General features: G+C 40.6%; 6 protein-coding genes, 2 long non-coding RNA genes and 1 other non-coding gene across 20 annotated transcripts; 5 read left to right on the forward strand and 4 right to left on the reverse strand.

Annotated features, from left to right (window-relative positions):
• Nucleotides 1-1,690: 1,690 nt before the first annotated feature.
• On the reverse strand, nt 1,691-8,402 carry DONSON (DNA replication fork stabilization factor DONSON). Its single transcript, XM_038166114.2, has 10 exons — nt 6,605-8,402; nt 6,268-6,348; nt 4,933-5,136; nt 4,522-4,700; nt 4,063-4,241; nt 3,853-3,976; nt 3,643-3,741; nt 2,895-3,093; nt 2,369-2,584; nt 1,691-2,084 (listed from the first exon to the last, which is right to left on the reverse strand). The coding sequence occupies exons 1-10, from the start codon at nt 6,863-6,865 to the stop codon at nt 1,947-1,949; spliced, it is 1,680 nt and encodes a 559-aa protein (XP_038022042.2). The 5' UTR covers nt 6,866-8,402; the 3' UTR covers nt 1,691-1,946.
• A 147-nt stretch (nt 8,403-8,549) lies between these two features.
• On the reverse strand, nt 8,550-29,174 carry CRYZL1 (crystallin zeta like 1). Its single transcript, XM_027449164.3, has 13 exons — nt 29,045-29,174; nt 28,806-28,919; nt 25,238-25,315; nt 24,659-24,731; nt 23,980-24,024; nt 20,047-20,115; nt 17,948-18,081; nt 17,030-17,141; nt 12,616-12,714; nt 11,821-11,942; nt 11,242-11,347; nt 9,616-9,661; nt 8,550-8,972 (listed from the first exon to the last, which is right to left on the reverse strand). The coding sequence occupies exons 2-13, from the start codon at nt 28,869-28,871 to the stop codon at nt 8,873-8,875; spliced, it is 1,050 nt and encodes a 349-aa protein (XP_027304965.1). The 5' UTR covers nt 28,872-28,919; nt 29,045-29,174; the 3' UTR covers nt 8,550-8,872.
• Nucleotides 26,122-26,192, reverse strand: TRNAG-GCC (transfer RNA glycine (anticodon GCC)). Its single transcript has one exon. It is a non-coding gene; the product is annotated as a tRNA-Gly (tRNA).
• Nucleotides 29,175-29,427: 253 nt separating the features above from the next.
• Nucleotides 29,428-152,951, forward strand: ITSN1 (intersectin 1). 8 transcript variants are annotated; one of them, XM_038166076.2, is made up of 40 exons: nt 29,428-29,613; nt 56,498-56,557; nt 61,266-61,358; nt 63,419-63,482; nt 71,085-71,245; nt 72,956-73,135; nt 73,602-73,695; nt 74,658-74,758; nt 75,366-75,429; nt 77,637-77,774; nt 78,697-78,812; nt 82,202-82,464; nt 83,031-83,180; nt 83,355-83,495; nt 87,192-87,279; nt 87,458-87,597; nt 97,440-97,561; nt 100,636-100,865; nt 102,178-102,299; nt 108,781-109,025; nt 110,392-110,551; nt 111,362-111,567; nt 112,251-112,333; nt 114,574-114,740; nt 120,194-120,239; nt 123,616-123,737; nt 126,407-126,524; nt 130,245-130,436; nt 140,617-140,738; nt 141,680-141,786; nt 143,071-143,254; nt 143,701-143,799; nt 144,650-144,817; nt 145,915-146,127; nt 146,660-146,781; nt 148,492-148,554; nt 148,959-149,041; nt 149,142-149,225; nt 149,654-149,827; nt 150,702-152,951. In XM_038166076.2, the coding sequence occupies exons 2-40, from the start codon at nt 56,530-56,532 to the stop codon at nt 150,848-150,850; spliced, it is 5,202 nt and encodes a 1,733-aa protein (XP_038022004.1). In that variant the 5' UTR covers nt 29,428-29,613; nt 56,498-56,529; the 3' UTR covers nt 150,851-152,951. The 8 variants fall into 8 exon arrangements, with proteins under 8 accessions (XP_038022004.1, XP_038022011.1, XP_038022010.1 ...); XM_038166083.2 differs by having other exon boundaries at nt 100,636-100,799; XM_072026545.1 differs by lacking the exon at nt 29,428-29,613 and adding an exon at nt 29,882-30,080.
• Nucleotides 152,952-159,650: 6,699 nt separating this feature from the next.
• Nucleotides 159,651-162,776, reverse strand: ATP5PO (ATP synthase peripheral stalk subunit OSCP). The gene is made up of 7 exons (XM_027449157.2): nt 162,668-162,776; nt 162,530-162,580; nt 162,343-162,453; nt 161,916-162,045; nt 161,683-161,795; nt 160,122-160,208; nt 159,651-159,830 (listed from the first exon to the last, which is right to left on the reverse strand). The coding sequence occupies exons 1-7, from the start codon at nt 162,692-162,694 to the stop codon at nt 159,717-159,719; spliced, it is 633 nt and encodes a 210-aa protein (XP_027304958.1). The 5' UTR covers nt 162,695-162,776; the 3' UTR covers nt 159,651-159,716.
• A 5,521-nt stretch (nt 162,777-168,297) lies between these two features.
• LOC119715641 (uncharacterized) lies at nt 168,298-173,916 on the forward strand. The gene is made up of 3 exons (XR_011804576.1): nt 168,298-169,155; nt 169,258-169,689; nt 173,181-173,916. It is a non-coding gene; the product is annotated as an uncharacterized lncRNA (long non-coding RNA).
• Nucleotides 173,917-176,680: 2,764 nt separating this feature from the next.
• On the forward strand, nt 176,681-190,682 carry LOC110351691 (uncharacterized). The gene is made up of 2 exons (XR_002399436.4): nt 176,681-176,866; nt 189,924-190,682. It is a non-coding gene; the product is annotated as an uncharacterized lncRNA (long non-coding RNA).
• A 31,623-nt stretch (nt 190,683-222,305) lies between these two features.
• Nucleotides 222,306-243,915, forward strand: SLC5A3 (solute carrier family 5 member 3). 4 transcript variants are annotated; one of them, XM_072026650.1, is made up of 3 exons: nt 222,306-222,452; nt 231,717-231,850; nt 235,668-243,915. In XM_072026650.1, exon 3 carries the CDS (start codon nt 235,970-235,972, stop codon nt 238,109-238,111), a length of 2,142 nt encoding a protein of 713 aa, XP_071882751.1. In that variant the 5' UTR covers nt 222,306-222,452; nt 231,717-231,850; nt 235,668-235,969; the 3' UTR covers nt 238,112-243,915. The 4 variants fall into 4 exon arrangements, with proteins under 4 accessions (XP_071882751.1, XP_038022068.1, XP_071882758.1 ...); XM_072026657.1 differs by having other exon boundaries at nt 222,314-222,452; nt 231,720-231,850; XM_038166140.2 differs by lacking the exon at nt 231,717-231,850 and having other exon boundaries at nt 222,309-222,452.
• Nucleotides 222,313-268,545, forward strand: MRPS6 (mitochondrial ribosomal protein S6). Of its 2 annotated transcripts, XM_072026663.1 has the most exons (5): nt 245,346-245,442; nt 252,524-252,624; nt 252,875-253,001; nt 256,252-256,391; nt 257,723-265,428. In XM_072026663.1, the coding sequence occupies exons 2-5, from the start codon at nt 252,599-252,601 to the stop codon at nt 257,952-257,954; spliced, it is 525 nt and encodes a 174-aa protein (XP_071882764.1). In that variant the 5' UTR covers nt 245,346-245,442; nt 252,524-252,598; the 3' UTR covers nt 257,955-265,428. The 2 variants fall into 2 exon arrangements, with proteins under 2 accessions (XP_071882774.1, XP_071882764.1); XM_072026673.1 differs by lacking the exons at nt 245,346-245,442; nt 252,524-252,624; nt 252,875-253,001; nt 257,723-265,428 and adding exons at nt 222,313-222,452; nt 267,916-268,545.
• Nucleotides 268,546-287,743: the final 19,198 nt, after the last annotated feature.

Consider the following 287,743-nt stretch of genomic DNA (forward strand, 5'->3'; position numbering starts at 1 on the left):
AAATTAGAGGGAGCCAAGCACACTTCAAGGGCAGCACACTTAACCACAGAGTTACAAGCAACAGCACCATGCTTCTGAAATTAGAGGCAAAGCTGACTTAGAACCAATGGAGTTTGTATTACAAGGAGGAGCCACAGCTTCAGGTAATGGTGCACAGCAAGTGGTAAAAGAGTCCACTAGCAAATGTTTTGACGTTTATCTCTCTGAGAGCCTAGAATGTAATTGTTATTTAACAAACCCAAATTCATACTGGAATGAGTATAATTTAATAACTGCCAGCTATTAATTGCTGTTAGTTTATCTCTGGAAGTCTAACATGTTGGATGTGAAAATACCAACTGTAATTACCAGTAACTGTAGTGTTTCCTAGAAGCAGATAATCTCAAGTCTGCAATACTGAAATCGTTACCAGCTTGAGTAATTACAAGTGTTTTCCCATAAAGGCAGCTACAGCAGGGTTTTACTGTATTATGTTCACCAACTTTACACACAAGCTGCTGTAGATGACTGGAGTTGGACGAAAAAAGTTGGTTTACAGCAAACTGCAAAACCCTACAGCAGAGCTAGTGCTGATGGGGGCAGAGGAAGAAGATTAAAAAAGCGTTGGAGTAACTGTTTTCTTAACGTGACTGCAGGGGACAGCGCTAACACAGCAGCAACTGCAGAAACGAGGTCTTCTGGTATTCCCTGTGATGCCACCAACACTCGATTTTTCACTACTGGTGTTTGATATGAAGCAGTAATGTACTTTGTCTGGTCTTTATGTTTCTCCTTGAGTCAGATTGTGCTACATGAACACCACCAAAACTGTATTTTTTGGAGAGTTATTGTTTAATATTCTAAGCTGCATTTTTTCCATCATAATATAGAGACCTTTATCCAGCTTTATCTAGCTTTCCAGATGTCCTGGCCATTAGACTATCAGCATCACGGTAGTTACTGTAAAGCAACAACGTAAACATAAACTATTCAAGTATAACTGTATACATGCTGTACTCAAGTGGTGTAGCTACAAAATAACTTGGGGGAGGGCAAGGTTTCATCACACCTCAGTCTGCAGCCATTTGCTGACAGACTCCAGTTTCCCCAAGTCTGACGTCACCGCTCCGGAAATGTGGCATTGAGGTGAACAGGACGCCACTGGGGTAAAGATGAGAGTAGCATGAACGCAAGCATTGCTTTTTCTGTGCAAAATAGCGATAGAATTAGAAATTTTGCTTTGAGTGCACAAGCAGGACAGCGTTCTGCAGTCACAGCAGCATCCTGCTGCCTCTTGTTTTCTCTGCTTCGATCAGGTGGCGTAACTGCATTGTGTTTCTCCAACTCAATCTGATTCATGTTACATTATACAAACTGCCTGTTAAAAGGGTCTTATTTCAAGATAAGTAGATTTGGGAATACCGGACAATTTTGCCAGCAGTCCTAGCCTTTTAATCAGACTCAGCTGGAACTGTGTCCATTTGACTTCAGTTTTCCGGAGTTCAGAGGTTACTTTTAAACCAAGAGGTGCAACATTACTGAGGTTTAGCTATCCTGCTCTTGGCAGTCTCAGAAGGAAGGCATATGCTGAGAATTCCACCCTTCAGGAGTGGGTTATGGGTTACTGCACAGAGCAGCAGCTCCCTCTTTTATAAGGGAATGCACATGAAAAGAAGCGGCCTTCCAGCCTCAATTCATACCACACGAGAACTGGTTTTATAAAATTTTATTTTAAAAAAGCTTTCTAAAATACAAAAGGAGATGTCCAAAGCCTTTTCCTTAATTTCCTCTGAAAGCCCTTCCAAGCATTTTGTGGTGGGTGATGTGCAACATTGGCTGTGACGTTCGCCTAGGTTACGTCCCTCCTAGTACCACGTAGGTGCTGCGTGTGTGGACCTGAACGCAATACAGCAACTGCACCCCAGAGAGATTCCTGATATTGATCCCGAACCTGAAGTGATGTGCACCTAGGACTTCCAGGTATATACGTAGTCCTTCATTTCCAGAAATCGGATGGAAGATTTTCCCAGCGTTGGCAGCTGGCTCAGCTGATCCAAAGTTTTAGAATGCAGTCCACACTTAGGAAGGTCTTTGCATACGGTTTCCTGAAGAAGTTCACAAGAAGAGAAATGTGTAAACATAGCTGTTTGAAATGCCTGTAGGTTGAAGTGCTTATTTATGTACCTCTGGGGAACTCGCCCTAAAAGCTAGTTTTCTGACGATGCCATTTCTGAGGGAAGAACAAGCCGCAGGGACTGCCTGGGGTGATCACAAGCGGTGGGGCATAGCCCCATGTATTTAGGAAGAGTCTTGTGTCACTCAGCACCCTTTGGTTTGTAATATGGATACTATTCCTGACAGGAAAGATGGCCTCTTCTAGTTTGCTTACCTTATTCGGGGCAGTGCTTGCGTTATCAAGGCTAGTGTTAAACACAGCTGTTGGCTCATGGGTGTAGAGCACTGCAGAGAATGCTCCCCTCTGCGCGGCCTTCAGCAGCATGGTCAGCGAATGGAGGGAGTGCGGCATGACGGGGCCGATGACCTCCAAGCTGAAGACATCTTCATATGCCAGGCGAACCCTGGCTTTCGCATTTATGCTTCGAGCCTGAAGACAAAAGCACAGAGGATTAGTTTTTGACACACCAAATCAAGTCCGAATTTTCATTTACCTTAATACTGCAGTGCCACAGCCCTGTTACAAGCTCAGAATGTTTTTAATTGTTGTCAACTTAGAGCTCAATACCTACATACAAGTATCACGGCAGTCAAAATGCTGACTCAGGCTACAGCAACAAAATTTACTCTGTTGTACCTGAAGGAAATACAGTGACTATACAAAAACAGTGATCTACTTCTGAGTGAAGTACTTCTCTTCTACTTCATTACTGGGACATAGGGGCTGCGGTATTACTTACTTTGAGCGTTTGCATTGTTCCGCCTCGGAAAGCAACGGGGGACAACAAAGTTGGTGGAAGCCCTGCCTGCGGGCCTGCCACAGCCACGAGGCTCTTGCAGTTTATCAGGAAGTTCAGTAAAGTGAAGGTGTTTGTGCCTTTCACCAATGCGAGGGATTCGGGCTTGTGATCCACCTGCACTTCATGCTTCTCCTTCTGACTGAATTGATTGGAGTCCAAGGAAAAACATCAGCAGGTGAAAAGCATCAACGGACCCGGGAATCAGAGCAGGGCAGGTCAAGAAATGCTTCTGCTCTCCCTACTCCTTCAACCAATCAAATCATTAAAAGAAACAAAATAAAGACAACAAAAGCCAACCCTTACACTTAGATTTCTTATTGAAATATTAAGCAGGATCTCAAATCTGACTTCTGATTTCATTATTAAAGCTGTGAGATAAGAAGTATTTTCAGGTCTGATGTCTTAACAGCTGACCAAACATATTTAGTAAATATCTCTGAAGTTAGCAACTCCCTAGTTTTACTATGAATTTCTCCTCAAAGCAAACAAAAAAATAAGCATTTTACTTTAAATCAGGATTCTGCTTTTGAAGGGAGTCCCCTGATTGTCCCCACTTACGGTGCATTGCTGTGGGGCAGCCTCAGGAAGTTGAGACAAGATTTCTCTTTTATAAAACTCAAATCTATACCACAAGAATTCCTGCTGGGTTTTCCTGAGCAATACACTGCGATATGCAAAGAAAGGATACAGTTTAATAGAGATAGCATCTTGTTTTTTAACCTTATCTCGGACTCCCATCTCCTCAAGCCAAGAGAAACTTTCATCATCATCACTTGTAGCAGGTTCCCTGAGAAACACAGAATCAGTTTTAGGAGCAATACTTTCTGTGAACCTTTTCCAAACGGAATGTGCAGGAGTCTAGAAGCGCCTTTGAATTCTAGCATTTGATAAGACTTACTCTCCGTCCTCAGGGCTTTTGCTCACTTCAGGGCTTTTATCAGCTTCTGCTTCCAAATTCACTTCAGAGTTTTTCTGTTTTCTGGTTCTACTTTCTTCTACCAAAGGTAAGGAAAACTCTATGCCTTGAACAGAGGAGGAAAGGGAGCAATGACTGGTTTTCTAACGCACAACCACTGCGATTTATCGGTAAGGAGTGGTTTCACCTTACCTTCATTTCTCATGGCCTCCCTTAAGCCTCTGGTTGTGGGAGAAATCACGGCTGTGATAACATCACTCCCTGCAAGACCAGCTGCACGGAACAGGACGGTGAACTGGTAGGTGCATACATAGAAGTAGGGACACAGCTTGGCTTTGAGCAGGTTGTACAGAGAGGTAAAGCTGACAGACCTGCAAATTAGAACCAAACAACAAATGAAGCATTGAAAACAACCTGCTAACAGGATTTAGAGAATTCTATCCAAATCAGCAACTGTGGGGGGAGAGGGGCATTTAACACCAGAAGGTCGCTTTGGTCTTAAATGTATTTCCTTAACCTGGTCCTCAAAATAATGAGCATTTTAGCTGAAGCAAAAACAAAAAAACAAACCACCAAACAAAAGCATGAAGAGAACTTCAAATCTCAATGTCTTAATCTTACTAAACACAGGAATTCTGTGGTTCCACGTACCATTCGCTCATTAGCGCTTGCTGCAAGGCTTCGTCCTGTGACCACGGGCAGGCCTTTCCAGCTATTTTCCTGTCTGCTCCAATACGAGGAAACAGCTGCAGCCAGGGCAGCGATGGGTGAAGCCAGTACACGAGACTTTGCTGAAAGGCACAACGCAGTTCTGTTGACAGTTTTGGTTCCTAGATTACAAAAAGAAGTTCATGAGGACAGCAGAACTTTACTTAAGACAACAGTTATATTTTGGGGTACAAACAGAATTAGATGAATAGTCTAAATGAACCTTACTCTTAATGCAAATAAGATAAATACAAAACGCAACCAACCTTCGCTGCCAGCACATGAATGAAACATGCAAAGGTACGTTCTCCTTTATAAAGCTGGAGCTTCAAGCTCCCTCTGAAGTATTATTACCTGTACGCTCTGTGGCAAGTTTGTTTCTGCTGCTCTACAATGCTGAGCAAATCCTTGAGCTTCCTCTTGTGCTTTTAAATGCTCTGCCCAGGTAAAAGGTTGAGAAGACATAAAGAGAAGTCGTGTTTTAATACTCCAGTCTGCAGGAAATTCATGCCTTGGTGAGGTGGGAACATCGGGTGTAAGAGCAGGTAAATGAAGGTCCTTACAAAACAAAAATAGCATCAGTTAACCCAAGGAACATAAAAATAATAATAAAAAAATAAATGTAACTAGCTATTTGTATTTTCATATAGTTAGGTTTCTTCCCATGTTGATTTAATACACCTTTCCTGACAGGCAGACCAGATCATGGACTAGACAAGACTGCAGCTATTACATGTAACATCTGAAGTTCAGTAGCCTTTAAAAACACATGGCAAACCTGTCATTTCCTAAAAGTTTCTGTCCAGTGTAGTGTAACAGCAAAAGGACCTAGCTCATGTTGATCCCAAGGGAGTATTTGCACTAGATTAAGGGCCCATACTTATTAAAAGTAGTTTTTGAGACAGATTTTCTAGATTCCAAGCTACATAGCTTGACTTTTCATAAGGTAACCGAAGTCACAGTTTATATTCAACTGATCATTTTTACGTCAGTAACCAAATTCTAACAGCAATACTGCATTGTATTGTTTACAAAAAAAGATGCTTTTTGTTCACAGCAGTCTTTACAAATGTCATAAAAAAAAAAAAAAGCTTAGTCTAACAACAGCCTTTCATTTAGTCCTCTCTTGGTAATTGTAGTGTCAGTTGCTTCCTAAAGGACAAAGGAAAAAAAAAAAAAAAGTACTGGGGAGTTCCAGGGCAGCTTGTTCTCTTTGAGAGGTCATTTTTCTATCCTGCTATGTTAGCTTGATGGCTAATGATTTTATAGATTCAGAAACTTAAGTTCATCTGCTCGAAACTCTTTCAAGGATTGTTTTTCAGGTATTCTCTTTCCTATGAGCCTGGCGAAGCAGTGCGTGTTCCCCTTCTGCAGCTGCTTTAGAACGTCCTTACCTCAACAAAACTAAAATCTCGGAAAGAGGGGGATTACGGTAACTAGACTAATCAAACTGGAAGAAGAGAGCAACCTCTGTCAGCTACAACAGTGACAGTGTCAGGAAGAAAGCTGGCTTTTAAAACAATGTCACCTTGAGGTAAACTTCAAGGCAATTTAAGGAATCAGCTTGAACACTGACATGTTAGTGCATCTTAGGTGAGGATGAACCAGTTCTAAGTTAAATAGCTTAGGCTTCCCCGTGAATTATGAACAGCTGGAGTTGTTTCAGAGCCATTACGTGAAGCTTCGTACATCGGCTAAGGTGAGGACGTTGGCTCCTTCAGGGCGCTCCGCGCTCCTGCTGGGCTTATCTTCGTAAGCAGACTCCAAGAACTGAAGGAAAGAAGAGCGTAAGACGCATGAACCGAGGTAATATTTTTAAAAAACGAGCCTTGCAGACAAACACCAACAGATGCTAAGCACACACACGCCACAGGGACGTTTATAAAGCAGTTTGAGGGGGACCCATCCCCGAGGCCGCCCCACCCGCAGGTTCTGCCCCCCCCGCGGGGCTCAGCCCCGTCTCCCCTCAAGCTCCGTGAGGGCCGGGTGATGGCGGAGGGGTCGGAGGGACCCCCCCGGTCCCTACCTGCCAGAAAGGCGCCGCCGAGGGGGGCCCCCCCTCCGGCCCTGGCTCCCGCGGCGGCTGCCGGCCCCGCGGCGCGTTGTCGAGGCTGGAGAAGGGGTTGCGGCGGGCGGGCGCCGTGGGGACCCGCGGAGCCTCGGCGCAGGGCTGCGGCTCGGCCTGGGGCTCGCTCCTCCGCGGCCGCTTGCGCTTCAGCCGCAGCGTGGCCGGCGGCTTCTTGAAGCCCGGCGAGTAGCCGGGCACGGCGGGAGCGGGGGCGGCCATGGCCCGGCGGGAGCCGCTGTCGCGGCTTGGCGCGCAGAGGGGCGAGCTCCGCCCCGGGGCGGCGCTGAGGGGGAAAGGCGGCGGCCGCCATTTTGTCCGGCCCCTTGTGGGGGGCGCTGAGGGGTGGGGGACTTGGAGGGTCGCTGACCCACCCGCTGGGAAAAAAAATGGTTTAAAATAAATAAACAAACAAACAAACAAATAAATAAATATTCAAAGAAGCCAAGGAGTTACACATCCTGTAGGGTTGTCTCTTGTCAGGCATCGCGGAAACTGCTACCTGACAGCAGTCAAGAGAGATGTTGCACACCTGGGAAAAACAAACAAGAAACAACAACAAAACACGCAAAAAACCACCTCACCCGTGCAAATATGATCACCATGGGGTAATATGGGAAAGTAGGTGCAGACGCTGTGTCTGTTTGGGGCAGCGAGCTGGGTTTGCCCATCAGCACTAACTAGGGTTCACCCCTGGAGTTTTCTGCTTCAGAGAGGGGCTACAAGGCACCCACCACCACAAAATCTGCCAAAGCACAGAGACATTTACTTCATAACCTGATCTAGCTGAAAGACTAAGATAACCACAGCAAGAGCTAGCCTTGATCTATTGCATACAGAGCCCAAAAAGCATTTTTATTTACAGACAGGAACAACATACCTATTAACAGAAGATCTAGTAAAACAAGAGCTAAGCTATTAAGAAAACAAGCTTTCTTCTGGAGTTTTGTCACTGATTCCTGTTTTATTAAGCCTTATTTCTTTTCTCTTATTTGGTATCCTCTGATTTACTTCATCTTAAAAGCATTTAAGCTAAAAGGAACATTAGGAAAAAATTAGCACTTGGGTAGGAAGCTTCAGAAATTTCAAACTAGCAGAGGACTTGCATACTTAGATGTGTGCACACATGTAAAAGCACTACTTATTTTCAAGGCTGCGTTACATCACATCAGTAGTTAAAATAAGATTTATTCATGCTTTTATAGACTTCCCTTGCATCATTTTATTAATAACCTATGAATCCAGTGACTGACAGAAGATGGTTCTAGAATCATGGTTCTAGACGATCCATTTTCACTCAAATATTCTAACTTCTTACACTGGTTCAAAGTGCTGGTGTCCACTTGAAAAAATTTGCTATCAAATAAGAGCAAGTAGGAAACCACATGCCTTGAAGAAAAACAGCAGTTCCCTCTCTACTACTGATCTGCAGAAAATGCATGGTAATAGAGGATGCTGGATAAACAAATTTGAGCTATGCTATGCATAGGACTGAGGTTAAAAAGGAGAAGTGAAAGTGCACAGAACACAAACATCTTACTGGAAAGATATCAAAGAACATTATAGCAAGACACATAAAGTGCCTCAAACAACTGAATCACACAATCATAGTACCTACAGTCCATAAGCTAATAAGTCAGGTTTACAGTCTCTGGTTGCTAAAATGAAGAGAATCAGCAGGGGGGGAACTCCCACTGTCAGTACCATCTCTCCCCTCTAGGATCTTTGCCAATCCTGATGGCTTGGCCACCCTGTCTTTCAATTATAGAACGATTTTAAATGTGGATTGAAGACTTAAGTGTACTACAGACAGAGCTCAGTCTCAAAGTAGTCAAAAAGAAAATGGAAACATGAAGGGAATTATTGGTAGGGGCTGGAGAAGGGAGAACTAAAACAACCAAACCAGCATTTTTTTCCACTTTAATTTCTTATGGCTGAAAAACAACAAATGAGGTTGCACATAGATGTTACTGACATTTGTAAAGCAAGCAGGGCAGTCAAGATTTGTATGTCAAGACTGTCTCTAGAAGTTGCTGATGGAAATATTTTGCTTAACTGGATCCCAAAAAAACCCTCTGAAGTCTCAGGAACTTCACAGACCATTTGTGCCGAGGTACAAAAGATCTTTAAATTCTGGTTACAGAATTATTTGAAAGTGTACACTCATTTCTTCTTAAATATATCATTTTTCTTTATCTTCCACAGGCTTAGAAATTGGGAAATTACATGTCAGAACTGAATGACTTGTCTTTTTCTTGCTTGATTCTTCTGAACTATTTCCATAGAAACTTTGGCTTCATACAATGGGATCGGTTCATCCAGCTGAGGCCTAAAATGGAACAGTGTGTCAGATATATCTGATGGGCATGCTCAGGTCAACAGAAACATTCTAGGACTACTGCTATAGACTTTACTTTCACTATGCAAACTTTACTCCTTAAACACAATAAAGTTTTATAGCTTTGCTTGAGTTTGCAGAAGAAAGAAAGAGCCTTAGAGCAAACAGGAAAGAGAAGTTTAATTAAAAGATATCCTTCTTACAGGGAAAAGGTGGTGGTGGAGAGGCTTTTGCTCAACAGTAATACTGTTGAGCATTAATAAAAGGATCTTCCATTCCCACCTCATTATGGTTATCTTCCTATCTAGTGAAGCAGTCACTCTTACAAAAGAATATTAGACAAATCTATTGTCTTACACACAGCACCATTTCTCAGACACACTGCTGAGCAGACAGATATATGCTCTTCCTCCACCAAGAAAAGAATGTGCTGCCTCTGTTAAATTGGCATCAGCAGAATCTGGGGTTTTACCCAATTTCCTTATGCTTAGCCTGCTATATTGCAGACAGACCATAAACAGAACCATGTAAGCTATTTGAGACATCTTTTCCTCAGCATCCCAATATACATTTACAGTACAGCACTGGCAAGAGATTACTCCAAAGGCTGAATAAAGAAAAATAATCATCTCACCTGAAAACACTACTTGATAATTTCTCCATTATGTCTTCTAAAATGCGTATCTAAGAGGTCTGTCAAGGTAGCAGCGTATCTACAGATAATTCTTTCAACCATCAGGTTGGTAACAGCTCTGTATTTATATAAAAACCAGCAGGATCAAGACAAAATGAAAATTAACCTTAACTTCAGTCATTATTTCTGATTTATTTACGTATCAGAAATAACCGTTCCTACAACAGCATGTAGAAATTAAATATAGAAAATATAACTTAAAATAAAGCAAAGGGTTAAGACAGACAAATGCAGTCTGCAGTAAGTACAACACTAATTAATCAGAATGGTAACCACACTTTTTGTGCACAATAAAAATGACTGATTTTGGTAACAGCTAAACTATTCCTTCTATTCATAGAGAAATTAAAGGTAAAAATCATAATAAAATGTGGAGTGTGGCAGAGCTTGTAAATTCTCGGAGCAACATTGTGCGCTTTTAAGGATTTCTTAGCTAGTGTCAATGCAACAGATGATCCTCTATTTAGAGTGTATATGAAACTAAAGAAAAAACAACTTCATTTTAAGAGCAATATGGTTAACATTTGAATCTCAAGCTGTTTTAAAAAGTTATCATCTTGTGATTTCTTCAGAAACTATTCATGCCATAGACTCAGGAATTGCACAAGATGTAGATATCTAAAAGCAGATTTTTCCTATCAGCTTTTAATGCCTGTGGTGGTAAAGCATGCTGTTATTACTACAGATACCATGGGAGATGACAAAAAAAATCAACATGGTTTTAGTCAGCTTTTTTTTTTTTTTAAATATGTGGATAACTACTTGGTAAGCATTCAACAGAAATACCAAAAGATTAAACCATTTATGATAACCTATATCCCATAAATAGTTCCTCAGTGTGTCTGACCTTGCCTAATCTACTTTAGAGTTCAGTGGAGGAGGGAAGGGCTTCCCTGCAGTATAGTTAGTCCTTTCTCAAATATAATGACTTAATCCTCACCTGGCCTCTGCAGTTCTGCTAAACTGCAAAAGTGATTCAGCAATCTCATAAGCTGCAGTGCAGAACAGGGAGGGTCCTTAAAGCCATAAAGAAACCTTCTATTACTTGAAGCAATCCACTGAAAACTGTCCTGCTAGCAACAAGCTCAGGGTCCAGCTCCTTTAGACCAAACACAGGTAATGCAAATGAAGGAGTCACTCCTGCCTCCACACCCACACCTTTGCTCAGTGACATGCTACATATATATCATAGCAAGTAAGAGAAAGGTTATGAAGCCAAAATATTTTAACTTTTACAGTTAAACTGACTGTATTCCAAAATCTTTATGTATAATGTAAACACCTGTAGAATTAAAGCTTCAATTAATTGGCTCAGTCTCAAACCAAAACACTACTTTCTCCAGAATATGTTATGTTTCACCGTTACTTTTAATGAAGCGTGTACTTAGGAGGAAATCAGGACTTGCTTAAAACACAAACCTGTTATACTTCAGTTACACTGTAATGCTTAGCTGTGCTGAACTTTAGGTTACAGGTGTGAGTAGAAGAGAACGTGTTAGTTAATTTCCCTGTTACATTTTCAGCCATCCCTTAGCAGTCAGTATTCAGTTACCATCAAAAGGATATAGAGATACTTCCCTTGCTGTATGTTGGACAAATTCCATATCTCATCATTCAGAAAGGAGACGGTGGCTCCTTTAAGAAACAAGGAATGGCTGTCTGGGGGATCCAGCTTAACCAAAATGAAGAGAAATATTTCATTATCTTTCCCTTTTCAAAAATAAAGGTTAAATGGTTATTTTATATTTACAGTTAAAAAACTACAAGCAAACAAAAAAAAACACAATACACCCTTTGACTATTCTTCAAACAAGTAAAACAAACTTGTAATATTTAGTTTTCAGGGATACTTTTCTGCTTGGCCAGTTTAATATTTTGAGCCAAACAAAATAGATCCTTTAATATTTCCTTGGTATAACCAAGCTATTAACTTACTATGTTAGAGCAGACAGCCCCAAAATTGTCACAAAGGAAAATAAAATGAAAAATATGAAAGCTGAATGTTTTCCATTTTCTGGATATGAAAGTTTTCTTAAGTAAAAATTGATGTTATTTAACAGTGGGGAGCCATTCAGCCACGGCAGAAGCTCAGACACATTCATATAGATAATGCAGTACAAACTACTTTGCTGACAGTATCTTTACCTGAAGATTTCTTTCTGTTGTTATCCAGTGTCCCCCAACACCGAGAAGAGTGATGATATCATGCTTATGAGGCAGCAACTGCGATTTTGAAGTCGATTCATCTTCAGCACTATATAATTTTACTGGAAAAATAAGAGAACAAATACATTTGAGTTCCGAAGAAAGCAGTCACTGTTGAAAATGAAGTGCATCTCTTCCTGTACTGAAAACCATCTATCTTGGGATTCTTTTACAGTCTTAGGTCTTAGAAAACAAGTTGGAATCTATGCATATGAATACACACAATCAATGAGGGCTCTCTGGAACAGCACTGTAATTCTGTTATGCTGTTAGCCTCATGAAAATACCTGAGAAAGCAGAAGATTCATGAAATTAAATATGTACTGCTTTTAAGACAGTGGAACTCTAAGAAGCTTTTTAATTATTTCATTTAAAAATAGTACCTTCAGACTTTTCAACTATGATGATTATTTTAGATTATTAAACTAAGGTAGCATAAACAATGATGTCATAGCCCTACTTTTAAAAACGTTTCTTTTCAGCTTTAAATAGAGAAATATTTCAGACAAATTTAGCAGCTGACCAACATTATTAGATACTTCCACTAGAGGGTGATATGAGGAGAGCTTAAGGAGATCTATTGAGTAAAGTTACGTGCATAAAATTATATGGGATCAAGCAGTTAAGTGTATAACTTCTGGGGTGATGCAGCGTCCACCTTAACTACTTGGAAACAATAAACAAAAAAAAAAACTTAATGCTGCTCTGAAGACCAGGTTCTCGTGGGTTACTTACCTCCAGCATCTACTACAATATCCACTCCCAGGCCACCTGTTTCTTCCAAACAACTTTCTGCCACATCTATCTTCCCGTTTGACACATCTATCACTCGGGCTAGACAAAACAACACATTCGGTCAGTTGTAGTAAAAATATAGTTTAGATTTACAGCAGAAGAGTTCCTACTTTCTGTATGTATTATGAGAAAGTTTACAGCTAAGCCAATAAGCTAAGTCAATGTATTGGTTTTCATTTCCCAATACAGTGCAAAATCAACACCAAAAATAAGTATTAGATTAATCCAGAAGTAAAACTCCAGTCTGTTTCTGATTTTTGGCAGGATATAGTATGCGGCTACAAGAATTAGAATCCTACTGTAAGGTCATTCTTTACTATGCTGACTTTTTTCAAAAATAATGAGTTCTGGAGATAAGGAGGTACCTTATTTCATGTCTCCAACTTTCAAATCATCTATCAGACTGATAACTGCAGCAATAATGCGTTGGGAGACTTTTACAAGCACATCTTCCTCTCCTTACTTTACATAAACACCTCTTCTTGCTAATCCCTTATAGAGCCTTAACCCTGCTTCCACATCAGTGGGAAACAAAAACCTCTTCTCCCTGGCATGGAGTCCTGTCTCTCATGTCAGAAGAAAACACATAAAAGCCCCAAAAATTCAGTTGCTAATGAACCACTGACTTGACTGTTCTTATGAAGAAACTGATCATTAAAAGGATATTTACTCATTTATTTTTTTCTCCAATGAAATCTTAAGATGCATTCAAATCTTAGGTCAATCATTTAATATTATTCACCCAAAGCAAATTATTCGGACAAAACCCATACATTGTCATGATTTAGTAGTGATGTGATAGTCATGTTTTCTGTATGCAAATAAAAACCCAGGTGTTTTTGTTATTATTTTCCTCAGTCAGGAGCTTAAAGATATTTTCTCAACAAGGAGATTTGACATGGTGTAAAAAATTATATCAATGTAGTTTTACTTTTTACAATTTTGATTTAATAGACTAAAATCTCACTATTAAAATAAAATAGCTTAATCAGTTTGACTATTTTCTGATTTCTGTTTAGCAAAACTTCATTTCTGTGACTTAAGTCAATCCAGTGGTTCAAACGGAACCCATCAAAACACTGTTCAATTTTCAGCATTCAAACAAAATGCTGCAACAATTTCTCTCCAGTACTTTCTTTCTTCGGTATGGAAAAGGCTGAGCATGAAGTTATATCATTTTCTACAGTCCTTTGTAATTTAGAAGAAATTTCTCACAAAACATTTGTAAATTGGTTCAGTTTCCACTTCAGTGACTTGCGCAACTTCTAAACTAACACTATTCTGACTGGCAAAAAGGCTTTCGTTTCTCTCTTCCTTCACTGCTGATGAGAAGTAGAAACACTAAGATTTCCACTGCTTGCTTCCAGAGTTTACTCTCACCCAGCAACATCTGCTACACCGTTTGAGAACTGCCATACAGAAGATCTGCTACTTGGTTTACTGAGTGCAGTCAAGACAGCCATGAAATCTCAGATGAGTTCTTACCAGAAACATTCACTGGAAGTTCAATATTGGGTTTAAAACAAAAAACAAGACAAGACAAGACAAAACAAAACAAAACAAAACAAAAAAAAGGGGGTAGTCTAGGGAGCAGAATAAATACATGTATATGTGTTTATGCATACAGGTAGGTGTATATGTATATGCCTTCTGTTCTCCACCAGCAACTTATCACATTATTTAATATTTGGACTCTAGTCTGAAACATGGGCATCAGCATTTCAAAATTCATTATACTTCCCTCCTTCTCATGCTACTACTGTATTTACTTCAGAGATTACTGAAGGCATGTGAAGGCCCCCTCCTGTTGGCTTAAATACAAATCCTTACACGTGAACTTGAACTTCTACTTCAGTCACACTCAGATGATTCCTCCTTTTCATGCTGTACTCAGGTTATATCTCTACTTGAAATTGAGTTGCAATTCAGAATTTCTTCCCTTAATGTCTACGTCCCCCAAACACTTGCAAAACTGCTAAACTAAACCCCTATGGTTGTCACACAAGCACACACATGGGCTGTATATGCAACAGCCTTCTTACTACAAGAGGTGGTAGTTTCAAACATTTCACGAGGCAGTTATGACATACTTACAGATAACACCAACTGTGGCTCATTGTCAGCTGATAGACTGGTATTAAAAAACAAAAAGCCAGCAAGCAAACTGAAAAAACTTGCACCCACAGACATTAGAAGCAAGTCTCCTTAGCTATCTCTCGCAAGACTTGGACTACTTATTGCATCTATATTAGCACTCATATAATTTAAAAATGCTAGTAAAATGTATGCCATGCAAACCAAACTCATATTAGCCTACGCTGACAGGGTTAGGATAATAAAATTGCTGAGTCCTTTCTTCCCTATTAAAGTTCTCATCTCAGCAAAATGAATCCCATATTACAAAGTGAAATGTTAGAAGGTCTGTGGTATTTACTCTTTTACCCTGTTGCAGCTGGCATAACAAACCTCTAGATATTGACAGCATTCACAAAATGCTTTACGTTCTGGTGTCTGTAGTGTCTTCTATTACAGTAAAAAAAAAAAAAAAAAAAAAGACTTCTGAAATGAAAGGAAAAATAACTATTTTTGTGAAGGTGAGAAAAAAATTAGATGATATAAAAATCTAGATACAAGTCTGTAGCGTCTTTAAAGAAATGGTTACATTCCCAGCACAAAACTTTGTACTACCCTGTTGAAGATCATTATGTTCAACAGCAAAAAATGTTTTTCTCCCTCTTATTGTGTAATAACCTCTGCACAGCACTCCACTTCCTGCCGCATTATCAGCGCTCCAGAGCTACTACTGGAAGAGAAAACACTCACTTGGTAGGCTGGAAGTGAATCACTCCCCAAGCCCTGCAGATGTGTGTGAATGTGCAGCCCCGGAATGCACATGCACACTGTGTTGTCTCTGTGCTTCCACTGCCAGTTCTGTTCTCAGGAGCCAGAAAGGAATCAAAATTGACAAGAACTCCGTTCTCTCAGTGTCTAAAGAGCAGCTCTCTGGCTTATTCCATCCCTCTGCTAGCTTACAATTCTGGAGCCAGCAGGGAGAACACAAGGACAATAGTATGTGCACCTGCGTATCAGCAGTGCCTGTTTTTAGTCACTCAGACCAAGAGACAGGATTTCAAAACTGCTGGTAATTCTCCATTTGGAAAGCCAACATTGTAAATAATTTTACTGCGCAAAACAACAAAGAGGAAAGGAGTCAGAGTCAGGGACAGTTAACCTTGACATTATCTTTTGAAATCAGATCTCAACTCATACATATTTTGATGCAACTGTAACATACGTAGATGTAACTGCATACACAAAGCTCCCCCTCATACTAGCCATTCTTACAACAACAGCCTCTACTTTTACATGTATTTCTTTAAATGACAAAAAAAACATACACTTAAAAATGTTAATTGTTTATTATACTGCGCAGTCTTTGCATTTTGAGGAGGAAGAAGAATCAGACACTAGTTTAAACCTTTTGATCGCTGTGCAGCAGAGTTTGTGGACTGCAATGAATTTGGATTTGCAATGTCATCTATTGTTTTAGAACAGTCTGGATAAAGAAATATTCTACTTTCCTCAACTCTACAGAATTGGATTAAAAAAAAATTTGGTCAAAAAAAAGATGCCAATATATTTTACAGAGCCTTCTCCCATGTTTTAAATGGCACTGTTATTTATGACAGAGGGGGGACAAGACAAAAATGTAATTAACAGGGTAGAAATAGAAGTCATAGATGAACGTAAGTATTATACTTAGTGCAAAGCTCATTTAGCAAATAGGAAAATCCAACAAAGCCTTTGAGCATCTGACGGCTGTAAAACATGCATCATTTTACAGTTACAACAGTACTTGAAACAGCTGCCACAGCTTGATAAAACACTATTAGAAGGAATTAGAGTCTGATTAATAATTTATCTCAAGTATATGATTGCATCTGAACTCTGACTCAGGTACACAGATTACAAACTGTGAGACTGGTGATTTAGTAATGCTGTCTTCTTGTTCACAGGAAACACTTTCAGAAAGTGAAAACATTTCTGAGTGGCTAGGCCAAAAGTCAGAACTAGAGCCCTAGTATGTGAGATGGAAAGTACTTAGAGACAGACATCACCAGAATAATGAATAACAAAGAATAAAATGTAAACCAAGAAGAAAAATTCCATTAAATACACCCAAAACAGAAGTTAAATAAGTATAAAGTACAAAATACATTTTAAGACTAATTAATTAGACTATTTATAAATTTGTATTTTAGTTTTCAGCTACTGAAATAAGCTTCTAGTTTGAAAATACATTTCAAGAAGTTCTCCATAAGCATAAACTTTAGCACTGAAGAATGCAACCTACCCACAGCAGGTCTAAGCCTCTCCAGGAACTGCTTATCTTCAAGACTGTAGGCAGTAGATATCACTTTAGCTCCTCTGTGTTGTGCTAACTGAATAGTTATTGTACCAAATGGCTGCAGAAGAAAAGAAGGTAGATGGGCTTATTTACAGTGACAATTTGATGCACTCTAAGAAATGTTATATTGCAAAGGCCATTCAGGAGAAGTCTGAAGAGTAACCAGAAGTGAACTTACTCCTTTAATAAAATTTGAACCAAGAATTTGAATATTCACAGATCTGCTTCTGTTTCAAATGAAGCCAAAAAAGTCTTTCCCTGTACTAGAAGCTACGAACAATTTTTTTAGGAGTTAACTAGTTCTCCTCTTCACCAAAATAGCTCAGATCCTATCTTAGAAACATAAGTACTGTAACTGCAATTGTAACTTCTAGCTTTGGGCTTGCTCCATTGTTGAAGGATGAAGTGGTACCAAGAAAACAGCTGCAGCTGCATTTACATTAACAAATCTTGGCTGTGGCAAGCTCCACATCTTCATTAGGAATAAAGACTGCAGCAATGCAAATGAAATTATTTATATCTGAGAGAAGCCGAAAAGCAGTGGTGGGAAAGGAATAAAAAATTAAGGCACTTTCCCCCAGTTACACCTGAAGGCTTAGGGTAAAACCCCTCAAAGTAAAAGAGCAGAAAAGAACTACCTCTTCACGACCCACACAACACATAGAAGATTGTATTCTTGGCTCAGTATCCTATGTGGGAGGGCCCTTCCTACTAATCCATTAAGCTAAGGGTGCTGCCAGGAATAGAATAGAGAGTTCGATAAGTTTAGCACGTTGTAAGAAATCCAGTGTTTCTGGTGATATGACAGTTATTTACAGCAGAGGCAATTTGTATCAAAATTGTTACTGCACAGTTGTTACCTACACTTGCTCCATCCATTACAAGGACACTTTTTCCAGGAGACACTTGGGAAAGGTAATGTAAAGCTGTGTACGCTCGGACGCCATCGCGAACAGTCCCTGCTGCTTCAACCCAGCAAACTTTTTCTGGTTTACGAACTGTTTTTGGGAAAAAAAAAACAAAAACAACACAAAAACAGATGGGAAAAAACAGCCAGTCCCCAACATTTCAATCTGAACGATTTTTAGGCTTCATCAGTTTCTAGAACATGAAAGAAAATTATACAAGTCACATCATCTATAAATGTAATTATAATCTATTGCACAAAGGCAATATTCCAATGTTGTGGCTCATGGCAGAGTTAGAAGGACTGCATGAACTCAAAGTGGAAAAGGTGATTGTTATTCTGAGAATAATCAACTTGCTTCTGCAGTACCCTTGTGAGCACATTCACGTACAAGTCCAGCATTTAAACAGGAAAAAAGAAAAAAGACCCACTCCTACCATAACCACCTGACAGAAAGAATCTGAGGAGGTCTCTTCACAAGGAGGATTCTGATACTGAGAACATACAATGCAAGTTCCACCCCATGAGTTCATAATTCTTTCTCTACAGGTTATAATCTTCTCTCTACTTCATAATCCATGGGTATAAACAGCTTCTGGAGGTTATAGCACATTCTGAGAGAAATGAAGGTCAAGATAACATTATTTGTCATCTATTTTCTGTTGTCTCTATCTACAGGAGAAAGTGTTTTCCCATTCTATCCACATGCTTAAACGGCTGGGGAGGTAAAATTAGCAAACAGCTTTGTCAGCTAGAAATCCTGAGTTCAAGTATCATTTTTAATGTACGCAGTTTACATGATTTAGCAGACAGCTTGATACTAAGCTAAAAAAATAAAAATAGTCTGTCACAGAACTGAATAAGCAAGCACCAGCTTCTTATGGCACTAGAAAGGAATAATGGAAGAGTCTGGTCTGCCTTTAAGCCTAAAAATTGGCAGTTTAGCCTGAATCAGGGGAGCTACATAGGACCATAAGCAATGCAATCACCTAGAATCATTTATCTATGTGCTGGGAAAAAAATTATAGGGATTATCATCAGCATCAATACTTGTACCAGCTAATACTGCTAAGCACAAAGTAAAGTACTGAAGGTTTTAAAAAAGTCAGAAACATTTTCTGCCTATAGTTAATCATAAATATAGTTATAAGCACACATCTTGGGATTCGTACTTTGAAATGTTAGAAAGAACAAATGTTTTTCATCCCCATGAGTCCACAGCTTCCCTTTCAAAATCTGCCAAAGCTAGTCAGGAAGACTTCATTTTCAAACAAGTATTGTTTATGTTGAGTTATGCCTTGAATATATTAAAAACAACAGCATGGAAAGGATCTTTTGACTTATTTTAAACAGCAAAAGAAGGGATTTAGTATTGGCATAAACAAATTTAAAGGAGTCCTCTCTTAACTGTAGAAGTTGAATCCACGGACAGTCGCAGAAACACAAACTAATTTGAGCAAGAGTAGCTTACTCAAAGGAATACAACAAGCAGTCAGGAGAAGCACAGACTCCCAAATTCGGTATTCTATACATTAAGGCACTCTAAGCCCAGGAAAGGGAAACTGGAAAGTTACAATAGCTGAGAAGAAAGTTTCAATATGGGGTTTTCCCTGATCCTCAATCCCTGAAAATTCCTTTCTCCAGCTTCTGATCTGCTGATTTTACCCCATCTGTTAGTTCAGTCATAACTGATGTTCCTGAATTGGGTCAAAGTGAGGAAAATTTCTTATTAAATTTTTTGTCAGAGGAGGTGAGAACAATGGAGAAAAAAAAGCAAAGCAACAAGAAGGGAAGTTAGAAGGAAATAAAAAAAGATGAGTCAGCTTGCATGGTTTAGACAAAACCTTAACCCCTTAAAAGATAACAGCAAATAAAAAGCCTTTGAGGTACATGGCATTCAAAGCTTTTATGAATAGGTGGAGTAGACAGGATGTCTGAACACTGCCACACAAGTTTGCCCCGAAGTCCAAGTGACTCAACTCCCTAGTACTAAAGCGAAACCAAATTCTAAAGGTACAGTAAGTGTAAATATTAGCAAAATACGTGAACTACATACCCAAATAATGCTCATGAACTAGAACAACTTCACAAAGGCCAGACTCTTCAGAATCCAGGGGCAAAATTCCTGAAAAAAATTAACACAGACCTTTAATTTCAAGCAAGCCTACAATATAACCAAAACAAGCTCCTAATGAAATTTTTAGTCCCACTAGGCCCGTGGATCAGTTGCCCTCTTGTCAGGTTTATGACAGCTTAAGAGAACTTGACAAGGTAACTCCTTGTCACAAGATGGTTCCAGAGGTGCTCCAAACAACACTTCGAGGTTGGGTGGATAAAAAATGGGGACGCTACTGAAAGACTTTCACTACTGGCACCCTTGATTTTTGTCAGGTTATGTCTGAACTCATTTCACACTTCTCTCACTGATTAGTGCTCCACTTTCTGCTCTGGACCACGGCTAACAAGAAAGAAAATTGAGCTCTAATGTTGCAAATGGGCACAGACCAAGCTATGTTACAGCTACAGGCACTAGAACAGAAGACTAGAGGTAAGCACGTTGATAATCCTTAGCAAATCTGGCTGCTATTTCCACCGCTCTTTCACAACTCCCATTCAAAACCATGTGCTGCAATATATATCTGCAGCTCTTTCAAGGCTTTTTCTCTGGAACAGCAACAATAAAAAGCTCAAAGTAGCTATCTACAGCTGCTGTTATGCAATTAGGAAATAACGCAAGAAGGGCAAGAATCTCAGAACACACTTTCTTACAACATCACGGACAATTTGATTTTACTTTCACACTTAGTCATCTCTAATTTAACGTACAAAATATTAAGAAATATAAAGAATGCCCCTAAGAAATATCTTCTATCCTAAAGCATCACTGATGATTAATACAGTACCATACTCCAAATGAAGATATTTTTATAGTAAACTGTAATATAGTTTATTATATAGACTATAAACTATAGAAGATATCTTTATAGCAAACTATAATAGCCTTGGCACCTAAAACAGTTTGCATTCTAACATCTTATAATAGGGAAAAAAAAAAAAAGAGAAGAACGAATATTACATGAAGACATTTCTTTTCTAAACAGATGAAAAAAGTGAGGTACAAGCTGCATTATGTTCTAACACTAGAGACTCTAGTATGTTACAGCCTCCGAGGAGTCATTATACATCGCTGTCAGCTTGCATTGATTTCAGGGTCTCTAAAACCACTCAGAAGAATGACCCTTATACTGAGCACAGGAGATACGGCATCTTAAAGAACTGTGCCCTTGACCTTCTGAAGCCGGTATACCTCATAATGCTTCCAGAAGCTCCAACATTAAGCATAGACCTTTATTTTCTATATGCTTTACACATCAAGCGTTTGACACGAGTACAAAATCAGATTTTTCACCTTATTTGTCAGAAATACCCCACGCAGCATAGGGCTTTTATGCATTTATTTATTTAGTAATGAGGCACGGAGAAGAACTGACACTCAAACTGTCTAACCATCATAATTTCTAAGCAGATATATATTATATTTAGGTACGTGTCTCCAAGTATTTACAGCTGATTTAGCTCTCCAGATAATTTCCCCTGCACTCATTTTAATGAGCAACATGGTATAACTGATTGCTGAAAGATGCTGAGAGCAACAAACAAAGCTGACATTTTTGATTCCTTGTCAAGTAGTATCTCAAAATGGCAGGTCTGAGGTTATACTCCTGCATATATCTTAACCAAACAGAAAACTGTATTTAAGAGAATACGCTACATAGACAAAGAAATCTCCTCTGGAAGGTAAAAGAAGGATCAGGGAAAAAACAAACAAACAAAAAAAAACAAGAACACCTTTAATGGGGAGAAACAATTCTTGGTATGATTTTAGCTATAGATTAAAGAATTAACACACCAGCTAGTTCCAGTGAACACAGCATTATTTTCACATGAAAGAGAAGATTTCTCAATGGGAACTGTGTTACCACATTATTACTGTTACACTCAGTAAGATGTATATACCGGGGCCGTATTCTTTGACAGAAGGACAAGCTTCTTGGTAAAATTTAAGTGGACGTGTTTCTGACAATTATTTTGGGACAGTTTGATGTTATTAAGCACACAGGTAACCAAATCAGTTGGCAGTTGCTCATTCTCTTTTAAAAGTGCTCATTCATTAATTACAAAGAAACTCTCACCAGCAATAACTGGGAAGCGTGCCTGTCAGGAAAAATTTACTATAGAAAAGAAACATTTCACTCCTGTGTTTTGTCTTTATAGCAAGAATATTGGATACATAAGAATGAACAGGAGTTTGAAAGGAAATGCAAAGAGATACCAGTATTTCAGAAAAAGAAACGTGGGTTTTCTTTCTTTCAGGGTTAAAGTTTTTAATGCTGTTTTCTTTATCTTTCTCTTTCCACAACTGTAATTCCAATTATTCTGTTCCTGAATTTGCAAACATTCAGTATTCAAGAGTAAAAAAAAAACAACAGAGAACTTGGACAAACCCAAAACCCAGGCAAAATGAATCTCTCCTTTTCTCGCAACCCAAGTATGGATTCCATGACTGATTCCATTCCCTTAATGTCAGACTTACAACTACTCCCACTCAGAATGCTACTTAGCACTCTCAGGTCCACTGACAGGTTTTCAGAGGTGTATTTTTCCACTTAATTACTTACTGAAACTGTATTCCCTCAGCTACAACAGAAGTTGATTGAAACAAGTGTTATTTTAAAATATTCAACAGATGGAGCATGTCAGGTATCCGTCCAAATGAGCAATACTTTTCACAATAACGATACTATTCATAATTTAAACTTATTCATGTGCAAGACTTGAAAATGCTTGGCCATAACTATCCTACTTTATTAAACAAAGTAAAGCCATTTCTGCACCCCATAAAATGGAATAGTAATTCCAACCTGCAAGGATTACACTTTCTGTGGTGAGTAAATAATAATGATTGCTCATCTCATTCTGCTAAATTTGAAGCTAATGATACGAAAGGTCTGCCAAAGTTCCAGCAGGAAAAGCCCCTAACACTTTCCATGTGATTGATCTAGAAGTCTGTTTTCAACAAGAAAACCCAAACAAACAACAGAAGCACAGTGATTACCACTTGCCCATCTGATGGGCTTCTCTGCCAACAATCTTACAGCGGGATCAGAAAACAGAGGCTCCCTACAGTAAAGTTTGTGGGGAAAAAAAATCTACTCTCATAAGCAGAATAAAAAAAGTATTCTCATCTGCAGTACAAATGAAGATTCTAGGAAATAAGCAACTTGAACCAGTGTTGCCTTTTAAATGTGGCCTTGTAGCAAATGTAGCAAGCCACCTGAGCACATTTCATTACTTTAATCAGCTCAGAAAATCCACTAAAACTGGTGGATCTACTTGCATATTCAAGTTACGACCACTCAATTTCTTCACTCAATCAAGAACTGATGTGATTTAGAAGAAACTGAACAGTGTTGTATGCTTGCAGAAGAGATTCATCACTAGCAGTTAAAGGGGTATTTTTAATATCATCCTCCAGAAGGCAGGAAATACAAGCCTAGACTTTGTATCACACAGAAAAATCAAAAGATACGCATTAATTACATCAAGGAGGTGTTACAACTACAGATTGCTGTTGATTTATTCAGATGGTTGCCTCTAGATTACCCGGTTTGCATGGCTAATAGGACAAGTATATTCGTTATACACGAATATACATGCCTAGCGTATATTCTTCTAGATCCGGTGAACGCTGTAGGACTATGATAGATGACATTAACTGGGAACCCAAACTTCTTATAACCAAAAACCTTCCCTAGGAGAACACTTTTAGTGAAGATTTTCATTTATAGGTGCTTATTCATGTGACGCCAGTTAAAAATTTCAAAATACACCTTCAATTGTAGCCTTAGCAATGACTATAAGCTTAGCCATTCATTATAAAAAGATTAATGATTGTGTTAGCTGAGAAAGGAAACAAGAGTTAGCTTACCTACTACTTCATCATCCGGCTGAAAAAAGGACACCTTTCTTCCAACTGGTGAAGAATAGAGGAATATGAGGAAAAAAGGTATGGACATAAATGTTTACAGATGAAATTAAGCACGCATTGAGAGCGCTGTTTATCACTAGCTCATAAAATTAAATAAACCCTACTAGTGAAAAATGTATGTTGCCTGTTAAGCATGCACATACCAAAAGAGAATCTTTTACTCCACTAAACTTTGGCACCCCATCTACAAACAGTTACATGCAAGCACACACACGTACATGCATTTCAAAGATCGAGGCTTTAAACTACGCATCAAAGATGGATAAGCAAATGAAACACTGCAGGAATTTCTGAATGCCTTCACTATTCCAACAAGAACTTTTTACAAATAAATTAAAGGTTATTACAGCATGTGGAGATAAGATCTTAAGATCTTTGTATATTTCATTTAGAAAGCTGCTGTGCATTTTTTTTCAAGCACTCTGAACAGATAAGCAAGCACTACAGCTCAGTTCCTTTACTTTCATTTCAGTATCATTACTAATTTAGGGAAAGCCTCGTTACGAAAACAAATTCTAGTTCCTACTATTAAATGTGTAGCATGCAAACACTATTTGTTCTGGATTACCAGACCTCGATTCTTGCTCCATGCACTCACAAGACAATTGTACTAACTTACCTTCTAATACAATTCCAGAAATTTCTCGACCAACAGGTAAAAGATCCTTCTCCATTTTCATTTCTGACAGTAGCTACATGAAAATAATGGTTATAACTTCCTGCTATCACCAAGGCTCAAACTATACATGTTTATTATGATCTTACAGCATTTGATATTCACAACAGGAAAACTGGGCCACTACCAAATGGGGGGGAGGAGCAGGTACCCATTCCTCATTTGATATTAAAACTTTCTTTATGTATTTAAATTTAGAAGCATATAAAGAAAAATAAAAACAGTCATTAGCTGACAAGCCAAACTAGGACTTAGTGCAGAGGATGATAAAAGGGTTTTGCTTGAAGAGCTCACAAGTGACAACTGATCTTTCTCCATAAATTAGGAACCAAATCACAGGTGCCTTTTATTTAAAGAGATATAAGAATACCACATCAATCCTGTGCCCTGTTTCTCAGTGGTAACGCCATATCCTCAGATGTCATAAATGGATTAGTGCCAGGTACCAGATAAAGCACTGGCTTAGAACTTCAACGGAAACTGTAAACACCCCTGGCTTTCACAAAAAAAATAAGCAAATACCTTTGTATCTATCCAGCTCAGTGCACAGGCTCTAACTTGTACTTTCACATCATTGTCTCTTGTAGGATGAAGGTTTTCCTAGGACAAATTTACAGACGTTATACAAAGTAATATGAATGTGCCAGTAGAATCCTCTCAAGCTCTTGAAAGCACTTTCCCACAGTCTTTTAGATTGTCCTGTAGTCAGAACAAGAATTTGTTTTCGATGAAAAAAGAAACTGATATTGCAGTAGATTTAAAACACCAGTTTGAGCACATAGAATCATGAAGGTTGGAAAAGACCTCCAAGATCATCTGGTCCAACCATTCCCCTACCACCAGTGTCACCCACTAAACCATGTCCCTCAGCACCACGTCCAGCCTCTCCTTAAACATCCCCAAGGACGGTGACTCCACCAGCTCCCTGTGCAACCCCTTCCAATGCCTGACTACTTTTTATGAGAAGAAATGCCCCTTAATTTCTAACCTGAAACTCCCCTGGCACAACTTGAGGCCATTCCCTCTAGTCCTGTCACTAGTTACCTGTGAGAAGAGGCCGACCCCCAGCTCCCCACAGCTTCCTTTCAGGTAGCTGCAGAGAGCAATAAGGCCTCCCCTGAGCCTCCTTTTCTCCAGACTAAACAACCCCGGTTCCCTCAGCCGCTCCTCACAGGACTCATGCTCCAGGCCCCTCACCAGCTTCGTAGCCCTTCTCTGGACATGCTCCAGGGCCTCGATGTCCTCCTTGTAGCGAGGGGCCCAAAACTGAACACAGTACTCGAGGTGCGGCCTCACCAGAGCAGAGTACAGGGATGATCACCTCCCTGCTCCTGCTGGCTATACACACTATTCCTGATGCAAGCCAGATGCTGTTGGCCTTCTTGGCACAAAAATTTGGGCGTTTCTGCATTGGCCGGGAATCGAACCCGGGCCTCCCGCGTGGCAGGCGAGAATTCTACCACTGAACCACCAATGCCAGATACAATATATACGTTGCTGCTACAAACTGACCACCTTGCTGAAACTCAATTAAAGTTACTTGTCTTTTATGCTCCTGCACATTAAATATCACAGCCTTACCTGAAAGAATTTCACTATGTAATTCCAACTATATTTTAATATTAAAATAAGTTAATAAGTTAAAAATATATTATATTTTAAGAGAATTTTGACACGAGTGTCTGAGATACTGCGCTGTCATACTGAGGTAAATATTCAAGTAGTCCCAGTGATGTCAAAGAAACTGCACCACTAAGGACTGCTGTTGAACCCCACAAATGATGGGCATTTCACATACAAGAATATTCTACTAATGAAGCCTTCCCTTACTATCCCAACTTCTGTTTCTGGGATTGATACCTGGAATGATTTGAAGCGGCTGAGTACTGCTACTTTAAAGCATTTCATTAGCCAAATTGAGTTCTGGACTGGTGACTCCCCAGTTTTTGAAGAGATACCTTAGGTACTAGAGGCAAAAACAACTATTTCCAGGTTATACTGTGGCCTGTAATGTCTGTTGGAGTCAAAATGAAACAATTACAAAAAGTCGTGAGAGCTTAGTTTCTACTTCTAAAGTCAAGACATCTTCTCTAAGTGTTTAAGCTTTCCTTCATCTGTTCTTTAAAACTGTTCCCAACAAACTGCTGTTGCTTTTCTCCTAGGCTTAGCAACGTGAAGGGGAACCTCTGTGTGAGGAATGCTGAGATGAACTTTTTCTCACCCCAGCTGAGCTAAACACATGGTGTTCCTTTAAAATTGGAAGGCATTTTGCCAGTCAGACTGAACTCCTGCTCCTCAAACAAACCAAAGTGGATTCTCACTCTTGGTTCCACAAAACAGCCTAGCCTGTAGGCTGTTGAACTACATCAATACTGCATCTCTGGTTAAAATAAACCCCCTACACTTATAATCTAAGGGATTTATGCAAATTCAAGCTTATATATTCTTTAGAATATTCTTTAGAAATATCTTTTTAGTATACATAGCTCAGTGAGCCTAAGTACTGCTACAATGCACATAACAAAACTGCCATTTTTTTTTTTTTTGTAAAAGAATACAAGAACACAAGCCTTAGGAACAAAAAGAGACAACAAAATGTTTGTGCTGTTAACTGGCTCCAGAATTCATAACTTAAAATGTCAATATTATAATTTGACCAATCACCACGTAAGGAAGGTTTGCTATTCTTCATCCAAGCCCCTCATTTTCTATTAACCAACTGCTGTTCTATCTCTTTGGTCAACTGGCTCTCCTTTCCCTCATTTTTTCAATATTTATTTTAATTTCAGATCAGGATCCCGTAGTATTGGGTGTTATACAGACACCTGCAGGATTAGTTCCTATCTGAAGAGCTTTCAATAGGCAAGTGCTCAGACAAAGAATATACCCAGGAGAGCAGTTCAAGATCTAATTTAGCATACCTAAGAGTGTACCAGAGCTGCCTGGCCTGCCTGCTGCCAGCATCTACATATTCCCAGCCCCTCCTCCACGCTGGAGCCAGCAGTTGTGAAGCCATCACACAGATGTGAACTAATCTCTAAAAAATTACTAGCTCTCAGTCGGACACGTGGGCTGATCTACCTCACCTTATTGCTGCATGACTCTTAGAACCATTGAAAGGAAGAGAACAAAGCTGTGCCGCTGAGGGGTGATCAAGCCTTTTCGGCAAAAGCACAATTTCATAATCAGCTTAAGTGGATTTAAGATAGCTCTCTGAATATGCATCTTGGCAGTATCACAATCGGCCATCTTATTGCATCCTTCCCTTCAGGCAGTTCATTAAATGTGCCTCACTTCTGTGACTTTAGAGCGATTCAAGCAAGAGTCACACCAATACTACATCATTTCATTTTGATACATAGCTTATAGGTATACTGAGCTATCTATGTTATACGGGTATACATTAGTTTCTTTTATACATGTAAGAGATTCACTTAAAAACACAGGTTCACATCCTCGGAACCATGTAAGCGTTCTTCAACTGTTCAGACTCCCATACTGCATCAACACACACTTGTTGACATCCTGTTTTAGCCTTACGCCACCAATTCGTGTACGCTTAGCCAATTAATGTTTACATCAAACAGAGAAAGGCTCTTCAGTACAATAGTTTCAACTGCGTTTGATGGAAAACTAGTTGTCTCCTTGTTCCTTCAAGCTGCAGGAAGATGCACTGTGCTTTCAATCAAAGCACAAAGGACAAGAGCAAAGAACTTGCGAGAGGAGAGAAAGTTAATGGTAGAATCTTTTCAAACACAGTAAATTTCTCAAGCTCTATTTCTGCTTTTTCAGTGACCAGAAAATCCAGTCAAGGGACATGCATGAGTATGAAGCCAGCGGTTATTTATTTTATGCTCAAAAAAGCCATTTTTAAAGCACAGTCACCGAAACCGGTCTATAAAACAGTCTACCATTGGTCTGGCCGAGTGCTGCGCCACGACGGTACGATGTTCCTGCCCTACCTTCCCTCACCGGCCTGCCTGTGCGGTGATAACACGAATTCCAGCCCAACGACGCGCTGGGTGATCTTACACCCTGGTGGCACCCAGCCAGGGCCCCCCGCCCGTGCAGGACGCGCCGTGGCACTCACTCTTTCCTGGAAGACAAAGGTCACGTCCTCCCCGGGCGCGTTCTGCTGGCAGTACAAGGCCTTCATCGCGGCCCGGGAGGGGGCACGGCAGCCACACCGTGCCCGGCGCGGCACCTACGAAGGAAACAAGTTAACCGGAGCTTTGTGCTTTTAAGCAGAACGCGAATTTCTTGCAAGCACCGTAAGAGCTGTGAGCTCAGGGCAGGTGTAGGCGGGGGGAGGCCGCCCAGCGCGCCCACCTCAGCCAGCGGCAGCCAAGGGCTCCGGGCGAGGCGGTCCCGGGCGGCGGCAGGCTCCCGGGCGCCGCTAGGCCGCGAGAGGCGGTTGCCATGGCAACGCGAGCACTTCCGCCTCGCTCCCTCCTCGGGCTCCGCCCCGCCGCGCGGCGATTGGTGGAAGCGGCTGCCGCTCGGCGTAAAAGCGGGGCTGCGATTGGCTAAGCGGGCTGTCGCTCAGTGCCGAGGGGGGAGGAGCTGCCAGCGCGGACTACATCACCCAGCAGGCGGGGTAACGGAGAGCGCCGCAAAACAGAAGCCCCGCCCCTTCTTCCCTCCGATTGGCCAGCAGGCGCGGAGCCCCGCCCTCTGATTGGCGCAGCGCGCTGCCCGTCTCCCCGCGCCGTGAGGGCGAGCGGGGGGCGCCGCGCTCCTCCCCTCAGCGGCCGCCAGACGGCGGCGGAGGAGGCGGCGCAGGGGGATGGTGCGGCCGCACCGGCCGCCGCTGCTGCTCCGCACCCGGCCCCGGGCCCCCGGACCCCGCCGCCGCCTCCAGGGCTGTGAGCAGGGCCCGCGGCCCGGGCAGCGATGAGGTAGGGCCCGGGGGGGGTGTGGGGGTGAGGGGGGGGGGGTGTGAGGCGGGGGGGGGGGAGCCGGGAGGGGCGCCCTCCCCCCCCTCCCCTCCTGGCGGGTGTTCCGCGATTAATCGCGATTTTGTGCCCCGCGGGGGGCTTTGTGCTGGTTTGTGCCCCCCGCAGAGGTGCTGGGGCTGCCCCCGCGCCCCCCATCCCGCCCCAGCTCTCGGTTACCGTTTTTTGTTGGGCCACACGTAGCTGTTACCTAACGGTTGTGTTTTAACAGGGGAAAAAAAAATCGATAAAAGCCCCAAGTGCGTGCGTTTCCTCCTAAATAGCGGCCGAAAACCAACCCAGCGCGCTCTGTGTGTAGATGCCAGCGAGTGGGGAGCCTCAGGCTCTGCGGTGCTACAGGGCTCAGCCCTCGCCTCGCTGTCCTCTGCCTTTTCCTTTCTAGCCGCCAGCAACTTCCTCCAAGGAGCAAGGTGACATCCTATATATTTCGGTTTTTTATTTTTTTTTTTGACGTAGTACCCGTCGATAAATTCCCCTTCCCATTATAAAACGCTCGCACCACATCCCCGGAGCTGTGCTGGAGGGGTGAGGTGTGGAAGGAGGAGCCTGGCGGCTCAGCTGCCTCCAGGCTCCCAGCTGCAGGGCCGGGGGTGTCCGTGCTCGGCAGGCGAGGTGGCCTGGAGAGGCACAGGTAAGGAGCACGCTCCCGGCCTCTTCTTTACCTTAACATTTAAGCTAAGCAGTCATCTGCACTTAGGCAAGCACGTAAGTCCAAGCGGCTCGGACCATTTCAGCTCGCGTGATTAGCGCCTGTCCGCTCTCACTGATTTTTGGCAGCTTTACAGGGGTCATGTTTCATACAGATAAACCGTTTCTGAACGGTTTCCCCAGTGTGTGAGGCTCAAACTTCATTTGAGCCGAGCAGGTTGCTCTTTGTGCTTGCTGCTTCTCAAGCCACACTTAATTCTTTCAGTTCTCGTGTTCCATCTGTGATATCTCACTGTCTTTATTCCAGATAAGTTTGTTTTCAGTGTTGCTCTTTTTTTCTTTATAATTTACCTTTATATCCCAGTTGAGTGGAATAACTATGAAGATACTGTGTAAAGTATGAGTTGGTTTCCCAAAACAAACCAGAGACCTGCAGTCAGTGCCTGTGCTGTCTCTTGCTGCTGTTAGTTAGCTGGCAGAAAGTCTGCATGCTTTTTCATTAATACCTCCGATTGTGCAATTAGGTTAGGTTTAGATCCAGCAAAGAATGTGAATCTAGCAAATAGATCACTGAGTGGTGATGCTGAATAGCCTTTTTCTGCTCTATCCTTATGCTGTAGCCACAGGTTGCAATTTTAGTTTTCAGTAGGGTAACACCAGGGAAAACAAGAACTTAGCTCTGTTTGTAGAACAAAGAGAAAACAACAGAAGTTGTTTTCAAAGTGTTGGCAAAGACTTAAGGAAAAGATCATCAAGGAGAGTTATCAACCATGACCCCTTACTTATGCTGTCTTTAGGCATAGGTAGAGTAGGATAAATTATAAGCAGTGTGATTTGTTTGCAGCGTGCATTTCAGGTAGGGGTGTCCCAGTATTTCCCTTCAGGGAACCAAAGAGATAAGATTTTTTTTTTTTTTAAACATTAAAATAAATACTGCTTCTGTGCCTGCTGTCTGCTGGAAACATTGCTTGTTGCCTTTGTGTTTAATACAGTTGCTGAACTCGAAATGGCCCCTCTGCAGTAAATTGGTTTTGTTTTCACTTACATAGCATGAAGCTGGGTAGTATGGTTGACAATTACAAATTTGCTCTAGTCAGAGATCTAATAATGCGTTACTTGTATACATAAAAGTGTATTCTGAGGTGCCAAGGTTTCAGGATGATATTTGCCAAAAGTGGCTACAGTGTTTCAAGAGTACTCTTACTAAAACACAGTGTCACAGATTCTGCTGCTATTTGGGGTGATACTGTTACCCTTAGGTATGTCCTGATACCAGTGCTGCAGTCAGGGATTAAAATAACTGCATTTGCCAAGCCTTTGTACACCAAACCAAAAATGATGTAATTCTGGGGTGTGCATGTGGATGCCTAGCTAATCCACCTGTCTACAGTGAGTCCGTGTAGGTGGCTGCGTGTGTTTGTGCAGGAGGCAGAGGTGGTCAGCTTCTTGACAGAGCGTGCACTGTTTGTGTAGGAGAGCTTAGTTTCTAATTACTGATCTCTTAAGGGCTTTCCTACGATTGAAACTGGAGTTTGTCTGCCTACTTTGGAGTGTCAGAGGATTAACTTCTTGGCCAGCGTGGGAAATAATGGGAAGTAAAACTTGTGTGGGTGGGAGAAGTATCCTATCTCTTCCCCAGAAAGAAAAGTTGTTTTTCCTTTTTATTTCTGGTGGAAAAGATGTGTTGTGATTCAGATCAATCAGAATGCAAACAAATTGAACGAGGTGGTATACGCTCAGTTTGGTTTTCTCTTACAAAATACATTAAGCTCACGTATGTTGGACATTAATTTTTCCTTCTTCGTGTGCTGCTCATAAGATAAATGAATTAATTAGTGCTAGTGTCATTTCAGAGGTCATCTTTCCTTTTCTCTGTCAAGTCGTCCTCTCAGAAGAGTTGGGTGTGTGAAATGTGCTTGGAATCTTAAATAATCGTATTATTAATTGCCTGAAACCCAAATCCCCACTGTAGGTCTCTCTTTTGCAGCATTTCTGAGGCTCTTCACCCATCCCTTGTGGTTGTGTGTGCCCAGAGGATATTCGTGGTGACCGCAGTTCTGGCGGTCGAAATCTAAACACGGTAGATTTGGAGCAGTCAGGTTTTGCCTCATGGCTTGCCTTGAAAATCGTGGGCTTGCTGGTATGTTCCCTTGTGTTTCTCGGTATAATGTGACAGATTAAGCAAGCCCTAGCAATACTTTTAAAATAATTTCAAAGATATTTTGTCTCCAAGAGTCCAGGTTTTGCTTTGTGGGTGTGACTTGTAATGTTTGGGCAAAGAATCCACGTGAAGAGGATCTTGACCTGTGGGTGAAGGACTGGGCAGTAGTTAGTCTGTGTTCTTTTAAGGTACAAGTTTGCTTGCTTCATGTAATTACTTAATCTGTAGGAAAGTTATTAATGTGCTTTAAAAATGCACAGGGCATCTGAGTTTAAATCTATGATTTTTGAAAGCATGCTCACGGAGAGCCACTGGAAATGACTGGGACTTTACCAGAGGGCTAATACCAAAATGCTTTTGGTAGCACATTGCTTTCCTACTTTCATATGTAACTAATATTTACAACAATTAAATATCCCTCTGAAATCTCTCATGAGCTATATGTGAGGACTTTTTTTATACCACTTAGAAAATTTCTAACTTAAACCGCACGTTATCAATCTGAAGTAGTATCTTTGGATCAGTTCACTAGTCAGCTGCTCTGCTTGTGTTTTAGCCACGCTTTTTAAAGATGCCTTCCAAAAGTGATTCCTGGACTCTACAACTAAGAATAACATGATGGAAAGTGAAGTCTCTAACAGATCTTGTGCTTTGTAGGAGAAACTTCCAGCTCACATCATGCATGCTGTGAGCAGGCGGTGTCTGGGTTTCCCAGCATCCTTGACAGTTAACAGCAGCTCTTTTTTGTTGTTCTGGTCCCACACTTTTTAAAGAAAGCAGCAGTCAGTTTCTGTGCCCTGTTTGGTGTTAAAATTTGTGTATGCTTTTACTGAGCAACCACTTATCCTGGAGAGGAAAATAAAGTTACCTATCAACAGGATGTGTTTTCTAAGTAGTGCTCATCATGCAAAATATACGCGTACACTAACTTTCTGTCCATTGCCCTACCAGCTGAACTTAAAGGAAAAATCCAAGATTGACTTCTAGGAAGCTAATTCATGCAGCTGTCTCTGCAGAATGGAGGAGTGTTGCATGCCCATTAGCCCTTGGCTATCCTCTATGTTACATTTTAATAGAATCACAGAATGGTTTGGGTTGGAAGGGGCCTTAAAGACCATCCAACCCCCTACCAAGTGCAGGGATGCCTCCCACCAGACCACGTCGCACAGAGCCCCATCCAGCCTGGCCTTACCTATGCTCGTGTTTTGGATTTATCCTGCTTGTACATTAAGTGTTTATATGAGTGATCTGAAGACTCTGAAGGTACAATCTGGCTAAGTTTGATTTTTGGGTTATCATTTCTTTATTTTTTTTTTTAAAAAGCCTGTTAAGTAACTATAAAAATTATTTTTCATGGACTTCTTTTACATTGCAATTTCAAGTCCAAAAGCACAAGAATGTTGTTGTAAGGAGCAATATTTAATATATTGCAAAATAAATTTTCAAGAGGTCACGGCAGGATCTGCCAAAATTCCAGTGTTAGCTTTTGTGTCAGTCCTGCAGTGTGGGAAGGTAAAAGGCTGAGCAGATCTGCTCAGTTGCCCAGTTCCAGTTATTTTCCGCCGTGTTTAGACCTGAGCTATGCAGTGGTAATCCTGTTCCTGTGAGCTGTTAGGTGTGAACGTGTGCTTGTGCCCATACAGAGCCGTGAGCAAGAAGCAGTCACGCTATGCAGATGATGCACCTGCAAAGAGCTCCCTGGAGCTGCCTCTGGAGGTGCTGTGGACATTCCTGTGCTCGTGGTGAGGAGGTTCAGGCAGAAGCTGAGTTACCTGGCTGTGTTTTGTGGAAGAGGCTCAAATAGGGTCAGGTGGAGCAACTGGCCCCCTCCTTCAGGGTTCTGATGATGGTGATGCTCTTTGCGGGAAAGAGGCTCTTAAAATTGCTTGTACCACAATTTTCTATTTCCCCTAATCTTTGCATCTAGAGAAAAGAGGTGACTGTGTGTTGTAGGACTGTAACGAGTTCCTTGTCAGCTAACGGAGCACAACAGTATCGTTTAGGTGGAAATAGATCACTTGAAATCCAGTGTCGTTTTTGCTAAGGAGTTCCAGTGACTTCCATAAATCTTCAGGGTATTTTGTGGAAACAAAGTTCTTTCCTTGTAGAGAATCGTGAACGAAAACTGACAACTGTGGAGTTCTGCCTGCTTTTATTTTTTTTAAAAATAAAATGCCAGTGATCTGATCACATACCAAGGGCAGTGGTGTAATAGTTTAACTTCTGGAACAAAAATACTGACTTTTTGTTCGAATCACATGTGAATCCCAGCTGGATAAACCTGGCTCTGTTTTTCTGAGGTAGACAGAAAGACTCTTGTGATGTTCAGGTGTTGGGGTGTGTGTTTTTATTGTTTTTGTCATGAACATCCAACATAATTGACTTTTTGGAGATAGACCAGGTCAGGGAACTCTGCATCTGCTGCCTGTGCTCCTGCAGTGCTTGCTTGCCTCGCTCCTTGCCTCTGCCAGCCAGCAGTCCTCTTACCTGTTCTTTTTTTTCCCGTTGTATCTGTATTTTGTTACTTTAATTGCCAAATATATATTTCAGAATCATATAAAGTCTGGCAGGTGTTTTCCTGTTGAAACTTTGTATTTTGGAATATTTCTGTATGCCATGCTATTGAAGTTAAACACAGCTTACGTGGCATACGCTGATGTTTCTCCCAAATTTGCTTATTTTTGTAAGGGCCAAACCCAAGAAGGAGAGGTTGTTGTGAAGTAAACTACTGGGAATAATTCGTAGAGCTACCTGAAATACTTTAAAAGTTTTTCAGAGAGAAGCCTTGCATTGTAATACCTCTGCTCTGCAGCGTGTGCTCATGTTTCAGAACAGGGGGCGTAATGCACAACAGAGAAGGAAAACTCCTTGTAAGCACAAAGCAGTGTGGAATTGAGTTGCTGCAGGTATTCAGGAAATTGCTGCCTTTAGAAAACAGGCATGTAATGAATCTCCTCTCCAAGTCATTCCTTTTGGTTGTCTTTTATTTTAAGTCCTGGCTTGTAAAACTTCAAGTTCAAAGCCTGAAGGTGTGAAAGGATGTCTGAACACTGTGAGATCATCCGTGCTTGAACTCGTGGCCAGAGATCACGGATATTGGGGCTGTTTGATGGCAGTTTGAAATCATCCATTATCTACCTTCGATGTTTCTGCATGTTCTGTTGCTCCTGCCTGGCTGTGCCTAAAAGCACAGCCAGCAACCTGACGTGCTCATAAAAGAACAAATGGCAGCCTGCTATCAAACGCATGCTAATTTTAAGAGAGAGGATGGAAATTAAGCATCTTGTCAATAGCGTCTGCTGCTTCAAGGAGCGCTGGCAGCCTCTTTGATGGCGCAGGGAGGGGGAGACACCAAATTTCTGAGAGGTGCATCCCTTAACTTAGTGCTGGTTGCGAGCCTTTCATGGGGCATTGGCGGTACAAAGAGGGTGGTCTTGGACTTCGAGAGATCTGCAGGCAGTGTGGGACTAAAATATCAAGCTTGCCAGTAAGAAATGGCTGAACCCATTATCCATGCACAGGCAACGTTTCATTAGCACAGCTCTTACCAGAATCATCGGAATGGAGTCGAGGCTTGTGCAGCATTTTATCTTCATCAGTTCCATGGGTTTTTGGTTGATCAGTCATCCTCTTTGCACAATCAGGAGCTATGGATGAACCCTAACCACGTGCTGGAATCCACTCTTGTGAAACAAAGGTCTGCAGTGCCCCAGGCTGAATTTAGTGGATCAGATGGGGAAACTGATTGAATTCTTAAGTGTGTCCCAAAAATATGTTTGGTGATACTATTTAAACTTGACATTTAAACCTGACAGGATTGCGTAAAACCTGTGCTGTCTGATGCAAGCAAAACAGTTTTGCTTTGAGATCTTTGGAGGCAGGAGGGAGAAGGAAATATCCTTTTGAGTCAAGTACTCCTGTTGTTCTGAACTGCAGACAAATGCTGTTGCATGACTTCTTAAAGAAACAAATGATTTGAATTAACTAGTTGGGTGAATTTAACCCAAAGAGTTTTAAATCTGCTTCTATTTTAGAGTTTACAAATAAGAATATGACTAAGTAACAACCCAGCGGAGTCCCTAAGGAAAGCTGTCTTCCAAATTAAAACCCCACCCCCCAAACCAAGCCAAAAGCAACCACCAGCTCTGCCTGAACTTACCTGATGTGCTCTACAAACTTTATGTAAGACCTTGGTGCTTTGGTGCCCCTTCCAATTCTTGCTCTGTCTTAGGAAATCTGGCACTTTCTTGTTCTCTTTGTGCTGTCTAAGAGTTCAGGTGATGCTATCGGGAAGGTCCTGGTGAAGACTGTGGACTAGTTAGTGATTTTTTTTTTTTTTATTAAATGGGATTTTAAAAGCGGAGTTTGCACTGGAAACCTGTAGTCCTGCACCAGGTGGTGGTGGTCGATGTGCTGTGTGAATAAGGAGGAAATAAAGGAATATTGGGTTAATAAAAGCAACATGGTATTTCTGTATGTGAGACTGGCTCTATCAGTACCAGCTCATCTTAATGCCCCCAGAGGAGAGTTAAAGATGGTGTGGGATAGAAAAGGTTGAAAACATTTGAGTTTTCTTTAAAAAAATAAAATAAACCCACACCAAAATCCCCTACAAAAACAGCCAAAGGCAAGGCTTTTTCCATGTGAACACCATCTGATTCTACCCTGAATTTGAATATAGTCTTTGTATGGCAGAGTCTTAATTTGACATGATATTTCTGAGTGTTTCTGTTGTTTAGAAACAAATCTCCAGTTGTTTCTCCTTTGCTCGTTTCCCTGTCAACCTTCAGCAGAAAGCTTTGGTGTCACTAGTAGGTTAACTCTGAATTTTGTGGGCAGGTGCCAGTGGTAGGATCTGGGCCAGTTCCCCTCCGCTGCTACTTGTTGGGTACAAATTCCTAGCGAGGAAGGAGAACCGTAGGGCTAAAAGGAGCAGGAGCAGGCAGAATCGTGCCTCTCTTCTTCTCCCTGGCCTCCTCGCTTGCTAGGAGGCACGGGTAAGAGCACTGGAGCTTTGACCTTTTGGCGGTTTTGGCTCTCACGAGTTGCTGGCTTGAGGAGTTGAACGTGGTCCAGGGATGACATGTTAGCTGGAATTTCAGCAGGCTGAAAGGCTGTGGGCTTTTCAGCTGGTACTTGGTTCTGGGCGCTCGGGAGGCTTCATTGATAGCTGCATAATAAACCTTCTGCCTAGCGTGCCTTACTGATTTGCAGAGAGTTTGAAGTACTTCTGTGGAAGAGGGGGGATTCTTCCCCTTCCCTAATTGGCAGTGCTTCTGATACGTGATAAAATTCCTGAAGTCTTGTGGACCTTCAGAAATCATTTTTCAGTTTTTTCATTTTTTTTCTTGCTTTACGTGCTTTGAGCAGGGAAAAGCTATACTGTAGCACCCAGGAAAATGGGATTCCCTGCTGAAGTTGCTTAATTCCTAGAGCTTCAGGAATTTGCTAAGGCAGTACCAAGTTCCTGCTTTTCCTGGATTACCCTGATCCGATCCTGAATTAAATCACCAGGGGTTAGTGAGGGAAAGCAAAGTACAGGCGAGCTGGGGCTGGGGAGCTCTGGCATTAAAATAGCTTTCCTGACAGTATGTAGGGAATGTCTCCGTGCTGAATCTATCTTCAAAATGCCCATTTTTAAGTTGGCAGTCACAGCAGTTTCTGGTTCAGCAGCAGACCATGTACAAGAGGTGCACTCAACTTTCCTGGAGATCTGCAGGGCTTGCTCTGAAGCAGAGGTACCCACGGTATTTGGGATGAGCTGTGCTCTACAGCTGGGGAAAAGGGATGGAGAAACACTCAGTTAATAAAAATCCACTGGAGGAAACCCAGCTGCAGAGGAAAAACAGGACCCTGCCTTAAAGAAGAAGTTTCAAACATCTGCCTGTTGCGTTCACATCTGCCTGTTGCGTTCAGTTGTTATCCCTCTGCTACCTAATGAGAGAAGATGAACACAGTCCTACCATAAGTCCGTCTTGTCTTAGCTTGCTTTGTCTCTCATTAAAGATTAAGGACTTTATTCTGTGAAGATTTAAATAGAAATAAGCCTTATTGTGACGAAAGAGAGAGAGGTTATGAAGTTAGCTTGGCTCTACTTCTTGATTTGTAGGCTTCTGGAAAGGACTTTTGGAGATGTCTTGGGACAATGTGTATAAACCTAATATTAAGACGAATTTTTCCTCAGTCATTTTTCAAATTAACTAGAGGTTTCCTTTGCACGTGAGCTAAGGGAAACCGCTCTCTTGGATTCCAATGGTCTCTGAATCTCATTTTGCTGTGAAAAATGTTTTAGTTGATGTGTTTGGAGGTTGGACCCCGTTACAGATGCGCGCATGAGGAGACACAGCAGGAGTGGTTGCATCTGGACACAGAGATGACCAAATTGCTGCTTTCTTCAGGGGGCTTACAGAACTTGACTCACATACACGTGCAGCTGCCGCTGGGGACCTGATGTCTTCACGTGGCTGTGTTTATTTTCAGATCTCCTGCAGGGGAGACATGGTAGGTGACGGGAGTAACCAGAGTCAAAAAAAAAAAAAAAAGTCTTGCAGAAGTGCTGCTCCAGAGGAGAGGCCCCACGTGATGTCTGTTCTTCTAGAGTAACGCAGATTTGCATACCTACAGTCTGTATCAGTATATTTACCTGTTCCTGGCCACCTGATTTGTTTTATAGTGCCCCAGTTTCATAATGACCTCGGATTTACACTGCATCTTGACTCAGAGCAGCGAACATACTTTCCTCCTCCCACTAGGAAAGGACTAAATTTGTTGGGAAAGTATTTGGCAGTTGGATTCGCCTCATTCTGCTTGAAAAAAAAAATAAATCTCAGCAGCTGGTTGCTATAGAATCGTTATTTCTCTTCCAGATTTTAATGTTTAGTGGGTTGGATGCAGTGGGGAGGTTATTGGCAAGGTAACTGAAAAAATGTGTTAAGTTCTTTCTCCCTTGGGGTGCTGCTGGCTTGGTGCCTCTTTGTAGGCCGCCTTTATTGCTGGTTTTCAATGGCTTGCATGAGCAGGGCTGGGGGGATGCTGTGACCTTTGGCGGCGTGTATCTGGTTACTCATATTTTTGGCCAAGCTGGAGCATTTTAATGTTATGGCTCACTTTTTTTTCCTTACATCTCTGTGTATCGGTTCAGTTGGTGTGCCAGCCTAGAGATAAGCATCTCAAAAATGAAGCTGAGGTGAGTTTTTATTGCGGGGCTGCAATAAACTTTGCACTAAAAACAGTAATCGAATTCAATCCATCTTGCAACTGTTACGGATCACTTGGAACAACCGCGGTCCCCCCTACGTTGATACTTTTTAATGATTTGGGTTTGTTGCTGGGGCTTCGTAACCTGAAATTGCTGTTTTCCAAAGCAGACCAGCTCTTCTGTCACAGAGAGAATCTCTTCCATGATTCAATTAAATTGCAGTGTGCAGTCTTCTGGAAGATCAAATTTAAAGATTTGTCTGTGTATTCAAAACTTTTCTTATTATTTTGGAGGAAAAAAGTCTGAAGTTGTTAGAATTGTCCATGCATGTTACCTTGTGTCTGGTATAAACTGTGTATCATTATAATGCCTCTCTGTGTGCTCAGGCAGGTATCTTTTGTTTTGTCTTACTATTCTAAATGTTTCAGTTTAGAAGCAGTGTGATAGCTTTCCTAATTGCCAGTAATGAAGTGAGTTCCCTAGAAAGACCCACGAAAACCATGTGAACTTTGAAGTAAGCTAATATAAGGTAATGGGTGAGTAAAACAGAAACGTGCTCATTTCCCTGTGTGGCCTGATGCTGTCCACCAGCTGTTGTTTCTAGCTCTGATGGACCAGTCTACCTTTTGGGAACGTTTGTCTCCTTCCATTGCTACCATTAGATAGTAGCTTTCTTCCTAATATTTTCCAATGAGTAAATAACATGCATTGTCTTGAGGTATTACATTTTCTTGCTAGTACCCAATATTTGTGCTGTTACCCAAGTTCATCGCCTCCATCTCAATGTGATTCTTCCACTTGTATTTTCAGCTCTCTGAGGTTTTTAACTGTGTGCTTTGACAGCGTACTGGCTGCTGGCAATCAGATTTGAGGCCTCCTTTAAGTCCTCACTTTGGGCTGGTAAACCAACAGGAACTTTTCAAAAGGCTAAAGTAATGACTGCAGGATTGGGAGACGCTGATTCTTCTGCAGGGCCTAATTCAAAATTCTTTCTCTTGTCTTAGTATCTCGAAGGTGCCAGGTTTTTTTCCTTTTTCCCTTCTCCTCAAGCATTCCAGCTCTCAGCTGTGCAAGCAATGATTAAATGAGCGACACAGTAATGTACATGCCAGATATTTGTGTTATTCTCTCACTTGTCATTGGGTTTTTAGCATTTAAGAACTGGTAGGCAATAATTAGTGAGATTTTTCAGCAGGTTTTAAAGTAAGAATGTGAACCGTTGCCATATACAGGAACTCCTGCAGCTCAAGACAGTTGTCATGGACGTTGTTCACTGGAGAATTAAAAAGAAAAAGGGGGAAAAAAGTGTAAATGGCCTTTTCAGTTTAGAATGTCAGTGCATCTCTTGGCACTGCTTGCTGAGAGGCTTTGTTGAGAATTACTTGCTGCTGCTTTTTTCTCCCTGGAGTACATGAACTGGCATTTTTTTTCCCTGGAATTTTTTCTTGCATAATTTGGGGTTTCCTGCTTCAAAGTTGCACTAAAACAGCTGTACGTTTCAAGGAGCACTTCGAGTCCTTGGGCTCTGAAACTGTCAGCAGCTGTATGCAAGCAGATGAGAGCTGAGGCATGTTCATCTAATTTTCTCTCTCTGGGTGCTTTACTTCCTCACATAAATGAGCAATAAAGTTGATTTGATAGGAGATTCATGCTAGTGCTGCTCTGGATGGAAACCTGTGTGTGTCAATGCCTTAAAAGTAGAGAAAATAGCACTGGAGCTTTAGGAAAGTTCGTAGTTATCACTAGGTTCTTTGATAAAAACTAATTTAACAATCTTGTTCTTGCTGTGTCCCACACTTCTTACAGCTTACTGCTTGATGGGACTTGTTACATCTGTTCCCAGCTCCGGAACTGAGCATATCTAACAGAAAATGAGGGATATCTGACTTGGCACAGTTAGTGCCTCTGCTGGTTAAATAGCACTCAAGTTCTTGGTTCGACATGTGTTCTTCATTCTGGTGTCAAATGCTTGTGAAGTAGTAGTATCTTCTTCTTTCCCCAAATGGAAGAAAGTTAGTTTTAAGGCAGAAGTTCAGGTTTTGTCCTTGGCAGGTAGCAGATTCTTCTTTCCAAGAAGTTCACGTTGTCTTTTGCCATTCATTTCAAGCCTCAGTAAATGCTGCGTGTATTTTTCAGGTGAGTTGAAAACTAGACCTAGTACTTGAGATCAAAGGCTTTTCGTCTGATGGAGCTTTGATTGCAAGTGCTTCAGTACACGGGGTTTTTGAATAGCTAAGTATTGACAACTTCATTTTTAATGTTAGCTGTCTTTAGCCTATGCTTCTCCAGATAAATGATTACAAGAAAATCTTTCTTGCCATTTTAGAGGGTAATTTATTAGCTGTAATGATCGGGGAAGGCATGGAAGCTTCAATATAAGCTCAGATTTCATTTTGAGGTCTCAGCTCAGAATGTAAATAATCAGAAGTGTATTTTTGGAGTCCAAAGTTTATTTTTAACATCTTGGCAGTTGCCAGCACTTAAAGTATGCTGTGCTGAAGCCAGCCAGCGTGTGTTGAGAAATCACTGTTGAGCGTGCTGCCAGTTATGCCAGTCTCTGCTGTTTCACGCTTCCTTCACAGCTGTCCCCAAGCCTCTTTGTATGATGTCCCTGTTGCAGAGCCTGGCCTTCAAGGTGTCTTCTGTTAGAGTCACAAGACTCAGCTTTCCCCTGTAAGCTTGCCCCTATTTTTGACACACCAAGCTGAGAAATGAAGCAGTCCTGTTCTTGCTTTGCGGGCGAGATCACCTTGAAAGTTGCAGTAGCTCCTGGAGGAAGAGGTTGAATGGAGACAGCGCTCATTTTGGCTGTCTGGTTTTAATCACTGCTCTGAGTGTGAGCTTTAAGTTGTGCAAACTTGGATTCCTCCTGTGCTATACAACTCTAGAAACTTTTCACATCTATCATTCTCACATGAAGATAAGTTCCATTTATTTACCATTACAGGCAAGTAGTTTGCAACGTTAACCCACAGCTTTCTGCTCTATCTCCCCTATAAATGTGATCCTGTTAGACAAGTGAGGTGGGTTCATATTCCAAAAAAATTAGGTTCCCCTTTCTCCAAGCATTTTTGGTGCCCAGGAATATTATTTTATTATATCAGTTATTTAAGCTGGCACTTAGTATTAAAAGTGGAGAATCTTGAAAAGTAATGTTCCTTACTCAATATGTTTTTTGAGGAAATCTTATTAGGGTTTTGCTTCAGTTTATGAGAAGAGATAACTGCCTTAGGTATGACATAGGTCTGCCACAGATACTGTGCTCTCTGGGCTAGGAACAGCATGACTTATATGAACTGCGAATTCAGATTAGATTTATGTATTGCAGTCACCTAAACAGCTAGGAAAAACAGGAGAATTCTCTGGGCAAAGTCCATTTTAAGATGGGACCATGACTGGTCAACTGGATACATTACAAAAAGGCAGAAGAACTTAAATTCACTTTTTTAAATTCAAGGAAGATCAAAACTGCTACAAGTGAGAAATGTCCTTTGCATCAGGATAACTTTATTCATTGAAATCTCTGTTATGGTCCCATACATGCAGCAGTCCTTGTGATACACCTAGTTGGATGTTTTCAGTCCTACTGCATATATGTTGTGTGCTTCAGAAGCTTTCTGTGCTTTGGCTGCATACTTTATCCTGAACTTGAAACAGTCTTTTAATAGCCTTTTCAATGAGTGATAATGATCTAAACACCACAAAATCCTTTTTTTTAGTGTGATTATTGCCCCTTTCCTTAGAGTTGGATTTCTAGACATGGAACTCCCATTTTAGCAAAGGTAATGCAAATACCTGGATTTGGTCCCGGAATTTCACTTCGTAACTGTTTAAAATTGATATTAGAGGTGGCAGTTCTGTTTCATTCACTGTGAGTCTTGGCTTCATCCCAGCCAACATTAACTTTCAGTGAACCAAGGTAAGCTCGTGGCAATGAACGTACCCACAGAAAAGTGACTGGGTGAGGTGCAGCGCTGACAGCTTCTGTAGGGAGTTACAGCTCAGGGTCTAACGAGATGACTGGAGTTGAAGTTAAACAAGGAAACTTGTTATTTTTCACTTCAACATCTCTGTCCTGCAAGAATCTTCTTCAGGGTTTGTATTGTGAGGGAAGGTGAAATAGAGAGGGTCTTACAGTCTGTACTCTAAAAAGAACAGCAAAGCTAACTTTCTCCAGGCAAGCCAGATCCTAAAACCAAGTTCTGTCATTACACTGTCATCACCAGGCAATGGGGATAGCATTGTATTCGGAGGATATCTGAATGATCTCTTCCCAGAAGTGGAAAACTTGGAAAGGTTAATCTTCATAAGGCTGTACAGGAGTGCTGTGAGAGCTGCAGGAGTTTGATGGAGGACTGGCACGAGCTGCATTTGAACTTTGAGGCGGATGAGCCATGAAGTCTGCTGTGAGCATCGTGCCCTTCCTGCTTTGTCAGGCTTGTCTTGCTTCTCTGTTCGTTGGCCCTCCTCTTCATGACCTTTCTCTACTGCTCCCATATAAATGTCTTATCTCTTCACTTACGTTTTTCTGTCCCTGCCTCTGCTGAGGAAACAAGTCTCCCGAGGGCACGGAGTTCAGGCTGTCTCTGCACAGTAAACAACCTGCTGCCACCAGATGACTTCGGTGAATAAGGCTCATGCTATTACATGCCTGCAGATCTGCCCTTACATGTGTAGTTGGTGTGCTGGCTTTACCCTGCTGAGCAGCCAAGCTCCACCACAGCTGCTCTCTACCTCCTCCTCTAAGGAGATGGAGGAGAAAATATGATGAAAAGGAAAAAAAGGGCTCACGGATTGAGATAAGGACAGGGAGATTGTTTTACCCTGACAATAAGTGGTGAGCAGACTCAGCACAGGGAGATTAAAATAATGCTCCTGTGGGGGCTCTCCATGGGCCGCAGCCTCCTCCAGGCCACATCCACCTGCTCCACCAGGGGCTTCTCCACCCGCGGGGGGGCTGCAGCGTGGAGATCTGCTCCATGTGGGACCCATGGGCTGCAGGGGGACAGCCTGCTCCACCAGGGGCCTCTCCACAGGCCGCAGGGGAACTGCTGCTGCCTGCCTGGAGCAGAATCAAATCTGCTGTCACAGAGGTGCACCCAGCATTAGGGAGCTGATGGGCTCAGCTCTGGCCAGCTGCAGGTCCCTTTTGGAGCTGTCTGGAGCTGGCTCTGATCTGACAAGGGGCAGCTGCTGGGCTCTGCTCACAGACACCACCCCTGCAGTCCCCTGCTACCAAAACCTTGCCATGTAAGCCTGATAAGTTGGGCAGTGACGCATAGTTAGCATTCTTAAAACCTGCAAACATGGTGGTTTTCAAGGAGGTCAGCAGGCTTGTTTTCCATGGCTGTCTTCACTTTATGCTTGAATCATACTTGAAAGGTTTTTTTGTAGGTCTATTGTGTTGTGAAATCAGGACATCTTATTATGATTTTTCAACTTAATTTTTTCCTAGTTGAAGACAGCCCTGCAACCATGATGTGACTTGTAATCAGGGAAATTTGTTACTAGGTACTGACAAACAGATGACTTCTGAGGTACCCGCAGGGGAGAAATTTGTAAGCTACAGTAAGTAAGCCTCACCATCCTGCAGATTTATAACCTACAAGAAGTAAGCCATTAGCACTAGCAGTAATGTTAATTTTCTTATCCTCCTTAATGAGAAGAATTTTTATCCTGGAAAGAGGTATTAAAACATTTCAGTGCATGGAAATCTTTTCAGAATTTTTAACCATACAGATTTCCTTGGTCACTTATGGAAGGGCCATAACAAAATAGTTTGCTTTGCAGATCAAGCATGAAAAATGCCTGTGCATATGGTTCCCTCTCCCTCTAACACCTGCGTTCTTAAGAAAAGTAATTAATTTGTTGGCTATAAATATTTATATACTTGAGAATGGGCACCTCTTTTCAAACTGTTTAATACACATGTTTTTTCAAGTGGTCAGTCTTCTTTGTCTGCTGCTTTTCCTGTAGCTAGTTTGTGTGCACGTCCTGGGTCTTTCTTGCATAGACTTGAAGTAATTCCCAGCCCTTGGCAGAAACATGGAGCGCTGATAGCCTGGAACTGTGCAGCACCATGCTGGAGTGATCCCATTGCTCCCTCAGACAGTGCTGCTGTGGAACAGGGATTGCAACATCCAGCTTGTTTTGACTAAAACTGAAATCTCTCATTTCTTGCAGTAAGCTCTTACTTCCTTATGCTTTTGTTTTTTTTAGTGGGAGAAACCTTCACTGCATACATGCTATGCAGGAGTCTGTTGCTGCCCTCCCTTAGTGAAATATATGGGAAGCTTTCATTTTTTCACATGGTTTCTAGAATTTCTTTGCTGCCTTTAAACTCATTATTACCCCTATTACCATTATTATATCCATCAAGACGATTCCTACACTTAGTCTTGAAGAATCTCTTACCCCAACGAGGGTTCAAAACCTCTTCCGTTGTTTTTGAGAGGCAGGAGGCTGCTTCATGCGGAAGTGATGGAATGAATATTTGTCTTCTGGAAATGAAACTTGTCGTGTGCCCTTAAGCAATTTTTGTGCTGTTCAGCTGCACTTACAGTGGTGGTACTTTGATAAGCCAGTTTAATATTGAAATAGGGTTTATAAATTGGAATAAGCTTTTTTGATTATTTATTTAGTATTTCATTTTGCAAATGGCTTTCTTTCCCTTATCCTTTTGCATGTATCAATTGCTTAGTCTTGTGGACACAGCTGAAGTGGTTCTGCTCTCTTATGAAAATCCCTTCTAGGCATTTTAGAGAGGAATAGATATTCCCCAATGGAAAAAGGAAATAGAAAGAACTTACTTTGGGATATACTCTGCCTTGTGTAATTGAATCTTGCTTTCAGCTCATCAGTGAGTTTGTAAACATCTTTTAAATAAGAGACATTACCCCTGGTAACTCAGCTTTAACACATTTGATTCCTTGTTTAAGCTTTAAGCAGATTTTGCATGCTTGGCAGTGTAGGAGAATCCTTTATTCTGCAATATGTATTGTCTGATGAGCAGCCTTTCCAGTACAATGAAATACATTACTTTTACAAATGCCCTAGGGTCTGTCCCGCTTCAAGTACCTGTTTGTGAAAAATAAGAGGAAATTTCAGTATTTGTTCATCCAACACTTGCATTTTTTCACAATGAAGTTGTTATTTAAAGTGCTGATTTGTCGTTTTGTCTGCTGGAAACACAATTAGATGGCGTACTGATATCTGTAGGTAACATCAGATAAGTATTTTGAAGAATATTTTTTCCTCAAAGGTGTCTTTTCCTGTATCAAAGTACATATAACCATTGCTTCAGCTGGCTTAGTTATAAAAGAAGTGTTTCACTTTCTGTACAGCTGAGAACTGATGATCCTACTGCTGGAAAAGGAGTTCCAAATCTTAGCACAAGTAAATCTGTAAATAATAAAGTGGTCTGCTTTTTTTTTTTTAAAAAAAAAAAAAAAACAACTTCCTTGTAATATTTCAGCTGCTTTAGACTCAGGTATGTTTTCTGTACTCGCTTGGGAGCTATTATTTGTATTGTTTTATGGCTACAGATCTCTGAATACTCAGCTAAAGGTGCCTGCCTCTAGGTCTTGTTCAATTTCTGAGAGACCAAGGAGGGTTATTGAATTGTGTCCTGTGTGGCAGGTGCTGCTTATTGTACAGGTTTCTTATTTGAAGTAGAAAAGAGACCATGTCCTCTTCTTTAATCTCTAAACACAAATTGTCACAGTTTCCTTGACTAAAATGTAGCATTATTAACTTTGTCACCTTGCTACTATGTACAGAGCACTTTGGCACAGTCCTCTTGAAGCCTTTTGTGTGCCAAACCTGTAGAAGTCAGTCAACACATACTTCCATTCAATATTTATATATACTTGCATGAAAAATAATTCATAAGCCAAACCAGTTTTCTCTGTTCACGCTGCTTTAAATTGTGTCATTTCCTATACAGCCTTGGATGTTTCCTAAAGAGTCAGGGTCATCTACAGCTGGCATAGGGGTTTCTTTGAACTAAGTTACTGTCCTGTGGTGGGTTGGTGGGTTGCATTTGTTCAGCTGTGCTCTTGCTCCTCTTCCTCACCAAAACAGGGGGGAGAAAATGGGATAGAAAACTTGTGGGTTGAGATAAGGACAGGGAGCTCACTTGTCAGTTTTGCCCATGGCAGTAACTGGTTTGACTTGGGCAAAATTAAATCACCAATTAAAATGCTTATTGGGAAATTAAAACAACACTTTCCCCTTTCTCCTAGGCTTAGCTTCACTCCTCCATTCCTGACCCCTGCTTCCCCTGGAACAGCAGCTGAGGTCAGGCCATTGCAGCTCCTCTCTGCTGCTGCCTCCCTGACTCATTTTCCCTGCTCCAGAGTGGCCTTCCTGTGAGCTGCAGCCCTATGTGGCACAATCACCTGCTCTGGAGCAGGGTCCTACATGGGCTGCAGCGTGGATATCTGCTTCATCGTGGCCTCCATGGGCTGCAGGGGGATCTCTGCTCCAGCACCCAGAGCACCACCCTGTCTGACAGAGGTGCTCACAGGGCAGTTTCTCGTGCTTTTCCCTCTTCAGCTGCATTACTGTGGTGTGGCAAACACTGTTTGCTGTAGTCAGGCAGACTAGTCAAGAACTATTACTTTCAACCTGTGACTGAACAACAGGATCACGTGTGACCAAAAGAAAGGTGAGTAACAGCAATATTTGTCTGAAGGGCATACTACTTGTCCACTCATGGATCTAAAAGTGCTCCTAACATCATGCTGAAGAGTTAGGAAGGCAGAGACAGGAAGACATTTGGAGCAGAAAGCCCATGGGTTGGCTACTTCACTCAGTATTGAACTTCACTCAATATTGATGTCTGAGTTTCTATCATGCCATTATTATGGCATGATAGGTGCTGAATAACTCCTAATAAAACACTCTGAAAATCTGACTATGGCAAATAGCTTTTGCTGTACCACTTTTTAGGATCACCATTCCTCTTAGAGTTCAGAAGAGCGGGTGCTTATGGAAAACAAGTTGACCTCCTCTGGAGTAGTTCAAAGGACAGAGGCATCTGCACCTTCCCATATATCACCAACTTTATCCCGCTTCTGCCCATCTAGAGCTATTATCTTATGTTTTTTTTTTTTTTTTTGGGGGGGGGGGAGGGGAAGGGAATGGGCACACAGCTCCTGCACTCTCTCAACATTTATATGCTGACTCCAGGATTTTTGTTCCTTCTTGCCCTTCTGCTAGCATAAAAGTTAACTTTGGGGCGGAATTGGGAAATATGAAGTGAAAGAACTTGGAACATCTGAATCTTTTTCCCTTCTTTCAATGTCATTGTTGGTTAAACTCAGACAAGAATGGGGATTTGCACAGCCTTGCAGGTTATATGGATTGGAGGGATTAGAAATCTGGTAAGGGAAATCTGCTCAGTGAAATAGAACTGATTCAGTGCTGCTTTGGAAACAACTGTGCTTAACTCCCTGAAAAAGTGGAGCTAAAAAATTAAAGGTGGCTAAGTTGCAAGTATGATTTGGCTGTCAGTGTGTTCTTAGACTGATACACGAATATATGCATAACATGGCACTCACACCTGGCTGTTACCCAGACTTTGTCAGGTGTTGCTTTCCTTTGGCTAAAGCTGGATTCCAGGCTTTGTCCACTTTCCTCTTTTAAGATGTCTTTTTAAGAGGGCATCTTTTAAGACATTGCCATTGCTTTGTGATCCTTGAGCCTTGGAGGCAGCCAGTTTACAAGTTCTGAAATAAAGCATCCTTGTTTCATTTTATGTACTGTAAATAGCAGACCCAATCTCCTTTTTCTGATTCTTTTAGCATTCAGGATAACTATAAACCAGTATTTACTGGCAGTTGAGATCACTGCTCAAGTTCATGTTTGTGAAACAAAACAGACTTTGAGGGTCTAAGTGAGCACAATACTTCCATAGCTAGCAGTGATGTCATGCATTTCCTTGTCCCCTTACTAAATCACTCTTGAAGCAAATGCCAGGCTACTACCGAGGTTATCTTGTGGCTGTGGCATGTATTTCTAACTCCATAATTCTTGCTTTTCAGATCTGTAGTATAAAAACTTCTTTTGAAGAGGGAGGAGTAAGAAATTCTCAACCGCAATTGTGTTAATGAAGCTTTTTAACATAGAAAACAGCTTATTATGCCTCTGTAAGTAAAGACAACAATTAGGGGGAAAAAAAAAAGCTCTAAATGCTCAAATCCCTAGAAGTTCATTTTAATTTGTGTGTGTATATATGTATATATAATAAGAAAAATCACACCTTAAAAGATCTGCTGTTTTGGAATGAAGTCATCAGATATGGAAATGAAAATAAAACAAGATTTTTAATAAAGATTTTTAGAACCAGTCGATGATGCAGTGAATTTTCTATCCCATTGAATTTTCTATCACGTTAAATCTTTTAAAACGAAAGCCTGTCATCTCTTTAAAAAGATACTGCAATTCAGTCACAGTTCACTCATGACTGGAATTAGTGGATGAAGTGCTGTCAAGATTAAAACCAGTGCGTATGTGGGTGAGATTAGCAGCAGCCATTCAAATGGTGCTGGCTAGACTGTACAACGAAATGATCTCATCACGGCAGCTTTTGCTTTCCTCCTGCTGTTAATTGCATTTGATTGAACTGGGAACTGCTTCAGGGAAATACTTTTGCTTGGTTACCTAGTCCTTACTATCCTAGACTATTTTAAATGTGGTGCTTGTGAGCTGTTTCAGTACTGCTGGTAATACGTAGTCACCAGCAACGCTTTTTATGTGGATGGAGTTGCTGGAAGAGGTCTGTTTTCTTTAACTTCACATTTCCAATTTTATCATTTAGTTTATCTGCTGCTTGTACTACCCTTCTGCAAAATATGTTCTTCTAGTTCATGATAAGGCTGAATTAGGTTTCTGTTCCAAGTTAAGCTGTTCGCTTTTATCTTGAATTATTATAGAATAATAGTTGGGTTGGAGGGGACCTACAACAACCACCTACTCCAACTCCCTGCCTGCCTCAGGGCTAACCACAAGATAAATCACATTACTGAGGGCATTGCCCAAATGCCTCTTGAACACTGACAGGCGTGGGAGCATCAGGCACCCCTCTAGGCAGCCTGTTGCAGTGTTTGACCACCCTCACGGTAAATAAATGTTTCCTCATGTCCAGCCTGAGCCTCTCTGGAGCAGCTTTGTGCTGTTCCCGTGTGTCCTGTCATCAGTGAGCAGGGAGCAGAGGCCAGCACCTCCCTCCCCACTTCCCCACCTCAGGGAGGTACAAAGCAATGAGGTCGCCTCTCAGCCTCCTCTCCTCCAGGCTGGACAACCCCAGTGTCCTCAGATTCTCCTTTTCTTTCCTAGAAGGAAGGAAGAACCTTGAATAGATTCTAGAATAGAACCTAGAGCAGATTCTCCACTACCTCCTCCCTCACGGCAAGGGCCTCACAGTTTAATCTCCCCCTCACCTGCCCTGCCCGTCAGCCCAGCACTCCAGGTGGGGGACTTGGCCCACCAAGCCTGACTGATACCATAGCTCTGGGAAAGGACTAAAGCTTCCACTTCATCCCGTGTGTTCCCCGTACTGTACACCTTGGTAGGCAAGCATTTCAAACGTGCTCCTTGGGGCAGCAGAGACACTCCCGCAGGGCCGCACCATCCCTTGGCTGAACCCCAGCATTCATAATGGTGTCCTCCTCCCCCACTGATCCTGGTGCGAAGCCCTCTCAGACTCACCAGGTTATGGGCCCATAAATATCTTCTCTATCAAATGCTTTCATGCATAGTTTCCCCAGGTCTGAAATATTGACTGAAGCGGGGATTGTCATTCCTCTTTGTTTCAAAAGAAGGATGTCAAAGCTAGTAAGCAGTTGCCTCATTGCTTCTCGTCTGTTGGAAGGAAAAAGGACTGCGTTTTCAGGGAGTGAATCTGTGAAGAAATAGTCTTCTGTGTTTCTAAATAAACCCTGAGCACCTGGCTTACTGCTTATGTAAATGTAATATTATTAATATAAATATTTACAGGTTAAAGAAAGGAGAAATACCCAGAAGTACGAACTAATATAGCCTGGAAAACTGGTGTATGCTGGAAGAAACTGGCAGAAAGAGCACGACAGCTGTTAATCTGGGTGGCAAATGAAGCCTTGTCTGGACCTTACACTTGCCTGATCATTGACCAAGTGTGTTCTTCATAGCGTTTCTCTTGAGCTTTGACCCTAAGGCCATGAAGTAATAAAATGGGTTTTGGACAATGTGTCCTTTATGTAGTATTTGAGCAAGGAGAGACAAAAATCTGGTGGTTCCTGGAACCAGTTGTGGAGGGCTTTCTTACAAAACCACTTGAAGCGGGAGTGACAGAACCAGATGAAGTGGCAGTGCCATGGCAAAAGAAAAAATAAACAATGGCCATAATTGCTTGCAGGTTTATTGTCTGCAGAAACATCATTTTTGTTGTCAGTCTGGGGCTTCCACCACAGCTGTCAACAGCCTGTTGATGAATGTCTCAATTTCTCCTGCTTTTTGGAAGTAAGGAGCTTGCCCTTGGACTCTGGAGCTGTTTTCTGACCTAGAGTGGAGGAAAGAGACAAACACTTCGGTACCACACCTGTTGCCTGCCGGGTGGGTTTGTAGTGATTTCTCTTCATTTGTGCCTTTTTCAACACCTTGGGAAAAAAACACAAGGACCAGGGGAACATCCTGGTGTTTGTGAGGGTGTTTACAACCAGAAATGATTCCTGTGAAGAGCTGAAACTCTGAAAAGTTTGGCTCGAGCTGGTAACTGTATTAACCATCTGATCTCCAAAGAGCAGGAGTCAGACTCCCTGTGAACATCTCAAATTATTTTTGTTTTCCAACATCTATCTTAAATAACCAGGCTTTGCTGAAGCTGCCGGAGTCCTTTTATTAATAGTAGTGTCAGGACTTCTCCGTGTAACACGGGAAAGCAACGAAACCTGCTGTTCGTCTGTGATGCTCGGAGATGACGTCCTGCCCGGGGTGTTTTGCCATAACGTGGAATTCGTGAGAAGGACGTGCTTTATCTGGTTTTCTTTCTTTGTTTGTTTTCCTGCAGGAGGAGGAAGGTGACTGATAAGTTGCCTCGAGGATTACTTCATGTAGTGTGTACCCAAGATACATGAAGGCTGTTGAGGAATAGAAATGGTGTGCTGCATTTTAAGGAGAATAAAACTACTTTTTTTTTTTCTTCCCCATGAGACTTGTCTCTGTAAAGACGCCTAGCACAGAAATAGCAAAATTGAGCTTAATTTATACCTCCTATGGGTTTTTTTATGTCTTTCTAAGAACATAGGCAACTTTAAATAGACACGAGCAAAGTTTTGAGACGTGTTGTTAAAGCCTCTATATAATATGTAGTGGAGGGAATTTTCATACACCTGACTTCTACGTCTTGTTAATGTAGTTGTTTTCAACCTGATCACTTTTCAAGGTGAAATTTTAAAGAAGACATCAGTATTTAAATTTACATCACCACCGTGCTCATGTATGCGGAAAGCCTCATTTAGCTCTGAAGCCCGTAGGAAATCATGGAGGGAAGGGCTGCATTTATTTTGGTAGGTTTGTCCCAGAGGAAGAAAACTGGGGCTGAGAGTCCATCTCCAAGCATTGCCCATCTCCTTGGTGCTGAGAAATAGCGCTCAGGTGAGCACTGAAAAGAGGCTGAAAAATGTGTGCCCATCTGGTCTTATTGACCCTGTTATTTCTAAGGAACCATACAACCTTCTGTCCCAGCTTTCCTTGCTGGAAATGGTCACTGCTGGTCTTTGTGAGAACCGGAGAGGTGAGAGGTTTATAGGTGAAATGATGTGTGGTAGAAGAAAGTGCTTGACTATGGGATCCCTCTAATTTCTCAGTGCAGTGATGCACTGAGCCTTTTTGTGGGCACGGGGAGGTGAGCGGCTCAGTGCCCTTTGTTGCTCTTTCTGAAGGCAGCATGAAGGATCTGTTGCATCTTCTGATTATTGAGCAAAGCGAACTGTTGGATGGGCTGGTGTTTAACAATTCATTGCTTGCATAATTTTGCTTACGGTGAGGGGTTTAGGTTGCCTTGTCTAAGGACAATGCTTACAGTTGACTGATGGTGCACTTGTGGTTCCCATTATTGGCTTTCTTCCTCCTGCTTGAGTAACTTCTGAACTCTTGGTCAACTGCAATCACATTTGTTAGAGAATTAAAAAAAAAAAAAAAAAGCCAAAATAACCAAGTTCATACAAATCTGAATGCCAGTAGTTGGTTAGAGGGAAACTACTGCTTTCCCACAGGGACCTGCCAGGGCTGTTCACCCATACTGCTTTGCCGTCAGCTTTCTGCTTGCTTCCTAACTTTTGTTTTGCCACATTACATGTTTTTTCTTATTGGGGATTGCTGGGAGGATCGAAGAAGGCTCAGGGAAGTGTTCGTGCTGTTGTGGAACCAGCAGAGATTAGGGTTTGAAGAATGCAGATCCAAGACAGCTCGTTGCTATTTCAAAATAATGTTGTGAATTGAAATACCAGTGCTTGTATTTCTATTGCAATCCTTACAAATATACGATAAATATATAACATAATGACTAGGCCAGGTGTTTTCCAGATACATAATACCTGCTCTCCATCCCAGAGATCTTCAGCTGCCCAAAAACTCAAAAAACCACCAAGTCACCCAGCATGAGAAGGCTGTGAAGTTCCTGCTCTCCCTTGGTCTTCATTTTCATAGGTAGCAACCCCTGAGCTGCTGAACTCAGCTGTCTGCAGCTGCAAAGTTTAATTCCTGCAGAGGTCGGGCCCCTGGCATTACCTTGTGCATGTGAAATGAAAGCTCTGGTTATGGAAGACTTGAGACTTCCCCCTCTCTTCTGTCTGACGTGTTCGAGGTAGAGGAGCAATAAACGACCAATTCTTTTGGAGTTCTGGTCATCTAGGGAGGAAAGTCCATAAAGTGACCTTAAATCCACTTCCCTTAAGGGGCTAAACACTTTCAGTCCTTTTATGCACTCTTCTGTCCCAGTTCTTAAAATATTTCACTTTTCTTAGCTTGCACAATTGAATAAGTGGCTATCTTTTATTTCTTTTTTTAAATCCTAGTTCGCTTCCTTCTCAAGTTCGAGTTTCCTGTCTTTTATTTTTTATTTTGTTGGCTTTCTGCTCTTGTCCTCCCGTGGCTGCCTTGAATGCTTTTCCTGTCCTTCTGCATCGTGTGGGAAATGGCAGCAGGAAGAGAATCCATGCTCTTCTGGTGTCCCTCCTGTTATCTCTGTGAAACTCGAGCGCCGTAAGATTCAACCGTACATCTATGGAAGCTCTGACAACTTTTTCTTCTAGGGTTTCCTCGTAGCTTTAAAGAATAGAAGCATAATAATAAAGATACTGACTGCACTTTATAGATTAAAGTGGTCATTTTTCAGCCCTTTAGAAATGCTTTTGGAATAGCCGTGCTGCCAAAGTAGCTGGGCTTGCAATATTTTGTGAAAATACTCTATCAGTATGTGTGGGATTCCAAACTTTTGAGTCGATGCCTTCTCTGCATGAAATTGGTATCGGCTGCGTTATCTGGCATTTGGAAGGAGGTTTCTGAGTCATGCACCATGCTTGGTTGCCCTGCCAAATTACGAGGAGAAAAATCAGTATTTTCTTCATAGGGCTTTAAATTGCAATTGATGGGGAGACTGGGTTGCAAAAATGCTGTTTTTTTTTTTTTTTTGGTTTTGCTTTTTTTTTTTTCAGTGACATCTGTGGTGTGTATATATAGGAGGTTCCCAAGTTGGAAGCCAGAAGAGTATGTGGGAAGTGTGAAAGGGGGATGGGGAGGGGAACAAACAAGAAATTCAGACAAAAGGAAATTGGTGGTGCAACTTAATGCCTTCTCTTGGTGATATTGATAAATTTCTGCTGCTGTTCAAGCAGTCTGAATTATTCTCCTTCTGGTTCTGTTTCCTTTTGCTTTTCTTCTGTTGCCTGGAAGACATGAGTGGAATCCAGTAGGGCAAGAGGCTGCTTTTTCATTGTTTTGCTGCTCTCTTGCTAGCTATTGTCCTCTTGGCTCAGGCAATTCATGTCAGTCTTTGTGCGGCGAAAGAAAAATGTTTTTCCTTTTTTTTTTTTCTTTTTTTTTTTTCCTTTAAAGATTAAATTTCTGGACTCTAGATTGCTGTTATTTGAAAAGTAAGCAGTGTTAAATTCAGATTATCTCCCACCAACTAAAGCATTTTTCCTTGCGATGCCAGCTTCAGCACTCTATTCATTTGAACACACTTATTAAATTTGCGGGCCAATTTCAGGGTAAAGGAGCCTTGCAATCCAGTTTCATTTTTTAATGTACTTTGTTTAAACAAAGGAGCTAAGCAAGACAGTGCATTTTATGATTTTTATTTTTTTATTTTTTTTGTCAGGAGCGAAAAACAGATCGCTGACAATGTTGTGTGTTTTCAACAGTTGGAAACAGAGCCAATTTTGCTCTTAAGTAGGAGCAGAGCTGTTACACCCGGGAAAGTAATGCAGCGTTGAGCAGTGTCACTGAGATCTTGTCAGTTCGGGCTGACTTAGTTCTGTTCTTTACTACATCCCTGATTATTTATAAACGAAGATCATTTCTGAGGGCACTCTTGAAACAGCACTGAAACGTAGCTATGTTTGCTAGTTTGAAAAGACACTTACAGATGGACAGAATAGCACAAAAAATGAGACATTTAGATCTCTTGTAAGTAACTATTTTTTCAAGTAGTGTTTGCGTGTTACTCTTTCTTCATTGCCCTGATTTTTCCTGCACTAATCGATGGTGGTACAGAAAATGTATTGAAAGTGGAAGATACCATAACCATTGGTGATTATTGTTGCTTTTATTTTTTTCAGGCATCTATTAACAAGCTAAAAGTGACAGAACCATGGCTCAGTTTCCAACACCTTTTGGGGGTAAGTCATTTGTAGTGTATCCCGAACTGTTCTTATATGCAAAAATTCTGCATAAATGTGTTGTTTTTCAAGTATGTTCTGTATGGAAGTGTTCATGGAAATGCATCTGCCTGAGGTGGTAGTTTATCAGTCTTGTGATGTTTTTGCAGACCCATGAGAGAACACGCATGAAATTTTGTGGAGACATCTCAAAAGAGCCAAGCAGAAAAGCTGCATGTTTCCCTTCTTGTGCATTGATCCATTGCAGTCCTTCTGTTTGTTCGTAACTGTGGGGCAGATCCAGGCCACTCAGTCACTGACAGTAGGGCAAAGCCTCCGTCTGCAGTTACCTAGCTTCATCTGCTTGTTTTAAGTTTCCTGACTCGGTTCTGTCTGCATTTCTCATATTTTATTTCAGAGGAAATTCTAAAGTGCCATTTAAATATTATAAATTCTTGCTGCCTAAGCACTATTTGTGGTTGAGAAGTGGAAGTGCTTTTTCTTTTAGGACTCCTGGACTTTTTCATTGCTGAAAAGTATGGCAGATGCTTTTGTATGCCATCACTTCTAATTTCTTTCCTGTATTGTACCATAATCTGTGTTTAGATAAGAAAAGTGCTGTGATTTTTAGCACTCCATTTATAACAGGGGAAGGTAATACATCTTGAACTTCATTTTTTTGGTGAAAAATCTAGAAAGGGCCCTGTTAGTGCAGTACAGACATTGCTTTTTGCTACCCATATGAGATACATTTTTGAGCAATCCGTGATCCAGTTTTTTTGCAACTTATCTGAAGGAAGATGACGAAGATAGATTTCAGTGCTGAAAACTAGTAAGTAGTGGAACTAGTTTGGTTCCCCTTGAACTGAATGATGCATCCGTGACATGCTTTTCTCTGAAAATATAGATATGATTCTAATTATGTCTATAAGTATTTGTGTATGAATTCGGATGCAAAAAATGCGTGTGTAGGTATACGTGTATACAAATATATGAATATATATGGAAGTCTAGTTTTTGGGATGTGATATAGCTAGGAACTCAATTTCTAACTAGTGTTAGTGTTTCAGTAAGAGACTTTAGCAAAAAAGCATGTTATTCAGAGTGTGTTGTTAGAGAGACACGGTTCTTGTTAAACACGATTGATTGGATGCAATCTCTGCCAGTCTGAAAAAATCCATGAAGTACAACAGAAGGAACACATCTTTGCAAGTGGTAGCTAGAACAAACATATAATTGGAAACTGTCATTCACTGCCTCGGTTATCTTGAAGTCCAGCCCTCTGGAACTGCATCTTGGAGCAAAACTAGCTACCAAAAGTTTTCATCAAATAAACTCACTGAACAGTGTCCCATAAGATACCCTTCTAGGTTGCGTGAAATGTTGGGAATAGCTTCATTTCATCTGATTTTCACAGTCTAAGAAAGTCGTGACGTGAATGGAATCTGCTGGTTTGGACTGGAGTTCAGGCTGCGCTTTGCATGCACTGTATTTAAACACATGCGTGCGTTCTTAAGGGAACTCTCCTCTTCAAAGCATTCTCCTTTGCCATGTTTAGAAAGTTCTTATTGCTTTGCAGATGGATAGCATCTTTCTTTTTTCAACTTTATGTATTGCCATTTGATCTTGCATATGTTGTCCAGGATCCTGTTAGCTGTACGATGTGGCTTTAGGAAGGAATGAATTTACTATTTCTTCTCAAACAGCTTTTCCGATCTGGCTGCTCTACAAAGAGTGGGTTGAAATAAATATGTGGCTAATGTAGTTCCTGGAGTATCTTTAATTTCAAATGTGGTGTGAGGGAAGTCTGTTTTGATATTTGTACTTAAAACAAATCTACCAGGTAGCAGCAAATCTCCTCTTAGATGAAGGACAGCAGAAGTCTGAGATTGTTATGAGAGGAAATAAATGGGGTTTTAAAGAAAATTCCAGTTCTTATGGGGAAACGTATTCCCCTTTCAAGAATGCAACATTTTCTGCAGTCACTGATCAAGATGCAGATGAAATTTATGCAGTCTCCATCTTGGGAGAGCCCTTGCTCCAAATGAGTGATCTCTGGTATTCCTCTCCATGTAAATATAAATAATTTTCATTTTGTTTTTATTTAAATAATTTCTTTTTTAAAAATCTTCCAAAATCATCTTGGGGAATGGGAATGGAAACAGCACAGCACCCACCACGTGAACTGGGCTGACTCACTGATGTTCTAGAACACTGTTCATTTTAAGGATGACATTAACAAAATTGAATGAGCATAATAGGATTTTTTTAATTGTCGGGAAGAATGTGTGGTGTGCTCGACCTTCTGTTGATTTGTCCAGGGAAAAAAAAATGCCCATTTTATGTACGAGAGTGCACTGCTTCACTTTGGCAGATGAGATGATTGCTGAGCCTTCTGTAAGAAAAGATGGTATGGTCTGAATTTCTGGGTTGACGTGTCTGGTGCCAGGAGTTGGACTCGATGACCCTTGTGGGTCCCTTCTGACTCGGGATATTCTATGATTCTATGATTCTATGGTTAGAGGGCTTGCTACTGTGTTCAAGAATAGCTTTCCTATGAGTCAATTTTGTGGTTTGATGACTGCTTCCTTCGCATCCAAATACATCGAAATGCCTCACATCTTCTGTGTTGGCATCCAGGATCTGAAGCCACGAATGATGTCTCGATGCTGGGAAGGATCCTACTTCATGCCCTCCCATAGATCTCATTGTTTCCTCCAATAACAAAAGATGGAAATGAGGCAGTATCAGAGATGCCATTCAGAGCTCTTGTGAAGAGGCTGCTACATTTGCTTGGCTTAACTTCATCTCTTTTGATGTTCATATCCTCCAAAGGAGATCTACTGTTTCAATACCAACCAAGTCTCCATCTGGAAGAGTAAATACTGACCATCATTTGTTCTGGTTTCAGGGAAACCAGAGAAGAAATAAATAAATTTTGTTTTAAAATAGTTAATAGAATACATTTTTGGTTACCTCGCGCCATAGGAGTTTTTAGTTATGAGTTGTATTTCCTTCTTTGGAGAAGGATAGGAAGAGATGTTCTTTGTTGTTTGTGGTGTTTTTTTTTAGGGGGAGTACTGGAGTCATCTATACCTCAAATTGAGAGAGAGAGCGCCAGAGAATCATTACAAAAGTCACAGTATTTTTCTTTCTCCCCACATTGTGTTCAAGAATTTTTCCCTCCAAGTGTAAATTACCACATCCAGCCTTATGATCTCATGCCAGAGTAGTCATGTTTCCTTTACAGGGGGATGGTCATCTGCCATTACTTGGCCTATACTAGTTGGCCTAGCCCGTATATTGGTCAAAAAGTCTTAACACTATCAACTTAATCAACACTCCTGCCAGGAGTTTGCAAGAAGATGGAGGTGATAGTTCCTTATGTAAACTATTGTGTTTTGGCACATTCATATTCAAAGGAGAATCCCATTTCATCCTCACTGGGAGCACAGCTATGAAACCTGTTTACAGTGCCTCTTGTTTCTTTGGACTAATCTTAAAATGTCTTTTGTTTGAGTGAGATATTATCAACCTGCCTTCTAGAAATACACAGATTATCTGAAACAGAGATGATAATTTTTTTTTTACCAAGAATATAGCTTTCCTTTCATTAACAAAACCAAACATTTAAAAGGATGTTTCTCTTCCCCTTGCCCATTTCATTTTCTCTCCAAAGTATGTTTTGCCACATGAAAGTAGTTTTTGAATGGAAGAAATTTAGGAGGCAGGAAATTCTCATGTTCTTCTTAACTGCTGAGTTTGATTCTGACTCAGCCTGCAAGCAGTTTGAAGTACTTGCTGTGGATATTTGTGGTCCCTATTACCTGAAATTGAATCTCTGAGAATTTAGTGCTGAGACAGAGCAAATGCTAGATTTCCTTGTTATTTTCACAGAACACTGATTCCATTAACTTGGATGCCTTCAGATCATGACATGCCTGTACAGTAGGAGTTACAGGAAGTCGCACCAGCACAATGTACTTCTCCAGATGTTGAAATCATGATGTGTTACTGGTCTACAAATTGTTGAGACATGCCTGCAATATAATGTTAGATAGTTCGTTGGAGGTCTCAGGTAGAAGATGAGATGTTGTGTTTGCTCTGAGTACAAATAATCTGAAGGATGAAAGTGAAATGTCTGGAAGAGGAGAGAGAGTGATCTGTTGCAAACATGAAAGTAGAACTAAAGAACACATTGTAGGATCATGGCATTGTAGAAGGGGTAGTAAATCTCAGCGTAAACTAAATATTTACCTCTGGATTAGGAGCGTGGTGTGAAGAATCTGGTCCTTGTAACGTACTCTTACTCAGACTTCTCAATCTTAAAAAGAATGATGAATGTACTTCACTGAACTGTGCTGTTGTTTCCAATGAAAATTGTTAATCATCTGGTTTCATCACACTTTTCATAGACGAGTAAGGGAAGTTCTCCTCTGGTGCTTAGGGACATGGTTTAGTGGGTGATACTGGTGGTGGGGGGATGATTGGACCAGATGATCTTGGAGGGCTTTTCCAACCTTAATGATTCTGTGATAATATTCTATAAGTACTGACTGGCTATTTTGGGATTCATGGAACTTGCAACTACAGACTTTGGAGGAATAGCTTCTATTTTTTTGTATGTTGTTTTCATAGGTCTGGTATGGTGTGATTTAATTATACTCAGAAATAGGGATTTTTTTTTTAGATGTTTCTTAATTTTGTTTTTCTGTCTCTCTTCAACTAGGCAACCTGGATATCTGGGCTATTACTGTGGAGGAGAGAGCTAAACATGATCAGCAGTTCCACAGTCTGAAACCAACATCTGGATTTATCACTGGTAATGAAATAGTTTTCACTTCTAATTTCATTTAAGTAAATCTTAACTAATGAGTCTAAATATGTACAGAGCTGCCTGGGAGACGATAGGGCATAAGAATTTAAAAAACGGAACAAGTCTTACTCACTTCCCATCCTATTTTTCATTTGCCTTACTACATCAACTCCACTTTTTCTGATATTTTACTGTAAACACTATACCTGGTTTATGCCACTTGCTTTTTTAAGTAAAATTAAAACGATTTATAGCTGGCTCTATACAGCAGCTGTATTGTGTAGAGGCAGCTGATAATTATGAACTGCAGAGTTACAATTCAGAATGTAGAATCACCCTGATGCTTAGTAATATTTATAGTGCTTTAATGCCCTCGGTGAATTAACTCCCTGTCCTGAGCCTGGCTGAGATAGCATTAACTTTCTTCGTGGCAGCCTGTGTGCTGCTGTGTTTTGCAGTGTTGATAACACCATTTTGGCTATTGCTGAACAGTGCGTGCACAGCTTCCAGGATTATCTCTTTCTCACACTGCTCCCTGCAGTGAGTAGGCTGGGGATGGTTAACAAGTTGGGAGGGGACACAGCTGACCCAAACTGACCAAAGGGATATTCTGTACAGGCATGCTCAACAGCAACTACAACAACTAGGGGAGGTGGATGCAATTTTTTTCAAGGTAGCCATTGCTCAGAGACTGGCTGGGCATTGGTTGCTTGAAGGAGGTGGTGAGTGATCACCTTTGCATCACTTGGTTGTTTTATTTTTTTTCCCCCTCCCTCTTTCAATTATTAAAACATCTTTATCTCAGTCAACAAGCTTCCTGACTTTTCACACTTCAGCTCTGCTTATTTTCTCCCCCCTCCTGCTGGGGAGAGAGAAATTAGTGAGTAGCTGGTTGGGTCCTGATTTCTGCTGGGATCAACCGGCTACACTAACATACTAATAGACTAAGAAGTCTGTTTAAATAAAGATCTATTAATTTAACTGAAGTCTGTTTCAGAAACTGATTGTTTAAATTAGTGCAATCATTGTGGGTGACCTTTTAAAGAAACTAAATGGCAAAAAATGATGTAATTTGTGGGAAGCAAGGCTGTGAATAAAGGCTGCATTGGTCCTGCTAAGTTTTCATTTAAAACCACCAATTTGCTTCAGTTTTAAAGTCAGTATGGTGTCTACTTTTGTTTTGTTTTGTTGCATTAAATTCCCTTAAGTGCTATCTAAAATCTTTTGCTCAATGGAAATAAATGCAAGGTAAAGCTATGTTCTACTTTCTTTCTGCTATCTGCCCATCAAGAAGATTTCCAGCGTATGAAATCAAAATTGGATTCTTAGCAGAGTCTCATCACACCCATACATAGCTCCAAGTATACAATTTGATTGTTCCTGCTCCTGTTACATGACAGACTTGACACAAAATCTGTTGTAGTTCAGTATGTAAGCTAGTACAGTTTTTATCGACTTTCTGTGATATTTAGTGATATTTCTAGTTTGTTTACAAATTTCCTTTGCAGGCCACATTATTTCCAAGTGCCTAATCCTTTTGTATTGTTTTTCTATCCTTATTTCTAATTGATATTTGGAAAATGATTGAAATGTACCATTATTTTCTTGCTTTATCTTGGGTTACACATCAGGGTAAAGACCACTTTATTTTGTTTGTGGCAGCTGACTGGCCCTGTACTACCAAAAATCTAGGATAGAGTTGGTATTGATATATAATTTCTTTGAAGGGAAAAATCATGTTCTCACCAAGCACATGATTCCTGTAAAGAGAGCCATTGACACAAATTAGGGACTGTAAACTGTTGAGTTTTCTGTTGTACTAAATGTCCAATTGACTTCATGTGGTGCTGACTGTTGCAGACCGAAAAAGTATGTCCTTGTTGGAAATACCTTGTAGGTTCTTGAGTGACAAACCATTAAATATCATGCTCTGTTATATATGTATAGCATGAAGTATTTATGGCTTTGCTGTTGCTTCTGATTTAGATATTTTGACTGATGATTTCCTCTTTACTCTTACGGGTATTGTTAGCATTTTCTGAAATGATGTCCTATTTATTTTACAGGTGATCAAGCTAGAAACTTTTTTTTTCAGTCTGGGTTACCTCAACCGGTGTTAGCACAGATATGGTGAGTATATGGAGGAAGGGGGAGATTGCAGTTATGTTGGAGCATGAAGCTCACTTGTACAGACTTGGGCAGTAATTGTATCTGATATTCTGGGGTTTAAAATCACCCGTTTTGTTCAGTGTGCTTTCAGAAGTCTACAAGGCAAATACGCTTTATAGTATTGTTTAGCTGAGTTTTTAAGTTACTTATCCAGTTACTGGAAGTAGCCATCCTTCTAGAAATGGCATTTGTGAAGTTGGTGATTTGGAACTCTCCTTGCAAACTACCAAATGCTTTCAGTTTTGTTAAAACGATACTAATGCAATCATTAAGCATATTAAGTAGTAGTCAAATTCTTTCTAATTAGACAGCCTGTGCAAGACTTGTAAAACTTATTACCACATTAAGACTGACAATAGACTGTTTTCATTGTAGTTGAAGATACAGTTTGAAAGCTTGAAATTTTTAGTATTTCTTGGTGAGTTTAGACATCTCACGGTCTTCATTGCTGTACATTACACATCACAGATACTTCTGCAGTCTCGCAGTTTTCTTCATGCAGGAGAACTTTTGCTGTAAATTACATGACCCTTCTGGATTTGGAAGTGCTAACTGTAGACTATTTATAATTTGCAGTAGTTATATTACTACTAAAACCTTCTAGAGTGGAAAAAGCAGCAGAGCAGTGCATAACTTTCAACAAATGTGCTAACTTTTTCTCTGATGTTAGCTGTTTGAAAGAGAGGGTCATTTATTGCACTTATAACAACTTTTTGTTGTAGAAAGGGCTTCAAAAGGCAGAGTCTTGCTCTGACTGGAGGAAGAAAGTTATTTCCTTGCAAGAAAAACAATCACTTTGGAAATATGCGTGCTTTAAAGAGGGACTGGATTTACATGGCTTTTAAATAAATAGCTTATTTTCTTTTCAAATGACTTTTGTCTTACAAATGTCCAATCTGGTCTTGTTACCTTATTTGCTAGAAGGCTCGGTGAAAGTTCAAATGTCCCTGTGGAACTTATCTTGCTTCTTAATTAAAGAGTGAAAGACCTTTTGTCTTACACAAGACATCCTTTCTCCAAAAATGTTCCATAGGCATTAGCTTTAAATAGGTGTTAACAAAACTAAACAGTTGTAAATAGTCTGAGTAAAAATCTCTTCCTCTCTGAATTATTCAGTTTTTCAGCCTCTTGAGAGGGAGAGAATCATTCCACTAGTTCTGTAGTTGTCATAGAGACAAGACCTGAACTTGCACATTTTTTTAAATAAAGCTGAACTAAAACTTCTTCGTGCTGCCTTTCTAAATCATACTAAAAATGTAGGTATCGCTCTCATTGTCTGTCTTCTTTTTTCAATCATCTCTGAATTAAGAGAAGTAATTATGTAAGTTAAAGTCTAGATCAGTTTTCTGAATTCTTAGTTGGAACTAGAATAACCAAGTAAGACAATATTTGCATAGTGGTTGTAAAAATAAGAGACCTCTTTAAAAAAAAAAAAAAAAAGAAGAAAAAGGAAAAAAATCAACCCTTTTTCCCACCACTTGAATGATTTAGCTCTTTTGATGAATCAGTGAATGTTTGTTTGTAACCTACCACATATTACTGCTGTCCCACAGAAACAATAGAAGTTAGGCTGTTTAGCAGCAAGAAGTCCTTTGCAGCCTCCAAAGGACGTCACAATATGCTCCAGACTGCAGTGAAAAATGTGAATCATTGTTTGCCTTAGCTCCCAGGGGTAAGATCTGTAAGCAGCACTTGCTTTGTGGATTTAGAAGTTAACAGCAATATTCTGAAAGTTGTCTATCCAAATTTCTATTAACATTGATGTAGGACTGTGAATATTTTAACAGAGGGAGAAAATCTGCCATAAAAAGCCCAGAATCTCTGTAAGAGATAAGACCTACATAAAATACTTTTTATCAGTATTTCTTAAACAGATGGAAATGCTTACTTTATATAGCATGTGATTGAGGAAGATAGATAGAGGAAGAGAAGGGAAGGTAAAACGCTTTCAGAAAGGAAAGTTATTATTCTGAGTTACAGCAACTTGTACAAGTCTTCAGATTAATTTTCTGATCCTAAACATACGGAAGCATGGGCATATTGTATGCTGCAATATCCTCAATGAGCTGACTTGCTTGAATCCAGTTTATTATATGAATGTCTGTAAGGTAAGAACCTAGCATTTGTTTCATAAAAGGCCACCTACAGCTGTGTGTAGACAAACGTACGCTAGTACAAAGTTCCATCTGGTTTGTTGGCCATGGAAGTTCTTGTGTAGAAAAATAACAACTGGGAAAGGAATTGCAGGGGTTTGGCCTAATGAGTGACAGTCCAGCTTTCTGAGCTTTCTGCAGAAAAACCAAGCACTCTTTGACTTTCCAAACATATTATCTCATGACTGAGAGAATTTTGTTTAAGTGAGCTGTATAAGAATTGTAGCTATCTTACATTTTAAGTAAACTTGAGTTGCTTTTTTTTTTTTTTTAATCATGAAAAAGTAGTTTTTACTAGAACTTCAAGAAATACTAGGTAGCTGAGTATCAGTTAAATGTTTTCTGCTTCAAGGGCTGCTTTGATGGTATTCTGCAGTTGGTGTAATTGTTTTCTAAGATGAGACTCTGAAGAGTGTATCTTATTTAAGTTTCTGCTATTAGTCAAAGCTTCCTTAGTACTCATTTTCTTTAATACAGCAGCTCCATGCTTTTTAGCACTGAGAATTCCTGTGTCCCTTCTATGCTGCATTCATGTAAGAAAAAAGAGGTCTCCGTGTCCTCGGTGGAGCAAACTACTGGAATTATTGTGATATGTCATGGATACTACTGATCTACCCTTTTCAGGCTTTGTAGTATCCCAAGCTGTTTTTTTTTTTTTTTCTTTTCTTTTCAAAAGCCTCTAAGTAGACATTGAATTGAGACAGCAATGGCCTGAAAAATAACTGCTTTTAAGTAGGTAACAACCTGGCTGTCTTCTAAAGCTCTCCTGAGTGTTGGCCTCAAAAAGCGTCTTCTGTGTAGCCTCTCTTGAATTAAATGGGAACTAAAATAATCAATGCCAGCTGTTTTTGTGTGTTTAGAGTTATATGGTTTTGATTTTTTAGGACAGATTAAAGCTGTCAGGTGACACTACCTTTTCCTGACATGCACTTCCCTCATAAGCACACAAATTTCTTAAATTTCTATCAAAGTGTGGATCTGAAAGATAAAGGGGTGGCAATTCTGAGTTGTCAATCTTATACATGCATTAAGTGAATGATGGAAAAAAAAAGTAATTTCTCATTTTATGCCTGAATTTTAAGGCACAGTATGGGATTGTATAATCTAATATGGGAATGTAAAGCTAAATAATTCCAGGTTTTTCAACTGCAGGCTGTTTCCTTGCTTTAACACTGTTATTTTCACAGAGATGGGTGTTTCGTAGCCTAATTGTAAGCACATTTAAAGGACAAAAATGCTTGCATGCGTAGCTTCTTTCTTTCATAGCTGCAGAAACAATCAAGTTGTCTGCATTCTGCAGAAAAAAAAAGGAGAAGAAGGAAGCAGGAAAAGATCCGTAGGGGAAGAATTTTGTCACCACCTGTAATCTAGTGTTGTGATGAAGTCTGCTGTAGTTTTTCTCATTAGAAAACCCCTGTTGTAAACACAGGCGTGTTCTATGAAACATAATCAATATTTAGTCAGTGTTTAATTCATTTACTGCTCTCCACTAGTTTCCGGCCAGGCCTTAAATGAAGCAAATTTAAGGACATCACATTTTTCCAAATTTCATTAGAAGCAGAACAGTGTAATTAGTGTTTTCTGTCAGGCGCTCGCTGGATTTAAGGTGATGTTTATTCGAAGTCGCACTGTAATCTAACAGCATGACAACTAGGTTCGATAATTAGAAATGGAAATTTGTCCTATTTATTCACTGAAGGTTTTGTCAGGCCAAAGCTGATACTTGTTAAGAAGCTGTGAAAACATGTATAAATTCTGTAGCATGTATGTAAATTTTTTTTTTACTGAAATTCACGCTATTGAATTAAGTAACAAAGCCATTGGTGTAGAGTAAATGAGTTGAACAGAAGGTCAGACAGTAAATTAAAGCTTACCGATGATTAAGTGAAAAGAGTTCAGTGAAAGCAGTAAGGCTGGTGCATATCAAAGTTTCTTATTACTGGTCAGTTAATATTTTCTTATGGTGAATGCAAAGACTTACTGTGTTCTTGCAGTATGCTGCTAGTGTCTGGAGAATCGAGGCTGCCTACAGAACAACAAGGATTTACTCTTACTGCATTTTCATGGCCATGTATTTGACAGTCTCAGAGATTCTGCCTGTGATGGAAAGCCTTCGGTTTTATAAATCAAAGTAGCTGCATGTGTAGAAGCCACTTATATTGAACAAATGGCTTATAAATACATTTTGTGTGATTACTTTCCTTAAATGAAGAGGTGTAAGGAGCATTGCAGCTATTTATTTGAATTGCTGGTGCCAGTTGGTCACAGCGGAGCTGACTGACTTCCCTGTTGAGGAAGGTGTCTTCTTTGGGAGGACCACTGATGATTGAAGTCAAAAATTTGTTTCTCCAGATTATTTTCTCTGATTTTTTATGCACACCCACAGGTCTACTAGCGGTATAAGCCTGGATTTTACTCTCCTATTTCCACTGGGCATCTGACAGAAGAATGGCTAAGCAAGCATTGAATAAAACTTTCATTAAAAAAAAGAAACAAACAAACAAACAAAAAACACACACATTTTCCCTATTTAATAATTCTGCATTTTCTTTAGTTGCCTTTGGAAAGGTGTAGAGTGTGCTTGTAGCTAATTACCTTCTGGTTTCCATTGTTCTTAGCACTCTTATTTTTCTAGCAAAGCTCTCTTACCCTCAGTATTTGTTCACTGTATGTTGGTTTACTTTCTAATGCAAAACCCACACAGGGGACCACTTCAAAAATAGTTACCCATTTTCTGACATTCTAACACTCCACATAACTTTTGCCTCATCTTACCTAGCATGTTTCAGGTTTGTAAGACTTGCAGCCTTATTTCTCCCAAGTGGGACTTTTAGAAGCCTAACATCACTGTTTATAGGTGGTGACTAATGTGTGTTATATGAACTGTTTTGGTTCTAAAAAGTAAAAGGTGAGTGAAGAACCAAATTAAAATATCCTGAGTAATACCATTCCTTGTAAGCCTGAGAAAATTCTGAACAGCAAAAATTCTGCAACATATTGTGAGACATTTTTTTGCTGGCTGTTGTAAGAATGGCAATTCTGTCTCTTTTTGTGTCATAGTTAAACTATGAATTCCTTCAAAGTGAGTTAGGGCTCATCACAGGAACTTTAAGTTGAAGTAAACATTTCTGATATAGAGAAAATGTCAGAGAGATGCAAATGTCTTTTTTGGGTTAATCCGCTTTTCATTTTATAGGAGGAACTATATACATGCAGTCTGTATAGAAGCTTTTGTATAGTGTCTTGTGACATATATGCTGGAAACCAATAAAGTCATAGTACTTTTATGTTCAGAGAAAGCTGTTGCACTTAAGAATTATCAGAATGTGGATAACCTCAGTAACAAAACGTGAGAAGCCTGCTTTGCATTTTGCCTATTCTCCAGAAGTAACTATACCTTGCATTTCAAAATACACATTTTTTATTAACAATTACTGTCATCTAACCTTACCGCTCAGAGTAGAGAAGCTTCACTAGGGTTCTCCCACTTGTCTCTGCAAGCTGCAGGACAACTAAAATATTACATTTCCATTTTAACTTAGCCTGCCATTGTATCAGGAGGTACCATTATTTTGCTTGCTCTTCATGGCAGAGTGATCAGAGGCTGAGACTCTGGAGGGGCGGTGCTTTGCAAGGAAGAAATACTCATTCCAAAGTTGTACTTCTCTTGGTCCAGGTTTGCTGTGCTGGTCTTCTCTCTTCCTTTTGCTGGTTGGACTACCATAATCGCAGTCTGGCTGCTGCAGTAGGATCTTCTTAACCCATTATTTGTAAAGCGAACAACAGACTAAGTGATACGACTGAAACTTGAATCCAAATCGCATTATGCTGTCTGGGTCCCAGAATCAGTTTTGACTACAAATTCAGGTTTTCAAAGACTAAATGAGATTAAAGCCAAGTCTAAAGTTACTGAAAAACAGACAGCTTTTATGTGTAAATCAAACTTCTCTGTGATACAGAACTTCGGGAAACAGCAGCTACACATTTGCACAGCCAAAACTTGTTCTCCAATGGAATATATGTAGTAATTCAAAATCTTTGAGGGAGTGGTGCAAACTTTTCTTTCTAACTGTAAGCCCCAGAGTCTACAGTTCGCTCATAAGACTTCCTTCTTTAAATACTGCTGCCAGATTCTCAGTTATTTTGTCTTACTCCACCAATGTCACAAGGTTGGCTACACTACTGAAAATGGCTTAAAAGTATTAGGAAGGGTTGGAGTGCCTCCAGTTTTGGGGAAATGCTACTGGCAGCTTAAACCAGGGGAAACTCTTAAGATACATGGTTCATCTGTAGTTAATCTGCTCAACTTCTTTGTTGAGTTTTCCCTTTTTTTTTTTTTTGGGGGGGGGGGGAGCTGGCTAGGCTGGGAGGGTTTTGAGGTTTTGAATGCTTTACCACTGTATTTACCAAACTATCTACTTCTTTAAGTATTAATTATAAGTAACTGTCCATTTATTGTACTACTTTCTTGATAACTTTTGGCATACGTTGATGAAAGCTTTTGTTGATGGACATTTGATCCAGAAATAAAGCTCTTTTTTAAAATTAGACTGCCCAGGTCCTTTGTGTTGTTCTGTCCATGACATGTAATGTATACACGTACTTAAAAATGTATCGTATTAAAATACTGAAATGTGTACTTAATTCTTCAAATAAATGCAAAGAAATAAGCATAATGTGAAAAACTCAAATTATAACTGATTACATTATTAATGTGCATTTACTGTATATTTTGGCTTGCAACTGCAGGAACCAACATTCTTCTTCCTGCTCCTCCCCCTTTCTAGCCCTCCACCCCCAACCCACTCCCATTCCCTGCAGAGCATGGTTTTCTTAACCATCGAATGAAGAAACAAAAAAAAAAAGACAATTTAAGTCAGACTACTTGAAATGAAAGCCTATTCAAGATCTAGGCTCCGTGTTTTATCTTGAGTATTATTGTTTAACTGAAAACCCAATTGCACACTTGCAGATATAATGGTGCTTAGTAAATTGCACAAATTTAAAGAACATTTTGTTTTAAGTGAAGATAAAGTCCTAATTTGCAGACTAAGTCATATGATTCCCCGTGGTGCTATTTGTAGTGCCACATAGATTTATTTGTGTGATTTTTGCAAAGTTTTAGTGCAACTACATTAATCCTTTCTCTCAGGTTGCTTCGCTGTAATTCCTCTAAGAGTTGAAAAGTGACTTTAAAAATATTTATTAGTCACTCCAAGAAAGAAATCGAGAAACTTTTGGTTTAAACGGTGTCTTGTTTAATGACTGCTTTTAGCACGGTATAATTATTTTGGAGTGGAAATTAATTAGTCTTGAATATTACACGCCTGTGTGTGCGTGCACGCTTCTAGGTCAGTTCCTGAAGTTCATAATTAAAGAATCTAACTGTGAAAATTGTGTATTTTTGTAGGGCTCTAGCTGACATGAACAATGATGGGAGGATGGATCAGCTGGAGTTCTCAATAGCTATGAAACTTATCAAATTAAAACTACAAGGTTATCAACTCCCATCTGCACTGCCTCCTGTCATGAAACAGCCACCTATTGCTCTGCCTAGTGCACCAGGGTTTGGTAAGCTCTTCATTGTCCTCCTGGTTAGCTTGTGTTATAGAACCTAAGTGTAATTTGATTTTCATTTTATGGCTTCTGAAACAATGGTACTTGGACCCAAAACCAAATGCTTTCACTTCCATGAATATGCTAAAAGAAAAATGTCAATGAGTTTTGCTTTTAGCACCCAACCATACTCCATAAAGTCACCTGGGGTCGTGTTTGCTTCAAGCCTTATACTGCTCCCCATATGCTCTGAATAGAAGTGTTTGTGAGAAAAAAAAAAAAGATAGACCACCTAGCAGGGCTAGTACATTACAAAGTAATGGAGTTTTTATTTAAACTATTTTTATTAATCTGTATTTTTAATTAAGGGATCTCCAGCTTTGGCAATACGTTTTTCTTGATTTTGTACAAATCAGGGTGGAATGCACCCCTCTGCTTTCAGTTTGATAACTAAAAGCAGAACACCTCACCGAAATGGCCTAGAACAACCGCTGATTCACTTCGTGCGGTTAGTACTGCCGAGTTCACCATCATTTCAAGGAAAGTAAAATAGGATAGAGGGAGAAGCCAACAGGGGTTTATGAAGGGTATTCATAAAGATTGAATACCCTCAGAGAGGGTATTCAAACATTCAGGCTGCCCGGGGAAGTGGTGGAGTCTTCACCCCTGAAGGTTTAAGGGATGTGTGGACGACGTGGCACTAAGGGACATGGTTTAGTGATGGGACTCACTAGCTCAGGTTCATGATTGTACTTGATGATCTTGAAGCTCTTTTCCAACCTAGGTGATTCTATGATTCTATGTTGAAAATATCTAACTGAAGCTGAACCTCATGTTTGACACCTTGATATTCTGCTGTAGTGAGAGGTCCTTTACCTTTCTGGTTTAGTCATTGCTGTAACTGGGGTTGGTTGGTGCCTGAGAATTACTGCCGTCATTATGAAAAGGGAACAATGCACTTGATAAACAGCATACGGTCCTGTTGTTTGATTACTTGTTGCTTACGCAAATTTTACAAATTTTTATTTCTCATTGTAAGAAATCAGTGAAGTTGAACAAAACAAATACTGCTCCAAGTGAGAAAAGGCATTATAAAGTCACTCCCCAAAAAACAGCAATTTTCCATGATTTTCTTTTTTGTTATTCACTGTAAACTTGACCTCAGCTGCTTGCACACAGCCTCATTCTTCCCATTGGCATAACTGGACCTCCTTATGCTCCCTGTTATCCATGCAACTGTGCTTACACCTAAAATACCTCATTACTGTGCTTTATCCTATTAGCTTTGCACTGTTTCATCTTGACAATAGTCTGCAAGCAGTTATCCTGAAGCTCGTTCCTTTCAGCTGTGGCTACATGTAGACTTCGGGTTCATTACTCACTGGAAGTTGACAGTACTGCTCTTCATTTAGTTCAAGGGAAACAATTCTTTTCTTCAGCAAATGCTAATTGACTTTTTTTTTTTTTGTCAGTGTTGCATCCAGTGTGATCTTATATGCATACATTATAAAATGGTATTTTGTTCCCTCGACATTGTTTTATGCTGCCCTGCCATGGTAATGGTGCAGCGGACTGTAAGAGCTCTTTAGAGGGGTGTGTAGAAGTTTCCATTTCGATTTGTTCTTTAATTCTGCATTTACTGCTGGCTTGCGGGCTGCCGGTAAAGCGTTACATCACGTTAGGAGTCTCTAAGTCAGAAAAAATGTCTCCTTTTCTCCCCCGTAGGTATTGGGGGCATTGCCAGCATGCCATCTCTTACAACTGTTGCCCCAGTGCCAATGGCATCAATTCCAGTAGTAGGAATGTCTCCGCCGTTAGTATCTTCTGTTCCCGCAGCAGCAGTGCCTCCCCTGGCTAATGGAGCTCCTGCTGTTATACAGCCTCTGCCTGCTTTTGCTCATCCTGGTATGCTACCTACTGAAACTCTTTACTCTCTTGCTATTAACAAGTTAATTTGCATTTTCTTTGGATCCGGAGAAAAATAGATGTGGAATCAGCTACTCTATCTTATTTTAAAGAATGGTTTTGGATTAGGACTGTACTTTGGTTTAGCCCAATGTAATTGGTTAGCAAACTTGTTAAAAGAATGGACATGCTATGCTGTAACAGTCAGTCATGTTGAGCAACAGTGTGATAAATCAAGCTTGCCTGTAAACTGTAGACTAGAAATTGGTCTGTTGCTACCTATTTATAACTATTGAGTTACTGCTATTTGTTGGTATTACTTTAAAATACTTAATACTTCTTAAAGGGATACTATCAAAAGAACCATAATATATTTTTTTTGACATTAAGAGCTAAATGAATGTAATTGAAATTATACAATTTAAAATTCTAGTACTAAAAAATACATGCATTTTCTTATTTACAGCCACGTTGCCAAAGAGTTCTTCCTTTAGTAGATCTGGTCCTGGATCGCAGCTAAACACAAAACTGCAAAAGGCACAATCATTTGATGTGGCCAGGTAAGTTGCTGTACAATGAATATATGTTTGTATCTGGTTCCTCCTTGTTAGCAAAACAACTTCTCAAACAAAATTATTCTCTGAAATAGTATTTACTTGCAGAAATCAATTCCTGCTGAGATACTACTTCAGGATTTCATAGGATACTGTGGTTTTACAAGGAATGGCGATGAGTAATGAACAATTGAAATGTAATAAGCTCTTACAGTATGTGTTGATATAGTTTGCAGGCTCTTGAAAACTAAATTTTTAGAAAAGCATATGATTCCATAAACATAATTTGCATTGTATACTAATGCACAGGCACTCTCCTGTTAGTGTGGAAACATAAGTAAAATTAGCAACTGTAGGGTTATTTTTAAATTTTTAAAATAAATATATTTAATATATTAAATTTTCCACTGTCTGCTCAGTGGACCAGGGAAAATGGATTTGGTGGGTTCAGTTCAATTTTTTCACTGTTTGTTTGGTATGCTGTCAGAAATGCTTGTATATATTTTTTTTTCCCTGAAAAAAAAAATACAAAGTTTGCGTGTGCCTAAAGACAGAAAAACTACACTTACTGGTTTTCAGTATGAAGACTCGTCAGACTAGCAGTTAAAGACAGGGTAAAATAAGATATTACTTCCACTGACTATGCATTTCCTATCATATGTTTAGGTAAAAGCTTATAGCTCCTCTAAACCATTTAGGTTACTTAATTTCTCTGCTAGTAAAGGAAAAAACAGCAACAATCTTAGGCCCATCATTCATCTTTTCCAAAAAAACAGCTTCTAAGACATAACAAATGTTTTGAAATATGAAGTCAAAATTGTTGTGGTTCCGGGAATAGAAGGGAATATTTGGAAAAGAAACATTTCTGGATAAAACTTAATCTCTGTGCAGCACTTCATCCTGTTGTACATACCACTTCATGCTATTGAATGTAATACCCCTCATCTCTATCCCTTTTTTAATTCTAGTGTGCCTCCTGTGGCAGAGTGGGCTGTACCTCAGTCATCAAGACTGAAATACAGACAGCTGTTCAATAGCCATGATAAAACAATGAGTGGACACTTAACAGGTATTGAAACAGTTATTGTTGTTTCCTTTTTTGACTGCAAAAGGTCAATTACAATAACATTCTAAATGCTGTTTAGATGGTAAGAAACTCTTATCTCTCCAGGTTGTCATTGACAATATTTTTCTGTTCAAATTTCCCAATTCCTTAATGATCTCTGATATTTAGTATCCTTTTCTTACTTTCCCGTCCTGTATTGGGAAATGATTCTTGGAAAGGGTACAATGTCTTTTGTGAAATCTTCTGTAGCCATTTGTTATGTTCGACTCATCCACTGATGGGTATTCCCATCCAGTTTCAGAAGTAGAATAGAACAGTACTCTGGCTTAGTTCTGAGAGCATCTTTGCTTTTCATAGCTTTTTTTTTTTTTTTTTTTTTTTTTTTTTTTTTCTTTTTGAGGGTTGTGGAGGACAAAAGGGTTATCTATTTTTTAGTGTTTTCTTCTTGAGGGGCCTAGGGATAGCAGTGTGTATAGCCCATTCACAATGATAACATCTCTTTGGTGGTACCTGTTTAAAAACAATTTCTGCTTGTGCAATAACTACATGGCAATACAAGGAAAGGAGAAACATGCTTATATGCTTATTAACCCTTGTTTTAATTTGTTAGGTCCACAAGCAAGAACTATTCTTATGCAGTCAAGTTTACCCCAGGCTCAGCTGGCTACAATATGGTAAAGATAAATCTAATGATTTCTACCCAACTGGAAACTATACTTAAACCTCTATAGTGTATCTTGTTTTTTTCTCCTCTTTTCAATCTCTCTCCAGTGATAAATCATTATATTTTGCTCTTTTGAATGTTTAACTTTATAAACCAAAGCCTGCACTCTGCACTGCCATGCCTTTATTAATATTACTCCACAAAACCAAAAAAGAATGTATTTTACGTTATACCCATAGGTGTTTTATATGTTGGGTTTCAATTTTGGGGGTTTCAGGCAGATCAAATGTTCAGCATTCTGCCTTCTACATCCTCAATCATATGTGATACAGCACTAGTGAAAGTTACACATTTGCACAGGTAGTACAAAAGGAAACTTAATCCAGAACCGTACTTTCTTTGGGGCCCGTCTGCCTTTTACATGAATTTCTAAGGCTTATTTTCAAGGATCTGGAGTTATGCACTGCAATTCATGAATTTTAGCAGAATGTGTCTTGGCTTTTCTTTTTCTTTCAAGTTCTTGTTTGCCAACGTTTATTGTGCTCTTATGATCACACGGATTAGTCTCTCTTTTCTCTTATACTTTTGAAGGTCATATATTCCTATGTACTGTGTAATGTTTCTATTTCATTACTTGGTAGTACTTAGTTACCATGATTTATGGTTATCTTTGGTGACTTCTCAATGGCTTTCACACTGCTTCTGTACATTTTTAATTTCCAGTTTCTCTCTGCAAATTATTTCTAATTAACCTCTATAATTTAAAAGTCTTCCCTCAAACACCACTGTCAACAAAATAACCTGTCTGACTTCTGTTGTGTGAGGATGTCAACGATGTTGTCACTGTAGTGTGATGGTTACGTTGCACTTACTCTCTTTGCTAAGCACTGATGGTTTTGTTATATGAGAAAACAAACACTCTCTCCTCTGTTTCCTAACAAAGCTACTATAAGGAATAAATAGCAACCCGATCATCCAGCAGATGATTAGTCAGAAAATTCTCTGCTTGTTGCCAGTGCTTAAGTAGGTTGTGTGGGCAGGGGAATGACGTCAGCGTGCTCCAGGATCTAAACAAAGCTGTTGTAATTTTTGACATTCAGAACTGCCGGGTCTATTGAGATAAGGAATAGACTTTATGCCTTTGTTGGCCTAGGTATTGTTCCCTTTCCTGATTTTTATTCTCTGGCAGTGGTACCACTGGGGCAAGGCTTTTCAGTCTGTATTGGCTGTAGACTCACCTTGTTTTAAAGGTGGATTCACTCATTCATAGGCACACAAGATAAAGTACCGATGTTCAGCATGTCAGCTATTTTGTAACAGCTGTTTCGGGGACAAAGATGCGGACCCATACTGTTAGAGTAGCTGAATTATATCCTTGCATGCTCCATTTTCATTCTACCAGCTTGTTCCTGTGCCTCAGCTTGTTTCTGTGCCCCAGCCTGAGCAGCTCAGTAACACAGGCGTGGACCAAATGGGGCTGTCGTAGTCTTCTAAATTTAAATCCCATAAACAAAGTCCTGTACCTTGAGAAATCAAAAGCATAGATCAATTGCTCACCTTAGATTTTCACAGTATCATGAGACATTTTCCTTTAGGATTAGAGTCAGAAGCATGCTGGAGAAAAAAAGCTGATATTTAGGCTGTTAAATTTTGTACAAAAAGCATCTTAATATGAAGGTGTTTTTGGACATTTCATGAACCTGTTGGAGCACTGGTTTTAGGCCATCCTGAGGCCTGACTGCATCTTTTTTTTTTCCTGTATGCATGCCAATAAAGTGTTTTTGTGCTCGTCTAGGCTAAAACATTAATGATTTTGTTTTTAATGCAAATGTGTGCCCAGGAATGCAAGAAGTAGACCAAATCAAAAACTTCTACACTTTCTTGAACAATATTGTGTAGTGGATGTTCACAAGGTGTTCAAGAAAACTCCATTGATTAACATTATTTACATAGCTTATAGTACAGGCAGCACTCAAAAGCAAGAGAAGTAGAAACCATGGCTGTAACAATAGTTTCAAGGAAGACATGCAAGAGAAATATGGGAAATAGTGATGCATTTGGTTTTTGCCTTTTATTTGTTTTAAAGAAGTAAAGAAGTGTGAAAAACTAATCGAAAAATGAATCAATTTGGAATTGAATATACCAAAATTGTGCTTTTTAATGGTGATTTTTAATCTTTAAGAATGTACTTATTTTTTGTATCTTTCCTTTAAAAAGGAATCTTTCAGATATTGATCAAGATGGAAAACTTACAGCTGAAGAGTTTATTCTGGCTATGCACTTAATTGATGTAGCTATGTCTGGTCAGCCACTGCCACCTGTACTGCCTCCAGAGTATATTCCACCTTCATTTAGGTAACTGGTTATAATTCTGGAATCTCACTCCTAAATTTTTGTTTCATTTGGGAAAGCTGTCCTGTGAGTGTAAAGGGCAAGAGACTGAAAAGTAACCCTCCTTGATTTTGTGCTGCGTAAAGGGCATTTTTTGGTTTTATTAGAAGAGTTGGATGCTGAAAATAGCTCTGTCACAAAAAGTCCTTGTAAGAATACAGTTTTTGTCAATGTTTTATGCTAACAGACCTTCCAAAACTTACTCAGTCTGGCTACTTGAATTTAAAGAGTTGTAGTTCAGGCTTATATTTCTGTACAGCAAATAAGATGTATTAGAATTCAAAACATGCCCTGCATTTACACTGTGGCAAATTCTGATGTTTTTTTAAACAGTTGTATCTGTGAATAGTAGTGCTGAGTCAGTACTTCCATTTCTCTATTTCACTTTTTCATGGAGAAATGGGTAGGAAGACAGTTACAGCGATGAGAAAAATGTTTGCATATAGTCATAGCTTCATGTTCTTTATACTCTTGAAGATTACAATTTTTTGTTTCTTCTGTGTGGTGTCTTGTTTTCAGCTTGACTATAGTGAGCTCTTTCTCTGTCTTTGCAACTTTTGTTGTAGTTTAATTCCCCGTTTCCCCAGCTTCAGACTAGTCACAAGTAAGAGATCTTGGTGATAGAGTTGAACACATCTGTAAGCTGCATGATGCTGTGAACTTTGAACTAGGGTGCTTAGGTCACCAGTGTGTGCTGTTGGGACTCTGGGGGGTGCTGTTATTTTAACGGCAACTGCAGATTAAAATGCTCTGGACAACGCTGAGGGAGCATTAAATATCACTAAACATTACATCATTGCATTTAATTTATGATTTCATCATTAAATCATAAATTTGGCAGGCGTAGGTTCTTTTAAGCAACTTGGAATTGTCCTTTTATTGACAGAAGAGTACGTTCTGGTAGTGGCATATCTGCTGTAAGTTCAGTATCTGTAGACCAAAGGTTACCAGAAGAACCAGCATTAGAAGAAGAACAGCAGCAACTGGAAAAGAAATTACCAGGTGAGCAAGCATAAATAGTGATGTACTGTGTGCTGTTATCGGAGAGATCATCAGGTTATATTCTGGGAAGTTCTAATGACATGTTAAAAAATATTTTCTTTCCAAATCAGGTTTTGACATGACAGAGGTATAACCAAGACAATGCTTGGTCCAGCTAATTCCTGACTGTTGTATGGTCCTTTGTCACTGACAATGGACATATGAACAGCTTTCAGGCTGCTTATGTTATGCACCCTCCATAGAGGCAGCACTTTGCAGCCCTATTACAGGACTACGGTGAAAACTTTTAGTACCTCCATCTTCTGACTTTGGTGTGGTATAGTTTGTCTTACAGAGGCCTGTTTCACTGCAGTCTGCATAGCAATATGCCAGTTTTATACAAGCTTTAGCAGCTCTGTTTAAAAAATTAAAATAAAAGAGAGAAGTATAGTGTCCTGGATGCTAAATGGCAAGAAACTTCTTTACACTTCTGACCACCCCCTCACACTTCTTTCTTTTATTCTGTTCTGTTCTGTTCTATTCTATTCTATATACAGTGGAAGATGTAGCAATATGATAAATGTATACAGTGTGATAATAATGGTTTTCTGTTTTGTTCTAAACTCTTTTTTTTCTGGTTAATTTTATTGATTCCTAACGCTGTTTTGCCTCTTTGATCACAGCTTAGATCTTAGCTGATGTTTTCAGAAGACTGTCCACTGTAATGCCAACATCCTTACACAATATTAACTGCTTTTAGAGTCCATGACCATGTGTGTTTAGTTAGGATTATTTTCATTCCCCAAATGTGCTGCTCTGTATTCATTAATATTTGAATTTCCTCTGCTTCCTCATTGCCAGATCACTCAGTTTTGTGAGATTCTTCTAAAGCTCTTCACAGTCAGGTTTTTATTTTAATACCTTGAATATCTGGCCTCATCTCCAGAAGCTGTCTTGTTACTTTTCAATCTCTTCCAGACCATTGTTGCACACTGAACAGCACAATTGCTAGTAGAGATCTTTGAAGGAGGCTACCAAGAATCTTTCTGTCATTGTGAAAGTTGGTAATTTATTTCACCCCTTAATTCCAATCTTTTAACTGCTTGTTAATTCCCAAGGACCTTCTGTCTCTTTCCAGCCCTTGTCTTTGGTTTGTATTTTATAACTAACTGCTGCTAGCAGTCTGCTGAGTAATTCCTGGCTGTAGAAGCATGAAGTGAGATAGCAGGGACTGCTGAAGCAGACCTTAGTGAGGTCTCACAGTGATGTGTTTGGTCACAGGTGAGATATGACTCTCTTACACATTTTGAGGTGTAAGTCTTGTGCCCTTGGAATTACAGGATTTTGGGGTACAGTTTGTAATGCCAGGAAGGTCAACCACTGCGCTTGGCTTATTTTCTTTATTAGGCTTCAAAAACACACAGGCATCCTTTTATTGACCTCATCTGCTTTTTCTTTCTTATTGATAACTTTCTTATTGATAAAATTGGGTGGGGACAGATCTCAGCCCTCTACTATATTTGAGAGGTAGCTCTTTCCTGCATTGGCTCTTCCACATGGTGTCACATGTAGTCATGCATACTAACTCTGTGTATTGGAGCCTCTGCTACTTTGACCAGCATGGGATTAGACTGACTGGATTATAGCTTTCAAGATCATCACACTGTCTTTTCTTAGTGACTGGTGTTGCATTTGTCCTCTTCTAGATGCACTGAGGCTGATTAAAGGATGGATTGCACAGCCGAGCTAGTATCACAGGATCACAAAATAGTTGAGGTGGGAAGTGACCTCTGTAGGTCATCTGGTCCAACCCCCTGCTCAGATGGGGCCACCTCTTGTAGTTCATGAATTTTGTATATGAACTATGGATTAGTATTGTCTGGGTTTGGCAACCTGTTACTCTTTATTTTCTTGGCTTTATTTTTGTTCTAAAGCTATTTGTTTCCAGTTTCAGAATAACTGGACTGTATAAACCTTTTATTGTATTTGATGTGTAGATTTTTCACTATAAAGACCACTCATATAGTGAATGACTTCTGGATCCTTCATTGGTTTTGCTAAATCTGACTTTTTTTTTTTTTTTTTTTTCTCTTGAGGGAGGCAATTGAAAGAGTTTTTATTGCTGTTTTTTATGAACCTTCAGAAGCTATCCCGTAAACATAGTAACACAAGCCAATAGCTACTCATTTTATTTAATTTGCTAGAAGTTGGTCTCATCTGTTTTCTTACTTTGTTACCTCTAGTAGCTACCTTGATTTTGTTGAATAATCATACTTTCTGTTGAGCTTGGTTTTTCATCTTGGTGGTATATGCTTTCTTTGAGCCTTTAAGACAATGCTTAAGCAATGCTGATGCTGCTGGCAAGCTTTTTGTCCTTTTCTTTTTATCGACTTCCTTGACATAAATATAAATATATGTTTTTTCCTTTTTGCTTGGTGTCCTAAGTTGATGGGGGCTATTCTCTATCTTATCAGTATTTGTTTTAATACTGTTTGAATCTAGTGGCTAATTTTAAACATCGAAGTGATTAAATTTCTTCTTCTGTGAAAATTTGTGATTGGCAGTAAGAAAGACTTACTGACTTAAGAAAAGATAAAAATTCAGCTGTTTGGGCAGATGTCAGCCCAACATGTCAAACACTTGGTGCATGCACACTTTGAAGTGAACATATACTGTCTCTTGATTTGACTTGCATGCCAAAAAGGTCCATGTTGGGCATGATCGAAGAGAAATACAGAATATGAGGTATGGGAATGGGACATAGAGGGTAGGAAAAGAAACTGAAGGTGATTTGGAGGGAATAATTTGGAGGAACTGTGTGAGAGAGGTCTGGAGCGTTGAATAGGGATAATGCCTGATATTGCAGAAGAATGTCAGGGAACCTGTGCTGGAACTGAGGGTGTTGTTTTAGGACAACAAAAGATTAGGGTGTGAATCTGCAGGAATCTAGTCTTTCTGAGTTCTCGTCAAGAACTTAAGTAAGCTGTTTCTTTTCCTGACAGTAATGAGTGATCTTATGAGAATATCAAGTTTAAATAAGTTCTGGTCATTTGCATAATGGCTTTTTGATAATATCTTCAGCTGAACTCTTTTCCTTACTTGCTGTAATCAAAGTGATGGTTCTTGTGCTGTTACTATTATGAAATGTGTGGAGGAACTCCAGCACACTCGGGAATGTGAACTGAAATTCACACCTTAGTTTCCCTAGGATGTGGGCTTAAGGAAAACTACAATATAAATGCTAATGATAAAACCCAAATTACCTGTAGAGCTTTACTATCAGTGTATCAGAGAGCTCTTTCTAGTTCTGTTGGAAGAGTGTATCACTTTGATTCAACATAAATGGAAGGTTTTTTTAAATTACTAGCTAAGTTTAATTCTCCTTTGCCCCATGTTTCTACACACTAAAGTTACGTTTGAAGATAAAAAACGCGAGAACTTTGAACGTGGCAATCTAGAACTTGAAAAACGGAGGCAGGCTCTCCTGGAACAGCAACGCAAAGAACAAGAGCGTCTAGCACAGCTGGAACGGGCAGAGCAGGAAAGGAAAGAACGTGAGCGGCAGGAGCAAGAACGGAAAAGACAACTGGAGCTAGAGAAACAGTTGGAAAAACAGCGGGAATTGGAACGGCAGAGAGAAGAGGAAAGGAGGAAAGAAATAGAAAGAAGAGAGGTAACCAATTGGATAAAAGGAAGGTGGCTAAGTCATTGAAATCTGTGTTTGTTTAGAACAGAATGGAATGTGTATACTAAATATTTTGTCATCTTTATATTTAGTAAGTATATGTTAAAGCAATGCACTTAAGTTTTTGTTTTTTTGAAGGTGAGGAAATAGTTGTCAATCTCTTTCTTAATTTTTCAAGTGAAAAACTGGAGAATGCCAGATGTTGGAGAGAGATTTGATGCTAGTTTGGAGGATTCTTGAAGTCTTAATGTGAAACAACATATTAAATCAGAAAATTGGATCTTGGGAAACTTACTGAAATGGAATGGTATTCTGTTTAGTTGCATATCCACTATACAGTGAAGCAATAGTACTTTCAAGTGAGCATTTAAACAATTGAGCAATTTCTGTGCTTAAATTGAGAGGTGCATACTTATTCCACTGTTTAGCAGCATGTTTATATTAATGTTTTAATTATAACTTAGAATATGACTATCAGTGGTTAGAATAGTTTCTCAGAACAGATCTTTCATATCTTTGTTGTTGTTGTTTTCTTTTTTGGTTAAATGCTAAAGGCTGCAAAACGGGAACTTGAGAGGCAAAGGCAACTTGAGTGGGAACGTAATCGTCGGCAAGAACTACTAAATCAAAGAAACAAAGAACAAGAGGACATAGTTGTTCTAAAAGCAAAGAAGAAGACCTTAGAATTTGAGCTGGAAGCCCTAGTAAGTGATTGTATTGCAGATAAAACACACAAGTATGGTAATGCCTGTGATAAGGTCCTATTTGTTTTCTATAATTTCAACTTTTAATTGTGGAGTAAAAGTACTTTTTAGATCTTGATTTGTGTGACAAACCATTCTGGTAAAACAAAGAAATCTTTGTCTTTTTGTCTAAAGAATGATAAAAAAAATCAGTTGGAGGGAAAGCTTCAGGATATCAGATGTCGGCTGTCTACCCAAAGACAAGAAATTGAGAGTACAAATAAATCTAGAGAACTGAGAATTGCAGAAATTACCCATCTGCAACAGCAGCTACAGGTGAGGAAATGTTCTGTGTTTTTGTTCTTAGCTTTGTGCTCTGACGTCTTTAACTGCATCAATATCCTAAGCAAACTTGACACGAAATACATGTTGTTTCTTGTATGTGAGCAATTGCTGTAGATACTTTGTCCCTTAAAGTTTCTGTTCTTCAGTGATGTAAGAAGTGCTTCCTACACTTGAGGGTATAGCTGTGATTACCACTTCCTCCTCATGGAATCCTCTTGTGCAGAATAGTAAATAAATTGTTTAGCTGAAGATGGTTTTGGGGACAAGGAGAATCAAATTTTGTGACATTTTTATTGCATTAACTTCTGTTTCTGTGCTGAAAGAAATTACCTCTGTAAAGTGACTTGATGATCCTTTTATTTTTTTATTATAAGATAATGAACTTTCAAAACTGAAGTTACCAGTCAAACCAGTTAGTTCTTAGCCTAATCCTAGCATTCTTCTTTCCTGCTTCTCTATCTAAAATTCTCTGCCAAATTGAAGATGGGACTGATTTGATGTCTGCTTTGAGTGAAAAGTGTTCTGTGCACTTTGTAAGGGTTTCTAGATAAGCTGATAAAGGCATCTAGATGGATAAGGGATTTTTCTGTTTATTAGATATTTTATATTGCTTAAAGTTAATTGTTGACCAGTAATAGGGGCTCTCTGTGCTTCTGTACCATTTCAAAGAGGATCTTGCACTTATATTATAAGGTCTTAAAAGTAAAAACTGTCTGAAAACCCAATCCTACTGTTCCATTTCAACTTTCTAAATGTAATCAATAAGGTACATCCATTTGAACAAAAACAGCACTTGAAAAATTCATTTCTGTTTGTTTGTTTTAAGCATGCATATTTTTGGACTATTTTTCTTATTTCATAAAACATCTTTCATTTCTATTGAAGTTTTGTGTGCGCTGTTACAGCCGCCAAGAGAAAGATGTCTTTTTTGGCAGCAGCTTGATATGAAGAGTGGAATTTAGGGGTCATATTCTTGCACAGTGTTTTTGTCCACTTAATACAAACAAGGAATGCTACTACGAGAAGCTTGTGACATTAAGAACCGCAATAGTTAGCTTAAAATCACTCTTCTCTCTTTAATGAAATGCTCCTGATTGGTAAGAGAAAACGAAGTCAAACAGCATTCAATGAAGTGTAGACAGTTAAGTCACATTCACCAGTAGTGGCTCAGAGAGACAAAAAGCTGTCTGTGCTTAGTTAATGCACTTCTGACTATTTGCTTTCAAAATTGCTTCATTCACAATGACTGTGACAGCAGTCCTGTAATGAAAATTACACTTGCTGTTCTTGGTGGTTGTTTTGTTGGATTTTGGGTTTGAGGTGTGTTTTGTTTTGTTTTGTTTTGTTTTTAATGTATTTATTTATTTTAGTTTGACAGCAATAGCTATGTTTTTGTGATACTATCTTCACTCAGTTGATCATTGATCTCTACCCTAATATTTCAGCTAGTTTTGTTTGAGTGGTTTACCAAAATTATGATCCTAGAAAGAAGTACATCTAGTTAGTAGAAAACTAACTAAAAGTAAAGTACAAATTTTTATCTGAGGAGAACCTGAAAGAGGGGATAGCTTTTTCCTGAAACAAAGATGAGTATCTCAAATATCCTCTAAATTTTATTGTCTGATTTGTAGAGGAAAGAGTGAAATGGTATGTGACTTTTTTAAAAGATGATTTTGATCCTTTAAACTCTCCAGTAGATGAAGAGTCAACATCATCAATTCTCTTTGTAAGCTATTATATCTTTACCTGGAAATACTTCAGTTTAATACATCTGACACTTGATGTGGAAAGTGAGTTAATTAAAATAAGTAATTATTCTTTAACCTTTTAATTAGTTTCAAGATGGAGTTTGATTAAAATTTTGGAAGAAATCATATAACAATTTATACTGGGTGATGAAAATTTGTGCTAGTTATGTGAATCTGTGCTGTCTGGTAGAGTGGTGTTTCCAGGTGTGTTTGGAAGGATCCTGCCTTCCAGACACCTTAAGTGTATGTGTCCGAACCACGTTCATACTGTCAGCAGGGCTTCTGCTAGTTACCTGGAGAGTTTATTGCCTCCTTGATGAACAATTTGGCTCCCAAGTAACTTGGCTTTCCTCAGAATCACTGGGAGCAGGGTATGTGGTTGAGACTTACAATGAATTAGTGGTATCTCACTTTCTCATATGACCTTTTGCTCAGAGTTAGAAGAATTTTCCCTCATTGGATGAATGGGAACTTTTTTCTGTTTGTTTGTATTGGTGGTTTGTTGGGAATGAGGCAGGCCTCCTCAGGCCGATAATTTGAAAATTCTACATTATATATTGCTGTTTCTCTTTGGTTTCTACATAGGGAGTAATAGACCCATTACAGGAGTATCTGTCCTTCATGATATCGTTGAGGAGCTGAAAATGATCTACTCATGCTATAGGCAGTACAGCTGAACAGTGTAACCTCTGATAGCAAAATGCATAGCTTATCTTAATTTTTATACTAAATGAATTTATAAAGTCCTTGACCCTGCTATGCTACCTAAGTATGTCTTCAGAAACCTAAAAGATTAGAGTTGTCTGTGGTCATAAGCATATGGTATGAGTCACAAACAGGAGGCTCAGTCAAAGACTGCCATGAGCAAAGTAGGACAACTGTGAAGTCATGTCACTACAGTCTTGTCACTACAGTTCTTGTAAGAAAAATTAAAAACTTTTCACGGGACTCAGTCTGGTATTGAGTGGTTAGTGGTTTGCTTTTAGGATTGTATTATTTCATTTACAGTCCTTTGTGACAAATTGAAATTATCAGAGGTTCCTCAGAAGCCTGCGATTCAGGGTAGCAGCTGAAATAAATTACTTAGTTTGTCTGAAAAATGAGTTGTTGACACTCAGACAGCTTTATAAAATAAGCTGTTTCACATCATGCTTCTAGAATTCGTTTTGACAACTTGGAGTTGGAGGCCAAGGCTTCTGAAAGGTATATGAAGTAGCACTTCATCCTCCAGAAAGAGCAGGGAATATAAATGATCCACCAAAGGAGGAATTTCTCATCTGCAGTGTCTCCTGTAATTTATCAGTGCAAAATTGTATGAATGTTTGTTGAAATTGAGAGAAGACATAATCCTCTTTCAGGAGTACTAAATATAGAGATCTAGGAATCACATGTTCTCATCTATCAGAGTTTGTGTCACGTTGTTTTTGGCCATAATGTATTCCTTTAAAGTGAGAACTTTTTATTTTATTTTCTTTAAATAAACTGAAAATATTTGTGTTTTATTCTTATCAAAGTTGATGTTTATTTATTAAAGTGAGAAATAAACTGTTAATAAGTGCTTGTTTTAACATATCCTGAAATCTATGTTTGTCTTTTTATGTCTTGAATTTCAATTAATTCCAAGCCAATTTGCATATTTAATGGGAATCGGTTCTCAACTATGCAGCTTAAATTTGATACGCCTACTTTTTTGTACTCGGAAAAAAACACAACACAACAAACACAAAACAAGGCAGGACAAACTGGCAGAGAACTGTTTCTGAGTGGTCGTACCACACAGACAGTGCTTCTATAATAGCAATAATAAATGGTTTACTCTGTGGAAAAGTAAAGAGTTATTTCAGAAGAAACGAAAATGAGAGGTCTTACGGCTAAGGTCGTCGCTCACCTTTTCTGTCTTTTTCTTGTCTTGTTTTCTCTCTCCTTGTCCTCTACTCAGGAATCTCAGCAGATGCTTGGAAGATTGATTCCAGAAAAGCAGTTGCTTAATGATCAACTGAAGCAAGTTCAACAGAACAGTTTGCATAGTAGGTGTATTTTTTTGTGTATGTATACATTAGTTAGTAAAAGCCACGATGTTGCAATCCACAGCGTACTTTGTAATATTTTGGTATGTTTCAAGATGTGTTTTGAAAACTGTTGCTTTCTGTGACATAAAATTCTCCTTGTAAGAAAATATTTATTTCACAATATGTTTAAAAACAGGAGATTCTCTTCTTACTATCAAAAGAGCCTTAGAAGCCAAGGAGCTAGCCCGTCAACAGCTTCGAGACCAGCTAGATGAAGTAGAAAAAGAAACCAGATCTAAACTTCAGGAAATTGATATATTCAATAATCAACTCAAGGTAACCCTAGACTTTTTTGATGCTTACTTCTGAATGTTCAATTAATCATTTTCTAACTTGATTATGGAGAAATATATTGAACTGAAATGATTGATTTAGAATGTCAGTGTTGACAACATTCTGAAATCTATCATTTGTATTTCTAAAGAAAATACTACTGAGCATTCAAAGAGTTTGAATCAACTTAATCTTCAGAATTTACTTAAGAATGTATTTGAGGTCTGATTCCAGATCTATTATTACAAGTATTAAATTGCCAGTTTATGCCCTTTTGCATCAAAGAAGTGCAAGACTATATATAGTAGGTCATCAAATCTGCTGGAATCAGTACTTCAAATCTTACAGTGACTTAAGACTTCCTACTGACACACAGAGTTTTTTATCTGCTGTTCATAAGCTCATGGCTGTTCCTGAATGTAGCTGTCTGTTGTTTGTGGTTTCATGCTTTATTGATCAGTCTTTTGTTGAAACTGTGTGCTTTTGTTTATTTCTGCACAAGGAAATTACAGAAATTGCAAAAGTCAGTAGAGGAAGTGTTATTTAGAGAAGTTATAAATCAGTCTGCAGTTACGACCTTTTAATAGTGTTCTTTTTTTTATTTTTTGTAATAAAATATTCTAACGTCTAAGTACTTTATCTGCTAATTTAACTGATGGTTTCTTGTGAAAACTGACTAGTAAAATACTCAATTTCCTGCAAGATATAAAAAGTTGTGCTACAGGTATTTAGAAGGAAAAGCACAATGATCAATACATTAAAGTTTCTGTAGTCCTTTTGAAATTAGATCAGCTATGACTACATCATGTGCTTTAGAAAGGAAGGTGTATTGGAAGTTAAGCAACAAATACCTGCTTTCAATACTAAAATTACTAATAACTATAAGAAAAATAAAAAGCTGTAGACCATACCAATAGCAGGGAAGGAAGCAGAAAGGGGATAATCTCCAGAGAATCATACCAAACATAAACCCAAACTAAATATTCAATTAACTTTAAAAGGAAACAGAACAGTTTACCTTATTTGCATTTCCTCTGTCTCTCTGGGTACATTATAACATGCTGTGCTTTTTGCGTGTGTTTTTCTTTTTAACGGAGTCCTTTTGAACCAATTTGAAGATCAAAGAATATTTGTTCTAAAATTAGTGTCAGTATTTGGTTTGTTCATAGGTGACCCAAACAGTTTATAAATGGGCAGAGAGGGGGGTGAATAAGCTTAGTCCCATGACATTAAAAAAAAACAAAAAAAAGGCTCTTAAATTTATTTTTTAAAATACTGAAGGGCTCAACAAATAACAAGCTAATGATTAAAAACTGAAAATTCACATTAAACAAAGACATTGATTTATCAGAATGTCTGCCATCTGTCTTAGAATACATCATCTAATGGTAAGCTATTTTGCAGCTTAAGGGGAAAATTAATTTCTGTGTTCAAATCTTAGTTACCACTTTATATGCTGAGAATTAGTCACAAGGACAGTTTTTAGGATAACTTCAGCAGCCTTTCTTAAACTGAGGATATCCTGTTCTCGATTTCGTAATATGTAGACACAGTGCTTGACAGAAAGACCATTTTGTGATGCCGAATGTTAGTATTCTTGCCTTGCTGCAGTTTTCTGTGTTTGCTTGAAGAGAAGAGTTTAAGAAGCAAAAATGAGGCAGTGGGGCAGTTGTACTAATGAAACCGGAAGGTGGGAACAGAGAGAGTTGTATCTTCTCCGTTTTGTCATTTCACTAGATGTGCAAGATGCATTTTTGAAGGCCTGGATGTCTTTTTTGCTAGGTTTAAATATCTGCAAAGATATGCCTTTTCCTGGGCTTAGCATAGGGTGATTGTGGCAATCCCATTGGAAGAGAAGCTGCTTGGAAGATCCTGTGTGTACAGCAGTATTTGAAAGGCCATTATCCTTGTGGAGGAAGCTCTCAGAACACCTTGCATGTGAGACTTTGTGCACAAAGTTAGTGAAAGGTTTCCTGAAACTCTTAGTTTTGTTAGGGTTTCTGTGAAGTAGAAGTTCTGTCCTGAAATGAAGCCAGAACACAGCTATGTCTTAGGTAATAATGGTGCTCAACACAAAGGAGTCTAGGAACTGGAATAATTCTTTTAATCTAAACAGTCAAAAACCTGTGACAATTTTAAGAAGCTGCCATTGGAAAGATGGCTTTTTTTTTTTTTTTTTTCTATTTGGTAATAATTTCCCCAACTAACAGAAGAATGTCTTGTTTAGTAGTAACTGAGCACATAACAGGTTGATTTGATGCTAAAATATCTTGCAATTTGTATAGTTATCTGTCAACTGTACAGTGCTAACATTGAAATGTAAATCCTTTTCAAATAATATATCAAAAATTCAACCATATCTGAGGTCTAAATATAATAAGGGCTTCTTTAACTTCAAAACTAAAGGGAAATATGTACAGATGGGACACACTTAAATATTTATCTTAAAAATGTCTTTCTATTAAATGAATAAAATTTAAACTCCATTTTTAATTAAGGCTGTTCCAAAATTATCTGGTAGTTTTTAATTCATAGGCCTTTTCTATGGTGATCTGCTCTTCCATTGTGTTTTAATATATAACTGAGAGGCACACTGGATGGGGTAGCTGTTAGAACAGCAACACCTGAATTGACGCTGCCTTGGGCAGCTGTTGTTCTCCATCGAGTAATAGAGAATCGCTGGTGCTCACCTAGTTTTCTACAATACAGCTGACTTCTGGCCTAGTAGCAGAATGATGTGGTATTTTTTGTGAATTCCCAGAGTTCCTACTGCTCTCTGAGAACATATGCCAAGCTAACTTACTAGTTTTGATGAAATGCTTGAAGAGACAGTAAAATTGACAGCAACATGGAACCATGACCTTTTGTTATCATTACTGAGATCTATTCCTCATGTTTTGGCTATGAATATCTGTTCTATTATCTTCCATGTGAATACACCACTTAAATTTTGCAACACTACGATTAATTCTTTTGAAACAGATAACACTTGATCCACTGGTATCTGACAGAGAATTACGTTGAGATAGTGCAAGTTAAAGTGAACAGTTTAACTAGTGTCTAGCCTGCCTTTTTGCTGATGTGACTGTAAGGCTTACTTGATGTTCTAAGGTATTTTAGGTTACAGCTCAACTTTTTAACATATCAGATACAGTGGGTTGCACTGCATTTGCCTCCATGTTACAATTCTATGTTCTGCAGTAAGCGAATACACAAAACTGATGTTAAATTACCTCCTATTTGCTTCTTGTCTTAATAGCATATACGAGTGACTAGGGAGATAACTGAAAGTTTGTTTTTTTTGCCTTTTTTTTTTTTCTCAGTGAATCTTCTTTCATCCCTCCAAAGCAACTGATTTAAATTTCTTCCCATTAATCCTTTAGAACTCAAGTACTTCAGCTACTTCTTTTTCAAGTTAACATCTCAAGAGTTTGAAATGTTCATAGAATTGCTTACTTTTCAAAAACTTTCTGGAGCTTGAATTATTATTAATGTTTCAAAGGAAGTAGATCCAGGTATCTCTATTGAATATCTGTAGCTAGAGCCACATGGTTTGAGCTAACTGGTAGTCCTTAGAATTACCTGGCTTCTAGGGTGCCACTGTGGCCACAAAGTCTAAAAGTCTAAAGTCTAAAGCCACAAAATTGACCAAGTGTACTTGTTTGGCAAAGAAATAGGTACCTTAGCCTGGAGCTTGTCAGATATCTTTTAAAATCCTATTTGAGGTATTTTATCAAATAATATAATAGTCTTGTGGGTTGCGATGTATTTGACTACAGAATAAGTGACTGAGTTTGTAAGAAGGTTGAAAATCAGGTCCTTAATTAAGTTCAAGGAGTCTAACTTTTAGTACTCTTTAAAATCCTAGCCTAGAAAGCTAATAACTAAAACTGATACAGGTACTAGTAAAATGTAACTAGACACTTGTTTTTTTCTATATAAAATAATTTTGTAGAATAGAAGGCTTTACATTAGGTTTCCTGTTTGTGTATATATAGCTCTCCTATAATTTACCTTTAAAAATTCTACATTCAGTGTGAATTCACATTTAAATTTTGCAATGGTCAGTCATTACACAGTCAAATAAAACTATTAAAATGGTTCTTAATATAGTTTTATGAAATAACCAAGCAGTTATTTCATACAGCATTGAAGAATCATGTATTTGGAGCTTATCTGAGTTACTGCACAGGAGAAAACAACTAAATGAATGTCTCTGAAATATGTTAACCTTGCTGAGAAGCTGTTCTCAGTGCCTGGAAAAAGTGGTGAACGGCTAGAATCAAGGTCTTAAAAATGTCTTACATTTTGTGTCATGTTCCAGTTGTTGTCAGTCCCTGTCTAGTCAGTGTGCACTGGACAAGTCTTGCATATGAATGCCTGTTTACATTTGAGCATTTCTTTCTTCCAGTCAGTGGCAATGGAAGATGCAATGCTGCAGTGCCTGGCAGTTCTCCTGGGCTGCGTCAACTACTTAGACTCCTTTCTAAAGGTCTCCATGCCATACTCAGGCAGTACACAACTATCTCAATCTGAGTGATGAACCTCCTCCAGTTATGTGCTTCACTTTACCAGATTTGTTTACAGATGAGTGTGCAGTGTTTAACTAAGTTAGTATTTAATAAAAGGTGCTAGCACTAAAGCATAACCAAAGAGAAGAGTTTTTGTAATCTTATTTATCTAATCCTTGGTGTTTAAATGAGGAGTGTGCCTTGATTTAGAACCTGGGCAAGGTACTAGTTAGTTATTTTTGTCTTTTGCATATCTTGACACTTCAAGATTTTAAATTAATTGCCTATTTTGGTCATCATCAGAATTTTAAAATGTAAATGACAAAAACATTAATCTTAAGCATTCCTACACAACGCTGTAATTTGTGATTCCAGGTACGAGGGAGATGGCAATACATTCCCTTTATGAAATCCCCCATAACTATGATATGGGGCTAAAGGAAGAACTCTCTCTGTCCAGGACAGAAGAGGTGCTTTGGGGTCTGGGGAATTGGGTAGAAAAGTATTGCTGTGGGAAAGCCTCAGTGAGCACAGAACTGTAGGGTTCTTTCCTCTGGGATCAAATGCTCTGGTTTGTCTCAAGAGAAGATTTGATGGAAACCTTGTGCTGTAATCCTTGAAGAGTGTTCTAAGCTGTCCTGTCTTTCTGTCAGAGGGCAAAATTTGGGCTTAAACTATTAAATTTTTGAAGTTAAGGTTTTCATATCAATATGACTTGTCTGTATATAGTGAATATTACTCTGCTGTATGAAATTCATATTTTAACTCGTATTCAATATTATGTGGGTACCTAAATGTGGTTATTGTAACATCTCAAAATTATTTTTATACTTGTTAGTCTGTTTGTGAATTAAGAGGAAAGGTAACAATTTCTCCCTGTTTTTAGGCTAAGACATTCTTTGTCCTGCACACCAGAAACAAGCAAAGCGTTCTTATGTCTTCAGAGTTACGATACACGATTTGTACAACTTCTAAGTTGCTTGTGTGTGTAAAGGATGAGCGTAGGACTGTGCTGAATATTCAGCTGGCAAATGTTTTGTTCTGTTGACTGTTGAAGTGTTACTATAATTCTGTTCAGTTGGTGTCCTGCAGCACGGTGGGAGATAGTGATTCTTTCTTCCCCCATCCTCCCACTGGTACTTGGCAAAGCAACAGAGCATCTATCTGCTGCATGAGATACCAATCAAATCTGTTTTTCTTCCTACTTGATGCAAAGAGGGATAATTTTTGCATTTTTACCTCCAAAATACTCCATCTAGTGCTAGGTGTGTAAGCTAGGTTGGATTTTCTTAACTGTTACTGGTATGTCATGCAGAAAATCTCTGCACAAAATACTGAACTAGCATACTGGCTTAACTGGGAAGGAATAATGTGTAAAAAAGTCTGTGGAAAACTGTATAAAATACTGAACTAATATATTGGCTGAGCTGAAAGGGAATAATGTGTTAAAAAGTCTACAGGAAACTTTATAAAACTGTCACCTGAGATCCTAACTTAGCTGAGCATACATATAAAATGACAAAAAAAGGAAAAATAAAATTAATTATTTGGACTGAAGTTAATGATCTTGCTGTATGTACTCAATATGAGAAATTATTTGCTTCAGACAGCCATGGAGACATGGCTCATAGCTAGAACCTTCTCAGTTTCCTATTTGGCACTAGAAGTAGTATATATTGTATGTTCAGTAGTGAGATAAACTTGTCTAAGCTATAATTAAAATATAAAGTTCAGGCTAGCCTTGCAGTTAGACACCTAGTGGAAGTAAATAGTGTTTGGTGTGTACTAGGCACTGCTTTGGTCTTGCAAATTCTTGCGTGTTTTTATGTATTTGAGATTTGAGGATGCTTTTCTGAATGGGGGAAAATACCAGTTGTTTTTGAATTAGAGGATTTGAATTCCTCCTGGTTCTGCGATCATAGGTGAACCAAATCATTCTTTTTAGCATACAAATTTCTTGTTAAAAAGTAAACCAAGCTGATGTTTTTTCACCTGGGTTATCACAGATTTTGTGTTTTGTTTTCGTTTAGCTAAGATAGCCTTCATACCCTTGAAGAATGTTAGTTCCTCTTTCTTTGCTGTTATCTTTGTGATAACTCCTATTTAATTGCTCATGCAGCAGAGTTTGAGAAAAAGATGCAAAGGGGAAGAAAAAGCAAACCTAGAAAGTGCTCTTGTCTAAATAACTTTTGCAAATAATAGTATGTTGTCTTCAGTGTTGCTTTATTAGAAATACATGACTACCTCAGGTCTCTCTGATCTCCTCAAGCAGACTTTTCCTTTGTCTCATCAGCCAAGACTCAGAATCACAGAATCACAGAATTTCTGGGTTGGAAGAGACCTCAAGATCATTGAGTCCAACCTCTGACCTAACACTAACAAGTCCTCCACTAAACCATATCCTAAGCTCTACAGCTAAACGTCTTTTAAAGACCTCCAGGGATGGTGACCCAAACCACTTCCCTGGGCAACCCCTTCCGATACCTAACAACCCTTTCGGTAAAGAAGTTCTTCCTAACATCCAACCTAAAACTCCCCTGGCGCAACTTAAGCCCATTCCCCCTCGTCCTGTCACCAGTCACGTGGGAGAACAGGCCAACCCCCACCTCGCTACAGCCTCCTTTAAGGTATCTGTAGAGAGCGATAAGGTCGCCCCTGAGCCTCCTTTTCTCCAGGCTGAACAAGCCCAGCTCCCTCAGCCGCTCCTCGTAGGACTTGTTCTCCAGGCCCCTCACCAGCTTGGTCACCCTTCTCTGGACAATAAGCTTGAGCTTCTTGGCATACGCTTAAGGGACAGCAGGGGAATGGAAGTGAAGGAAAACAAGAGCAAGGAGAACACCACAGGATTTCTAGACTGAAGGCTGTGCTAAAGTTGAACTAAATGTAGGAGTCAGCAACCTGTGCTTTGGGTAGCAGTCTTCTTATCCAGAAAGAGAAAAAGCTAGTTAAAATCATGAATACCACTCAGGATACTTGATACTTCACAGCAATAGTATTTTGAGCTCCAAGAGCTTTGTAGAGACTTTGTTTTGCACGTGTGGAGACTTCTGTAATCTACAGAAATTCATAATACCCTTGAAAGCTGTTTTCCACATGGCAAACTGGGCCATTTTCTAACCTATATCCTTTCAGATAAATGCTTGCAAATCACTGAACTGCTAGTGTATTTATGGTTGTATAGTAGTCCTTTGCACTTGTACATATTTTTTATATAAATGAGGGTTTGAATGATCATACAAAGATGATGGTGACTATGATTCCTTCAGAGAAATTAATTGGAACCAAGGGTCAAATCCTTTGTACCTCAATATATTACAAGTGTAACAATATTAAAGAAGCTGAGTTAATAACATACAGTTATTGGAAAAGACTTCTTACTATAGTTAACATTACAGAAAAGTCTGGTGCAGGCCACACGTAGCTCCAGCAGCTGTTGTCCAACTGTGTGTTCACTGAAATATCCTAATCCCTTTATTTGCTCATTGTTCTTCATGGGCCAGCTACTAAGAAACCATTATGTTGAATATTGCTAATGCTTTTCCATTTTAGTATCCCTTTTCCTTAGTCCAAAATAAGGCTATGCATGAATATTTATAACCATGGGCATTCAGGGTTTAAAAATTTTCCCAAAGGCACTATCCTGCCTGAATAATTCTGGTGATTTCACAGGAGTAGTTTATTTTATATTCTGTAATATCTATTCTAGATCTTAACTATCTGCTAAGCTTTCATATGACTATGGAAAATAATGACGATCATGAAATATAGTATTGCCCAAATTATCTCCATATTTCATTGAGTTTCATGGCCTTAGCAGAGTTTATATTAAACTTGTATAGGAACTGATTATCTCTTTAATGATGCTGAACTCAGTTTTCACTGAATTTAAAATTGAGGATCATTAAGAAAATGTGACTCAGGACTAGGACACTAAATGCAACTTAACTTTTTAAAACTTTCATTCATATATCAGAAATGTTTTAATACCTTGCAAAGGTCAAGTGCTACTCCTCTTAACAATGTAGTTTTAACTTCATCTTAATATTTGATGTTGCACAGTGCAGTCTTTAAGCACTAATTCATGTATTAATTTCACTGACAGAAATTTTTAGATACATTATAAATTTAATCTGTAAATAAACAAATATTAACTTTCAACTTGCATGAAAGCTAAGAAGTTACTAATAATTTTGTGCAATTATTTTGAAATTAACTCACTTTTCTGATTTGGGCCCTTTGAATCACATGATATTTATTTATTCTCTTATGCAATTTTATATGTTTTGGTCAATGTCTGAGGATAGTTGCATGAGGTCTTCATTTGGCTAATCTGTAGATTATGAATTTCTGAAAAACTATCACAGTACTTTCAAGATTACTTATTTCGGTGCCTGAGTAAATTAAGATAAAGCTTTTAAGGACACAAGAACTAAACAAACCTGTTCAATGTGAGTCATATTTCAATAAAAGCAGACATTACTAAGATACAGATTTAGAAACAATTTCCTGTTATAAACTTTTTCTGCATATTTTGTGTGTACTATTCTTTTTCAATGTGGACTATTTTCAATGAAAATGTTTCTTTTATTCCTTATAATACTGAGGAGTTTAGACTCAAAATAGAAAAAAATCTAGACTCTAGATTACACAAAGAGATGCAAGATCTAACTGGTATTTCTGTTAGTAGTAGATGTTCATGCAGAAAATAAGTCTTGAGAAAATATGATGTTTTTGTTATTATTTGTATTATAAACGTTTCAAGCACTGTCTTTATAATTAACCAAAGGAAAACTGACTTGTATATGGATGAATACTCTCTGTACCACAGTTTCATCCCAAAGTTGTTGCTTAAGGAATTCTATCTCCTGGACATAAAACAATCCCGAATCTTCTTTAGTAAATCACCCTTAATTTCAATATAAAACCAAATAATTGAAGCAGTAGCTATTATGAGCAGTTCATAGGCCAGATTTTTGTATGAAATTTAATAAAATCAACAAATCAGCAAATGAAATAAAACATAATTGACTGTTCAGGTGCAACTTTGTCAAAGTTTTGTCAGCTTTTTAGAGTTCCACTTTAAAAAAGGCTTACTTGTTTCTTAACTCTTTAACATCTAAGTTAATAAGGTTAAAATTTAGGAAAACGTGAATGTTTTCCTTACAATCCTTTGAAATCTACCTTAAATGCCTGCCAATGCATTTGGCTATACTGAAAGTTTGAAGAGATATCCAACCATTTGCAATTTTTGTTGCTTCACAATGAAAATGTTACGGGGCCATTAATTCTGATTCACATACTGTATGGTTACACATATTTTACTTTTTTGTCTAGGAGCTGAGAGAAATACATAACAAACAGCAACTACAGAAGCAAAAGAACTTGGAAGCTGAGAGGTTGAAACAGAAGGAACAAGAAAGGAAGACAGAACTAGAAAAGCAAAAAGAGGCTCAAAGGTAACAAAATGCTCTAGTTTATGCCCTTCCTGTGGAGATACTGGAGTGCAAAGCATTTTGCAAAAAAAGTCAAATAAGCTTTGTATTTCCAGGAACATAATCTGATCCTAAATAATATGTTACTAAGTGTCAAGAATATCTAAGACCTAGAACAAGTTTTGGTTCAGTGCAAATAACTTCTTCAGAAATGAAGGTTTTTTTTTTATCCTTGAATGAAAAGTGTGTTGTGGAGATGAGCTTCTACATCTGTCTGTGACTCTTAACTGTCAATGACACATACAGATTTCAGCAGCATTACTTAAAAGGTGTAGTGTACTTCTACATTTAGAGATAGAGCTAATGGTTTTTACCATACACCTTGGAAATAACTTTTTAAATGTATTTATAATATATTTATGGAAAATAAATGGCATAAAATCTAGCAAGCAGTTCTATTCTAACATAATTTATTTGTAGCTTCTTGATTAAATTTTTAGCAGTTTAGGGGTTTTTATGCTGTCAATCTGGATAAACACTGGTCAAGAATGAACACAAAGGCCTGGGAACAAGGGATCTTAAATTATTGGTTATCATAGTACATAGATTGTGATCTAAAGCAACTTCGTTGTCCGTGTTATTTCTTTGTGAGTCAAGTTAATTTTATATTTCAGGCAAACCAAAACAAGGTCTCAGTGAAAACCTCGTCTTCAAACAGAAATCTTACACATAGAAAGTAGCTAAGTTAGGGTAGTTCTTTAATTACTTGCATAGAGCCGGTGCCTTTAAGAATCTGAGGTATTGACTTCAGAAAAAGCAAACTTTCTAAGAAAACAAGAAATCAGTCCCCTACCCCTGAGGTATGTTTTCATCTGCTCTTCTCAATCCAGCAGCTAGAACAAACTTGGTTTATATCTGTGGGAAGAATTAATTACTCTACTAGAAACAAAATCAAAAATTAATTTTCTAAAGCCCATCTGACTAAACTCACCATGTAAGACACCACTGAAGTTAAAAAAAAAAAAAAAAAAAAAGAGTGCTTTGTGTCTGTATATGATGCAGATGCAGCCTCAGTGTTGCAACAAAACTGCTGAGTAATTGGCTCTGAATACTTTACAAATGAACATGCCAAGGACAAGTTCAGTGATTGAAAGAGGAGGTTGACAGAACAGTGAATTTATTAAGTTTTTAGATGACTTTACACTGAAGGCAGAAATGTATAGCAGTAGTTTGTAGAGGAGTAAGTAATATCATCACTGGTGTCTTAACCTATACTCATGGTATACTGATGTGAAATACTGAGATTGTGTCAGCAGTTTTGTTTTGAACCAAGGATGTTTTTTTTAGCTTCTAAGTTAGTAGTTGTCACATTACACAGGTACTGAGTACCTTGGGATCTCTCTAAAAATGTTTTTGTCAACTCAAAACTTAAAACGACAGAAGATGATATTTGCCCTCTGGTGCCAACCTATCTTTTGGAAAGTGAATTTCTACCCTTAAGTGTTTTGGCCAGGAATTCTTGGCACTCTTGGACGAAATATGTGCTATAAGGTAGGCCAAGTCTGTAGTGGAACAGGCCACAGTACACATCAAATCACCCTGTGTGTCTGTTACAACCCTTTAGAGTTATCTTTACCAGTACAAATTGTTTCTATGAGACAATACTTACCCATTTTTTTCATGTCCTCTGTCAGTGGGTGGAAAGGACTTGTTGGCTTTCACAGGTAGGAACGTCAAATTTTCTGAGTAGTTCTGTAAGAGTACTGCATGAAGCTGGTGGATGCTTTTTTAATCCTTGCCCCAAAACAGAAAGATCAGGTCTGCCATATTTTCTGATTGCCACTTTTTTCTGATTTGGATATTTTGTGTCTTACCTAGAGATGCTTGTAGCTTTGAGAAAATAAGTAGAACCAATTTGTTTGAACACTATTCCTGACTTTTTCCTGCATTTTAAAGCTAAAGTGGGTGTTGAACAACAGAAATGGAAGAGTATAATTTGCTGCCTGTTGTGTTTCAGAGAAAACTATAGAAGAATAAATTAGTGAAAACATCTGGTGATAGTTGTAGCTGATATCTACAGTTCTAGATTAACTAAAAGGAATTGTGAGGCAAATGAAAATAGTAACTCGTAGTGGTGATATAATGGGATGCTCAGATTGCTCGGGAAGAGATTATGAAAAGCAGCCTTACAGGGTCGTGAAGGGCTTATTTATGGGTTCAATTTTTTTTTTCTATGTATGGTTCATTACGTAAAACAGTTGCATTAGATTTGTGAATCCCATGGAAAAGTATAAAAAGAGAATACACAAATATTGTTGAATCCCCAAGTTGAGACTGATATTGCTAAATTGAAGATCTGGGACTGAAAGTGTAAAGATACTGGATTGTATAAAGCTTATAATTTTCAGAGCACTGTAAGCTCAGTAAGAGACTGTTACAAAACACGTATGTAAAGTTTCACACGGTAATTAGAAAAACATAGTTAAACAGATTTATTTTCACGTCATTAAAGATGAGAAGAAATCACAGTCTTGATAAAGAAGCAGTTAAACTGTTACAATTCAGTCAGTAAGAACACTTAAGCATTTAAAAATCTCTGAAGAACTCTTGATGAGAAGAAATTGTGTTAAATGTTTTTTCCCTTCTTACATTCAGCTCCAAACCACAAGTATTTAATTTCTCACTGTATGCTGAGGCCTTTTCAAGTGTTCTGTGGAATTGTGTTGTAAAGGCATAGACTTCACATGTGAGTTAAAATAAAAAGTGATATTAAAGTTCATTTTTAGATGCAAAGACAAAACAGTTTAAAGCAATAGAGTCGTACAGTTAGTAGCAGGTTACACAAATTATTGTCCTCTCGCTGTCTGAGTCACAGCTCTTTCTTTATGAATACATACAGTCTTTGCCATCTAGGAGCCACTGTGTAAGAAAATGTTGTGGAGTGGTTGATAACTCAAAAAATAAAATTACCAGATCTGGTATTGTAGATTGTAGATCTATTTTGTAGATTACGCACAAGGACAAGTAACTTGTATGGTCTTTTGTTTGACTGACTTAAAAAAAAAAACAAAAAAAAAACACTGTTACTTGTCCAACAGACGAATCCAGGAGCGGGATAAACAACGGCTTGATCGAGTGCAACAAGAAGAAGAACTCCAGTGGCAAAAAAAAAATCAGGAAGATGAGAAGCAAAAAAGGGAAGAAATAACCAAGAAGAAAGAAAGCGAGGATAAGGGGAAACAGGAAATCCAAGAGAAACTGAGTAAGCTTTCCCAACCACATCAAGAACCAGTCAAGCCAGCCGTCCAGGCTCCTTGGTCAAATGCAGGTAGAGGAAGAAATCAAGAAATGCCGTTGCACACGCCTTTTGAAGAACCATATGTTTCACAATTGAATTGTTCATTTTATTGAAATAAATCATGAGTGGTTTGAGCTCTAAACTCCAAAAGGTTGTTCTCTTCTAGGCTTCAGTATTCTTCCTAAAAGTATGGTGTTCAGCAGACAGAATAAAACACAAGTCAATGAGACTCGAAGTGTGCAAACTGAAGGAAGAATCTTAGATAAAAAATGGTCTAAGATGTTGACGTAAGGTGTCAAAAATTACTGCTGCACATCTCATTACAAACTTTAAGAAATCTGGATTTTTTATCGTATCAGTGTGTCACTTAGCTATCCTTCTTCCTCTTCCCCTTTGACATGCATGTTGCTCGCTGAACAAATGACCTGAAGTCTACGATATAATCTTCTTTCTTCTGTTATGCACGTAATCACTTTCAGTTGGGAGCTTTTTCTCTGCATTATAACCTAATTTTTGCCCATATTTGGAATCATGGTACTCTCTTAAGTGGTTTTGATAAATATACATGAAAATTGATCGGTAATGTAGTATTTGTCTAAATACTTGATCAAAGGACTGCATAACAGGGAAATTACCTTCTATCTTTTAGGACTAATCTAGAGTTAATCAATTATATATTCTTGTTAGGTATTATTTGGGCAGAATAGCTGAGGGCAGTTCTGTGACAGAATACACAAACAGGAACTGCATTATATGAAAGAAGTGTAGCTTATCTTTTTTTTTTCTCTATTCTTCTTTTCACTAGTAATGCATCTTTAATACGAGCATGTGATTTTTAAAACACCATCTGTAAGTGACCTCTTTTCAGCTAATCCGTGTGTGTTAGGACATTCTGAAACATCTTTTTTCAAAGTATGGTCAGGCTGCAATTGAGGCTGCTGCATAAGCAGGCTCTAAAACTATTTGGCATACCACTGATACATGCAAGAACATCACAGTTTGAATTGAATCTATGGCTTACTGCTCAGATATAATCTACAAAATCAGTGATGCATTTGAGAAGTCATGTATGTTGCATCGTAAGTGCATGATTCTTTCTACAAATAGTCGTGTACATCATGTTAGTTAAAATGTAGTAATATTATACATATTAAGATGAGAAAATAGTAAGCAATCATTTAAAAACACGCTTTTTCCTATTTCCCCTTGTATAAAAGGATAACATACTTTCTACAGACAATGTAAGGTTTGTTACTTTATGGTATCCACTTTTGCCTCATTTTTCAAGTCTATAAAAATAATGCCTTTTTTTTTTTGTATCTGTGTTTTTTTCTTTGCTCAGAAAAAGCTCCTCTAACAATTTCTGCTCAGGAGGATGTAAAAATAGTGTATTATAGAGCACTGTATCCTTTTGAATCAAGAAGCCACGATGAAATCACTATTCAGCCTGGCGACATAGTCATGGTAAGAATGGATTATGATATTTAAAAAAATAATAAATATATATATATATTTTGCATTTGTTTGAGAAGAATTATATGTGGCAGTATTTTATTTTATTTTTTTTTTTTACAAATTTGTGAAAAATATTTCAGTGAATATCAAAATATACAGGATGTGATATTGCAGATTACCTATTACAATAACATATAGCTTCTTAGAATTCACTGTAATGTAAAGTTTAAACATAATCTATGAGCGGATCATATCAGCTGTAATATGCTGAGCTGTGTGTGTTTGAGGTGCAAAATGTTTGAAAACGTTCCTTTACAAAAGTTGTCATTGTGAGAGGTTTTTTGTCCTTCAAGGTACCTAGGGGTTAAAGTTACTTTTATTTTGTATTGAGAGAGTGGCTGCTATGGGTTAAATCAAAAAGTGGCTTTGATAAAAGTATGTTTTTAAGAAATTTACTTTTTTTTTTTTTTTTATATAGGAGTAGTACTAGAGCAGTGTTAAAAAAATAATTTTAAAAATTGCCTTTGTTAAGAAAATGTGATGTCCATTGTAATACCAAGTGAAACAATCATACTATGCTACAAGATGGCCATACTTCTGTCAGGATCCCATAAACATTAGCCAAGGCTTTGTAGGGTAGTGTTTTTAGATTTTTTTCTACAACTCTTTTGGTGACAGTTTTTGAGATAATGACCTAATTTAATTGTAGCTTGAAAATCATTTCTGTAATTACTCTGTTCTTATTTTTTGCTTTTTATCTACTTAACTCTTTTGTGAGACGCTTTTACATTTATTTTCAAGAGGATATAAAGTAGATGAAATGTCATTTCAGAAAAAAGGGAAACTTCAAAACCTAAACATTTGATTGCAGGTGTGTTGATACAGAAGCATTTCCATTCATTTTTAAAATAGATGATGAGATAATGGAATATGGGCTGCCTATAACTGTTGTGTTAAACTTCATATTCTCTAAAGCTGTCTTCTGCTTTTGGCACAACTATATTTTTAAGTTACAATTCTGTTGTTAATGACTGCAATATTAATATTAATAACTGGCTAGTATGATCTTAGCATGCTCACGTCTATTCATAATGAAAATGCCCGGTGTGGAAATTAAATGCTATTTTGTTCACTGTAGGAAAGTATATTCATTATAGTGTTCCAAAAATATTTTAAGAGTCATTGCATTTTGACACAGTTCAGTAATAATGGATTTTAGAAAAAAAATTACCCTTTGTAGACTGTCATAAATTGTAATGATATCTATAAGAGAAATGCATCTATTCTAGGGAGATGAGCCCTCATCTCTCATCCTTTTTTGTTGTTGTTGTTGATTCAGCTGTGTCACAATGAGGTATTTGTGACATTAAAATCTGCTTCTGGAAATTAAGTGAATCCTGTGTTAGCAGCAGTACTGAATGACTTGGGAAGAGGTCTGATCCCATTCTGAATAAAATTGCAGTGTGCTATTATTCTTCATCAAGAAATAGTATTGATCAGTCAGCTGTTAAATTAGAGAGGATATAGGTACATGGGTCTCCTTGGGCTCTCAGAAAATGCCATATCTCTCTTTCTTGGGAAATAGATTGTAGCCTCGACATATAAGTAAATTTTTTTTTAATTATTTTTTTCAAAAAGTGCTCACTATTAGGTAGACTCACAGGGAAATACCACTTTGCCAAAAATATGTGATTTTAAGGAGCACTTCACACGTTTTAAATAAAGTCTTTGGTACAACATAAGTTTTTCTATATGTTATTTTGGACTTTATTATAGCTTACTCTAGAAAAGAATATTCTCTAGCTCAGTTTTCTTTATTTAAAACACTTCTAACAATAATTAAACCTGATGACTAATCCTTGTGGGATTTATCCCCTGCTCTGTAGTAATTGCTTAAATGGGCTACTCTTAGAAAATTAATATAAGTAAAACACTTTTGCGAAATGTGTTATAATTCTGCCTTGCTTTAAATCATTGCTTTCCTGATGGAGGTTAAAAGGGAATGGGTAAGTGTGCCATATGACTGTTAGGAAGTCTATGCAATTTATTCATTTTCATAAATACAGATTTTGTTACCATGTAGTTTACTTGTTTTTGAGTTTATGTAGGGTGAAGTAACAAATCAACTCACATTGTCAAAAGTAATTTAAGTACAATGGAGCAGAATTTACTTTTGATAATGGGCATTTGGATTCCTAGACTCTTATCTGTCCTTAAGTGTTTGTCGTGTCATGTGGGTCTACAAGGTTTGAGTCAGTTACGTCTTTTGGAAAATAATGATTTACAAGCTTACATGTTAAAGTGTGTCTGATGTTTCATTTATGACATAAATGGTTCAGCTGACCTCTACAGTTAGGAGTTTACTGTGTGCAACAAGAAAAACTTTGCTTAAAGTAATTGTGTTCTAACATAGGTAACTTCAGTATTTACCCATCTTAACACTATAAAAGGCTTTGCCTGTGCAGGCCTGTGAAATCATGTCCTGTATCATATAGATATACAGGAGATGTTACCCAAACTGTCACTGCTATGAGCAAAGAATCCAGCTGAAGCACACATCCATTGACAGAGCACATGGAAAACAGGCCTAAATCCTGGGTTTAAACAGGACTGCAGAATTCATTATGTCAGAATGACTTGAGGCTTTAATAGGTGTATAGCTTGTAAATAGCATTTGACAACAGTGTAATACACTTTTACACTGTGCATGAATGTTGAGGTCTGTCTTGGTAGGAATGAAGGAGAAGAAGGCTTCATTCTGAAAGAAGTATTTGCAAAAGTGTAGATGGGGAGAGCTTTCTTCTGCTTCACTTTCCAGTACATGTGCTAGCTATCTATAGGACTAATATATGTGAAGTAGTTTAGAGAATGTGTGGGGCGTGGGCTGTATTTTTAAGAAAACACATCTACTTTTTAATTAAAGGATTTTTGCATCTTACCTTGGATTTCTGCTTTCTCTGCTTCTTACCTTTTTACATACTTGAAATAACTTCTACTGTAAGACTGAGGCCTTTCACTATGTAGATTGATTTATAACCCTAACTATAAGTTAACCAAGCTTTTGTCTGGGAACAAAATATATTCTGAGCCAAGAAAGCCATGCCTGGTTCAGGGCTCTGTCTGTTCAAGAACTTAAGTTTCTATTATGTGTATGGGTATGTGTATGCGATGTGTGCAATTCTTTTCCTTTGGATAGCTCTCTGACAAAACGGGTCCTGCTGGCATTTGCTGCTGTTAGGCTCCATCTTGGAGTAAGTGAATGGATTCTGTTGTTACTGGCACTCTTTGATATAATGCAGCTTATTTAAATAAACAAGTACAATTCAGCGAAATACAGTTGAATTATGGAGTTACTGAACTGCAGTGGCTCTGGTAGTAGAACATAATTTAAATAGAAAGTTCATAAAAGAAGCTTAAACGAGAAGTCTAAGTCAATATGATAATGGTAGTTTGTTGTCGGTTTTGTTGGCTGTTGATTGTGAAAGTCAGAAGGACTGTTCTTTGTATTGGGTACATAGGCAGCCTTGTTGTCTTAGACCCTGTGTAGGCGTAATCAACATATGGCCTCTGGCGTGCAGAGCTTATATTCAGCATTGTACTAGGAAACCCGGTACTCTCCCAGTAGCGAGACCAAAGGCCTACACATGAAGTAGAATTAAAACGACAATTTGATGGGTAGCTAAACAAAACAGACTATGATACTCTGGTTAGTTTTCATTAAATACTTTTTGGAGAGTATTAGGTTTTCACTTCATACGTAGAATTAATTGCTACTGTAAAGCAGGACTTCTGTTTTTGTGTACATGCACTGCTAGTGATACACAAGCCAGCTCAAAGCGGGGTAGGCCTCTGCAGAGCTGACAGAGATATTGACTGTGCCTAATGCTTCTGTAGCTAGGAATGGTATTGCTGTTACCTCTGTTGTTTGTTGTGTTGAACCACAGGGAACGAGAATTTGTAAGCTGTGGCTCTAAAGGACAGTTAAATAAATGAAAAATACACACGCTGTAATGCAGTGTTCAGGTGTACGTTCAAAGTCTAGTTGTATTTTGGAAAAAAATGATCTGCAATAAAAGTCTGTTGTAGAGACTTGGGATTGTGGGTGTAAAAATATAAGGAAATTGGAACAAATTAATTTTTAAAAGGTTTGAAGGAATGTATTTAAAGTTCTAGTACTGTACTACAAAAAGAGATGCAGATTATATTTTATATGAATGAGAGAACATTTTTAATGAATTATAAAGTGAAAATGATCTTTCAAAGTGTCTTTTCATGAGTATATGATGAAAACCCAATTTGACTGAATAAGCATACATTTGAGTATCTTAATAAGCTGTTTTAAGAATAATTTTAATGTAAAACTCTTCTAAGGAGACATTAAATCTGTTGCTTTAAAAATCCCTTTGGTATTTTTTTTGTCTGCTTGTACAAAACATTTTTTTCTGAAAACTCACAGTGGTTTTTGTATTGCTGTGATTTGTTTCAAGGATGGCCATTTTAGAAGGTCGTGGTAACAGATTTTCATCTTTCAGTGCTTATTCCTTTGTATATTAATGATTCTAGTTACTACCTGAAAACTGAATGAGAGTCCAAATTGCGTGTATATTATTACTGTTTAGATTTTAAACTTTGCATCAGGTGCTGATGCAAACCATTTCTCGCTCACTCTCCCAAGATTCACCCTCTGCTGTGACCTCCCATCACTCATACTGCTGCTCTAACAATCCTATTCAGTGCTGCAGTGGAAATTTTGCTCTGCACTGCAGTAAAACCACATTGAACCGGTCAAGCATGTACTCCATTCATTTCGCTTTGAGTTAATAGGGGCTGAGACAGAAGATGGGTGCAACAAAAAGCAGAAATAATGGATTGTTTTGCACCAAAAGAGGAGTGTGGGATAGAAATTACAATAGTAGGCAGTCAAAGAGTCAAGACATGGAGTAAAGCAAAGCAATCTATCAGCAGCTCAAATGAGTAACCTAGGGACAATCAGAGGCAGAGGCTTTGCTGCTTCAGTTTGAGTCACTTCTCTACAAAACAACGTTCCCACCCTTATCTAAAGCAACTTGTTTACACCATTGCCACAAATACTTCTTTTTTGCCACTGTTCCCCCCCCTCTTTTTTTCAAACCGCTGATCAGTTTATATTGTTAAAATTAATAGAATAAATAGGTGTGTTTCCAACTGTCAGAGCAACTAGCTTGAGATACTACCATATGCCATTGCTGTATAATGTCATTATATTCTGAAAATCCCGATGTCTGAAAAGGATACTATTGCTAATTCCTTAGCTCACGAAGCATACTGTTAACAACAAATCCTTCAAAATGCTTGGGAGGTAGGGTCAAGTGATTTCATATTACAGATTTAAGCATCTCTCACTGATTGCTGTACTGTTAATTGCACCAGTTAATTGATTTATGCTCTCATTTGAAACTTCTAAGTATTTTAAAATACTGATTGTTACTGGACTAAACAGTTGAGAGAAATTCTTGCCAAAAACAGCCCTTGTGTAGGGCTAGTCATTTGACTTTTCATTACTAGCCTGGTTTTAATTACTAGGGAAATCTGCAGCTATGCACAGCAGATAGTTGTAGACAGTAGACATTATTTACATGTAAAAGGTGCAAGGCATATTTGTATATAAGGGTTTGCTTAAACCCTTAAAACTGAAATTTCTTTAGAGTATCAAAGAGGTTAGATGGCTAGATCACCAAATTTACCATAATTATTATAATTACCCCTAATAAAATTACTGCCTTTTTTCTTTAAAAAAAGTTTCTGCAACCTCCAGATGCCTTGTCAGTGTTTAACCACCCTATCGATTCATGAGTCACGAGGGGTAGCAATGGTGAATTATTTTTCTTCTGCAATTCTTTTTTTACTGTGGAATTAATTTGAATAAATATATTAGATTTGTTTTGTTTGGTTTGGTTTTGAATTTGTGTGACAAGGGTTAATTTTAATATGCTGTGTTTCTGTTTTCTGAAAAAGGAAATCTAGGGAAACTTGTTAAAGTTAAACATCTTCATGTTGCATTAGTTAAACCAGAAATAGCATTATTTAATTGAGTCTCCAGAACTAGTGTCTCTAAGTCTGGTTTACTATGACAGACTTTCAAGCAACTGTTTAAAAAACCCACGCTTGGCTTATGCATTAGGGCTGAAATGAACCTTTTTGTACTTCATCACCAAGAAAAAAAAACTTTTTGATTTTTGAAAAAAATGGATTGCAAAGCAGTGTTGCATTGCAAAATATTTCCTCAGCTGTTGATATGCCATAGAAGGAATAGCTGACAACATAATTCTCCAACAGTACATTTAATAATAACAACAAAACTCTACCTAAGTGGAACTTGTTTTTATAATGAAGGTATAATTTTGCTGTAAGTAAAGAAAGTTAATTACTGTGGATGAAATGGATTTTATGTCAAGTAAAAATTCCATTTATATGTTATGTTTCTTAACCTTCTAACTTAATGCATCTACAGGTGGATGAAAGCCAGACCGGAGAACCTGGGTGGCTTGGTGGAGAATTGAAGGGAAAAACTGGATGGTTCCCTGCAAACTACGCAGAGAAAATACCTGAAAATGAAGTTCCAGCATCTGTAAAACCAGTAGTTGAAGCTGCTGCTGCACCTAAAGTTTCTGTGCATGAAACAACTACATCACTAGGAACTCCTGCGTCTACAGAGTGCACTACAACTGCCAATAACTGGGCAGACTTCAGTTCAACGTATGTTTGGGTAGTGATTATCACCGCAAATGTGCTTGAGTCTTTTTAAATCAATTGCATTGTGGTGGGCTGTTAGCACAGAGTACACAGATTGCAAAACAACACAAAAAAAATTGCTCCCAACATGTAGAGCAGTAGAGAAGGACACATCACAAATGGGAGAAATCTCTAAGTGAGGATGGTGACACCATTGTAGATATCCCAAGAAGTTCACCTTTCTTATCTTTTACTGATTGACATCAACCCTCATTGAAGGTGTCCAACTTGGATTATGCAAAATAAGTTAATGACAGAGTTAAAATAAAAAGATGATTTATTAGTTCCTTATCACAACATTAATAAGGCTGATAGAAGTAGAACATGTGTTCCAAAGATGTCTTATTAACTTCATACAATATTGATCAACCATTCAAAATTTTCATCAAGTAGGTTGCAGTAGTACTACTGGATATTTAAACTTCTGTTCTACTAAAAAATGTACTTTATCTCAGAGGTGAGGGAGGGATAAGACTAAATATTGAGCTTTCTGAAGATGTTTGGCATGTATGTGCTTTATTGCTTTTAAATAAAGAGTGCTTCAGTTTCAATACCCAGAACATTTATACTGATATGACATGACATATTTATACTAATATGACATATAGTAATTGACATGATACAGGTTAGTGATGTTTGTGGCCTTTGGGTGAGCAACACTTGATTATTCCGACTAATAGCACAAGAAACAGTTAAAGACTTAGATTTAAGCTGGGTGTTTTGTTCATGCTGCTAGAGGTCAGAGAATTTTGTTCATTTAAGAGGATATTTTGAGGTGGATCTTGAGATTTGGTTGACATTTTGAAGGACAAGAGAGAGCATAAAACTAAAAAGCTGAAAAAAGTCCATAGGAGATAATTTTATGCAAAAAAAAAAAAAAAGGTAAGGATTTTAATAGTGAAAATAAGCAGCAGCAATATGATGCATAAGTGACATGCAGGTATGAAGACTTCAAATCAGTTTTGTACTGAATTATGACTATTTTCTATTAGGTTAACTCTTTACACTGTGCATAATAAAGGCTGTACAACTTACTATTTTCACTGTATTGGAACACATCTAAAAATTAAATTAAATTAAGAAACAGCTGGCTGTAAATGAGTAAGGGCAAGCAACTGTTCTTAGAGATCACCTTTTAGAGATATATTTATTATAATCCTATGTTTGATTGCACTACTTCCACCTGAGAGTTAAGCTGCTAATAACTCATGGAATATTCAACTACAAGAAAGAAACCTAGAATGTAGTCTTTATTTCTGTACAATCTTCCCACATGAACATTGTTATTCAGCTGAAAATAATAGGAATAATGTCATTTGCTTATTTTCAGATGGCCTACAAACACTAATGAGAAACCAGAGACAGATAACTGGGATGCCTGGGCAGCTCAGCCGTCTTTGACTGTTCCCAGTGCAGGGCAGTTGCGGCAGCGATCAGCTTTCACTCCTGCCACTGTTACAGGATCATCTCCCTCTCCTGTCTTGGGTCAGGTGAGCAGCTATGTTCATTAAAACTGTTCTGACCCAGCATGAACTTCTGGACAGCAAAGAACACTGGCAGTTAAAGCAGTCCTCTGGTGGTGAACTATATCAGTTCAAAGTGATAAAGAGTTAGTGGTAGTGGCACAATTTAACATGAAGAAGCTGCTATTCTGCACTGGCTTTTTACAACTGTGGTGGTCCAGTCTTAATGTTTTGGCAGGGTGCTATTTTTGGGTCACTTCCTTTGGCTTTTATTGAATCACATGACAACAACCTTTGTTCCAAAGTGGATTATATAGTTAAGTGGTATAGCAATGGCAAAGCTTCACACCAGATGAGTTCAGTCCATCTGTTAAGGCACTACATTTTCCTCAACTGGACATACTGTTTTTGTAAGCTAATGTGCTGTTCTGAAAAATGCTAAATACCTTAGTGTCTTAGAGCAAAACTAAAAAGTTGCAATATACAATACATAACTTGCAGCAAAGCATCATTTTCCATAAAGTTTACTTTAAACCCTGCCAAAACAGCTTCATCAAGGTTTAAGACATGTATATCTTAATTGCAAAACTTGTAAAAAAGCAACCCCCCAATAATTTTGCATTGTAGCGCTTACATATTAACACAAATGGAGGAGGATTTTGAACATTTCTTGTATTATTTTGTAATTGTAATTGATATATTTTGCTTTATGCAGTTGAGGAGAAGTCTGTGTATTTTGTTGCTAAATAAGTAGCATAAGAATAAGATTCCTTAAGAAGCTTTCTTTATGAAAGGTGGTGCATGACTGACTACTCTCTTTTTTCAAATTTGCATTAGGGCGAAAAAGTGGAGGGGCTTCAAGCACAGGCTTTGTATCCTTGGAGAGCAAAAAAAGACAACCACCTTAATTTCAACAAAAATGATGTCATCACAGTTTTAGAGCAGCAAGATATGTGGTGGTTTGGAGAAGTTCAAGGACAAAAGGGGTGGTTTCCTAAGTCATATGTGAAGCTTATTTCAGGCCCCATTAGGAAGTCAACAAGGTATTGTATTTGCTTTTACCATACTTTATGTCTATAATGTAATAGTTAAATAAATATGAAGAGTTGCACACTTGAGTGTTAAAGTTTGGAATCTACTCTGTAAAAATGATTTTATGCAACTCTTCTCTAGGGTGTTTTGGCCTCCAACTCTAAAAGTTCAGTTTAGGAACATGTAAGCTGACCTCAGTTCTCCTTCCACAATGCATCACCAACAAAGATCTAAAGTTTAATAAATTCTTAATTTTATGTGACATGAAACTAAAAAAAATTGTATTTTGGATATTATGAATTACATCTATGTAAGTCTTAGATTATCTTTCCCCAAAATAAAAAGATATACCTCAAAGCTTAATCACTTACCATTACTCTTGGAGGATGAAACGATCAGAATCTGGTTCTGTGTAACATGACGGCGACATTAACATTAGTTAAATAAATTAGAATGATTTTAGATTTTTTCCTCTTTTGAGGGAAAAGAGGAGATGTAGCAATTTGTGTATTTAATGTAATTACCTAATTTTAACCATGACTAGCCATTGTACATAAAAGCTTTAATTTGTAAATTCACTATCTCTATTTAAGGGAATTGCTTATGGATGTATATGCATATTTTGGTTTTAAAATACAGTAAGCATCTTCTGAAAAAGTTTAATTTCTTAAATAACCGTTATTCTCTTCTAAAGCATGGATTCTGGTTCTTCAGAAAGTCCTGCTAGTCTCAAAAGAGTAGCATCACCAGCAGCAAAAGCAACTATGTCAGGTGAAGGTAAGCATTCCAAACTGAATAGCACTAACAGTATTCTACTATGTAATGAAATAAAAGCAGTCTACATATTACCAGAAAACAAGCCTAGAATCATCCAAACAAGCCTGTTTTAAGATTAGGCCTGTTAGAATTGAAGTGCAAATCAGTTTGCTTCTAGAGCGATTTAAGGTGATTGTAGTAAAAATTTGTAGATGTTGTGTCTGTAGAAAAAATAATTTCACATGCTATTAAAATTTCTTCTACTGTTCCGTATATAAATATTTTGGTAACCAATGGAAGCATTTAGGATGTTTTTTTGCAGAGGGCCAAATAAACACGTAGCTATATATGCTTCATGATGTTAGGAATTATTAATAGATGCCTCAATTGCCCTCAAAACTCATTTCCAGTGTTTCATTAAAACTATTTATAGCTAATTTCTTTAGCTGAAAGTTGTGATCTTTGTAGCCAAGGCTACCCCCCATTTTTTAAGGATGGAGCATGAGGCACAGACAACTGTCAGTTTTCTAGAGGGTTTTTAAGAACTTGCATCCCTGGTTGTTACCACTCTTCGTCTGGAGGTTATTGCCTCCATATGAGCTGGGTTAACAGACCGTGGGCACTCTTAATCCACTTCAGGGCAATGCCAGCTAGGTTAATTTAAATTACAGAGTAAATCAATTAATCTAAATATAGTTTACAAATGAACATTTTCATATAATCTCTACAGAACACCTGAAGCTTTTCAACTACAATTCTACATAGGATTTCAGGTGAAAGAATCTCTTTGGTTACTGACGTACTTAATTTGCCACAGGCATTGAGCATGAGAAAAAAAAAGAGAATGTTAAAGATCTATCCAAAATGGAAAGTGAGATAATAAGTTATTTCAAAATATAACTAGACTGGCTTGCTATATATTTCAGGAAATGGAATTTAGAAATGCTAAGTATTTTTTTTTAACATGGAATATCTCAGGTTATATGTTAGTATTAAAAGGGAACACAACTTTAATAAAAACATGTCCAAAAAGCTGTATTTTTAAGAAATAATCACAAAGAATCTCAGAATGGTTGACGTTGGAAGGGACTTCTGGAGATCATCTAGTCCAGTTCCCCTACCAAGCAGGGTCACCTAGAGCAATAGAATAGAAGATGCTAAAACCATATTTCATTAGGTGTAGAGGATTTAAGAAATACGTATTTAGCATACATCATGAATTTTAATGTATGAGTCTATATGTGTACAAACAGATGTATGTGTTCTTCAACTACAGTCATTAGACAAACCATATCTTTCATTAAGGATGGTAATTGTGGTTTGAATTCTTGCTGAACTTCAGTAATAAATCTGAGGTTTTTGGTCAGATTTAGTGTTCAAGCAAAGAGAACAGTTTCCAGCTGTAATGGAATACTTGCATGTTTTTGTCAAGTATTCATGAAAGTCTGCCTGAAGTATCGTGAACTGCTCTTACTTCCAGAGCTGGTCCTAGAAACGGATGATATAATAGTCAGTGATCTATTTTATGCCCCACAGCAAGTGTGATATTGCTCAGTTAAAGAGGAATTGTATAAAAAATGTTACTGGATTGTCTGAAATTCTTTGTAATTCTTTGTGTAGAGTTTTTTCATGTAGTTCTGTGATTCAATTATGCATTGCATTTCTCAATGTCAGTCTACATTAGTGTTTTTGCACTTGAATACTAAGTAGTTGACTGTGTTTTAACAAAACAGAACACATTCGGGCTTTGTCTTGACATTTCCCAGCCATCTGTTGCATAAGATGCAAAGAGATGTGTGCCCTTCATGCAAAGCCTCAAGTAATGAAAGAATTCATTGTACATGAGAACCAAACAGCATATGTAAGATGAAGACTGTATCTACAGATGTTTGGTTACTGAGATTTTTCTGTCCCCAAGATTGAAAATGCTAGTAATCATCACAAAACAGAGACCATTGAGAAATGTGTTCAAAGTAGTTTCTGATATAAAGTAATAAAGTACGTAAATTTTAATTGTACTTGCAAATTACTTTATCAAAAAGATTCCTTCCTTCAAGCCGCCTCATGATAGCTTTTATTTAGTTTTGCTCTAGAAGATTTTATTTTATGTATTAAATATTGAGGAATTATCAATAAAGTATTTAATAAATTTATCTTCTATCTAGCCTGTGGATAGACAATATTATATTAGGTTTATCAAATGATAATTGAGCGGTTTATCAAATGTTTTCCCTTGTTCTGTATTTATTTCCCTCTTGCAGAGTATATTGCTATGTATACTTATGAGAGCTCTGAACAAGGAGACCTAACCTTTCAGCAAGGTGATATGATTCTTGTGACAAAAAAAGATGGTGACTGGTGGACAGGAACACTGGGTGATAAATCAGGAGTATTCCCATCTAATTACGTGAGACTCAAAGATTCTGAGGTAGAGACATTGAATTGTTATAACATTGAGTTGGGGGAGGTACGTTTTGTTCGGTGTTGTAGTGACAGTTGCAAGTCAGTGGTTCATAAGGGAATGAAAAATATTTACTGAATGTGAAGTTGGGAAAAAACAAAAATAATTACATTTCACAACATAAATTCTTAAGTAACATTGCAAACCATTTATGAAAATAACTTTTGCATATGTTAGCAGTTAACTTGGCTGTTTTGTAGAGACAAGTCAAAATAGCTGTGATTATGTGGTTTTCCAGGTAAGTTTTTAATGACTGAGTTGTATCTTACTGTTATTTTCTTTAAAAAGATAGTAAGGGAAATATTTCAGTTTATTATCTCTTTTTTTCCTTTTCTTTATTTATTACAGTGTTCTTGCAGTCCAGGGGAACAAATTTAGCAAAAGAACTTAGCTAACTGCTAAATCTATTTGAAAGTTATTGATCGTATAGAGGTTCTGTCTCATCTGATTTTATCCCGGAATAATCTGATAGAGCATGTCTGTATTAAATTTTTTCCTTCTTTGTAGGTATTCTTAAGAAAGATGCTTTCTCATTATATTCCATATTTATTTGAAACAATAATTCTCACTTACCAGTAGGAATCAGCTTAGTGTCAGCTGCATAGAGTACTAATCTCTTGACAGAAGGAGTTCTTGTTTGTGTCTCTAAGAATAACAGGGTTTTTAAAGATATTAAATGCAAACAAGACACCTAAGTTCTCTACTGGATTTTCAGAAATCTAGGTAGTAAGGCTTTTTCCATAAGTGTTGGCCTCTGTGTTTATGTAGCAATGAAGGGCTGTAATCTGCAGTTGCGGAGATTGAGCAAAGTCATTCCTTAAACTTGCTTCTGTTTACGAAAAAACAGAAGAATGAAACCTGCAGTGAAACAAGTAGCTGTAGAAAGACTTTATGTAGTAAATTTCTAGATAATAGAGAAGCATCAATAACATCCTCTGGGATAGGATCAAAAAATTATCATTAATTATGTTTAGTCTTACAGTCCTTGGGAGAAATAGTAGTGTGATACTGCTTTCAGAAGCATTTTAGAAAAATTTCTTATCTATATTTTGCATCATGTAACTATTTCCTTGAATCTGTAGGCTATGGAGCAGCAGACGAAGTTGGATCAGGTCCCAGACTAGAATAGCAGTACTTAATAGTTGTGTTAGTCAAGTATTGTAGCACTATGGTGCCCATCATAGCAGACTAGCTTGCCTTTTTGTCACCAGGAGTAAATTTTTTACAGTAGCAAGTTGTGATGTTGCTTCAGTAGGGCAGGGTAGAGATAGGCCAGGTGTGCTTTTGGAGTGCAGGATGTGGATTATAGTTCAGCCCTGCCAGTAGTTCTTGACATACATCAAAAAGATGTTGTCTTGCCCCATGGTGGTAGAAGCAGGTGTACAGATAATGAACTCCCTAGCTGTGGAAGTTCATGTGATCATGAAACTGAGCCCTAAGTCTCTTTATGTTACTTGGAAGTTTATATTGTAGTTGATGAATGGGAACCTGCAGGGTCAGCTTCCTAAAGCCCTGTGAGGCCTATTTCATAGGTTTATAGTAATAGTTACTAATTAGTTATTTAGCACTAACTAACGGAAAAGTAACTGAAGTTAAGTTTAATTTGAAGGACCTGTTTTTGTTTTCCCTTGAGATATCCTTAACACAGTTCAGTCACAAAACCTGCGAATTTATATTCAGATATGGTGAGTTGCCTTTTGTGTGCCCTGAAGGATTGGACATACCAGATGCTTGTCCTGTCTGCTGAGGGACAGGCAGACATATTGGCAAGTCTTTGTAGAGAACTCAGAAATAGACATTTAATTCTGAAAACTATCTTTATTAGAGAACTCAGTTTGATGTTTCGCTGGTCTCAGCTTGTCTGGGGCTCAAACAACTAAGTGCAGTTTATCAAAAAGTGCTCCGACTGCCCTTTTTGCTGATGAAAACCACATCTTCAGATAAAATCTTGATGAGAAAAGGAGGAAGGAGCACAGAGCTCATGGAGATCTTTGTATTCAGGACGCTTATTTTCATGAAGTGATTCACATGCCCCACAGGAGATAGTTGTTGTTCCAAGTGGATAATTGCCATTACACATACAGGGTTTTGCTATTCAGCTTGTTCAGAGAGCCAGTTTTTAAAAAGGATTTCACAATAGCGGCTGTCTTAACTTTCAGATGTGCTGCTGTGCTTGGACAGCTGCTGGCTGATCGTGAAAAATCTTACTAAAAAAGTAAATTAATTTAATGTGTTCTGCACTGTTGACTCAGGCCTGAAGAAAAATTAAAGGCAGTGCTGATCTTTCAATAGTGCTACCCTTTTGCCTCAAGCTACTAAATTAAAGAATTTCCTGTCCCTTACAGTTTCAACACATTAACAAAGTGAAAACCCTTATGTTCTTCAAGTAAACAACTATCCTGGTTGATGGTCTGTTATCGGAGTTTTCAGTAAGTTGTGGTAGATGTATACAGATCTGTAACAGGTTTTTATTTTACCCTGCCTTTCCTTGAGACTGGTAATAATTACCTCTGTGTTAGGGTACAGGGATTATAGGGTAGAGTTGGAAAAACAAAAATTTAGACCTCTCGATGTATGAGACTTTGCATAAATGTTCTGAAAACTCTTAGCAGCCTGAATGTATTTACTCTACATTGTAAGGGTCTCATTTTACAACACAACTGGCAATTCTACTGCTGTGTCTTACTAAATTAGCAAATAAGTTATTTTCTGCTGTTTCAAGAGACTTTATCCTTTGTCACAAAATATCCTCATAGGCAGTCATCATCTTAAGTGTACAAAAGGGAAATAGAATAAGGTATTTCCTCACTATGATGTTTCTCTTAGCAAAAGGATACAAAATATTTCTCCAGCTCTTCAGGTAGCCAGCAGTCGGGTCCATCTTTAAGTGCCTTATTTGTTAATTTAGATACTTTTGAAGCACTGAAGGAGTTTTCTATGTATTTCTTCTGCTTTTTACCAAAGGTGCAAAGAGTCTTTGAAAAGAAATCAGACTGAGTCTGCTCAATGTGATTTTGAAATTCCTCTCTCAAAATACCCTTGATATGTTTACCAGTAAAGTGCAAAGAGACAGTGTCACAGCCTGTTTTATCTGCCCACACCTGCCTCACCTGGCAAAGAGGATGTTGGTTAAGTGATATTTGGAAGGAGTTTGTTCTTTTGGAGGTCCAAGTACTTGTTCTTTCTTAATGGGTGGTGGTTCTTTGCCAAAAATACATACCAAATTGTATCAGTTCCCGATGCTGTCATGTCAGTGTCAGTTGTCGCCCCTGGTTCCAGAACTTTTAATCTTCCCTACTCGGGACTGTGGCCCTTAGTCTTTGTATCCAATCTCTGTATGATGCTTTCCTATTTCATTTTGTTAGTTGATATAGGTCACAGTGGTCATAGAGAAAGGTAGAGGGCAAAAGAGAAAGAAGGGAACCTAGGGAAGAAAGGAAGACTTGCTGGCCTTCTAGAAAGTAATTATAATCAGTTACAATTACAAAAAAGTTGCACTGAGACTGCAGTATCCAAGTGTTGTTTAATGTAAAGTATCCACTTCCCACAATCCTTCCCAAAATTTAACTTGAAAAACGTCAAAGTTTTGAAAAGAAGAAGTGTGTATGGAAGATGCTTTTGTGCCAGATGTTAAATAAGAAATGAAATAAAACCTTCCCCATCCCATTTCCCCACTCTCATCTTCCAGTAGCAGTTACAGGTTATAGGGCAAGCCATGCCAATTCTGCTGACTAATACAGCATTGTGAAGTGTTATACTTTAGCCGGAATGGTCAGGCTTCTGCAGTAGCTTTTCTGGAAAATGTCCAAAACGTTGTCACAGAGCAGCTACATAATCTTCAAGACAGGTGTTTTCCTAATAATCTATTTTATAGAGGCATTCAAAACCAATGCACATTTTAAAAATGGCACTGTACTGTCAGTTATTTAACTAGTTTTCCAGTTATTGCTTTTATTGGTTTCTGTGTCAGAATCCACAACTTTTTAAAATGTCAACTTAAGGAGAATATTGAGGATGAAACCGATCTTTTCCACAGAGAAATTCTGAAATTCTGGGATTCTGAAAATCTGGGATTCTGAAACCCCTTGGGTCATTTATTCATGTAGGCTGCAAATGTGTGGGGAGGATCCTGAAGAAGTTGAGGGGAGACTGAAGTGTTGTGAGCCTCCCTTGAAGTTTTCCTTTAAGGATTTTACAGATATTCAATATTTCTGACCAAAGTGCAGTTTACGTTTGGTATGTTGCCATTATCCATGTCTGACCTTTTTATTGTAGAAGAAAAGTCTGGCAATGTTCTGGGAAAAAAATTAGGTAATTATTTAAGGGATCAGGGAATCTGTCCTATACAGGGTGTTGACCAAAAAGGTTGGCAAGATAACTGAGGAAGGGTGTGTGCAAGGGGTAGAGTCCAGATTACACATGGTTTTGAATACTCAAATTGCATGAATAGCACTAGATCTGCAAGTGCATTTAAAAAACAAAACAAAACAAAAACAAAAACCAACCAACCAACCAACCAAACACCTCCTTCCAAATAACTGGTGGCCTTAAGGGAAGATTTCTTTTTCAGCAAAAGAACTTTGAGTTTGTAAATTATGAAAGCTTTTCATGCTAAGTTTTATATTTCAGTATAGCTGGTTCCCTACACATAACTGAACTAGTTCCACTGCTTGCTGGATTTCTCATGGGTGTTCACAGGGGCTTTTCTCACATTCCTCTTGGCCTGGATGGTGGTGATGTTCATTCTTCATCTCACCCCATCTAGATTTAGAGAAATAACTACCTTTGTCAAAACAAATTGCACTTCAGTACTATTCAGCTATAGCTATTCAGTGTCCTGTGTTCTCAGTTGTGCATGAAAAAGGTGGTGGAGTTTTTACTAGTGTAACACATATCCCCTACAAAGTTCAGATAACTCACCTTAGAAATGCAGTGAAGGATTTTTGTGCTGACTATGCTAGTCTGCTGTGTAAGAAATTTTAGAAATTATGGATATTATTGAAATAATTATATGGGTTAGCCTTTTAAGCATATTTGTAATCCTAACTATTTGTAGAGTTGAAAACTACTATTGCTGTTTTAACTCAATTTGGCAGAATTCACATTTTGTAGATCCCCAGATTTACAGTGAAAATGCTCTGTAATTTGGAATTACATTGGTATTTGCAGTCTATGAAAGGCAAGAGTTCAGGAAAGATGTCTTTATATAGTTATACACTTCCATGTACCATTTGTAATTTATTTCTATATATTAATTGCCATCTCAAATACTAAGAGTTCCCGCAAGAACAGAGACTTCCTTTGAGAGATGTTTATTCTCATCCTTTATTGGTGTGTTAAAGAAAAATGTATTAAATAAATTTCATATACTGACAAAATAATTATGAGTGCTAAACTTACATCTTACTTTCTATTTCAAGGCTTCTGGAGCAGCTGGAAAAACGGGAAGCTTAGGGAAGAAACCTGGTGAGTTATATATAGTGACAGCACCTTATATCTGTTATTGAATAGTATTTATTTCTAATCGGTGAGAAATTTCAATGGAAACAATATAAATTCCATAGAAATGATGAATTGGTTGCTCTTGTTCATTTGTAGATTATGAAATACATTGTTCTGCTTTAGTAATTTGCACTGATGAAAACTGTTGTCTATATTAAAATAATGTGTAATCTGTCAATCGCTATATCAAAATAGCATATAGCTGGAGAATAAAAATCTGTTTGCTCAAAAATGAATGTAAGCTTCATGATAGATCATCAAACGGAACAGTGGAAGCCTACAAAAAGCTCAAGTTTACTGCTGTCTCTAATTGGAAGTACACATTCCACACTGTGGTTTTCCAGCATTTTGCCCAGAACAATGCACAATATGGCATACATTGGCTCTGAGCTGTTGTGCCTGCCTCCCGTTTTCGAGACCACATAACCTTGTTTAAGAGTTTAAGAACAGTTTGAGACCAATCCTGCCTATTTTTCAGCAAGGAGATTCGTGGATGTTTTTGCTATAAATGAGCTTCAACAGCTCAGCCAACAGAAGTGAAGCACTTATGAACAAGGTGAAATATTCCAGTTTATTCTAGAAGCAGCAGAATGAGCATGTGGATATTGGTAATAGTGTATGCTGAAGAGCAGGGGAAAATAAAATTGTATCTTTTGGAATTTAAGCAACTATATGAGGACTATTATATCTGTGAGAAGACATTTATTTCTTTTTTTCTAAATGAATGTGTTTTGGGAGAGACACGTTCTCCTGACCCAAACTGTGACTGAATTTGATCTCTTCTACTTAATTCAGTATTTAAATATATCAAAATTAAGAAGTTCTTCCTGGACTGAAAGCTATTTCTTTCATTTAAAAAAACAAATAAACAAACATAACAAACAAACAAAACAAACAAATAAAAAACAAACAGAAGTTTTTGTTCAGTGTTTTCTCCAACTTTCTGCTTCTCTGTGACATGCAAGAGCTGGATGCTAAACTTGTAATTCAGACTGCAGCTTGTTTAACATGCAATCCACAGTAAAAAATCTTTATGTTGCCTATTGGTGAAAGGGGATGTCTGCTACCTGGAGCCTTGTAGATCACAATTTTGTAGATAAAAAGGAGAAAATTTTTGTTCAGAGATGCAAGCTGTAAGATTTTTGCTCTCTCAATAGAATTGCATAGTGTGATGTACTGAATATTATAATTGTCATGGTAGTAAGAGAGGCTTTTCATAATTAAAAAAATGATTTTTGCGAACTCCCACATTTGGTGTCTTTGCTTGTGTTCATTTTGTGTTCTGAATGGCTCTAAGGTGGAGGAGTTGATGTGATTCTGTGAAAAATTTGTAATTGCAGGAAGCTTGTGGACTTTTTAGCAGGGTAGCCGTGTTTCCTGCCAAAGAGTTTGCTTTCTTTGCCTTCATCCTGAACAGCTTGTGCTGCTGCTGGCTTTTCTATGTGTAAACCTTTCTGTTCTCCTACTATCACCTACTGTATTTTACTTAGCAGTTCTTTCTTCCATCTTGTGCTTTCACACTTGAAATGCTACTTTTCAACTTCCAGAACCACATGTAAAATCATTCTAACTTTCAGCTACTAGCATTTTCATCACCTGCTTTTTTCTATCCTTCCTTGCATGCTCACATTGGCGTGCCTCTCTTCAAGGCCAGGCTGGATGGGGCTTTGGGCAGCCTGGTCTGGTGGGAGGTGTCCCTGCCCATGGCAGGGGGTTGGAACCAGATGGTCTTTAAGGTCCCTTCCAACCCAACCCATTCTGTGATTCTATGAGGGAGGTTTTGCTATAGATAGTTCTGTGTGTGTCTTTGTTTCCAGCAACCACAGACTGCTTGTCACCACTCTAATTCTTCATCCTCCATATGTTGTTCATTTGCATCTTCAGTTCTTCTCTTCATTTTTCATTTTCTTACTCATCCTTTTCTTCTAGATTTCAAGTAAAGTATCTGATTGTTTTCTTGTGTCCTCAACACACTTTGTTGTTACTCTCCGGCAAGAAAACCTCTCTCTATTTCAAAGGAGATACCTTCAGGTTACCTCTCCTTAAAAAACTTCATTTTCAATAATTGCTCCCTTTCTCTCCATTACCAACAGATGCCCCCTCCTTTCAGATACGCTGTTACTGAGCGCCTTTACTGTTTCCCATGGCCAGAGGAGGTTTGGTGCTTGTTGACAGAGAGGGCCCTGTAGGATGGTGCCCAGCACTATTCTACTTTCATAGTATGGGTAACCTTGTGAAAGCTGGGAACCACTTCTGTATACTCACTTAAATGTGATAGACTACTGGGTTTAGTTTACCAAAAGGAAAAAAACAAAACCACAAAACAACACAAATTCACCATATTTTGTTTAGCGAAGGTTCCCGATAATCAGGGTATTAAACATATTCTCCATCACCCTAACCGTGTTTTGATGACATGATAAACTTGGCTTTAAAAGCTATCAGTAGGACATTAAAAAAGCCCACAGCTGTTTATAAGCTCCTGTCAGTTCAAATCTGTTCAAAAATGTGTTACCCTGCCAGGCTTTGTGGTGATTAAATGATCACCTATCTTTCCACAACTACTGTAACAAGGAGTAAACTGCCTTAGCTACTTTGGCTAATTTAACAGAGAGAGAATTGTGAGCTTACCATTACTCCGTGCCAACTTTGTGCTGCTAGGTGACTGAGTAAGGCACCAGTTTTGTATTAGTGTCCATGAAACAGAGATTTCAAAATAAATCCTGTTTGTCGCATTTCAAAAGCTTTCTTTTTTCTTTTTTTTTTTTTGTCTAGTCTGGTAGTGAGAAATTTTTTGCAGGTTTCATTAGTTTGCACCTTTGTTGTTACAACTTCTTCATTATAATTATCACCAACATCCATCTCCTTCCACTTTTTGGCAAGCATAGTCCAAATGGATGATACAAAAAATTATTGGAAATTGGTGTTTATTGAAAAACAGTGTTATGACAATTGATTTTGTGTGCTAGCCAAATTACTTTAATGGTGGCCATTATTATTATTCTCTATTTCACGTATTATTTGTATTGTACCCATAGAGTTGCTGCACCTGTTTTATTCCTGTAGTATTGTGAACTTAAGGAGGAACATCTGATCTGTTTTGTGATTACAATTGTTTTTAAGAAACTACATAAATACCTTACAATTTTATAGAAAGAATTGCAAAATAGAAATACTGTGCCAGTGATAATAGTGGAGTTAATATTGTATAGAATATGTTCTATTTTTTTCCTCAGATTAATTGTTTTTTTCTGTGCTTTAACGTAACTTCATAACTTTTTCTTTTTCTTTTCTTTCTCTTTTTTTTTTTCTTTTTTTTTTTTTTTTTCTGCTTTAACAGAAATTGCCCAAGTTATTGCCTCTTACACAGCAACGGGTCCAGAACAGCTTACTCTTGCTCCTGGTCAGTTGATTCTTATCAGAAAGAAGAATCCAGGTGGCTGGTGGGAAGGAGAGCTCCAAGTTAGTTACTGTTGTTGTTTGATTTTTATTTATTTATTTTTAAATGAAATTCCATGTAAAGTAATCTAATAAGTTCAAAATGATGATTGCATCAGCATCAACTAAGCTATTACAAGTAAAATGCCTTTACATTCCAGTTCCTTGAAATTGAAATAATTTTGAGAACAGCAGGAGGAAAACTTGTCTCATTGTAAGGCAAGACCAATGTAAGACCAATTGAAAAGTATTTTACAGCAGTGCTTGTTGTGAGATGGCCACCACTTTTTCAAATTGCTTATGAATGTGACAGTATAGATTACCATTATAATAGGTTCACCTCAGCAATTCAGCAATGACTTAATTTTAATGTAGAAGAGTAAAAATAATGGTGTCTGTTGCAAGCATCGGAGAGGAGAGTGTTAATGTTGTGTAAGAAGATAACAGATAATAAAATACTGCAAACAAATCTGAGGCTTTCAGTGAAAAAGCTTTCTTTTTTTCAACTGTCCTCTATACCACCTATTTTTTTTTTTATTTTTTTTTAATAGGGAACAGTATCTGAAAAAATGTAATAGATTTGTTTGTAATGCACATGTTTGAACTAATTCAAATTTGGATATTTTTTCCATGTTACCACGCACCTTTTTTGCTTTTCCTGGTGATATTTTTTCTACTTCTTTTGTGGATAAATCATCTTCTGAGATTTGGTTTTCATTCTCGCTAACCTTTATGCTGTTGTTAACTTTTAACTTTGAGTCTCAAATTAAAATTGTGCAAAAAAGTCACAAAATAAGCTTCACTTGGCAAGAGCTGACACCATTACCAGGTAACAGCTAATGAACAGAGTGAAGTTTTTTTTTGCTTTAATTTTTAATTGTGTACTTATCTGTAACTTTGGATACCTTACTATCTTATGTTTAGTTTTCCAACTATTTTTTTCATTAGAAATCCCCTTCCTATTTTTTTCACTCTCCTCTTCCAAGATTGTAATACTAGTCTTTGCTCCTTTGTTATATGAGCACAAGGGCTAATGGAGCAATACTGGTGAAACAGATTGAGGAACTGATTAAAGATAGAAGCAACAACAACAAAGCAGTTTTAATAAGATGACTAGATTTGGAGAAGGACATTGATATTAATTTATTTATGTATTAAATTTCAAAGTGGCAGTTTTTTAAAAAAATATATATACTGTTAAGTTTCAGCCTAAAGTAAATATTGATCGTACTTGTCTGAGGGGTCATAGTAAAGGTGAAATAAAGTAAGGCAAATGTGTTACATTACATTACATTGCTGGGTGCAGTCTTCCAGAATATCTTAAAATGAATGTTCTAGAAACACTGTAGATCAAATGCTGTCATTTTCAGTAAAGAAGAAAAGAGGGAAGGAAGTAGCTATGTAATACTTATATGTGTTAGATGATTTTTTTCACTATAATTAATATCTATTTTGTTTTTAAGGAAATACTCTACATGCTTAAAATTCTAAGTTTATTCTAACTACAAAAAAGGATAAGTAGCTAAAGTAATTATTAACATAGTTTTAATAGATTTAGAAGCAGAGATTTAATTCAAAGTTTTAGAATAATGTCTCTTACCTGAGAAAAATAAAGTTGTTTTTTTTTTCTGATTTTATTTGCAATGAACAATGCAGTTGATGAAATAACAGGATGTAGTTTCTGTCAAATTTCTATTATGCTTTGGTAACGCAAGTTTTGTCACACCGGATCAGGCCTGTGTTTGTCTGTCCCAGTATCCTCTTTCTGACAGTGACTAATTGCAGCTGCGTTACAAACCTTAGAGCCCTCTTTTAGGTCAGGTGTGTGGTAGTCTGTTTCTCTCTCGGCATACACACAGACCACACGCATACTAATACGTGTGTGCACCACATTTTTGTAGTGATGTTATCTGATTAGAGAGCATGAGAACATCTGGTATACTTTCCAGAACCCTAGCATCTGTTAATTAGGATCATTTGGATAGTATCTACCCGTATATAACTGTATTTGCCAGAGCTTACTTTTTGTTTGATTGTAACACAGCTTGGGGATTTTGTATTTGAATCTGAACTTGACCCATTTTTTCAGACCATAATGTTTTACTGTAGTTCTAACTCTTGGTTAATGTGACAAATGTTTGTACTCCTCCTTCTGTTGCCTGGGCAGGAGAGACTACTACAAAGTAGAAACCGTTCCTTAAAAGAAAAGAAGTAATTGAGAATCTTAATCTCTACTTAAACTATTACAATTATGGTATCAATTTAAATGCAGTCCTTTTAATTTAAATGCAGTCCATCATAAAAAGCATTTTAATGTTGCTACACATTATTGCCATTGCTAGCCTAACATTCTAGAGTTATGGCTTAAGAAAAAAAATTGAGAAATCTTTTAGAAGGAGTAGGACTGTAGTATTAGTTATAAAGCACACAAATTAGGAAAACTGTTCAGTAAAAAATTACTCAAATTAGTAGTAAAAATTGTTTAGATATTATAAAAACTTACTTCATGTAATGGGGAGTATCATAACATAAAAATATCACCATGAAAATAGCTGACTGTTTCCTTATAAAATTAATTTTTCTTTCTCTAATAGTGTGGCTGCAAGTAGTTAAGATACTGACTGAACTGCCTTGTCTAATGATCTATTGATGTGCTTATTACTCTTAAAAGATTTTTATTTTTTTTTCACTAGGCACGAGGGAAAAAGCGGCAGATAGGATGGTTCCCTGCTAATTATGTAAAACTTTTGAGCCCTGGTACCAGTAAAACTACACCAACTGAGCTACCTAAATCAACAGCATTACCTTCAGGTAAGCAATGTGTTTGCATTAATGAAGTTTCTTTTGTAATGCATGTCATTTACAGTAAGACTTCTAAAAATAATTACAGATAATAAATATATGCCATAGTAGCCACTTTGGAAAATCCTTCATTATTTATTTTTCTTTTAAATAAGAAAAGCATACAGTTGGTCTGTATATTTATTGTGGTGGTTCCTCAGGTGTAATCTTTTGCATGACATTACACCTTAAAGAGTAAAATATTCAAATTATTAGTCCTCTTTGTTTGTTCTAATTGCAGTGAGGGAGCTTTTAAGGGTTCAGGATGGTCCATGGGCTTAGCAGCTGATGTATTTCTCATTCAGAACCTTCTATTTTTCCTAAGCTGACGTGTGAGAAAAATGCAAGGAGATGTAGTTTTTTGTCCTAGACAGCAACTTATTTTAAGGCTTATGAGTGGGTACCAAATTGATAGACCTTTGTACTTTTAAAATCTATTACATTTTCACCATGGGCAGTGATCAGTCTGGTGAATTCTACTGCAAGGTATAAAGCCAGGCAGATGACTGAGAAAAAAAGTTCATTCCTTGTGATTGTTTCAGTCTTTAACAATTTTAGGTTTGTTAGTTGGTGTGTTACCAGGTGGAGAAGATTCTTGTTGAATCAAAAATGTGTAGAACGGATGCATTTTTTTCCACAAGCCACCCAAAAGACTTGTGGTGGTTGTCTACGAGTTTGTGTCCTGTAGTTAGAGCGGTAACTCAGCACTCAGACACAATACCCCAATGTGAAGAGATTTTTTTTGGTAGTTTTTGTTATTTGAATTTTGACCGTCTGGGACTTTTTTACACATGCTAATAAAACTTTTGTTGAATAAACTTTCTAGCACTTTTCTCATCGCCTACAGAATATCAAAATCTTAACGGCATTCATTCTTATCAAATTCAACTTTGTTGGAAACCAGTTATTTCGGAAAGTGAGAGGAAGAAATAGAACAATCTTGCCTTTCTATTATGATAGGTAGTCTAACTTTCTGTGTGGTTAATGTAAGTAGTTAAGAGGTTAACATTTGAGAAGCATCTTCATGGAAGAAGTATGTTAGTGAGGAATCTCGTAGTACAGGACATGGAAAACCTGAAGAAAGCCATTCACAAGGGTAGACTAATGCTCAATGTGGTGTCCTGTGTAGTGTCTAAGTGTGCCATGACTGTCTAGATTTTGAAGGTAGAGGTTCCATCAGAAACTACCAATATTAAAGCCTCCCCTTTGACATTTTATTTATTTTGGTGTATATGCTCTCCATGTATCATACTGTGATGCAAACCGCATGGTTTTAAACACCTCCCCCTCCCCCTTTTTTTTGAATTCTGTTGCATGGACTCTTTTGTTTAATAGTTTGGATGTTTTCTTAATTTCCAACTGCTTTGTACCTGTTCTTTTCTAAAGTTGCATCATGAACATGTCCTTCCTGGTTCTGAGAAATTAAAAAAGCTGTTACTGCTACTTGGAGATAACCACACACAAGGAAGTTCACAGTATAGGAATAGTGGGGAAACGGGTTTCACCCATTCTGCTTGTTTAAAGGAAAGCAACGTTATAGCTTGTACTTACCATCAGTGTACCTTGAGAACCTGGATTCCCTCTGCTGTTGACTAGTATTAATCAATAGACAATATTTCTGAAACAGAAATAAATGGCTAAAAAGCACTGGAGCTCAGAGAAGATAGGCTTTAGCCTGCTTATGTAGTAGGCAATGGCTTTTGGAGCTGTTGCTCTTAGGTGTGAAGAACTAAGTGAAGAACTTTCTTGCAGGGACTACTCGAAGAGCTTTCAATATAGGATGGAAGTGTGTTTTAAGCTTTGTGACCAAGTGTAAACAAGATTAAGATGAGGTCAGTTCTTCAAGTTCAACTGAGGAATCCCAGTTCTTCAAGAGCTCTATTAAATTAGCTCCCCAGGTTTTTAGGTTATTCCTGGGTTCCCATTGCATCCCTTTTGAATCCCACTGAGATGTACTGTTAATACTACTGGACAACACCAAATTTCATAAAATTCTTTGAAGCAGATGAGAAAAATCTGAATGAAAAAATCTAGAAAAAAGTTAACTCTAGAACGGGTTAAAAAATTCTTAATGCGCATACTATATGGTCTAGCTTAAACTTTTTATTGTTCATAATTATTAATAATAACCTGTAAACATATAACAAGAATATTGTAAAACAGATTCACAGGTTTTTTAAGTGAAATATGATCATCAGTGCTGTCCACACATATAAGCTTATATTAGCACAAAACTACCTAAAGCAGGAGTACATAATAATATATTTTTCTTTAGAAATGGTGAATAATATACAGTATGTCAGGGAAATGTATGCTCTGGTTAGTTGATATATTAGTTGATATATTAGGTACGATGAATGCCCCTTTATCCTTTTAGTTTTTATTATTAGTGGTATTATTTTTTCCCTTTTACAAGTAACAAAGCTAAATTTTGAAATATATCCAGAGATCCCATTAAATGCAAAGTGTATTTGATTATGATTGTGAACGGGCACAAAGTGTTAACTAAAAGGAGTTGAATAATTTCTGGAATATAAATTCTAAAAAGAGGGAGGAACTATTTGCCAAATTTAAGTAAGTTGCTTGCTGTGTGTAAGAACGAAAATACAAGAAAATTTTAGACTGAGTATAACAGAGGCAACCTGACCGCAAGGCTAATTAGATAGTAGTTTTGTGTCTTAAGGCAAAATACCAGAAGCCCTGTGACTTGGCATGGAGAAACCATCAGAGAAATAGAGAAAATTAGATATTTAAATAAACACTCCTGCTGCTCTAGATAATTAAGAAAATTACTCTATTATAATTGAACAGAAACAACTGTATCCTGAGAACCAGTCAGGTTTGATGAGTTTCATAGTAAGAAAACAGGAAGTACGCTGCTGGCAACAGTCCTATTGGCTCCATCAGTGGACTTAAATGATCTCATAAGCTTTTTATTTTTCTCACCTTTCCAAAGTTTTAGTGTTCCTAATATCTATAGGGCAGTACAAGGGTATCACCGTTATCTTTCTATAGAGCTGTTAATCATGTTCAGTGCTAATTAGAAAAGAGTGCCTTTCTCAGGCTTCAGACAGTGGAAGTTCCCAGTCTATTTCCCAGACTTTTTTGTCCATTGAACAGTTCTACTAGAAGGGATACTTATTTAGAACTGGTTGGTGAGGATGCAAAATGCAGATTTTATAAATGTACTACAAATTTGGTGCTTTTATGGACAAAAATGTTTATATAAAGCTGAAGAGAAGTGTCAGTAGAAAGCTAGCATCTTTGAATTGTTTGACTTTTTGTTCAAATTAATTTTTTTTTCCAATCTTCTCCCACTGTCGAGCTCTTCCTATGAAAAATTATCCTGGGTGCAGTTCCAGTAGGTGACACTGTTCTCAGTTCCCACTGCTGTGCTCTGCCCTTCCTGTTGTGATCCTGACCCCTCAGTAAGCTGACTGAGAGAATAAAGCTGCTCTGAATGTCTTTGTTATTTTTTTAAATAACCTTGAGCCAATTTAATGAGGGCTCAGATAAGTACCGGTATAGGGGTAGAGGAGAGAGGGGCAGGACCACAGTGGTACCGGTGAAGAGCAGTGTAGTGTCCAGGAACTATCCTGTGACATCTGTAGTGTTTGCAGTAGGTTTACACGTAGCTTATGTTTTGCCAAAATATTGCCAGTACTATAGAACTCTTCCTTTATCTTCCAGTGTGCCAAGTAATTGGCATGTATGACTACACTGCACAGAACGATGATGAGCTAGCATTCAATAAAGGCCAGATTATAAACGTCCTTAACAAGGAAGACCCAGACTGGTGGAAAGGGGAGGTGAATGGACAAGTGGGTCTCTTCCCATCCAACTATGTGAAGCTGACAACAGATATGGACCCAAGCCAGCAATGTAAGTGACCCTCTCTGCTGTCATGCTGTGATTATTTATGTAGTACTTTAAGATGAAACATGCAGCATTGCTGTGATTCTGCTGCGGTTTGCAGAACTCAAAGCTTCACCACTGCTGCACTTGTCAAAGTCTCTTTGAAGACCTTCCGTAATGCAAACCTTACTTTATGTTTGTTTTATTTTTAGTTCCCATCCCCTTTGTAGCATGTTACCTTTTATCATTTTTGCACCATGCTGTTTACATGCCTGACTCATTTTCCTAGCTTGAATTTGCTCATTGTTTTGTTTTGCTTATGTGTTGTTTTCCTCCTTTTTCTAGGAATCATATGTTGTCCATCCCCCACTCAGGCTTGAAAGTCCTCAAAGAGACCCACTATCCCATATCACTGCCCAGAGGGATGATGGGAGATGCAGCCTTGATCATGTGGCTTCCAGCATGATCATCTACTGCCTTCTGAGTAGAAGAACACACTGCAGAGCAGTTTACCTCATTTTACATTAGTTGCATGTAATCGCAATGTTTGAGTTAATTACCTACAGATATAGACGCAAAATTAAATGAAACAAACAAAAGAAAAAAAAAAACACAAAAAAAATCAGAGGATAGTGGGTCCTTTTGTGGCTTTCATAGTTACCAAACTAATTTTTCCACCTTTGCACAGGTGCTTTTGTAGTTTTAAGATTATTTTTAAATATATATTTTAGCCTTCTAAAGGAAAAGTATAAATTAAATTTCTTCATTGCAATTTTGTTTGTGCAAAAAGACCCACTATCAAGGAATGCTGCATGTGCTGTTAAAATTGTTCCAAATGTCCATAAATTTGAGACTTTATGTATCTTTCTTTTTTATTGTTCACTTGTCCAGTGTTGTCAATATGTCTTTTTTTTTTTTTAATTATTATTACAAAAGAACAGAAGGAGTTAAATCAGTTTAAGGAACTTTAAATGTGCCCAATTACAGATAAGGTATTTTGTTGTAGTTCTTGTACTGTATGTATCAGGTGTTCCTTGTTGAGTGTATAATACATTGTGGAGAGAGGAAATTAACTTCCTTCCAATGCAAGAGATATTAACCTTGCATAATGTTGTTATCCCAGTTATGTTAATTTTATTTTGCACATTACTTGTAGCTGCATACAGTTAGAAAACATCCCAGTTTGTGTTTGTCTCAGATGTTTCAGTTTTGGCATTTTCGTATCAGAAATCAATAGAATGCTACATTCATGTGAGATTTGAGAATTAACTTCTTTTTTTTTTTTTTTTTTTCATCTTGGTTACATGAAGTTTAATTTCTCATTTTTACTTTCTCATGACTATGGAACAACACTTTTTGAACAAGTAATTTTCCTGACAAGAAAGAATGTATAGAAATACTCCCTGCAATTAATTTCCAATGTTTACATTTTTTTTAAACTAGACTGTGGAATTTATACAAATTAATATTAAATGGAGCTTACAGTCAAGTTTATGTAGTAGGTGTGCTGTAGCTAAGCCATGTTTGTCTTTCCAGCATTAGTTACAAGCTCTTGATGAAATGCCTGGTGCTGTCAGTGCAGAAACCCTCTCTACCCAATGCCTCAAGCACAATTTAGCAATTACACTAATTACTTTACCATTTCGTTATGTTCTGTTTTATGTATTTCATTTATTTCTGAATTTCATGCTGGCAGTGTTGTAGAATTTCTAATCCTACCCCATCTCCCTCCTTCTGACCCACCGTGCAGTGCAAAGAACAAGTGAAGCTCCGTATTCAATTGCACTTCAGTATTTCATCAATATGAATGTAAAATATATAAATATATAAAAACCTGCAGCTTTAACAACTGTAATACAGCCTTTAAAATTAGTTACATGTATAGATAATTAAATTCTTCATATAAAAGCTAGACTAAAATGTGTTTGTTGTCTTGTTGCTGTGTACACACAGAATTCACCAAGTGGCATTAGTGCATGTAATGAATTTGCCACCAGCATAGCCTGAAGCCCACCTGTTTAATTTCAGAATGACACTTGTGTTGTTTCTTTGAATATTATTTGCATATAATTACTCAGATTGATCGCAATTAACTGCAAACTTTTGCACCTTTCTTTCTTTTCTCAATGCTTTCTACATGTTACAAATCAGTAGATATTTTTGACACTATATTAGTAGATATATTAAGTATACTTTATTGTTTTACCATGGGTTTACATTGACTTAGGCTCTGTGTTATATGCCAGAAGCTCTAGTCTTAAAACATGCACAATTGCACAGATTTTCTGTATTTTTAGAATAGTATTTAACATGCACAAATTTTTCATTTATCACCCTGCCATAAAAAAAATAAAATAAAATTTCTTCATCATAGCCACTTGCTGAAAAATATGCTGCCTAGTATCTGACAGAAATTGAACGTAACTTAATACCTGTAATTTTCAGTGCCCGTTGTTTTGCTTACTGAGAACTGTGTAGCCAGATTCTTCTCCATTATTTCAATATTTCATGCATTAAAATGTTATTTTAATGAAAGGGTATCTCTATGTTCCCGTAACGAGCTATTGTGTTGAAAGATTTATAACATGACTAAAAGCATTTGTCCAAAGGGACATTGTGGTTTTTATGACTTCAGGCTAGAAACACATTTTCTCTAAATATTGAAATATTGGCAATACTTTGGATATAGGAGATTCGGATGCTGTTTTTTTTTTTTTTGTTTGTTTGTTTCTGTTTTTGTTTTTGTTTTGTTTTTTTAATCATTACGTCAAGTAAGAAAAAAATAAAACTATTACAATATCTGCAGGTTACACGTTTCCTAACGTGCTTCTTAAAAATGCTGAGAGTGATGTCTCGTAAAAGATTTTCAAAATCACAGTGCCCTAAAAGTTCCTGGGGTCAATTTTCCACTGAACTGAATAGGACAGCCTGAAGTTGTCCCTCTGTAGCCACACACACTGGTATACGTTGTGCCAGGATTCCTCATACAGAAGAGTACTGTGTAATCCTCAACAGAGCAACAGCTTTATAAATCAGTCTATTCTTGAGCATAGTGAACTCACCAAAACCTCAAAACACATTTAGAATGTCCCGGACAAAGATATTCAAACCATTGTGGCTTATATTGAAATTTGTTGTTGAAATATCTATGATGTTTATTTACTCAATTATTAAAATTCTTAAGCCTCCTACGGTAGATCAGCATGGTAGTGTTTAATCTTCCTCACAATCAGTTATCTCCCATGAATAGCAGAGGACATTATATTGCACTTACTCTTTTTTACCTGTCTGGATTTTTGTTAATATATATGAGAAAAGGGAGTATGAAAGTAATTCTTTAATAAAGAAAATGGATTATTTCCATCAAAAAGAATAGTTTTTCAGGGTTGTGTCTCGATCCAGTTTTGACTTTCTGCTCTTCACTAGTTCATCTGAGAAGACCTTTAACCTCATAAACCACACAATCCCCTCGCAAAAGCCACAGATCCGGACTGCAGCAAGCAAACCTGGTTGGAAAAAACACTTGCCTCCTGGGATGGAGATGTGCCCACACTCTTGTCTCTTCAGTTCTTGAATTTTTGGCTGCAAAGCCAACAAACACTAATCCCAGTCAGGGCTGAAACAAGATCTACATTGTCAAAGATAAGAAACTATTCAGATGATTTTCATTTTGATGAAATCTTAATGAAGATTTAAGTCATCTTAAGTCAACATTAAGAAAAAGAGCAAGAGCAGTGTCACTATTGCCTAATCAATTGAATGCATTCTTTATATTAATTTCGATTTGTGAAGTCCCTGGTACCATTACATCAAATCAGGAAGAAGAGCTATCAACTGAGGGATGTAGATGAGACTAGATTTAGGGATTACTGCAACTGGTGGTGTTTTTTTTTTTCCTTCACAGTTTCTCTGTTTGTCTAGAGAAGAATTTCCTCTGCGTTGAGATGCTCAGGAAGCATTTCAAGGGATTTGTTAGTATCAGTTCCAATACTTCAAACCTATCCAAGGCAACTCAGGGGCCGTGATGCCAGTTTATCAAGAATGGTCTGCTTTGCATTCAGAACCAGTTCTATTTAAATCTCAGTTCTTTGGAGTTTCAGTGGTATTTCCTTTAGTCCCTGTGAGTTCACTGAACACATTTAAGACAGTCTATTACCATAACCTTCCTGCAAGGCAGCAAAGTAGCTGCATGCTCAGGTTTTGTTCTCTGTTTTTAAAGCAGTTGTTCGGTTCTTCATAACTGTTGTCTCTGGCTCTTTAACTCCTTACAACATATCTCAAATATTATTTGATCGGTTTATGGTAAGCTAAACAGAGAAAGCTAAGACCTTTTGATTTTAAACCCTGACAGAACATTTTCCGAAGATTGTCTTTGATGAAGTTAAAAAGTATTTTCATGAAGATTTCATTTCCTGGATGTAGATCTCACTGGTTTTTATACTGGTTGTTAGTTTGCAAAGGAACATTTTGCCTGGAATAAGGAATCCTTTTGAGTTACTGTCTACATGAGGAGAAATTGTGAGAGTCACCTTAACTTTATCTGGCTTAACCTAGTAACGTTAGTAGGATGTGTAGACATAATTCTGATAGAGGCAACAAATTTCCACCATTTGTTACAGCAAGTTTCATGGCTGTTTCATTCCCCTCCACATTGTTAAAAAAGAGAACAAAACCCAAGAAGTAGCAGAAGTGCTTCACCTCAGCACAGAAATTCAGATTGCAATGTCTGTGTGGAGCCAGAAACTAATTTGAATCACACCTATAACTCTTCTGTAACTTCTATTAAGCCTGTGGAAGAACACAGATTAGAAATCAGATTTTAGAACAAGTTTAATCTTGTGGAATTATTTGAATTAAACATTTCATGGAAAAGGTATCTGATCATGTGTTTAAGTGGAAGGATGTTTATACCTGAGGTAGCTCTTCTACAGCAAGTGAGTTTAGAGTTTTTAGAAGGTGCTGGATTCCCCGTAGCCCTGTGAGACTGTGATCAAAGGATTTGGCTCCATTTTCCAGCATAAGTTTCTCACTTGTTTCTTCATGTCTCCCCTACCTTTTTGGAGTCAGGCCCCTCAGCAGCAGCTAGCTGTACCAGCAGCAAGAAGAAAGCTCTCTGCTTATCCTCCATTCAGTTCCTGACCTGCGTGTTTGATTTGTACCCCCTGATGCTGCCAGCTCTGCTGACACCCACCAGCATACAGCTGTGAACTGGTGCTAGCACGAGCAAAGCACTGCTCTGAACCAGGCTCACACCAGTGCCACAGACAAAGGTTTTCTGCGCCCTGGCCCTACTTGCTGAAACCTGGTTTCGTGTTTTTTTTTTTTTTTTTTTCCCGTCACATTCTTCTCTGCCAAGTGCAGTTTTCTCTGCTAAATAGTTTCATGTGTTGGAGTAATTCTGGATCCAGATGAGCATTAAAATCCATCTGGTTTGATTACTTCATTTAAGCTTTTTTTTAGAGGAGAAGACCTGAAGCCAGGAAAGGTGATGGCTGGATATTGGTATGAGGAAGTGAAATTTTAATGAAACGCTTGAACTGTCAGATTACTTCTTACCATGTTTCTGACCCCAAGTAAAGTACCTATATGACATCTTTATTTTTGCGGACACCATTTTAAGACTGGATTATGCAGTTCCTTCAGATTGGACCTGTGCCTGATGCTCTTGACTGATTTGCTGTTACTGTACAGGAAGCGGTCAGGGGCTCAAGATAGGTCCTGGGTCATAATTCAGAGGTGAGATTTCAAGTCATCTGATGTGATAAACCAGTCCAGGAATCGGTTAAGTCTGCCACTGTATATTTTTAGGTGTATCCATGTCCTTGCTGCTATATATTTTAAGGTGGACACACAGGATTTTATTCTCCCTTAGAGGATTCTGGAAGGGGAGTGGCAGACATGTTCTCTTAGTTTCCGAAAGGATTTAGAAGGTTGCCTTCCCAACTGTCTCACCCGTCTTCTTCCCCACCTTCCCTTGATTTAATTATAAAACAAATTTTTGCATAAAAATAAGGTACTAATGCAAAAAGACTCTGCAGAAAGATTTTGCTATTGCAAAACGAAGATGATGGTAGCGAATCAAAAGTGTATATTTTTGAATACTACACAACTAGCATTTAGCACTAGGGCATGTTTTAGAATTAAAAAAAATAAAAAATGTTACACAAGATCCTTGAGTTTATTTTTTGGCCTGTGTGGGTTGGCAGTGGCATTCCCTCTCCCTGGTAATAGCTGATCAGTGTGAACAGGAGGAGGAGGTACATGTGTTGCTGGTGCCTGGTCTTAGCGAAAACAAAGCTGTGTTTAATATTTTGCAAGTGGGACTTTCCAGGCTTGTTTCTTCATCCTACTTCTGTACGTCCTCGGGGGAAATGCTCTGCTGTACCAGTAAGTGGGCATACTGGTCCTGTTAAGATATTCTAAACATGCTGAAATCACCGAAAATAGCTGTGAAATGTAATTTTGCATCACAGAAGATAGAGAAGGAAATGTCTGTTGGATCACCAGCTGTCCTCAGCAAAAGCTTGAAATAGTCTCAGCAGCAGGCCCATCCCACGAGATGTGTGCAGGAAATTGGTGGTTGTATCTGAAGTGGGTTGATAAGAAGAATGAATGCTCAAACGCTGTAATCTGTCTGAGGGAAGGAATGCTACTGAGGTGCCAGGTGTGCAATTTCTCCTTGCTTAAGCTTTGGGAGGAAAACCGTGATGTAATTTGTTACTGCTTCTGGTTCCCTATAATAGAACAGACTCCTGTCTACTGTGATCTTGTCGTTATGGACTGGGCCAGTATGAAGTTTATGGTGAAATCTGCCAGCTATATTGTTTAGAAAATTTCCCCAGATTAGAAGAAATCAGAAATTGTGCCTATCTATATAGATCAGTGAGTTCCACAGCAGGACCCTGTTTCTGAAGAAACACGATCTATGGTGGATTGCTTTCTGGCTTAGCGAGTAGCTGAGACCCATGTTGTGAAGAGTCTGTCTTTGCAAGGAAAAGGGAACAACACTCTTACTTTTTGGAATGATATTTTAAATTATCATGTTTACATTTCTAGAAGCCCTCAGTTCTGCAGGTCCCATGGTGATGAGAAATCAAAGGACAGGTTTCTAGGTACAACAGTCGTAGGCTGGTTCTGTAAGTCCAGACACAATAATCAGTCTGGTGAGCATGCATGCGTGCCACTGCTTGGATTCATAGATGTTACTCAACTGAAGGGCAGAAATTTGTATTCACTGCACTGTGAACATGCTGAATTAGCTATCCTAAGTTCTCCATTATTTTCTGAATTTACTAGATTTTTTTGTAGTTAAAGAATCAAATTCAGCTTCTGCAGCCTTTCAGATGGAATCCAACACTTTTGCAGAGTTGGAAAGAAAATACAATAAAATGGGGAACTCTGATAATTAAAAAGGCAAATTCCAGTGCTTAATTTTAAGTAGCTGAATGGCTTTGTGCTGAATGACTGTGAGCCTTAAACTAAATACCAACCAGCTCTATGCAAAGGTAAGGTGCTGGACTTCACCCATTGCAGAACATTCCCATTTGTCAGGGGAAATGTCTGATATCAAGAACACTTTACAAGGAGTTTCTTTTAGTGGAATGAATTCATGAATGATATTATTACAGCTGCATGTGGAATTTGGATGTTCATAAAAGTACTTTACACAGTACTTTGCCTTCCATGAATAACTAGCTAGAGCCCCATGGCCTTGACATTTCAACCTGAAAAGGAACCCAGCTCTTGTTTGGTGCTTATGATGCAAAGATGAGAAAATTCTTAGTACTTGTGTACCTAAGAAAGAAAATCCTTTATGAGAAAAGTCCCTCCTGCATATTCTGTTCTAACTGAAGTAGGCTATTTTCCCAAATACTTAGTGTTCAAAGACGGGCCATCTGTTGGAGTTCAAAGTAGCCCGTTTCAGTCCCAGCTGCCTATCTGTCAAGCTAGCCACTTTAATATTGTGGTTCAAAATGTTAAATGCTTCCTCTAAAAGGCTGGTGGTTGGAAACAACACTTCAATGCAAGGTCATCAGCATCTTTGAACACTAAAATTCCCCAGTCTCCAGAGAAAAATCATTAAGCACTTTGTTCACTTTTAATGAAGCTGACACTGCTTGGAGAGAACTGATTCTGTTCATTAGGCCTCTGATTTACATAACTAAGAGAATGCTTTGAAGCAGTCATTTATTAAACAGAATTGAAACTTTTGGCTTTTGAAAAGTGCCTGGTATTTTGATTATTTTGACATTAAGTTGATAATTGATATTTCTCAAAACCAACCTTTTTATTTTGAGCAAGGTTTGAATTGTGCTTTTAAAGGACTGCAATATACAGAATCCCAAAGGAGCATTATCAGTATGCTACGCTTCCATCTGTGCTCATCCCAATATAGAGGAAATTACCTTGATTGTCTGTATCTACTTTTTTTTTTTTTTTTTTTTTTTAATCAAACTTTTCATAACCTTTTCTGGAGCCCAGATTAGTTAAAGCAAGTTGTTCCAGAAGTAGTTCATGAAAAATTTAATGGTGATACTTGTGGACCGTGCTGGTTGCATTGTGCAGAATCAGCTCCTGAATTACATTCAGGAAGCTAAAAATGTAGGAAATGCTAACAATGCAAGAGATACCATCTACTTATTAACTTTATGTGCAAAGAACTGAAAGAATTGTCCAGGGCATGATACCATTAGGAGCAGTAGTGGTTCGCTTTATGAAAGCATTTGAGAACGTGTGATCTAAAAATACACCCATTAGATCTCATTGTGTTGGTGTCATGATTGATGCTGGTGAACAGTGAAAAATAAAAAGCTTTGACCATTTAAAACCCCATGAAGCAAAGGTCTCACTGAATGTTTTCAGTCAGATCTTCTTCAATAGGAAAAACTGTTTTGATGGGGAATATACTGAATTTGCCAGTACTTTATTGAGGGGTTGGGGAAAGAATTAAACTGAAGAATTTTGATTGTGTCATAGTCAATACTTAAAGAAAAACATTTTAAACCTTCTTCAAAGCAACTTTTATTTTTGAAATACATTTTTTAATACAGAAACATAACAAAAATAGTGTTAAGAGTGTTAAGATGGGAAGAAAATATTTTGCTTGCCAGTTTCAGAAGAATTGAATTGATCTGTGTTGAAAAAATACTATCTTACAGGGAAAAATGTAACTAAACGTTCTGTTGTATTTCAGAATAGAAAATAGAATATGAAGTTTGAAATTTATTGTAGTATAAAAATTCAAGAATCTACAGAGGACAAATACACAGGTGGTGGTTTTCAAAAAGAAAAGGAAAAAACTGGTAGAAGATGAATTCTTTATTACCAGTTTTTCTCATGCTTTTAAAGGTAGAGGAGAACAATAATCAACCCCTTTGGCTTGGTCTATAAGTTAGTGAAATGTGTGAGGTGATCTCCACTGACCTTCATGTGTTCTGGCTCAGATTCTTCAAAAATTTTGAAGCAATTTTTAATTGAAATGTGAAGAAGTAAATAAACCCTACAGTACCATCTTGTTGAGGATGCCTACTTTGACTAGATTGATTAAGGCTAAACTTGAATTCAGAGTATAAATATGCAGACGGCTGAAATTCCAAAGTTCCCGTCAGAGCATTAAGGGTCACTATAGTGCTCTTCCTGAATTCCGTTCCTTTTTAGGACAAAGCAACAAAGCTGTATGTTCTTTGGCAGTAAAGCCAGGTGAAGTCTTTGCCCCCCTTTTTATTAACAGTAATCCATTTGGAGATTTATTTTACAGTGTGGTTCCAGCTGAATGACACACCTAAAGGGACAGTGAACTTCGGAGAGAGGTTGGAAATGGGCAGGTAGTGGTGAGGAGGACTTTAAGGTTTGCCACCAGAGAAGAGACATTTTTAGAAATCCTGTTAATGCCACAGGGAAGTCTGCTTTAGTTGTGTCTGGACTGCATGCTTTCATTCTAACGAGACCTCCATGAGACCTCCATTCACTTGCCTTATTAACTAATTATCACCTAGAAATGGCCTTGATTAAAAAAAAAAAAAGTCAGAGACAATGTTTTGAGTCACTAAGGGATCAAGTATTGTAAGCATTGTGCCATTACATGTGAGTTATGTTTAAATGGAGAGGCAGTAGTTACTGTTCATTAAGCATTATTTGACCTACTACAAATCTGGATCAATTTGAAAGTGACCATAAGTGAAATCTAGGATTCTTTTGTGTTTTCCAGGGTGTGCAGACTTGCATCTTCTGGATATGTTGACACCTACTGAAAGGAAAAGGCAGGGGTACATCCATGAGCTCATTGTCACAGAAGAGAACTATGTAAATGATCTGCAGTTGGTCACAGAGGTAAGAAGGAGCAGCATTTTTAGGAGGAGGTTTTATTCACTCATGTTTTTGAATGGATTGATAATTTCACTGTGCAAAGTCATTTGACATCACTGGTCTGTTGGACTTCCTAGGAATGATCTGTATTAAATCTTCATACATACATATATGCCTATATGGGAGTGTGTGTAACTATATATGGACTGTGTGTAACTAGTGGTAAACCCTTGCGTTACCATCACCAAAACACTGATGTTTAAATTATCTTTCCAGTAAACACTTTTCACTCCAGATTTTGAAGTTTTGTTTCTCACGTGTAAGCTCCTAAAGCTTGAGGCGTGTTATGCACCAGTCTCCACATTCACAGTGGCACTCAGTTATCATTTACTCTGCTTCTCTTTAAATGTTACAAAATACATCTCACATGTGAAAAAAAAAGGAATTTGTATAGGCTTTTGCTGTGGGTAATTCTTTTCATAGAGAGTGAAAGCTCTTTTTTGAAAAAGAGATCAAGGTATACAAACCTGGCTCTTTTTTGAAAAAGAGGTCAAGGTATGCAAGCCTGAGACACTATGTAAATCACAACTTCCATAAAGGAGTCCAAATTCACATGTATTTTCAGTTGTATTATCAAAGTAGTTCTGGGATATTTTACAGGAGACATCTGACTAAAATTCCCAAGCTTAAAACAGGTTATCCAGGTCATAATGAACACCACCAACACCAATTCAGATCATTCTCTTTTAAATAAATATGCTTCTTACAAAGATATCGTCAGGGAGCACCGTGGATCTTTAGGGCACAGTGCACGCTTGAAGTCTGTTCCACTGAGTATCACATGCTACTCTGATGTAACGTTGTCTTGTCTCCAGACTAAGGAAGCCTTAGACATCATCAGCCTTAGTCACTTCGATTGTACTTAAGACATGCTTTCTAAATTGCTTAATTTTCTGAATCTATAGATATTCCAGAAACCACTAATGGAATCTGAGCTGCTAACAGAAAAAGAAGTTGCTATGATTTTTGTTAATTGGAAGGAGCTGATTATGTGCAATATAAAACTACTGAAGTAAGTTTTCCCCCCCCCCCCCTTACTTAGCAACTAAAAAATCATGGTCTTCTCCCCCCTGTTCTACTTTTAGCTGCATGAAAATATTTGCCACTTACAAAAATAGTCACCAAAAGAGTATTTGCACGTACTTTGCTCTTGGTGTGCCCGTACTCCAGAAGGCAAGGTCAACTTCTCCTGAAGAGCAGTGCTTGTCAAGGCTACCCACAGTCCATACGTTTACTTCCTATTATCTCAGTCACAGCCCAATATCCAGTTCCAGTCCTATTACCTGTGACTGGAAAGCAAAGTACAACAGTCTCTGCCTCCCTAATTCTGAGTTAGCTGATGTATTCCTTTAGTTATTGTAGGCTTATAACATCTGAATGAGCTGTTTTGTGAGAAGCGTCGCCAACAAAGCCTGGTTTCCTATGGATTTGTGTCCAGTGTACCCTGCACCCTTCCTTCCAAAGTCTCCAACTACTGCAGCCCCAACTCTCTACCATGAAACTCCACACAGTGCAAGTACCCTTATTTCTCCCTTCATTCTCTGTGGCCTCTGGTGGATCCTGTCTTCCTACCTGCATCTTTCTCACTCATCCCTACTGCTTCAGCAAGGCACAGTAAATTCTGTGGTTGGTTTGGAGGCATGCTCATCTGATTGCTCATCTGGCCATTGCCAGACAAAATGAGTAAGGATTGAGTTAAACCTTCATGTTCATAAGTAGGAGGATTAATAAACTTCCTTTTTTTTTCCCTACTGAGCTGCTGTTTTTTATTGAACTTATAGAGACTTAGAAATTTTGAGATATCTCCTCTTTTGTAGAATGTGTTTGAAAATGGCCACCAATATGATGAGTTATGACAGTGGTAGGACAAAGGCAGCTTGATAACAACAAACCTCCTTTTCCTTAGGAAACCAGGCTAAAAACTGGGTAGCTTTGGGCTTAAGGAAGTGGTACTGTTTTTATCCCTCATTCAAGAGCATATCTGTCCTCTCTAAATGAATAGAAAGGGAAATTACATTCCCTTTTATGTTGTGTCTGATCTGGCTTTGTGATAAGTTAATACCAAGTTATAGTTTGGTGACCTCAGGGGGGAAATGATATTGGCTGAGGGTGCAAAATTGATTGTTATGTTCTTACAATATGCCATACATGTAAGTCTTGTGGCTGATCTATTTATTATTCAGAGGTCTTGTCATTTCAGTAATGAATAAGAAGCAAATAATTTATTTTATAAATCAGGAATTCTTGTTTAGTGGTCTACCTGCGTATAAAACACCCATGACCTTTTCATATTTAGGGCTTTGCGAGTGCGTAAGAAGATGTCTGGGGAGAAGATGCCAGTGAAAATGATTGGTGACATACTGACAGCCCAGCTGCCACACATGCAGCCGTACATTCGGTTCTGTAGCTGCCAGCTGAATGGGGCAGCCCTCATCCAGCAGAAAACAGATGAAGTTCCTGAGTTCAAGGAGTTCGTTAAAGTAAGAGAAGAAGCAAACACCATGAATTTTATTCACCATAAGTTTAGCTCATTGCTTTTCTAATTTCACATGCATAGTCTCCCTCTTTTGGGCTAGAATGAAGAGTCTTCAGACTTAAGCACTCATTTAAGGCATGCATTTTTTCATTAAAGGAATACCTTTTTTCAAAAAACTGTAGAGCCATAAAATAGTTTGTTTAGGAATGGTTTTGCAGTAACATGCTGGGACTTGGAAAAATAATAATAAGAAGAGGCCCTTCTCCTGTACAGGCAAGATAGGTGAAGAATATTTCGTAAAATACAATAAATTCTACTGCATTGTTTGTGATCTAACAGATTTAGTTGGAGCATTATGTTCATTTGTTGCCTTTTCCTTTCTTAGAGGAGCTTTTTTTGCTGGGTTTTAAGCAAACTGACTAACACCATTTTACCTCTCTAATGTTTCAGAGGTTAGCAATGGATCCTCGCTGTAAAGGAATGCCACTATCAAGTTTTCTACTAAAGCCTATGCAACGGGTAACAAGATACCCACTAATAATTAAAAATGTACGTTCTTTTGCAAAGATGATGTTTTTGATGCTGCTTTGCTTACAGCTTAATTACGGGATAGTTTCCCTCTTTGTGTTGAGCTTTGTCCCTCTTAGATATCTGATATACTAGGGAAAGTGGGGTGCCCTTCTATATTTGATCACACTAAGAGCAAATGCAGAAACTCATTTGGCTTCAAAAAAAATGAGTCTGGATTTCTGCTAGAAACTGAGGTGAAACTTGCACACAAAGAACCAAAAGGCAGTAAAAGCTGAATGAAAAGTTTAAAACTCTGAAAATGGGAGTACTAGGTCTATTTTATGCTCATCTTTGCCTTTTTCCAGTGTCATTCCCTCCCCACAGTCTCATAAATGGCATTCATTGTGCAAGCCTGAATACCAAATCGTTGCAAGTTACCGTACTGCACAGCTTACATTACTGGATAATTTATAACCCTTTCCTAACTTTCATTTGTTGCCTAACACTTATCATCTTGAATAATACTATTGAAACTGACCCCAGACCTTCATAGGAAATAATCCAGTTACAAATTGGATGTTGGCATTTAAGAGACTCCTTAATCAGCCATGGACATGTTTCTGTGGCTGGAATTTGCATACTTATGTCAGCAGAGTGAGCAGCGTGCTGATGGAAAGGCTCTGCAGACAGGCACTAATTTCAGCTGTTCACATACCAACTGTGAGTTTGTCTCTTATTTTTCGTGTTTGTCAAGCAGGAAGAGAAATGTGGAACATGCTGGCTAGCTCTGATGAAAATTAAGAAAAGAAGCAAGAGTTCAGGGCTGTCAAGATGAACGCATTTTAACTGCAGATAATAAAAAAAGCTAACATATTTTATTTACCTGTAGATAATAGAAAACACTCCTGAAAACCACCCTGATCACAGTCACTTGAAGCACGCTCTTGAGAAAGCAGAAGAATTGTGTTCTCAAGTAAATGAAGGAGTGCGGGAGAAAGAAAATTCAGATAGGCTGGAGTGGATCCAGGCTCATGTTCAGTGTGAAGGCCTGTCGGAGGTAAACAACATGCTATCTAGAGTAATGCAAATGTGGGCACACTTCACTGTTTGGGAAGAACCCATGGCTCACATATGGCACTGCATCAAGGGACAAACGATGTAATCAAATCATATAATCTTTACTCATTTGTTTTCATCCTTCTTTGGTTCCCTTTCACTCGTGCATGTAATCCTTTTTGTTGCTCTTGTTATTGCCTTCAATGTGATAAATGCTGCTTTTGTTTCCTGCCTCTGGACTAGTGCCAGGTTAAATGCTGCAATTTTCAACCACCTTTCAGTTTCATAGCTCTTTACAATACAGTGACAGTTGTACTGCTGTATCTCATCCTGAAGCTATGCCTGCCCATCCTGGAGTTCTTTAAAACTCATCACAGAAACTATTTTCTGTGATAAAACTTTGTATACATTTTGAAAGCTCAAGAATGCTGATCAAGTCTCTCTCAAGACTTTGCCTAGAGAATCACTGCCTGCTAATGCACATTAGTTTTTTAAGGTAACATGCTAAGCTTCTCTACTGAAACTATAATGAAAATATTTGTGGTGGACAGAGGATACTTTGATTCTGTTATTATACCCTGTTACTGGTGAAGATAGAGGCAGACAGATCACAACTTGATTTTCAAAATATACATAGAGCTTTCAGTTCAAAAGATGAAAAAATAGTAAGTGCTGCTTGGTTTATGAACTGGAGAGCACTACTTTTCTTCTTACAAAATCTAACTATTTCAGGGTCAAAGTTGTGTTCAGCTTGTTATAACTACTGCCTGAAGGGAGATGGCTGCGTCATCAGCTCGGTTCCAGTCACAGAAATGCATGTGTGTGGCAGAGAAACTCAAAAGGAGGCACAAATGCTTTTGGCTTTTCTCTGACTGCTCAGGACATGCTCTGCGCAACTGATGGGATGCCTTAATTTTCATATAGTGTTTCTATAACATGCGCTGCTTATCATGCACAAGGCAGAGACATCGCTCATCATCCCTGTGACACAACTTAAAACTAACATCAGGACTCAAAACTATATTTGATCTCTTTCAGGGGAACCTCGATTGTTTTACTTTATACAGTGCGTTGTTCTTCTTCTTCTACTTTTCGCAGCAACTCGTATTTAATTCTGTTACAAACTGCTTGGGACCACGCAAGTTTCTGCACAGTGGGAAACTCTATAAAGCCAAGAGTAACAAGGAACTGTATGGCTTTCTCTTCAACGATTTCCTCCTCCTGACTCAGATCATAAAACCTCTTGGCTCCTCTGGCACAGACAAGGTCTTCAGCCCCAAGTCTAACCTGCAATACAAAATGTACAAAACTGTAAGTACCATTCTTAAGCAGTGACTAAGATAGTTTTATGCTAACGGAGGTACAGGAGGCAGCAGCCAGCATGGTGGACATGTGGGCAGTAGCTTTTATATAGAAGAGGTTTGGAGGCTTTGGCATATGCTGGGGATTCCAGGGACTGATGGTGAGCAAGCTGGTGGTTTGCTTAGCTAGATGAGAGAAGATGCTTTTGAAGATTGGCTAAAACAACCTCTTCAACAGAGGTTGTGTAACAGGGAGTGATGAAGAGAGTAGTGTTTGCTGCTTCTTGTGGGAAAGGAGAGATTTCTATGCGCCATAAGGCTGTTTTATTACTGCAGGAGAAATGTTCCCAGACTGTGGAGGCACCTATATCTTTAATAAAAAGAAAATTCAAAAAATGACATATCTGAAGAAAGACGGGAGGCAGGCTGAAGGGGAGAAGATAGTGTAGGCACAAAAAAAATCTGTTGTGAATTGCTCTTTATTGAATGTATCTGTTCGGATATTGTGCGATAGAACTCTAGCTTTGCCTAATGTTTTACAGCCCATTTTTCTAAATGAGGTACTAGTAAAATTACCCACAGACCCTTCTGGAGATGAGCCCATCTTCCATATCTCCCACATTGATAGAGTCTATACGCTCCGGGCTGAAAGCATTAATGAAAGGTAAGTACCTGCACAGGCCATGTTAGTCCTGAATTTGAAAAGTCTGATACAAATGTATTTGATGTACACATGCATAACAGTCTCCAAGCAGCTAATACCACAACACTGGATAATTCCTTGTGCTTGAGAATGTGGTGACACTCATGAAAAGGATTGAGAAATAATGATGCTTCCTGAATTCCAGTAAGACCAACAATGAAATGTCTATGAGGGCTGATATGATAGGCCACATTTCACATCTCATGTTAGCATAAGGAAACTAAGAGATTCAGTCCTATCTTCTGTTACTATCCATCGGAGTTTTTGTGCCAGTGTAAGCATCTGTATGACTGTATGTTGAATGAGATTCAGGAACAAGTCTGCATTAAAACTTGAAGCAAAAACACACGAAACAAAACCCAGTTAGTTTTAACCTGATTCAGTTCAGAATGAAGAAGTGAGAAGAATGACAACCTCAAAAACTCTGCTGATGATTTGTGTCTCTGGCAAGCTTAAAAAGACTTATGCTGACTTACATTTTTGCAGACAAACCTTTTCAATAGAGGTAAACAAAAGAAAAAAATGGAGGCTGAAAATCCAGCAAAAAATCTTACATAGTATTGACAGTATTATGCCACCTTGCAAATGTGTTGCCTGTAAAAATTCTAATGCATGAAAGATTATAAAATATTGGTGTTCCCTGTCTGCCTGCAAGCATTATTCATTATCAGTTACACACATGTATTTATTCTTGTAAAAAATTGTATTTTTATGGATCCCATTTGTCCTTTGGGATGCTGTCTGTCCCTCTATGCCAGAGAATGAACAAGCATCAGGGTTAGATTCTTGCTGATGAAAATTGACATAGCCTTTTCAATTTAGGATCTGTTGTGCAAATCAGACTATAACAATAACCACATGTTGTGGGTCAGAGCACTCACTGCAGTAGTCAGAAACATCTAAACTCTGATCCACGTTCATCCTGCCTAGCCTGAGGAACTCAAGGGAGATGCTACCCTAACCCATCAGTGGAAACAGACAAATCAAATGCTGAACGCCCCCTGGAGGTGCCTGGCTCGCTCCACTCACTATAGAGAGAACCACAGAAATTGAAATCGGAATTTAAGCACTCTTCTAATATGCTTTCATTTATATGGGGTACAGCCTTTGACTGTCTTTTATCCTAGACAGCTTGTTCAGCAGAAATTCAGAATTTTAGATGAGATACCTCCAAGTTTTTATCATTCACTTGTTTTTAATTAAGAGCAACAGAAAAAAAGATAACATCAATGAGTGATTTATGTGCCCATTTAATCTTAAAAGACCCGTGTGATCAAAATCTTGGTACAGTTCTGAAGCTGCCAATTACCATTTAGGGGTGAGCTGGAAGACAAGTTGTCCTTAAGTGTTTTGTTTTCTTAAACAGTTGCCTCTGGAGAATACAGGCGCATGTTTAAACCCAAATCCAGGCCACTGTAAGTAGGCACAGTGCATTGTAGACCAGCAACAATTAATTCTGGGATCAGAAATTGATTCACGCCTGCTCTGTTCTCTCATTTTGCCTTGACTCAGGTCTTGGGCTCCCTTGTATGTCACAGGATATCCTTTCAAACACTTCAGATCTATAGGACCCCTTCTTCCATGCTTTTTCTCTGTCCAGCTTTCCACACAGACTCTTAAGTAGGAAATTATTTCCCTAACTACAATTACAAAGCTTGCCCTTCTTCTTAGTGACATCCCTTCCGAAATACTCTTTGAGCCCAGCCAGTTCTTCAGGCAGCATAATCCCCACAGGTTAGTAAAGCCCAGGAGTCATTAGGCTGTGCCTCCCGGGGCACGTGTCTCTCACCATGCCTTCCTCTTGGGGCTGTTTCCTCTGAGCAATGAAAGGCTTGGGAAAAGCAAACCTGCTACCTCTGTCTTTTGGTTTCTCACCATGTCCTCTCCTGTTCGTAGTTCTCTGGAGCTTGCATTGTGTGACGGGATCTGCTAGGCTGGGATGATTAAATTTCTGCAGGTGCTGTGAATTGCAATAAGATCTCTGCCAGGGAGACAGCTTCAGCCTGTGGTGGGGTCAGGGCCTGAGACTGCAAGCGGCTGGGAAAGAGGGCCAGCTTTACTTTTTTGTCTGCAGTGCACCAGGGAGGAAAAATGGAAACGGTATTTTGCAACTTTTTTTTTTTCCTTTCCTTCTGAAGGACTGCCTGGGTTCAGAAAATTAAAGCTGCTTCGGAACTTTACATAGAGACGGAAAAGAAGAAGAGGGAAAAAGCCTACTTAGGTACAGCACGCGGTGCAGGGGCTCTCATCCTTTGTGGGGAAGTCTGTGGGCAGGAAAATACATTAATGAGTTTTGTCTCTCCTCTTCTGTTTCACCACAGTTCGCTCGCAAAGAGCAACAGGCATTGGGAGACTGATGGTCAATATTGTTGAAGGCATTGAACTAAAACCTTGCAGGTCCCATGGTAAGTGCCTTGCACTGTGTAAAGTGCTCTGTGAAGAAGACATTCCTATTTGTCAGACTAACTTTGAAGGAGGCTCTGTCTAAAATGTGGTTTTGTTTAATAAAGCAGTTTTAATGAACTTGAAATACATAGACGTGATTCTGTGCAGTTAAGTAGTGGCAATGCAGTTGTCGTGCACTTGAGCATTTGGTACAGGCAAACTTAGCTTCTACCATGTCAATCAAATCATATCAAAGACATAATAAGCCACAAAGTCCTGAAATGAAAAGTGGAAAGTGCTCAACACCTTGCAGAACTGTGTCCCTGTTTACTGAAATGGCAGTGAGGCCACCATCTTTGCACAGACAGTTGGCTATAGGACTAAGAGGATGTTCAGGCACACTCTTGAAACCGTGTTTACACTTTTCTGTTTGTTTCCTTCTTCCCAGGAAAGAGTAACCCATACTGTGAGGTGACGATGGGCTCTCAGTGCCACATTACCAAGACGATACAGGACACCCTCAATCCCAAGTGGAACTCCAACTGCCAGTTCTTTATCAAAGACCTCGAGCAGGACGTCCTCTGCATCACGGTGTTTGAGAGGGACCAGTTCTCCCCAGATGGTAAGCAGGGGGCAGCCACCCTTCCAAGGGTATTTTCAAGTCTCCCATTTTGAAGAGGTGTATGCTTGCTGAGGTAAATATTGAGCCCCTTTGCATGTTTGGGGCCTGACTCACCCTCAGCCCCCAGTCTAGTCATGCTAGTACTGGGAGATCTGTTCTGGGGGATTTCCCTTCTTGTGCAACTTGGCAGCAACTGAAGAGTGGTTTGCATTTTTGCTAAGCCTTTAGGTGGAACTCTGGTTGCTCTTTGCTAATGGATAAATTCATGGAGGAAGAAAAGAAATGTCTTCAGGTTCCTGTAACAAGCAGTGAAAGTGGCAGAAATGAACCCAAGATTGAACCTACCCCATGCTTATTTCATAATCTGCAGTAGACGTATTGAGCATTGAGGAGTGTATTTTGGAGTCATAATCTCTGAGGAAGTGTTTGGATAGGACTGTCGTTCATGTGACCAGTGCAGATTGCCCCAGTGACCTTGTCACTAGTGCAATGCATTCCTTGGCTCTATCATCTCCTGAAGGCTTCACGCTCAGTTCGAACTGTGCAGTGACCTTCGGCCTTTTCTCTAACATGTCATAAAATAAATAAGCTACTTAAGCAAGGCAGCTGTGAAGTACACAGTGGATTTTTCTGCTTGTGGCACCATTTATTTTTAAATACTTCTGCTGTCTAACACGGTCCAGATGAAATTCTCTTCTGTGCAGATAGGAGGCATTTGGCCTATTTCAACTGCAAAAATGTAATTGGACTGAAGACTTGTTTTCTTCTTTTGTTATGTGTAGATGGAAGCTTAATTCCTTCTGCACATTAGCATTTTTACTGCAACATAAAATGGTTGTTCTATTTCTAAGCATGCTGTCTTTTTGCATTTCAGACTTTTTGGGCAGAACAGAGATCCGTGTGGCAGACATTAAGAAGGATCAGGGTTCAAAGGGACCAGTTACAAAGTGTCTCCTTCTGCATGAAGTCCCAACAGGAGAGATAGTCGTCCGACTAGACCTGCAATTGTTTGATGAGCCTTAGAAGGAAAGGGACCAATGTTTTGTTTGTTTTTTTTTTCAGTCTGAGTTCACTGCAATAGGTGTCTGCAGAAGCTGTCACTAAATCCTTATTGGTTTGGTATGAAACTACTGCTTGCCCTTCACACACAAGAGGGTTATCAAAGCAAACAGGAGCATCTTTGTGCCTTGATAATTCTCACTGAAAAATGGGTCCCAGTTTAGTGAGGAAATCTCCCTCAATTTCTCTATGTGGAACCTGATGTTAGTTTCCTGGGTTTATGAAATAACCTAGTTGTTTGTCGTGCTCCAGTCAGAAAGGCTGGAAAACCACATAGGTTTCTGTGCTTGCTCCAGCTACTCTATAATTTACAAGAAGAAGGCAATGTTGGTATGTTTGGAGGCTTTCTGCAGGGTTTTCCCCCTTAAGGAATTCTGTGCCTATTGCTCAGCAAGGTGGTGTGTAAATGTTTTGTGAATGGAACAAGCAGTTATGCAGTAAGAAGATCTTTGAAGATCTTCACGGTGATGCTGAAAAGACTTAGAAAATAAATAGTCTATATCTATAAACAGAGAAGATTCTATTAAGATACCACTTCATGACTCACATTGCCCCCAAAATAAATATATATACAGGCCTTCTGCACAGAGATGAGTTGCACTCCAGAAGAGTACACCCACTCAGTACCTTCAGAAGAAGTGTTTGAACAGAGAGTGAAGGATCGAATATAGAGCCCTGATGAATGTTGTGCTATAACACTTCAATACTGCTTTACTACGGCTGCTTAATTGTGAACGCAGATGGATGATATGTCACCTGCAGTGGGGAAGAAAAAAAATCATGGCTGTGGCTCAGGAAGCTAATTTCTACCCCGCAGAGTCTAGTTTGCCAAGCAATCAGTGGTGACCCGTTATTAAATTGTACGGTGCCTAACTGCATTTGACATCATGTTACTGAATTCAGGGTGATAGCACACTGTAGCTCACAACAGGGTTTGTTGCAAGCCGGGTTGGTCACAAGTGTGGTGGCAGCGATACTAGATGTGAAGAGAAGCAGAAAGTTCGTGATTGTACAGAGTGGGTAACCCCAAAGTAAAAGTCTTGTTGTCTTGGGGAATCAAAAGTTTCTACATGAGTTTTACTCAACAAATACACACGTATAGGCCAACATTCAGCAAAATTCCTCTGTTTGGCAAAGCACCCAGCTTTAAGCATGCACTTATGTTGTGTTTCCCTTAAGTACACACATAGGTGCTTTACTAAGCCCGGACCTGAGATACGATAGACCCCTTTAAGAGTAAAATTCATCTTTGTTCTGCCTGGATTCATTTTGTTCATTACCTATCATGCATACACTGGTATTTTTGTAATGACTTTATTTCTGAATGGGAGGTGTCAGCCTGTTTCATTAGCATGTGAATGTTCTTGTGGAGCCTGTTGTTAGGTTTTGATGTTCCTTGCATGTCCTTTCAGTACTGGTTTCCACCTTTCCTGTATAGGCGGTGTTTTCTAGCACTACAAGTCTTATTGATTTCCATTAGGAAATTAGGATTATCTTCATAACAAATAGGTAGATGCAGTATGGTAACAAGTGTAAACTGTGCTGGAAAGTGTCTGTGTATTATAATTTCCTACAATACCACTGTAATGTTTCAAGCAATGGGAAAAAAAAAAAAAAGTATGTTGGAGGGACAACAAAGTTTACATTTCATACTTTTCAGAATCGCTTTATTATTTATTTATTGAAGATAGTGTAGAATTTTGTATCAGAAATGACAGACATACTTATGTATTTTTTGAAACAAAAACAGAGATACACACTTTAGTTAGAAACTTTCAACTGACCACGTTTTAGAGGGAGTTTAACTTCCAAGGCATGCATTTGTTTACCACTAACTGGCAGAAAACACAATTAAGAGAACTTTAAGTTTCTATTTTTCAATGTTGTTAAGAAAATTGTTTCCAGTAAAATATGTAAATAGAACTAAACCCATGTTTTCCTAATTCCATATCTATACATTTTATTAAATATAATGTATATGAAAATACACATTGTTGTGGTAGGATTAAAAAAAAAAAGTGATAAAATCTATTAATGGAGTAACATTAAATGTCATTGTCTAACATTTTATTGCTGTCCTAATTTTACTCAGTAGCTGTAAATATGGTGAACATTCATTTCAGTGTTTAGAAAGTAGAACCACATTTTTATGGTACCATTTCACCAGCATGAATTACAGTAACAAATAAATAGACAATTAGGGAAAAAAAATACCATGGATGCAATGCAGAAATCCAGGCCAGGTTTTTGAAAGGAGCCTCAAGGAGCTGCATATTCCTCTGAGATTCAGCTGGTGTTTGACGTGGTGGACAGGTAGCTGCAGGGGCACCTCCCAGATTGTGACCCCTTATCGTGAGCGTGTGGGATTGCACCTTTTTGTGTAGGTGTAACACAACCGAGCACCTTCCTGACCACCATCACTCATGATTTCCATCTTACCCTCAGTGCACAGGAATGTTTAGTTCCTGCTAATGCCAATGGAAGTTATACAAACATGATGATGATGATGAAAGGCTGGGCTTCAGCTCACGGATATCTAACAAATCCCTTGTGATCGGTCTAATCCTGAAGATGAAGCTTGTCCTAATCCCTGTGCGTCGAGGACAGAATGTATATACCCTCAGATCCAACCTATTGTGCATCAGGATGTTGCTATTTTCTTTCTTGCTTGCCCTCAATACTCCATAGCATATCAGCGTGGTTGGCTTCCCAAGTGGATCTGCTTCAGGGTTAGCCAAAGGTTCTTAGAAATTCATCAACTGCCTATTTTTTCCTGTTCAGGCACAGCCTGAGCAGGCAAACACAACACGATCTTAGGAAGTTAGATGTCTTTTAGTGTATATAGAAAGGTGGCTGGGATCATCATGATGTGTGGATGTTAAGCCATCCGTCCTCTCTTAAGGGTGTCATGTCCTGGCTGTCAGGCCAAACTGCTGGCCTCTGCTACCGTTGTTGACCACCTCTGGTTATTGTTCTCTGAATGTATTGGTAAGATAGCACACCTTAGAGTACGGGTCCCTTTGCAGCCTCTTTGAGATGTGTGCAAACTTTTCCTAATGTTTTGCAAAACAAACCCAAGAAAAAATCTAAGCCCAGGTAATACTTGATCACATTTAGGAGTGAAAGACCCATCAGATTTATTCAGATAAGCATCTCCACTAAACTTGCAGAACCTTGTACTGTCTGTTGTGGAGCCCTTGGACTGGCTATCTTCATTTGCTTTTATTCTCCTACGGCAAAATTCATCCTTGCACAGAGGGTGTGTACAAAGCCTGCCCATTACCAGCCCTTGAACTGAGGCACTGGTGAGATCGAACTGGTACATGGGCCGCTGAGACAGGCTCTCAAGACAGGGTCTCATCTCGATCATCTTTTTGCAGGCTCTATTTTATTGGAGAAGAACATTTGCTTAGAAGTAGTACTTCATCAGCAAACTCCTTGGCTGGCATTCAAACCTTTCTAAAAATAATACTGTGACTTTTTCATGCGTTCACTGCCTTCATTGAAACAGTGATATTTTGCTTTTGATAAACTGGGAGGGGAAAAAAAAAAAAAAGTAAGAGAAGAAATGGCAAAATCTGCAAATGTGAGAAAACATGCAACAGAAGAAGTTGCTCTGGTAGTTTGGTTTCCAAGCTGTCATTCCGGCAATTGCATTCTTCCTTCACATACAGTAAGTTTAGCAAGGGAAGTGGTATTTTTCCCTGGTGCTATCTTGGCTTTATGTCTTGCAGTTGAACTGAGTTAATGGAAAAGAACCTGGAATAGACCAACGCTATGAAAGCTCCTTGCTTTCATGGTGTGATCCAGACAGCTCTCCTGAACATCCAGGAGATATATGCCCTTTCCATGCAGCGAATCGGCTGCACCAGCACCAATGTGCCAGTTTTCCATGTCTCAAAGGACTTGCTGCCCAGGGAAGTGGTGGAGTCACCATCCCTGGAGGTCTTTAAAAGACGTTTAGATGTAGAGCTTAGGGATATGGGTTAGTGGAGGACTTGTTAGTGTTAGGTCAGAGGTTGGACTGGGTGATCTTGGAGGTCTCTTCCAACCTAGATGATTCTGTGATTCTGTTTCCCCAGCTATATGAGGTTTTCATCAGCAATGTCATCATACACCAGCATCTGCCGTGTCCCTTGTACCCATTTAGGACCTCTCCATCATTGCAGACACTGGGAAGGCTCCTTCTGATTGCCATAAGGATCAGCCTGAACTTGCAGACAGGTTTCCTCCCTGGGGGCAGGAATCAGTTCTTGGGCAACCACCTGAGCTCATTTTCCTTGGTGCTCAGTCAGATGCAGCTGGCAGTCATTATGTCCAGGGCAGGTTCAGCTCTCCTCACTCACAGACCTGCTGCCTGAGCACACACCAACACCATCTTTCCCAGCAGGGCCAGGCTGTGAGTGCCAACTTCCCACCCTGTGATCCCAGAGGCTCCAATCCCTTGCCATAAGGGTTGAGGCTCATATTTGAGATCACCCAGGTCCCCTCCCAGCCATGATTTTTTCCACCTGCTGAGCCCGTTGGCTCCCTCCGAGCCAAACTCTAGAAAATACATCTCGTGTCATCTCCGTGCCTTGCTCCTCTGCGGTCCCACTAGGTTTTTCTTCTGTGTGTGTCATGTGCACAGTAGTGCTTCTGTCCTGTAATTAATGACATCCGTTGGAAAGCACTGCCCTTCCCTTCCCCTTGAACTCCACCGAAGCTCAGCTGTGTGAAACGGGGCTATTTTGGGGGCTCCTTTCCAGGCTTCTGCCTCACAGCTCAGCTGGCAGCTGCTCAGTCATCTCATGCAGCCCTGGCTCAATGAAGCGCTTCAGCTGATGCTTACCTCTAATTTGTGTCCCAGCTACTACAAAGGCATGCTGAGAGCTAGCTGGAAGCCTGTGTGCTTTGCTGGAGATGCAGGGATGAGTTTGAAAGATGTCCATAATATAAAGTCTACGTTATGAAGTTGATTCAGAGGCTATAAGGACTGGAAGGTTGCAATAGGTATAACCAGAGCATCAAACAAAACATCAAGGTTCAGGTAAAAATCAGCAGTAGTTTATATTCTTTGCAGATGGATCTGTTTTCTTTCTTATCTTCCTGAAAGTGAATGGTCACTGGGATATAGCCACTAAACTCTCCAGAATTGTATTTACTGGGCAAATCAGAGTTTATATACCTACAGATTACAACACATTTGGAAGCACTGTAAAAATAATAATAATAAAAATAAAGCTGATCTTGGCTCAGAAATACCAAGCATCTCTCCAAGATTAATGCTGGTAGGAAGGCAGCCTGTAAAGCCCTGAGAGGTTGTATGCAATTGGTGGTCCGACTTGGGCACCTTGGCAGACATAGCACGTCACTGAGCTGACACTAAGCCAAATGACTGATAAATTACAGAACTCTTTTCTAGATGCACTTAATTATTATATATTTTCTCAACATGAGTTTGTATGAGGGAACTTTTTAAAGGTTCATTTTAGAATTTTTTTACCCTTAAAAAAAAAGAAAAAGAAAATCACTTTTTGTTACATGTGAGTTGGGTTGGGTGGGGGAACATTGTGGATAATGAAGTTTTTGTAATATTATTAAATACATTTTCAAGACTAAGATGTGACAAATCCAGACTTTTACTGCAACAGTGGTGTCTACTTTCATGCTGCTCTGTTTGCCACTGTGATACTTCAGTTTGTTCAAATGGAGCAGTCAAAACCCTTGAAACAGAAAAGCTGGGAATCAGGTGAGCTCACCTTAGCTTTGAGGGGTTTGCTCTGTATGTACATTCCACGTGGATCCTGGTGTTTGTTCAGCCCAAACACTCCTGTCCTACATGCATATCAATGTATCTAGAGTTAAATACATGCTTATATATATATATGTGATTATTTGTATATATAATATAAAAACACAGCTACTTTGTCGTTGTCAAATACTGAGTAAATCTAACAAAAACGTTTATAGGCACACAGTTTTGTTTGTTCCTTTAAATATTTTACAATAATGGCCATCCTTGGGAAATTATTTTTCTGTACATATGTGGATATATTTAGGACCTAATTTAAATGAATAAAGAACATGTTAAACTAGCCTAGTTGCTTGATCTAGTTGTCAGAAAAAGGTTCTGCTGCAACTGCAGGTGAATTCCTCGTGCTTCTTGTAGCACTGCAAAGTGTTGCTAACCCTGGATTTAGGATTTGTGTCTGGGATCTCAGCCTGTTGTGCAAGTGAAGGGAGTTGTTGCTTCCTCTGAGCCCTTCTGTCAGGCTCTCAGGCAGCAGCTCCTGCCTTCCACAGTGAGCACAGATGACAGGAGAAGAGGGGAAAAAAAGGAAGAAATAGAGGCAGAGTGAAAACGTAAGAGCTTGGTAAGCAGCAGGCTCATTTCCCCTCAAAAAAAAAAAAATAAAAATGGGGTGGTTTGTCTAGCAGGTGATGGCCTGGCAGTGAAATCCCTCCCAGGTAGTAGCTGCTCCACAGGGCAGGGCCTCGAGGTGAAACCCACACTCACCAGGAGGAAGGGAGAAAGTTGGGTGCAGGACCACAGAGCCCTCCTGGTGCTGGTCTGGGCACCTGGGCAACTCGTGCTCTTGGCCCTCTCTTCCTCTTGCCTTGCCTCATCAGGGGTAAAATGCAGAGCCTCCCCCATGGGGAAGGTTTTCCTGATGGGCTTTGGCTGAATGATCAGTAGCAGCCTTGCCAATGTTCTCCTGCTGTGGCTGATCACAAAATATCTTACGAGAACGTTACCCAATGCCTTTGCTTCAGCCTGCGAGGAAGGAATGGAAATGGAGAGCACGATGCTCTTGGCACTCACCAAGTGTCTGCGCTGGGTTGAAGCTCTTCCTCCTGTCCAGGCTATAAATTGTAAAGGGTTAGCGCTTTTCAGCAGGCTAATTCACTGTTAACAGCTTTTGCAGAACACCCTATTTCAGTCCTCAACTTGCCAGAACAGAGTTTAGATTCTACCAACCTTTGCAGGCTTTGTCATGGGTACTTTTTACTTAGTGTTGGTAAATTGTTGAAAACCGTAGTATTTTTTCAATGTTATTACTTAGAATTGGGGAATATCCTCCCTGATGATGGTGGTGTTACTTTCTAGTGCACTTTTTGTTGCCAAACAAATGGTATCAGTTAATTTCTTTTTCTTAAAAAAGGAAGTGTTTTACTGTATGTTGTATTCATAAGATCCTAAAGATTGCAAAGGCGTAATAAAATAACTGTTACGTGTATGTCTTAAGATCTGGCCAGATAGGAGGAAAAAGTTACTTTTCCTTTTTTCAGAGAAAATACAATGCACTTGTTTTGTTCATTTACGCCATAGGCAACTATTCTACAGTTACACATCCATACTGTGAATTTTTTGTTTGTTTGTTTAAAGCATTTGTAGTAGGTATAATGAATAATTACAAATCATATACCACTGTTTCTCATTGGACAATCTCAACTGTACTTTGGTTGCTCTAAATGTGTTGTTTCCTCTGCCATACTTGGTTAAACGATTCTATTTACAGGCGGTATCAAAACTAAGCCAGTCTTTCAGCTGCATTCACCTGTTTGAGGAATTCTGCCACATCCCAGACTGCATTCACCGACATTGAAACTGCAGATCGGATTTTAGTCTGTGCAATTCGTTTGACACAGATGAGACTGTAGTTGTGCAAGTGAAATTATGCAAGAATAAACCCTGTTTTTTTTTCCAAGTTTAATTGTGTATTGTTACTTTCTTGAAAAGTACTGAAGACAAGTGATATCAAGGATGTATTAAATCTTTAGATTAGTATTTGAAAAAAGGACTACATAGCTATAAGCCAAGTGATGACTCGGCAGTGAATGTTAGCAGCGTTTAACACCTGTGACACACGCCACCTTTCATCTCAGTAATAGACTGTTTGCACTTGGAAAAACGAGAGTTGGCCAAATGCATAGCAAGGTAGAAAAACCAGCAAACAACAAATAAAAGAACCCCTAAAAAGTGAGTGCTTAATATGCCAGGTGTCATTATTACTTTATATAGACCCTGCTCTGGGGCCAGGTGTGTCATCTGCAGTGTTTATCCAGCTTGCTGGTGACTGTGACTCAGCTGTACGAGAACATAGGAAGTCCCACTCTGGTCTCTCCCATTTTTTTGTTAATAATTACTGCATTTGGCCAGCAGCCCTGAGGTCAGTGTCCTCAATATCCTATGAAGAGGTGAGTCCATTTTTCTAGCTCTGCACTTGCTAAAACCTGCACCTTGAGGATGTATTTCTTTGCAGCTGTTTCAGGGCTGGGTTGGCACAATGTACAGCAGCATAGCCCAAGTGCTATTCCATGTTAAACTCCCCATAGAAAGATTTTAGAGGGTAATCTTAGTTTAAGGCATGTATATAACTCTGTTGAACTGTACAGATGTGGAAGTAAAGCAGGCCTGAAGTAGCTGTTGAGAACACACTGATGACAAGACAGCTTAGCAGCCCTTGTCACCTTTAGGAAGGAATCTGCTGGTTGCAGTTCCAGTGTCTTCTCTTCCCATACAGAGAAGCAGCACATGCAGCAGCAGGATCATTGAACTGCCAGACAGCTTCCTGCTTGGGAGTTTTCTCTGGAGACTGACTGCAACTCTGTGACCACATTTATCAGCTAATACAGAGTTATTCTCTGTATCCTCCAGAGCAACATTCACCTGTAACACAGGTGAGCTGTGTTACCAAAGGGTCAGTGAAGACTGTTAAACTCACTAGTTTTATCATCTTTCTCCCCCTGCTGTGTTTTGGAATCAAAATACTTGAAACCATCAGTTCAAGAATAACTTTATTGTTTCCACCTTGTAAGTTTCATTGCGAATGGTCAGGACAGCTTGCTAGACAGTCTCCCTCATGATTTTGGTGAGTTTCTGGATCTTTGTCCTCGTCGACATATCTACATACTTCTCCCCAATATTGACGATCATTCCACCAAGCACTGATGGATCCGTCTAAAGAAGAAGTATTGAACAGGAATTCCATTAGCAAAAAATTGCTGACCTAGTATACAATTTTTACTTTTGTAAAAAGAGAGTTTTGCAAACAGTACATTCTGAAGTTAAGATTTTAGTAATTAAAGCATCATCGGGTCTAGAAGAAAGCACAGAAGTGTGTTAAATACAATGAATACACAACATATTTTTATTGTTTGTTCCTTTTTAAAGAAAAAAAGATCAGAGAGAGAGAGAAGCTCAATTGAACATTAACTTGATTAAATATATGTACAAATCAGAAATCCGTACCTTGGTCTCCAGCTTCAGGACCTCTCCCTTAGCCAAGAATCCATTCAGAGCACTTTTTAGGTCAGTGAGACTGGCATCATCCAAGGGCTGAAAAATTTGAGCAGAAGACAAGGAAAATTAAGGACTTAAAAATTCAAATAATATAATGAGAACACTTGTTACGAAAATCTGAAGAGAAAAATTAAAGGCACTTCCAGCAAGGCAGAGTAAGCAACCTTCTTGGACAGCAATAACCACATGACAGCACAGAAACAGAAGTCACTTTGTGCTCCTTTAATTTCATGAAACGTTGTGTTCTCTGCATATGTATTTCTAGCAAAAGCTTCATGGTAATATCTTCAGCAAGCAAGCATATTTACTTGCCAAATTAAGCACTCAACAGAAGACCTTCACAGCATCATTTAGGCTATATAAGAAAAGATAAATTTTGCTGTTTCTAACAGTTCAGATTATTTGCCTACGAAAAATTTGACGTAAAGCACAGGACAGCAACTCAGGACACGGGCAGAGAGCACCCCATCACCATGGAGGAACTTTGCATCCCCGTGGGAGAAGCACTGTGAAATTACCCTTGCATTCCCAAAGAGCTGCTCATATATCACTGTGACAGAAATTAAAGATTTCACAGAAAAGTAGTGTTTTTGCATTACCGGCAATTTCAATAATTTATATTTAATAGCTAACAGTTGAGAGCCAAAAGAAACCATCACCGCTACCCCAACAGGCAGCAGGAAAGTAACTTTACTTATGAATTATTTGGGAAAATTCATGAAAAGGTTTACACAGGCTTGTGAGTTTACACATCCCTGAAGGCTATCAACTAGATTAACAGTCTGTGCTTGTGGCCTACAGAGAGCCAGTCACCCTGAGATAGGTGACTCTTTTTACTTAGTCCACTAGGCAGTTCATTTTAGCCCCAACCAAGGCCTACAGAATTACTTGATGTACATTGCAGGCAAGCTCCTGCTCTAACAGACCTGGGCATGGATCCATCACCAAAGAAATTAATCAAGTGCCAGAATCCCCACATCTCCATCCTCACAGCTAACGGATACATCTTCCTTCTCACCTTTGTAAGAATCAGCAATAATCATCTGCCTTTGAAAAATTCCTCCTGCAGTTCCAGAATTAGCCACTTCCCCAATTACTGCACACAGTGAATTATGTAGCTGCTTCTTGCAGCTTCTTGCATTCTAAGAATGCCATAGGCATTCTTAGTCCTCAGCCTTCTGCTTTGCTCTAACACCTGATCAGTACCATTTCAGTGACAGAAATAAGAGCGGAGGCAGACAAGGCTGACTTATCAGCCACTGGGTTCACACATAGGAAAGAAAGATGTCACCTGTTAAGCTGAAACAGGAGGAACACGTTTAATTGTTTACCAACAATTTTTGGATATCAAAACACTATTTGGAGAGACACTTTCATCCTAGGAGAGGTGAGATTTTTCCTCACTACTCACACAGCAAGATGCTTGTATTATAGAAACCAAAATAAGGCTAAGTAATTTTGCCTTTTATGCCTGTATCTGTTCAGGTGAACCTAGAGGTTCCCAACCTACCTGTGCGGTGGTGACCGTGCACAGCACCTCTCCTCGGTACGCGCTCATGATCTTCCCAAAGGCAGACACAATGCCTGGAGTGTAGCGCAAGCGACCGTTCTCAGCCAGCAAGTCTGGATGGAAGAAGTAGATGTGTCAAAAGGGTTTAAAGCACCCGCTGGAAGCAGATTTGGTTTGCTACCAGTAACAACCACCAGCCTTGGATGTTTCTCAAAATCAAAATGATTACTCACTCATCAGGTTGACAGTAATAGGGGACATCTTCTCTTTTGCTAGAGCGTCATTCACGGCTTTTTGTTTAACTGTGCTCTTGGTATGAGGGTTCATAACAACACTGGACAGTTTGGGGTCCTTCAAAAGAGTCTAAGAGGACACACACACAACATTATAACAATAAAATGAACACACCACAAGTCCTCCAGGCGTGAACAAACCATCCAAGTGGGCAACAAGGTCGCTCCTTGAGCGAGCCTGAAGAGATGAGAAGCTAGCAGGATGATGGCTGCCCCACATACAGCTCACTTACAGGAGGTATCTTTGTTTTAGGGGTGTTTTAGGGGTGTTGCTCCCCTCGCACAGCTTGGACCCGCAGTCCAACCTCCCCCCCCAAAGCAGGGGCACCCCACGCCCCAGGTAGATGGCTGCTGCCGGGCTGCTCACCCACACGCGGAGCAGCTCCTTCTCCACCTGCTCCAGCTTCTTCTGCTTGGTGGCGGCCGAGTACAGCGCGGTGGCATAGCGGCCCTCCAGCCCGTACACCTGCACGGGGGGCTAAGGGCGACAGCGCGGCTCAGGGGCAGCCCCAGGACGGGGGGGACCCGCCGGCTCCCACCCCCTCCCCACTCACCTTAACCAGCTTGGACACCGGCCTGGCCGCCGACGTGCTCAGCTGCCGCACCTGCGGGACGGGACAGCACAGCGGTGGCTTCACAGCCCCTCACCGCCTCCCCCCTTCCCTCCCTGCCCGCCCTCTCCGTGCCATCACCTTCAGCGCCAGCCCCGCCGCCGCCATTTTGTTTCTGTCCGCTGGAGGTCACGGCGCCGCCCGGCCCCGCGCAGGCATGGCGGCCGCACCGCCCCTCAGCGCTGCGCGGCTCGCTGGGGGATGTAGGCTGCTGGCTGCTCCCTCCCCAAACCAGCTCCACATGCAGGGCGGACCGGGAGCGCTAGGTGTTGCTGTTGCCACAAGTTGGAGGATTAGTGCTCGCTCTAAAGCAGAGAATTAGGCTAGGCTTTCCTCAAGGCTTCCTCTTTAGGAAGCTGGTACAGCATCCCCTCAGAAACACGATGCTGTAACCCATATGTGGTGCTCTGGGTGCTGGAATTGAGCTCCTGTATCGCCGGTTGTATTTGCTCTGGGGACATGCAAAGCCACAAGTGTAGTTCATGAGAGCTTTAACCGTTCTAACACCATTCTTCTTGATATTTTTAATAACTTCGGTACTAAGAAAAACACATCTAAAATGAAGAAAAGGATTTGTTTAAGGAAAAACACACATTCTGTATTTTTTTTTTGTTGTTGTAATGTGCATGCACTGAAACTTGGGAAAAGTACAGAGAATGCATTTGTTTGAAATGGGGTCCTGTATCCAAAATTTCATTAGAGTAACCCTGAAACACTCCATGATCTTTTAGTCACTATCCATTGTATTTGAGCAGTTGTGACAGTCCAATGAAGTTCCTGCTGACTGGAAAAGAGGAAATATAATGCCTATTTTTTAAAAGGCATTTTTTAAACGGGAAAAAAAGAAGACCTGGTGAACTAGAGGCCAGTCAATCTCACTTCTGTGCCCAGCAAGATCATAGAGCAGGTCCTCCTGGATACTATGCTAAGGCACATGGAAAACAAGGTGACTGTTGACAGACTCAAGTTTTTTTCCTCCTACAAAGCATTTGGACTCCCTGTAGTGCCCGTCCTTCATTATTTGACATTTACCTCTATCCCTTGTTTCAGCGTGTTCATGTAGGTTCAATACCACTGAGCACTCATGCACATACTCTGATTACAAGGTCATGAGAAACACCTGGAAGAACATCCACTTGCAGGTCTGTTGGTTTATGTGGAGGTCACTGCTTGTGGCACTGTAACCTCAGAGTACTCATTCTTAGGAAATATAGTGTTATTCATATTCATAATGCATCATAACAAGCATTCTCCTGTTGATACAGACTAGATCTGAAATCCTACTAAATATAGCCTCTCTACTTCTATTTGAGAAATCTTCAAAGTAATTTGAGTTTAGATTAATTTAAACACACGCTTGTGCTTATTGAAGACATGGACTTCACACATGCCTAGCAGCCACAGAGCTCACTGTAATCAGCACTTTTAAGTCTCTAGAAAGAATGTGATAATTCTTCATTATTATTCTACCATGGTAGCAGTGGGGAAGTGTTTCAAGCAGGGTCCAGCTGCATGAGTCATCATAAAACTCGTAGTAAGACAGACCGTTCCAGAGTGCTTGCAGCATGTAGAGGTAAAATGAGATGAAGCTTGTAACAACACATCTGGTGTCCTCACGATGATGAGAGCATATCTGTTTATTTCCACAAAATGTGCCAAACTTAGCCTCCACCGAACTACGGCCAGCTCCTTCAAAAAGCACATGAAATACCAAAAACCCCTCCAGTAATTAAACTAGTGACTCAAAATCTTTAAGGAGGCTAAAAACACCAAGTACTTTAGTCCCTCACCTTGAAAATCACCTGAAACCTTAGCTTTCGGCCTGTTTGGAGTGCTCCTCTGCACCTGCTAGCCAGTAATTGCAGCCAGCTGTTTCCCTTTGGCTGAGCCTGGTATTCCCATACTCAGCATGGGAGGGTCCCAGAGCAGCCAGGGTGTAGCTGCAAACAAGTTCCTGACCTCTACAAAAAGTTTGTTATTTACAAGAAACAGAGGAGACTTCCACTCGCAGGCTCGAGTTAGGTTCAGGGAATGTGACACAGAAAAGCTATGACCTACCTCACCTCTCTGTTGCTACTGTGGTTTTGCTCCTGTGGCTGCTGAAGGAAGCTTTTTTTTTTTTTTTTTTTTTTCCCTTCTTTCAGGGTCTGCCCTTTTATTTCCCAGAAGCAGTGAGTGCTCCTGCTGAATCTAATTCACTTGGTTGTTTTTCGTACCTTTGCCCTGCAAACTGTTCTGCATGGGCAGGTAAGTGCAAGTGCTCTGTCACACGGGCTCCCTGGGGACTAAGCTGTCGCAGGTGGAGTGACCCGCACACTAAAACCTAGCTGCCTAGGCAAGACCTGACTCATTTTGCCATTAACAAAAGGGTTTTTCACTCAGTAACAGCAGGCAGACAACATTTTCTTTTTTCCTTCCAAGCTGGCAAGAGCGATTGTAAAACCACATAGATTGTTAGGGGAATTCAGAATAGGAGCAGCAGCCCTATTAATTGAGTTAGGATGCTGAACTCACTGACCTCAGCATTGGAGCACTCCACTGAAAATTATTTGTAGGGGCATTTGCAAAACCAAGCACCTGTGCCTACATTTGCCTGCCCTCCAAAGGGGATTTCCATCTAGCACTGCTATATGATAAAATAATAAGTCGTTATGATGTTATTGTGCCACGAGCACCCCAGAAGTATCACGTGTACGACAGTTTACTTTCTGTGCTGCCATAGTAATCTGTTGTAAAAGGGAAAGACAACCACAATTAAGTACTTGTAGCTTCATTGGCAAAATGTCTGCTCTGAGTCTCTTTTAGGATAATTTAATAAGCCTGAAAAATTGAGGTTGAGCTATGACATGATTTTAATAGATCAGCAAAATTAACACTAATCAGCAAGGCCTTATACTGGAAATGGTGACGAGGGCTCACTTGGACATTTGACCATTTTAGAAGACGTCCACAAAATATTACGTGTAAAAATAACTGATTCTGGAAAATATACAAATAATTGGCATGTTCTGGTGTAGGTAAGTGCTAACAGTTGAGCTTTGCCATCTCACAGATTGGCAGAGCAGCAGCTAGAACATTGTACTGAGACTCGGGAGAGTTGGGATCTATTTTCAGCTCTGCTTTGGGCCTGCTGATTGGCTTCTAATTATTCTGCACCTCAGTTCCCCCATCTGTAAAAAAGCAAGAATGAGACCAACATCCTTTACAAACAGCTTTAAATTTGGTCGATGAAACACGCTTTATTAATAGCAATGATACCTTCTCACACACGCTGCCATTAAAAAAACCTAAATTCACGACTGTCAGTCAAATTATGGTAATGTGCAAGTGGCTATGGAGAAAATAAAGTAGAGGAGGACCTTCATGCCTGCTCCATTACTGCTGTGGAAAGTGGGATGTTAATCCTTGTCCCACCTCTAGAGTCAGAATGGCAAAAAAAATGAGATTTTGGTCCATGTACTGGTGGTCTGTCACAGGAATGACCACTGAACTGACAGGCTCAGCAGAAATCCTTTACTGAGCAGGCCTAGAAGATGAGCCACATCTCAGCCAGAGACAGCTAACAGCCTAGGTACCTCTTTTACAGGATTAAAAGTGCACCTGTGAGTGGAAAACATCTCTTGCTTCAGTTTAAACTTGGGCCAGATACTGGCTTGAGTCATAGCAGGGTGAATCTCTGATCTTGTCAGTGTTTTCTCTGCAGAGCTGAGACCCCAGGCTGCCATCCACTTGCTGCGTGTAGGTCTTTGCATCTGCCTGGAGCTGGAATCAGCTGTCCTGTGCGTGGATGCAGGGGTCTTGCCGAATGAGCATATTGCAGCATTCTGTATCAGACAGATGCCTCGGCGGATTCTGGTTGCATATTAGAGCTACAGCTTGCTCGTTGCCACAAGAGGGAAGCCAATACTAATATTATAACTGCGTTCATGTAGTAACTATGGTTATTGTGGCAAGATTTTGATCCATTTCAAGGCTGTTGCGTGTCTCCTCTTTCCTTGTAGCAAACTTGCATTTGATCATATGTCAGCAACCGAGGAACATTATTCCACATTCCTTTGCTCAATGTCCTGTGAAATGAATTTCATGGATTTGCCTGCGTTGTTTGAATGGTGCATACATAAACCTGAAAGAGAAAGTAGGGACGGAACCGAGCTGGTTGTTTTCATAGCAAATCTGAACGGTCCACATGCAAGAAAGGGGAAATTTGGTGGGCACAGCAGCTGGTAAAATAAAGAAGGTGTTTTCCCTCATTTGGCTGAATATGAAAAGTTTATTAAAGAGTATTCAAGGAACCGTAGACGTAACTTTCTAGTAGCTCTTGCCCTGTAGTAATGATAAGTGAATTCAGCAAGTCTGCTGCCTCTCGTTCCTTAGCCTGTTCTGCAGTGAACGTGAGCACCTCCTTTACGGATTCATTTATTACGGTGAGCCTGATCTCATTTACTGTGCTACAGACCGGAGTAACTGCTGGCTTCAGGAACTTCACTGAATCACTTATCTTGTGGTGTGTTATCTGTGAAAGTCACCCTTGTTTAGATCACATGTCTACGGCTTAAATCCGATAGGTCAAGATTTGTCGTTACATTTCATGCTGCGGCCAGACGCTGTGGTATGTGCACAGCCCTTGTCAGAAAGGTCTTCGGAAAGTGGCGAAAGCAGAGCTTTTGCGTAGGGGAATTTGAAGAATAGTCTGGGTGTAACAGGGATTCATCAATCACATTTCTTTGGTCAGTGCTTTCCTGGTCTGTCTTCTAGATTGCTGCAAGATAGAAACACACGAGAGATTTCTGTAGAGCATTGCTGGCATATGACAATGGTTAAAGATCACAATTCTTGGTATTTGGAAGTCATGATTTGGCTTGTGTATTTTTTGAGGAACAGCAGAACTGCGAAGCCAGAAGCACTGCAGAAAGGCACGCATGTTGAGGCTTCCTAGGAAGCCCCCTAGGGTGTTCCCTGCAAGTGCAGGAGAGGGAATCGGGGCAAGGTTATGAAAGTCACAGACATAGATTGCAGTCCCCAGAGGACCTTTGCATAACTAGCTTCTTTGTTAAAGGATTTTTTTAAAAAAATATTTTAGGAACATTTAATGATATATGGGATATTTTGTTCTCCTCCCCCGTCCCTTAGAGCCGTCGTACCTTACACTGTTTTCCTAAAGGTACTGCTGGTCTCATAGAAATTGTTAAGCTTAAAAGGGGAAACCTAGCTGGAAATATTGTAATCCCCCAGGTGGACAGACACCTTTCACAGACCTTACAGTACGTTGTTCTTCCCATAATACCTTTGTTTCTCCTTTCCCTCCATTGCTGTTTCAGGCCCCAAGTACGTGAGCAGTCACACTGCCTCCAGTGAGAATATTCACATGACTAAGGCCATGCGCTTGCATAGGGATTTCCCGAATCAAGGGCATGAAAGGAAATGGCCAGGTTAAAAATAATGGGTTGGTTTTATCCCCGGTGTAATGCCTTTGACAGTAGTGGAATTATACAGGGCTGAAACGGGTCCAATCTGTCCAAACAGAGGACTGCCTCCAGCTCCCTCACCTGCTGGTTTCTGTATCCGTATTTATGGCATAATCAAAGTCAATTCTCCATTCCCCAGCTTTGGCCAGCTGAGCCTGGGGGGGTTTCAGATCGCTTTGCAGCAGCAGGAGCTGCTCTCCTTCAGCACAACATCTCCTGAGGTGCCAGGTGAGTTTTCCCCGCAGAGCTATTAGGGATATGCCTGTGGGGCTTCACCAGAGCCGATGATCCACACGTCCCCACTGCCACGGGGTGGCTGATGGCAGAGCAGGTCTTACCTCTCCTGCCACTTGCCTGCTCCTGACTGATGCTGAGCCCTTCTGTGGCCTTATCAGGAGCTGCTGGTCTTTGGGCAAGAGCCCTTCTTTTCTTGGTTGGTGTCTTGGTTGTTTCACTTTGTGTTCTCCTGCACCAGCGCTGCCCTGCTCTTTGTGGGTGTTAAATGGTCCAGGTGAATGCTCACACTTGAAATCAACTGGTATGGAAACACAAAGGTAATAATAATTAAAAAAAAAAAGACGGGGGAAAAAAAGGGTTGTTAGGTTTAGAAGAACACCGTCTTAAAATGCTTCTCGCTCCTTTCTGTGGCTATCCTGCCCTGTGCCTATGTGGTGTTAGGAGTCGCTCAGCTATGAAACTCCAACCTGGGACCCAGGCGAGCTCACACAGCTCTGTGTGTGCTGCTTCTGTGCAGCCATGCATGGCTTTCTTCAGGCCAGGAAAAGCATCTGGTGTACCTGCCATAGGTACCACTCAAACACTCCTTCGCATGGGACGGACTTCCAAAGGTCAAAAATTATGGAGCCAGGAGAGAGGGGAGCAGCAAGGAAAAGAGAGGAGGAAAAAAAAAAATCACAACAAAACATCTAGCATCCAGGGCTCATGACTGCTTCGACGAGATCTATCTTTAGTTATAATAGTGAGTCACATCATTGTGATCCGACTTTACGGGGAGTTTGAGGTATGAGCCAGGCCATGGGATTGCGAGCGAGAGCGAGAGCATCACGGGATGCAGCTGTAAAATTCCACTACTCTCTCAATCAGGTTCGAAGAGCACTAAGAAACAGGAAGCAGGGAGGGGAGGGCGGCATGTGTGTGTGTGTGTGTATATATATATATATTTTTTTTTTTTTTGCTTTTTTCCAGTGGAAAATTATTGCAGCGCGTGGCGCATCGTGATGCAGCTCATCAGGGCGGCGAGCGCGGCGGCGGAGACATCTCGGCAGCCAGATCCTGAGTGGAGCAGGCACCTCTTCCCGCACCGCTCGGGGTGTGCAAAGCGTCACGTCGAGCCCACCCCGCCAGCCACCACGAGCAAATGCAGGATTTTCGTGGCTGGTGCTGTGTCTCCTAGCAACATTGCTAGGCAGCAAGCTATACATCACGCACGGCGCCGGCTACTACGGTATAGCGGGGCCGTTCCCAGCTCTTTTTCCCGGCTATAAAATATTAATTTTCTGCTCGCAAAGGGGCGGCGGCACCTGCGGGTCGAGAGGCGCTCCCTCCCGGGTGGACGCGTGCAGCTACCGTTGGCTGTCGCGGGGATCACGAGCAGCCCCAGGCTGGGCTGAGCTCCTGGTATGTAAAATGTGGGTGTGATTTCTGAGATATAAACACTTTCCGTGCCTGAGGTGGGGTACAGGTTGGCTTTGGCATGAATAAATACATAAATAACCAGGCGGTTCAGATTATCCCCCCCCTCCCCTCTTTCCTTCTTTGACTCATATGAGCAGATCCTGATGCGAGGACCACATGTCTGTGTACACAAAGAGAGGGAAATTTCCTTGACATTTGGAGATTTTGATTTTATTTCTTTTTAGGCTCCTCCACACCAGGGCACCGTGGATGAGAGCCCATATCACAAACGCCAGTGATGATTTTCTAGATTGATGGGTGTGATTTCAGCAGAGACTGTCTGCCAAGCCCCCTCCCCGAAATGATTGCATAATCCAGCTGTTGCATGCGCAAAGAAAAAAAAAAAGAAAAAAAAAAAAAGGAGAGAGGGAGAGAAAAAAACAGTCCTATTCTATAAGAAGTGGAGTCGTTATTACAGAAGGTAAACAACAGAGCCTGATCTCCAGAGCTGCAGAGAAGACGTATCTGCAGCTCATTTCAGGTGTGCAGACCCAGAATAGGAGCTGCCTTGCTCGAGGGCAAAAGGAGCCTCTTGCAAAGGGTCTACCCAGGACAGGGTTTCAATAAATCTCTGGATCTAAAACGTTAATTTTTTGGACATATTGTTACTCACAGTGTTACCAGGTGGCAAGAAGGGAGGGATGCAAAAGAGCTGGTAAAAGGCAGCAGATCGGTTCTGGCGTCTGAACGCTGTGTTTTTCTTCTGCACGTCAGAGGACAGACTTACTGTTTAAGCCAAAGCAAAGAGGGAAGCAAGAGGGGAAAACCACACTGTCAAAATACACAACGGTCTGCGAGATGAACAGCTGCATCGCCCCTCATCTACGCTTGCAGATATGGCAGCACTGATGGAGTCAGCAAAACTGCGTTTTGTCCTACAATTCTTATTTAAGGGAGCCAAAATTTAGTTTTGGCTTACCCCATTCTGCTGCGGGCATATCTTACTGCATTTTGGGGTACATGGTGGAACCAGAGAAATCAGACTTCCCTACAACAGGGTGGTATGTCTTCGCACTACAAATTTCTGAGGGGTACAGCGACTGCAGTTTGATACTGAAAGCAATCTCACAGTGTTCAGCGACATTTGTCCATCAACAGAACAAAGAAAACAGCACAACTTCCATTTCATGTTTTTCACAAAATCACAGCAGACTGAAGTGAATTCATTGTCCAAGGCTCAGGCTCCTTGGTCTTTGTACATAAGGCCAATTTAATCCCAGGAGAAGATGCTCAGAATTTGCACTGAGAGTAGTATCTGAACGTAGCACTTTGAAGTGATAACTACTACTACAGATGAGTAAAACATCCCAAGTGAAATACCGTCCCTTGCATACCCATGCTTCAGGCACATCTATAAGCCTGTCCTGGTTTTGCAGCCATTTTTGCTGATGATATATAAAAAAAAGGAATTTTTATCATCTGTGCTTTTCTAACTTGAAGGACTTTAATTGGAATGATTGCCCAGTTTTATTTATTAATTTATTTTGGCAAGACATTTCTTCCATAAAATGCTTTGACAAATATTGACAGCAGCCACAGTAAAATTTAAGGTGTATGAAAAATCTGCAGAATTTCACCCTCCGTTTGCAAATCTTTCTGTCACTACACAAAGCTTCTCAGCTTGAGTGCTTGACAGCTGACGGAGCTATTATATTTTGGTGAACGAGGACCAAGTGAAAAACTACGAGGCCCATAACTGTGTGCATTCACCGATGCCTCAAGGAAATGAACGGCTCAAGGCTTCCCCTTGTTATTCAAGCACAGATGTGAATTGTTCAGACAGATGCCAGTGACTGGCAGAGGAACGCCAGACCCAGCACAGGTCTAGGACAGCGAGCGTGCCATGCCTGGTGCCTGCCAACGCCACGACTTCAGCAGCAGAAAGGTGCTTTGCTGGGAGCTTTAATGTCATTTACGCACGCTGCAAGACCTCTGCGGAGTCTTAATTCAAATTTGACAATCTGTCTCAGTCCTTCCTGAGGGCTGAGAGTTATCACAGCAAAAGTTAAAAGATAAATTACATCTTACCACGAAACAGTGCCAAGTACAACACATGCAAGTATCTAAGTCTGTGCAGAAAGCAGAAGGGTGTTATGCTGGGCAGGGGTAAAAAAAGAAGCAAGCTAATCTCTAATGACATTGGAAAAGAAAATAGCTGAAGGACTTTTTCTATCTGTGAGTTTCATGGTAAATACCACTCGGTATTTTGGTATCGTTAACATCTTATTATTATGACTACTATTAAGCAGCAGACCTACCTACTTTTGCCCGTGTTTTCTGGGCATGTCTCCGTGTTTTACAAGTTAGAGGTTGTGCTAACAGCTGGAAATATTGTATCATCATTTCATTACCACCTGGCTTGAAGAGAGGATCATCCAGTAATTGGGTTTTGTAGGCATCTGCTGAGATAAAGTAAGGGAGGAGGCTGCTACGCACTCTGCTATAGTCACTGTGAAACTACATTTATTTTGTTAAAAAAGCAACACTTCTTTTCTACTTCCTTAAATTGATCATCACAGCTTTCCTTTTTTTTTTTTTTTTTTTTCTTTTTTTCTTTAAATCTCTCTTATTGATTTGCAAGAAATAGAGTTGGTTGGCTTGTTTCATGCCACAAGAAATATCACGGTCTTCTTTCTCCCCAGATGACTCAGGGTCAATGTAATCTGTAAAAACAACTCTAACAAAACAAATTTTTTGCAGATAAACCCACAAGAACTAAACCCAGTGCAGGTCTCTTCCAAAAACCATTTGCATATTTTCCTTTCTTTTACATCTATCTTTACTTGCATGTGTATATATAAAAGAAACAACATAAAATTATGTTCGGAAGTGGAGGAGTTTCATCCACATAAAGATGTGGATGAAAATGTGGTATGTCAGAGAGGTTACATGTCACCTACTTTGCCTGGAAGAACTCCTGCGATGAATATAATTGGGAGAAAAAGTGAAAAACACCGGTGTTTTTCAACAACAATGACAACAAAAAACAACGATGGTGTTCTTAGCTGAAAGACAATCTGATCTTGAAATAAAAGGGTGTAATAATATGCGCTAAAGGGCTAGTTAAAATACTTAAACCTATTTGGACCACAATGATCACTTCATCAGACTTCCCGCAAAATTCAGGCTGTTGATCCTTAGTCTACAATTCGTACCTCCACCATCAAACTACTGCTTGAACTACAAGTGACTGCTGAGACGGTTTTCATTTGTTGTTTGTTTTAAATTATGTTACTTGCATTTTGCCTTGCACTGTTGATTTAGTGTTGCAGAGCAGCCCCCCCAGGTTTGCTTACAGTGACGTGCACAAAGGCTTTGTTTGCAAAGTTGTATGTTAAATACTGCTGAAGAAGTCTCATATTTTTGCTTGTTTTTATGTATGTCTTCTTTTATTTATCCATATTTTATATTAAATATTTATGTTCATATTTCAGATTGCAGTGAATTGAAGAATGAAGAAAAACTCGTGTTTTGTTTGTTTGTTTATTTGTTTGAAGAAATAACCTTCCTAAGCAGACAAGAAAATAGACGCTGAGGATTTTTGTGGATGTAGACATATTAAGAGGTTTTTCCTTTTTTGAGTGAGGGGAAAATTGAAATAAAAATAGTATAACTCCTTCCTCTAGTCAGTCATTTTTAATACCAGAGTCTTAAAATCTGGTTTGGAAGATGAACATTCATTACAGAAATATCTAAGCATGCATTTTTTTTGCACTGGTCCTGGATAAGTGACAGTAACACCCTCTTGAATATTTTTCCAATTCATGGGAGGCTGCTGATTGCCAGTTCATAGATGCTGGGGCCATTTTGTTTGTTCCTTAAAATCGTGTTAATGTTGCTGCCATCTCGCAGTACCGCACCATGCTGTTGCTAACTAAGAATTCACTGGAACGCTCAATTATTGAAAAACAGTCTCAGAAATCTTTCTGATTCATGAACGTAGCTGTACGGATTCAGGGTAATAGCAACACAACCATAGCCAGCTTACTGTGTGTCAATTAATCTGTTGTTTCAGCCTGGATGAGTAATGCGATCTAGCTTTTGATATTATTCTGTTGTGCAGCATAGTAACGTTTGTGCTCAGGTGTAACGTGAACCCGGTGCTGATAGCGTGGCAATGAAAGTGATGCCATCCTCTGCTTTAGTCAGCATGTTATTGTGTGTCTTATTCCAGATAATTGTACACCCATGTAATATATCTACTGTAGTCAACACTTCTTTTTTTTTTTTTTTTTTTTTTTTTTCTTTTTTTTTCTCCTTTTTTATCTTTTTAAATCAAAAAAGGGAGTCTGATTCTGATCTCACCCCCATGAAAATCACAGGTAATTTAGTTACAACCAATGGAGCTGCAGTGCCGAAAAATTAATGAAGAGCTTGAAGGATTAACACCTGTGCTTTAATTTACACAGCAGTGATGATCCTGCAAGTTCATTCTCTTTGTTGGTGTGGGGAGGACAGACATGAGGACAGAAGTTTCCAACTCCTTGCCCAGGCTCCCTCTCACATAGCCCGTAATTTGGTGTTGACTCTTCTCCCACTGACTCCTCCTCTCTAAATCTGCCCTCGATGACCTTTGTGGTTGTCTTTCCAGCCTTCACAGTCTGCTAAAATGTATGCTAAATTCTGCATTCAGGTCGGAGAGGATTTTTTCATCTTCAGGTTTCAAAAGCTATCCATGGCACCTGATTACCGCAGTCATTCTTTCCTTCTGCTCAGGTGTTTTCACCTTCTCCCATAGTTTCAGCTTGTATTTGATGAGCAGTGACCTCTTCAGGTGAATTTCATCTAATTTGTATTTAAAGTGTCTTTCAAACCACTCTGGTGGTCTAAATAACAACAACCAAGAAAGTAAAAATTAATATTTGTGAGTTATATGCTGCAATCCACAAACAGCTCTGAAGAGCAAGTCACAAGAACCGGGGCTGGGAAAATCTGTTTGCTCATCAGCCCCTGTCAGTGTTTAGATACTTCTCTACAGGATATTGTCAAGTGCTTTTTCCATCTGATGATGGTTAACTGGCCTGTTCCGACTGGCCAGATTAAACATTCCCATGTGGGTTCCCGTCGAGGGGGCTGTCTATTGCAATAAATGCTGCGAATACCCTTGAGCTCAGCTCGCCTTCTCTGGGCTTTGCTGCCTTGTTGGATGGTGCCAGCAAAGGAAAATCAATACAGAACACTTAAAATTGCTGGCCAGAGGTCTGGAATAACTTCTGATGCAAAGAAGGAAGATAGAGACCCCGTTTCTGGGAGAAATTTTTCCAGTGCTTAAATTTAAACGGGGTTAATTTGGGAACAGAAAGTTCTAGAATGGGCATATCTGTTTCCAGGAAAAAAGAAAAAAAAGCATGTGTTTCTCAATCAGCTAAAATGTCCCTGGCCATATGTATTGGCATTCTGACACCTCTTTCCACACAAAACTATCCCTGGATGTAAGAGCGCAAGTCATTTTTTTTGCTTAAAGTCTAGAAATAAATCTTTTCAGGATCCAAATCTTGTTAAATATTTTGTGGTGCTGGTGCTTGATAGACTGGGTGGAATAAAGCTTGCAAATATCAGATGTGATAAATTAACTATTAGGAGGGAGAAAATGCTCTGTGGGTTCCCTTCTCTCTTCAAAGACTTTGTATGGACAAACCCTAAAGCTGCCGAATCGTAGGTAGCATTGAAACAGTGATGGTGGTTAACAACTGGGATGGCTCAAGTGTTAGATGTAAAATGATTTAGAGAAAAAGCACTAAACAGCGGCTGTTAATGTGGTCAAATAAGGAAATACAGGTCAGATTTTTTAAGACTTACAGAGATTTTAAAAAGAATCTCTTCATTTTCATCAGAAACGTAACAGTTAAAATCTGCCATTGCTTCTGTGTGTGCAACATCCCATCCAAAATCACGACTTTTACATGCTCAGATATACCTTTTTCCACACAGAAATGTTGTGCTGTCAGAAAAAAAAAAGGTAAGCATCCACTCTGAACTCGCAGCTGTCACGCAGATGTCCCAAGTCCTGTAGAAATGGCCACGGTGCCTGCGTCGAATAACTGTGCAAGGGATGTGCAATGAGTCCAATGTGTCTGGGATGTGCTAAGCATCCTGCTCTTTGGCTGCAGGATTGATCTGTGTGCCCAAATCAAGTCCCAGGCTGTTCCAGCACTGCATGAACTCATTTTGTTGAGATTTCCCAGATGGAAAAATGGGAGCCTGAGGTGGATGGGCAAGTAGGAAAAAAAAAGCCCTGTATGGGTCTTCTCACAAGCCTGAACAACAAATGGGTGAAAAAGTTACCACCAAGAATTTGTCTCTGTATATTTGCACAGCAACTGTCAACCTGCAGATCGTGAGCTTCTTGTTGGGCTGTGACTGCTCCTGTGCAGGCATTGAAAGGTGTTGGAAGAAAGTGAGCCCCCCCCAGCATTATATCACTACAGAGGGATCTGCAGCTCCACTGGCAGTATTTTAGGGGTGAAAACTGGAACACCTTGAAAATACGGGTTAGGGTTAAGTGTAAAATGCTGGGGTGAACCAGTGTGGCAGACCTTCCTGTGTCTGCTTGTAGAATTTGTGTTTTGGCAGAATTTGATGTAGTAGTTTTCTGTTTACTCAAAAAAATTATGTAAATACACATGTACACATGCTATTTATACTTTAAAAAGTAACATATATTTTGAAGTATGTATGTGCACACATACATATACGTGCATACACGTACCTCTAACTGTACCTTTGTTACTTGCCTGCCCATATACACTTCATATGAAACGGGGAGAGAACAACATGAAATGGTTCAAGGGACTCAAATGGCTGCAGGGCAGTGCTTGTCAAGAGACGGTTCAGTAAACACTGACTGAAGTGGCTTCACCTGTGAAACAAAAACACACACATCTTTTATATTTACTTTTTTCCTTTCCTTTCTCCTCACTTTCGGACTACAATAGCAATAGCAGCCTTTATGGAGGGAATTTCTTCTAAATACTGGCTAACGAGAGTTAATGAGCTTCCACAATTTCTCAGTTCACCAGCTCCTCCCAGATGGTCACTAATCCCAGCAAATGCCTTGTACCTCAATTGCTCACTTGTTTCCTGGAAGAAGAGGCAACAGACCTTTAGTGCTTCAAAACGGGTGAGCCACCTTGAATCACACTGAAATCTTCTATCCAATTTTAGCCTAGTCAACCTTCAATCATGGCATGAGTGCAGTGCTTTCCTTTGTTCCCTCCCCCTGCTTTATACGATATCATGTCTTTCATAAATGCCAAGAGAAACAGGATAGTCACTTTTAGTTCCTCCTCCGAGGTCAGCAAGTCACAGCTGACTCAAGTGTATCTGGTTCTTGTCCTCTCTGCAAGCAGCTATGGCTGTAAGAGAAAGTAGTTTAAATTATTCTGATTACTCCTTGCCTGAGACAGTTCTCCTTATACCACAGCTTTCTTTGGGACCTATCAGAGCACGTGTGAGGGGATGTTTTACAGAAGACAAGAACTAAGATGATGGTCTCACCCAAAGTCCAGAGTAGAGCTGGGAGCCTGCTCCCAGGGATGGGCTGAGATGCCCAGTCGTTGCCCCATGAGGCTGGCAGCGTATCTTGCAACGCTGGCCCGTGTTCCAGTGGAGTTGTGGCTAGCTCTTACACAGCCACTATTGAAGGAATGCCAGTGTGTATCGTTACAGGTAGGGATTTACTGCTCTCCGACATCTCTGTCGGTGTAAACGCAGGGTAATTTCACTGCAACAGCCATAAAATTGGTGAGAGACAGTACAACCCAGCCCACACTGTTTGTCAGATGAAAACAAGGGAATGTTGTGTTGAGAGGCATTGAAGATAAAAGTGGCCCATTCATATTATCAAACAGAAATGAAAGAGAAAACAAATAGTGTAATTAGCATTCATATTGCTATCATTCATGCTGACTGTTAGGAGCAAACGACAGGTCTTTACTTTGCCCGTCACTGGCAGCAGGAAAGGGACCAGTTTCACTCTCTGCTTTTTTGTTATTATTCTTACTATCTTAGTAGTACATTGATCAGAGTTTGTTGGCAAGTATGTGGTGCAGATCACAGGCATTCCTGGTGTTGTTTTATTGAAATGAGAAAAATGACATCAGGAGGACTGTTGACCCAATGCGCTTGGTTGTGGGGTTTTTGTTTTGTTTTTAATCACAAAATCTTGCTGGGCACTGATCAATTCTTTTTTTAAACAAGATTGCTTCAATTAAGCAAGAATAATACAAACATAACCATGCAGGGTTTGCTTGTTTTGGAAGCTCTTCTATTGAAGAGACGTAGCTCACGAGCATCCTGCCAATTTGTCCAGTTTACCAGTGCGTTAGAGAAAGCATATAGTTAACTATTTATTATGCCAGCTACTTATGCAATTATTTGACGCTCCTTGGTTTGTCTGACCTTTAAAACTTACTTTAAAACACTTTTGATCAAGTGGAGCATTAATGTCAGTTCCTCCTTTCATAGCAAAGTAAAGCCAGCCACTGCTGTGCAAGCAGAACTGGACCTTTTAAAGTATATCATTGCTTTTCAAATGCAAGAGATTACTTAAAAAGTTAAAGACTAAAGGTAATGAGGATATAAACTATGCTTCAGAGCCAAATGAGTGATGCAAAAAGAAGTCCAAATGTAAAATGCTGTCATTTGGCCATATCATCGTATGTCTCTTAAACTTGATCCTGGTTATTTTGGGGTGCTCCTGAGTAAAATTAAATGTGTGTGAAAACGTGTGCAGAATTTGGCAGTCTTTTGTGTTTGCAGAAACAGACTGCCATTAAGAAGAGCACATTTCAGCCTTATGGACCACCTGAGGTGATCTTCAGCCATATAATAAGACTGAAATAAGATCTAAATGGCCAGGGGGTAAATGTTTCTCTTGTTCCACTCCTCACTTCCCCTTTCAGATTAAGCTCCCACTGACTTCATTGACAGTTTGTCTTAATGGAGAAAAATAATTGAATAAATCTCCAGGTATGACTCATACAATAGCTGTGTGATCCACCCAGATACAATACCTCATTAGTCTATTAAAAAAAAAAAAAAGCGTGACTGTTTTGTGTGATATTATCTTTAAGGAGGAAGACTTTGCCCCTTGGCTGCTGTTGCTGGGAGAACGTTCACCTCCTGTCAATATTGTGGTATCAGATTGGGGCCTCGTGATGCCCTCCTTTTGGAGATGTGGAAGCTCAAAGTTTAGCAAAGTGTCATGGCATGTGCCTTTGTCTTGGCGTTCAGTTATCGCATGAGAGCGGTGGCTATTGGCCTTGTTGGCTTTGACCAGAGACAAATCCTACAATCTGAGTTATATTTCCTGCTAGGTCCTCCATGGACTTTGAAGGTTGAACCAATTTTAAATCTCACAAATCATCCTTACTCACCCAACTGACTGAGTCGAGAACAAATTGTCAAGGGAGTAAAATACTTTCCACTTGTTTCCACTGCACGTCCCGTGATGTCATTAACACCTCAAGTCCTCTCGCCCACTTCCAGTGCAGAGGCTCCCTCTTTTTCACCCCTTTTATAGAGTTAGTGTTAATGCCTCCCACACCTCGTAACATGCAGACACACATCCCTCCAGAGCAGAAGTAGACCCATGTTCTGGTTGCAGTATGGTTTTCAGGGTTGTGTGTTAGGTGCAGCACATAGTAGAGGTACCAGATGTCAGACAGATTCTAAAAGGTCCTAATTCTTATTTTGCTAGCACAGCAAGTACCCAGAGCTACTAAAAACAACACAAAACAAAACAAACAGAAAACCATAAAGCATAAAATGCTGAATTACTTTTCCTGCAGGAACCTTCACTTGTGGGTGCCAATGATTCTTCTGCTGAACTTTGTGCTTCATCTCAGCACTGCCCAGCCCATCTTGGTCAGCTTTCTCTCACTGTGGATGGTCTGAAGTAGCATAAACCCATCCAGTCTTGAGATCATTTACTATCTCTTTCTCTCTTGGATCCCAGTGGATCTGGGAGTCTCCCCATCCTTTCCACTGAGCTCTGTCAACTACTGTCGGTATCTTTCTTCCTTTACCATGTCTCAGGGCATTTGCCAATCCAGAACAGGAGAAAACTTGCTGCACCTAGCCCTTGCCTGAATAGCAAACCATTGGGAGTCTTGCATTAAATTTGTGCTTAGGGACATGGTTTAGTGGGTGACGTTGGTGGTTGAGGGATGGTAGGACCAGATGATCTTGGAGGTCTTTTCCAACCCTAATGATTCTGTGATTCTATGAAATGATGTCCTTGCCAGTAAATGGTGAGCTCCACAGCCACACAACAGTATCTCACAGCAGCTTGATGTTTCACAAGTTGTATACAAATATAAGCCACAGGTTGTTTTACGTGTGCAAATACCAATGCGTGCAGTGGGAGATGGGTGTAGATACAAAGAAGCACCGTACGTGAGTGAATTCCTAATTATGGCTTAGGAATTCACTCATGTACAGTGCTTCATTGTATCTGTAATGATCGAGGAGGGGTTATTCACTTAATGAACTAATCTGTAATGAGTCATAAGGTAAATTTAAGTAATTGCTCACTGTTTTGTGTAATCTAAGTGGTAACCAAAGATTTATGGATAACTGAAGATCAGCTGCGTGACAGCAGTGAGCAATCTGATGCCATCACTATACGTGCTGGGGAAGAGAAGCTCTTATCTGGCAAGGCAGCCGGTGCAGGTACATGGCAGTGTGACATGACAGGGGAGACACAGGGCTGTGCTCATAAGGGAAAGGTGAGGGCAAAACCCCCTCGCACTGCACTGGTGCAGGCAGTCAAAGTAACACATCACCACCAAGTGATTTGCTGGCTGGTGAGCCCACGTGCAGCCCTGGAGTAGCTGCACTGTGTGCTGCTTCTTCCTTGATAGGAATCTCACCAGAAAGGTGCAGTCAATTGGTTTGGTTAGGGGATAAAGGACAACAAATGGCAGAAAAGCTGTTTTTATTCATCCTACCGGTTGTACAATGAGGTGTGGAGTTTTCCCATGTGATATTGTCCTTCTCGGCATTTAATTTTTCTAATAAAATTATTTAATTAAGGGCTTCAGGAAGCTGATCTTAAGGAATTTCCCAAATCTGTAGTCAATCTTTCCTGTTATTTAAGGAAGTACAGTAGAATGAATTGGAACTGGAATTTTGGGCCTTTAGAGAAGGGCCCCAGGTGTGTGCTTTGGAGATGGGTCTTATTTTTTCTCAAAATCCGTGTGTTTTCAGATCCAGGACTCTAGTTCTGGACTCTCTTGGACTGTAATTTTTTCCTACCATACCAGCAGGGAATGTTTTCCTCCCAGGCTGGATGTTGGGGCTTGATGGACAAGCTGCCTCATCGGCTATGGCAGAGCCTATGTTTCTGCTAACATCTTCTCACGTAAATATTCCATTCATCAAAAACGTATGACACGCAACATAATTGCGTAAAAGGGATGATGTACGAAGAAAAATACGTAGTGCCCGTGGCTAAGAATTTCTTAGTCAGATGTTCAAAATGCACATCGATGCACCAAGGAAATATTTTGAGGTATATTGTTAAAGCTTGCTATGACTAAAGAATTTATTTATGTTAAACATGATAGCTACCATTGGAGGACAAATCACTGGGATGAATTTGCATTTCTCTTTTTCTGGGGCAATGGAAAATTTCCATTTTTTTTTCCTTGTGTAAATTCAAACAAATCTGCTCTTTGGTCTTTCCAGCCAGATTACTTCAGTAGTTGCCCTCAGGACATCTTTTTGAGCATAAACTTGTGCAGGGTTCATGTTTTTGTTGTTGTTGTTGTTTGTTTATTTGTTTTTGTTAATTCCAAGGACTTTTTTACTGTTTTCCCTATTAAATCTGAAGGAGGAGGGAATGATTTTGTCATTGCAACTATTCCCAGAAAAGATTATGTAGTTTGACCCCAGGGTACTGAGCTCCCTCACTTTAAGATCTGAAATTTGTAAAGATTGGGATGTTTTGTGCTTGAATTTAAGAAGTGTGGGATATGGGAAGTTTTTGGTGTTTAAGTGCAACATTGACTTGCAGGACTGAGGACTGAAAATCTGAAATCTAGAGTAGAGAAAGTAGGAAAGAGAGAGGAGACTATGGTCTTGTATTGTTGTCATGTATCCTTAGTGAAATGCTGCGGTGAATTTATGACTCTAACCAAGGACAAGCTGCTTTTGACATAGCCTGTTAATTTCTAACAGGAATGAATGAACAGCTGAGTGGGTGAAAGCAGCAAAGAACAACAAACAAATAATACAAGCTTAAAGAAAGCGATATGCAATAAATGAAATGTTACAGTATGTGGCTACGCAAGAGAACCTGGGGGAACTGCAAAAAAAAAAAAAAAAAGGATTGAAAGGGAAGGGGAGTTTGTAACAGAGTAAATACGAATTAATATTAAGCTACAGTGAAATTCCCAAGGAATTATATTTTGCATCCACATGAATACTAGGGTAATTCATCATGATTAATGATGTTACAATGAATCCTGGTATGTGTTGAAATACTTTCCTGTTCTGAAAGTAGGAGAAAAATGTTTACTATGAACAGCTAAGTATGGGCATTAATCATTATGTCTTTAATGGCAGGTCAAAATTATTTTCCTGCTGCTAATATTCTGCCCATTATTATAACATTGAGAGTTAATAGACCGACTGAGACAAATGTAAAATTCCTAAAGAAATTGTGCAATTTAAGCCAGAGTTGCATAGAAACTCCCAGCCCTCCCGAAATGTTTGGGCAGTCTCCTTTGTTACTTTCCATGGGGCGCCAGTGCAGAATGGCTGGAGGAGCAGTCAACGTGACACGAGGTGTGTTGACACCGATTTCACAATATATCCTTTATCATTAAGGTGCTGTGCTTTTGGCTGCTCCTGAGGCTTGGAGAGAGCTGGAAGGAGCAGCATGATCCTGGCAATCCCTGTCCGTTCACCCTGTTCCCTCCTGGAGCCCATCTGCAGCAGCCTCTGTGGAGGGACAGCTCACGCTGTACGTGCCACCCAGACGGACGGACCCTGAGGGGACAGCAAGAGAATTTGGGGGCTCTGAGGGTGCCAACAGCCTGGGAGCTGGGCTGTGGTGATCCTCGCTATGCCATGTGCCAGCAGGCTGGCCTGCTTTTCCTCCCCACGCGTGCCTCCCACAGACATGCTTTTGAGGGGCTCCTCTCATGCCAAAGTGGTTTTATTTAGGGGAAATTACCCTGGCAGGCGCATACCCCTATCTGTCTGTTTACATTTTGAAGCTTCTGGGGCTGCATCCAAAGTCCACTGAAATCAGTGGGAGCCTTTCCACTTATTCTGATGAGCTCTGGTCAGGCTGAGTATCGACACAAAAAGGAGGCACACGCTTGTTTTGCCAGCATCCCACTCCCTTCCTCCCCACATCCCATGCCCCAGAGTCTTGTCTGCCTCCTCCTCTCCCCATCGACACCATCACCACATAAAACAGACAGGTTTAACAAAGATTTGTGTTATCAGTGACGCTTAGAGCTTCCAGAAATCAGGAGGCTTTGTAATCACGGTGGCGGGCTTTGTAATCCTCCTGTGCCAGGACTGATTATACAGGTAATGGGGTGCTATAGAAAATGTTATCACTACCTATTCAGAGTGCTAATCCAGTGACTAGAAAATTAATGATCGCATTACATTTGCACGTATTTCTGTCTGTCTAAGGCATGGGACTATCTCGTTTTCCTTATTGGATTCACTTGCTTGGTTTATGTCCTCGTTCTCCACAGGAAACGCAGCCACCCCCCTTCCACAGCCACACGCAGAGAAACCAAGGTGGGCAAGGAGATGTGGGCAGCCTGTGGCTGGACGTGGGCCTGAGCGTGTGTCACCAGGCACCAGGCTGGAGCACAGAGGAAACCTCCCATCATTTCAAACAAAAAAATGACTTTTTTTTAAAATGAAGAGCCAAATCGGCAACATTTTGCAACACAAATGGCTGAAGTAATCATTACCAAGCAAACAAACAGAGATAGGAAAGGGGCAGGGAGAAGAATCTAGGCATTTTAACATTTTTTTTTTTCATGGTTTGAGGTCTCGTAGCTGAATCCAAGCCATACTTTCAGGTGATGCTGGAGCAACTGAGTGGCTTGCATGTGGGGACTGGTGAGACCAACAGTGCTTCTCGTTCACCCTTGTGTTTCCTCCGCTCTAGTAGCCCTGGCAAACATTTTGCAATGCTGTGTGTCCCTGTTTATAAGTGCCGGTAAGGGATGGTGATGTTTATGCCATGGAAACAGGACTTTTATCTGCCTCGGATGAGCATTTAGAGGAAAATTTCCCTGGAAAACGAGGTTTGCTACCCTTTTCTGTCCCTTCTGCTTCCCGGGCACACAGGGCCCGCAGCCTCTGCTGGGAGCTGGCCCCTCTGCCTTGCTCGGTGAGTGTTGGAGCAGGGGCCGCAGCCGGCTCCTGGGCCAGCAGAGGGGTGCACGGCCACCCCCATCAGCTCCTGGCACGGGAGCAGAGCCAAGGGGAGCTGGCAGGGAGGAACCAGCATGTGTTGCAACCGGTTCCTCTCGGCTGACATCAGGGCCCCCGGGGGGCTGCCTGCAAGCCAGCGCAGCTTAAGCAGCCCTGGCACGGGTTATGAGGCACGAAAGTGGCTTGGAGCCACCTTTGTTCCTCCCCTGCTAGCCCCTCCGCTGTGCCCAGGAGCGGAGGATGTCAGGGAGCCGGGATGGAGGCAGCTACCGGCCAGGAACCCGCGGGGAAGCGAGAGATGTTTTAGTCAGCAATCGTTTCGATCGGCTCTGCAATGTTTTAATCGCGTCCTCCTTACAAGGAGTTGCAAAGACTAATGGCCTACGCGGTATGATACCAAGGAAAGGATTTTGTTTAACATAGTGGGGAGTGTATAAAGTAGCAGACGAGAGCTTTGGAAAGATTGGATTAAATTCAACAGATCTGGAGGAACTCTGTGTGCGTGTCTGTAAATCCTGGGGTCCTTAGCTTTGTCTTGGGCTCAGCACCAGCCGACCGAGGGCTGCAGCAAACTAGATTATCCCGATCTTATGCTGTCAGCTTTTATGCTAAGAGCAGCTTATTTCTAATCATTTCTAAATGATATTTAAAAGGCTATATGCATAAAGATCACACGTATTCAAAAGGTTCTACTCTGCAATAATCTTCATGCCATGCTTTAGTCCTGGAAACAGCAGTGGCTTTCTGGAGTTAGTGAGCTGAATCCTATGGTTGCTCCCGTGTCCTCTTTGGAGTTTATTTGCTCACATTAAGATAAGCAGGTATGCAGGAATGGACCTAGTGGAGCGAACGTAAAGGGTTAATTAGATCCTCCCTACCACCAGGATATAAAAATGCAAAAAACAGACTTTAGAATGAAAGAGGAAATTGGTTTTCCTAATTTCAAGCAAGAGGTAGCAACTTACCACAGCTTGTTGCTTAAAAAAACTTGGTAAGTTAACTCAGTCAATGAAGTGGTGACATTTCTCAACAGTCCGTAGCATTGCCTCAGACAAACATTTATGTTTTTCATAAGCAGCGACATTAAATTTTTAACCAACGTTTGGCAGATGCTTTTATGTTTCTAAGCATTTCATTAAAGTTTCAGCATATGTGTCAAATCTGAAAAAGCCGTTTTTGCTACATGTGTGAGTGCCCCAGAAAACTTTTCTGCAGACGGGTGTAATGGCTGGGAGAAGACTATATGGTCTTGTGTGGGGCTAAACACTCCCTTGGGAACACGAGATGGTGTGAGGGATGTGGAGACTCAGGAAAGCCAGATCTGGGCAAGATGAGTGCCTGAGAGCTGTTGAACGTCAGGCAGTATGGGCTGAGGCATTGCTCCTGGATGAAGGGTGAAACTGGAAGGAGTTTGCAGGGAGAGCATGCTTGTATTGGCGACAATAGTGAAGAGCAGGCAGAAAAAAGATCACAGATAAGAAAGCAGTGGGGACTTGAGGAGGAGGTCCTGGATGTGTTGGGAAGTGGGGCTGCAACAGGGTTTAGCAGCAGATACATCGTCTCCTGAGAACCAGAGGGTATTGGAAGGCTTAACTGTGGTCTAGGATAGAGCAGCTCATGCATGGCCATGAGTTACTGAGATAATGAGGTGGGAGTGAGTGATGAAGGATTATATTCAGCAGGAGGGAAGCAGTTTGGTTCCTTCATTGCTCATTCCCAAGCACTCTAATGTTTGGGTGGTATTTCAGTGGCAGGGTTTTTATAAGGGAAGTGTGATGTTGTTTTATGGAGTGCTAGCCAGATCCCACTGAGCCATACTCTCAATCTTCAGTCTTCTTAGTCACAGTTTTTTCAACAGAGCATTCATCTGTTCATAAAGTTGCCAGTGTTTCAACATTATCATTGCTAAGGACTGGCCTACATTCACATTTTTTTGCCAATACAACCGTCTCGGAAGTGTGGGTTTTTATGGTTTTGTTTTGTTGTTGTTATAAAGGTATAGTCATTAGTGGGAGTGCATTTATGCCCATTTATACCAGGACAAATATCACTTGCTATGGTGAAGTATCCCACTTAGTGCCTGGGAACTGCCGCACTACCATAAACAACTCTTCATACTGGTGTGTAAAGGATGCATTAGCACGAGTGTTAGCAGTATTGGAATGACAGAGTACTACAGAGTTGTAATATAGAAACAAACTTGGAAAACAATGTCAGAAAGGTGCTGCTGAGCCTTCAGAGTGTCTTTTTAGGTTTTGAGTTTGAAGGATCTTTCTGATGCTCTAGAGCTTTTGTCTCTTCAAGAAGACACAGGTTTTGTAAATACTCTGTATTTCATCTAGGCTTATTTTTGAGAAGTCATCTGAAGTTATTTTCATGACACACCAACAAGGCATTTAGAAAAAATCTTTTCTTCAGCTGCACAGAAACAACAGTGCAACCAGTTACTTTTGAAACAAACACATTGTTTTCCCCTTTCCTGTGATACTCCTCCACCAGTTCAAAATAGCCTTATATTGGCAAGCAACATGAGAATAAAGTACTGTGGTTGAATCCTCAGTAACATCTTTTCCTTAGTGGACTAAGCTTTTCACCTGTGATTTTGGGCTCCAGTGGCCAACACAAGCCATGATACAAAACGCTTGGAACAAGATTGTCAAGTCGAAGGCTACTGAAGTTGAACCTGCATGATTTAAAAGAGGGCTTTAGAGCAGCAATAATACACATGTGGACAGTGAAAGTGTTTAAGGCAAAGGACATGTCAACCTCTGCAACAGCATTTTGGCTGACATACTGTGACAAGGGGTGCTTAAAGGCTCCCAAGCACATGCCATGATAGCTTTACAGATGCCCACTGTGGCACAGTCAGCCTTATCCAGAAAGGTGCAGTGACTTCATGACCAGCTGGACACTCATCACCAGAGTTTCGTAAACAGAGCTGCTTGTTGCAAAACGTGCCCATACCATCATGATGGAACTGAGCCGCAGATATTTTTGGAGCACTGCTGACTTGCTCTGGCGGAAGGTCTGGCATATGGGTTGCTTATGCAGTTCACCTTTTCTCATTTTGAATGTTTCATCCTCTTCTTTGTGGTTTTTGGTTGTACTCTGGTGTCATGACTTCAGCTGTAGTGGTCAGTCAGGTATAACATATCTCTTGGGAGTGCTGGTATCCAAGAAGGTAGTTTACATTCATTGCTGTTCCTAACTGCAGGTTGGATTTTATACCTGGAGGCACTGTTTCTGTTAGAGTAAACATTAGGGTTGCTAGAGGAATTGGACACGTGCAATTTACTTACATCAATGCTCTGGCCCTGCCCAGTTTTCCTTCAGTACCTACAGTCAGATTTTGCATTGGCAAGGTCCAATAAAACTTCAGATTTCGAATACCTCTTTGTCCTTCATTCTTAAAAGGGTGCAGTGTATTCTTCCAGGACACCTGCACCAGTCAAATTCTAAGTAGACTTATTTAGGGATGAATAAGTCCAGTTTGGAAAGGGCTTTGCCACCATCCTGGAGGCTCAAGAAGTAGATACCTCTATAGCTAATTTTTAAAGCAAAGAATTCAATGGCTTCTATTACTTTGGGACTAAAATGCAGCGATCAAGTCAAAAGAGTAGTTGCTTCTCAGGGTCAGAGTGGCTTTCTCTTCCCTCTAACCATGGTCATTGCTAGAAGAAACAGCATGCAATCCTATTAATGAAATGATGACCAGATACAAACCTGGTTTTGGGGGTGAGTGTGAAAGGCTGGAAGGAGGGGGAGGCTAAGGTTGGATAGCAATATAGCAAAGCAAGTCAGCCAGTGAGTCAGTGACAGGAGGAAGGGGACCAGGGCCTCCAGAAATTTAATGCTAAAATGTAAAAACAGAATAAAACCACTTGTTCCCTAAAGAGACCTAGTCAGATGGAAACCTGGTCTCCATAGCAGGCCCTGAAATATTCTGGACACGTTTTACATATCGTAATAAAAGTGACTCAGTACCAGCTTTTATTTTAGTAGTGCAATTAAAATGCTTTTAAAACGCAAAATAAAACCAAGAGACACATGATCAGCATGAAACAATTATTAGTAAAACTACAACAATCCAGGATTAAAATACTTTATTAAATAAAGAGCAAATCAGTCTTCATACTGAGTTAGAATTAACTCACCAAATGAAAGCCAGCTCTAAGCAATCTCAAGCCCTACTCTAGAAGGTAGAATATGAAGTTTTGCTACAAGCCTCAACTGAGGAACTATACTAAACACTGAAATTATTAATTTGAATTTAGTTGACTGTCTTATAATGAGTTCGAGGGTTATTTTGATTGCCCCTCAGCTTTGATTAAGAGTATATTCTTTAAATTACATTATAGTTTTACACGGCACCTTGAAAATTAAGAAAGAGGCTAGTTTGTCCACACAACTGCTAAAACAAAAGACGAGAGAAGTTGTTCCACGAGGAAGAAGCTTTGCTTCCTGTGGGTTTATGCCCTCTCTCTCTCAGCCTCTGGTTTCTTAAATTCTCTTCCTGTCGGACTGTGCAGGCGGCTGGCCGTAGGTGTGCTGACTGCCTGGCTGTTGGTCCCACGTGGGAGCACAGGTCCCAGACCTCTCCCTTGCCAGGTCAGAAGGAAGGCACAGATACCTCACCTCTTGGACACCTCCCTTTCTCCATTATTTGGGCAGAAATAAACAGCCAGGTTGCAGAGCTAATAGCTGGGCGAACAAAGTAATCACTTTAGCTTTGTGTCCTTGGGAAACCAGGCTAGAGAACAGAAGAGTAAGTAAGAAGATACTAAAAATATGAGGGCAGTGCAAGCTCTTCAGCTCTCAGTCTTCTGCATGCTTGTGTAGCAGGGGCTGGGAGTGCACAGCAGATGTGGTACTGTTTTGCTGGCATACTGCTTTCCACTAGGAGGGATTTTTCAGTCTGGAGCAAGGAAAGAGATGATGGATTAGTCAGCTACTGAAGGAGCTTTTTTTAATGTCGGTGCAGTGACTTGCTTTTCCCCAAATGATAGCTGTTGATATTCTGAAGCAGCAGTATTCCCTCAGGTTGCTTGCTGACCCATAAGACAAGGCTTTTCTGCCTCACCCTTGAATTTTGTGGGTTGCCTTGCACTATTTCCCTTAGGGCCAGGCATCTTTGTCCAATCAAGCTTGAATTAGGTCATTGTTAACTAGTGTCAACTTGGAGGAGTCTTGCTGAAGCTGGCAGTCTAAAAAAAAATTAAATATTTTCCATGCCACAGAGACTATTGGTCTGTGACCCACCAAAATATCAAAAATCCAGATGTATAAGACCAATTCTGATGAAGTTGGCGTAGTCTTATCTGGGTCAATTGTCTTAACAAGACATTATGTCACCAGTTAGGGGAAAATACAATCTAAAACCCCTAAAAATAACTAATGGGAAAAACCTTGCACAATAAAGCCAGTCGCACAGCATTTGGTCATCAGAAAAATAAAAATAATTTCAGACTCATGATATATTTAATCATCTGTATTTATTCCTCTGCTAATCTAAAAACAGGCAAATGTTCTTTTTCTTCTTGGAAACAACACAGTTCCGGAAAACTTCATATTTCAGGCAGCTCTTCAAACAGCTTTTCTGCTAAAACTTAAATTTCATTTTTTGTTAGGAGGAAAGCAATTGGAATGAAAAAAATTTGAATTTTATATAAGATCCTTTACCATACCAGCTATGTTGAGGAGAACTATTCTGTGGGCTTTCAGAATAGACACCAAAATAATATATTTTGTATGTTTCATTACAGAAAGAGAACTAAGATTTTGTGACAGTCATTCTGATCTGGCCTGGATAAAGCAGAACTGAAGATACCTGAAGGAAGCTAGACCAAGAATGAAAAAGCATCAGATGGGAACAAATATAATTAATCCATATTAGCTGCCATATTGTCCAAGAAGGGGAGTGGCAGCTCCGTAACAGCAGCAGCAGAAAGAGCCCATGAAAGAAACAAAAAAGCAGAGGAGTCTGTCATGTCATGTGTATGTAGAAAGCATCCTGTGCATGAATTATTTTGCTGTGGTGATGACTGAAGCCTTCAAGATCACTTCTCCATTAGGAGAAAAGTTAGCTAGGTATCCTTAGACACCAGCTTCCATTTCCTTTTTCCTCCGTGGCTTTTTCATATAAAAAACATCAAGGCAGGAGTACACCAAACTATGGTATTGAGTCCAACCATTTATGGAGATTTTCAAGACCAGCCTAGATTTGAGAGGAAAAGAAAAAAAAAGCAGTGCAAGGAAAGAGCTGTAAAGAAGATCTCTAAGTCTGTGATGCTGCAAAAGCTTGAAAGGTCCTGTGTTCCTTCACCACAGCATTATCCAGAAAACACAAGATGCTTTCAGTGAGGGGATACCTTTGAGAAAGGAGATGCAGTAAAGCATTTCAGATGCCTTGGAGTTCTTGAGGATCTTGAAAATGCTTGTTTGGAGCTTTTTTCTTTTTCTAAGTGGATTAGAGATTTGGTTGGATTAGGGCCTTAATAAATACCTACAGTGTTTGTCTTTCATCTGCGAAATGTTTGCTTGCTTTTAAATAGACTATTCTTGTTTGCTCCAGTGTTGTCATGTTGATGTGAAACTCTGGAAACAGGAATTCTGCCCTTAATTCAATAAAAGGATTTGGAAACCTGAGGCCAAAACTTGCCTCAAATATAACTGGTATAAATCCAGAGTAGCAGGACTTTATTTCAGCGCTGGAGAAGCAGCAGGAGACTCGCTCCTTGACAATTTTTGATGTCTGGATGACTTGTTTATGTGCCTCATGATAGTTTGTGGTAGTGTAGCTATTATTTTTAAAGCTCAGCCCTGGCCAGAGGGCAGCCGTTCCGTTCCACACGATGGGGAAACCCAGCAGAGACAGTTCCTTCGTCTGGAGGACAGAAGACTGCTGGCTATGGCAGAGATGAATGGAGAGGCCAGGCCTGGCCATCTTTGCTGGTCCGGTGGCCATGAGATCATTAAACGAAAGTGGATCTTGTTAAACAAGAACAGATCGCATGAAATCTTTAGGTGGCCTTGAGTCAAAGACGCGCAAGGAAAGGTGCAGTGCAACAGTGCTTACTCCTGGTGCTGTGCATCACTGCTGCTGCTCCTTTGCCTGTTTTTCCTTTGCTGAGTGGCTTGGGTGGTCCAGGGTGCAGATAAGCCTGTGCATACGATGCCGTTGAGAAGATGCTGCCTCCTCTGTATCCATAAACAGAGGAGCCATAAAACCTAATCCCTGTCACTCTGGCTATCCTTTGGATGCTCTTAACTGATGAACATGTCAAAGGTTGTAACTCAGTGATGACAATTTATTGCAGCGATTTATAACTTCAGTCATGTACAATTAACAACCTACAGGAGGGTAATGATGAACATCTACTGCAACCATTTCTCAGTTGTGTTGGTGGCCAGAACAAAGTATGTCAAGGCACAAAGGCCATGGACCGGGGAGTGGGAGCCACCTGCTAGCTTTGTGGACAGGGAGGACTCCATCTCGGAGTGCTGACTCATGGCACTGTCATGAAGCCATGTCATGGCACTGTCTTCATGTCATGAAGACCCCCCCTCAGTCCCTCTCCCATTGAGGCATGCACGGGCCTGGTTGTGTGCTGGCACCATGGGGGAAGTTTCCCATTGCCGATGAGGCTGAGGCAGAAGGTGACAGTGGGACTGTCAGCACCTTCCCTTGCAAGGTGGGGTGCGAGGTGGAGCTGGAGGCATGGGGAGCTGCACGAGATGTAGTTGTGCATGAGATGTAATGGAGTCATCACAGCAGGCCTGGCCTGTGGTGGCAGGGCTCGGAGGGTGTTCAGCAAGATGGCTGACTCCCACCATGATAGTTGCACTTGCTTCCTCCTTCTTGCCTACTCCCACTGCTCATCCCGCTCTCACTGCTCATCCACCTTCACCAAGAGATGGTAGCAAGAGGCAAACAAGACCCCTGCCCATTTTGGTGGCAGCGAGATGTGGGACTCTCTGGAGTGGCCGGAGGGGACACGGGCCCAAGCCTGCTTCCCAGCCATCTGGGGAAGTGGTAGGGTTGTGCCTGCTCTGCAGGCAGAGATCTGTTTCCAAGGGCATTATTGACAGTCTCTTTGTAGAGCGGAGATTAGCTCAATAATGAATGCCTCAGAATAAATCAATGGTGGGACAGCTTCTAGACCTGGTGATTTTCCACCCTCTGCAGCTTCTGGGTAGCACACGAGTGCTGGCTTCAGCCCAGCAGGGACAGCAGGGCATGCTTCAGCTCTGCTGGAAAGTGCTTAAGGAGGGTATTGGCTTTTGCCTCATTTCAGGAACGTGGCCTTTTTCTTCAAGGTGCACCTCAGCAGCATTTTACGTATCCTCCAGGCTGACTTTTTTGCTTCAAGGAGCTGTAAAGGTCACCTACAGGGCTGTTCAGATGTCATTACTCACTCTTTAATACTGAGTCCTTTGCCATCTGATCTTTTCGTATTTGTGATGATGGAGAGTGGTCTTCATTCTGCCTGATGAAGACAGCTGCTAGCTTGCAGTGTTTATTTCTGCTCATGTAAAATCTTTTAAGAGAACTGTATTGATCTTTATAAAGGAAAATTACAAGGTCATGAGACAATTATCACACGCTGAATTGCATAGTGTACATTGGTATTGAAGAGGGCAAGTCCTACAAGTAAAGGTGAATTTTATGTGTGGAATATAATGAAAATTGACCTGCGTGTAACATCCCATAAGGTGATACAAATTATTACAATGTATTACTTGTATTTTAAGGATCCCATGTTTCTATCCACCACAGTCATATATGACAAAAAGAGTTTTTGTCCCAAAGCCTTTCTTTTGGCAATGTATTCATGTGACAAATGCAAGTAGGAAAGAGCAATAAGAAAGGAAGGTGGCAAAGGATACGAAAGGACACGCATCAACCCAATGATCACAGATGTTAGCATACTGTCTACCTGCCCAATGTCAGCTGATTTGTAGACATAAACGATTGTTCAGCCCCATTTTTTTCTACAGAGATTGTTTTCAATACAGCCGTTAGTAGTCTTCTTGTTTTGTGTTTTGTTTTGTTTTGTTCTGTTTTGTTTTGTTTTGTCAGATTAGGACAGCAGTAGATGAGTTGGTATTAGACACACACACAAGGGAAGAAGCAAAGAAGAAACCAGAAGGTTCATGTCAGATTGGAGAGTCAACAGGGAAACTGTTTTATGGTGGTGAGAGAAAGATGTCAAATGACAGGCGGAACAGTTTGGGCAAGTGGAGGTGTTATTCTTTGTGTCATTTTAATGGCTGATGATTAGAAAAGAAGAAAGAGAGGGCAGGCAAGAATATTTTGCCATTAAAAGGGATAAGAAAGAAAAATTGTGTGATCTCCTAGGACAGATCACACGCCCAGAGCTAAACTTGTCACAACAGAATCAGGTTGATTCATGAGTCTGTGTGCTGCATGTAATTATACCTTATTTAAAAATAATATTAATATATATTAAAAAAAAAAAAAAAGGAATGGTCTCCAGGTTCTGTGGCGCTGCTCCTGCAGAGTGAAATCCTGCCCAAATTAGGGTGGAGGAAGCGCTGCTGGAAGGCCCTGAGCTGCAGGGCTCCTCCTGGCCAAACCAAGATTCCTTGGGATGGTTGAGGCAGTACGTTCTAGAAACGAAAACACACCCGGGCCTTCCTCCAAAGGCAGCTGTCGTGCTAGCAAGCCTAATAAACTAGCCACCCCCCAAAACCACACGCCGCGGTAAGCTCTTGCGTGAGCTTGCCCACATGGTGAGCTGGTCCTCTGTGCTAGCTCTTTCTTGAGTGTGGAGAACCTGATCAGCTACACGGGCCGGAAAAAGAGGCCCCCTACATCTGCTGAACAGCACATGATAGGATTTAGCCAAGAGATGACTTAATTTCTGTGGAAATAGCCTGTTTGTTTTTTTTTTTTTTTTTTTTTTTTTTTTTTTTTTTTCCAGAGTGGCTGAGCACCATGCACATCCTACTGAGAATGAGGGGAGGGGGAAGAGGCAGGCGCTCAGCCTTGCTGATGACCGCTGCGACGGGCTGTGTTCCTTGGTGCAACAGGAAGGGCTGTCAGGTTCTGCATGTCTTGCAGATGTATTTTTTTTTTCTCTTGCAAAATTCAGCCATGGCTGAAAAGATCCAATGAAATTTTTTCTGACACAAAGTGGGGAAACTCCAGCCTGAGTGAAGAATTGCTCAGAAGTGTAGGAATACGTGATAATGGGATTCAAAAAAAAAAACCACAGTGTTGTGGCTCAAAGTGAAGCCATTGCTGTCCCAGGGGCTCGTGTATTCTGATCAGGAGTGGGAGGCAAATTAGGCTGGCAATGCCTCTGTCTAGTCACCCCACCTGCAGAGTTTCCGAGTATGGTGGTTGCTTTCTCTATTAAACAGCTGACGTTCAGCCCCTTCTGCACTGCTAAAACCATTTCTCTCTCATGTCCTTGATTATGTGATGGCTACTGATAATGTTCATCCTCTTCTGCCAGGTTCCCTTGATCTAAACTGCCACCCTTAGCAAGGACTTCTAGTCCAGCTGGCTGTCTTATTTCCTTCAAAACTGCTGTTTTTCATGACAGCCTCTGGCCAGGAACATAGCGAGGAAAGGAAGGCAGTGCTGCACAGAGGGCAGCGACTGGGATGGGACACAGACAGCCCAGGCTGCCAGCAGACGGGGGCCAGGAAGTGTTTGGAAATACCACGATCCTTCTTCACACTTGCAGATGCTGGCATCGAGCAGCGGTGCTGTACCCTGCTGTCGGCGCTATCAAGAGCCTGGAACTAGGTCAGTTAACAACGTGCAGGCTTGAGCTGTCCTCTACTCCCACACAAGTTAACAGCACCATTAAATGTCAAATAGCTTTTGTCACCATTTTCTGCTCTTCGAGTGCCAGGTCTTAAACTGCATTTTGCTCATGTATTCCATACCTTCTCAGTGTTTTCATCTTCCATCTCTTGTCATCTCTTGCTTTGCCTTGCTGGTGTCATGATTGCAGCTCTGGAAGCTCTTCAGTCTGGGGCATGTGTATTTCTGAGGCATGTGTGACTGGTTTTGCATTGTTCTCCTGCACCCTGTTGACTTAACGGGGGTGGCACCTCTATACTGAATAGCAGAGCATTGCTCTCTGAATGTGAAACACGTTAATAAATAATACCCTCACTGACCAAATGCCAGCTGATTTTGTAAGCCTTGAATGGATAAACCAGCAATAACTTGGTATTTGCTTGTCTGGTATGAGCCGCTCCATTTTGTGAGCCCAGTGTGGGATAGGCACAGAGATGTGACCATCAGGCTCATCTTTAATTCCTTCTTTAGGGCTTGTTGGGTAAGTCAAAGCTCTCATGACACATCCTTGTCTGTGGACACAGTCTTATGCTGATCTCCATCCATGCAACCACTTTCCTCCACATGCCTACTCCCTGTTGACATAACCTCTGCTTTGATTTCCTGTGGTCATGCTAGTGCTCGTGTGGCCACAGTGTCCTCACAGCAATTTAGGGGCTAGCTGCTGGCAAGGGTGTGCACCAGAAGGAAAGGACTGACTCACGGTGAACAGAGAACCGTACTTGGAATTACGGCTGGTTGTGTGTGACTCCACACAGCTTCTTAGAAGAAGCCAAGGGGCCATGACCTCTTGCAGTATCATGGTTTTGGTGAAGGCATAAAGATGTCCTAGAGGTTCAGTATCTGGAGGACAAGAGGTTTTTGAACATGATCTGAACACGAGAGCTCTTCTGCCAGGTAGCTAGGTTGTTTTTTTTGGTCACTTTGCACTATGTAAACAAAGGGCTGGATGGAGCTCAGTTTGTAGTTATGAGTGTTCAGGCTGCCTCGTGCTTTGCAGCATTGATGTTTAGGCATCACAAAAAAAAAATGTGGAATTGAATCCTGCTTTCTCCTTAGCAGAGTATTGATCTTTAAATAGGAAAAGACCAAACCATAAACCGGAAACTCTATATCCATGGAAACATGGAGCTTAGCTCCTACCACTCAACAAGCACAACAGTAATTATTTTGCTGTCATTTTTACAACTTCATAGCTTAATGGTATTAAACGACCCTCAGCTGCTCCAGTTGATTATTATCTGTCATTTGTGGTTAAATAATACTGTCAATAGAATATCACTGACGGAAATCTTAAAAATTACTTAAAAAATAACACCAACCACATAATGTTATATTAAGTAGTTCTTGAGTTTTTAAAATTAGATAGATAGACAAATAGCTAGATAGATATTTTGGTCTCTTCCCCCCCTCTCATTCATTTTTATTTTACTTTTATTTTATTTATTTATTTATTTTTAATTCAAATACAAACGTGTTCTTTAGTTTTATTAGAGCCTTGATAGAGCCTGTTAGCTACATTTTGTTTCCCTGGTTGTCAGGTTGGTCTTTCACTCAGCAGCGAAGGAAGCCTTTTGTAAATTGCAAACAAAAACACTGTTTCAAAACTGAAAAGACAACAAGAATACATCTGGCAGGACCAGTTTATGCATAAAGACTCCTTTTTTTACTGCAGCATCAATACTGATGGGACTGATTTTAACAGAGAGCAGAACTGCTCCTGCTAGTGAAAGCTTTTTGGCTTATCTCAGAGCTCTGGGGAGCAAACAGGGGGCCATAAGAACAGGACGGGGATGGGGAAGGTGGATCTTGAGTGAACATGACCAAGCTTTGGGTGACAGGAAGGTTCTTATTTTAAATAAAAGGTATTTAACTGTGTTGGATCCCATGATATTTTTTTTAATTTCATAAATATCCACTTATTCACATTGTGGAAGACTGTGTCGTGCCATGTGTAGAACAAACTAGCTTTAGATTGATTTTTTTTTTTTTCTTTTTCACCAGCTTTGTAACAAGCTGGTGGCAGGCTAAAGACAACGTTGGAATACATGCATTGAATCCTGGGGAGAAGGAATGAAAAGGTCTGATTTCCTTACCAGAGCTTGCAGGATGCTCCCTAAGTGTAACAAGTGGTACTGCAACTCGCAACACAAAGGGCTCATAAACAAGGAAACCTTTATTGCAGAAAAGTTTCCACTGCAACGAGTTCTCAAATGGTCCATAAAAGGGCATAAATTGGCTCTTTCATTTCAGAAAAGTAAAATGCCTTCCCACTTGATAGCACAAATAGTAGAACCCGAAGCCAGCTCTTGTTTAAGGCGTTTACAGGACTGGGCAGACACCAGAGAACAGGAGTGGAGGAGGGCAAGGGAGGAGCCCGCTCCTCCCTGTCTGGCTATGGCACGTACCTGGACCCAGAAGACCCAGCCAGAATTTATGTCAAAAGAAGCAAACAAACAACACCTTAAAGGTTTAAAATGCACTGGCAAAAGAGAAGCACCAGGAAATGTGCTGGTTTTGTTGCAGTCTGACAAAGAGAGAGAAGGCCTTTAATTTTAAGAGTTCCAGGGCTTTTTTTTTTTTTTTTTTTTTTTTTTTTCCCCTCAGTTATTCGCATGAGAAAATAACTAGGCATTCCAACAACATCATTTGGCAGAAATGAAATCTAAGTGCTCCAATTTGAGTTTCAATAAATCAGTACTAGAATTGGCTCTGTCACTCTATAAACTCTTGGGCATTGGCTTTTATACCCTTTTGGAGCTGGCTGGCTGCTCTCTTAAACATGCTGATCGTGACGCAGTGATGGTTTCATCATGACACGCACTAATCAAAAAAAAAGGCAGGCGAATATTTGTACTGCCCCCCACCCCAAAGATGAGCAGCATTTTTAATGGTTTTGTTACAGCCTAATCAAAATAGAACTGTTTAACATTTACACGGTTCCTCTTCTTTTCTTTTTTCTTTTCTTTTCTTTTCTTTTCTTTTCTTTTCTTTTCTTTTCTTTTCTTTTCTTTTCTTTTCTTTTCTTTTCTTTTCTTTTCTTTTCTTTTCTTTTCTTTTCTTTTCTTTTCTTTTCTTTTCTTTTCTTTTCTTTTCTTTTCTTTTCTTTTCTTTCCTTTCCTTTCCTTTCCTTTCCTTTCCTTTCCTTTCCTTTCCTTTCCTTTCCTTTCCTTTCCTTTCCTTTCCTTTCCTTTCCTTTCCTTTCCTTTCCTTTCCTTTCCTTTCCTTTCCTTTCCTTTCCTTTCCTTTCCTTTCCTTTCCTTTCCTTTCCTTTCCTTTCCTTTCCTTTCCTTTCCTTTCCTTTCCTTTCCTTTCCTTTCCTTTCCTTTCCTTTCCTTTCCTTTCCTTTCCTTTCCTTTCCTTTCCTTTCCTTTCCTTTCCTTTCCTTTCCTTTCCTTTTTTTAATGATTTAGAAAAAATAAAAAGGCAATATGATACCACACAGCAGCCACTACTGCTAACATGATCTTTCTGTAATGGTGTGTGGAAAGAATGCACAACAAAGGAACTAGAAAAGCTTTGTAAATATACATTGCACATTTTGGCAGAGAATAAACCCACCTGATTATCTTTCTGCTACTGCTGTAAATGATATTGCCCATTTATTGAACAGATGCAAGCCCTTCCGAATCCAATTAAAGGCTTCTCAGGTGTGCCCACATGAAGAAAGTCTGGATGCTGAGGTGTAAGTGCATTGGTGCTGCTACTGATATAGGCTGGCAGGTAGGTGTCATTTCTGCCATAAAAGCTATGAAGCTTTTATGAAGGCCTGGGTGTCAGTGTGCGTACATGGGGGACACTGCGCGTTTCTCCAATGTAGACATGCGGTCAGAGACTCTTAGTACCAGTGGATATGAAAAGCATTGTTGTTTCTCTAAATGTTATGGCAAAAGCATGAATGGAATTACAGCATTTCTAAATATTTTGCCTAATTAGTCTGTTGGGAAGAATTTGAACTCCACTTGTCCTGGATGTGAATGCAAAGTATTGACTAAACCCAAATATCGCACTTGCTGGCTGTTGGGAAGGCCCAGGGTCAGTGTCACCAGAGAGCTGCAAATCCCAAAGGCCATTTTTCATGAAATCTTCCCTCTTAGCCTTTGCATTTTTAATTTTTTTTTTTTTTTTTTTTGACTCAGTACCAAAAATGTCTCAGATTACAGGCCCAGGTCTTCCTCCCCTGGCTTACAGAAGTGTGATACAAACAAAAACAAAGGCATAGGCATTTAAATAAAAAGTAGCCCAGGAAAGGATTGTATTTCTGTACAGCAGCTACTCTCTAGTATGCCTGGTCCAAATGGCCGTGTTTCTTTCTGCTGCATCTATCAGAGGGGAACCCTTTGGTGTGTTATTTCCTAGCTTATTCAAAAACAAAGCCTACATTCTGTGGTAGGTAAAGCAGCTGCTTTCCCACAGGGGAGAGAAGTTGGAGTGAGGAGATCTGCCTGCTGCTCCATGGCTGTTGCTGGCAGGGCTGGAAGTGGTGGGGCGAATACGGTTCATCAGTGTGACACGGGGCTGAGAAAACAAAAGGTCTGCAAATGCTCTCTCTGCCTTTGATCCTCTCTGCTGTGACTACCAAGACCACCACAGTAACAGTGAGTGGTAGGGTTCGCCAACAGAGACGTGATCCTCTTCTCTGAGTCTCCCTGGGATCCTCCAGCTCCTGCAAAGCTCTGGAGAGCAATGCGAGCACTCCTCACAGGCTCTCTGCCCACACCAGGAGGCTCTGCAGAACAGGGCCGTGCTCCTGGGTAGCTGAACAGATCCCTGCAACTTTCCAGTGTAAATCCAATCGGAGCAAGTCTTGCATCCAGTTGGTGGGGCACACCCTTCCCGTAAGTTTCATCACATAGTCTCTGCAAGACTTGGGAGCCAGCAAAGGAGAGAAACAGGATGATGGGGGAGCTCAGTGGTGCAGAGAGGACATAGCAACAACATTGAAGACATTGTTGAACTGGAGGCAGATCAGTTTGTCCTCATTCTTCCTCTGTGGGCAGGTGACAGACAGAAGTTGTCTGTTGTCTGCTTCTCTTCCATGAATAGGCGAGATACATACACTCCTTCCCAAAATTTGTCTTAGTTGAGAGAGGGTCTTCTGCTCTGTGTGATACTCAGAGGCTCTTGGGTGCCAAAAGCTTTCCCAGGTACCTTTTTACTGCGTGTCTCTTTGGTTGTCCTTCAGGGGTCTGCTTGTTGCAGAGCACCTTAACGGTGGTTGTTTGGTATATGAATATCGCTTTGGTTTGGACAGCCAATATTCATGGAATCACAGAAGTGCTGAGATCAGCAGGGACCTCTGGAGGCCACCTGGCCCAACCCCCCTGCTCAGGCAGGGCCACACACAGCAGGTTGCCCAGATCCACGTGCAGGTGGCCATTGAAGATCTCCAAGAAGGGAGACTCCACAGCACTTCTGGGTTCACACTGCTCCCTTTCAGAGAGGGGAAGGAGCAGAACTTGGGGGGAAAAGGTCACACTACTTCTTGTCCAAGGGCTGAGCTTGTGGAAGTGAAAATATAGGTGCTGTTGTGTGTGGCGAGCAAGTCTATGTGCACTTAGCTGCAGTGAATGCAGGCTAACCTGCCATCACCTGGTAAAAAAAATTCACAGTCTCCTAATAAAGCCTGTTCCCACTAAGCTCACTTCTACCTTCCACCACTTTTCCCTTCCCTTCCCTTTTCTCTGTTTCAACCAACCCCATATCTCACCGGGGAACAAAAAGCCCCAGCTTTTGACCTCCTGCTTTTGCACTGACACCTTACCCTGCAAAAAACTTCTGCAAAGACGGAGGTGTCATACCCCTTGAATCAAGGTGCACCTGCAGTCACTTCAGGTACTAGCCAGCAACATCCCAGGTATGCTCTCGAGGCCCTTAGCCTGTAATCCACGCTGGGTACATTCAGAATCACCCAGACTGTGAAGATGGATTTGTTACATTTAAATAAACAAATAACTAGGAAATGAGCATGTTAAAAAAAAAAATCAGGAGAACGAGAGCGAGGAAGCAAAATTAGCGAGGAACAAAAATTGGCAAAAATGCCTACTTAAAGGGGAAACAGCCAACAAATTCTGTATTAGTGAAGCTTGTTAAATTAGCAGCCTGTTGTGACTGATATTGTAAGACTGCTAGTGGACTTCCCACTATACTGTGATACTCTAAGTCTATTAATGCATGCTTCAGCCCTGTGATTAATTTTTCAAGCAATTTTTACGTGTGAATTTCCTCTTCTTTATTTTTTTTTTTTGTGGCCAGCGTTAATTCTCTGAAAAGAGAGGCGAGGTGTCTACCAGGTAATGCATTCGGTATTTAAAAGGCATCTTTTATCCACAGCCATCAAGTAATGCTATCAGGAAAATCAGTGTTTTCTTGTGTTTAGAGTAGGAAATAATCATAAGATCTGAGATGTCTCACTGAGGTTACACTCACCAACTGCAGGCAATTGAGGAACCTTCAGATCCTTTTCTTCTTGAGTTTAGTAAACCACCAATCTGTCTCATTTCTACACGTAGCCCACGTTTGTGGTGAATTATTCGTTGGTTATATTATCATGTGCCTGAAGGCTTCTACCTAGAAGCTGAAATTTGTTCTTTTGTTTCAGGAAGTTGTCTTAGATAGGGTTACAGCAAATGGCCCGTGGCAATCCTTAATGCTAATCCTTCACACGCTTCAGAACATTAGGTTAAAGGGAGGACAAATACCGCACTTGCTCATGCAATTGATATGTTGCCCCTTTCAGTTCCCAAGGTTTTAGCCGTAAAAGTGAGGACACGGCCATTGTGCACATCCTTTCTATAACTGCTGGTAGTCTTGCTGGTGATCAGGCAGCGTAAGTGCCATTGACCTGCACACAAGTCTGGTACTTCAGAGCAGGACTGAGATTTCCACTCTGAGATTTTCTGAGACTTCCCCAAGATGCACTATTTTAGGACTATATTTTCAAGGGCATGCTGTGTTTTAAGATGCCTTGTTACTGAGATGTGAATCTGAGATACTTGGGATTTGATTTTCAGACCAAAGAAGTTCTTGCAGTGCCACCTGCGATGGGTGGTTGTCCAGCAGGAATTCAGGCTCAAGTGAACCCTCCTTAGAGGGATTCAGAATGGGTGCTGTTTTTGAAAGTGCTCGCTTCCTTCCTGCTTTTCTTAAAAATCACTGCAAGTATTAATTTCCCTCACCAGGAGATAATTTGGCTGATAGCCTTTCTAGTCTCTGTGGGCTGTTTCTGTCTGATGTGCAAAGTGACGGAAAGTGTCAGATTTAAATTAAGCACAGACTGCATTTTCTTACTCGGTAACATAGCCTATTTATTAAGTTCAAGGTGGCTCTTCCTACTCCTTGGGTGCGTAGTTTATTAAGCGAGTACATCCCTAGAAGCAGGGAATGGGAAACATGAATAGATAACACAGGGAGACATTGATTCATCTTCATTTGTAGAAGTGACTGCTTAACAAGTCTTGAATAACAGTGACTTCTGGGACTGAGTCCATCTGGGATGAATAACTTTTATATAACGTTTGGGGGTCTAAATTAAGAGCTGGATTCTGCCCTTGGCTGGCCCCCACAAGTAAGAGCGTAGGGAAGCACAGATGGTAGAAAAGCTCGGTTTAAAGTAGTGACCTTACACGCAGTATGACTGCCCAGCCAACAAATCTGCTCTCTGCACTGGGAGATATTGCTCATGTAGCAGACTGCGCACTGAGGTAGCTCTTAGGAGCTAGAAAACAGCGAATGGACTATTTCTTCCGTGAGCATATGCACGTGCTGTTCTCAGCTGCAGAGGCAGGTGCTGATACAACGTGAGGTCAGTTGGGAAGAGGGGCACGGAGCATCCCATGGTCCCGGGCTGCCTGGTGCAAAGTGGCCTTCCGTGGCTGTGCGCCCGATGAACTGGAGCCAGCAGTACCTCTGCTATTTGCCAGCTGGGTGGGATGCATTGGCAGGGTGGTGCCTGACACTTGAATGGCAGCAATCGATTGTTTTAAGTACATCTCTGCAGTATCAGGCTCATCTTTTTGTTTTTTTGGGGGGTTTTGAAGATGAGGGAGTGGGTGTACATCCTGCTGGAAGAATGCCTTTTGGTCCAATCAGTGCAGGTGACTGAGTGCCATTCCTTGGCTGGTCTTCACCAAATGGGGGATAAAAAGAAAGGGGAGGAATATGTGACCTTCCAGCCTTACGCTCTGCATAGCATTTGGCTGGTGGGTGGCATTAGCAAGGCTCCACTGTTCGCTGTTGTGGGTGTCTTTATGAACATTAGCGACAGAGAGCCAGCGGGCTAGCAGTAAATACAGGGAGGCACCACAATCCACTTTAGCACTTCTCCAGTTCATTGACAACAGAAAGGCTATTGGAAGTGCTCTCGTTTTTCGGAAGTTATGTGTCAAGTTTGGTTTGCAGTGGAGAGGTATTTAGGGCCATGGTGACATAATCTATCCCACCAAGCAAGCAGTATTTGCAGGGGACTGTGTACAAGCCAGCTATATGTGTGCTCTAGCCCTACTTAAAATAAACCTACACATACTATCACTTTCTTATTTTAGGAACCAGCTGAAGGGAACGAGGGCTGCAGCAGCTACATATCAGTATATACTGCACATACGCTGATTACTCCCACTCTTGTCATGGCCATTTCTCCTCAGCATTGCCAGCGCTGCGGAGAGGCATAACTCATGGTATTTCGGAGAATGCAGGAACAGGGTAGTCAATTTTTGCTTTGCCCCCTTGCTGTTGTCAACCTAGGTGATGGATTTCAAACTGCATGTGTGCATGTGTGCACACCCAGCTGGGTTAAATTTCCTTGCTGGTGTTGAAGGCAAAGGTGTATGCACTGAGGGGCTCCCTGGAGCCCGCAGGAATCCATCGGTGGTGTTACAGTTGGAGTGTTACAGCCCTAGTGATGGCAAAGCAGCAGCATGGAAAATGGGCTTAATGCTCACTCAGCAAAGTCTACGGACTCTGCCACCCACCTCCTCTCTCCCAGTCCCCCCATTCTTTTCCATGCAAGTACACTGGATAGCTGGTAGAGCTGGAAAAATACTTTAGGATAACGATGCTGAGTCATTAACCACGAGATGGAAACAATTCATCCAGTTATCACCAGCCAGCTCCACCTCCAGCCTCCCAGTAGCTGGGGGCTGTGAAATGGCTGTCCCTCCTCCCCAGAGCCTTCTGTATAACCAGGCCCTCCATCCACGCCCAGGAGCATGCTGTGATGTATGTATGGCTCATAAACTGGACACCACACTACCTATGGTAACACTTTGGACCCTTTCATATCTAACACAGTTGGGAAACTCTGAACTATGTAGAGCAGGGAGGGGAGAATGATCATCGCCCCATTTCTTCTCTTTTACGTATTTAAACGAGTACCCAAAAACTAAATGAGAACCTGAGTACTTTAAAAGAGACCTCAGCTTGGCCTCTGAAGCTGTAAGTCTCAATTTTCACATCCATTTCTGCGTATGCACCATCCTAGGCATAGGTGTGCACACGCTGCAGATGTTAGTTTGCATGTAGAAAAGCTATTTGTGCGGTTTAGAAGATGTGGGGAAAGCTTTTCTATATGCAAACTAACAACTAGATTTTGAAAATATGTCATTAAGTGGTAGTGTGTCACAGATTTTTTGCCTTCCTTCCTTCCTTCCTTCCAAAAGGATGTACGCGTGTGATTGAAATACTGTGTGAGCTGCTAGTTGGAACAGGATTTTCTGATTCTTCAGTAATTTATATTTACTTCCACCTAACAATGAAAACTGCTTACCGCACACAACTTTCGGCCTACTATGGATTAAAATGCATTTTGGAAATCTCCCCAGATTCCTGGCACATTTATTACAACAACTCGAAATATAGAGCGTTTTGGATCTTTAATCTTCACATTCCTGTAATACGAAAAGTTGTATAATCCATCTCTGAAGGACAAATCCTTATGAAAATATTGCAACCACACACTGCTAGTAGACTTGCGTCATATTAAATCTCTCATCCATATTCAGTGAGGACAAACCTCTCATTTTCTTGCATTATGACATTTATTTGTTTGCTAAAAAGCACCCATGAAAATGCATTTTTTTTCTTTTTTTTTTCTGAAGGTCCATTTTCCACCGCCCTTTTCTTTTCCGCACAGCTGGCTTCCTGCTCATGTGGAATTTGTTGGTGGGCAATGACAGCATCCGAACAGAGCCTGCTGCAGCGCCGTATCACACGGGAGAGGGAAAAGAGGCAAGGTGCAGGGGATGGACAAGCAGATGGAAAGGCAGGGGCAACGTATGGTGCACGCACATCCTGCTCTTCCCTCTGTGGCATACCTATTGCAGTAAGGAGCAGTCTTTTTCTGGCAGAGGTCTCATGGGTCATTTCCATCTCCAGCTTCTAAAGTGCTAAAGTTAATGGTGTTTTATTGCTTCATTTTCCAGTTCACCTCTAATAACTTGGCCTCCGCACACCGCAGCTGCAGATAAAACATATACATGGAGGAAAATTCCACTGAACATATTGTTTTTTTGCTTTCTCTTTGCTTCCAAACACCACTCTCAAAGCACGCAATGCCAAGTTACATATTACAAATTAGTCCTTCTTGTTCTATTCCTGGGCCCAGTACAGAAACCTGTTTGTCGTCTGTAAAAGCAGCTGAAGAGCAAGAAACAAATGCATCATTCTTTTCTATGCAGGCCAGATAGAAAAACAGCTGAGCTGCTCTGTTGACAAAGACCTAGTATTAGAAAGCATACAATTTCCTGGAAAGGTGTGTTGTGCAGTGATCATCTATCTAAAGAGTGATCTCTGGATGTGACACAACAAGAAAAAGTCTAACTATTACTTGGATCCTTTCAGGGTAGAGACATTTTGGACAGAGCCTGAGGAACATGAGAAGCCAAAAGGAATCTGTTTAAACCAGAAAATCCCTTGTGGACAACAAACAGTGATTGTTATATGTTACATAAAAAAAAAAAAAGGGATTGAACATACCAAAACTTCAACAGATTCAGTTCAGAACTTTGATAGTCTTTTGCTGTATGACATTTATATCAATCTTTTTATCTATAGATATAGATAAACCTCTTTCCTTTGTCAAATGAAAGGATACCTATAAGTCATCCACATAAAAAATGAGATATGGGACCATTGTTTATAAGACATGGAACAATTTCATTATTGTTAATTATCTATTTTGGTAGAATTTTGACTCAGAACCTCACTAGGAAGTGGTAAAAGCCTTTTATTTTTATTTTTTTAAGAAAGATAGGAAAAAGCAAAATTAAAGTGTTCCTGTTTCTTTGGCATTTTCATATTGGTAATGGGCTTGCTCAGCTTCAAGACTTAGAAATGCTGAGAGCCCAGGAAGTTAAGGTTAAGACAGACAAATTTTGTCTTACCCCGCTGCTAAAGATCTATCAGTTCCCGTGCATTTCTAAGTGCAATTTTATTGTACTTTCAACTGTGGCTATCGAAAACTCCACTACAAATCTTATGCAGGTTGGAATTGCTGTTTTTTTTTTTTTTTTTTTGTTTGTTTTTTTTTTTTACAGGTGACTAAACTTCTGTTTTGTTACTTTCCTTTCTTTGTTATCTTTGTGTTTTGTGTGTTCACCCCCCAGTTCTGCAGGAACTCACCTGGAGCAGGGCCTGAGTGTCCTGTGCACATCTCTGCAGTGGATGTAGACAAGGGGTAGCACAGTTCCCACAGCAGCTTGAACCACCAAAAAGACACAATTACAGCAATTCTGGTAGTGCAGCTCCACAGTTTTGTGCTTACACGGCCACCAGAAACATGGTCCCACCTGTCCTCTGCTGCTCTTTCCTCCCCACATGCTCATTCCTCCCCTCTCTGCCTGCCAACAGTAGCATCTATCTGGCTGTATGTTGAGCCAAATCACGGGGTTGATCTGGCTGAAAATTAAACCAGCCCCACAGCCCCTCCACGAACACATCCGTGTGTACACACACACACACAAATGCATGCCTTTGGAGTTTGTGTAGAGTCGCCACCACAGGAGGCAGACACAGGTCACCAACCTGTAAATAGTTTGGGCATTGTCTTGTTTTGTGTTCACAGCGTGCCTGGCGTGCACAGAGCACTGGACAAATAACATTTCCATGGAAATGACCACAGCCAGTAATAAGGATGATCACTAGGATCTGTGTCTTTTGAAGTTGAAGGAACCCCTGGAAGATCATTGTATCAGTATCCCAGGTAAAGGAAAAAAATTGTGCCACTTAATCCTTGACTACAGCCGAGACTTTAGCCTCTCTGGCAGATATTTCATGAGCAAAGAAACTAAAGGAGTGTTGTAGAGGGCTTTCTGCCTGCCAAGAAAATCCCTAGTGTGAACACTGCCTGGAGCACCCCCGATGTTTGCACTGGTCTGGGACCACCGTGGAGAAGTTGTTCTCACCGTCGGTACCAACCTGAGTTATTGCAGCCTGTAGTGGGAGCCCCGGACAGCACGGTTCCTTTGTGCTTGGTTCCCTCTTTGTGCATGGGAGGGCACAGCTCAGGCTCAGCTGAAACCACTATCTAAATAGGTGAACAAACAAAGGAGGGGAGGATGTGGTGTTGCTGTTCTAATTTTACATCAGGGGATGTTGGCACAGCGCTGAGCGTGAGTAGTTGGTGGTGCCAATGGAAACCTGCCAGAACTGTCAGCTACTGCATGGCCAGTACTGGAGGGGAAGAGGGTGTAAAATGCTGGGTATAATTATGTGCACTGCTGCACCGTTAGCATGAGGTAGGTGTTTGGTACCTCCTATCTCAGAATCTAGGTTTTCCATGAACGGGGCACATAAAGGAAGTTCCAGCTGAAAAAAAATGATCTTGAGAATTAGTGATTGTATCATATTCTCCGTACAATTTTGCGCAGGGAGGGAACCACGCAGACTTTAATGCTAAGAAGCAAGGAAAGGAGTTGCTGTTATGTCCTGGGTTGTTCTGCTGAGAATAGCACAAGTTGTTCTGCCTAGCCAACTTGTAACATCTTATTACACAATACAGACAATTCCACATCCCATAAAGCAATGATACAGTTCATTGTTTCACGGTGTCCACTTTTTTTTTTGTATCTAATTTCACCAGCGGAAATGGGAATTGCTAGGATGTTTTTTAGTGTATCAGCATTCATGACATCTCTGCAAGGGGCTATTTGATTTCCTACTTTCCTGCAGCTGTCATCTGTTTTGCTATTTCTTCCACATATTGTTGTGCGTTTCTTTTTTTTTTTTCCACACACATTTGCTATAGAAATAGTTCTGTGACTTACCTAATCATAACTTCTTTACACGGAGCCTGGTATTTTGCTGATACAATATACAGTTCTGAAAGCAATGTCCTGTTCCGATTCACCTCATTTTTTTTTGTAGCGTTGCCAACTCCATAATTGCTCTGCATGCATTGAAAGTCCCAGTAAACGTGACAGCTAGATCACCTTCCACTAAAAAAAAAGGTATGACTTTTTTCCCAGACACTTGTAGCTGCTGAAGCAAGCCTGAAAATCCTTATTTTAATGGGATGCACTGCTGAGGAACACTGTGGTACCTCATAAAGACAGTCCCATTCATTCTCACTTGCTGAACAATAACGCATGCATGCGTGTGTACGTGTACGCTCCCTCTCCTGCTCTGGGGAGGGCTATGTACACTTCTGCCAGGCTCCATGCTTGCCCTGACTTGCTGTGCCTAGTAACTCAGGTTCAATGTACTCTTGCTCTTACCAGGCTTGCTGTGTTGTTAAATTGTGTGTTAAATTGCAGAACAGACCCAGCAGGACTGTAAATAGAAAGCAAATCCTACTGATTTTCTCAAAAGCTAAGAAGAAGGCAGAGATTTGGGATGTAGATTGGTATCCATAAGAAATGATGGGGCAAGTTGTTTTCAGCTGTTGCTTGTATCATTTTTGTCTCCTGTTTTGAAGTTGCTGTCCTGAGAGAGGTTTCTGAGTTCTGATTCAAAGTATGGAAGAAACAGCCGATCTTCTGTTTTTCACACATTCCGATATTCTTGCTTGTACATTTTTTTCCCAAGGCTTTTTCTTTGTTACTTTACTGTGAAAAAAAAAAAAAAAAAAGGACCAAACAAGCTGGAGCTTTTTCCCTCTTACAGATGGGACGGAGCTGATTATTGCATTACATTGAGTTAACTCGGCAAATTCACTGAAAGCAATGGGATAGCTAAGATGCCATTAAGGCCATAAAAAGGGCAACACGCTTTATGACTGGAAATGATGCTTATGCTATTAAAAAAACCTTTGGGTTGATCCTCAGTGCCTATGGTTTTATCAGGTCCGGGGGGCAGAATACACTTTTATTTCTAGGTGGAGCACCGTTTCTGCAAAAATAACAGATAAAAACACAGAAGCCCTGATTCCTCTTTTTTTTTTTTTTTTTTTTTTTTTTTTTTCTTTTCTTTTCATGGCAGAATCCCTTTTAAAAGTTCAAACTAATTGAATGTTTCATGCTCACAAATGCAGAGTTGGCCTCTAATTGTCACTTACACAGAACTGTAGTGTTCTGTCACTTCATTCACTGAGGGACTTGAAATATATTATGCTGAAGATTTATTACAAGATTCATTAGCTTTTCTGAAGCCACCAAGTTCTTAATGTGGATTGGTTTGAATATAGCCATGATTTAAATATGGTAGATCCATGCACTGATTTTGTTTGGTGGGAGTTAGATATATAGCTGAATATATTTACCACGCAGATATGTCCTATTGCTTGCTATAAATCATTTCTCAGAATCCAGTATTTTACTTACAGTAAATTTAAAAAATACAATAAAAACCAAGACAGCAGATTACTTATTTAGTATACGCTTCATTATACTGCATTCTGTGAAAAAAACTGGTAGGCATGTATCAGTTCCTTGTCTTAAGGGAACTTAAAATCTAATTGTATTTGAATCAGATGGGTAAAAAAAAAAAAAGTAATATCCAGAGGTATTATCATTGTGTTGAATATTCATTGTTTAGCTAGAAAGCTTCATTGGGATAATTTAGTAGGGAATTAAATATTTTGAGGAGAAAGAAATGCATTCGGGCGACCACAAAAGTTCTTTCCAAATCAGTCTGTCCCGAGGGCAGAAAGAATATTGCCTGAGTATCCTTTTTCACGTTAGCATTTTGTAGTGTGAAAACATCCCATATCATGCTTTTCCCCAATGTGTTTTCCCCAAGTATCCACTAAGATAATTTAACATCTGTAATACTTTAATTTCTGGTGTCATTTTTTCCACCTGCGCACTCTTTCCTAGCTCATTTGCAGTGTTTTATCTTCTCGATTAATGTGAGAGATGAAAGCAAACAAAAATAGGAACAAATGTGTGTGTTTATTTAAGATCTGGGTCAGTTGTTTTGGCAGGTCTGTATCTGCAAAGAGGAGAAGAGAGGAGTAATTGGTTTAGAAATCTGTTGTAATTTTAGTTCACGGTCACGGATGATCCTGGTCTGTCACCAGACATCATCCCTCTGGTATGTACATCTCAAGAGACATCTTTGACTGCAAGACCTCAGGATGAAACACCAGTTTTCTACCTAGAAATACCTTCACTTTAGAGAGGATCTTCAGCTGAGCGTTTTCAACAGGGTTATGCTTTTCCTTGTGTGACTTCAGAAGTGCAGAAAGAGCAAAGTTAGGCAGGGATGCAGCCTCACTTTCTGCTCTTTGTTGTGCTATGTGAGATTATTCTCATGACGCAGGGATAAACTATTCCACTTCCTCCCAGTGAACATACAGACTTTTTGATTTATGGCTTAAGTGAAACTTGGAGAAAGCATTCTTCAGAGCACCCAGAACCAGGAGTGAGTCAAGTGGGAGGTTTCATATTCCCCTGCTAACCGGAGGGGCAGTGCTTTAAACAGTGGTAGAAGCTGGTGTGCTTGCTGGGCTCTTGTGGCATTTTTTCTGTCCCACCATTACCGTGTTGGTTCTGCTTGACTCCAGACCAAGCTATTCAGTGCTCCCTTGGCCAGCTGCTGACCTTTTATAAGCTAGCTACCATTTCTCTGCAACCCAATTGACTATATTTGTTCATAAGACCCAAAAGACTGTCCAGGCCATTCCAGTGCAGCATAGACCAGGCTGTCTTATAGCTTTTCCAAGACCTGGAACTTTCTTTTCTGTAAAAAAAGTAAGAGATTCAGACATGAATCTATACTTTTATTCCAAGCCCCTAAATCTTGGGGGAATCCAGACAGATGTTCAAGCTTTCACTTTCGGTTTTGAAGTCCTGTTGTTGTACGGGGTTTTGAAGAACTACCAAAAAGGCATTTTGTTAATGATCTCCCATCCAGTCAGAAATACAAATTACCAGAAATTTCACAATCATTTCAGAAAAAACTGTTACTGTAAACTCACACAATTCTCAGCTGATCTGATTTCCCAGGTAGATGATATCGGTAACGTTAAGCACCTGTAAGTGGCCTGCCCTTTGTAAAGGATAATACACTTGCACAAATGTAAATTGGACAAATTGAGTAACAACTGCATTAGTCACCTGTAAGAACTGAATGTGAAACTTCTGGTTTTAACAACACACACATCTCCTGTAGGTTGTATATGCAGGAATAAGTCTATTATCTGAAAGATTTTGAATTCTCTAATCGAACTCATTCATATGGCACCAGATAGCTTTTTTAACACAATATTGCTAAGACTAAACTCCTAAATTCCTCTGTAGTATAACTACAGTGAACTGGAGTTAATACTGGGGAAAATATAGGGTCCTGTTTATTACAGACATTTATCAATTGTTGCGCCATAATAAAGACTAACAGCAAGGCTTTTTATTTTTAATTTTTATTTTTTTCTTTTTCTATGACAATCTTTCAGTGGCTGGCAGCATGAGAGGCAAACAGAGAAGCCGGCTGACAAATACTCTTTATGTCATGCCAAGAGAGAATTCCTGAATCTTGTGGAACGAAAGATGTGGGATATATAGCACATCTCAAAGTGGGAGTAAAGCATGTCACAGCTAGCTTACTTGCCAGGTGGGCAGCCTGGGGAGAGGTAGATTTGCCTCCTCACCTGCTAAACATACTTGGTTTAAGCTGACCATTTCCTCCAAATGTTCCTCCCTCTTCTCAATGGATTCTTAACTGCTCTTTCCTCTGTTCCTTTGAAAAAAAAAACATAGTGTAATTTAGGATTTAGCTCTAATTGTTTCTTATTTCTGCAGTATTTCTAATAGCTCCACAAAGACTTATGGGGGCTATTTTTTATTCATGGAGATTGCTCAGAAAAAAAAAAAAAAAAAATAGGAGCACGTTCTGGATAACGTGTGCTAAATCTGAGGCTTTTGGAGTTATTAGACTTGCTCTGCAGGGTGTTTTAGGTGGTCTGCAAATGCATAGTACGTCCAAAACATCCGTGCAGCATCAGAATTCCTGCACAGGTACTGATCAGCTCTACAATACCTGCACAGTAGATCTCACGCTTCTTGGAAGCATCAGCCTCCCAGTGCACGAAGCATAGAGGTGATCTGTGGTTACATGATAGGCGAGTCAATGATCGTTGGACACCCACCAGCCAGGCTCAAAGTCACACTTCCAGTCAGGCTGTCTGATACCTGATAATCGTGGAGAAATGTATGAAATCTGCATTTTCTGCCCAGACACAATTTTTGAACGGAGAAAGAATAAATGTCCAGGGAAGCCTGGATAAATGGTAACCTGGAGCAGAAATTATTATGCCCGGAAGAGAGTCAGAAATGAATGCTGACTGAACATCCTTTGCTTCAATAAACTAGAGTTTGGGAACAGAATAGTCTTAAGCCAGGATGCAGGGCTTTCCCCTGGGAAATAGGAGACAGGTGGGCTACACTGAAATGAGAGAGAATTATACTTTAGGATTTTTTATCTTTTTTTTTTTTTTTCCACTTCAATCATATATTTACAGGATTATGAGCATGCATATACATGTCAGTATCACTAATAGGAAAATAATTGCATATTTTTTTGCTTGTGTGATTTATAAGGGTGATGGGGTCAAACCTCATCACATCTCTAAATTAATCTGGGTTAGGGATTCCTCTGAGTGAAAGTAGTTTTAAACTAGATTACACAATTGGATCATTGTAGGTTATTATATTTCCACAACACAATTCATTATCAGCAAATGCCCTCACACAGAGCATGGCAAACAGCTGTAAAACTAGGGAGAAGCTTTGTGCATGCGGGAAGTGACATTTTAATTTCACAGAATTGCATTATAGCTTTCATAGCACTAGAAAAATGCCTCAGCAATAGACACAGTCTGCAGCCATTGCCAACATACAATGCAACCTTCACACGGGTTCTCTGTAGAGGAAACCTAACTGTTGACACAAACACTGCTACAGCATGACAGCAGTGCTAGAAGGTGGATGGTGCTGGTGTGAACACCAGGAAGCCTTGGGTTTTACTGTCATGAAAGTTTGGTGCAACATGAGGCAAGTTGTTTTCCCCTCTTTGCACCTCTGCTGCTTCTCGCTCCGCTTTCTTGGCTTGGCTATGCAGAATATCAGGCCCCCAGGACAAGGACAAGGACGTTTGCCTCCCAAATGTTTGCAAAGTGATGCAACAAAACAGCTTTTCAGGTTCGTGAGAAAACCTTCCAGTCTCCTCATAAAGGAGAAATGCTAGTGCTTGTTTGTCTCCCAGGTGATGGGATTTCAAGCTCCTTTGGCCAGAAATGCACATGATGTAGCTAGAAAAAAAAATCAGATAAGTTACCAGTGAAGGCTTAATGCCTGTTTTTCACGTGTAATAGGAATCCCCTGCAGCAGTAATTCAGCCCTTTTGGCACAGGCTGCGTCTACTTACAAATGTAGAAGGTAGGAAGAGGCCTCAAGAAATTCTCTGGGGGTCAGCAACCTTTCAAAATTCGCATCCAATTTCTTTCTGCCTCCTTTGAGGTTATGTGTGCTGGGCAAAGCTTAGCGATAGCTGGGAGATGCTTTTCCCAGTGATGACACTCTCCCGGTGCCACGACTCCAGCTCCAGATGCTACATAAGCCTTTCAAACATGTGCCTGCGAGCTATTACGCACACTTGCCTGACAAGCTCCGGCCCTTGGGTCTAGTACGCCCTTCCCAACACAATGATGTCTTTTTCAAGGGTGTTTTAAACCATCGGCACCAGAGACTCAGTGACCTCCTCTGGCACCAAGGCTTCCTTAGCCTCCTAGCTAGCATAAGGAACACCTCCTAGCTAGGCAGGTGTTCCTTATGCATAGCAGAAACTCTAACTCCAGGCACCATTTAAGCTCCCTGCTTCCCTCTCAGCATGGGCAGCACTTGCTGTCTGTCAGCGAGCAGCTGCCTTTTACATATTTCAGGACCGTTATCATGTTTCTTCCCAGTCCTCTCTTCTCTAGACTAAACAAATCCAGTTCATAGAGATTTCCCTCCAGGGTCAATTTCTTAAGACTTATAGTGTTTTTTGTTGCTCTCAGGACTTTCCCTGATTGCCCGTTCCCCTCTTAAGCCCACAGTGAGCCCATTTCCCCGACTGAGACCTCACCAGTGCTGGGTAGGAGTGGAGAAATTTTTTCACCTCTCACCTAAGCAGTTTATACATTTCAGCACAGTACTTGCTTTCCCACACCAGTATAGCATTGCTAATTCCTAGTCAGCCTGAGATTGACCAAAACCTCCCAGGTTTATTGCCTAAGTGTTAACAGATTACACCTGTACTTGCTGCACGGACTCCTTGTGTTTTCAGACCTTTTCTTCTATTAGCCAGGATGCCAATCATGCTCACAGAACTTTCTCAGCAAATTTGATAGTTGGTCTCTACACATCGCCTTCCTAAACACAACAAAAGTAGTGAGTGGTGCAAGTCCCAGAAAGGGCATCTACAGAACTGCTTTCTGTAATTCTTCCACATCAACAATGAGTTGATGATAATTACTCTTCTAACACTTTTTTTTTTTTTTTTTCCTTTCCAAGCAGCTCTGAGTCCACCTTACAGCAGTTTTGTTCTAGCTCACTTACAAGAAATCACAACAGACTGTGTTGAAAGCCTTGTTCAAGTGAAGATACGCAATATCTATTGTCCATATGGCCCGCTACTTGTCAAAGAAGAAAATCAGCTTGGTTTGGCATGATGTGTTCCTGGAAAATCTTTGTTGGCCTCTACTTATCCAGTCATTGTCGCCCATGCACAAAATAAAAGTTTGTTGAATTACTTGTTTCAATGTATTCCCAGGAATTCCAGTTAGGCTGTTTTCTCTGCCTATGCTCCTCAGACTGCTTTTATTCTTTCCTTAGCATGGGTACTGCCATCGCCTGTCTCTGGTCTCCCGTTCTCCAGGTTGTTGTGGGAAAGGATCCCAGTTTTCCACGTTCCCTCACATGAGTTGTGTCAGGTCTGGCTGGCTGGAGAATAACTCAAGTAGTCTGTTCTGTTCTTCCTGTTATTTAACCTTATATATTAGCAGTTAGTCAGCTGGTCATAACTAACTCTTTTAACTGAGGAATGAGGGAGAAAGGCATTAATCACTCTGTCTTTTTCTGTGGCACCTCTTACTAGGTTTCAATCCTGGTCAACAGGTAGATCATTGCTTTGCCATTGTTTTGCTCTGATTTGTAACGTACAGAAGCACTTTCCTGTTACTCTCACTTTCCTTTGTTAATTACATTGCTTTTTTTTTTTTTTTTTTTTCCCCTGGTCCTTTCTGATTTTATTCCTACAGGCTCCTACTATTCTTTTGTTCTTGTCCTTAGTTTGCTGTAGCATATGATCACACTGGAGGACCGATGACCCACTTGCTGAGGTTTAAAGAAGTGGCTGCCCGTAAGCTGGGGCACAGAAGCTGACAGTACACCTACTGGGGCTCTGAAGCTTTCTTTCCAGGGTCTTTTTCTACATGCTCATTTTATAGAGGTGTTTCCTTGTCATCTTTTATCCCTGGTAAGCTACCATTTGCAACCTGAGCGCTCCTCCCCAACCACATCTTGATTTCTGCAGCGCCAGAGCCAGTACCTTCGTCTGGAAAAACTGGACACCGTCAGAGCCCCCTGACCCTCCACCACCACTCCCATCTCCATGTAACTGTGTTTGACCTATTCACAGCAGCCTTTCCACACCATCTGGGATTTGGGATTTTGGTGGGCAGGACACTTCCTTGGATATCAGGCTGGGCAGCACGACTCCTCTTCCTCCTCTTTCTGCAGAAAAGAATTCCCAGCCTTAAATACTTTTTGATATCTCTTGGGTGCAATGGTTTTGGGATGGGCTTGGGTTGGAAGTATCTGAAGTTTAAGGTTTTGTAGATTTTGACAGCTCGGTTTGAGACAGTTAAGTATTTCAAGAAGTTGCTATGCTCTCCATTCAGAGCACTTTATATGTCCAGCACCAACTGAATTCAGTTTCAGCTGGGATCATTCAGCACTTCTGCAAATTAGACCACAAAATCTCAATTGAGATACCCAGAAACTAGGAGCATGAAATTTATGGCCACCTGCAAAAAGTGTGGTTTAACCGACTTATCCAGCATTACAGAAGAACTGTGCAGCAAAGGAGGGATTGAATCCATCCCTAAGGCAAAGCTCAGCTGTTTTAGCCAGGACTTCATCCTTCTTTTTCACATGATCCTGTACTGTCACTTTGCTGCACATCTTCTGTTTTCTGAAATAAATGTGAAAAAGCTCATAAAGATAGTGGCCTTCTCCACTATGTAGCGCCTGACATAGCTCCAGAGCAGCTCCGCCCTGAGAAGTAAATGTAGAATAGACCCCATGGAAAGAATAGTATGCAATTATATTATTTTCAATTATTTGAAAATGCGTATGCAAGTGAGAGGAAGGATAAAATTACACACATTATGTAGTATTGATTTTGCGACCTAATCCTCATTTAAAGCAGATTTTATATGTGCAATTAGCTAGCTTTTAAAAAAGCAAACAGTTTAAAAAAAAAAAAAAAAAAGAGAGAGAGAGAAAAGAAAACCCCTTCCATCATGTGGCATCATATTGCTGTAAATGTCATTAGGGCTGGAGCTTTTAGATCTATGGCAGAGAGCCCTGCCACTCTGAACTAACAGGGAAGCTGATAAGAGCAGTGGCTTGTCATCCATGTGTGGACAGGGGCAATATTAGACAAATTACTTTGTCAGGAGATTCACAGGTATTTGCTGACAGAGGAGGACTGGTGGCTGTGGGTAGGCGGGAAACCCAGACGTGCATATTTATTAGAAGCTCTGAAGTACATCATTCTGCCTGTTTGCTTCTAGCATGGCCCATTCAACTTCCTACTGCCCCATCTTCCCCTACCCTAGTCTTCTTCAAGACTGCCCTATCTGGATCCTAGTCTTTCTCCATCCATTCTTCCCCTTTCCCCCCTTTTATATCCTCCCTTTAAACCCTACTCCCAGTTTGAGAGCATCACACCCCAATCTGTTCCACATTCCTTCCTCCTTGCTCCTGTCATCTCTGCTCTGGGCTTTTTGCCCCAGACTTTATCCTTTTTCTTCTTCGATTTTTCCTTCATTTCTTTCTCAGCTCTGTTTCCTTTCAACCCTCCCTCCAGGGAAAACCCTTCCCATGTTCCCGCAGCTCCAGCTATTACTATCATCTCCTTCTCTTCAGCCTGGCTTGCTCATCTTCTCCCTCGGATCAGATGACTTCTGGCATTTCAAAGCTCTGATCCAGCTCCACCCATCACTTCTTTGGAGTAGGTCTAGACCACAATCACTGCCACACTGCAGAGCCACACAGGTATTCCCACGATGGCCTTATACAAGCTAGTTCACCTCCTGTTACTGCAGGTATACAGTGCTCAGCTACAAACCCTGCCAGGAAGGTGAGCAGATATTAGGGAGAAGAGGCATGTGTATCTGTATCTGTATTTGTATCCGGATCTGTATTTCTGTTTGGATCTGTATCTATATCTCTGTCTGTGTCTATAGACAAACACTAGTACAAGCAAACAAAAATACACTTGGCAGTGTATCAGTGTACAGCAGATCTCTTTCCACAGGCAATTCCTGTTTTCTACTAATGCCTCTGAAAGTCTGTCCTGATTTGGAGTTCAAGATGGGCAACATCCTACTACTAAACCTGTGATAAATTTTGATTTTGGGTTGGTAGTGTGTGAAGTATCACAGCTAGAAATTAAAGCTTTGATTAAGAGGAGAGTATTGGCTTTTCTGTGGTGCACAGAGTACGTGTTTCACAATGAGGTATACTCCATCATAAGAAAGAAATCACAGAAGCACAATATAGTTATGCTCAGGCTATTAAATATAATCTTCAGGTTTTAAAAACACACAATACATTTTCTTTTCTCTTCTCTTCTCTTCTCTTCTCTTCTCTTCTCTTCTCTTCTCTTCTCTTCTCTTCTCTTCTCTTCTCTTCTCTTCTCTTCTCTTCTCTTCTCTTCTCTTCTCTTCTCTTCTCTTCTCTTCTCTTCTCTTTTTCTTTCCTTTTCTTTCCTTTTTTCTTTCCTTTTTTCTTTCCTTTTCTTTTCTTTTCTTTTCTTTTCTTTTCTTTTCTTTTCTTTTCTTTTCTTTTCTTTTCTCTTCTCTTCTCTTCTCTTCTCTTCTCTTCTCTTCTCTTCTCTTCTCTTCTCTTCTCTTCTCTTCTCTTCTCTTCTCTTCTCTTCTCTTCTCTTCTCTTCTCTTCTCTTCTCTTCTCTTCTCTTCTCTTCTCTTCTCTTCTCTTCTCTTCTCTTCTCTTCTCTTCTCTTCTCTTCTCTTCTCTTCTCTCTCTCTTCCCTTCCCTTCCCTTCCCTTCCCTTCCCTTCCCTTCCCTTCCCTTCCCTTCCCTTCCCTTCCCTTCCCTTCCCTTCCCTTCCCTTCCCTTCCCTTCCCTTCCCTTCCCTTCCCTTCCCTTCCCTTCCCTTCCCTTCCCTTCCCTTCCCTTCCCTTCCCTTCCCTTCCCTTCCCTTCCCTTCCCTTCCCTTCTCTTTTCCCTTAATTCCTACCATACTGGACCAGCTTCTTCACCAGAAGTCTATGAGATATCGCATGACATTTCTGAATTCCCCAAAACTTTTCCAAAAGCTTTTCCAGAAGATAGGTTTTGTATTTACATATGCATATAGAATGCACGAGGACGTAGTTTTATCCTGTGCTCTATTAGAAAGAGTGACGTTACTCATCAGTGCTCTCTGTGCTGCTCTCTGGCACAGGGACGGGTATGAAAGACACTAAGGGGTAGAAAGGATGGCTTGCCTTTGTAGCACCCTCAACCTCCAGCATGAAAAAGCCATGACTCAGGCCTCTCAAGTCACATATTTACACTTATTACTTTTTAAAAATAAAATACAATATTGGGGGGTGGGAGCGGTTTATGTTTGCTTTCTGAGTCCTCAGGGCACGGTCACTACATGTTTCTCAGACCTTCCTCTACTAGTGTGTGCTTTGAAACGGTAAATGAGAGTTTCCTACTGTCTTTGGATACTTGTGGTTAGTGCTCTGAGGAACAAACCAACCCGTGAGATTCAAGGCAGCAGTGGACACGCTGCATTAGCAGTGAGAAAGTCAAAAAGTGTGAGGAACTCTCACGAAGATACGGGATGTCGCAAATGCATGCAGTAGCCAGCTCATGAGTGAGTGTGGACAGCTGGACGTGGGCATGGAGCCTGAGACCAGAGGTCTGTATATTTGGTATTCAGTCACAGGTTGATGATCACTGTACCTGTGTCACTAATATGCACATCAAGAGCCCCTCAAGCATGGAGATCTTGTTCAGAGAATATACACGGGAGCACATATCTGGGAGTGTGTTTGTTAGATCTCATGCACAACCATTTCTGTGTGCATGAACAGATGGCAGGCCCAGACATAAATGGGCTCAGGGCTCACTCTTATGTTGGTGAGGTCTTGAGATGTTGTGCTGAAGGACATGTGTGGGTGAGGTTCACAAACGGGGAAGGGGGGCTTGTTGGCCACATGCAGAGGTGTATTGGTGGGGCTTGGATGTGGAATGTAGCTAAAAGTGCATGTGAATGGTGAATATAAATGTACATCCAACTGAGATTAAATACTGACATTTGAGTGGTACTAGAAATTTCAGTCTATAGACTTGGGGATTTTTGTGCATGAGAAAGACTTCAGGAAGGGAAGTTGAATGTGTTTCATTTTTTCTTTTTTTTTTTTTCTTTTTTTTTTTTTTTTCTGTAAGATGAGTGTTTTAAGCAGGTAAAGCATGGGTAAGAGCAGCAGGACACGGATTTCATTCTATGGGACGAGAACAGTGCGTTCATGTGTAACTACACCATCAACAGCAGGGTGGGAACTGCTGTCCATTTGTGTCCGTGTGGCAGGGGTGTCTGGACACTCTCCCCTCCATTGGGGACCACCATTTGCAGACGATGTGGATCTCCTCTGGAATAACTCAGGCAGCTGTTCAGGACAAGGAAGAAGCTCTCTCCACGCAACACCATATAAAAACCAACCAACCAACCAGCACCAGCAACAAAGAAAACACAAAGCAAAACGACCCAGGGAAGGCTTGTATGTGGTAAGCACCAACAGGCAGTAAATTATACCTGTCAGCTGGCAGATTGGCAACGAGTGCCAAAGCACAGGTGTTTACCTGAGCTGGGGGGTGTAGGCTGGGAGTATGTGTAAAGACTTGTGCACAGGCAATTTATCCCGAACAGCTGACAACTTGTGGTGGTGCACAGAAGTGCCTAATAAAACAAAGCCCCTGTGGGTGCTGCCTCGCAGCACCTGTAGGGAATGACCTAGAACTCGAATTTGGAGAAGATGAGGGATGCCCACAATGTTAGCAGTGCTGGCTGTGCTGCAAGTCGCTGTGGGAAAAGTTTTCAGTTAGCAGTGCTTGCATCTCGGATTTGTTTTACCAGCTACTATATCACTGCTGTGCAAACAGAGCAAAAGAAAGCAATGCCAAGTTGATGGTTATTTATTTATTTATTTATTTATTTTGGGTAGAGACGGGCAGGGATGGGCAGCTGAGGCCTCTCTGACTGGGGTGGGGCTGCAGGCAGGTAGTCTGAGTTGGTGAAAGTACACGTCAATTCAGAGTGAGGTATGAATTCCCCTTCTGTTTTACAAGGAGGTTAAAGATGTACATAAATGATGAGTAAGAGGTTAGGCACTGCTGAAGAAAAGAGCAGGGGGCGTGGGATTTCCAGCATATTTTGGAGAGAATGTGGGCTTGGTGTACAAGGGGACACGGGTATACAGCAAGAAGCTGGGGTGCCGGGATATTATTTCATTAAAGTTGTTTAGTCTGGAGATCTGCCTTCTTCCCTGCATCCTCATCAGGTGGAGCCATGGCTGGTGAGGAGAGGAGCGATGTGCCACCTTGTGAACATAGGCAGGGCCAGGCCAAGAGGGCTTCAAAACCCAGGGCAGAAACTCAGCACGAGATCTCTCTTTAAAGCTAGTTCTGTGTTGTGTTTTTGGGATGCTCTTAAGCGTGTGCGTGGGATTAGGTGGTACCCTCAAGGCACGTTTCTATGCTGTGGAGAACAGAAATCTTTCTGAAACCAGCCTGACCATGCCGTGAGGCTCTTCCAATGTGCCTCTTCTGGGGCCGTGGGTGTTTGTGGACTGGCAGCACACGGTCAGGGCTGGAAGCTGGAGTGTAGTGACCCTCCATTGGGGTCGCCTCGCCACTGTACCTCAGCCTAGGTGTCCCTCAGGCACCTACACACAACCACGTGCTGCACTGAGACAAAAAAATAAAAAAGAAAACATTCACTGGGAGTGACCCCAACTCTGTGGGCACGAGGACGCCTCCACTCAAGGGCAGGCAGCTTCCCGTGAGGGAGCAGGGCGGCCACGCCGCCGCCCTCAGAAGCTTCTGGAAGGGCACCTGGGGCACCCACCCGCGGGCCCCCCTCGCCGTGCCCCCCACCCGTGAGCGTGGGGCCGTGGCCGCAGCCTCCCCGCCGTGGGCTGCGAGGCCCCGCCGGGTGCCGAGGGGGGGAGCGAGGGGCGGTCGCAGTGGAAATTTCCACTCCCTGCAGCACCAGCAAGCAGGAAGGCGGGCGCAAGCCCGGAGCCACCGCAGGAGGGGGGTGGTGGTGGAAGGAGGCGCGGCTCGGGGGGCTTCGCCATCGCCCCCCTCGTCCCTCCGCCCCGCTGGGGGCCGCAGGAGGAGGAGGAGGAGGAGGAGGAGGGAGGCAGCGGACCCCGGGCGGGCGTGTGCGGGGCAGCGGCGGAGGCGGCGCCAGCGGCGGGCAGGGGGCGGAGCGGCGGAGGCTGCGCAGCTGCCGGCGCCCTTTAAGCCGCGCCGCCTGCCCGCCCGCCCCGGTGTCTGTGTCGCCGCCGAGCCGCGCGGGCAGGAGCCGCCGTTGGGAACGCGCCTTCCTCTTCCTCTTCCTCCTCCTCCTCATCTTCCTCCCTTCTCCGCGCACCGCCGCCCCTCTTCCTCCCCGCTCCCCCTCCGCATCCCCGCTCCTCCTCTTCATCCTCTTCTTCCTCCTCCTCCTCCTCGCGCCGCCGCCGAGCCCTGCGATGCCCCGCTATGAACTGGCTTTGATCCTGAAAGCCATGCAACGGGTGAGTGGCGGGGGGGCGGCGGGAGGGACGGCGCCTCGCGGACCCCCCCTCAGCGCCCTGCCCCGGCCCCTGCCCCCCCTGGGGGCACCCCCTTGGCCCTTCATTTTCCTCCCCCCCACCCCCAGTATTTTGGAGCCGAGCTGCGCAGCCTGCTTCAGCCTCCCGCGTGCGCCTCTCCCTGCCCTCTCTCCACCTTTTTTATCTTTCATTTTTTCTCATATTTTTCCCCCCAAAAAGACTTAGTAGCTGTGCACCTAGCAGCACAGCCCCCGCAGGTCTCAAGCCCGAGCACCAGGGTCTTAACCCCCTATACCCCCCCCATACCCCTCCCCAGCCCCATTGACCCTATGACCACCCCTCAGTCCCCCCCTTGGGGTGCTGTGGGGTGCTATAGGGTGCTGTAGGGTGCCCATCTGGTGGCCTCCCCAGCCTCCTGGCCTCGCCTCAGCAGAGGCAACACTGCGGGCATCCCCTTGCTGCGGGCAGGAGGCTGCCAGCCCCGCGCCCCTCCGGCCCTCGGAAGCCTCAAGGCATCATTTTTTAAAATATATACGTATATATAGTGTAGTTAGTTCATTTAACGCGCTTATTTTCCGTTGGTAACACCAGTTGAGCCCCGCTGATAGGGCCGGCCGTATCGCCCCTCCGAAGGGCTGCCGGTGGCGGCACGGCGATAAGCCTGGGGTGACGCGGTGCTGGGCCAGGGGTGTGCGAGTGGACCTGAGCGTAAATATTAATAACACAGAAGCATCTCCATCTAGGTAGGACCCTCTCTTTTTTTTTTTTTTTGGGAAAACAGTAGCTGGTGCTGGTCCTTCGCCAGTCCTTCCGCAGCCTTTTGTTTATCTGCCACCTTCCCGCTTCGTGTGCGGTGCTGGGGTGGGAATGTAGCAGCCCTTCTGCTAGCCTGCAGCCCTTCTGATCTCGCCTGGTGTGGACACGCTCGCTCCTGCCTTTAACCTTTGTTTACAGGATCACCTCTCTCCGCAGTAGCATATCAGGAAGCTAAATAGCGTTGCTCTGTTTCTTCCGTAGTTACGGGAGCACGTCTTCATGCTTTACATGTGCTACATATACTAGTACATTTCCATTCATTTTACATGTAGCATCCACATGTCAGGGTTGGCTTTTTTTTTTTTTTTCAACTTGGCTTAACTGCAGAAGCTGTAGTAGACTTCTCAGGTGAGTCCCCTAGTGGAGAAATACGGCAACTGGAGCAAATCTGCTGGCATCGCTGCACCACCTCATGGAGCAGCATTCAGCCTGACAAAACATGCTTCTCTTGCTGGGCTTGTGTCACAGGGTGACTTCCATCCCCGTCCCCCCAGTCCACGTGTAAGCCGTAGGTAAGGTGATGAGATGCTTTCTGTATATATGCTGCTCGTGTGGGAGATGCACTGCTCTGTGCAGAGCCTCTAAATGCAGAACAGGGCAGAAGGCATAGCAAATCTCACATACTGAGACACCAATAAACTGACTGCTCTGAAAGAATGCTGTAGAGTGCTGTGCTGGTGAAAAGCATCTTTGACTCCAAGTGTTTGAGCACTGAGATGCAGGGATAAGCTTTTAGTTGCAAAATGCTTCTAAGGAGCCATTGATGCACTCAGGATTTAACATCTGCAACCTTTTTCTCTTTGACTCTCTAGTACGCTCTTTCCTAGTAGTAGATGTATCTTAAAGTGTCCTTTGTGGTGGTGGTAACGCACCGAGTTTTGGTTCAGGAATACTGCTGTTTCTAACCTGCCTTTGTCATAGTTCTAAAGTCAAGGGAGTTAATCTCTAGATGCTCTTTTTTTTTTTTTTTTTTTTTTTTTTATCTTACTACTGTTGCCATTTCTGAGCAGTGAAAACACTTGAAGAAAATTTCTGTACTGGTTCTATGCTACGCAGTGTTGCTGCATCCTGACAAATGATCCTAATGATCCTGTAACAACGCACAACCTGAAGCATAATGCTAACTTTAATTAGTCAAAATACAGAGACCTGAATTCAGTGTGAAATTACACAGCGACTACGTACTTCTTTCCTGTGGAAGCTGGAGTTTTCATATGCAGTCCTGAATAAATTACGTGGCTTCTTAACGCTAGTGCTCTCCGATACAGTGACCCCAGGCAGATGCTCACCACGCCGGTCCCTCTGTGCTGTGGCTGCAAGCTCTAATACCTCCTTCAGTCTGAGGCTGGAGCAAGTGCTGGCTCTTCTCTTGGTGTCTGCGGTATTCTTCCTCATCTGACAGCTCCCCTGCCCTGCAAAAAAAAATAAGCCCCTGCAGCCTGTCTTTCTTACGCTTTTAGCACTGTTGTTAACTCCTGCGGGCTCCCTAGCAGCTTGAGCGCAAACCTTCGCAGAGCTGCAGTCTGGTAGGCTTTCACAGCTCTTTCTTTGGAGGCAAACATCGTGATTCTATGGGATTTCCCCCGCCCACAATTGTTTTTAATAGTTGCCTTGGCATTTTCGTAGATCTAGGCAGAATAAACTCTCCCCCCAGATCATTTTTGTTGCTTTAAACCCCCTTGCTCTCTAGTACTACCTGTGTCTGAGGTGGGTTCAAGTCATTCTTCTCTTGCACGTGCCTTCTGCTGGGACTGGCAGAGTCTGTTGAGCAGCAGCAAGGCTCTTCCGTATCCAGCTAGCCTCAGTGTGGTTGCAGGGCCCTCTGCTAGGACATTGTGACCCTGCAGTCCCACCTGATGCTCCTGTGTCCACTTCTTGGCAGATTTCCTCAGTCTCTTCAGCTTTCCTTTTGTTGCCTTAAAAAATGCAGTACCCAGCGTGGGGGGCAAGGGGAAAAACTTAAACTTCTCAAACTTTATCGCTGGTTGCCTGCATGTACTTATCTCAAAAGATATGGTGACTTTATCAACCATTCTCTGCCCTGTTGTTTAGGTAGTGTATGATCAGGTATTTGACTTGTAGTAAAAATCTTATTTGCAGATTGTTCGTGCACAGAGTTCTCAGTCAGCAAGGACCCTGGTTTGACTCCCAAGAAAAACCTAAATAATAAAAATCCCTAAAAGTGCCCCCCAAAACAAATACCTTAAACAGAGCAAAACCCCACAGCATTTCTTTGTGGCTTCACTGTCTTAGAGAAGCAGCTGCAGGGGGAGGCTTGGATTGTATTGCTGTGTGTTTGAGTACGAGGAGGAGATGCTGTTGGAAAAAGAAGGATGTGAGGCCAGTGAAGTGAAATAAGTGTAACTTATGGTGGAAATAATGAATTTTGCCTATGTCTGTGGCTCTTTACACTCAAAATGCCAGTGACAAATAGCATGAGGAGCTTGGAGAGGTTGATGGCAGGCTTGTTGCTGGTTATCAGCAGCACACAGCCGTGTGTAAAGACACACTGCCAACCTTCCAGAGCCGAAGTCAAAGACTGCAGTTGTGGGGAGGGTAGAGATACGAAGTGAGGACATAGCTGTTCATGCTCCAAACTTCACTCTCCGTAGCCAGAGATGATTTTCTAATTATTTCCAACTTTCTCCCAGGAGAGCAGCTTTCGGTGGGGAGGTTCTGGCAGGACGGGACCGCCAGCAGGAAGGGGCAGTGACCTGCTAGCAAATTTGCAGGAGCTCTCCCTTTGGGGAATGGGTTGTTTTCCAGGCAGGCTTCCTCTTGCTGCCCTCCTGATCCTGCCGAAACTCCCGTGGGAGCCTGGGGAAGGAAGGAAGGAAGGGAAAGGGAAGGAAGAGCTGGAAATGGCTTCCTCGTGCTCTGCTGTTGAGCAGCCTGATAGCCAGGCGGCAATGCGAGGCGCCCTGCTTCAATCCCTGGCCACCAGGGACCCCCACACTGCTCTCACTGCTGCGTGGCTCATGGAGTTTGGGTGCCTGTCCTCAGCCAGACAGCACTGCAACTGCAGCTGAAGTGTCTAGGCAGCTCGAAGACTCCCCTTATAGAAGAGTATCTCACTGAGAGTAAGAAAGCGTGTTGAGACTTTACAAGCAGCGTGGTCTTCACCTGCAGCACAGGAGGAATCCACAGTATGTACCGTAGTCTGAGCACCTTGTTTCAACAAAGCCCTGGGCTGGGGGACCCTCTGTGTCCCGCTGCAACACGATGGTAAATCTGGGCTCTCAGTCTGGCTAGCAGGTTCACACGGCGTGGCTGGTATTCAGCACCTCTTTGTTGCCTTCTGAGCAGGTTGCCTCATTTCAGAAATGCCCTAGCTGCCTTGGAGATCGTTCAGCTATTTTGAGAAAGCCAAAGTAATGGGCAGTAGTGTTGCTTGACATCTTGACTATTACACTTAATTGCTGCGTAGGCAGCAGCAGCAATTGGGCTTTTGATTTCTGCTAGGAGGAGGGTGGGGGAAGCGCAGAGGGCAGTAAGCAGGCAGGTACTGTTTTTATTTTCTTGCCTCTTTGGTGAGCCTACCTGTTCTTGCAGCTGAATTACAAGTGCAGTTTTTCCTGCACACTCTTCCTCCCCTTCCTGCACTTGGTTGGGAAGGTCTTGTGTACTGGGGGAGGTGCTGGAAAGAAGGCCAAATAGCTGGAACCAAAAGAGGATTGGAAAGCCACAGGGTCTGCAGTTGACTGTCCTGTAGTAGTCAGCCTTTTGTTTCCTGCCCTTAGCATTTCTGTCAGAATTGCTGGAGTTGACCTGTTGGGGGAATGATACCCTCTTGGCTGACGTTTGCCGTTTTTCTATCTGAAGACCCAAGAATAGCCTGTCTTTTAAGTTTCTGCCAAGTGTGGGATATGTGCCTGGCTTGGATATGGGGGAGGTAGAGGATTATTCTCTTCCACGACGTAGTTTAAACCTTTTTATAGCAGATAGTTGTTAGCGAGATGAATTTGGCAAAGTTGTCCAAAGCAAGTACTAAGCTGATGGCAGGAATGAGATAGCCAAAAGCCTCTTGGTTTAAACAGCCTTCTTCAGCTGATGAACGTGTGTACTGGGATGCCCAGGTTTAACTCTGCACCTCTTGTTCCCGAAGCTTTCAAGCCACGAGCCTGTGTGTTGAGGCAGGACGGTGGGCAGGACCTTGTGCTCGTCCTGGGACAGACAGACTTCGGTGGGATTTGGCTAGCTGCTCTTCTGCAGGCAGAAACGGCGGCTTAAACTTTCAGATAAGAGCTCCCCTCTTTGCCCCTGCTACCTGTCCAAGCTGTGCTATTCTCTTTTGGCTCTGCACCTCTTCATTTGCTCACTGTGTGTGTAAATGGATATACGTACACACAGCGTGTGTGATCAGGGAGAGGCTTGTAAAATGAATGAAGGAGAACCTGTTGTGGTGATAAAATCATGCCATTGCTCTTTGTTGTTGTAAAAACCCTCTAGTGACTCTTAAAGATGTCTATTACGTCAGTTAGACTTACCTGCTAAATTAGCTCAAGTCTGAATGTATTTATACACTTGCTTTCTTCTCTATAGTTTGTAACAATGAAAGTTCTTGCTGTCTTACCAATTCTTTCAGGATCTCATTTCTCAAAGTCCCTTGTTCCAGAGCTGTAATGCTGGTGGTTTCCACCAGAAACTTGCTTTGGGGGTTGTTGTCTATCGATCAAGTCACTTGTCTTGTTTTTGTCAGACTCCAACCAGAGCAGGCTGTCAATTTTTTGAGCCACAGCTGCTCAGAGCTCCTCTGTGACAAATCTCTCGTAGTGTAAATGTTGATTATGTGCAAACAGTTGTCTGATAGTGCTGCTTGTATCAGCCTCTGTGCTGTTTAACTGAGAGCATAAAGAACCACCAGGTTATTCCCTTCCAAGCTGCCTACCTGCTGGACCAGCAGGGCTGGCTCTGGTGTGCATCCTGCAGAAGAGGCAAGAATGAGGTGAAAGGGGGGGGGGGATTCAAGGAGGGGGAGGACAGACGGGTGAAATACACCTAGTCGTGTAGAAGTGGGACAGAAAAAAAAAAAGAGAAATTTAAATTCAGAAAGCAGAGCAAGGTTTTTTGCAAGCTAAGGACCTGTGCTGTGGGAACACCAGCTCAAATACTGGCACTGGAAATGAGAGACTACAGAAATGTAAGCTCCTGGTGCAGAGAGGGAACAGAAACAAGCACGGGGCAGCAGATGGCGTAGAGTGTCATCAACCCTGGAAATGTGAATGGGAGGAACTACACATGAACTGCTGTTCTGCTATTTCTTGCCTTTTTTTAATCATTTTGTCCTGCTTTGTCCTGTTTTTGTACTTCAGTTACACAAACATTTAAGGAATAATAAGTAAAAGCAGAGGTACATGCAGAGCATGGATGGAGGGGGGGAATGTGTTCAATAAAGCTCTTGCATTGACACTCTTTTAAAAGAAATTGGGTAGCTTTCACTGTAGATAATTACAAAGAATAGTACTAGTTGTTCTTTAATCAAGATAATTTCACTTATGCCTCGTTTTGGTGTCTTGAAATGCCTTGGAAGGATCAGGAATCTGGCAAGACCATCAGCAGACTAAGAAGCTTGGTGGAAGGCCTCAAACTTGAATTCTAGGATTATATATGCCCAAAAAAACTTCGGTCTCACCTATCAATTAAACTTGTGATGTTTCATGTTGTTGGAAAGATGGTGGGCAGCCATAAATGTGATAGGAATATGGCAAAGTCCTGAATAAGCTTAATGAGGGTGTGTTTTGTGTGTTTCTCTTTAGTCTGGGAAATTCTGGGAAGAATTGCTTCCTCTTCTGCCCAGTTGCATGGTGACTCTCACTTCAGTGTTCGTTTCTCTTTCTTCAAGTAGGTTCTGAAGTCCCTACGCTCCTAGTCAAAATCCTTTTCAGATGGGGTGAACCAACACATTTTTCTATCTGAATTATGTCAATTATTTTAGTTACTGGTGAGTGCTGGTAGTAACCTCCAACTAGATTGCATCTTTGTGCCTTTCAGCTAAAGACAATGATCATCTTGAGCGGTGGTAGAGAGATGCATTTGCTTTCTGATGGTGTGCTTCTTACAGGATGGTAACATCTGTCCTACTCCCCTGATTATGTGGTCCCAAGTCCTCTCTGAAAGTTAAATACTTGCATCCATTCTCTTGTTTTGGTCTTAATCACTAACTACTTTGTTATACTGATTTATCCACAGATAAGTAGTGCCCGCTAGTGGAAATGTTGGCGCCTCTGAACATCGAATAGGCCACCACAAGAAGGAATTTGAGTTTTCAGGCTCAGTGTTCCTCCACAGCTGCCAACATAGTATATCAGCTGACATCTTTACAAACTTACCTGGCATGGCAAATTCTGCCTGATGCCAGGACCTTCTCTTTTTTGCCATCTCCTGGAGGAGGCACCCCTCCCCACCCCAGTAAGAATGGCTTGCTTTCTCTCTTTCCCCTGTTGTGCTCTTTACCTAGTTACTGTTGACCACGTGCATTCTCTGTACCCTCCTTCCTCTTTTGCTTCCAGTTCCTGTGTAGGAGGAAGAAGGTCATGTGTCTATCTGGAATTGCAAAGGAAAGCATGGTTTCCTTGCTGAGGGAAGGAGCTGCCTGCTCATAGTGACAGCCCAGCTGTGGGCATCTGAGCCTCGTGTCCATCTGCTGGAGTTCTGGTGAAGGCATGAACGATTCTGCTAATGTGCCAGAGAAGCATGGTCCAGTCCCTCAGCGGTGCTGAGCAGCTGTACTTTCTACTCTCCTCAGGAACTGATAATATCTGTTACCTGTGTAAACATCAGCCAGCTCTTTGATCCGATAAGCAGAAGAGGAAGTCCCTACCTATGTGTTTTCATTGAACTAGTAGTCAGTTTAACCTAAGCTGGTGGACTAGTCTTCCTTTAGACAAGAGTTAGCAGATTACGGCATGCCTAGATAGGCATGGAGCAGATGATCTTTCTCTCTGGTAGCCCTCTGTTTTAATAAAAAGGAAATTTCTGCTTCCCTTCTTCTGTCCTTGCCTTCCTCCCCTTAACTGTGTGGAGTTCTGAGAATGGTACAAACAAATAATCTGTTACTCCTGGCACAGTGCTGGGGATTTATGAGGAAAGAAGCCATCCGAATGTGAAAGCCACAGGCAGTGGCATGAAGTGGCTTGCTGAGGCACTGCTAGTGATGTAGGTTCCAGAAAATAAACCATCTTCCTCTTGCTTTGTCATTCTTTAGTACCCTTGTAGCTTCTGCTGTGCTTGGAAGTGCTGCGTAAGCACTACAGTAAAGCTGCATCCTCTTCTGCTCATTTTTTTTTCCCCTTAATTTGTGACTTGGTGGGGGAACGAAAGAGTTATATGCTTTGAGGACAGGAGGTTGGGAGATAAATATTATATACATGCATATATGTAATATATATTTATTTATATTATATTTTTAAATAATAATAAAAAAACCCTTGATTTACTGTGCTAATGCTGTCAGTCATACTGGCCTTCAGCTTCATCTGACCTCACGATACTCTAGTTATCTCTTCTGTAAGAGACCACAGTAGCATTTCCTTCCTCACGGGCAAGTGTAGCACACCTCTGTGAAGATGCATTTCTCTGTTTCTTCTGCTGAACTGCGTGCTGTGAGTTACTTATTTCTCTCGTGTTTCCTTCAGCAGTCCTTTAGAAAAGAATGTATTATGGAGCAAGCTGCTTCTTCTGATGCTGCTGTAGAATGATGAAGAACGGCATTGGAGTGATTCCTGAGACCCCAGCCATAAAAGCACGTTACATGTTTGTAGTAACTCCTTTGAGTGGCCGACTTGACTTGAACTTTGCACCTTAAATCAGGCTTTTATGGTGGCAGCAATTTACACAGGTGCTACAGAGGCACCTGTGTTCTGCAAGGTGGCAGAAGTGTTAACGTAGGATCTGCAGCCCCAAACTGGAACTATGTGGCAGACAGGCTGAGCCAGGCAGCTGCTTTGGTTAACTGTAAGGCTGTACTCCTCCACTCCAGCATGTTGAGCTGCTGGAAATGATGTTGCAGGCTTTAACTGGTTTATTAGATGCTACAGGTCCACTGCTGCCTCTGAGGTTTGCCTTCTTCCTGTGATGTACCTATGTCTGTCTCGGGTGCGATCTTGCCTGTCCCATCTGACCCAGTCATTTTTGAGGGCAAGTCCTGAAACTCAGTTTCTGGACATTTAGGGTTGTGTTGAGCAGCCCCTGCTTTCTCAAGGGCATACATTAAGAAGGCTACATTAAGAATAAGCTGATACATATCAATTTTTGATGAGGAACATTTTGTTCTCCTTTTTTTTTTTGTATTCTAGAGTGCTGTATTGAAATGTAATACATGGAATAGAGGTTTTCTTTTTTTTTCTTTTTCCTGAGAGATAAGCTGCCTCAGACAACTTTGTGTTTACTATGGAGCATTGAACAGGTAGGAACTTACTTGCGTTTCTGTAGCAGGTAGCCTGCAGTTTGAAAAGGACAGACAACACGCTCGAGGGGTTGAATGTTGTACAGGCCTGCTCAAGGTGTGAAATCGCGGAGAGATCAGGTGTTGAGCCTGGCAGTCTGGGTACGTTCTGCTTATGCAGGTGAGTTGTGCAATGGGTGAAATGCTGCTAGAATGAGTTACCATACCCCTGGTTGAAAAAGTGAGAATGGAGAAATGCTATTTCTGAAAAAAGACCCTCAAAACTGCTCTGTAGCCTATAAACAAAGTTAAGTATATACTTCATTTGCTAACAAGTGAGAGTGGAGGCTACTCTGTGTGATACATGGCTGTCTGTATCCTCAGGTTAACCCTTACAGCTTTGGTCATTGTGACTATCTCTTTAGCTGCAAGAGGAAAGGGAAATAAACTGGGAAACTTCCCATCTGCAAAGAAGAGAAATAGACTAAGCACAAACCAAATGGTTGCTTCAGGGCTAGAGCAGTTTGATTCTGGCATATTTAAAGGCCCATCTTATTAGAAAAGCACTGTGGAGAAAGTTTTCCTTTAAAGCAATCATATTAATTTCTCCTAAAAATCCCACCCTCAATCTGCTTCACATTATCTAGTATCTCTTGGGGGAATTGAGACTTTTCTTCTCTTATAGCATGGGCTGCCTGTTGGAGAGACATGAGCATTGTTTCACCAGAGTTGTAGCCTTCTATCTTCACACAAGAGGGAAAAACATTGTTTTGCGTCTTTGATATGATCCAGCCAGAAAACAGCTCTAGGGAAAAAATTCACAGTCCTTGGCAGCAATGCTGTCTTTCTGTCTTTTTTTTTTTTCTGTCAGTGCCACAATATATGCTGCTCTAATAACTGGAGATTAAACTCACATGGGGCGTCTCAAAAGTCCTTCTCAAGACTTGAGGTCATAACTTGCTGAAAGTTCAGAGGGACGAGTCTCATTTTCGTAATGAAAAAAAAAGTTCCAGGGTTATTTTAGAATTAGGTCTAATAAGAAACTGGTACAAGAGGCTACTTTAGTGCAGTAATTTAGTGACAGTGCAGCAAATTTGTAGCGGCTACTGAAAACTTTCCACCTTCCTCCTAGAGCAAGCTGAACCCTGCAGATTTCAGATGTTGATTACAAAGGTGATGGTACAAAGCCTCTGTAGACTGCTTGTTTAAAATGCATGATTTGGCTGTACCTTCCAGTAGAAAATACTCAAGAAACTTCACGTATTGTTTATTTTGGTTAGGACTAGCCCATAGTAGTTGGCAAGTATCCTAATTGAGAAATGTCACAACTTATTCAAGGGCAGCTGCATCTTCTACTTACGCATTTTTCAGAGGGATTGAATGTGCCTGTAATAGCCGTACCGTGAGCTGGGTACCTCTTCTGTCTGGTAGATGTAGTTTCATTGAACATTGTCATGATTTATATATGTCACAGTATAGCATAGTTCTGCAAGGTCTTTGATTAACCTACAGGGAAAATGTTGGAAAGTGAACTAAAGTTCAAGTCCAACATTTTTTCAGCAAAATAGCAGGACAGTAGAAGAGGGAGAGTGTAACTACTTACAATTTATTTATCTTGCCCATTATTCTGACTCTCTGTGTAGCAGTTTTTCTTCTTTTCCACCATGTGTCAGTTACCTCTTCTTCCACTTCCCTTAAAATACTTGCATTGTTGGCATAAATGTTAGAATGTGGTTGCACTTGAAAACTTAGGGAAATGTAGCAAAAGAGGCAACACTATTGAAGTGTTACCTGGAAGTGCTTAAGAGCAAGAATAGCGTGCAACACTTGCATCTGATGGCACCACACGATCCGCAGTGTCTAGAATTTTATGTTGGGTTAAATTAAACCGTGGAGTAGACCACTTAACTTCTGCTGCAATTGTGGGTGGGGATAAATACGAATTCTTCTATGGAAGAATTTAAAATACATCTGTGGCTTGAGGCTTATGAGCACGATAAATTTAGCACACTACTGTAATCAGTCCATTTTGTGCCATGTCTCCATAGTCTCTCATTATTGGCTATAGCTCCCGCAGAATGAATATCTGTATTCTCATGTGGGTTTGTGGTGGTGGTGGGGAACCCTTATTATCTCGTTCTGATTCTGAGCTACTGTTGAAAAACAGCCAGCTCATACAAGTAACATGATTGTGAATTTCTCCTTAAGGCTGAAGCTGTGGTTTGCTGTAAGCTTTTTTAAAAATGCATCTGCCTTAATGAGAAGTGCGCATTCCTATGCCATCACCTCTGCTGCCATCAGTAAGGCATGAAGTAAGGCAGAGGGTGTGTGCACACATGTTTTTCAACCTGAACTACAGCTTACTACGGTCTATTTGAGAACGTGTAATGTTTTTATTTACTTTTAAATTTTTAACCAAGTGACTATACTACAGGGGTGCTGAACAGGAAACCACCCATATACTGGTATGTTATCTAGGTGCTTGTATTAATCAGAGATGAATTCAAGGGGAAATGTGAGCTTCAGTGATTCTGCAAATGAGATGGAAGGGGGAGTACCTAAAACTGATGCTTGTAGGACTTAGAAGGCTGATAGACATTACGGTCAGAACAGCAGTTGGTGATCTGTGTACCTACCTTTGTTAACATGTGGGAAAGAGGAATGGGGTCAGACCCTGTTCTGAATAAGCTTGAATACCAAGGCTGTGCCTATTAGGTAATGGGAGCAGAAAAACCTCATGTTCAGCCCTTTGTAAACCCATTAAATGATTTTGGATGGGCATAGGTAAATATTTTCCAACGTAGAAATAGGAGATATGAGCATCCTTTCTCCATGGGAGAGACAGGAATCATAATGCAGCTCTTTAATCCCCTCATCCTTTCCCACTGTCTTGGTTATCTGCCTGCAAACCTTTTTATTATCCCCTTCCCTCCACTTTGAGTGCTGCAATCCTTGTTGTTTAAATGAGTTCCTTTGTTCACTGACATGCTTTGGTGGAATGGGGTATGGCTGGGGGGCTCAGAAATAGAACAACAGGGTATGCTTGCCTTCCAGACTTTCTGCCCCTGAGGTTAATGGGATCCTCTTCATGCTTGGGTGCAAAGGAGTGGTGCTGGGAACAGCACTTCCTGGCATCCTAGCAAATGGAAGCTGCCAAAATCCACCTGGTTCTTCCTCCTGGTGCCTAGAGTGATCCCAGAGGATCCCAAAACCACATGGGTGCAGGTATAAAAAGGCACGTGGAAGACAAATACCCTGAAGTTGGATGTCAGGCATAGTTTTGCTTTTGTCATGTGGCTGAATGGGACTTTCTTCACCCTGTGTGTGTGTGTGTGGTATGCGTGAAGAGCTTTTGGCATAAAATGTAACCCTGTTGTGATAATCTGTACCCCAGACAGGTGCAAACTTGCTTAAATCCTACAGAATAACCTCGATTCTTCGGGGGATCTTAAATGTATGTTGTTTTTTGACAGCGTTATGTCCTCACTTTCCTAGTTCTAGCAGCCAGCTGGTGTCTCCAGTGCATGCATGTTACATCAGGATCTATCAGGATTTGTAGGGTGAAGTGCTAGAGGAATGCAGGAAATGACTAGCCAGAGTAAAGTTCCTTTGTGTTTTCTCTTTTTCCTAAGATTGCCTGCAAGGGGAAGGCCTTTTTAGTTGCTTGAGAAATAGACTTGAGAGACTGTAAAGTAATGAAATAATAAAAATGCATTTGTGTTTCTTGCCTTGTTCTGGGGAATTTGGGTCACTTAATAGTCTGGAATTGCCGCGCCTCTTAAGGTACTTGTTAAAGTTGACTTATAAAAGGAATTACTTCTTAGTTTTACAAGTATTTAATGTATGTGTGTTATGGATTGCATAAATGCAGCAGGAAATATAAGGGGGAAAATCTGTGGTGTTCAGTGATTGTTTTGCTAGACTTCAAATTTTTTCTCATTACTTCATGAAATTCTTCTCTAATTCAATCTTTGTCTTTTGTCTTTGCTGCCTTGCAGGGTTGGTACAGTAGGCCTCACTAAACTTAGCTGCAACTAAGAATTTCTCCTACATCAACTGAGTTAAGGCTGATGCTCTTGTGGAATGTGGATTAAAAGTGCGTGCTAAGTTCCAAATTTCCATTTGAGAAGCGGAGAAAGTAAATGTACCACAACCACCAGCATCAGGACAGCAAACCAAGGGACAAAGAATTTGATCCGCAGTGTTGATAAATGTTAACTGGTTCACGTGTTGCTTAAGAGACGTTTGCTGGGGGGCGAGAAGTGGACGTCAGCTGTGCGAAGTCATTTTGTTTACAAAAATGAGGGCTTCTTTGGAAACAGCAGACATTGCCATTGTGGCTCTGTACTTCGTGCTTGTAATGTGCATAGGTTTTTTTGCCATGTGGAAATACAATCGAAGCACCGTAAGTGGCTACTTCTTGGCAGGGCGTTCTATGACCTGGGTAGCTATCGGTGCATCTTTGTTTGTGAGCAATATTGGAAGTGAACATTTCATTGGGCTCGCAGGATCTGGAGCGGCGAGTGGATTTGCAGTAGGTGCATGGGAATTCAACGCCTTAATGCTTTTGCAGCTTTTAGGATGGGTCTTCGTCCCCGTCTACATCCGGTCGGGAGTGTACACCATGCCTGAATACTTGTCCAAGCGTTTTGGAGGGCATAGAATTCAAATCTATTTTGCAGCGTTGTCTCTCATTCTTTATATCTTCACCAAACTTTCAGTTGACTTGTATTCAGGGGCACTTTTTATTCAAGAATCGCTAGGTTGGAACCTCTATTTGTCAGTAATCCTCCTTATTGGAATGACTGCGCTGTTGACTGTGACTGGAGGTCTTGTGGCTGTCATCTACACAGACACCCTTCAAGCTCTGCTTATGATTATTGGTGCCCTCACACTTATGATCATAAGTATTCTGGAGGTTGGTGGGTTTGAAGAAGTTAAAAGAAGGTACATGTTAGCATCACCAAATATCACGTCTATCTTGTTAACCTACAACCTTTCCACTACCGATTCCTGCAATGTGGACCCAAAGCCTGACGCTCTTAAAATGTTGCGTGAGCCAACAGACGAAGATATTCCCTGGCCTGGATTTCTGTTGGGACAGACCCCAGCTTCTGTCTGGTACTGGTGTGCTGACCAAGTCATAGTTCAGAGAGTTTTAGCTGCAAAAAACATTGCTCATGCCAAAGGATCCACTCTGATGGCAGGCTTCTTAAAGCTGCTGCCGATGTTTATTATAGTTGTCCCAGGGATGATTTCACGAATACTGTTTGCAGATGATATCGCCTGCATTAATCCAGAACACTGCTTTCAAGTCTGCGGGAGCAGAGCTGGATGCTCTAACATTGCCTACCCACGGTTGGTGATGAAACTTGTGCCAGTTGGTCTGCGGGGACTGATGATGGCTGTGATGATTGCTGCACTGATGAGTGACTTGGACTCTATATTCAACAGTGCCAGCACCATATTCACGCTTGATGTCTACAAACTCATTCGGAAGAGCGCGACGTCTAGAGAACTGATGATTGTAGGAAGAGTCTTTGTGGCGTTCATGGTAGTTATAAGCATTGCCTGGGTCCCGATAATCGTAGAAATGCAAGGCGGTCAGATGTACCTTTATATTCAAGAGGTAGCAGACTATCTGACCCCACCGGTGGCTGCTCTGTTTCTTATGGGTATATTTTGGAAGCGTTGCAATGAACAGGGGGCATTCTATGGTGGAATGGCTGGGTTTGTCCTCGGAGCCATACGGTTGGTACTGGCGTTTATCTATCGCGCTCCGGAGTGTAACCAGCCGGATACTAGGCCAAGCTTTATCAAAAACATCCATTACATGTATGTCGCTACAGCCCTGTTCTGGATCACTGGGATTGTGACCTTTATAGTAAGCCTGCTTACACCTCCACCTACAAAGGAACAGGTTCGGACAACCACTTTCTGGGCCGTGAGAAACAGGAATGTGAAAGAGCATACTGCAAAGGGGGAGCTGTACAAAGTGCAAGAAAAGAACATCTTGAGGTGCAATGAAAACGCTAATCATATCATTCCAAACGGCAAATCTGAAGAAAACATTAAAAATATTAAGCCTGAGGATATCAATCTTCTGGTCACTTGCAGAGATGACAGCAACCCAGTGATTTCTGTAAGTCACTCTGAAGTCGAGACACCAGTGGATTGCTATTCGAACGGACAAGCAGCTTTGATGGGTGAGAAAAAGCGTGAGGAAGAAACTGATGATAGAGAGAGACATTTGAAATTCATAGATTGGTTCTGTGGCTTTAAAAGTAAAAACATGAACAAGAGAGCTGTTCGGGAGATTGAGGAAGAGACTGTTTGTTTACAAATGCTGGAAGAGACTCCAAAAGTTAAGCTATTACTAAATACTGGACTGGTCTGTGTCTGTTCGCTTGGAATATTCATGTTTGTCTATTTCTCTTTGTGAGTGAATAGTGAACTTTTAAGGGTATGGCTAAACATACAGAAGTTGATACAGGTCTCTGGAGATTTTTTATTTTTTTTCCAAATAACATAACCGCAACCCAGGCATTGTTTACGCTATAATTGTAAAATCAACTCAACTTTAGCCTATTTAGAGACCATTTGAGACGTGTTGTCCTATCTCTGCTGAAGGCAGAATGTGTTGTGTGGTGTCTTTCCCTTTTCCCCTTTGTCTTTTTTCTTCTCTTTTCTTTTCCCCATTTGCAGTATTAACCTTTTCTTTTTCCACAAATACGTGTATAAATATACCAAAGGCAGGCAGGTGGCTGTGTTTGAAGTCAGGCAGCTCTAGAGTTCAGTCAACATGAAGGTGAAGATAACAACAAGTAATCGTTTACCTACGTGTAAAATCTGAAACGATTAAAGCTGTGTTGAAAGATTTTTAAATGTAAGGCTGTGATACACATTATTGTATAGTTGTTCTTTGTAATGTAACTGTGTTACCTTGGCCAACTTAATACATATGAATTTCGCTCACTGCTTCTAGGTATTTCAGTTTCTCAGTTTTCTTATGGCAACAACAGGATGATATTTTTTCTCATCTTGTAGTATTTAAAATGTGATACCTGTCAATAGCTTTCTGTCATTTTTCCCTGCAAGGAAATGTCTTTTCTTTTTAATTCACTGTTAATTTCATTACTGAAAAATTGGTATATCTGAAAACAAAAACACCCTGGAGATAACAAACCCTCAATGGGGGGAGGAGGAAAGGAATTCTCTTTATTGGACACTTGTAGTATGCTGAAAGATTATATATTCAACCTTGTCTGTCCCCAAACCTTTAGCCTTGTATTGTCATTGACATAATTAGGGTTAGCCTCTTTGTAGAGAGAAGCCTCCACATAGGTTCTACCACATAGGTTCTACCACATGGGAGAAAGAGAAACGGGAAGCTTGCATGTCTTCAGTTTGGTAAACACACCAAAAAATAACCATCTTCCTCTGTGATGTTTGTCTAAAAGGGAATATGCCGCAGTCCTACCACTGCTGGGTCTGTAAAGGGACAAAAAGAAGGGGGAAGGGAGGAGGAGTCTGGGGAAAGGGGTGGAAGTGGTCCTTGTTTTCTAGAGTCCTTTTACCTAATGCCTTACCCTACTTCTCCTTTTGCTCCCAGACCTTTTTTAAGGAATGAGTCCTGAAGCATTCTTTGTCAGGAGATGAGGAGCAACTGCAGTAGTCATCTGTGCTGGCATTTGAGGACTCCTCAAAAAAAAAATAAAAACAAAACACCCCAAAACCTGAACCTTTTCCTGGGCAGTCACAGGTGGTTAGTAGATGTTGAGGCAGTCAGGGTCTCTCCTCCCAGAGGACAATGATGAAGTCCTCCAGTTCTGTGGGGTACATGTGCTGGCGGGTCCATGGGCTCCAGCAGACTGCCCCCTCAGTAAAACAGGAGGACCTGTCCCCAGCCTGGGTGCTTTTACCCTTACTGGAAACCAGCAGTGTTTAGCTTGGTGGCCATCGCTTAGCCAGGCTACGGCCTGGTTACGTGCATAGTCACAGGCTGGATGAAGTCAGGGCTGGGTGTCAGGCCCTAAGACCTGCTGACAGAGTGGCCATACACCTTTGAGCTCCCTTACCCCACAGAACTGCCTCCAAAAATAATTTCTGCAGCTGTCTTTGCTCCTGAGCTTCTCTGGGGAATTGTATGGGAGAGCAGTAACTGGCCAGGCCAAAGACGGCCCAAGGGACCATGCTGACTGTGTAACGGTGTAGATTCAAGGGTCCAGAAACGTCTCCTTGGCACAGTCTAATTTCTTAATGTAAACTCAAGAAGTTCTGTAGAGATGAAATTTGAGTTAATCTTGCCATTGACTGCTAGAGAAAGTTTGCTTTCCATTAGAGTGGTCCCAGAAGCTGCAGGCTGTTGAAAGAGCTTATAGTAGCATGATGTATATAATGCATATTTTCAGATAAACTGATCGATGTCTAGTTGTGTGGGGGATTTTTTTTTGTTTTGAAATCAGTTGAATCCTATTAGTTCTGAGCCTTTAATCGGAGGATGAGATGCCTAACTTTTGTCCACTTTTAGTTGTTGCCACTGGAAAGTAGAATAACTGGAAATACAGTAATAAGTGTCAGAGCTGTCTTGTAATATATGGAGGAGAGTTACCATACCTGAGTCTTAACGTTAATACCAGTGTGACAAGACACGTTTTCTTAGTTTGTGTGGCTGCCTTCATTCAGGAAAAAAAATAAAATCTTTTTTAATAGGACTAGGTGAAGCCCTAGTATGTGAGGTATGTTAATGGAATCTTAATTCATAAGCGGAGGGAACTGGGAAGGATGATATTATATGTAAAGTAAGATACAAAACATAATTAATTGCTTCTGTTCAGGATAAAGTAGCCTAGGATGAAACTTTATTGATCACAGTGGAGTGAAAGATAAATTTGGAGGGTAAGGATAAGCCTCAGATCAGTAATATCTCCTTGAAAAGCCTAGGATCTAGAATGTCAGGTTTGGCACAGGGAAAGAGACTCAGGTGCCAGGCACTGTCCCTTAACAACTCGGCGTATTTTTCCATCAGTGGCTGGTACTTGGGTTTTCCAGACCAGTCCTCTTGGCTCTAGTACTAACAAATACATTGCCACCTAACCTGTGAAGTGAAGCCAGGTTAGCTCAGGGACCCTGTTGCTTCATCCTTGCTTATTTTTCCAGGGTGCCTTACGTGGTTATGAAGTTGAAGGCATGGCTTTTATTGCCACCTGAATAGTGGTTTGCTTCTCATGTCTTTTCCCTGTTTTTTTCCTCATTTCTTCCCCCAGGCCATGTGCTCTTTAAACAGAGCTCTGTTTAAATAGTTAATGCATAAGATGCATGTATCCTGGGCAGTGTAACTACAATCAGATCCATGATGAAATTGATTCTTTGACCATCATATGGAGTCACAATCCTCCCCAAATGTGCAGTGCAACATTTGACTGTTGAATCTGAGACACTCTGCATTCCAGTTAATATATTCCATCTTTTGCTAAACTAACAAGTTGCTGAATTAATCACAGTGATAATTGGCAGGCAGTCAGAATCTTTAAGAAGTATTACTTTGCATCCCCCCACCTTTCAGACTGTTATTGTGAAGAAGCTTTTAAGCAAATTGTTTCTCCAGTGTTTTTTTCTCTTAGTTGAAAACGTTTCTATGCTACTCTCTGCCTAACGTCGGCCTCTTCAATTGTGTTCTGCTTGTATGTCTTAGAGGTCGTAAAACTTGCTAATATTCTTCGCTGCATGTAACCACCTAATGAAAACCCTTTATCCAAAAAAAAATAATAAATAATAATAATAAAAAAAAAGGCTTCAAGCAAACTGTTGGTGAGCAAGTACCTCACCTTGAGTTACGGACTACAGTGTAAGAAGCTGCTTGAGGGTTTTTTATAGCGTAAACATGCCTTTGCTAATTTTCTGGTCATGACCTACCTAGAACCCCGGTTAATATGTTTTGGTTCAAGCACCAACTTTCCAGTCTGGTAAAACCACAGAGTGTCTCCCACAATGGACAATCGGTTCCATAAATTTTAATGACTGGCCTCCTCCGAGGTGGGACTGGCTAGCTGTGCAGGGGTAGAGCCAGGAGGACACTTGGCTTCTGTCTCTGCAGCGAGGGGTTTATTTATTGCCTTGAACTTAGAATGACAGTCTTGAAAAAGTTGTTTTGGAATGACACCTTTTTTGTTGTTATTCCCCTTAACTTATTTTTCTGTTAAGATATTTTAATCTTCTCCCAGAAATTTGTTAAAGCCTTTTATTTAAATTAAAAAAAAAAAAAAGTCAAAAAAAGAAGGCTTCTTGAGCACTTAATAGTATGTTCTGGGAGACTATTCTTATTTAATTTTTTTTAAATGAATGATTTGAAGCTATTCTCTGCCAAAGGTTTTTTTTAACTGTTTTGTTTTTGTTTTTCCTGTTAGCTTTTGCTAATACCTGAAAGGAAATGGTGAGAGTTTTGTAAGAAATTAAAATGGCCTTCAGTATACCCTTTTGTATTTTTTTACTTCTCCAAATCTGTGTTTCCCTTTTCACCCTTATCCCAGAAGGGCCAGCATGAGACTTCTGATGCAAGTCATGAAAGTACTGTAACTGAGTAGTGGAAAGGATTTCCCACAAGGTTACAGTGAAGTGGGCAGAGCCGTCAAAGGATCTCTGCATGAACACTTAAAGCAGAAGATGCTTACAACTTTAAAACATACAGCTTTATTTTTTTTATATATATATTTTTTTAAATCCTGAGATAAAGGAGGCGTTGGGAGATGCTCCCTTTCAGAGAACAGGATACGTGGAAGAAGTTGGAGTTGATAAGCTCCAACTCTTTTGAGGAAATCTTTGGATTTAGCATGTATAGCAAAGCAAAAATACTCATCTGTTAATTTGGTATTCTGTATGTTCTGTGCCCTTAAATGTAATTGTTTTTGAAAATAAAACTAACCTTGTTACGTGATGTTAAAAAGCAAACTTGTGTGCAATGTTTTAAATTTTTTTTAAGAAAATGTTTGTATATAATTAAATGGTTTAATGTGCTTTAATTGGCCTAAGGTAAAGAGTAGTCCTAGAATGTAAACATATATAATTAGATTTCTGATTTCACTGTGAGATCTCTGAACTCTCTTGTTTTGCAAAGTGGTTTGTTTTGTTTACAAAACACTTTCTATGATTTCTTTTATGGTGTTGGTTCAAAGGCATTTGCTTCACTTCTGTTCTAATATTGAATTCATGGTATAGTGACATCTGGTGACACTTAGCATTATCAGTTTCACTGTGTAAAGTCAGACACTTTGAGCAAAAATGGTAATGATATGACAATTCTCTGTGTCTATGAATACACGTTTTTAAATGAGGTGGTTATAAAAATAGTTGCTGTGCAAAATGTTAGTAGTCTTCTTCAAGAAGAAAGCAAATTTTCTAATATCACTAGAGCAGTCTCTTCATTCATCTTATTTTTGAAGCACAGTGTCAAAGTGATGCTGCTTTACCTTGTATCTCTGATATGTTTTTTTTAAATATCTGTGAAGTATTTTTTGTTGCTGTTGTATTTTTCTGCAGATTTTATATAAAATACCAGTTAATGAACTGCCTTTTTTTTAAACTATTCTACTAAGATACATTTCAGACCAAAACCAAATGATATCATATAGCATTTGAAACCTGCCTTTTTTCCTTGTCCCTTGTTTTTTTTTCTTTTTTTTTTTTTTTTGGTTCTATTTTGTTTTGAAATAAGCCAAATGGGCATGTAGATAAGATCGCTATAATGGATCCAGGTCTCTCTTTTGGTAAAGTGTTATTTAAAGGTCTATTAAGATCTTATAAGACAATATACTGAAAAAATTATTGTAGTAGGAATATAGTTTTAGAAGTGTTAATGAGATTAATACAGCTTAATTATACTTGTAAGTTGCTACTGTCCATAATGACAAGCTTTTTGTCATAGAAACGATGTATGATAAATTAATTTTGGTCTAGTGTATAGAATTATCATATTGCTATAAATCTTTGAAGTAAATCTGATGCAAATTTTCATAGTTAGCATTGCTGGCCCTGTGTATACTGTTCTTTGTATACTGTATGCATATTATTTTGCCTACTGCATTAGTCTTCAAACTAAAACTCTTGTTAGAGAGTATTTGGATACTTCAGACTGTGTTTCTTGCAGTTTACATTCCTTTACCATGGCATTTTGTCCTGTCTAAAAGTATTGTATGGAAATGTTTAAAACTTCTGTACAAAGTTTCAATAAAAATAGAGGAAAAAACAGAATAGATATTTGTGAAGCTATTTTGCAGAACCTGTATGTAATTGTGTCTCATGGATTCTTGCCTGTGATAAGCCTCACATCTATGTGAGAATACCTCCCCCGTTGCAGAAGGGCAAACCTCTTGAAGCAGGGTACGGGCATTTGGTTGGAGGAGTAAAACAAATAGAGAACAACCACAACAAAAATGAAGTCCTTTAAAACTTCAGCAAGAACTTACGGATCCAAAATACGGTCTCGGAACTTGGCTGCAAAATTTAAGGCCAACTCATTCTGTGGGTGAGATGTGTGGGTGCTGTGATCTGCTCTTTCTGCAACCAGGTCAGGATACTAGCAGGGGAAGGCTAGCCACCTGATGCACCTTGCAGAGTAGCAGCTTACATGCAAACAGATTATGGGTGAGCCCTAAACTCAGTCTTCCTGGACACTGTAAAACCACATTTTTTTTTCTCCTATAGGCCAGCTGTTGCTGCATTAAGCAGTTCTGGAATGGGACAGGCACCTTTATTCTTGGTACTGGAGTGTACTTAAATACCTGCAGTTGTGCTGCCACTGTCCCTCTGGGCCAACACCAGCCTTGGTGGCTTTCTTCTGTTTTACTTCTGACACTGATCTTGAATCAATCCTGGTGCCTGAGCCCTCCATCAGGCTGTGCTGGTGGTCATGCTCTGAGAATGATGAGTGTGATGCTGTTTACTGCCTCAGAGGAAGCAGTTACAGCTTGCAAGAGTCAGTGCTTACATCTTGGGGCTAGGAGGGATACCTGCTCATGATTTGTACTTGAAAAAGATTTAAAAATTGGCTCAGTTCTGGAAGAGGAGACCAAACGGGGGTCTTCCACTTCTCTCCCAGTCCTTCATAATGATGTATTTGAGCTAATAGCCGTGGAAAGTGTGGTGTGAATCATGATTTCATTGCCCAGGGAAGAAAGTTCAGCAAGAAGGGGGCAGGCCTGGTGATTAAACACCTGTTGAGTGGTGTCCAAGATCTTCCAGAGCTGGGAAAAATTAAGGACACCAAACACAGATTTTCATCTGTGCAATAAGTGATGCATCCATCAAAATTATTCTTGATATTCTCTTTTACTGCTGTGTTTTAAAAGAAAAGTGGAAGCTTGGTTGTTGTTTGTTAAAGGAATGAGAGGAAGGCTTGGGCTCAGAATGAAAAATAAGCAGAGCTTCTTGCCTGCAGACTTAGTGTGGATTTGTGATTTCTGTGAGGGAGTGGAAGCCTTGTGTTTTTATTAGTTAGCTGTTAATTAATTGGTTATCTAATTAGCTTATTAGGTGATTATTCAGTGAGCAGCTTTCTATTTCATTGATTTTAAAGGAGGTTCAAGAAGCCTTTGTCACCAGCTGGTTCTATTTGCGTTAATTAGCAATCACTCTCTCAACCCCCAATTTGTGGACGCTTGAGACCTTAATATTTCTTTGGGTGTGGAGTCCTGGCCCAGGCAAGTTGTGGGCACGTTTTGCAAATGCTGCAGCAGCATTTATTTTGAGGGTGCACTGGAAAAACTGAAGGAGATGGTGGTAATGAGTACTCTTTGCCTATTGGCGCTAAAGTGAATTCTCCCTCCTTGGATGTGGTTGCCCTAGTTTGTGCTGTGTGTGTGTTGTGCCAGGAAAGTCAGCGAGGCAGAAAGTTTGAATTCTGTGCTTTTTTCCCCCTGCCTGCCTACTAAGTGCGTTTAATCAGGGTGTAATTTGCAATTTGTTTTTTTTTTGATTTTTTTTTTTTGAGGAGTATGTAGACTGATAGGGATAAGGTGATGCTTTGATTTCATGGCTGTCATGCTTATAACCCCTGAGCTAGTCAATTATTTTTAATACTTACCTAAACCATGAAACTGTTTTTGTAAATCAGCTTTGAACATCTCTGTACATGTATGTGTGTATTTAAATATACGTGTTGTGCATAGGAGAGTTTCACCAAGAAATTACCAAGTTTCAGTTTCACTTCTGCACACCAACTGGTCGAAACAGTGTGATTTCCACCCTACGTGCTATTCTGGGTCAGAGTCAAGGACAGTTAATTTTCTGCAAAAGCAGGAGGATTTTAAACCTATGGCCGTGGTTCCACGCATTTGTAAAGTTTATTACTTATTCAGTGTTTTTCTTAGTCCTGACATTTGTTATATTAGCACTAAGTGTGACATTGATGGGGTATAACAGCTAAATATTAGGAATCAGATCTGTTCTAGTCTTTAAGTCTAGTCTTTAATATTTCTTTCATTTAAGGGCTTAGACTAGTCTGGTGCTAACGGTACACCCTCACTCTAGAGTGTTTGGGGCTTCATGGGAATATATCCCAAGACTTGATGGCTACAATGGGTGCTTTGGATGGTTGCATGTAATTCTTCAAGGACTGGGCTCTTGCTGGAGCTCTGAGGCTGGAAGCCTTTGACCAGGAAATGTTAAAATTAACAGTCTGTGGCCTTTGCAGCTGTGACTCTCTACTAAACTGGTGTTTGCCTTCTGTAAGGTGTGCAGTGCCAGCCTCCTTCACTGCTGCGCACGTTTCCCCCAATTACAGAAGTGTGAAAGCTGACTTGAAAAATACCTCGCGTGCTGGAAGTGTCCGGTGTAGTTACACTGAAAGAATCCCTGCGGGTTTTGAGCTGCCTGTGCGTGTGCTGTGTCAGACAGCGAGCTGGTCCCCGTGGGGAAAAGTACCAGGCTCAGTGTCACCTATTTGGGACTGGACAGGGAGGCAGCCAGCGTTGTAAATGCTTGTGATGTTGTGTGCTGTTTGCAACACAGCGAAACCCTTCTTGCTCATGATCCCTCTGACTTTGTCCCTGAAGTGTCCAGGACAGCAAAGTCACAGCAGCCATGTGACAGTGGTTTGATTCACCTCCCTCCCCTGACTTGCACAGAAGCTAAGGATTTGAGGTGATGGGCAGCTGAAGGAATTGCTCAGCTGTGCGTGTTCAGGCAGCCTTTTCCTTTCAAACACTGATGGTAAGGGGGACGAATGGTTTTGGCTTACCTTGGAATAGCAGCCATCACTTTTGGACCCCTTCTGTCAGTTTCTGTAAGTCTACCAAGCTGTTGTTAAATGTGTGTAAAGAAGAAAATTAGAGAAAATATTAGGGGAGCAAGATATGGACGCATACACACAGTGAAAAGTAAGGAGATGGAAACAAGGATGAGAGGAGAGATACTGGAAGAAAGTGCTTTTCTAAGAATAGATATCTTAACCCAGAATTAAAATTCTTACTTGAAATTAGTCTTGTCTTGTGAAATTTGACAACATAGATGACATTCTTGGGAAGTATGTAAGTCTCAATTTAAGTCTGCGGGGTAGTATGAATAGCCAGTTGTGTTAGCAGCAGCCTATTTTTGTAGGAATTACGTCTTATTAAACATCATAACAAGTAAAATTGCACCAAAGGACCTCTTATCTAGAGAAGCCATAACCAGCTTTCTCAAGAAAGCAGTAAGCTTTAAGTCAGCTGTGATTATTGGAAGATGGGGAGGAGGAAAGAACAAAACTCTTCTCTCTGTGGTGTTTAAAATCCTGATGACGTCTAAAAATACTGTCGCGAACTGAATTTCATACTTGTCTAAGGATGACTTGATGCAGATCTTTTTTAGATTAGGCTGGGCAGCTTAGTTTGGCTTTATGTTGCTCATCTCAAGGCTTTTTGAAGGTGGAGGCTGGGCAATTCCGAACCAAAAGCTTGAGGAATCAAAAGGAAAGTTTGTGAAGTCAGAAGAAGTTTCAGTTTTGTTTTATTATTATTATTTTTTATTTGGCAGTTGATAGCTCTGGGGACGAGACTTGATTACCCAAATGGGCAAATAGTGCAACCACTTACCCACTCTTAATGTCCTCAGGTGGAGGTTTACCAATGAGAGGTACTGGGATGGTAGAAGAAGCTTCTTGACTGTGGTTTCAGCTTCTGTATCACAAAATTGCAGAAGACTTCAGTTCTTCTCACTTCCCCCATTTTCTGTTCTTACTGTTAACTTTTTGTTCCGTTCATTAGAATGCGTTTGCTTTTTCATGTTGAACCTGACAAATATGGAAACAATAGGAATTGTAGGTGAATGTGTGTGCATGCACATGCACATTTCAAACACCACAGAGAAAAGGCTTTTGGGAATAACTCCCAATGTGCTTTTTTCCTTCTTTTTTTTTTCTTTTTTTCTTTTTTTTTCTTTTTACCATTTGAGCCTATTTAAGCTTAATGAATATTTAAAATAAACCTGATGAAATGTTCTTCATGACTTCTAGATATGGAGTACAAGGCTTACTTGTACTTTCTGGTTAGTAGACTTCAGCTGATCAGGAGCATTAGATTGAAGTCTGTGTTGTAATTTATTGTGATTTAGAGGAAGAGGGTAAGTTTCTAGGTGGCTTTGTAACAAAGATGGCTCTCCAGTAGTATCCAATTATTAAGTTCAATGTTTCTAATAATAAACCACTGAAATGGTCCTGCATCACTGGGGATTTGATTATAGTTGGCCAAGATGTTCAGTTCAGACTTAGAAGACACCTTCTAGAATTCTTTTTAGAAATTATAAGAGTTGACGCTTTCTAAAATGAACTAGTTGTAAGCTAAGTTCAGTGGTGAGACTAAAGTGTTAAATTCACTGAAACTTGGTCTTTATTTGGAACTTGTATTCATTGTGTTTTAGTTCAGTTTTGTAGCTTTAATAACTTGCTTTGATCTTAAACATTGGGTTAAAAATATTGTGGAATTTAGGTTCTTTGAAGAATAAAGGTGGATTTGGGGATAGAAGAGAGATTAGCAGCACTTTGACTTTAAAAGTTGCTTCCTTTGCATCCAGGTCCCTGGGCTTCACATTTGCATCAGGTGAAGTTGATAATGCCTTGGCTTACCCTTCATTAAAATGCAATTAGAGAGCTGTTTTTGGGGGGATGCAGTGCTGCATTTAATTCAGACAGGGATGATGTTGGTCACTCCCCCAAACTTATCTTTAGAGGCTTGCCACTGTTTTCCAAATCAATTTCTAGAATAGTATCATGCCTTCTTGATCAATAAATGTTTGGTGAAAATATCAACCTGGGTTCCATCATTTGTTCCTTACTCAATATCTGGAAAATCGTACTGTCATAGTTAGAGAAATCTGTTCGTACATAGTGCTGCTCTATGCCCAGCTTTCACTAGACAGTTCCCTCCTCACCCCTGCCTGGCTCTGAACTTCCAGTGAAGTATCTGGAGTCCTGGTTCTTGTTGCTTGCTTTCCAGAGACTCTGCCTATTATGCTCAGAAGTCGCATGCAGGTCATTTTTAGGATGGGTGCAGCAGGGCTAGCACACTTTCTGTTCACTTGATCTACCACTTTGATCTTTTCTGACTAGTACGTGTCCTTCCATGGTTGTGTTCTACTCACTGCTGCTGCTCCGTGTTGTTTATGCTTTTACGGTAATTGCAGCTTTGCATCTTGCACCGGGACTTCAAGTTTGATCCCTAAGCAGATAAAGAACTAACCTGTCATGAGTTGGCTTGTATGCCCGGTACGTTTTTTGCTAATATTAGCACTATTTTGTTCTTTGCTGTCCATTCTCAACCTGCTGATTGGTTTTTCATCTGTCTGCTGCCTCTTGTTGTGTACTAAGAGAGGGTGCGAGAGTTGAATGACTCTCCAGCTTCCCCTTGTTCCTCATTGTAAAGTTCATCATCTTTCTTTCTTGTTGATCTTGGCAAGTTCACAAACGTATGTGTTTTTATCATTTTCGCTAATAAGTTTTTAGTATTTAATTACGTATTCAGTAATGATATGGACGTGTTTTCCAGTTTTACTGCTTTTGAATTGCAGTTTTTAAACATAGTTTTTGCATTTTTTAATTTCCGCCTCAATGAGTAGTCGCAGAAGAACTTTAACTGTTTAATAACCAAAAATACACAGTTTTATGCTACTACTACTACGCTGAAGGGAATTTGAAGACTGCTGGATTCCTTTTTGTTTGTTATTTTGAAGAGGTGTGCCCACTGGTTTTTAAATGCTGTCGATAAACTGAGTGAGTAGTCAGAAGGACGTGAGTATAGTCCTAACTGACCCTAAAACTAGGCCTTTGGTGTCTGTTTCCTGTTCTACCTCTGAAGAAAGACTCTTTTAGGAGGAGAACCCTGGTGGCTTGAGAAAGCTTCTTTTTTAGCCAGTTCTGTTTATTTCTATCCTTCTGACATCGTCTCTCGAGCTCCCTCTGGCCAGCTCACTAGGTGGGACATGGAGCAGTGGTGCGATCTTTTTAGGTGGCTCTAATTACAGCCACAGAGTTGTCCTTTCCTTTAGGATTGAGCGGGTGGCTCCTTGGTTTTTAGGAGACATCAGCATTACAAAAGCTTTATTTCATGCTTTTACCAATTTTCTGGTCTTTCTCAGCAATGCTTCTGGTAGCTTCATAGCTGATGAGCTCATCTTCATTTGGTCTCCAGTAGAGCAAAAGATACTTTGCCATCAGTATATTGCCTTTATTTTATTTTTTTACTTGCTGGTCGCTACGTGAGTTCTTTACAACTGCTAGAAACTGTACTATAGTTTTTACTCCTTCTGGTGGTGTATAACAACTTCTCTTCACAAAGAGGTTGTTGGAGCTGTGTTTTGGTACTCATTGGTTATTGCTGTGCGTTTGCGGCTTTGCTCTTGGGTGACAATTGGCTGGGTGCCCCCCACCTGTTCCCATTTTTGCAATCGCTTGAGATCCTGAAGAAGTCTGTGCATTAAATAGCTTTTTGTTTCCTCGTGACATTTATGATACACTGTAAAGAGCCACAAAGGACATACCATACAGCTGAAGATCTACCCAAACCAACCTTTGCTATGGGGTGGCTTTGGGTTGCATGGAAGAAGGGGTGCAGTGTAGACAGGCCTCATTGACTTGGGCATCAGTCAGCACGGGTTTGCATAGAGGCATTTTGCTTTGGCAGGTGGTGGTGATGGTGGTAATGCTGTATGAATATGACCAAATGCCTTCCAGAGCCAGGTTGGCCCATTTGTATGGTGTGATGCCGTCTTGTGCTATGGGGATTTACCATCAGGCACTTGATCTTACAGCCTGCCCCCTGTGACTGGACAGAAGAAAGACTGGTGAGGAGAAAGGGACAAGCTGTAGGTATGGGGAAATGCCTAGGGAATGGTATGCGGTTGTGGTTTCTGTGATATATGGGGCTGTGCATAGCCTCTGGGCCCACGGGAATAGCAGCGTTTCAAGTAAACTTAGCTGGATTATTTGTGGAAAGATGCCCGCTGATCTTGTGGCCTTGGCAGCAGCAGCACCAGGTTCACCCTGGTAAGTGTGGCCACAGCATTCCTCATCTCTGGAGACAGCCAACCCTACACAGAAAGTGTCTTTTGTAACGTGCCTCTGCTGTTTTTGCTTGGTCAGCCAGCTACAGGCTTGACTTGCTAGTTGACACGTTTGCTCTGGGCCGCTCTGAGTTTAAAAAGTGCTGGGCAGAGGGGTGAGGAAGGTTGATCCATGGATAATTGTCCTTCAGTTATGTTTTCCAGGGGCAGTTTTCCAAGTAAATGCACTTGGAAAGTCCGCAGCGACTTCCCCTGTCTTCCTTTCACAGCTTTGGTAGGCTCAGTAGATCTGTACCTCTGAGAATAAGGTAACTCACTCATGACCAAACGATGGGGAACTGAGTTCACTAACGAAGTTCATCAAGTTCACTAAGGATGAACCCATTCGAAAGGGCTTGATTATGCACCCAGGAGGGCAAACAAGAGCTAGAATTACATACCAAGGTTTACACACTCTTTCTAGCACTTCCTGCTCTCCAACATGGGTATTCTGGCACCAACTACCATTTTCTCCTGTCTTTTTTTCTTTTTTTTTTTTTTTTTTTTCCTTTCCCCTCCTTGTTTCCCCGTATCTGTGGTACTGGAATTGCTGCTGGCTGTTCAGGAAAAAAATGTTGTGGCTCCTGGGTTGGGAGCCAGGCAATACCATTTCCTATGTCCTCAGCTGGTCTGGCTCTGAGGCAAACCAAGGAACCTGTGTCTGTGGATATTATGGTTAGCAAAGGCTAGCCTATATATAGTTTGGTTGATGGCTTTAGGCAAGCTATGATAAACCATGATCTTTTTTGGAGAGGAGGAATGAGAGGGATTACAGTGACAAGCTTTCAAAACCAACAGTTTATGTTTTCAAAGTACTTCCACAAATGGGGAGGTTGCAAAAAAGCGTAATATTTTACAATCCTGAATGTAGAAATCTGTGGCTTTCTTTTCTTGTTCTTTTTGTTTTGTTTTGTTTTTAAATGTATAGGACTTTGTCTTAGGCTTCATTGTGTTTAGAAACTGCACATCATGTTGGACATGCTGCCACTCAGGGAATGTGCTGATCTGTTGGCATGTATAAAAGAGACGAAAAGCTTATGTGTCATTTGAGGGTAGGAGGGATGCAGAAGAATAAGCTTATCCAACACCGTTTAACTCAAATATGCACGGTTGTTATAGCAGGGTATGTCAAACAAGTCCACAGCTGGACGTACAGCTGCTTGTGTAAAGGTCTCAATCAATTATGGTTGCTTTCAACCAGAGCTCTTTTTATGGATCAGCATTTCTTGTTTGAGTGGTAGACAAGCGGCAACAGTAAACTTAACGGTATTTTTATTCATTGACCTGACAGATTTCTCCTGTGATAATTGCCTGAGCACCACGAAGGCTTCTGCAACTGAAGCATGCACAGCAGGAGAAGAGTTGAATGGCAGATCCTGTTGCTTTCCAAGTGTATGTTTCCCAGCCTAGTGCTGGAAGCTCTACAGGTGTGCTGTAGTGCACAAAATACTAAAGCTATTAGATAAGCTGCCCTTTCTCTCCTAAAACTGCTTTTTTCATTGTAATATGGGTAAGTAAAACCCTAATGGTCAGTGTCAGATTCTCGTTTTGAAGTCAGAACCTTCTAGGAAGTAATATTTGCATCGGTGCTTGTTTCACAAAGGCAGCAGTTCTTGTTTTTTCCCTTCTTTCTTGAAAACAGGTTTCTAGTATGGTTCTTAGAGCATGAAGCTGTTACAAGCAAGAGTACTGAGGTGTGTATTGATAGAAGCAGCATAAAAACGTGTCCAGAGTTTGCACCAGCTTCTCACACCTTTGTGTCCTGTAAGGTGAGCCAAAAGAGGCATATAAGGAACTTGGAAAAACAGTTCTTCCTGGGGAAAGGCTTGAGAGGAGCCTCAGCTCTACTCTTACCCCTTTCTTACAGCATTTGTGGAGAATGGGGTCAAGTAAAGCAAAGCTCTTACCTTTCTCTAGCTGTCATTGATGTTTCTGCAATAGCAGAAATCGTAACAAACACTTTCTGCTGTGGTAAAACAAAAGATGGGTGTGGTGGAAAGTAAGAGATTTTTGGTTTATGGCCGTTGTTGAAGATACTATGAAAACGCTGCTTGATCTACTTGGCTTTCCAGAGGGCATGACTTAAACATAGTCTTCTACTACTAAGGACTCTTAAAATAAGGAAAATATTAAGGAAGATATCCAGCATTCAAAAAAAAAAAACCATGTTACTGGCCCTTGTTACTCTCTTCTGTTTCAAATAAATACCTTCAGAGAGAATCTTAGTTGGGTAAGCTTCTGCAGCTTTTGGTTACTAATATGCCACGGTAACACAGGGAGGGGTAGAACAGACCTTGAAAGCTGTGTCTCTGGCAGGCTCTGTACCTCATTAGCAAGATTCTGATCTTATTTTTAAGAACGTTCCTATTGTGGAATTTAGTATATTAAATTAAAATTAAAAATAAACAAAACCAAAACCTTTTAGAATTCTGTTCCTCACTTTCAGTCCTGTCAGCCAACAGGTGTCACAGTGACCCTTCCTTCCTAGTTCTTGAGTTCAAAGTAATTCAAAGTAATGAGGTAGTAACATCCTGCAGCTGTTGCTTCCCAATTCTTCTCTGATAGTATTTGTTTGTCCTTCTAGGGCTTGCGGAGAGAGAGAGAGATCTGTGTGTGTGACTGCTTGGTGGTAGTTGTCAGATGTACAGGGGATGGAAAACGATGCAAAATATAAGCACATAGAGAAGACTAAGAATCCAGTCTTGGAGGATAATGCTTGTTTTGGTGGGATACTTTGGTATTTGAACGTAGTGTTGTAGTAAGCAGCAGGGTTTGAGAGATGAGGGAGATTTAAAGGAGGAAGAGAAAGTATTAATGTGGTCACCATCAGCTGTTGGTCAGCAGCATCAATGTGTAAATGCCTACATAACTTCACAGAATTTTTTGATCTATTTTTCTAGCAAAGTGAGGCCTGTATAGTTGTGGTCTACCTATCCATCTGTCAGTCTCTCCTCGGTAAGTTTTGAACACCCTGGTTTTGTTCCAGATAAGCTTGAAGGAGGAGCTGAAGTCAAATTCAGACACCTGTAACATTTGTGGGAACAGCTTGCTTTGTGGCAAGAGGGCAAAAAGAGTTGTAGGGAAACCAAGAGAGTTCTCCATTTGGGGAAGGAGGTCCGAAGCATGAGAGGCGCTTACTTGGAAATTTAATGAGTACTGATGGAGGCAACCACATGAAGCCAACTGAAAAATAATGTTATTCCTGTTTTTGAGCTAAAGAGTGATTTAAAGTAATATAGTGTAATCCAAAACTCTCTTAATAATGCCTTCATCGTATTTTTTCATGCTGTGACAAGAGATGCTTTAGTATTTCTCTGTTGTGAGAAACAATAGGTTTAATGCTTCAAACTTTGGCGAGGTAGTTCAAACGTAAACCTCTGGTCGCTGTGATGGTTTTACAACACAACCTAAATATACATCGGGAAAAAAAAATCCCAGGCGTTTTTGCTGACCTCATAACTGTTGAGGCTCTTTGTGTTGAAAATAAATTTCCCAAACAGTTCATCTAGCTGGTGAGGGGGAAATAAAATTTCTGATTGATAGGAGCAGTTAGGTGCAGACTCTTGACTGTCACACGGCAATTAACTCATGGAGGTAAGGAATCATTTCAGACCATCTGTGCGTCGGGTCTCTCAAAGAGCAGTCAACGTTGCAGCATGTAATATGCCAAACATCTTTGCTCTGCATCTGGAGGCTCTTTCATATCACCTTGCATTTTCAGCAAAAAGAAAGAAATTCTACATGCCTGCATATAGTGAGGTTCTAGTACCACCTTTCTTATGAATTTCCATTAAGGGACTGGGGCATTAAACAACTGTTAGGTGTACATCTCTCCTTTAGACTTGGGAGACTAACTTTCAGTCGTCATATTCATGAAATGATTGAAAGATTACACAAGTTTTCTCCTGGCTGAGAAAAGACAGTGAAATTATTATGGTGATGTGATTTCACAAAATACAAACTACTCAGAAAATCATCTCTTTCATTACTTTTTCATTTACAGTGATTACCATCTTCCCAAACAGTAGACTTGGGAGTATATGTTGATGTGAATTGTTGCAGGGAGCAGAGAAGGAAGCTGTGCAGTTTTTGTTTAGTAGGATATCCATTTATTTTACTTTCTTTGTAGGATATCTGTTTCTTAAAATGCTTCTTGTCACTGAGAGTGTATGCCAAGTTTGTAGTTGTTTTCAAAACAGTCTAATTTATACTTTATTAATATTTTTCATAGATATTATTGAGTGTTATTACAGAAACGATTCGGCGCTTTAGAGCTCTGTTATGCAATAAGCAAGAAAATATTTCATCTGCTTTACCTACTGCTTTTTGGCTGCCTGTCCCTCAAACTTGTTTTTCTGAGGAGTGAAATCTCTGCGTGTTAGTCTAATTACTGCATGTCAGTTCTTTAACTCTTAAAAAGGCTCGTATGTCAGCTGTGCAAAAGCAAGGAGAGGTGCAGTGACTTAACCAAGTGTCCAAATACCTATAAAGCATGTGCAGTAGAAATAACAATGCCAAATGAACGTGGTGCTGATTATTGTCCCCTTAGCAAGCCACAGATTGGTGTACCCCCCAAACTCCTCACTTTAAATGCTGTGGTGAACAATATTAATTAGCATCAATGCTCCAGGGACCTTAAATTGCTCTTTGCCAAGTGTATTTACTCATACCTGTGCAAGGGTGAGCCAAGGTGATACCAGGTGAGTTAAAGCCATTAACTATGTCCTTTTTCCTGTTTGTTGTTGGGGCCTGCCTCTGAAATCAGTGGAAACTTTGCTATTGCCATAAGTCACAGAGGAATTGGCTGTTTGTCAGCTGTTTGTTGTTTAAAAAATAATAATAATAAATTAAATAGATGTTTTCCTTGGGAGCAAGTGCTTCCATTTTGCCATCTCAGGTTACTACACGCTCCCTTCCAGCACTTAGCCATGCAAGTGCATGCGTTGATTGTAATCGCATAATCAGAATAACCAGATTTGTGTACATTTCCTGCTTTCTCTTTTTTTTTTTCTTTTCAAGCCTGAGACCGCAGCTGTGCTGAAGCGCACTGTTGAGGCTCTCATGGAGAATGGAGCTGTTGTGAGGAACCTCGAAAACCTGGGAGAAAGGGCTCTGCCATACAAAATCTCCAAGCACAAGCAGCGCCACAGAAGAGGAGGGTATGCACGATGCGTTTTTCCTTAAAACCCTTTCAGTGCTCACTTAAAATGTCCATAAGCTGCTGTCATTGTTTGGTCTTCCTTGTGCTTTTGGGGAGCAGATGTGCAACGTGTGTCGCCTCAGCAACGCAGATCGTGCTCCACAAGTGTTTCGTGCTGCTTTGTTTTGTGTGCTGGCTGCTCCTTGTTCATGTGCTCCTTGTGTCTTGTGAGTGGCCTGAGCTCAGGCCTCGGGACTGCTTTTCCCCAATGTACACAATGTTATTTTGTTAGGCCGTTTTTACGTAACTGTTTTCCAAGGCAGGCAGGCTGTTTACTGATAAAAGTCTCACTTAATCTGCTGGTTGCTAATTGGCAAGATTGATCCTTTTTCTCTAATGCATCTGAGCTAAATGTTGATTACCATACGCATCCTGTAAGGCTCACTCGTGATTTTGGTACAGCTTTAGCTAGAGATGACCTCGTAAGCACAACTGGCTTGTTTAGAGGAGAAACATCTCCATTTGTCCCCATGGTGGAGAACTGGGACATGGGATGTCAGCCTTCTCCTGCGAGGCAGAGTGGAGGAGCCGCGGCCTTCTCCCCCGACCGCCCGCGCTGGCGTTTTGTTGCTCCTTGAGGCTGCCTCCGAAATGGAAATGGATGCTGGCTCTCCATGAGGGCTGAGAAATGTTGCTAAGCAACCCGTGCTGCGCCGGGGCTGCCTGCCGTAATCAAAATAACAATTAGCCGACCGCTTCTCCTCATCCCTGTAGCACAACTGGGCATAAGTGGACCTGCTGCCTTCCTGTTCAGGCCTTCTGGTGCCTGCCGGCATGAGGTGGCTCTGCGGAGCGCCTTTTAGGAAGCCCTTGGTAGGTTGTCTCCTGAGGGTATCTCACAGCTTCGCTCCCTTTGCTGAAGACCCCTTCCTTCTCCTGCAAAGTGGGAGCTGGCAGCTTGAGCAGACAGTAAGTGGAGGGGAGGGAATCTCCATGGTGTGCCTGTTGCTTACCCAAAAGCAACAGCGATGTGGCCACAGTTGTCTTCTGCTCCTGCTTGCTCCTTAGTGTCTGTGATTGCCTTCGAAACATGGCTTGATCCTGATAGTTTTGCATTTTAGGATGAAGTCTTGTTGTCTGCATGTGGGAGCTAATCAAAGCCTTGCCTCAAGACAGAATGATTCATTACCTCATCCATCCAACATTAAATTATTTTCAGGCTGATTCAGCAGGAGAAGAAGTTGGTGTAACTCTGGTACTACAGGTGGAGACCAAAGGCAGAGAGACTGGATTCCACTGATTTGGGATCCTTAAGTTGAGACTTAGTTTCTAGTTTCTTTTTTTCTACAGCACTGAGCCCTCTGAAACACTTCACCGCTTTGGATCACAGTTTCCGCTTGGCTTGGGTGGCAATACTCCACCGTCAGGGCTTGGGTTCTTCAGCAGGGAAAAGAGAAAAGGAGAAAACCATAACCAGATGTCACACGAATTATGTAGAGGTGAATACAAGCCTTTTCTTGAGGGTATCTTTAAGGCATGTAGGCTAGCTAAACTCATTTATTACAACAGGTTACCTGTTTAATAAGCAGGAGGAGGGGATCAGTAGACTATAATAACCCTCTTTGCAGAGCTGAGAGGAGACACATTTTGTTTTCTGCTTGAGGTGTGGTTTTAGTGACAAATAATTGCCATCATGTTTTGAAACATGGGCACGAAGCCATCAGATTTATGTCACCATAACTGTTGTTTCTCCACCTCCCAGTTCAAGTGTCTCTAAATTAATTTAGCAGTTGTTCTGCTTGCCCTGGATTTGGATCCTCTGTATATGAATATGGCAGTTCCCTGCTCTAAATTGTTTGACTTCCTAAAAGGAAGCGATTAAAAGTAGGTACTACAGGAAAGGATAAGGTTGTTGTTCAGAGAGTTCAAATTCAGGAGAAACCAGATATTGCAATGGGAAGCAGCAGGCAGTTTCAGTACCTGGTAATGTGGGGAATGCATTTGTGTAGATATGCCAGAGAGGCTGCAGTTTGATGTACAGCTATGGTGGATTCCTGATCTGATATTTTATAAGGTCCAGAGAGTAACTTGCTCAGAATATTAAACAATCTAGGAATGGGGAGTGAAAAGTCAGTTCTTTATCCACCTCATAAAATCAGTCAGTTCTGTTTTACAACATCTGTTAAAGTAATCTCTTTTTTAACAGGACAATGTTAAAAAAGAAAGGGGAAAAAAAAGCTCTTCAAGATGGTTCAGTAAGTGCACTCACTAAAAAATCCTAACATCTTCTCTCCTTCATAATGAATTTTTAATTCTGCCTGTCTCTCCTTCAGTACCGAGGTGGTGTATTAAACAGTATAGTCTCTCACCTTTTCCTCATTCTGGGCTTTTTCTGAAATAACTTAAAGGGCTTCAGTGAGAGTGCAAATGAGGCTGTGTGTATGGGGAGAGTGGCGAACCTTTCAGAGCTTTTCATTTTGGGGGGTTGGACTTGTTTGTTTTCTTAGTTTGGTGATTCTCAGCAGAGCTTTGGCTAGTTTATTTTCTGAGAACGTGGAGACGCTTGTGGGCTTAGGTTGCACGCTGAATCCATTACTTCCTTTGACCTCCCGGCTGGTTTTCCTGTGTGAAAATTAGGGCAGTACAATATTCATAGCATAGGTCACAGCTTAATGGAGTGCATCTCTTAGAGACAGCTCTTGCCCTAGCGATCGCTACTCGAACCATCTTCCTGTCACTCAGAATGGCACCGAGTCCCCTCAGCTGCATGGGAAAACAAAGTGTTTTTCCTAAACAGCCTGCTTCCTTTACAAATGCCCAGGGTTATCTCGGCTGTTCCCCTTACCTTGACTCAAGGGCCATCAGCCTGGCACTGCCAGCTGCTCACAGCTCTGCTGAGACGTGCTCTGTGGCATGTGTAGTATCATCCCTCTCCCAGCCTTTTGCTATGCATCTTTTCATTTAGTTAATTCTATCTGCAGTTCAAGCCTTTACATGCAGTGTATCATAACACCGAGTGACTGACAGAGAAAGAGGTGCAGTACACACAGCAAACCTGCCACTGGGCTCCACCAGGTTTTTTGTAGTGTATTTAGTAAATAGGAAGGAATTAACCTAGAAAACGCATAGTTGTAGGTCCACGAGCAGGTACTTTGTATCCTCAATACATATTATTTTCTTCTGAGTTCTGCAGTGCTTTCAGCATCATCTGTCTCAGCTATACAGTGTTACAGGCACATTACAAATTTACGAGTATCCAGGACACTTTGCAGATCAATTGGCAGCAAAATTCTCGTTCTCTGTAAAGCTGAGATTTTTCAAAGGCTGCCATAGGGGATTGTGGCCCACAGCTGTCACTGGGATGAACAGTTTTACTCCACCAGCAGCTTTGCAGACCTCGGATCACATGTATAATTGACTTGTTTCTTCTCTGGAGATGGTATTCACTGAGCAGGTGATGCATATGCATTGAGAGTGTATTAAAACAAATTTAGGTCTTTCTCTTAAATGCATCTTTCTTTTGACAGAAAACACCTTCCTTTTTTAGAGACCTAATGTTGACAGGCTTTGAATTTAGATAATTATGAAAATAGTATGTTTCAAGAACCGTATGGGTACATCTGAAGAACAAAACTTTTAAATTGTTAGTGTACTGATATTTTAAACTGAAGTCAAAGTAGCTGCTAACTCACAGTACTAATTGCTGTAGCAGAATGTTGTTTTGGCTTCAAAGTATTTAAGAGCATGATTCAAGTACATTCTGTAGCATATCACAAAATTGTAACAAATACAAAGTCACCTTATGGATGAATGAAATGTGACACATTGGTTCCAGCGTGGGTTAGGTATGGAAGTGTACTTGGGGCACTGAGCCTGAGCGACTTGCCCGTGGCAGTCACATCTCTGGAAAAAAACAGCTGAGGAATGTAAGTAAGGATTCCTGGCTGTATCTCCTAATGGGCAATAGATTTGTGCCAAATATTTGTTCTGCTAGCCGCTACTTGTTTCTACTTGTTTATCATTTTTAATGAGGTGTACTGAAGTTGCTTTTAACACTGGCACATTTTTTTAATACTGTATCACACGTATCAGGAGGTGCTTATTTCTGGAATAAACAAAAGTGAACTGATTTAAATAAGGTGTGTATTAGGATATGAATTCAAGGAATGTTAAACTTTGAGTTTGTTTGTTGTTTAAAATGATACAGAAGCAACAAATCCCTCAAAGCTGCTTTCAAATAAAGGGTCTAGACCAGGGCTGGGGGATGACATTGCCGAGCCATTGCTGCATATTTGGTCAGCGCTGAACTGGAGGATATTGCAACTGCTCGTAAAATGATAGATCTCAGTGGCACAGTCTGTGGGTTTGCACTTTGTGGCATACCTGTTTTCTTTGGCCTTGCCAGGCTGTGCCTTAATCATACGCTTGTGGCACTTCGTCCTTCAAGGCATCGGACCGAGGAGCTGGTCTGGGGGAGGCGGTTGGTATGCTGGATATTTTTGCTTTAGGGGAGCTGCTACAACAGAGGCTGCAAAACAGATCTTAAAAAAATGATTCAGGCACTCCTTTGGGAAGGTAGTGGCTCAAACTTTTTGCAGACCAGGTTTCTGTTAAACTGGAAGGGGATAGGACAGGGACTCTGGGGAGAAGAATGTGGTCGAGTGTAATTGGGGTTTGATTATTGCCTTCCATTTGATATCCTGGTATCCACTAGAGATTTGTTGTAAGAGTTAGTGTGTTTTTTTTTTTTAGTTTGTTTTTGTTGTGCATCAGCCTGCTCAGTGCTCAGATTTAGTACCATTTCATAAATCAGCACAGCACCGTGGTCTTCCCCTTCCACTTTGTTCTGTGTATGCGTGTGCTTTTCCCTGCTTAATCTACCTGTAACATGGTAATGTTTTTAGACCTATCTCCCTGGTTGTTCCTAACAATTTCCATTGCCTTGTTTTCTTTTTCTCTTTTAAACTTTGATTTTTGAGAAGACAACAATGTTCTTTTGTTATCTGCTTGCTTGTCTCTTAATCTTTTTGTTTTGCTGTTCACTCTGTTATCTCATCAACCCACTTATTCTCTGAAATAGCAAGCTCAGGTCTTACTTCTGTACGTGCTGAGTTGTATTTTGGGAGCTTACCTTAACAAGTGTATGGGGAATTTTCAGTCTGAGGTGTGCAAGGATCCTAGTGATTGCTGGGATCTGTGAAGTAGCACGGAAAGTGTATATATAAATGTATGTACCTGCAGCATCTGACCAGAGCAGACATCAGGAAATTAAAGTTACAATTTGAGTTGCAAGGTGGGTATGTTTGTGTGACAGTGGGAAAACTGCAAGGCCCCAAAAATGAGATGCTTTCCTAAGGATGCATGAGGTTTTTAGGCTCTGCAGTGCTGTGATTGCTCCCCAGGAACTGGGAGCAGCTCACCAGGCTTCAGTACCAGCATCCCCTCCGCAATGGTGAGGAAGGCTACACGCCTCCCACAGGCTGTCCTGGCCTTCCCACAGCTCACTCCCAGCTTCTCTTGGTGGTTTAGGGTCTGAAGCAGTTTCCCCTCCTGTGGAAGCACCTTGTGTTTTGCCTCTATTATATGGCACCTGACTTAATGGTCATTGCCAAAGCACGGGCTCAGGAAAGGAGCATGAGTCTACCTAATTTCTTTGTGCCTCAGTGGCCTAATACACAAGAAATAAGTAGTTATTAAGATGAGTATTTCAGTAATGGAACATAATGCTCTTTAGGAGATCTGAACATATCTGTGTAAATTATGTCACATGCTCAAACTTTGACTCTTTCCATAAAGTATCTAGGTTTCAGAACTAACACAACTTCATTTTAAACAAGCAGCTTGTGGCAGAGTAATATTCTTTGAGGACAAGAGATGTTAAATTGTCATCCAGTAACCCATGCTGTCAGGATGCAGTTTTACGAGTAAAATAATAGTTACCCATCAGAGTCATTCTCAGGAGTGTTCTCAACTTTCAACACACTATCTCTTCCCCAATAAAATACAAGCTATCATGTAGCTGAAGGACTTCATCCTGCAGATAATACACCAACATGTGTAGCTTCCCTCAGGTAGGCTCACTTGATTTTCATGGCTCCTGAAGGCCAAACAGGGGCAAAGAAAAACAGAGGCAGGAAGATGCAAACTTTCCTTCTTTAACACTGCCAGCCTAAATTTATGGTTAGTGCACAACCTAAGTGTGATTTTTGTTCAGATTTTAGAACATTTTAATGTGTTTCAGCAAAAAGGAGTTCGGGATCTGTGATGTACTGGGATGAGAACAGACACAGTTTGAATGTTTGAGTATGAGGCATGTTTGTAGCATTTTCTACTAAATTGATTGTCTTCTTCCACTAGATGGGGCTTTCTCCATTGATGAGTTGAACCATTACTTTTCCTTCAAATGCTTTTGTCCACATTCATGTATAAATGTGCATCTACCTTGGGTACCAGAGCCCTGAAATGTTGAGTTGTTTTTTTTTTTTTTTTTTTTTTTCCCCTCACCTTATCATTGAGGGTGCGATTTGCAGTTTTGAAGCTTTTTAGCAGGAATGGCACAGTACAGTAGTTTGTGATGCTGAGGTGCCAGCATCAATTTCTGGTGCGGTAAATTCTGTAGCATCTTTATGCAAGCATGGTGATTAAATGTGATGGCTGCACTAAATAGTGGTCTTGGTCAGGTGGGAAGCAGTCACTTTTTTTTTTTTTTAAACTCTGAATTAATACTTGCTGTGTAACTGCAGCTGTGCTCATAACAAATTTGCAGACATCTCAAATGCTGCCCAGAGAGCGTGACTTGTCAAACACTCCGAGTAGGTCAGGCTTGTTTCTCTTTTGCAGTGAAACAGAATTTTTCTGCAACGCTGCAGAATGTCTTTCTGTTATTTAATTAGCTTAATAACAGGCGTCTGGGTATAGAATTTGGCAAATGAAATTTCTGAAGAATGTGCACAGTTTTTAAAAAAAACAAAACAATAACAACAACAACAAAAAGTATTTTTTTTTCTCCCCAGTATTGGTTCATTGTGGATTATTTGTGTCATTGCTGTGGCACAATCTAGTTACTAAAGCACTGGCTTTTGGTTTTGATCTGGAATGTCTCCGTTGCTGTCCTTGTGATTTTCAGAGGTCTTTCTTCTATTCCATAGGAGTGTTTTAGTTAGAAGTAGTAACACGTGTATTAGTTCTTCCAGCTACAAGATGATGGTCCTTCTGAGCATAAACTCACCCACCTGCCCTGCTAAGGAAGAATAGTGACCACAAGAGCCAAAGAGAAAAGCAAAACTACTGCTCTTCAAGAGCAACTCAGTGGTTCCAAAGATGAAGTGGGCATTCTGGTAGCAGAGCAATTTCATTAACAGAGGATTACCATGGAGAAAACGACTGTCCAGCTACTTCCATGAGAGTACTGCAGCTTGCTTTCCTCCAGATAGTTTCTTGTTTCCTTCTGGGATGCTTTAGTTGTACATTTTCTTGCCTTTGTATCTTCCACTCTCCTACTGGGGAAGCTTACTTAAACTTCGTGTTGCTGCGTAAAGGAGAAATTTAAAGGAAAGATAGCTAATTGAGTTTATTATTAAAGCTTATCATCTTTAAGCATACAGACATTTTCTGGGCACAACAATGGCACCACACAGCCTCTTCCAAGTCCCCTGTAAGTGTGCTTTTTTCCCTCTGTTCCTCAGGTACATTGAACATAGCCTCACAGTCATATTCCAGGAGGATTTAAAAGTGAGTTTTGATCCAGGTGCCTTTCAGGGTTCTTTGAAGTCACAGACTGTCCATGTGAAAGCAAAATATACAAGCATCCATAGGACCTTAGGACTCAAATTCAAATGATTTCTGGCTTGGATGTATTAAAAAGGATACATGAAACATAGCATTTTTTTCATATGCAAAAGCATGTCCTTCTTTTCCTGAAATCCTATGATTTTCCTCTTTTTTTTTTTTTTTTCAATTAACACATTGTTTCAGTACATTTCAGTGGTTAGGCTGCTCTCCTGTATTTAAATCATCCTTCTATTTACAGTGGAGCGTGATGACAAAAATAACTGTGGTCTCATAGTGAATCAGTGGAATTTTCCTGCATTTCTCCCCTGATGACTCGGCTGACTCCTGGGCAGCCTGAACGCTTCTGCATTTTTGCTTGCAGGAATGAGGTAGTTTCCCTCCTGCATTCCTGTATTTTTCCCCATCTTTGAGTCTGGCTGGGATTTGCTTTTGTTTACTACGCAAACAGTGGCGGCAGCGTGGTGTGTCGGGTCAGAGATGGCCGGCTGAAATTAAGGTTACTGCATGCTTTATGGAGAGCGGGCTTAAAAAAAGCCCACAGCCTGATGGCAGCTAATTTAAATGCATGTATTTAGAGGAAAGGTGCTCCAGATCTCCTCAGGAATTGCATTATCAATTGCATTTGGTTGTTTTGCTTGCAGCAGTCAGTTTCTGCTCTTTCTTTAATGAAAGAATAATATATTTTTTTTTTTTATGCTGGCCCTCTTTTCCTTCCTTCTCTTTTGGCACAGGGAGGCAATCATTGCCTGTTATGCTGAGGAATGGGTGTTGTTTCAAGAAATGGCATTGTCGCCAGTGACTGCAGTTTTGTACCCTCAGATAAAATACCTATTCTGCGAGGAGTCATATAAAGATATGCTGCAACAGCTCATCCTCCCTTCCCCCACTTCTCCTTCAGTTATCAACAGTGCGTCAGTGGAAATTTCCACCCTTTGCTAATGTGAGAGAAAGCACAAAGTTGCAAAGCAGCCTTTTGAGAGGGAGGGGAAAAAAAATATTGCCGTTTTAGGAACACAATGAAAAGCAGCATATGACTTGAAAGCAGAAATGAAATGAAATTCTGGAGAACTGGGAATAAAAAGGGATGGCAGAGAGCACAGGTTGCAATCCGAACGAATGCTCTTGTGAACCAACTGCTTGGGGAAGGGGGCAGGTGAGTGGTGGTGTATCATCAGCTCAAATTTCTCCCCCCGTCGTCCCTTTTATTAGCTGCAACTGATTAAGAATTTGTAAGGGTTCTTCCAAAGGAGGGGATTGAAGTGGCATCTGTTAAATTTACCAGTGGCTTTTAATGGCTTTAACAGAAGATGCGACTTTCCCTTTTCAAGGGGTGTGCATCCTTCAGAAGTTGCTATGCCGCAGTTTTATTGAATTGTCCAAGATTAAAGCTCGTTTCTCTCCCTAAACTGTTAACCAGGTGATATCTCCTGTTTACTGGTCTCCAGAAAATAAGAGGCAGCTCAGCTTTCCAAATAAATTAAGCTCTGTGTGTGAGGATCTGCAAGGGGGACCAAGCCCACCATATTTCCTCCAAATCCTTGCTAAGGTGAGCTTTTTCTGCAGCTCGTAGCAGCCCTCCTGCTGCTATCAGAGGAGCAGCACCTTAGCTGACGTGAACTGGCACCGCTCCCTCGGCTTCTGCGATGCTCGGCCACAGCCCGTGCCAGCTGGGCACCTCTTCTGGAGGACTGGTTCCTTCCAGGCAGGCTGCAGGGAGATTTCTTGCTGTCGGGCCCCTCACACATGAGAAATTGGTGCTTCGATCTGCTTTTTCTAAGAAAGACTTCAGACCTGAATTGTGGCTATTAATATACATGCCTGCGTAAGAGGTTTGGGATTAGGACGTCTGGCTGAAGGGAAGCTTCTTTGCAGCGTTTTCCACGTGTGGATTCCACCCTGTGCAGCAATCCAGCACATGGTGCTTAAATCATTCCTGACCTGGTGGGTCTCCTCTGTGTGTAGTATATCTTGGTGTTACTTGGGCAACACATTTAGTTGGGTGAAAAAGAACCCCATGTGGGATAAGCAGTGTGAAAAACACAAATCTGTTTGTTATTGGTGACCCCACCTCCTTTATTTCCTCTTCAGCTTCTTGTCTTGGGGACTTAATCCTCAAAGATTGCCTTTACCAAGGGGGACTGTGCGGTGCAATTTTCGCCCTATAGTTTCAGAATCACAGAATTGTGTTGGAAGGGACCTTGAGAGATCATGGGGTCCAACCCCCCTGCCAAAGCAGGTTCCCTGGAGCAGGCTGCCCAGGTAGGCGTCCACACGGGCCTTGAATATCTCCAGAGAAGGAGACTCCATAACCTCCCAGGGCAGCCTGTCCCAGTGCTCTGATAAAGCTGCCTTTGTAAGAATCTGTACCTCCAACGGCACAAAGTCCCACTAGGTATACAGCTCTTAAATGAAACTGTGATGCTAGATCCTGCTTGAGTTTAAGTGATTTAGGAATAGGGTCCTTGGCAAATATGTGGTATGACTTCATTTAGAGGATGCCACTTTGAAATTATACTGATGCTTCGTGGGGAGGTGTGTTTGCGTGGACTAGAAGGAAAGGAGAACATTAACAGGAGGATGCGTAAAAATTACAATTAAATATCTGAGTGGTGAGTCGTCTCCTGAACACCTATCCTTCAAATTCCTGTTAGTCTTGGAAACAAGGTGGATGGTTAGATGTCTTTCATGAGATTTCTGAGGCAGTTGTGGTGTCTTTTTAATAGCATCGTTAGTGCCATGCCCAACACAGACTGACTTACTATAAAGTTTTTTGGTTATGGCTCTATTGATAATGGTAGTTTATTCACAGAATTTCAAGGGAGGAGGGATGGCCAATGACACGGCTTATGTATCAGCATGGTACCTGGCACTAGGTCACCCATAACTTGGAGGAGTGGTAAGCATAATGTTGCAATGAAGAAGAAGGTGCAGTTCTTCAAAGCAATTTATTGCAGAAGTGATCTTAGTGACCTAAGATATTAATGGGGAGCAGCGTTCTCCTTTCTGTGTGTAGGGGTAGTTTTTTTATTCTTTGTAGATGTCAAAGGTAGTCATGTGGTGGACACGAAGCGCTTACCTGGTGCGGTGCATTTTGTACGTGCCGTGTATGTATGGAAGGAAGACCTTTTCAGTCCTGCCAAGATCAGCAAGACAGTAAGCTTGTCAAGTGCAAGCTGGCATTTCCTACATGCGTCTTCAGCTTCTGCCCTCAGATCGAAAATTTAAGCCATGTTCACATTGGAGAGGTGCCTAATTTGGCATAAATCCATCTCTTTGGGTTTATTTAAAAAAAAAACAAAAACAAAAAACAAAAAAAAACCAGTAATGTACATTCAGCTCCGAAACAGAACTTTAAAGAACTGTGTCCGTATACATGTAAGCTTGAGGTGCTTCACACTGACATTTGTTCCCCAGAGAAACAATGCCATGAATTCAAAGGAGATCAAGTTTTTCCCCCAACTGTTCAAATCAAGATGTGTAGATGAATGGAGTAGGTACGAGTAAAGTCTCTTTAATGTCCTTGTGTAAGAAGTGCTGTGCAACAAAGAAGAGTTCAGACTGAAGCTGCTTGAACTGAACTCTTTGTGTTTGAAATCAAAATAATACCGAGCTTTGATTTAAAACAATTTTGGTAGAAATATTTAAGGAAAAAATAGAACTTTTCATTTAAGAAGTCCCACAGAACAGCTACTTGAATTACAGTTGTAGTACAGGTATTTTGTTTTATTGTGTGTGTGTGTTTCTCATTGCAGGTATTTTTTGGTAGACTTAGAGGCCCCACCTTCGATTGTATCGACCATGATGGATCATTTAGGACGTGATATTGATGTAATTAGACGTGCTTTTATAAAACATCCCGTGTCAAAGACAGAAGAATGCAGTGGCATAGTCCCAGTCAGCTTTGAAGACAAACTAACTGCCAAGAAGAAATGAATCTTTTTAAATTGCATGTTTGAAACTTTTAGAAGATTTTTTTTAGTCCTGCTTTTGAATACAATTGTGATAACTAATGTCCATCAAAAATTATCAATTTTAGCCATATTATGTGTTTGGTATAGTACACTATCTTAAGTTATTGTAACATTTGAGGTTTCTTTTTTGTTTAAAATAACTTGAGTAGACTTAATCTGTTTGCTTATTTTGATATACAACTCTGAAAATTGATTTTCTTTTCCCTTAGAGCATTACATTGATAAGATTTATCCATCATCAGAATGCTCAAAATAGCATTCTTTTCCAAAGACAGATTACTTAAGAATGTATATTTACATAAGAGATTAAGAAGCCTACGGTGTAATATAGCAGTATAGTATGTGATCTGTTTGAGGATTTTTCTGCTTGCTTTTGGAAAAAAGGTAATAAAAGTGTGCTTAAAAATAAAACTTGACTCCTTTTCTGGTCTTCAAAAAAAAAAAAAAAGTATAAGAAAAAATAGCTTACACTGCTAAAAGACATGCCGAACTTCTCTTTAAGGTTTTATCAGAACTCTGTTCAAAGCACAGGTAAAGAATTATTCAAATAATTGTACGAAATTATACAAAAAGCCAAGAATTTCCAAGTGGCATGTGAAAGAATAACCATACGTCTATATGAACAGAAGAATAAAAAATGTTTTATTTCACTATCAACCAGGCCCAGGCTGAACATTCAAACTGAGAAAAATGTCAGGAAAGAAGTCTTGATGTATATTTTGCCTTTTTTTTTCCTCATGTAAAAACAGGACAAACAGCAATGCATATGAAAGCTTATGTTACTGTCATATGACCTCCTCTTGGTCTGACGTACAAATTCATCAGTTTCTAGAGGATTTCCAGATTTTCCCCATGTTACTGAAGGAATGCACTTCCCATTTATCCCACTGAAGGTGTGTATATGTGTGCGTATGGTGATTTTTGTAGGAAAATTAAGTTGACATCGATCTGTTGTTATGCATGGAGAGTGTTCTTTACCTGAATGAGCTTCACCAAGAAACCTTCACTCCAATGCTAAATGATGCCAAAGGGAGGGCCCGTCCAGCAGCTGAGGTCAGATTCCCAGGGAAACATGATGGGTCTCATTGGTGTGACTGCTCTCCAGCGTGCTGTCTCTTCATGCTCTTTTTCATGGATGATGCTTTTTTTTTTTTTTTTTCTTGGATACAGGACTTCAGGGGGAAATGAAACTAACTTTTCTTCAGAGTTTTTTCTTTTAAGGAAAAAGTAAGGTAGAAAAACGAAATTTTCTTTCTGTATGTCCATATTTAGGAGATGTGAACGTGTGTGTGTGTGTGTGTGTGTTTTTTTCTTTCTTCTGTTTTTAAATCTGCTTTTAAGAGCAGACTGTCACATTTTGTCTCTTATTTCCTGGAAAAAAAAGTGTACCTTTAGTAGAGTAGGTACACTTCACTTTTTTTGTAGCTGTTGCCAGTATTGATCATGTGGCTGCTATGTACCAGTGCCTGTTCCAGTGCTGCTCCTATCAATAATTTTTGCTTGTAGGGCAGACCTTTTTTCTATACAGGTGTGAGCTTAGCTGGGAGGAGCTGTAGGACTGAATGTTTGTGCTGTGAATTGGGATCCCTCAGCTGTCATTTTTCTCTGGCCTGCTGAAAATTCAGACTGCCAACTTAGAAAGCACAAGCTACAAATAGGGAAATATGCAATGCTTTAAAGAACGTGCTTTACTTGAGTTTCTCAAGTTTTTCTTAATAGAACACAAACAAAAACCTATAGCTTAAAGTCAAATCGAGATTCCGATCTTTTGTCATGGTTCCAGTGTTTTGTGGCATCAGGGCTTCATTGTTTTTAACACCTACATAATCACACAGCAAATTAATGATGTTTTTTTTTTATAAAACAAGTCTGGTTCTCCCTTGTGTCACCACCTCTGCAAGCTATTCACCTACACCTCCCCACCTTTTTTTTTTTTTTTAAATAAATAAATGGCTTAGGTGACCAAAGAGAGTATTAATTTGTTCCTCTGATGTTTTATTCTTTAAAAAAAACTGCTTTCAAATCTAGCTTACAGCAATTTCCCTCTGGATAGGACTTTGGGCCCTGTCGTTCATTTGAATAGGAGTATATAAGCTTTCAGCCTTGCAAAATGAAGAAGATTGAAAGCAGAGGCTGTACACATACAAATGTTGTATGCTTGTCTTTATTCAATTCTCTTTAGTGTAGTATTAAATCTTGCACTTAATTTGTTCCAATTTTGAAGTAGGTGCCCGCGTTCAGTAGGAAAACCCTAGATGCTCGTTAGGGGTGAGCGTGTTAGCTTATTATCTATGGTACGTGTGATTTGTTGTGAATTTAGGACCTTAGGTTAGCCAGACTTTCATGTCCCTGTGGGTCCCATTTCTGATCTGAACAGAGGATGCCAGAAGACTTGGGCCTGGCTAATCCCAAGAACAGATCAGAACCAGTGAATCTCTTGGAGCCTCAGCTGACCCCAAAGAAACGTGGCAGTACCCACTCTGAGAGACAGCAGTCCCCAGTAGGCCACAAAACAAAGTATGTGGAGATGTCACCAATCCAGTTCTCCTCTGTTCTGAAGTACTGAATGTTCAAAAGGGGAAAACTGAAAATCTTTGCCTTTGGGATGGAAATAGTGACCACCGAATGTCACCGGCCACAAGCACTGCAGCGCTTGCAGGCCTGGCGCGTGGTTACACAAGCACTCATGCTTTCTCAGCAGCAGGATTTATTTATAAAAGGTCTGCTGAATAGCTGGCTCTTAACTGGGTGTACTATTTTCTTCATAATTGATAGTTTCTAATATGAACAGATTTTTTTTTTTTTAATAGGGATTGGGTGGGGGAGGATGAGGAAGGAGTCTTGGGTTGCAATTTGTTTAGCCCAGTCAGCCACCCAGACTGGTAGTTAGCTATTTCAGGAAAGTAATGCAGAACAGTGTGTGCATTCTCTCTTGGTAGCTATAAATGCCGGAATGGGCATTGGATTATGTCAGAAGATTTGAGCAGTTTTGGTTTTGGGCAGCCCGAGTTGTCCCAAACTATACCTTGAGCAGTCGCAAATTCTCCCTACAGAGAGAGGGGTGATCTCAGCACATCTTTGAGATGTGTTGGGGGTTCACTTTGCCTTTCTGATAGCTGCTCTGTCCCACTGGACTCTTGATCTCCAAGAATAAAATTTCAGGATGCTATGTGGTGTCAGTGGAGAGCCAGGAGGGTCGGTGCAGCTGGACCGTGGCAAAATAATAAAATGTCAAACTCCACTTTTGGCATTCCCGAAGGCGTAAACAATTTGAATACCAGTACCTTAAATTTTGTTTATCTGATAATGAAGCTCTTCCTGCCTTTGATCATGTTCCCAAGTGAATAAATGAGTAGTTTTATACTCCTAAATGCTCTGTTTTTCTTGTGGACTGTGGAGATGCACTGAGGTTGGTAAGTATTAAAGTAACAACTGGCAGTTCTCCTGCCTCAGAAATGTTTTCTGTTCTCTCTCCTACCTTCAGCAAACAAACGAGCACAAGCGGTTTCATGGTGAAGATCCCAGGCACATCTTCAGTCACTCATTTTCCCCGATTTTCTCACTCATTTGAATCTTGCACTGGGCTGCTTTCTCCGGCAGGCTGAGGGCACTGCAGTGTCAAAGCACTTAGCACTCCGCTTGCAAAGCCCCTGGTGTGGCTTGACCCTAGGAAGTTTGTGCATGCAGCGATTTGCTCCCACTGACCCAGAGATCAGTTTCTGTTTAGTAAGTTGCTACATGGTTGTGAAGCAAGACTTCAAAATTTAAAGCAGTCCTGTTAAAGTCACAGATTTTTTTTTTTTTTTTTTTCCTGAGACTTAACCCATCTGCCACATTTTACTCCTTCTCAGAGTAGCATTTAGGATCTGTCCAGCACTGCCAGTGTCTCCGGCACAAATGTTCAAAAATCATGAGGCAAGCCCCACAGATATTTTGAAGCCATGGCATGTAATCATGGCCTTAAAAATAATGAGCATTGATTCAAATGCGAGGTTCTTTTTTATTGGCCTTTTAGACTTTTGAGCTTTTATGATTCACTTTTTTTAAACTTTGTGGCTGGCATGATTTTCACATAACATCTGACTGAAGAGCATTTAGAATAACACAGCTATAGCAAATGAGATCCTTGATAAATTCATTGGGGCTGGTGCTATGGCCCTACACCCACTGAAACAGAACAAGGGAAATTAAAAAGGGGATTGTTATTTTGTCCTGCCTGCAATTTTGAGCTTCAGATAACCGTAGAAGTGCGAATTGACGCGGAGCCAAAACATGCATTTTTCCCAACTGCTGCACAAAGGGAAGATTAAAAATGTGTTATTTTCTGTGACCTGTGTAATGTGTTGCTTTCTTAGTGCTGCTCCAACAGACCTTTAAGCACAGGCAGGCTGCAGCTGGTGGACGCCGTTAGGCTAACGCCGCAGCTCTTTGTGCAGTGCTGCGGAGGAGTGGGAGAGTCACCACTTATTGAGTGCTGGCTAAGAGGGGGAGTGATGCATTGACAGATTCCAGTGCTGGAGTATTCAAGGTTGCCTCCTAAAAGCATTTTTCAAGGGGAGGTAACGCTTGCTGTAAACCCGGGAGAGTTTTCATCCCTGTTATTTTTGCATTGTGCTTAGGCTGCCAAGCCAACCTTGTTTGGAGAGTGCTAACTTGCCCACAGAAATTCTGGCTTATTAAAAGCTTCAACACGTTGACATTGGGACAGTTTTGGGGGATGGTGCGGTTCCACTGAGTCGGTAAGAAGCCTCTCGCTGAGTTCTGTAGGAACAGAGGTATCCTGACCTTAAGGTTTACTTTCTCCTAAGATCAAGCCAGCTTGGTAGGGCCGGCTTCACCTTGAATGCAGCCGTGGGGTGAGGCAGGGTGGAGAAGGCTTTTCGTGGCGTCCTCTAATCTCTCAGGCTGTCTGCTTTTTGTGTGCAACAGGCATAATGGAAATGTCACATGTAATCTGTGTCATCCGTATGCATTTGTACCTGAGAGAGAGAGAGGGATGACTGGGGAAAATGTAAAGAGCAGGATGTTTATTATCTTATTAGCGCACGGGCATCGTTCCCGTTCTCTTGCTCAGCGAGTGGGAATGTCAGGCAAGAAATACACTCACTGCTTAAATGTCAAGGAGGTAGGCACCTCCGAAATGCTAGGATCCATAGAGTGGCGTGGAGGGGTGAGTGGGGTTGAGTATCTCGTTCAGAAGTAGTGGTGATAATGGGCCACACCGGGTGAAAGGGGCAATGGGGAAGGGTGTCAAAGGAGCAAAGGGTCTGAGTGGAGAAGCCGATGGGACCTGCGCTAAGTACAGGCCACAGCGGCATGTAGGAATGCTGGGGGGGGGGGAAAAACAAGCGCATCCCTGCCTCCTGCCCTGAAGTAATCTGTGTGTTTGCACAGAGGAGCACTGGAAGCAGCTGGTGGGTATGGGTCTGTGCCCAGCTTGTTCAAAGTGTAGACACAAGACTTGTGCTGCGTCAGCACGCTGGAGGAGAATCAAACCAAAATTGTTTGATCCTCCAACTTGCTAACTGCGAGGCAGGGTAGGATATTGCCAGTTGTACCAGCCACTGGAAAGTGCAAATGGTTTGCTTTAGTAATCCCTGTAATCCCCTATAAATAATGCCCTCCCCTATATTGATGAAAAAAATTACATAACAGCTACACCCAGCCAAGGGGGAAAAAATAAACGAAACAAAAAAAAAAATCATCCAATGCACTCGTGATGCTGGTCAGCTTCATCTGAGCCGCATTAGGAGAGCTTAGGATCGCAGCCAGAGAAAGGAGGACTATCATCAGGAAGGAAAATCTGCGTAATCTTCGGCTGGAAAAGCAGTTTTCAAGAAATTCCAGACCCCAAGGCTCTGTTTGTTGTGCTGTATGCAGGCCGAGCTGGAAGGTGGGGCATTGGCACTCTGGGTCACGTTCAGCTACTTGTTCGTAGGGACTTTCAGCCTGGGGTTCCCACTCTGGTCTCCAGATCAGCTGCACCAGCTGTGGCGTGGTGGCTCTTCCATTTTCTGTGTGTATGGAGGCATGGGCCATAGGGTTATGCTTTCTGTATATACCATAGGGTTATGGAGTGTGTGGAGAGGCAGTGCCAACGAGGGCTGCTGCTACACCTGCCTTTCTCCAACTCCCAGCAAGCACTCCCCCACCATCCTGTGCTACCCCTGCTTGGACAAAAATGGTCCAACCACCTGGTCCAACCATCCCCCTACCACCAATATCACCCACTAAACCATGTCCCTAAGCACCACGTCCAACATTTCCTTCACCCTGGCTTTGTAGCTTAGGATCCAGGGAGGTGGAGAGGGCCTGCCTGGGATGGGGAGGATGGGGAGCAATGGCCTTGCGTGTGACAAAATGGTGTCAGGACCGTGTGTGGTGCCTGGAGGCACCACACGTGGGTGGAGGAAGGCCACTGGCATGGTGGCTGGTGTGGTCTTTGCTGAGGATGAGCAGCAAGTGGGACTCATCCCTGGTACCAGTGCGGTCCCCATGCACTGGTGCACGGGGGGATGTGGGACCTTGGAGGAGACATGCTGTCTGTGGTGGGACAGTGAGCAGTTTGGGTGTGCAGTGGTTTGGCCTGTGCTGTGTTATCCTGCGGGTGTAAGGGATTTGGGCAGCTCTGGGACAGCCACTTATGAGGTTCCCGGCCTGTTGTACCAGCAGAGGGGCTCTCTTCATATCCCCACAGACAGCCTGAGGCCAGGAGAGCATGGAGGGTCAGGGAAGGGGCACCAACCAGGCAGCATAGACACAGCCCGTCCTTCCAGTTGAGGAAGGCTCTGGAGGGTTTCTCTGCAGGCTTTCTGTGCGCAGTGGGTGAATCACCGTTGAGAAGTGCAGCAGTTCTTCTTGTGTAGGTCTGTGCTTCTGGCTTCTCCACAGCCTCCGCTGGCACTGAGTAATTGCTCTGAGACAGCGGGGCCGATGACTGTGAAGAGGACTGTAAATCACAGCGTTGCGATCGCTCCTGCATGTGACATTCCTGTTGACCTCTGGGGACTCTAAAAACAGCTGTGGTCTAAAACCCCCTGGTTAATTGCATTGTGAAAATGAATTGGTAAGAGCAAGAGCCCCCTCTGAGTGTTATTATGATTTGAATTACATGGTCCTTAAATGCTGGCATTTAAAAAAGTACAATAGTGGTCTTCCTCATGTGAGAATCCACAGAAATGTTATGGGTTCTTTTAATGGTAAATGTGGCCAACCCACTGAAGCCAGTTGGAGTCCATGGTATACGGCTTTACCAAAAGTATTTGCTAAGGTATTTTTGTAACGATGAAAATTAAGAAGTCCAGATGGTCAGCAAGGTATCTCATTCCTGGAAACACATACATATGCTTTGTTTTATTCCTATGCCACTGATTTTTGTTCTCGGATCTGGGGGAAAAACATCTATTTACTTTGGATCCCCTATTGATTTCAGCCTCACTGCTTACTTGCACAAATCTAAGCACATACCTGAAAATTTGCAGGACCAGCAACTTGCTTCATGGCATCCAGGACTGAAAATCAGAGCTTTATGCAGAGTTCTTCCAAAAAGACTTCTACCAAATCCTCCTTGAAAAATATTCATTTTTTGTTTATTTGTTTGTTTTTTAAATCCTGGAAATAAAGTCCAGCAGGTCACTGCATACCAATTATGTCCTCCAGATGTCAGTTTCTCCTTAAACCTAGGTGAAAATAAAAGTCTTAGAAATTCTCACTGAGCATTCATCTATTTTGATACCTATCTGTGTTAGCAACAGAGATCTTTTTTTTTTTTTTTTTTTTTTTAAAAAAATGTTGGCATAGAAAACACTCTCTGGGTGGGCCAATTAAGTTTAATGAGTTTTCTCCTCTTTGCTATGTGTGTCCACTATCTGAAATTAACTTGTAGAGTTCATTTGAGAGCCTCCTGAGGTTTATGGAAAGCCTGCTGGTTTCTCCAGGCTTGTGTGTTTGTAGGCATGCTTAGGGAAGGATGTAGTCTTTTTCTGATTTCTAATAAGCCGATACCATTTGTTTCTGACACCTTTTCTACATTTTACCATAAAGAAGTCCAATTATATCTTTTAGTTTGAGCTTTATTGTCAGGAAACAAATCGTTTCAAACAGGATATATCACTCCTCTTGCTGTTGTAGGAAACTGCAATTCAAAGGTACTTGCACTTACTTGATTTTCAAGCTGTTCCAGGTGTCTTCCTATAATTAGATAAATTTTCTCATATTCTACACTTCTGTCTTCATGTATTCCTGAATTAATTTCTTCTCTTTTGACTTCTGATTGAGCTCTTCTATTACCATCCATGGCCAGTGAGCTGTCTGAGGAACTTCCCTTCTTAACATTGCTAAGATGGACTCTGCAGAAATTATGGTGGATCAGGTAAGCTGCACAGCAAGCCGTTGAAACATTCAGAACTGCACCCTCCTGGCATCATAGAGTCATAGACAGCTCAAGGGCCAGAAAGTGCCTTAGATCATTTAGTTTAATCTACTGGTTATCACAGGCTCTACTTACTGCCATACTCCAAACAGTTATGAGTTGGCCCAACAAGTTCGGTTTGGCATAGATTCTCTCTCTGAACGGCAGCCAGACTTGAAATGAAGATTTCAAGTGAAAGCTAATCTAGTCCCTCCCCTGGAGAGCCTCTTCCACTGGTTAATCACTCACACTGTAAAATATGAGGGTTGTTTTTGCCGAGCTTCCTACAACTTGCCATCTGTTTGAAAAAGGCAGGTTCCCACTTTGGGGTTTGAGAAATACATAGATTTACTTTCTAAAATGCATATTCTCCTTGCCCCATTGACCTTAAAAAAAAAAAGTAAAAAAAAAAAAAAAAAAAGTGAGATGAGATGTTGATGTATTGATTTTTAGGTACTGGGTTTTTCCAGATCTGCCCACTGTCTTTGATACCCTTCATACTGTCTCTGGTGTTCTTCTTGTAGACAAGATTCTCCACATCCTCTACTGGTAGAAGAGTGGAAGAAGCATGAAGTGGAAGGCATAAGCCCAGAACAAAGGCAGCCCAGGGCACTGTGCCTGTCACCTTCAGCAACAGAAGTCAAGTTGTGATTGTAAGAATGCTCGTTTGTAAGTCTTACACTGCTCATGATTATATTTTTCTGATGTACAGCTTCCCATTAGAGTGAACAGTTTTATTAGACGCTTTTCAGAAGTCATCTATATTTATACACATATTGTTTATTTGTAGCTTTGTATATATATACGGCAGATAAGTATATACATTCCAAGAGTCTTTCCCTGGAGGATCAGTAGAAGGCAAGAAATTTAACAAGAGAAAAAGGGAGAGAATCAGGGGAAGTAAAAGAAAAGATGCAAAGCTTGGACTAAGGGAAAAAGTGATTTTCAAAGGAAAAAATGGGAAGACTCGAAGCAAAGGAAAATAATGAAATAGTATGAGGAAACACTTGACTAAAACAACCAAGTACTCTAATCAGAGAAAAGAAAATTCAAGAGTGGCTGAGGAAAGAAATTATAGAAAACAATCATCCAAATTATGGCCTTCATCACTCTTCGATTTGATTTCCTAAGGTATCCATAAACTGTTTGAGATCAAAAAGCGCAAACACAGAAAACATGCAGTGCCTACTTATTTCAGGCATTACGTTCACACTTGAGCCTGAACTCCCTGTGAGTTGACTTTCTCTGGCCCTTACCTGGGCTGCAGCAATTTGCTGTCTGGGCACGAAAGGTTAGGTGCAAGGGAGGATTTGCTTACACTCAAGCTCTGCTTCCACAGGCACTTTTGATACCGCCAACTCACATTACTTACACCTCCAAGCTCAGGTCTGAACTCCAGGCCAGCCACCTTGCCTGTGTGGACAAATCCAGGTGCTGCATTTGGGCTGGTGTGGCCAAGACCACATCCTCTGCAGATACTGCCGGTTGGACTAAAGGAGGTAAGGACACAGAGCAAAGTGTGATGGCAAGCACCTGAATAGTGATAGAAGGCTAGGCTCTTGATTTTATACCTAATGACCAGGTATCTGAATCTAGGTAAATCTCTCCTGTCACAGATCGCTTCCCTTTACACTGGAGACTCTTTCCTTACACTGAACTCCTGGCACTTTTTTTTTGGAAAAGCTTAGGCTTGTGCACTTGGCTGGGGACAGATACTAGAGCTTTAGGTTCACTTTAAAGCAAAATGCTTGTCCAGCAGTACGAAGTTAACCAAAATCTGGGCAAAAAAAGGCATGTAAACCAGGTTCTGATAGTCTTCTGAGGCCTTTCCACAGCAACATGTGTCTGTGTTTTCTGGCTTTTGTACTTGCCCATTCACTGCCTGTTTGCCTAAAGCTGCTTGCTGGCTTATGCACACCTGCCTAGCATTTTGTTCTTGATATTGTGATACTCCATTTCTGCATTGTTCTGCTTTCTTCAGCCAGCTGTAGATGATGCTGTCCCAGTCTACTGACAATTGACCAGAGGACGTGTTTTGGCTTGTAGCTAACTACAACAGGGAATGTGCTTTGGGAAGGGTCACTCAGTTCCCATACTTGTATGGAAAATTGTCTGGAAAGGGACTGGCATCGGGGTGGTCTGAGAAGCTCTTAAGGCTGAGGAATGCCCACTGCAAAGCAGGCAATAGTAACTGTGGTTATGCCTATTAGTTTTTCTGCAGGGAGTTCATCCCACTCTGAGTCTGTAAGCTGTTCAGCCTGAGATATCTGGAATTTAGAGCCTTGCAGGCATGCATATACGTGGCTTCACTGGAATGGCTACCTATGTACCTTACAGAGCCAGGACATGAGCACCCTCTAGGTCCCTGCATGAAGTCTGGGTCAGTACAGTTCCAGTATGGCCACGCATGCTCAGATCAGAGCAGAACCAGCTAAGTTTGTAAAACTGAAAAACACTTGAGGAGAAAGGATGCATCTACGCATGTGCCATCATAACCTGTATGAGCTTTATAAACACACACATATAAAATTAACTGCTTATTTTGAGAGCAGGTGCCAGACCTTCCCTCTGTGTAATGCTCTGTCATTCTCAGGTTGTGAAACAAAGTCCCCATCATTACTCTATGTCCACAGCTACATTTAGGGTAAGATTTGTTGCACTGATGGGAGATGTTACAACACAAGCAACTCTTCTCCCATAAAGCCACCAACTATTAATGAGATGCTTTCCTGTTAAATCAGACATAATATTAAGATACAGATCTTAATATCCTCCAGCTCCCAACATTTATTTCCCCTGAGAAGTTGTGGGGTTTTGTTTTTACTGCCAGACACCGGCTCCAACCTCATCCCACTGCAGTGTCTATCTGGAGTAGACGCTCTGAATCCAATCTCAAACACAGCAGGGGGCTGCTTCTGGTGATGAAGCTATTTTCTCTCTTCCACTCTTCATTAGGAGAATTTCTTTACTTTATGTAAATGGGCTTCTTAACATCTCAGGCTGTCAGCAAAGGGGAGAAAGAAAGTAAACAAGCACCCAACCAACTCTGACTTGCTCCCTACACCATTCGCAAAGGGTAGTAACAGCCATGCCCAAAAATCTGATGTTCACCCCAATATGGAGCTGGACAGCTGACAGCAGGAGGGTGTCCTGGGCTTATGGTGGTTTCAGAGTGCCCGGAGATACAGGGGGAGGTGGCCATGGTGTGAGTGAGGCCTGGCTGGCCACTTCCCAACAGTGGGGACTCTGGGGAGTTTGGGATCTACTGTCCACCCATTTTGACCTGAAATTTAAAATAACCCTGATTTAAAACATTTTTATTTTTATTTATTTATTTTTAGCTGCTTAGGACACCAGTTCAATAAGTCCTGTCCGGGCCTGCAGGACAGGTGGAGGCCTGATGGCCCTGGGGGATGTAATGGCTGCCACATGTCACTGTGCATGTTGCAAATGTTGAGTTCCTGCACAGAAGCCCTGGCCTTTTTCTTTGAACCCCACCTGAATAAAATCTGCCCTCTGGTTCAGGCAACAGAGATGCTTTAGCACTCTTTGAAAAATGCCAATATTTGAATGTGTTACTTAGTCATGGGCCTGGGACTGACTTTGAGGAGCTGCTTGTGGCCTTATCTTTAGTGAGGAATGTGCTTCTGTGTGACTGCTACTCAGGCTGATTTGTGTCTTTTGCATGCTTCACAGCTGCAAATTCCAGCTTTATGTTTTCTTGGAGTTTTGGCAGGTCCCTGAAGGGTCGCTGTGTGCAAATTGGAGTGGGTACACACCATGTCAGGATTTCTTCTTCCATTGCACAGGCATCAGCAAAGCTAGAGATGCTGCAGAAAAATGTTTCCCTGCAAACATAAAAAGTCAGGTAGAAACTGTTCACTGGATTCAGTTATTTTGTGCATTTTAAATACTGGGACAAATTGCTTGGGTATTATCCCAGTATATTCCAGATCACCTGAAGGTTATTAGAGAAAAAGTAAAGATAAGGTGTGATTGTTAATTAGTAGTGACACAGAAATGTTTTTTTTTTTTAAAAAAAGAGAAATTTGACATTATTTTTTTTTCTTTAATGCCTTCATTCTCTTTGAGAAAGACATTTTCTGAGCCTGTGTTTTTTTTTTGCTATTCTCACAGAAGTGATTCTATCAGCTTCAAAGAAAAATGCTTTCATCAGTAAGATGGAGCCAGATTTGGGCTCAGAAATTGCAGCAGAATGAAATAGATTGCTACTCTCTTCCTCCTGCTGCACATTTTGTTTTGGAAAAATAACATAATTTTGTATACTTGTAATGTTATTTTTATTTCAAAGTATTTTTATTGCTTTATTTTGTATTTTTCATTGTTTTAAACTATTTCTAGATATTGTATGTACTGTTAGCATTGATGTAGTGCATACAGTATGACATGCAGTTCAAACATTCTACCACTTAAATTTTACTTTTTATTTTATTTTAAACGTAATTTAGAGGAGCTTCTGCTTAGTGCTGACTGCAATATTTCATCTTCCTTTCTTTCTGTGTCAAAGCATCAAACTATCCTATGAGAGAAAAAAAGATGTTTTGATCAGTACTAGGCAGAAACTGCCCTTAATGGTGTTAAAAATAACGCTTTTTGGTTGAATAGAAGGATATTTACATTATGATATGTCATATTATGACATACCAGTATTAGTCAGTGCATAATTCTATTGATTAGTCATGGAATATCAGGAAAATATGAAGTAAGAAAACTTCCATAAAATAAAATATGTTTTAAAATTAAAATTCTGCGTCCCGAAATTGACTCTGGAAACAACATGCCTTTTAACTTTTTTTTTTTTTCTTTTTTTTTTTTCCCCTCTAGGTTGTCCATTTATTGAGAAATTGCTAAAACATTTGGTTTCATGCTTGGATCAAAACCAAATTTCAAAATGTCAGACTTCAATGAGAAAAGTTGAGTTTCAATCAGCTCTGAAATGAATGCATGTTGTTGGAACTACAGTCACAAAATGATCTCAGGTCATGTTCGTGTTCATATTTTATGACTTTATGGTGCTACAACAATATTGCATAATATTAGAAGCCATCATACATGGAGAATTTTACTTTTTTGAAACTTGCTTGTAGAGATTTTATGAGTACAATAGAGTTTTATTTATGGTAGAATTTAAAACCACTACAAAGCTCTATTCAGCATCTGAGACACAAGGCCAGTTTTAAATATGTGCCTAAGTTCCTTTTGACAGGAAGGGAATTCAAATATGAGCCTACACATAAGAGGCTGATTCTGCTGAAAAGTCGACCACAATCCCTTGTCCTCTCCTTTCCAGTGAATACTCATGGTATTAATGCCAGCGAAGTCATACACCATGCCAACCTGATCTGTCTGAAAACCAACCTGACAAGAAAGATCTGTTTACAGATAAATCAGTTCCCTCATCTGTATCACTATCTGACTTCTTGAATTCTTGGTGCACGAAGGCCCCAGGCAGAGCGAGCAAAAGTGTGCTGATGTGCTGTGTGCTAAACACAAGAGCCAAGCAGACTCAGTCAGTGGCAGCATAGACTTGTATTGATTCAAGCAACCATGTAAGCACAGCCTAAGTAACTTCAGGCTTTGTTTACTTGTGTTCATAAGACTGTTTGGGCATACTGGTTCCTGGCTAAAAGAACAAGTACATACACGCTGTGTGAGAGCGATGGTTACAGATAAACATAACACCCATTTCCTCCACCCCCAAACAAACAATTTCAACGTACGTATCCTTTTGTGGCCAAAAAATGTGAGCATTGAGAACGGAAAAATTGGAGTACCATGTGATAGCCAATGTCTATCTACTTTTAACTCTTTCTCCGTCCCTCTCCAGTGGCAATGCCTGCTGAACTCAAACTGTTCTCTGCCTGTCCATTAGATAGCTCCTGTGCAGCATAAGTGAATGAGAGTGCTGACATTTGCAGGCCCTCTTTATATGTGGGAAATAAGCTATCTGTCTCAACAGATAAGGCCTTGCAGCTGCCGAAACGTCCCCAAACATTGCCTAGCTTCCCCTCTGAGTGGTGGGGCTGCTACTTGTCTGCTGCCTGGAGAGTGGTGAGAAGAGGCGAAGGTGAGCGTCACCTCAGCAGCCATTAACCTTAGCCATATTTTGGAGTTTCTGGTGACTGTCAGCATTTTACCCTTGGGTGGTTTAAAGCTGGGACAAGTCACTAATGCCTTGCAGAATGTCCAAGAAGAGATTTCAATGAGAACATGCTCTCAGTTTACTCTTCTGGATCCTCTTGGCTTAGCATTTACCACAGTAGGCCTGGAAAGATTGATTCATAAGACCAGAACTCAAAACATTTTGTCCACCATCACATTAGAAAGCATTAACAGTACTTACAGTTATTGGTGTTAGATAATTGAACAGTTATATTAGAATTGCCTTGCAATTTTTGGGTACAGTCAATCTGTCCTGTTTATGGTGCAGAGAAATGGGGTCTTGACCCCTTCCCACTCTTCCAAGCCTATCCCCTGCTATTTCTCAAACCTCACTACATAAAGAAGTCATTTTTTCTTGATTTGATGGCATAGTTGTCTGTGTGAATACCCCTTAACCTGTTCCAATCAGAGCGCGTCTGCTGTGGCAGCAAAACCCTATTGTATAAACAGTTTAAATTAACTTAGCTTGTTTTGACTGAGTTTGGCAGATGGAAGAGGACAAGAGGAGGGCAGTGACCTGTAGTGGCTTCTGTGATGCTGCCTCTGAAATGAGGTGATCAGGGCCTTTTTGCTGCTGTTTCTGCACCTCTGCTTAGGTAGGGAGCTGGGGCGATAATCTCTCTGTGCTGTTCTACAGGCCAGTTCTTCTACATACTACAGGCAGAACATCTTAGTATTTTGACTGCTCTCAAACCCTGAGTCAGGGTAGCCTGGACTCATCTGAAGTGGCATGCATAGCCCTTTGCTGAGCTGATGCAGTTCTGGCAGTTTTCCCTGCAACAAGGAAAGGCAGTTTTCCCTGCACTATGCATTATTCATGAGTATTAAATTTTGCTTGGCATCATATAACTGTTGTCCATCCTTCTGGAAAATCTTATTGCCTGACAGACCTAGATAACTGTGCACTATGGAAATGTTGCTGCTTCCCTGCATATTTACCTTTTCAGGTCATCAGCACTTGTCTTTAAAGACAGCAGACCTAGTGTGGCACCATAAGACTCTCATTACCACCTTTGGCCCTGAGAAAAATTGACTATTGACTTTGATGTCAATGTTTCCTGCTTTTAGATAATTTTTGCTGCATGGGAGTACCCATTCTTACAGCTTAGGATCATTTTGTGACTGCAGACCATGGACACCCGACTGACAGTCACTGTGTTACAATGGCATGGAGATGCTTTTCAGATCAGTCGAGTACTGCCTCATTAAACTGGAGCAATTCTGCCACATCTGCCCCACACCTGTGGTGACTTCTTCAGGACTTTTGTTGGCTGTCTTTTGAGTACCTGCAAAACCTTGTCAGCCAGTTCTCCAGTGCCTTTACTTCTACATTCCAGGAAACAGATGACCCAGGAGTTTTGTAGGACAGAAACGAATTCTGTTAGAAATGATCATGTCTAAGTGATATTCCTGGGGACCTCTTGCTCTTACACTGTTTTAAGCAGTGAGGCCTAGTGGTCTGTAACTCAGCTCCAAAGCTCTCTTAAAAAAAAAGGTACAAACCTGTGCTGTCTTCCCAGCTGTTGAAACAGAGAATGTTTCCAATGAATTTACTGATTTCTTTAAGAACCTGACTTGACTCACATGGAAGTTTCCCCTGGACTTGAGGGTAAACAGAAAGTGAGTGCTCTTTAAACCCATTCTTGTGCCCTAGCACAAGTCACTACTATTGATGCATCCATCACTTAGTCAGCTGGAACCTGTATTGAAAAATGCAGGTTTTGGATAGTTACCTGCCTCCTCAACATCTTTAGTGCTAAAGATTGGTGCAAAGGAGTCTTTTAGCTTTTCAGAAATGTAGTGTTTACCTTGATTATTTTGCTAAAGGCTCCCCAACTGAGTGAGTTCTCAGGTTACTTCACACATTTCTCCCTTCAGATGTCATTTAAGATTCTCATTTCAAGATTTGGAGACACTGAGGCTATGTAAATGTTAGCACAAAGTGATGTCCAGTAGGAGCAGACCTGCAAAGCAGAACAGCTGGTGCTGATGAAGATGCAGTACCCACACACACTACAAATTTCAAGGGGATTTTATTTTAGATTTGTTCGAGCCTGGTCCTGCAAAGTGACCTCAACCTAGCAACTGCAGCACATTCATTGCTCTCCCCGTGTACATCTGGTTTAATTTCATCCAACAAGAATCCAGTTTGTCTGCTCTGAGATACGAACGAAACATATTAAGTGAAAATGATGTGATTTCCTTCAAAAGCATGCTGCTGATCTGAACTGAAGCACTAATGCAGACAAAGCCTTAAAGGACCTCTAGTTGATTTGTTTTAATACCTCAGGCTATTTATTTTTTAAACTCAATTTTGGCTGTTCTGATTTCTCTCTTGTTTTTTTTTTTTTGCTCAGTCATTTATCTTTGCCTTCATTATGAGTGGTTTTCCAAACATGCAACTGCATGTTAGCCTGGCCTGAATAGCCTCTTGAATCTTCCCATTTAGCCATATGTTGTTTCCTTAGGGCCTTTTATTAATGAACTCTCATTGGTGATGATTCTGTGTTGGCCCCAGGTGGCTTGTTACTTTTCCTTCTCTAATTTCAATGATTTGTGAGCCTGAACACAGTACCTCTGCAGTCCCACCCCCTCCCCCTTGCACTCCATGTAACAATTATACATTTATGAATGCATTTGTCATAGTTGATTATCTAGGACTTACAACATGCTTGTTTCACAAGTGTCATTTCTGTTCTATTGTTCCTTAGGTCCTTGTTCTCATTTGCTTAGAAGCAAGACAGAACAAGCAATTACTGTCAGCTGCTTTGTGACTGAAACGAGGTGACCAGCTTTCTGGACTAGTCCAGGAGATGGAGCAGAGCCAGTGCTCTTACCTTGATGAAGAACTTTACCGAAGTCCCATTTTACACGCAGCCTCACAGCAGTGTGAAGGATGAGTGTTGGGAAGGCAGTTTAGTAGGTAGGAAAAGTCACCTCAAAGTCAAATGGTCAGAAATGGATTGAGAACTCCTTAACTAAGCGCCATTTATTCTCACAATAAGGTCATAGAAGACATTTGGAACTAGACCTTACTGGCTCCCTGTCACCACAGTACTTTTAAAGTTCACTTTGAAGATTGCACATATTCATTCTGCAGGTATATTTGCATATTCCAGCCTGGCAGTTGCACGCACAATTAGATGTCTGATTGTATGTGAACAATTCACTGAGTTATTATCTCATTTGTGCTCAGCAACGGGGAAACTTCAGGCAGGTATTATTATAAGAACTGGATTCCTTACTGAAAAATTATTGTAGCGCTGGCATTTTTCCTGTCATCTTTTGCAGCCTGTGAAATCAAGAAGTGCATCAGCTGTCTAAAAGAAGCCTAAATTTTGACTCCCCAATTCAGCCATGTTTAACATCAAATCAAAATTAGCTAATTATGAACCTGCCTGCTGGAGCAGCTTAGGCGAAGCTCTGCTTGTGTACATGAGAACTGTTTTGTGAGCACATGTGGCCTGGTTCTCAAGGGTGCAGGGCACCAAAAAGACAGTTCACAAAATTCTGGTTTTGGCCCGACTTGGAAATTTTCTGCAGTGAAGACACCCTTTGGCAACAAATGTGATCTGGCACTTTTCCTGGCGAGTTTTCCAGGGATGAGGTGTCTCTCAGAAGGAGTCACTCCATCAGATCCTTTGCCCCCTCTGTACATTTTTGCTGATGCCAGGCTAAAGGCTTTTTGCAGCTTTGTGGTGGAGGTGTGCCTTGCTGCTGTAGATTATTTGTGTATGAAACAGAGCAGGCTACAGGACAAAGTGGGTAATTTTGGCTCCTGCTCTTCCTCCTTGGCCCTCCTTAGGTACCAGTGTGTCTTTTGATCTAATTCCTGGGAATGCTGTCTGAGATAATTGATCCCAGCTTTGTTGAATACGTTCAGCTGCTAATTAAGGCTCAGCAGGTAGAGAGATCTAGTGCAAATGAGGTGTACCTTGTTTACTCTTTAGCCAAATGGGTGTAGTAAAGGGGAGTAGTGCTGATTCAGGTACTGCAAGTTGCTCCTCAGACCGTGGGCTTCACACCCCTGTCCATCTTGTCTGAACGTTTCACATTGTTCAGTAGGAAACCTATGGCAACCTCAGATTTCCCTTACAGCTGAGACTTGACTAAGGCAAAATTGAATTAATCTGTTCCTTGCTTCTTTATGGCATGATAAATAGCTCTCATGGCAAATGGATTATGGCTTGCTAATGTTGGATTTTTTTTCCTTTTTTTTTTTCCTTTTTTTATTTTTTAATGTGAGAAATTTCAGGCCTTATATCCCCTCTCTTAGCTGGGGGGTTTCTAAGATATCACTTGAGGTTGAAACCTAAACTACTTCTCCCCTCCCTTACCCCCAAGGAGGGAGGACTAGTTGGATTAAGCTAATCCTCTTGACTTGAAACCTCATTGACTTGGATATTAAAGGACATTCCAGATGGGACCACACTAGGAGCTCTGTGCTCTGTTCTGGGCGTCGCAATACCAGAAAGGGCCTCTTCTCACTTCAGTTTTTCTTGTAATGTGGGCTGTGCGGTGCTGTAGGGCAATGTTTGACCTAAAAATGAAGGAATTATTTTCATATGTCCCCAAGAGTGGCACTTTCAGCCATTGGTGAAGTAGTGTCATCTTAAAACAATTGATTAGAAGAAGTGGTGGCATCTTTCCCAGAAACTGTACTCCCTGGCACGAAACCATAGGATGTTTCCTTGATGTAATAGACTGCATGTGGGAACTGCAAGGGTACAGTGGGTAAGTTGAGTCTGGCCTGTTTTCAACTAGCTGAACCTAGGAAATTAGCTGGGAACTGACTGCATATGACTCGGTCAATGCAGTGAGTAGAAATGAATGGAGAAGGACTACAAACTTGCTGTGGCCTTTTTTTTTTTTTTTTTTTTCCTTATTCTTTTTTTTTTTTTTTTCCCTCTCCCTGAGGGAAAAAGCTTTTCTGAGCTAACCCAGCTCCATGCTCCGGACGTCCATCCTGCCAGGTGACCTGCTGTGGGCTAATGGAAGGGGCTGTGAGTTTTTTAG

The sequence above is a fragment of the Anas platyrhynchos genome, chromosome 1 (genome assembly GCF_047663525.1).
Source record: "Anas platyrhynchos isolate ZD024472 breed Pekin duck chromosome 1, IASCAAS_PekinDuck_T2T, whole genome shotgun sequence".
Classification (NCBI taxonomy): Eukaryota; Metazoa; Chordata; class Aves; order Anseriformes; family Anatidae; genus Anas; species Anas platyrhynchos.

What these genes read in the sequence shown, in the direction of transcription:
- DONSON (XM_038166114.2), bottom strand. Translation starts at nt 6,865, where the DNA reads ATGGCCGCCCCCGCTCCCGCCGTGCCCGGCTACTCGCCGGGCTTCAAG. An exon ending in CGGCGGCGCCTTTCTGGCAG is followed by an intron (nt 6,349 to 6,604) that starts GTAGGGACCGGG and finishes TCTTTCCTTCAG; the next exon opens with TTCTTGGAGTCTGCTTACGA. An exon ending in GATGCTATCTCTATTAAACT is followed by an intron (nt 3,094 to 3,642) that starts GTATCCTTTCTT and finishes CAATCAATTCAG; the next exon opens with TCAGAAGGAGAAGCATGAAG.
- CRYZL1 (XM_027449164.3), bottom strand. Translation starts at nt 28,871, where the DNA reads ATGAAGGCCTTGTACTGCCAGCAGAACGCGCCCGGGGAGGACGTGACC. An exon ending in GCCGGATGATGAAGTAGTAG is followed by an intron (nt 20,116 to 23,979) that starts GTAAGCTAACTC and finishes AATTTTTTTCAG; the next exon opens with GAATTTTGCCCCTGGATTCT. An exon ending in AGTTCATGAGCATTATTTGG is followed by an intron (nt 18,082 to 20,046) that starts GTATGTAGTTCA and finishes TCCCAAAAACAG; the next exon opens with TTCGTAAACCAGAAAAAGTT.
- ITSN1 (XM_038166076.2), top strand. Translation starts at nt 56,530, where the DNA reads ATGGCTCAGTTTCCAACACCTTTTGGGG. An exon ending in AATGAGTGGACACTTAACAG is followed by an intron (nt 74,759 to 75,365) that starts GTATTGAAACAG and finishes TTAATTTGTTAG; the next exon opens with GTCCACAAGCAAGAACTATT. An exon ending in TGCAATATAAAACTACTGAA is followed by an intron (nt 141,787 to 143,070) that starts GTAAGTTTTCCC and finishes TTTCATATTTAG; the next exon opens with GGCTTTGCGAGTGCGTAAGA.
- ATP5PO (XM_027449157.2), bottom strand. Translation starts at nt 162,694, where the DNA reads ATGGCGGCGGCGGGGCTGGCGCTGAAG. An exon ending in CGGTGTCCAAGCTGGTTAAG is followed by an intron (nt 162,454 to 162,529) that starts GTGAGTGGGGAG and finishes TGTCGCCCTTAG; the next exon opens with CCCCCCGTGCAGGTGTACGG. An exon ending in TCCTGAAGCTGGAGACCAAG is followed by an intron (nt 159,831 to 160,121) that starts GTACGGATTTCT and finishes CTTCTTCTTTAG; the next exon opens with ACGGATCCATCAGTGCTTGG.
- SLC5A3 (XM_072026650.1), top strand. Translation starts at nt 235,970, where the DNA reads ATGAGGGCTTCTTTGGAAACAGCAGACATTGCCATTGTGGCTCTGTAC.
- MRPS6 (XM_072026663.1), top strand. Translation starts at nt 252,599, where the DNA reads ATGGCAGATCCTGTTGCTTTCCAAGT. An exon ending in ACACCTTTGTGTCCTGTAAG is followed by an intron (nt 253,002 to 256,251) that starts GTGAGCCAAAAG and finishes TTTCTTTTCAAG; the next exon opens with CCTGAGACCGCAGCTGTGCT. An exon ending in CAGCGCCACAGAAGAGGAGG is followed by an intron (nt 256,392 to 257,722) that starts GTATGCACGATG and finishes TTTTTTCTACAG; the next exon opens with CACTGAGCCCTCTGAAACAC.